At 46.2% G+C, this 245,200-nt stretch overlaps 5 protein-coding genes and 2 non-coding genes across 15 annotated transcripts; 2 read left to right on the forward strand and 5 right to left on the reverse strand.

The window, feature by feature from the left end:
* The first annotated feature begins 77,731 nt into the window (after positions 1 to 77,731).
* Positions 77,732 to 81,694, forward strand: NANOS1 (nanos C2HC-type zinc finger 1). The gene has a single exon (XM_030940303.1). It carries the CDS (start codon positions 77,841 to 77,843, stop codon positions 78,696 to 78,698), a length of 858 nt encoding a protein of 285 aa, XP_030796163.1. The 5' UTR covers positions 77,732 to 77,840; the 3' UTR covers positions 78,699 to 81,694.
* On the reverse strand, positions 81,632 to 131,325 carry EIF3A (eukaryotic translation initiation factor 3 subunit A). The gene is made up of 22 exons (XM_010375970.2): positions 131,136 to 131,325; positions 124,116 to 124,306; positions 123,811 to 123,947; positions 123,251 to 123,414; positions 121,605 to 121,804; positions 120,162 to 120,370; positions 116,145 to 116,316; positions 111,957 to 112,061; positions 111,475 to 111,573; positions 110,319 to 110,435; positions 109,933 to 110,118; positions 108,670 to 109,017; positions 107,161 to 107,265; positions 106,965 to 107,078; positions 101,218 to 101,340; positions 100,541 to 100,694; positions 99,830 to 100,014; positions 93,064 to 93,152; positions 90,642 to 91,420; positions 86,525 to 86,726; positions 85,109 to 85,299; positions 81,632 to 84,226 (listed from the first exon to the last, which is right to left on the reverse strand). Exons 1-22 carry the CDS (start codon positions 131,182 to 131,184, stop codon positions 84,003 to 84,005), a joined length of 4,143 nt encoding a protein of 1,380 aa, XP_010374272.2. The 5' UTR covers positions 131,185 to 131,325; the 3' UTR covers positions 81,632 to 84,002.
* Positions 110,729 to 110,860, reverse strand: LOC115900586. The gene has a single exon (XR_004060258.1). It is a non-coding gene; the product is annotated as a small nucleolar RNA SNORA19 (small nucleolar RNA).
* LOC115900587 lies at positions 111,715 to 111,843 on the reverse strand. Its single transcript, XR_004060259.1, has one exon. It is a non-coding gene; the product is annotated as a small nucleolar RNA SNORA19 (small nucleolar RNA).
* Positions 131,326 to 156,311: 24,986 nt separating the features above from the next.
* Positions 156,312 to 190,217, forward strand: DENND10 (DENN domain containing 10). 8 transcript variants are annotated; one of them, XM_010375971.1, is made up of 9 exons: positions 156,312 to 156,434; positions 161,686 to 161,882; positions 164,614 to 164,693; positions 169,379 to 169,527; positions 171,757 to 171,868; positions 175,528 to 175,628; positions 182,189 to 182,296; positions 184,900 to 184,994; positions 188,976 to 190,217. In XM_010375971.1, exons 1-9 carry the CDS (start codon positions 156,380 to 156,382, stop codon positions 189,150 to 189,152), a joined length of 1,074 nt encoding a protein of 357 aa, XP_010374273.1. In that variant the 5' UTR covers positions 156,312 to 156,379; the 3' UTR covers positions 189,153 to 190,217. The 8 variants fall into 8 exon arrangements, with proteins under 8 accessions (XP_010374273.1, XP_030796668.1, XP_030796673.1 ...); XM_030940808.1 differs by lacking the exon at positions 188,976 to 190,217 and adding an exon at positions 185,905 to 186,303; XM_030940809.1 differs by lacking the exon at positions 156,312 to 156,434 and adding an exon at positions 156,468 to 157,188 and having other exon boundaries at positions 161,666 to 161,882.
* Positions 190,218 to 191,280: 1,063 nt separating this feature from the next.
* Positions 191,281 to 220,759, reverse strand: SFXN4 (sideroflexin 4). 2 transcript variants are annotated; one of them, XM_030940372.1, is made up of 15 exons: positions 220,588 to 220,753; positions 219,193 to 219,258; positions 217,007 to 217,081; positions 215,734 to 215,760; positions 215,576 to 215,630; positions 214,440 to 214,465; positions 212,692 to 212,745; positions 212,552 to 212,608; positions 212,349 to 212,414; positions 211,015 to 211,093; positions 209,389 to 209,504; positions 200,899 to 200,984; positions 199,099 to 199,216; positions 194,347 to 194,437; positions 191,281 to 191,845 (listed from the first exon to the last, which is right to left on the reverse strand). In XM_030940372.1, the coding sequence occupies exons 1-14, from the start codon at positions 220,696 to 220,698 to the stop codon at positions 194,360 to 194,362; spliced, it is 1,014 nt and encodes a 337-aa protein (XP_030796232.1). In that variant the 5' UTR covers positions 220,699 to 220,753; the 3' UTR covers positions 191,281 to 191,845; positions 194,347 to 194,359. The 2 variants fall into 2 exon arrangements, with proteins under 2 accessions (XP_030796232.1, XP_010374274.1); XM_010375972.2 differs by lacking the exon at positions 191,281 to 191,845 and having other exon boundaries at positions 194,032 to 194,437; positions 220,588 to 220,759.
* A 2,301-nt stretch (positions 220,760 to 223,060) lies between these two features.
* Positions 223,061 to 234,055, reverse strand: PRDX3 (peroxiredoxin 3). The gene is made up of 7 exons (XM_010375974.1): positions 233,951 to 234,055; positions 232,191 to 232,323; positions 229,312 to 229,453; positions 228,624 to 228,759; positions 227,655 to 227,758; positions 224,499 to 224,664; positions 223,061 to 223,851 (listed from the first exon to the last, which is right to left on the reverse strand). Exons 1-7 carry the CDS (start codon positions 233,984 to 233,986, stop codon positions 223,798 to 223,800), a joined length of 771 nt encoding a protein of 256 aa, XP_010374276.1. The 5' UTR covers positions 233,987 to 234,055; the 3' UTR covers positions 223,061 to 223,797.
* Positions 234,056 to 245,200: the final 11,145 nt, after the last annotated feature.

Below are 245,200 nucleotides of genomic sequence, written 5' to 3' on the forward strand. Positions count from 1 at the left end.
AGTCCCTCTGGTTCCCCTCCCCAATTCCCAGGTCTGTGCTCTGCCTTCCCATCAACACCCAGATCTCCTGTGACAGTCACTTGGGACCATGCCCTGTGGACATGGGCACACCCTGTTCATATGGACTCCCTGTTCCAGCAGCTCAGGCCCCACCCCAGCTGGAAACTCCAGCTCCAGGGTGGCCCCCCGCAGGTGTCAGTGAAAAAGGTATCTGACAGCAGTGTGGTGACTTCCTCTGAAGTCCAACTGTTCATACCCACCTGAAGCCACACAGCACAGAGCATAAAAACCAGGATGGCACAGGCACACAAACCCTGGAGTTAAACCCCAGCTCACCCCTGACTTGCTGGGCCATTTAACCTGGGAGAATGATAGACCCCAGTGCTCAGGACTGCAGTAAGGTTCCATGAGATGGTGTCTGTAACACAGCCAGCATGCAGTAAACACTCACTGGACATAGTGGCATCACTGCCAGGTCTTGGAAAGTAGAGAAAGCCCCTGGGATGGTTACAGTAACTCCCAACCCAGAACCACCTGCTATGGATTGGTTTTTGTTATGGTTCAAATTATGTCTCCCAAAAAGATACGTCTTAACCTCCACTATCTTGAAATGTGATCTTATTTGGAAATAAGGACATTGCAGATGGAAGGAGGTTAAGACGAGGTCACACTAGAGTAGGGTGGGTCCCTAATCCAATATGACTGGTGTCTTTATAAGAAGAGGAGAAGACACACAAAGACAGACACACAGAGGCAAGACAGCCCAGTGAAGACAGAGGCAGATATTGTGTGATGCCTTCACACACCAAGCAACGCTCAGGACTGCCCACAGCTGCCAGACGCTGGAATAGCAAGAAGGATCCTCCCCTGCAGGGTTCAGAGGGGGCCCGGCCCTGCGGACACCTTGATTTTGGACTTGTAGCCCTTGGAACTGTGAGTCAATCATGTTCTGCTGTTTTAAGCCACCCAGTTTGGAGTACTTGGTTGATATTAGCTGTAGGACGTTGAGACAGATTTTCACTGATTTCGAGTTTCAAAAGGTAGATTTAACCATTTGGAAACCACGTGCCAGCCACTTTTGAGGGGGTTTCCCCAAGTGTGTTCTGGAACTGCAGGATGTTGATGGTTGTGACCTGGAAAAATATGTGAAAAGGGGTTCCACAGTCGACACGGTTTGGATGTGTGTCCCTGCCCAAATCTCACATCAAACTGTAATCCCCAGTGTTGGAGGTGGGGCCTGGTGGGAGGTGACTGGATCATGGGAGTGGATTTCTCAGGAATGGTTTAGCACCATCCCCTCAGTGCAGTTCTCATGATGGTGAGTTCTCACAAGATCTGATTGTTTAAAGGGGTGTATGACCTCCCCTCTCTCTCACTTGCGCTCCTGCCATGTAAGACACCTGCTCCCATTTTGCCTTTCACCATGAGTAAAAGCTCCCTGAGGCCTCCCCAGAAGTAGATGCCACTACACTTCCTATACATGCCTGCAGAATCGTGAGCAAATTAAACCTCTTTTCTTGGTGGGGCGCTGTGGCTCATGCCTGATATCCCAGCACTTTGGGGGGCCAAGGCAGGTGGATCACCTGAAGTCAGGAGTTCAAGACCAGCCTGGCCAACATGACAAAACATCGTCTCTACTAAAAATACTAAAATTAGCCGGGCATGGTGGTGTACACCTGTAATCCCAGCTACTCGAGAGGCTGAGGCGCAAGAATCGCTTGAATCCGGGAAGCGGAGGTTGCAGTTAGCTGAGATCACGCCACTGCACTCCAGCCTGAGAGACACAGTGAGACTCCCTCTCAAAAAAAAAACCTCTTTTCTTATAAATGACCTAGTCTCAGGTATGTATTTGTAGCAATTCAAGAACAGACTATTACAGTGGTCAAGTAATCAGGGAACGGTTAAACAGTTTCTTGCAGGACTTCTCAGGGCCTTTAACATGCTAGTGTGCCTTGTGAATACCCATGAGAGGATACAGGAGTGGTTGTCCTACCTTTATTTTTTTTTTTTAATTTTGATTTTTTATTTTGTCCTAAATTTATGTAACCACAGAAGCCTCTGGTGGGATTTGCCTCTGCAGAGTGGAGCTGGGAAAACCCTGCAAGAGCGAGTCTAGTGGTAATAGAAGAAAAGGCCCCATGTTCAGGGAGTTTAGAGCTCCCCATATGGAAGATGCATTTGCCTCCCCCTGGGAGAATCTCAGGGCTGCTTTAGGTTCATGGGACTGCAAGCTGGTGCTCTACAGATGGGCAGCAGGAGTGCGACTTCCAATCCTGTGTTGCACTGAATTCCAGGGACTGCATGTGTCCCCGTTCCCCTCCCCAGCCACCCCCTGCCACCCCCCATACACATAGTTGGCATTTGACCTTGCCAAATATCTTTGGTATGGCAATAGAATGATCTGGCTCCTGAAGAAAGAAGTCAGATTTCAAAATGCTGAGTCATTCACCATGAGAGCACTGCCTGAGGAGAAGTAGGTCAGCCCGGGCCGAGCCTCCCCACCCCTCCTTGGCATAAAAAGCACCCAGCACAGTAACAGCAGCTCACACATGGCCAGGGCTGTTCTACAGGCTCTACCTGTATCCACTCTTTTAAGCTTCATGACAATGCTACACGGGGAAACTGTGAGTCTCCTGAAATTCCAGACAGGAAACTGAGGCACAAGGAAGGGAGGAAGGATGGAGCCCCAGCAACCCGGTCACATCGCTAACCAGAAACAAAGGGTGGATCATCCCAGATACTGCAGCAAAAGACAAGAGTTAACCAGACACTCATTCCCCAAACATAGGAGCAGGCCCTACCCTTGAGAAGCTTGCACTGATGGAGACGGACAAGCACGCCCCTGTGGCAACAGCAGTGGGTAGCAACCTGCTAGGAGGAGGCCCGATGCCATGGGAGTGCCAGTTGGGGTACCCTGCCTGGACTTTGGAAGTGGTGGCACTCAGGGAGAGCTTCCTGGAGGAGGCAGTCTCTAAGCCAGGTTCTGAGAACAAATGGGAGTTAGCCAGGTGAAAGAGCATTTCAGCCCAAGGATGACTTGTGCAGAAACTTAGAAGCCAGGAGACAGCAAGGGCCTTTGGGGGAACTTGGGGAGGAACAGGGCAGCAAGAAGCCGAAGCCAGCTGCCATCAAGCAAGCTCTCTGACCCACAGCCACGCTGCAAGTTGGAAAGTCTGGATTCGAATCCTGACTCCATTTATTCCTAGCTGAGTGACCTTGGGCTGTTAAACAAACTCTCTAGGCCTCAGCTTCCATATCTGGAAAATGCAGAAAGGAACAGGGCTGCTGTGTGGGTGAAAGATCTGCTGTGTATCAAGCACTTGGCCTGTGCATAAGGAAGCACTCACTAAGTGGTGTCCTCATCATCATTGGGTAGGAGTCAGCCCAAGCCCTCCAGCAATTCAGCAAAAGTTACACAAAGTTACATCCAGCCCTGCAGACCAGGTCCATCTAAGTGCAAATGCAGGCTTGGGGCTTCCAGGAAAGGGAGAAGCAGCCGGTGAGACCACAGGAACATCCGCCCTCCCAGCCCTGGCCCCAGGCCTCCGGGTTGCCTCCTCCTTCGCAAGGTAAGGCCCTGCCAAGAAATTCCACTGAAATTCCAAGAAAGTTCACTTTGAGTTTCACCCAGTCCCTAAATGGAAACACGCATGCGCACACACACGTGTGAGCACACACACAGCATGAGGGGAAACCTAGAGCGTCTTTATTTTATCCCCACCGTGAAGTGGACTAGCTTGGAAAAGCACACCACCCGCCTCTTCATGGGGCCGGGCGTGGTCCTGAGAAAGATGGCAGGAGGTGGACGTGAAACCCATCTCTTCCCCAGCCGTGGGGACATCCTTTCTCATTGGGAGTTGGCAGAAGGAGCAGTGGCAAGGGGCATCCTCTCTCCAAGCCTCGGGGATCTGGAAGGGATGCAGGTGATTCCACCCACAGAAAGCATCCTGGCAGATCCCCAAGCTGGGCCACTGCGCCTGCAGCATTTCTCACAAGGCCTCCCCATAAAGCTTCATGGAAAACTTGGTAGGGCACTTTTCAGGTGGACATTTGATTATCCTAAGCAGGTGCACCCCTTTAAAATGGGATCTGGAGCCGATTACGTGCCCCCCCCCAACCCAAGTGAGAAGTGCACCTGATGGGGGAACTTATCACCCATGGCCTCGGGTTAAGCGACAGCTCCAGCCCCTTGATCTTGGTGTGCCCTCGGCTCTCCAGACTGGTAGCTCTCAGGGCAGCAGCAGCCATGGGGAAGAAGTGTGCCTTGTTCTGGTTTAGAAAACACTCTGGTGTTTCAGCTTCTGAGCACCTATCCTTTCAAACGCCCCCTGGTTACAATGAATTGTACAGAAGAAATGTTGTGCTTTGCCAAAGACATTTTTAATCTCATATTTAAAAAAATAAAATGACTCACTGACACACCGGGATTTGGAATTGTGCCTCACCTGTCAGAAGAGGAGAAGGGACACTGAGAAGAAAGGTGAGAAATATCCAGTGAGGTTCGTGAGGCCTCGACCCCTAAGCACCCCCCCGCTCTGACCTCTGACCCCCCAACATGGGCTGCTCCTCTCCCATTCTGCGCTGAAAACGCTCACTGAACACTCACCTCATTCACAGCCCTACACCTTGCCTCTGCTTGGCCTTGAGGGACCCTAAGACAAGTCCCCTCCCATCAGCCTCATGGCCCCCCCCGCCGACCCCCTGCCCTCCTCTAATCCATCACTGAGATTCACTCCTACAAAGTGCGAGGACACTCACCACCCCAACGCTTGCCTCACACTGGAGTTCACGGGCATCTGCTCCAGGGGCCCAATAGGATCACTGGGGAACGGAAGGCAACAGACAGGCAGCCACACTTGGTTCTCAGGTCCTGTAGAGCTCTCAGGAGTCTGTGAATGGAGGGCAGAAGTTCCAAGAAACTGAAAAGGCCCACTGTACAAAACAAAAAGAATACCTACTGGAAGTTTCCATTTATATAAAAGTCTCGAAAATGCAAATTAATCTAATAGTTGCCTGGGGTGGGAGGTGGGGCAGTAGTGAGCACAGAGGCAGGGGAATCTCTTGGGGGACTGCTCTGTTCATTATCTCAACAGCAGTGACAGTTGCATGGTTGTGTACCTGTGTCAAAATTCAAGTTACACACTTTATGTGCAGTTTATTGAAGTCTATCATACCCCAGTAAAGCTGTTTAAAAACTGATTATGTAGAAGGCAGGTGTGGCTGGAGCTCACCGAGAGGAGGGGATAGACAGAGATGAGGCCGGAGGAACAGGAGGGATCAGCTCAGTGTGCTTTAGAAGCTCCTGGAACTAGGCTTATGAGCAGCATTGCAGTTTTCTAGCGATGCAGTAAGAAAGGGACCACAAACCATGTGGCTTAAGGAACAAACTTATTGTCTCCATTCAGGAGATGAGAAATCCAAAAACAGAGTGTCATAGTGTCAGAGGCGTTTGAACCAGAGTAACTCCATCTTGAATAGGAGCTGGGTAAAATATGGCTGAGACTTGCTGGGCTGCATTCCCAGGAGATGAGGCATTCTTCATCACAGAATGAAACAGAAGGTCAGCACAAGATACAGGTCATAAAGAACTTGCTGCAGGTTGCAGTAAAGAAGCCAGCCAAAACCCACCCAAACCTAGACAGCCACGAGAGGATGACCTCTGGTCGTTCTTCCTGCTGTACTCCCACCAGCGCCATGACAGTTCACAAATGCCATGGCAACATCAGAAAGTTACCGTATATGGTCTAAAAATGGGAGGCCTGAAAAATCTACCCCTTGTTTAGTATATCATCAAGAAATAACCATAAAAATAGGCAACCAGCAGCCCTTGAGGCTGCTCTATGGAGTAGCCATTCTTTTAATCCTTTACTTTCCTAATAAATGTATTTTCACTTTATAGACTTGCCCTGAATTCTTTCTTGGGAGAGATCCAAGAACCCTCTCTTGGGATCTGGATGGGGACCCTTTCCTAGAACAATAGGATTGGCTCCTTCCGAGGGCTGTCGGGAGAATTCCTTCCAGGCTTCCCTCCTGGCATCTGCGGGGGCTGGCAACGTGTGGCATTCACCCCATCTCTGCCTTCATCTTCGTGTGGCCTTCTCACTGTGTGCGTCTGTCCAGATTTCCCCTTTGTATAAGGTTCACCCTAAAGCAGAATGCCCTCATCTTAATTACATCTGCAATGACCCTATTCTCCAATAAAGTCACATTCTGAGGTACTGGGGATTAGGACCAAAACATGTGAATTTGGGGTGCAATAGGGGAGCACAGTTCAACCTTTAACAGGCCATTTGTGGAATAAAAAAATAACTGAGTGAGAATGGGGGAGAGTAGGGGAGAGGCAAGTAAGGAGTCCAAGTCCGAATTCTGCTCCAAAACTGCCCCCCCACCAGCTCCCCGGGAGCCTGAGCAGCCCCTTAACTTCTCCACGCTGCTGATTTTTCTGCTGTGAAATGGGGACTGTGATCTGTGTTTCACTGTTGCCGAGACAGTCCACACACCCATGGAAAGGGTCCATGTCAGTATGCTTAGTGCAGGTCCTCTCTGCTCCCACTGAACCCCCAGAAGCCCTCGGATCCCCCCCAGCTTCTGAGCTTGTTCCCCAGGTCTGCCTCTTGCTCATCTGCCACCCCGCAGACACCAGGCACCCCGGGAAAAGAAGGTAAGGTCTCTACCTGTCTCACGTGTCCTTGTGAAGAGACCACCAAACAGGCTTTGTGTGAGCAACAAGGCTGTTTATTTCACCTGAATGCAGGCAGGCGAAGTCCGAAGAGAGAGTCAGCAAAGGATGGTGGAATTATCATTAGTTCTTACAGGTTTTGGGATAAGCAGTGCAGTTAGGAGCAATGTTTTGCGGGCAGGGGGTGGATCTCACAAAGCACATTCTCAAGGGTGGGGAGAATTACAAAGAACCTTCTTAAGGGTGGGGGAGATTACAAGGTACATTGATCAGTTAGGGTAGGACAGAAACAAGTCCCAATGGTGGAATGTCATCAGTTAAGGCTGTTTTCAGTTCTTTTGTGGATCTTCACTTGCTTCAGGCCATCTGGATGTATACGTGCAGGTCACAGGGGACATGATGGCTTAGCTTGGGCTCAGAGGCCTGACACTACCCACCTGTTCCCAATTAATAGGGGAGACCTACCCACGGGCACTGTCACACAAGCATGACAAGTGTGCTGGGGGTGGTGGTTGCCAGAGGAAGGGCAGTCGCCTCTGCCTGGTACAATCACAGAGGGTTCCAGAGAGGAGGTGCCCTCCTAGCACCTGAGCGGAGACCCTAGAGGAAAGCTATCATGGTGGCCTGCCCAAACCCCACGCCTCAGATTGGGTGGAGTAGTAGGCAGAAGAATGCTCCCCGCAAAACTATCCCCAGCCTAATCGCTGGAACCCATGAAAAGGTGTCTTTACATGATCACAGGACTTGCAGATGTGAAGAAAATTAAGGCTTTGAGATGAGGAGATTATGTGGCATTACCCAGATGGGCCCAACCTAAACCATGAGTCCTTAGAAGTGGAGGAGGCGGCAGAGTGGGTTAGAAATGCAATACAGAAAGGGTGACAGAGACCCAAAGCTGGCTTTGAAGATGGAGAAATGGGCCATGAGCCAAGGAATGCAGGCAGCCTCTAGAAGTTGGAAAAGGCAAGGAAGTGGGTTCTTCCCTGGATATGGATTGGCTGTGTCCCCACCCAAATCTCATCTTGAATTGTAGCTCCCATAATCCTCACATGTCTTGGGAGGGACCTGGTGGGAGGTAATTGAATCATGGGGGCGTGTCTTTCCCATGCTGTTCTCGTGGTAGTGAATAAGTCTCACAAGATCTGATGGTTTTATAAATGGGAGTTCCCCTGCACAAGTTATCTTGCCTGTTGCCATGTAAGACGTCCCTTTGCCCTTCCTTCGCCTTCCGCCATAATTGTGAGGCCTCCCCAGTCATATGGAACTGCGAGTTCATTAAACCTCTTTATCTTCATAAATTACCCAGTCTCAGGTGTGTCTTATAAGCAGCATGAGAAGAGACTAATACACTCCTAGAGCCTCCAGAAGGAGCCAGACCTGCCAGCACCTTGGTTTTAGGCCAGTGAGACTTGTGTCAAACTTCTGACCCTCCAGAACTGTAAAACAATACAGTGTGGGGATCTAAGCCACTAAGTCTGTGGTAATGTGTACAGCAGCAACAGAAAGCTAGCTCAGGTGAGGTATACACTCTGGTCTGCCAGAAGGGGACAGGTTTAGGCAGGGGTCTAAAGAAGTAATACAGCACAAGGCTCCTCCAGGGAGCGGGGAGGCCAGGCTGCCATGCTGCAGAATTTCCGGGGAGTAACAAGGTCATAAGGGTTGAGGCACAGGGAAGCCTTGGAAACAGCTAGGGAGCCTCAGATGTGCTGAGCTGCAGTTACTGGTCTGGGACTGGAACGTCAGCAAAGGGATCCCAGGATGACAGTGATGCTGGGCTATCTGAGCCAGGAGGGACTCATGTTATTACCCAACTCCTGGCATTGCTGATGAAAAACTTGAAGGGGAAAGGAGACTCCTCCAGGGTCCCAGCAGAGGCCAGAGCCAGAAGAGAACCAAGGTATCCTAAAGTCCAGATTGGAAATTAGGGATCTGCACGGGAATGCTACAGCCCCTGACTTCACAGCCCGACTCTCTGGACACAGTTCTCTGCCTAAGCACAGATTTCAGACCACACAAGAACTGTGGCCTGCACTCCTACCTTCTAAAGACCTGGCTCAGAGACTCCTGCCAGGCACCCCACAATGGGCCACCCCCATCCCAGTGAAGCCTCCTGCAGCTGTCCAGAGCTGTCATCCCAGGGCAAAGGCCACCAGCTAAGCTGTTACTCATTCCCAGGTCGGGTTGGAGAGGCTTATTCCGTACAAGGATTCATTTCCACCCTTCAGCCAGGAGGGAGTCAGCAGGCCAGGTGGGGACGTGAGGATCAGGCCATCTGGACAGGCAGAGCTCTGAGGTGGGCTGTGTGCTACAAAGGGAGGGAATGTACACATCTCAGAGCCCGGCGATCCAGCCTCCTAAAAGCATCTTTCAGGTCTCCGAAAATGTACTGAACATTCCCCAGATGCATCTACTGGCAGCCTCCTTCCCATTCTGGAGACTGACTGGGCCAATTCACCCTCAGTTCTTGGCATTTTGTGTTCAGTTGGAAAAGACATTAAAACAAGGGTCAGATGTGGGCCATTATGTTACTCAATGGGGGAAGGTGGGTTTTGCACAAATGTCAAAGGACTTATAAATGCAGCATTGGATGGGGCCAAAACAAAAAGAGCCAAGGCACCAGGGGAGGGAGGCTGGGAATGAGTCACGTTAGTGACTTCATAGGAAGACATCGGGGCAAGCAAAGCATCACTTGAGGCAGCTTCTCCTTCCTCCTCCAAGCACCAGGATATTTTATTGCAATTGCGTGAAGGTCCATTAGCAACGGTCCTGGAAAATGGCTCTTTCAAGGTCAGGGAAACATGAGCAACGGCACGAACAGAGCAATTATTCCAAATGCAAGGCTGTTCGGTTGCCTTAGAATTAGAGAAAGGAAGGCAGCCAGTTGAAAATAAAGCCACACACCGAGTTCTGGGCCTGGCACATTTTCTGATTAAACAGGAGGTCATATGGTTGCAATATCAGGCTGCTGCCCTCTGTAGCAGACATGGCCATGGGAAAATGCAGGCCAGACCCCCAGGATCCCCACTGCAGGGATGTTCTCTGCGGACTCCCCCATGTCCCTAACCCGGCTCTGTGCCCCAGGGCTGACATGTCTCAGGCCTCAGTTCCTGGTTGGGCTCACCCAGTGGAAGGCGCCAGCCAGAGGCGGGAGGGTAGGAGGAGAGGGCGTCTGGGGAATGGGCTCCCTCCCAGGTGGGCTGCAGATTGGCTGGGGCTGGTTCCTCGCCTTCTGGCCAGCAGCTCAAAATAGGAGACGCTCTGCTGCAGCTCCAGGCTCCAATTCCAGCTCTGATGTCCCTGCATCTTCCGGCCAGGTTGATAAGAGCTTCACTCCCTGTGCTAGAGATGAGGAACTGCTCCATCCTAGCGGGGTTTTCTTATGTCCCCACCTCCCCTTTGCAAACAGTTCCCAGGGTCTCCTCAGAGACCCTCCTTGTGTGTCCCCTGTTTCCTGCCAGAGCCTAATCTTTCCTTCTTCGAGAAATTCTCCCTGGACTATCCAGCCTCCTTCCTGAGCTGCCACCAACACTTAGAGTCTCGGTCCCTCAATTTAGAACAGAAATGTCCTCAGCCTCGAGTGTTTTGCAGTTGTTCCAAGGATGCCTATCTGGTTTGTCAAGCCAGTTTCTGCCCTTCAGGGTAGGGACCAGGATGTACATCCCCTTCCCATCTGCACAGTGCCTCCCAAGCATGTTGAGCTGGTCACACCTTCCATGGAAGTCCCCCTTTTCCCGGCCAAGTTCATGGAGCCTGAGGGCAGTGGCTAAATGCCAGGTGGAGCCGTAGGTGGACCTGGGAAAGAGGAACCGGCCTGAGTGCCCAGAGGCAAGGCCGAGGGATAGCATCCGCTCTCCCCACCACCCACCCCCATTTCTTCCCCTTCTGCCAATAGCCTGACCTGAAGCCAGAAGCAGGGGGTATCCTCAGGCCTCCTCCGGCTTCCTGGAAAGCAAACACCTTCAGTCAGCAAACACCTACTGAAAGGCCATCCAGGCCACCCTGAAGTCCATTGCTGGGGTGGCCCTGCTGACCAGGGGCTTCTGACCTAGACCTGACGAGCTTCTCCTGATCCAGCCACCACCAAGATGTGAGAGGCTAAGCATCAGCCTGACCTGGCTCAAACTGAATCGCCTCCTGCACTTGCGGGTTCTCAGATAAGGTTCTCAGTTTGAGTTCCCCAAAAGTCAAGCCTGGCACAAGGATGTGGGTGCCCATGGCTTTTCCGGGACATGATCCTAGGAAGCACAGCTGGAGGAGCCATGAGCGTCCTCCACCATGGCTGCCTCACCCCACAGGGAACCCTTCGGAGAAAGGCTGGAGCGCCCCTGAGCTGTCCCAGTGAGGTGGGACTGTGGCGTTTATCTACCACCTCCTGCCCTCAGTGGTTGGAGATTTAGGGGATGCACCAGGGTGTTCACTCCCTGGCACTTGGCACTTCAGGCCAGGCCAGTGCTGTGATCAGCACACTCCTTCAAGCCAGAGGACACCCTCGGAAGAGAGACAGGAAGCTACCAGTGTGTGCAGGGACTGTTTGCAGGTGACCTCAGGGGTGGCCCAGGGAGCTCACAGACAGCTGGCCACCTCCCCTCTCTGAGCCGCACTGTACACTGGGGTGAGGAGGCTGCTGTGAGCACTGAACTGCACGCGTTGCCAGGTGCACCCTCAGCACTGTGCCCGCGCTCAGCCGCACTCTGGGCACAGCTGCTGTTATTCTGGGTCACAGCCATACCCTGTACACAATGTGGCTCGGTGCTTGGAGGTCCCAGAGAGGGAATCTGATTCGGAGCTGGAGGGGACTTCCAGGGGAGGAGGCATTTAAGGAATGGGTGGTGGGTTTTCATCAGCCCAGAAAGGATCTGATTTGATAACCAAACATGTCTTTTGCAGAGTCCCTGACGCTATTGCTCTGGAAGGGACCTCAGAGGGAACCTCAGAGTGGGGCACTTCAGCGGGAACAGGACGGGCCAGGCCCACAGCAGTGAGGCGGCTTCCCAGTGAGTCCCCTGCCTCCGAGTGGGGTCTCCAGATTTGGATTCAGCCCTCCTCCTGCCCTCAGCCTCACAGCTCCACCTCCTCCAGATGGCTGCAGTGAGCCTGGGGCACTGGCAGAATGGGTTCCAGCTCTTAAAGGACCAGCTGCCTGGTTCTGCCATCCAATTCTCTCAACTCGTGAGAATCTCACAAAACTGCCCACTTGCAACTGCAATGAAACCAAAGGCGAAAACCCAGGAGGGAGGTGTCCGACCCCTGAAACCTACCACGTGATTGTCGTTCTTCTGATCTACATCCCTTTCATTCTGTAAACGTTTACAGAGCACGTTTAGGAGCCAGACATTGAGGACCAAATCCAGAGAGACAAACCCAAATCAGTGACAATAATCTCACAGAAGTATATATATATGGCCAAGAAGGGTTGAAGTGCTATGGGAGTGCAGATAAGGGAGCAGCTAAGTGCCTGGAGGACAGAGGAGCTGACAGTTGAGCTGGGCTTCAAAGGATGCATAGGAGTTTGCCAGGCAAAAGAAAAAAAAAAAGCTTGGGGAAGTCCATTCCAGGTAGAAGAAAAGGCATCAACTAAGAAAAAAAATGTGGGATATTCAAAGAAGGTGGAAACATTTGTCGTGGCAAAAGCCCAGGTGCAGGGGAGAGCCTGGGCCAAGGCTGGAGAAGTCGGCCGAGGGGCCTTGTAGCCACCACCTGCCCTGATTGGCCAGTGCCTGTACTTGTACCTGATTTTAAATAATTGGGCTATCACGTGTGTTAGTACAGCAGCTGGGGCACAAATTATCAACAGAAGATTGACAGGGTAAGACCCGTTTTTACAGAAAAATTCCTCTTTGCGCATAGGCAGAATGGGCCTGCAGCTGTGGAAAGAAGGGGCGAGCGGTGAGGGGCAGCCCACAGCTCCTGGGCTGTTAGCTTTTCTTCTCCCCTGCTCACAGGAGCCCTCCAGGAGGTCCAAGAAATCCACACACAACTATAGAAGAACCAAATCCCCACATTGCTCTGGGAATTAGAATCTCAGCACATGAGGCTGGGTGTGGTGGCTCATGCCTGTAATCCCAGCACTTTGGGAGGTTGAGGCAAGCAGATCGCTTGAGGTCAGGAGTTCAAGACCAGCCTGGCCAACATGGCGAAACCCTGTCTCTACTACAAATACAAAAATTAGTCAGGCGTGGTGGCAGGTGCCTGTAATCCCACCTACTTGGGAGGCTGAGGCAAGGGAATTACTTGAACCCAGGAGGTGGAGGTTGCAGTGAACTGAGATGGCACCACTGCACTCCAACCTGGTGACAGAGTGAGACTCTGTCTCAAAAAAAAAAAAAAAAAAAAATCTCAGAACATGACTTCTTCAAGGTCTCCTGTTTCACAGATGAGTTACCAGAGATGAAACTAGAACTAATAACACATCCACTCATTCAGCCAATATTCGAGTGGTCGTGCTCTGCCCCACACTGCCATAGGCCTAAGAACACAGCAGAGAATAAAGCAGCCCAGTCCTCAGCCCTTAGGGAGTTCACACTATGGCAGAGGAAACAGAAAATAAAGAGTAAGACTTCAGACTGTGAGAGGCTCTAGAAGGGAAATGGGCGGTGTGGCACAGGGACTGGCTAACTGTAGCCCTCAGGCCAAATCCAGCCTGCAGCCTCTTTATATGACCAACAAGCCAAGAATGGTTTTAAAGGGTTGTATAAAACAAAAAGGCTGGGCACGGTGGCTCACATCTGTAATCCCAGCACTTTGGGAGGCCAAGGCAGGAGGATTGTTTGAGCCCAGGAGTTTGAAACTAGCCTGGGCAACATAGCAAGACCCTATCTCTAATGAAGAGAGAGAGGGGGAGGGGGAAAAGTGGGGGAAAGGGGGGAAAAGGAAGACGGGAGAGAGAGAAGAGAAAGGAAAGAAAGGAAAATGCAACACAGACCTTAAGGACCACAAAACCTAAAAATGTTTGCCATGTAGTACTTTACAGGTCATACTTTACAAGAAAAGTGTGCCCAGATAGTAAGACGAGGGCCCTCTTAACTAGCAAAGTCTGGGTTCTTTCTTGTGACATGGCCTCCTTTCCCTTCCTCAGAGTTGCTTCTACCTTAGGGAGGATGAGACACTGTAATGGTTCATCAGAAGTTCACTGTGCTTGGCCAGCTGCCAAGAGTCCGGATTTCTGGGCGTCTCGTTCCCCACCTGCTGTCTGGGGTCTTACTCAAGAAACCTGGTCTTCAACCTGGCCACAGCTGTGCCTACCCCCTCCTTGACTGTCAGACCAGGAACCACACAGGGAACAGCTTCCCCAAGGACCCCCGGTCCCTCCGGTTACCCCTCCTCCTGCCTGAACCACTTGGTCAAAAACAGAACCACAAGGATCCCTAGTTCAAGACACCTCCCTGGAAATCCACTGCCTGGAGACTCTATCTTTTTTCAGTTAAATAAATTTGAGTCCATGGCTCAGAGTTCAACTTTACAAATCCTGGCACTGGTCAACAGAGGAAGAAATGTTTACATCCAAACAAAACCAAATACATAACTCTAGCTCTCCCGGGAGGAAAAAAAAAACAAAAAAAAAAAGTCTGTAAAGCACATGCCAGCAGCCATTGTGACTTGAAACCAACACAGAAGAAGTGTGACAGAAATCCCCAAGTTCACCACTCAGCAGCTTCTCTGATACATTCCATTCCATGTCTGAGTTAAACAAGAATCAGGCTGGTTCTTAAAAAGTGTGTCCCGGCCGGGCACAGTGGCTCAAGCCTGTAATCCCAGCACTTTGGGAGGCCGAGAGGGGCGGATCACGAGGTCAGGAGATAGAGACCATCCTGGCTAACATGGTGAAACCCCGTCTCTACTAAAAAATACAAAAAACTAGCCAGGCGAGGTGGCGGGCGCCTGTAGTCCCAGCTACTCGGGAGGCTGAGGCAGGAGAATGGCGTAAACCCGGGAGGCGGAGCTTGCAGTGAGCTGAGATCTGGCCACTGCACTCCAGCCCAGGCGACAGAGCGAGACTCTGTCTCAAAAAAAAAAAAAAAAAAAAAAGTGTGTCCCATCCGAATACCTAATGCATGTGCATGTGCAGCTTAAAACCTAGATGACAGGTTGATGGGCGCAGCAAACCACCATGGCATGTGTACCTATGTAACAGACTTGCACGTTCAGCACATGTATCCCAGAGCTTAAAAAGTATGTCCCATCAATGTTCAATACAGTCTTCAGACATCAGCCATGACCTGCAAGGTTCACAGTGAAACCTGTGCCTCACAGAACATAAATTACATCTGAACAGTTAACTTTGCAATTGTTAAAGAGCCTTTTCCCAAAATTAAAATAACTCACATGTCCACACAAAGCCATAGGACAAATTCTTTATATGGTAATGGTGAACACATGTGACAAAAGATAACAGCCAAAACGCATCCACCTGCGATTCCTCCCCGAGTCCCAGTAAAACAATAAAGGGATTCTTTAAATGAATAAACACACGAGAACAAAAAGGATAAGAAACAGCAGGAACAACTTTTTGGAATCTGGTAACTGATGAACCAAGAAAACTGAGGGGGGAAGCTGAGACTCAGCTTGATTTACACCAAGAAATCCCACTATGGAAAGGTGGGCAGTGCCGGCTGCCCCTGGTGGTGGGGTGAAAGTGAGGTTGAAAGCAGGAAGAGCAGCTGAAAGTCTGTGCAAGAAGCAGGCAGACCCTAATTACTTCTCCCACTCCTCATGGTTGGCCAAACGCACCTCCTGCCCCAGCAGGAGACTGGACAGTGATTCTCTAGAGAAAGTAACACGGCTGTCTCTGCAATGGGGGACACCAGGGACCCTGGGGAGGGAGGAACTGCAAACAGGAAATTAAAGCTTACATATTGGACAGCAAGACCCACAGTCTCCTTCCCCCACTCAGATCTCAGAATGCTGGCCAAGGAAGCAGGAGACTGGAAAATTCTTCACGGGGGAATATGACCAACTCAAGAGAAAAGAGCTATGGGTGCTGACATTTTTTTGTCTTCTAAGGGTGAATGATAGAGGTGAAGACAAAAAAAAGTTTTCTCTGCTTTTAACTTGGAATTAACTCCTGTCAGAGAAAACACAATTTCTTACACCCACTCTGTATTATTTCCCACATTTTCTATGTTAGAGGGTGGGAATCACTATACCATACTTGACAGGTATGACTACAAGTTTTCAGAATCTGCTTATGTTTCTGCTGTTATGGTTGTTTCTCGAAACAGCTGAACTCAATCACGTTGGAGCAACATTCTCAACTGACTACAATCAGAACCACCCGGGGAGCTTTAAAAACTACCAATTCCAGAGCCCCACCCTCCAGAGATTCTGATTTAATTAATCTGAGGAGGGCCCAGACATCCTGGTTTGAAAAGGTCCCTCTCTTAAAAAAGAAAAAGCTCCCCAGGTGATTCCAACGTGCAGCAGATTTGAACATCACTGCCATCCAGTGAAGCCTGCTCTTGATAAGTCCACTCATGCAATCAGAGTGCCCAATCAGCATCTTAGTACGTAATTTTAAATATGACTGGATAGGCAAGGGTTGCCAGGATAGCAAAGTAAAACTTTGTACCTGAAAGACAGACAAAAAAAAAATCAACTATATAAAAACTTGAAAACAAACTGCAAGGAAGGAAAATCTTTGGAGGAGGAGGAACCACTAATTTTTCAGTCAGATCTTAGATTTTCAAAGACAATAGCAAAACTATTAACTCCAGGAAATCTGAACAAGACACTGTTTTTATTGTTTTTATTTTTTTATTTTTTTTTTTGAGACGGAGTCTCGCTCTGTCACCCCGGCTGGAGTGCAGTGGCCGGATCTCAGCTCACTGCAAGCTCCGCCTCCCAGGTTTACCCCATTCTCCTGCCTCAGCCTCCCGAGCAACTGGGACTACAGGCGCCCGCCACCGCGCCCGGCTAGTTTTTTTGTATTTGTTTTTAGTAGAGACGGGGTTTCACCATGTTAGACCAGGATGCTCTTGATCTCCTGACCTCATGATCCGCCCCTCTCGGCCTCCCAAAGTGCTGGGATTACAGGCTTGAGCCACCGCGCCCGGGCGACACTGTTTTTTAAAAAAGAAACATTTAGCAAACCAAAAATAACCTTAAGATAGCAGAAATAAACTCAATAGAAGTCTTAGAAGTTAAAGATAAGCAGAGCAAAAGGTAAAGAAAAATAGAGAAAATGAGATGACAACTTCAAGAAGTCCAGCATGAAAATAATAGGCACCCCAGAAAGACAGAACAGAAAAAACAGAGGAGGAAAGCATCAAAGAAATATTTCAAGACGAGGCCTCCAGCTTCCGACTGAAAAGGCTTACCAGGCACCAGCATAATGGATGAAAGCACACCTACATGAAGGCACGTGATTAAATTTCAGACCGAGACAAGATTCTACAAGCTTCCCACAGGAAAAGAGGGAAAATACCTATATGCAAAGGGCCAAGATTATAATGGCATTGAGTCTCTCCCCATTAGAAGCCAAAAGACAATAGAATACAAAATTCTGAAGAATAAGTATTTCCCATCTAGAATCTTGTGTCTAGCTAAATTGCATTAGCAATTACTTGTAAGAATAGTATGGACATTTTCAGACTTGAAAAATCTGTGTATAAAAAAAGTATAAAAAAGGAATATAACATAGTACATATACTACATGCATCAGTTGGGAACAATATGTGTTTAACCTTATTAATGTAAACATTGAAATTTGATTTAAAGTTATAAATATGTCAAAAGGAGAGGGCACAGGGAAAGTATGTATGTCACAGTAGGAGGTATACCCCAGCTTCTTATGTCTGCTATAACAAATTAGCTCAAACTTTGTGACTTAACACAAATTTATAATCTTACACTTACAGATCAGAAGTCAGACAAGGGTCTCTCTGGGCTAAAATTGAGGTGCCAGCAGGGCTGGGTTCCTTTCTGGAGGCCCTGGGGCAGATGGATCCACATGCTTGCTCATTCACAGAATTGGCAGAATTCAGTTCCTTGCAGGGCGGGGTAGGTCTGCAGTCACGTTTCCTTGTGGGCTCTCGGCTAAGGGCCATTTCCAACTCCTAGAAGCCACCTGCAGTCCTTGACTCACAGCCCCTTCTTCCATCCTCAGAGTCATCAACAGTGGGTGGAGTCCCTCTCACACTTCGACTCTTTCCTTCCTCTTCTTTCTGGCATCTCTGGCTCCTCCTTCTGCCTTTTGCTTTTAAGGACTCATGTGCTTAGATTGGGTCCACCTGGATAATCCAGGCTCTTCTCTCCTTTCAAGGTCCTTAATTGTAATCACATCTGCAAAGTCTCTTCTGCCACATAAGGTAACATATTCACTGGTCTTGGGGGTTTGGGCATGGATGTATTTGGGGAGCCATTATTCTACCTACCGGGGTGGAGAGGTACAAGAATGTGAGATCCCCATCTTTCAGAATAGGATGTCATCAGACAACGCCTACAATAGAAAACTCAAGGAAGAGCAGCATCAACATTGGGATATGTAAGTAGAAACCAGAAGACATTTCCAGAAAAGTGCTGAACACTAAGCAGCAGGATTGGGGGATGGGGGACACTGCCTTGCAGTTTTTACATTATAACCCTTGTAGGACACTACATAATTTTTAACTTGTACATGTATTCCCTCCCCAGGCTCTGCTGATGGCCCCGGGACCTGTGTGGCTCCTGAGTCTTTCCAATTCTCACCCCCAGCTGTTATACATCCTAGCTCCTTCACTGGGCTTCCCTTTAGCTGTCACTGACCCTTCCTCCAGCTAGTAACCCCACTCAGTACTCTCACAGCACCTCACACATCCCCCATTACCACTCCCCATTAAATTGAATTCATACCAGTCCACCTGCTGGAGAAAGCTTATGTGTCAAATGGAAACAAGCACTGGCAAGACAACCAGAGATAGCGAAGGCAAAAGCACCAATGAAATGCAGTGGATCATCTGCTGGACATCTTAGGAGAGACCCTCGCCCTCTTTCCAGGACTCAAAGCTGAGGGGATATGAGGGATGGAGCTGCTGCAGCTATTCTGTGACTCTGAAGTTAGGGCTTGAGGTAGGAGCCAATGTAGAATAGAGTAGGAAAAAGGAAAGAGAGCCGTGCCATGTCCTAGTGATACCACTGTTGCTAACTACTGTTCCCCTTCATTGTCTGTGGCCTCTGTGAGATTTCTGGTCCTAATGACAATTTCCCCAAAGCAGTGGTTTTCAGCACTGGCTGCCCATAATAATTACCAGGGACATATCAATGATAGACTGGATAAAGAAAATGTGGTACATATACACCATGGAATACTATACAGCCATAAAAAGGAATGAGATCATTTCCTTTGCAGGGACATGGATAAAGCTGGAAGCCATCATCCTCAGCAAACTAACACAGGAACAGAAAACCGAACACCACATGCTCTCACTCATAAGTAGGAGCTGAACAATGAGAACACATGGACACAGGGAGGGGACATCACACACCTGGGCCTGTTGGGGGTGGGGTGAGGGGAGGGAAAGCATCAGGACAATTAGTTAATGCATGCGGGGTTTAATACCTAGGTAACGGGTTGATAGGTACAGCAAACCACCATGGCACATGTTTACCTATGTAACAAACCTGCACGTTCTGCACATGTGTCCCGGAACCTAAAGTAAAATAAAACTTTTAAAAAGTCTTCATATTTACCACTAGAAAAAAAAAATTACCCGGGATACCTAAAAAAAAAAAAAAAAAAAAAAAAAAAACCACCACCACCAACCTGGTCCCATCCCCCAGAGATTCTGATTCACTTGATCTGGGATGGAGCAGCCTGGAAGGATGGGGAGAAGAGAAGGGAAAGAACAAAAAGAGAAAAACAGCATTTCAGCCAGAGTTTCTCATTTGTTTTTATTTAAAAATAAAAATAAAACCATTTTGGACTGAGCCCCTGGGTCAGTCCCCACTGACCACAGTCTGCAGACAGTGCCAGATTGGAAGGCATGAAGAAAGGAGAGGTTCCCTTTGGGCTTGACGCGGTGCTTCGTGAACGCCCATCACCATCGGCGGTGTCCTAAAAGAAAAATCAAACACCAAGGGGCCGGCCGATGGAAAAGTCTGGCCAGGTGAGTGTGTGGGAGGTTTGTAACCTGCAGACGAGTCCAAGGACTGCCCCCCAAAAAGGGGTCTACAAAGTCCCCAAACCCAGGTGAGGTGATGCTGGTGGCTCTCCGTGCTCAGAGGCCTTGTTTCCCTGTCTGGAAGAGCTCAATTCCCAGCCCGAGGCGAAGGCTATGCTCACTCAGCCCTGACCCAGGCTCACCCAGGCTTGAGGGTGACTGTGGCTGTCACAGCAGGTGCCCCTCATGCAGGAAACACTGCTGGAATGGAATTGCTGAGCCAAGCAGGGAGGAAGTCAGAGAGGTCATAAGAGCACACCAATGCAGATAGCAATGCATCACTGTTCATTTCATTATTTTTTAATTTTTCAAGATAGAGTCTTGCTCTGTCATCCAGGCTGGAGTGCAGTGGTGCAATCACAGCACACTGCAGCCTCGACCTCCTGGGCTCAAGCAATCCTCCTACCTCAGCCTCAAGAGTTGCTGAGACTACAGGCACATGCCGCCACACCTGGCTAATTTTTTTACTTTATTTTTGCAGAGATGAGGTCTCACTATAAATTTTATTATTTCTGACAGATGATAACATTTATGCACAGAAACAACCTTCCAGGTAGGTACTATATTTTTATTATCGACATTTTGCAGGAAAGGAAACTGAGGCCCAGAGAGGTGCAGTGACTTGCCGAAGGTCACACTGGCTATCAGTGGCATTGGTTGGAACCAGGACCGCAGTGCCCTGACCCTGACTCCATGGCTGCGGTCTCCTTTGTTATTAACGTGTTCAGCCACTCCCGTTGCCTTGTGTCACAAACCCCCAAGCAGAGGACAGCCGTGCTGTCTCTGGGCTGCAAGTGGTCAGCACCCCCAGATGCCTTAGGCTCTGGCTGCAAGACCAGGGGCCAGTTACCTCGCCCCACCCTGGCCAGCCCTCCCAGGGACCTAGGGCAGGTCACTCACCTGGCTGTTGCCCATGGAAAGCGGGGTTGTGCAGGAAGTTGTGAACAGTGGCAACCCTGCCCTCACTTTCATTCTTCTGTGAGCCTCTTGACACACCCATCCCTATCCCAAGGCATTTTAGCCACCTCCTGGATGAAGCACACGGTCTCTGGCTTTGGAAAGAAAACTAGACTTTCTGGAATTGGGTGTCAGGCAGATGCCCTGGTGTGCTGGCTGATGACTGCAAAGTCTCAGAAGACAGAGCCAGAAGGGGCAGTGATGGCTCCTTCCAGCTGCAGCAGGTGACTCAGGGCAAGACCACTCACATTCCTCCTGGCTTTGAATTCGGTGTGGGCCGCTCACACCACTGCGCTTCAGCCTGGGCGACAGAGTGAGACCTTGTCTCAAAAGATTAAAAAATAATAAGGCTGAGGCTGAGCATGCAAGCGGGTGAGGGCAGAAGCCCCTCAGAGGACAATGAGCACGTGGAGAGCTCAGAGCAGAACCTGCCTGGAAGGGCTGCGCGGGCTTCGTCCCCAGGTACCCGCAGACTCACGTCCCCACCTCTGTTAGGGCTGTCCGCACAGGCCCCCCAGTGACACCACTGACACCTACTCCAAAACCGCCACCGCCTCTTCTGCTTTTTCTTCCAAGCACTTTCTCCATCTGTCCCACTTTTTAGTTTTTCTTCTCAGCAAGGTCAAACTCTGCTCACCTCTCCGTGAAGTTTTCGTGGGTCCTGAAGACCCTGCTCCAAGCTCCAGACCTGTTGGGCCATTTTGGGTGGGTTACCCTGGTGACCACCAAACCAGGGCTTCTCAAACTTGAACATGCAGAGGATCACCTAGGGATCTTGTTAAATGCAGAAATTAACTCAGCAGGACGGGACTGCCTGAGAATCGGTATCAGCTCCCAGGTGGTGCTGTGGATGCTGGCCAGGATTCAGGCTCTAGAATTTAGCCTGAAGGTCAGTGTTCTTTCTATTTTCTTTCTCTCTCTCCCCGCTCCCTCTCTTCTTTTGCTCACTGTCTGTTGCTGTCTCTCCCTTCCTCTCTCATTCCCTCTTCCCATCTCTCTCCATCACGCCATCTCTCCCTGTCACCTCTGCCCCACCTCTCCCCACCTCTTCCTTTTCCCACCCCAGCCCTCCCAAGAGCTACCCCAAGAGTTAATTGGCACCCACAGGCATTGTCCCATCCTGTTGGGCTAAAAGGCCAAAACCCCTGATTCTAGGGCCTTCCAGGGAAGGGGCCTGGCTCCTTATTTGCAGAGGCAAAAACAACTAAGCCAGGAGACCCCTGAACTTACCAAGTTGGAGCTGGACTCATCCGTTCCCTTCTTAATAATCACATAATGATTCCTATTAACAGCCCATCAAAGGCAAATACTCCTGTGAAGGCACAAAGGCTCCAACAAGCCTTTTTCTCACCCTGTAGCAAAGGCTTCCACCTGCAGCCTGGCTGCTGCCCCACCTTCTGAGGGCAGATCCCACTGACTTGCCTTCTTCCTCCAGCGCGGGCTCCTCACCCATCCCCTCCCATCAGGATGGGCTGGGCCCCTGGGAGGGTCTTCATAGTCCTTTCCTCCACTGCACTGCATTTCTTAGGGGACATTTGACAAGGCACAAGGAATCATGGGGAATCCATCTGCCCTGCAGGAAAAACAGGTGCCTAAGTTTATAAGCATGTGTGTGTCGTAAGAGTGGAAAAGCGTAAATGACCTAAAGCATCAGCTCTGTCAAACAGAATACCTAGATGGCGGTGAAAACAAACAGTGGGTCCAGATCAATACTAAGATCCTACACTGAGTCTGACTTTCTCTCTGCTGCCCCTTGTCTGGGCGGTTTAGATGTACTAAGTCATTTAATGTCACAACATTACATTGAACATGAACGCAACGCAGGTGAGACAAGCAAGAACCCCTCTTAGGGATCTGTGAGCCTCCAGCATGGAAATAAAGGAAAATGTTGAGTTATTCTAAGGGAAAGTTCAGGCACCTAGCTAGCCCTGGGAAGTAAATAAGCAACTTGATAAGCAAGAAGGTAATAGTAGCCCTAAAACAATAGCCAAGGAAGCTAAACTCAGGAGACGTTTGGTTCCCCTGTAAAAACTAAGAATAATCCAGCCTGGGCAACAGAGCAAGACCCCATCTCTTTAAAAAAAAAAAAAAGTTTAATTAGCTGGGCAGGGTAGCTGGGCAGGGTGGCACACACCTGTGGTCCCAGCTACTCTGGAAGTTGAGACAGGAGGATCACTTGAGCCCAGGAGGTCCAGGCTGTGGTGAGTTGTGATCCTGCCACTGCACTTCAACGTGGGCAACAGAGCAAGACCCTGTCTCAAAAAAAACAAAAAAGAAGGAAGGAAAAGAAAGAGAGAAACCAAGGGTAACATCTTTTTTATGTTTTATTTGTTCTTTAAGAGACAGGGTGGAGTGCAGTGGCATGATCTCAGTCCACTGCAACCTCCGCCTCCCGAGTTCAAGCGATTCTCCTGCCTCAGCCTCCCGAGTAGCTGGGATCACAGGCACACCTGGCTAATTTTTGTATTTTTAGTAGAGATGGGGTTTTGCGATGTTGGCCTGGCTGGTCCCAAACTCCTGACCTCAGGTGATCTGCCCGCCTCAGCCTCCCAAAGTGCTGAGATTACAGGAGTGAGCCACCATGCCAACTAAATATAACATCTTAACAGATATCTCTGAGTTGTTTTTCAGAAACTGGGACCTTAGATAAGGGAAAACCAAGGACTGAACTCTGATTGCCATTATTTGTTCTAAATTTCTTCCTACAGGATCTGGAGGAGGTCACTCCCATGAGCCAGAGCTAACATTCTTTTCTGATGATCCCAACGTTTTAGACAAAGTTTTGCATCCTTAACCAATCGCAAGTCAGAAAAATCTTTGAATCCACCTATGACTTGTGGGCTCTGCTTCAAGATATCCTGCGCTTTTAGACCAAAACCAACCTGTAACCTCCAGGCATTGATGTATGTTTTGTCTATAACTTTTGCTTTCCTGAAATTTACTCCTGCCTTTAAAAACCCCTACCTGCAAGCCATCTGGGAGGTCAGGATTTTGGACATTTGCTGCCTGGTTACCCTTGCTGGGTACAAGGAGAAACCAAATAAACACCTTCCTTTCTATCAAAGGAGAACCTCGGAGTGGTTATCTGGTCATACAGTGCCAGGAAGACAGACTCCAGTTTGGTCTATAACAGAGGGGCAATGATTACCCCCCATTTCCCAGCTAAGGAAATCAAAGCTTAGATATTATCTTTTTTTTTTTTTTTGTCCTAAATTGTTTCACTGCACAGTAACCAATTTCTAAACACATTTTAGTGTTTGATTTTTTTTCTTTGTTTAGTTATGAACCATGGAAAGTAAAACAAAAGCTTCTAGAAATTAATGTAAGAGAATATCTTCATGACTTTGGGTTAGGCAAAGATTTCATAAAGAAGACACAGAAAGTGTAAGCTTCCCAGACTCAAGAACAAGCAGTGGTATTTATTTTATTTATGAGACACGGTCTCGCTCTGTTGCCCAGGCTGGAATGAAGTGGCATGATCTCAGCTCACTGCAACCTCCGCCTCCTAGGTTCAGACAATTCTCATGTCTCAGCCTCCCGAGTAGCTGTGAATACAGGCATGCACCATCACACCCAGCTAACTTCTTTTTTGTAGGGATGGGGTGTCGCTATGTTGGCCAGGCTGGTCTCAAACTCCTGACCTCAAGTGATCCATTTGCCTTGGCCTCCCAAAGTGCTGGGATTACAGGCATGAGCCACCATGCCCGGCCCAGTGATACTTACCTATTTGCCCCTGCACATGTTCTACTTTGGTACAGAAAAAAGCAGGAGGGCGCTACACCAGCACTTTCTCAGCATATGCAGTCCCACCTTGCATCTCAGTCTGGGCCTGAACTTGGAGAAGAGAAAGTTGTAAGTTCACGGAGTGTGGAGCCCATCACCATGGCAGGCACAAACAAGGGCTGATGATCTGGGGCAATTGGCACCAGGGAGGCCCTTCGGACACTGTAGTCTCCGTTGCCCCAGCCCTGGCTGGAGTCAATCAAGTCAGTCGTTTCCCTGCAGTCTCTGGTTCTGCTTGTCTCTTGGCAGCAGGGCTGACAAAGAATCAGGATTTCCTGGAGAGATCAGCAAATAGGAGGAAAGGCCAGGGCACTGCTGCACCCCCCACATTGCTCCATGGTCTGCAAATGCCTTTGCCTACACACTCATTGTATCCTCACACCAGCCTGGTGGAGAGTTAGTGCCCCTCTCCAACACCCCATGGTACCGAAATGACTTGCTGAGGCCCGCAGCAAGTGCCGAGCTCCTGCGCATGCCGCCCGGGAGGCTGTTCCTGTGCCTTGCTGCAATGCTGCCCATCCTGGGGCACTGTGATCCCAGCTGCCAGGAGGCTCTTTGGAAGCATCACCACGTGGCTTACAGAGTTAAGTGTGGGCAAATAGATGGACCTGGTGAGGGTGGAGGGTGGACAGTGGAAGAGAGGTGTCAACAGGGCATGGTGCAGCTGATGGGGACCCTGGCCAAAGGGTAGGGGGGACACTAGCTAGCCAGGGCAAGAGAGGGGGTAGAAGTTTGGACCATCATTACCAGGAACTTGAAGGACATGTGGCCAGCCGGGCCTCAGGAGCTTCTTATCTCCCACTGCAGCGGGGGCTGCTGCCTCTTTGCAGGGCCATGTCACACAGCCCATTTGGCTGCAGGGAGGGGTATGAGGATGTCTCAGGGCCTTGTGGGAGAAGCCCAGGCCAGAGAGTGGATCTGAGGCTACTGCCCCCAGCCACAGCCTCATCCCCAGAAACGCCCAAGTCTCAGGCAAGGGAAGGTACCAATATCTGGTGGGAGGCTGCGCTTTTGTGTCTCCTTGGTGGAGATAAGGGCCAGGCTCAGAAACAAGGCAAAGGATGAGTTGAGGAAACCGCTGCCACCCTGGACTCCTGCCTGGAGAGTGTTCAAGCTAAGACCGTGAGCTGTGAATGGGCCTGGCTGCCTGGCCCAGGGACGGGCCTGGATTCACTCAGGTTCAGAGGTTGAGGCCAGCACTTCCATCAAAGTCCTTTCACAAGTTCCTCCATGCCTGGAAACACCTGCAAGGGGGTACTGCCCCTGCACTCAGACAAAGCTGGGTTCAAATCCCAGCTTCACCGCTAAACAGCTGAGACCTTGGGCACATTATTTCCCTTCTCTGAGTCTCAGTTACCCCCCAGACGAAAAGAGGAAAATAATCCAACTTAATCCATGAGAGTACGCAGGGGGACACACAGTTCACCAGGGCTAACTGCAATGACAGATCTGTTTCTCACATCCACAACTGAACTGAACTTTTGTTTAACTTAATTTCTGTTACAAGCCTCCTTTTCACTGGCAGTAGAAACTTCCAGAGGGGTCCCAATCCTCTCAATTCTTCCTGGGTTTGCTTCTAAATTCGATGTGGTACTAAGGCCTGAGAAGGAATGGGCAGTGATGAGCCCGGTGTTCTCTGTCCAGCTGACATTTTCTGAGAGACCCTCACGCTGTCTGGGTCATTGGGTCCCACATGTCCCTGCTACGTTCTCCCCTCCACACAGGCCAGGGCCCTTCGAGTGATCAGTGCTCACCCTGGCCAGGGCCTCCCACCTTGTTGCTAATGACATTTGAGGCCAGATAATTATTTGCCATGGAACACTGTCCTGTCCAGTGTGGATGTTTAGCAGTATTCCTGGCCTCACCCACTCCACGCCAGTAACAACACATCCCCCCATGCCAGTGTGACAACCAAAGATGTCCCCCGACATTGCCTCTGGGAGGCAAAATTGTCCCCAGTTGAGAACCACATCCCTAGGCTACCTGGCAGCTCCTGCTCCCCCTCTATGCCTCGGTGCGGGTCTCCTGACTCCCACCCAGCCAGCTCTTCTGCTCCGACCACTCCAGGCTCTCCCCACATTCCTTGAGTAGCCCAGAGACTCTAGAGCTCTGTGAGGACACTGGGCCCCAGCTGCAGGTTGATGGTGGCTGGCACAGATGATACAGCCCCAGCCACTTGGGAGGAACAGGTCAGGGGGCTACCCCGTGGGAGACAGCTCCACCAGGAGGAACAGGTGGGGGGCCACCCCATGGGACACAGCTCCACCAGGAGGAACAGGTGGGGCCCCCTGCCCCGTGGGAGACGGGTTCCACCAGGAGGAACAGGCAGGGGCCACACGCAGGTGCTGCCACTCATCCTCAACCACAGCAGCTGTCGTGATACGGTGCCTGTGCAGGCTGAGACCGTCATAACCAGGATCTCACATGATCCTCTCACAGCCTTGGATCAGAGAGGAATCAGGGTCCTCATTTGACAGAGGAGGAAGTGACTCCTCCGAGGGTCCAGGGTCGCAGAGTTAGAACCATTAGACCACCTGGGCCTGCGACGTGAACTTGAAGGGTCTGTGTCTTTTCTGAAGCCCCTCACCCTGGCCAAAGGCACAGCTCCTCCCCCTGGCAAGCTACTTCTCTGTACCTCGGTTTCTTTGTGGACAAAATAGGGATGATAATAATAGTCACTGCTTCATGGGACTACTAGGAGAATTCAATGACATTCACATTCCTGAAGCACTTAGCATAATTCCGGGCACGTCAAAAATCCTAGCAGCCACTATTGCCGTTGCTGCTGTTACCTTGACGTCAGGCTGCCTCCCCTGCAGCCTCCTCCAGCTTCATCCTGCAGTGAGGGAGTCCCAGGGACTGAAGTCAGTGCTTTGGAGTCATTTTCCTTACATGCATTTGAAACATCAATAAAAAGACAAACAACAAAAATCCACAATGACTCCACTTCACTACCTGACAGGCCCAGGGAGCTGGGTCCCATGGGAGAATGGCCTCATTAAATCACAGACATCCTTAAGCATTAGAAGCCAAACAAGGAGCGATGTAGCAACTGAGTGAAATCTGTTTCAATTAAAATGTGTTTTGCCTCCTTCTCCTGGAGGAGGATTTTCTCCTAAGGGCAGCTCCTAATCTCACAAACCTAAGGGCAGGTCTGTTCTCCCATCTGGACCACGGGTGCCTGGGGTGGCCAGGTGCCCTGTATCCAGAGGGGTGCCTTTAAGATGACCAAGGCGGCCAGATGCGGTGGCTCACAACTGTAATCCCAGCACTTTGGGAGGCCAAGGCAGGCAGATCATGAAGTCAGGACTTTGAGACTAGTCTGGACAACATAGTGAAACCCCATCTCTACTAAAAATTCAAAAAATTAGCTAAATGTGGTGATGTGTGCCTGTAATCCCAGCTACTCGGCTCAGGAGACTGAGGCAGGAGAATCGCGTGAACCTGGCAGGTGGAGGTTGCAGCGAGCCAAGATCGTGCCATTGAACTCCAGCCCAGGTAATAGTGCAAGACCCTATCTCAAAAAAAAAAAAAAAAGACAAGAAAAGAAAAAAAGATGACCAAGGCCTTGTCCTGATCCAAATTCTCAGACAACTCACTGAACCTTCCACCTGCCCCTACTGTTGAGCTTGGAGGACCCTCCTCCCCAGCCCTTGAGAAGAGACCTGGATCTTTCAGAACTCAGCAGAGCCACAGGAAGGACCAGAAAACACAATGGAATCAGGAGAAGTGAGTTCCTAAGGGCTATCAGGTTTGACAATGACAACCAGAGGCAACCAACAGCTATGGACCAAGCACAGCACAACAGAAAACACTACGAACCCCAACAAACCACACAGGCAGACTGGAAGCAGCTACTGCCAGCACACCATGGGAAAGCCCCGTACCCCACGTCTCCCATGGCAAGTCTCCCAGGAGCTAAGGGCTTTCACTGCTTTCTTTCTGCTCCCAGCTCTCTCCCCAACAAAATGGGGCCAGTCTCATCAAAATTCATTCATTCACCTAATGTACCCCGAGTGCTGGCTCCCTCCTGGACCGGGGAGCTGCAGCATGAACAGGGCTGCCTCCCTGACTCCCACTGCGGAAGACTGACTCTAAGCAAATCATCATCCTTCAGTGTGAACAATGGGAATGGTTGCTCCCCAGACCATGAAAACTGCAGCTGGAAGGCAGCAACCTCTGCCCTTCAAAATCAAAAGGTGCGTTTTTGCCATTTGAAGGGATAAACTCCGATAAGCACAGAGGGCAGTTTGTGTCTAGGGTGGGTGAGATGGGGGTGTGAGTGGGACCACCACCAACTCATTCTGTGCACAGCATCGGGACTCTCCTCTGAATACATGTTGCATAAGAACCTAAGGGTTGTCTGTGTATAGGGTCCCCATGGGATTAGCCTGCCTGGGGCAGTCACAGCCCAAAATCTTGGCCTTCTTACAGAAGATTCCCCAAAAGAAGTGTGAACCTTCTCACACCTGTCAGGCCCTAGCAATGCCACTCTGCTTCCTTTATCCCATCCATACCCAGTGCCGTGAAGGAGGCAGACCGGGGAATGCCTCTCCCATTTTGCAGATGAGGAAATGAAGGCCCTGGAAGGTCATATGACTCTGTAGTCCCTGGGTGTCCAGATGCCCTGACTAGAGCACTCTATCTGCCCAAATTTCATATGTTGAAGCCTTCCCCGAAAATACTGCAGGATATGGCTTTATCTGGAGATAGGGGCTGTAAAGAGGTCATTAAAGTTAAATGAGGTAATTGCAGTAGGCCCCAATCCAATATAACTGCTGCTCTTACAAGAATAGAAGATGAGAGTGGGCGCGGTGGCTCACGCCTGTAATCCCTGCACTTTGGGAGGCCAAGGAGGGTGGATCACTTGAAGTCAGGAGTTCAAGACCAGCCTGGCCAACAAGGCGAAACCATATCTCTACAAAAAAACACAAAAATTAGCTAGCCATGGTGGCATGCACCTGTAGTTCCAGTTACTCAGGAGGCTGAGACACGAGAATCACTTGAACCCAGGAGGTGGAGGTTGCTGCACTCTAGCCTGGGCGACAGAGCAAGACTATATCAAAAAAAAAAAAAAAAAGACAATGAGGGAGGCTCCCAGGAAGATGTCAGTGCAGGGAGCACAAGGAAGCTGCCCCCACCTAGACAAAAACTTCACTGGCAGAATCTGTCCTATATAACTATCTTGGGACTTGAAAGGAGCCTACTGGAGGAGCCTATTTTAAATACAAGGTGACCAGAAGCTTGCAACTTCCAGGGCAAAGCTTGGTCTGTACATTGTGGTTAGTTACAACCAACCTCAGCTTTTAGTACAGCAGCAGCTACCATCCGCCAACCCCAGCTCTGTGGCAGACAGCTGTACATTTGTTCCGGGAGCAACCTGCAGATAGCTTGTGGGAGCCAGGGTAAGCAAAAATTGACCCTGGCCTCCAGATCCCAGGATCTGTGCTCTGATTGCTGATTGCCACTTCTGATGACAGCGGTGCAAAGGGGCAGGCAGCCATTGTTGCACCTCCCCCCATTGTTGTAAGCCCCTCTCCTTCGGGCTGAATTGACTTCCAGGAGACTTAAAGGGCCAGTGTCCTTCACCCCTTCCCTTCCATTTTCTTCTGTTTTCCTTTTGGCAGCCATACATTAAAGACTATGACATTCAAAAGCAACTGGATATACAGGGAAAATTAGAAATTGACCATGTATGCCCAAGGAAAGAAACAGGTTCAGAAAAAAAAACCTGACTCACGCCTGTAATCCCAGCACTTTGGGAGGCCGAGGCGGGCAGATCATGAGATCAGGAGATCGAGACCATCCTGGCTAACACGGTGAAACCCCATCTCTACTAAAAATACAAAAAATTAGCCAGGAGTGGTGGCGGCCGCCTGTAGTCCCAGGTGTTTGGAGGCTGAGGCAGGAGAATGGCATGAACCTGGGAGGCAGAGCTTGCAGTAAGCGGAGATCATGCCACTGTATTCCAGCCTGGGTGACAGAGCGAGACTCTGTCTCAAAAGAAAAAAAAAGAAAAAAAAAATCTGAGAAGATCTTAAGTTTACACCTCAGGCTGATCCTTGGCACAGAGACAGCCTACAGTAATTCTGAAAATAAATCAATAAATACATAGCAACAATGACAAAATGAAAAACAGCAAACCCTAGGGGAGGGGGAGAATCTGATTTCCAGAGTTACTATATTATTAGATTCAAATGTCCAGTTTTCAACAACAAAAAGAAAATCACAAAGCATACAACGAAATAGGAAAGTGTGACTCATTCAAAGGAAAAATGTGACTCAACAGAAACTGCCCCTGAAAAAGACCTGGTAGCAGATCTACTAGACAAAGACTTTAAAATGACTGTCTTACAGGTGCTCAAAAACTAGAGGAGATGTAGAAAAGTTATAAGAAATGGTCTATAAACAAAATGGAAAAATCAATAAAGAAATAGAAAACAAGAAACCAAAAAGAAATTTCAAAGCTGAAAAGTACCGTAACTGAAATGTACAACTTACTAGAAATACTCAAAGACTTATTTGGGCAGATAGAAAAAAGAATCAATGAACATGAAGACAGGACAAAGGAAATTATTGAGTCTAAGGAACAGAAAGAAAAACATTAAAGAAAAGTGAACAGAGCCCCCGGGACTTTTGGGACACAATGGACCAACATATACATTGTAGGAGTCTCAGAAGAAGAGATAGAGAAAGAGGAAGAAAGAATATTTGAAGAAACAGTGGCTGAAAACTTCCCAAATTTTATGAACACATGAATATAAACATCCAAGAAGCTCAATAAACTCCAAGTAAGATGAACTCAAAGAGACCCACACTGAGACACATTACAATCAAACTTTCAGCTGGGCATTGTGGAACATGCCTGTAATCCCAGCACTTTGGGAGGTCAAGGTAGGCAGATCGCTTGAGCAGCCTGGACAAAACAGCAATACCTCATCACTACAAAAAATACAAAAATTAGCTGGCTGTGGTGGTGTGCACCTGTAGTCCCAGCTACTTGGAAGGCTGAGGTGGGAGGATTGCTTGAGCTCGGGAGGTCAAGGCTGCAGTGAGCTGAGATCATGCCACTGCACTCCAGCCTGGGCAACCAAGTAAGACCCTGTCTCAGAAAAAAAAAAAAAAAGGAAGAAGAAGAAGAAAGAATTTTGGAAGAGATAAGTGGCTGGTCACATAGGGGAGCTTCTCAATAAGATTATCAGCATGTTTCTCATAGGAAACTTTGGAAGCCAGAAGGCAGTGGGCCAATATATTCAAGGTGCTAAAGGAAAAAAAAAAAAACAACTGTCAATCAATAATTCTATATTCAGCAAAATTGTCCTTCAAAAGTTAAGGAGAAAGGGTGAATAGAGAAAAATTGTGGTTATTAGAGGCTAGGAAGAGGAGGAGGAGGGAAGGATATGGAGACTTTAGTCAATGGATACAATATTACAGCTAGATAGAAGGAATAAGTTCTGATGTTCTACAGCACTGTAGGGTGAAAATGGTTAACTATAATTTGTTGTATACAAGAGAGGATTTTGAATGTTCACAACACAAAGAAATCATAAATGTTTGAGGTAATGGATGTGCTAATTACCCTTATTTGATCATTCCACATCATACGCATATATCAAAATATTACTCTCTATTCTGCAAATATGTATGATTATGTGTTAATTCAAAAGAAATAAATGTGACTTAAAGTGAAAAAAATGTTAAGTGAAGAGAAATTAAGACATTCTCAGATAAAAATTAAGAGAGCATCCACTAGTGGTTTTGTTATCACTAGGCCTACCCTGCAAGAAATGCTCAAGGGAATCCTTCAGGATGAAATGAAAGGACGCTAGACAGTAACTTGAAGCCATGTGAAGAAATAAAGATCTCAATAAAGGTAAATATATGTGCAATTATAAAAGACATATTATTGTAACAATCATATGTAACTTCATCTGTTTTTTACGTGATTTTTGTGTAAATACTGCATTTTTAAAAATTAGTCTAAAAGCTAGTATTATTATAACTTTGGTTGGTAGCCCTACATTTCATTATCTACATAATTTAAGAAACTAATGGATTTAAAACAGCCATTGGCTTATATTTTTAGACACACAATGTATAAAGATGTAGTTTTGTGACATCAGCAACTGAAAGGAGTGGGGCTAGAACTGTAAAGGAACAGAGTTTGTGTGTTATTGAAGTTAATAAGGTATAAATTCAAATTAGAGTGTTATAATTTTAGGATGTTAAATGTAATCAAATCCCATGGTAACTACTAAGAAAATAGCTATAGAGGGAGGGAGGGAGGGAGGGAGGGAGGGAGGGACTGAACCAGTAATCAAAAAATCTCCTGACAAAGAAAAGCCCTGGTAGAACTGATGGCTTCACTGGTAAATTCAATCAAACATTTAAAGAAGGGCAACAATCCTTCTCAAACTTTTCCAAGAAATTGAAGAGGAGGGAACACTTCTTTACTCATTCTATGAGGCCAGCTTTACCCTGATACCAAAGCTAGATAAAGACACTACAAGAAAAGAAAACTACAGACCAATGTCCTTTATGAACATGGATGCAAACATTCTCAAAAAATACTAGCAAACCAAATTCAGGGCAAAGCCTTATACACCATAACCAAGTGGGATTTAGTCCTCAAATAAGGATGGTTCAACATACAAAAACTGACCAATGTGATATACAACATTAACAGAATGAAGGGGGAAAAAAATCACAAGATCATCCCAATTGATGCAGAAAAAAAAGTGACAAAACTCAACAGCCTTTCATGACTTAAAACACACACACACACACACACACACACACTCAACAAAATAGGAATACAAAAAAAAAAAAAAATACCTCAATTGGCCAGGCACAGTGTCTCACGCCTATAATCCCAGCACCTTGAGAGGCCGGGGTGGACGGATCACCTGAGGTCAGGAGTTCGAGAGCAGCCTGGCCAACATGGTGAAACCCCATATCTACCAAAAATACAAAATTAGCCAGGCACAGCGGCACATGCCTGTAATCCTTGCTACTTAGGAGGCTGAGGCCAGAGAATCGTTTGAGCCTGGGAGGCAGAAGCTGCAGTGAGCCAAGAGTATACTACTGCACTCCAGCCTGAGCAACAGAGTGAGACTCCATCTAAAAAAAAAAAAAAAAAAAAAACTCAATATAATAAAACCCATTTATGAAAAATCCACAACAAATGTCATACTCAATGGTAAAAGACTAAAAGCTTTTTATCTAAGATCAGAAAGAAGGCAAGGATGCCCATTTTTGCCATTTCAACATAGCAGTGGAAGTTCTAGTGAGAGAAATTTGTCAAGAAAAAGAAATAAAAACATCCGATTGGAAAAAAAAGAAGTAAAATTATCTCTGTTAACAGATGATATGATTTTTATATGTAGAAAACCCTAAGTATTTCACCCAAAAAAAAAATAGTTGGAACTAATAAATGAATTCAGCAAAGTAGCAAGATACAAAGTCAACACACAAAAACTAGTTGCATTTCTATACACTAACAATGCACAATGTGAAATGGAAATTACAAAAACAATTTCATTTACAGCAGTAACAAAATGGATAGAAAACTTAGGAATTAACCAAGGGGGTGAAAGATTTGTAGAATGAAAACTACAAAACATTGCTGAAATAAAGAAGACATAGGCTGGGCATGGGGGCTCATGTCTACAATCCCAACACTTTGGGAGGCTGAGGTGAGAGGATCACTTGAGCCCAGAAGTTCAAGACCAGTCTGGGAAACATAGTGAAACCCTGAAGGGGTGGCCTGCCCCTCCACACCTGTGGGCATTTCTCATTAGGTGGAACGAGAGACTTGAGAAAAGAAATGAGACTTGAGAAAAGAAATGAGAAAAGTATAGAGAAAGAAAAAGTGGGCCCAGGGGACCGGCACTCTGCATACAGAGGACCCACGCCGGCACCGGTCTCTGAGTTCCCTCAGTATTTATTGATCATTATCTTTACCATCTTAGAAAAAGGGAAGTGGCAGGATAATAGGATCATCGTAGGGAGAAGGTCAGCAGTAAGACATATGAATAAAGATCTCTGTGACATGAATCAGTTTAAGGAAAAGTGCTGTGCCTTGCTATGCATATGCAAACATCTCTATAAACCTTTTTAGTGCATAAAGAGCAGTATTTTCAGCCCTAAGGCGGTTTTCTCCTTTCTCAGTAAACAGAACATATAATTGGGTTTTACACCGAGATGTTCCATTGCCCAGGGATGGGCAGGAGACAGATGCTTTTCTCTATCTCAGCTGCCAAGAGGCCTTCTTTCCTCTTATACTAGTCCTCCTCAGCACAGACCCTTCATGGGTGTCAGGCTAGGGGACGATCAGGTCTTTCCCTTCCCACGAGGCCATATTTCAGACTATCACATGGGGAGAAACCTTGGACAATACCTAGCTTTCCTAGGCGGAGGTCCCTGCGACCTTTGGCAGTGTCCCTGGGTACTTGAGATTAAGAGAATGGTGATGACTTTTCACAAGCATACTGCCTTCAGGCACTTGTTTAACAAAGCACACCCTGCACAGCCCAAAATCCGTTAAACCTTGAGTCACCACAGCACATGTCTCTTGCAAGGACAAGGTTGGGGGTAGGGTCACAGATTAACAGCATCTCAAATATAGAACAAAATGGAGTCTCTTATGTCTACTTCTTTCTATATAGACACAGTAACAGTCCGATCTCTCTTTCTTTTCCCCACAAAACTCCATCTTTATGAAAAAATACAAAAATGCGACAGATGTGGTGGCACAGACCTGTAGTCTCAGCTACTCAGGAGGCTGAGGTGGGAGGATTCCTTGAGCCCTGGAGGTTGAGGCTGCGGTGAGTCATGATTGCACCACTGTACTCCAGGCTGGGCAACAGAGTGAGACCCTGTCTCAAAAAAGCAAAAAAATAAGTGAATAAATGAAATAAAGAAGACATAAATAAATGGAAATACATCCTACATTCATGGATTGGAAAACTTACTACTACTAAGATGTCAATACTATCCAAAGCAATCTACAGATTCAATGCAATCCCTAACAAAATTCCAATGATGTTTTTCAAAGAAACAGAAAACCCCATCCTAAAATTCACATGGAATCTCAAGGGACCATGAATAGCCAAAACCATCTTGAAAAAGAACAGCAAAGCTGGAAAACTCATACTTCCTGATTTCAAAACATACTGCAAACCTATGGTAATCAAACCAGCGTGGAACTGGCATAAAGATAACATAAAGACCAATGAAACAGAGCCCAGGAATAATAAACCCTCACGTGGGGTCTATTAATTTTTTTTTCTTTTTGGAAACAGAGCTTCACTCTTGTCCCCTAGGTTGGAGTACAGTGGTGAGATCTCGGCTCACTGCAACCTCCGTCTCCTGGGTTCAAGCAATTCTCGTGCCTCAGCCTCCTGAGTAGCTGGGGTTACAGGAGCCCACCACCATGCCTGGCTAATTTTTGTATTTTTAGTAGAAACAGGATTTTCTCATGTTATCCAGGCTGGTCTCAAACTCCTGACCTCAGGTGATCCACCCACCTCAGCCTCCCAAAGTTCCAGGATTACAGGCATGGGTCACCCTGACCGGCTGGATTTATTGATTTTTGACAAAGATGCCAAAACTACTCCATGGTAAAAGGACAGTTTATTCAACAAATGGTGCTGGGAAATCTGAATATCCACAAGCAGAAGAATGAAATTGGACCCTTACCTAAAAATTAACTCAAAAATAAGTCAAAGACCTAAATGTAAGACCTAAAACTATAGATACTTAGAAGAAAATGTAGGGCTCAGAGACTTCTGGAGAAAGGAGAATAGAGAGTTAGTGTTTAATGGGTACAGAGTTTCAGTTTTACAGCATGAAGAGTTCTGGTGGTAGATGATAATGATATTTGCACATCATTATGAAGGTATGTAATAGCAGATGCAAAAGTAATTGCTGTTTTGCCATTACCTTTAATGGCAAAAACTGCAATTACTTTTATGCCAAATTAATACATTGGTACAACTATATCCTTAAAAATGGTTGAAATGTTAAAATTTGTTATTTGTATTCCACTACAATTTTTTAAATGGAAAAAAAGGAGAAGGAAATGAAGGATTAAGACAGACACACAGGGAGGGAAGACGGCAACCTACAAGCTAAGAAGAGAGGCCTCAAAAGAAACCAACCCTGCCCACACCGTGATTTTGGAATTCTAGCCTCCAGAATTGTGGGGAAAGTAATTTCTGTTAAGTCACCCAGTCTGGGGTACCTTGCTAGGAGAGCCCCAGAAAACTAATACACTCATCTATGAGCCTTGCTGGGAGACAGAGCCCAACCCCCACTGCAGAAGCAAAAAAAAAAAAAATGATCTGGGATTGGTCAAACACATCTCCTTGAACTTTAAGTGGCAGGCTGGTGACATCGAGAAACACAGAATCCAGTTTGGTGGATGTCACAGGAACACTAGATTTCCAGGAGCTGTACAACATATAGTTGCTGTGGTCCCCTGTCTGCAGCAGACACAGGTATATCCATACACCTGGCCATCCTTTGGTGGTCCCTCCAGAGTGCTCATGACATAGTGCCCGATTGTGGTCAAGTGAGCTGGCATCCTCACTGTACAGAAAAGGTCCACACAGCAGTCCTGAGACTTCTGTCCTTAGAAAGGGCTGCTTGAAAGACTGTCCCTGGGCTGGCATCTGGGACTCAGATTTGGGGAGTATTTTCCCTATTTGCTAACTGTTAAGACGGGCTAATCAGTCTGTCAATTAGGGAATGTTAAAATGTTTGTACAATGTGGTTTATGCTAGACATCTGCTTTCCTTCTGAGGGTCTGGTAATTTGATACATGCTAGGCAAAGAGTGCCTACGAAATTGACCCTTAAAAACCCTGGACTCCTAGGCACAGACAAGCTTCCCCAGTTTACAACATTCACACCTGCTCCCTCAGTCTGATGCTGGAGAAATTAAGCATATCCTATGGACTCTGCTGGGAGAGGACGCTTAGAAGCTTGCACCTCGTTTCCTCCAGGTTTTGTCCAAAGCATTTTTTCCATTTACTATTTCTATTTGTATCGGTTTGCTGTGATAAATCCTAGCCATGGGTATGACTGTATGTTGAGCCCTATGAGTCCTTCTAGCAATTCACCAAACCTGAGAGTAATCTCGGAAACGCCTGTAAGGACATACTGTGAATCCAAAATATCTGAGACAGATCTCAATCAATATTGAAAAGCTAATTTTGCCAAGGTTAAGGACGTGCCCACAACACAGCCTCAGGAGGTTCTGAAGACACATGCCCAAGGTGTTCAGGATATAGCTGGCTTTTATACATTGTAGGGAGACATGAGACATCAATTAATATGTGTAAGATGTACATTGGTTTGGTCCAGAAAGGCAGGACAACTCGAAGCGGGAGGGCTTCCAGGTCATAGGTAGATAAGAGACAAAAGGTTGCCTTCTTTCGAGTCCTTGGTCAGCCTTTCATTGGATACAGTTTAGTCTGGCTCAGGGAGTCTGCATTTTACATAAGCAGAGGAAGCAATCAGATATGCATTTGTCTCAGGTGAGAAGAGAGATGGCGTTCTGTCCCACACCTGTGAAGATAAGCTATCCGTTCACATTGCCAGGGTGAAATTCAACAGAACTGGTTTAGGGTAAAGATCTTAAGGCCACAAGGAATTTCCTTGTGGGCAAATTATGTGGGAGGTATGTAGCTTTTTTTTTTTTTTTTTTTTTTTTTTTTTTTTTTTTTTTTTTTTGAGGCGGAGTCTCGCTCTGTCGCCCAGGCTGGAGTGCAGTGGCGCGATCTCGGCTCACTGCAAGCTCCGCCTCCTGGGTTCACGCCATTCTCCTGCCTCAGCCTCCCGAGTAGCTGGGACTACAGGCACCCGCCACCGCGCCCGGCTAATTTTTTGTATTTTTAGTAGAGACGGGGTTTCACCATGGTCTCCATCTCCTGACCTTGTGATCCGCCCGCCTCGGCCTCCCAAAGTGCTGGGATTACAGGCGTGAGCCACCGCGCCCGGCCGGTATGTAGCTTTTTATCTGTATAGCCATCTTGTTTAAGAATACATGGGAGGCAGGTTTGCCTAACATTGTTCTCAGCTTGACTCTTCCCTTGGCTTAGTGATTTAGGGTCCTGAGATTTACTTTCCTTTCACAATACCTACTGAAGAGGGCTCCTTTATCCTGCACTCATCTGGAACATGTTCTTGAATGATGGACCCAGATCTTTGTCCCAGCACCAGTTCTGGTGACCAGCATTAGAACCACTCAGGGAGCTTGTGAGCCATACAGGATCCTGGGGCTCACCCATTTCCTGATTCAGCAGATCTGGAGCTAGCCCAGGAAATCAGGTGGCTGGCCAGTCCCCCAGGGGGTTCTGATGCTCGGTCAGGCCAGGGAACCCCTGGCTTAAAGGAAGACCTCCTCAGCCCAGAATCTGGACACCTGAGGTTGGGCACCACTTTGGACAACGACCTGAGGTGCTCTCTTGGGCATACCTTCTCCTCGGGACCCATTTATCTCCACCCCCAATTGAGGGGCTTGGCCCCAGCTCTGGGTTCTTAGTGTTTGGGTGGTCACAAATCCCTTTGTGAATCTGATGAAAGCCATCAACACTCTTTCTAGGGAACATGAACACACACACACACGGAAGCACAATTTTACCTACAATTTAGGAGCCTATAGACCCCATGTGAAGATCCCTGACCTAAATCCCACCTAAGGCTCCCACTCTCACATTCTGTGATTCTATCAACAATCAACCAAAAAATGAAGCATCTTCTGTCACCTCAGACCTTCACACTCATGAACCAATGTTTTGGCACCAGCCCCCTAATGTCTGTAAAACTGCAAATACCAAGACTAATTTTCTCTCTGGAGTGGTGCAGATAAAGAGTTATATGAAGTATGGTTATTAAATTTCCATATTTAGATGTGCAAAGCCAGGCTCCTCCAGGAGTGCTTAGAAGCCATTCAGTTCCCAACAATCAGATTCACAGCTGCTGCAGCCGATGCTTGACATTTTTCCTCAGGTGGAGTGGAGGCTGAGGTCTTGCTCCCAGGCTCAGCCCTGAGTCACCCACAGGGCTTGGCCACCCATGAGTGCAGGCAGAAAGTAGAGAGATGCAAGCCAGAAGACATGTCACCTCCTCTGAGGAGCCCTCCCTAACCCCCAGTAGCAGTTAATCATTGCTTCCTTTGCATTTCAACAGTATATCATGTGAGCTGCCATTACAGGCTTTGAAATGATTTGCCTGGTATTATAGTTCATTGTGTACTCATGTGCCTCCTCCAAGTGTAAGCGAGTTAGGATCCAAATTTATTCCACATTCAGGTCAGATGCCCAGGAACCACCTGTCCTGCCCCAGGCTGCTGCCTGCTGCTTCTCTAATATCCTGTACTTCTTGGGAAACTGCTTCCCTCCACTCCTGGGATGAGCTCATGACCATGCTCTGGACAGTCAGAGGGTTCCAATCCTCTGCCACAGTGATTGGTTCAGGGATGGGTACATGACCTGACAGGCCAGTGAAATTCAACCCTGGGATGTTTACTGAAACTGTCAGAGAAGAGGCATTATCTTTCCACTGGGGCTCCAAAGCTGATTGGATGGAAGCCTGGATCTGTACTGGGGCCTCAAACCTGATTGGATGGAAGCCTGGATCTGTACTGGGGCCTCAAACCTGATTGGATGGAAGCCTGGATCTGTACTGGGGCCTCAAACCTGATTGGATGGAAGCCTGGATCTGTACTGGGGCCTCAAACCTGATTGGATGGAAGCCTGGATCTGTACTGGGGCCTCAAACCTGGTTGGATGGAAGCCTGGATCTGCACTGGGGCCTCAAAGCTGATTGGATGGAAGCCTGGATCTGTACTGGGGCCTCAAACCTGATTGGATGGAAGCCTGGATCTGCACTGGGGCTCCAAAGCTGATGGGATGGAAGCCTGGATCTGCAGATGCCATTCCTGCTGAGAGTGGAGAGTATGAGCCTCAGCGGAAGCTAGTGCAGAGGACGGCAGTGCTGGCAGATGGAGACAGGGACAAAGTCCTAATAATGGGCTTGTTTGAGGCTCTGGATCCTGCCAGACTGAAGCCAGTGCCACTCTTGAGCTTCCCAGTTTCATCAGCCAATCAATTCCCTTTATGTGTGAGCCAGTCTGAGATGGGTTTCTGTCCCTGGTAACCCAGAGTCCTGGATAAGGCCCCCAGAGTCCTAACTTGCCTCTGAGGTAATGAGTAGCTTGGTAAAGGGTATGCACTGGGGCATGGGGCAGTGGTGACTTGTTTGAGGCCATGGAGCATCTTAGGGAAGGGCTGAGACCAGAACTCAGTTTGCTTGAATCTCAGACCATTCTCCATATGACACACGGCCTCTCTTCCTCTGCCTGGGGGTCCAGCATTGGACCAAACCAAATGGCCAAACCCAAAGCTGCCCTAAAGCCACCACAGAGTGAGATGCTCCCTCAGCACTGACCCTAAAAGGCCCAATGGGGTCCAGGCCACAGACAAGCAAAGGTCAAAACAGGTTGTCCCCATAGCACTCAGAGTGGAGGCTGCTTCTAGCCTGAAGATGGGTTTCCATCCAGAAGGGAATCTGGAGTATGCAGGGAGTTAAGGGAAAAGCCAAAGAGAAGAGCCCAGAAGTGACATCTCCACTTTGTCCAGCACTCCAGCCTCCAGGACACCAGCTGGGTCATACTTACAACACACTTTCCATCCTTGGATCCTCTCACCTGCGCAGGAAGGGGTGGTTTATCCCAGGAATAACAGGGTATCTGCCCACAGTGGTGACTGTCAGTCTGAGTCCCATGCCCTTGCCCATGATGTGAGTGTGGTTGAGAAATACTGAGCATAATCATCCTTCTTTTTGGCTTTTTGCTATTGATTGATTTGTAGTTTTATGGGATTGTGGTTTAAGACTGTGGTCTGTATATAGTAGTTCTTTGGTATGTATTGAAACTAGCTTTGAGCTAGTAAATAATCAGTTTTTTTAAATTTCCACATATACTTGACTATATATATATATATATTTAAGTGATAAATACAGGGCTGGGGTTCTCTATGTATGTATCTGACTGAGATTGATAAAGATGGTTTTTAAAACTTCTATATCTATGCTAATTTGTTTCCCTATTACAGGTCTCATTTTCCAGAAGACCATGTTAAAATCTCCCACTAAGACTGCAAATTTTCCCATTTCTTCTTCTGTCTATTTGCTATAAATATATGAAACAAATGTGGGGAGTGATCCAAGTCCAGGTGAATCTTCCTGGTGAATTGTTCCTTTTACATGATGTAAGGCCTCTTTCTCATGCATTGTGTCTGATGATAATATTGCTACACTGGCTTTCATTTCTTTTTTTTTTTTTTTTTTTTTTTTGAGACAGAGTCTCGCTCTATTGCCCAGGCTGGAGCACAGTGGTGCGATCTCAGCTCACTGCAACCTCCGCCTCCTGGGTTCAAGCAATTTTCTGCCTCAGCCTCCCAAGTAACTGGGATTACAGGCACCTGTCACCATGCCCAGCTAATATTTTTGTATTTTTAATAGAGAAGTTTTCACCATCTTGGCCAGGTTGGTCTTGAACTCCTGGCCTTGTGATCCATCTGCCTCGGCCTCCCAAAGTGCTGGGATTACAAGTGTGAGCCACTGCGCCCGGCCAACACTAGCTTTCTTTTGGTCAGAAGTTGTTGGATATACGCTTTCCGTTTCTCTCAAACTTTCAGTGCCCTTGTCTTACAGATGTGCCACTGTTAATAGCACAAAGCCAGATCTGAGTTGGTGGTGGGGGTGGTGTTGTTAGTGTTGGTAGGGCTGGTGTTTGGGGGTGTTTGCTGGTTTTGTTTTTTGAGACAGGGTCTCACTGTCGCCAAGACTGGAGGGGAGTAGCATGATCACATCTCACCGCAGCCTTGATTTCCTGAGCTCAAGGGATTCTCCTGCCTCAGCCTCCCAAGTTAACTGGGACCACAGGTGTGTGCTGATAGTGTTTTTAATCCAGTCTGAGAATTTCTGTTCTTTAAACGGTAAGCACTATCCACTTGTATTGTGATAACCGAAGACTTTTCCTTCCAGCATCCTATTTTTTTTTCTTTTTACTTTGCTTTTTCTTTGCTTCCTTTTTCTCCTTTCTGATTTCTATTTGGTTAATCATGGTTTGTTAATGGGTTTTGTTTCTTTTTTTTCAACAATAGTTGTTTGTCCTGAATTCGGGGTTATTTAAAAGATTCTTTTTCTACTGACTTCAAATACTTAAATGATTTTAGCTAGTTTCTATCATATTTTAATAAATATGTAACAAGACTCCAAGTTACACAGTGTCACGTCAATGACACAAAGACCTTAGGATCTTTCCTCAAATTTCCACCACCGTCTTCCAAGTTGTTGTGGTCTAGTACTTCTGAATTCCCAAAACTGGCTGCTATTTAACCACTGTTTTTTATACACTCCATGCTTATTTAGATTTAATTACCAAATTATTGTCTCACAGTTACTTCTTACATCCTATTTTTTTCCTTCTAGGCTTAAATTATATCTTAATGGAATGCATCCTTTAGTGATACATTCAGCAAGGATCTGTGAGTGCTACAGTCTCTTGGACTTTGTCAGAACATGTCTTTTTTTTTCACCCTCACTCATAGCTAGCTACAGAACTTTTGATTAACAATTATTTGCAGCGGTATCTTTATTATATAGTTCCATTATCTTCTGGCCTCTGTTGTTACTAAGTGTGCCGTGAGCCAGATCATTGTTATTTTGTAGGTAATTCATTTATGTCTGGTTGCTTTTAAGATTCGCCATTGTTTTTAGTTTTCTGTAATTTTACTCCTTGTATATAAGTGTAGATTGACTTGTTTTTACTTTCAGAGGTAAAACACTCTCTTTTCTCCACTTTCAATATGAAGATTCGTATCTTTCATCAATTCTAGAAAACTCTCAGCCATGATCTCTTTATATATTACTTCTCTGCCTGGCACAGTGGCTCACGCCTGTAATCCCAGCACTTTGAGAGGCTGAGGTGGGCAGATCATTTGACCTCAGGAGTTCAAGATCAGCCTGGCCAACATGGTGAAACCCCGTCTCTACTAAAAATACAAAAATTAGCTGGGTGTGATGGCGCATGACTGTTAATCCCAGCTACTTGGGAGGCTGAGGCAGGAGAATCGCTTGAACCCGGAAGGCAGAGGTTGCAGTGAGCTGAGATCACACCACTGCACTCCAGCCTAGGCAACAGAGCAAGACTCTGTCTCAAAAAATGATTAAAATATTACTTCTCCCATGCTATGCTTCCTGGAATACCTATTAGATGCATGTTGGACTTTCTCATCATATCTTCCATATCTCTTAACCTCTCTTTTATATTCTCCTTTTTATCATTATGGATTGCATTTGGGAGAATCTCGTCACTAACCTGCTATCTAACCTATCTACTGAGTGTCTTCATTTCCTTGTTTTAAGCTATCTCTTACAGAAGGATGAATGGCTTCATTTCAATGACTGTTTTTCTAGAAATTAAATTAAATTTGGTTCTTTTACAAATCTGTTTTTTCTTTTATTATGGTACCCTTTTTTCCCTCATTGTTTCTTTTCCATTTTTCTTCTCTCTTTAGTAAATTCAAATGGCCCCAGGTTCTTAGAATCCCTGTCCTACGTCTGATCTCTTCCTCCTGGTGATTCTGCATGTCCCTTGTGACTCTGGACTCTGAGCTCATCTTCAGCAGTCCCATGGGCCCTGAATTGTGAAAGAATTACTGTTGACAGTCTTGTATTTGCTTCTGCAAAGGGGCCCAGAGGGTCTGTATTTTACATTAATATCTCAGTGTAGGAAGTTCTCTATCACACACCTTCACTCAGACTCTATACTGAAAGGTGTCATAGACAGAAGGCTTCCGGTTCTTATTGGCTTGATTTTTGGATCTTCAATCATAGACCCAAATGTGTCTATATCAAATGAGTTTGAGGTGATAAAACTTCCTTGTTGTACCCTAGAGAACTATGTCCAAAGGCTCAGGGTATTGGAATACTGGAGTGAGTTTACTGTGTGAGACTTCTCAGCTGCCCTCCAACTATGTCCCCTGGAAGCATCCAGAGGCCACTCCCTTCACCCAGGCTTTGAGAAATACTTTGGTGGGGTTACACCACACCCTTGAAGATCTCCACGTGGTTATTTTCAGTAGACCAGGAATGACAATGGTGTCAAACTGGGTTCCCTGAATTAAATAGGAAAAATGAAATCCCAGAGAAGCAGAAGCCCAGGGATGGCACAGAACCACCAGAGGCCAGGCTGGCATGATTTCCGTAATGAGCAACAGAACCAAAGTGTTAATGGTTTGACAAGACTACATTTATGTTATAGGCTGAAAGATCATGGTTTCCCTAGAACTGAAAGAAATGGGCAACCTACTACTCACTAGGTTCATATAAACAGACAAGTTGTAGATCAGAAGTTTGACTTGAATTAGCCCAGTAGTCAAAGTCAAAGAGTCTTGATGAAGGAGTCTCAATATCATATCATAACTATCCATGTGAAATGGATTCCATTTAATGCAGCCATGTTTGGATAATACAATCTACCCTGCCCCTTGAGAAAGAACTCAGCTACATTCCAATATACCTTTCCCAACATGACCTGCAGCCATTGGCCAGGTTACTGTGCATTGGAGAAGAGGAAATAACTAGACTTTTTAGAAATTATCAAACACTGGCTCTGAACCGACATCAACCATTCCCAGACTTGAGCTAGTCCACGGGCCCAAAGCCTCTATAAATAATGCAATGTAACAAACTACATCAGAATTTAGTGGCTTAAAACACCACCATTTTTTCTGCTTATAAAGCCGCATTTGGGGCAGGGCTTCACGGGAACAAGTCATCTCTGTGCTACTTGGCCTCAACTGGAACAACTCAGGCTGGGGGCTGGAATCCTCTGAAGGCTTATCCAGATGTCTGGTGTTTGAAGCTTAAAGGACTCAAAGAGCTGGGGACTAGAACAGCTGGGACCCCTCTACTACCTCTCTCTGTGTTTATGTGGCCCTCACTTGTGGTCTGTCCAGGATGGCAGCGTCAGCATAGCCAGACTTCTTATATGTTGGCTCAGGATTCCCAAGGCACAATGGGGAAGAGAGAGAGAAAGAGAAAGAGAGAGAGAGAGAGAGAGAACAGATGAAAACTAAATCTAAATCACCTTTTAGTGCCTAGTTTCAGATTCCAAGCAGCATCACTTCTTCTAAGTTCTGTTTTTTAGAACTGACAGCTCGTATTTCAATAAAGAGATGTAGACCCTACATCTCAATGGAGGAGTCTCAACATCACACACAACTAGAGCATGTGAGACGGGCTACATTTAATGCAGCCATGTTTGGATAATACAATCTACCCTGTCCCCTTGAGAAATAGCTCAGCTACATTCCAATATAGCCTTCCCAACAAGACCTGCAACCATCGGCCAGGTTACTATGCATTGGAGAAGAGGAAATAACTAGACTTTTGAGGGATTGCTAAACACTGGCTCTGAACCAACACCAAGCAAAGTGGCCATGTCATCATGGATAGAGGCTCTACACGGGCTCATGTAGAACATGTTCTTCTACCCCTTAAGGCCACCTGGCTACAGATACGTCACCATTCCCCAGGGGAACCAGCTTGCCAACAGGGGTCAACGCTATGGCTTGGGGCTTTCTCATTGATCCAGTGGCAAGTTGATGACATTGTATCATTTCAATCATGTGAGGGGCAAAACTTTTCTAATTGGAATAGAATCTTTAGATATGGATTTGCTTTCCCTACTGGCCACACTTCTGCTAAAAACCAGCATATGTGAGCTTACTGAACACCTAATTCACAATCATGGTATTTACTTGGAGGCCAATGTAAGGAAGAGAGGGTGATTTCCACAAATCCAAATAAAATATAAGCAAACTGTAGAATTAACATTTTACCTTCATCAATTTCATATTTATTAAGGCACTTTTCTGGCAATTTGAGACCAGCAGATGTAATGTTTCAGGGAAGAATTACTTTTTTTAATCCCGCCCAACTGTGATCAAATTTATCATGAAAGATTAGCTAGAGGAAAAAAGCAAACACTTTCTACTTTATTATAGAAACATTTCTTTGACTGTCCACCAAGCTTTCTACAAGTTGCAGACCTCGAAATATATTGATCATTTGATTCTATTTTCTTTTTTTTTTTTTTTTTTTTTGAGATGGAGTCTCGCTGTCACCCAGGCTGGAGTGCAGTGGCCGGATCTCAGCTCACTGCAAGCTCCGCCTCCCAGGTTCACGCCATTCTCCTGCCTCAGCCTCCCGAGTAGCTGGGACTACAGGCGCCCGCCACCTCGCCCAGCTAGTTTTTTGTATTTTTTAGTAGAGACGGGGTTTCACCATGTTAGCCAGGATGGTCTCTATCTCCTGACCTCGTGATCCGCCCGTCTCGGCCTCCCAAAGTGCTGGGATTACAGGCTTGAGCCACCGCGCCCGGCCAGATTCCATTTTCTTTAAAAAACCTATCATGGCTGGGCAAGACCAGCCTGGCCAATATTGTGAAACTCCATCTCTACTAAAAATACAAATATTAGCTGGGCATGGTGGCGAGCACTTGTAGTCCCAACTACTCGGGAGGCTGAGGCAGGAAAATCGCTTGAATCCAGGAGGCAGAGGTTGCAGTGAGCCGAGATTACACCACTGCACTCCAGCCTGGCGACAGAGTGAGACTCCGTCTAAAAACAAACAAAAAAAATCATAACTTTTATCTTGCAGCTACACTGAAAACAGTGCCTATGTCCCGGGATTGCATCACACTAAATAGATCTGAACTTTTCCTCGGGAGCTGAAGTTGTGCGTGGTCAAGATTCCTTTCCAAACAAACCTGACCATGACACTGCCCCATTTCCACCAGCGGACCTGCTTCGGACCTCCTGGCCGGCTCCTGGCTGCCCTCCAGGAGGCCAAGACATGCCCTAAATGCCCACAGGTGTCAATGCTATGGCTTGGGGCTTTCTCATTCATCCAGAATCAGCTTTGTCTGTGCTCTAAGCCGTGGCAGGTCAGAAGCCGATCTCCAAGGCACTGCTCAAACCCAGCCTCATTCCTCAAGTAGGAATGCTGGCCAGTAGTGCTAGACCTATGTGTGTGTGTGTGTTTGCTTTGGGGGGGGTAGCGTTGTTTGTTTTTGTTTGTTTTTGAGACAGAGTCTCACTCTGTCGCTCAGGCTGGAGTGCAGTGGTGCAATCTCCACCTCCTGGATTCAAGCAATTCTCCTGCCTCAGCCTCACAAGCAGCTGAGATTACAGGGGTGCACCTCGATGCCCAGCTGATTTCTGTATTTTTAGTAGAGACAGGTTTTCACCATGTTGGCCAGGCTGGTCTCCTGACCTCAGGTGATCCGCCTGCCTTGGCCTCCCAAAGGACTGGGATTACGGGTATGAGCCACCACACCCAGCCTGTTTTTTTGTTTTGTTTTGTTTTGTTTTTTTTTTTAAAGCCTCCTTACAGGTAAGTTAAGACCCAGCCTGTCCTTGAGCAGAAGTGTCAGCAGCTGCAGAAAGGGTCTCAAGGTGGCTATATCCACACACATCTCCTCTGGTTCACTCAGTCACCCTTCACTAACTACCACCTATGGCGTCAGAGCTGTGGGCTCGAAGAGGGGCAGGGAGTCCTGCTGAGGAAGGCAGCAGCAAGGAGCAACAGTGTCACACAGAAGTAGATGCATGAGTTACTAACTGGAGCAGAAGAGGACTGTGGGGAGTCAGGGAGGTTCTCCTACTCAAGTCTCCTTCAGACTCAAGGAACAGAATCCCAAATCAAATCAGCTCAAACAGGAGACTTACTGGCTCACCTCATTGGGAAGTCCAGGGTTATCCTGCTTCAGGCCCGGCTGGATCCAGGGGCTGAAGCAATGATGTCATTAGGGCTCTGTACATGGTTTACTTCTGCAGGGAGATGCTCTTCCTGTGGGGGAAAGAAGACCACTGCAGTCACAGACTCATCATATCCCACGTTGAGTAGTGACAGCAAAATGATCATCTGTCTCTGTCATAACATCATTCCCAGGGAAGGGTCTGACTTGTCACATGCCCATGCCTGAACCAATCTTTGTGACCCGGGAGACAGGATCTTCAAACTGATCAGTCTGTGTCACCTGCTCACCTGTGGTAGGAGCAGAGCTGTGACTAACAACCCCACCAGGAGCCTGGGGTATGAGGGAGGTGTTGTGCAGAGAAAGCCAGAGGAGCACACGAAGGCTGCTTCAATCACTGAAGGCCTGAAATGGCACGTGACCTGGCCTTGATGGCTGAATGCAATCTACTAGTGAGGAGGCAGAGCAAACAGGCGTGGGACAGGAGTGATTCCAGAGATGGCTGGAGAGGGAGAAGCAAGCAGAGCAAGCCACAGAGCCCCACTCCCCCGGGCCTCGTCTGCTCCACCTCTCACCCCTCCTTGGCTGTCTGACACTTGATTCTGGGGGTGGGACAGGGTGCAGTGATGACAGATGAGGAAGCAGATAGCATACTGACTTCTAGTTAGGCTATTTAAAAATGGAGATTGGCACGACCAAATCCTAGCTGAAAGCACGCTCAGGTGTGCAATGCTACAATCATTAGGAAGACAGCAGCCAAATTGGCAGGTGCGGCTACTGAGACCATTCTGTCAGGAGAGCCCAGTGCCTGAGGTGAGCTGGCTGCAGTCTCTAGAGGCAAGGGAGGCAATCATTGTCAGGCTTTCAGGGTGAAGGCAGCAGCAAGGATAAGACAGAGCCCAGGATTTAGAACCCAACATCCTGCTTTCAAATTTTTTGTATTTTAAAAAAATAAACAAACAGGCCGGGCGTGGTGGCTCATGCCTCTAATCCCACCACTTTGGGAGGTCAAGGCAGGCAGATCACCTGAGGTCAGGAGTTCAAGACCAGCCTGGGCAACATGATGAAATCCCATCTCTACTAAAAATGCAAAAATTAGCTGGGTGTGGTGGCGGGCACCTGTAATCCTAGCTACTTTGGAGGCTCAGGCAGGAGAATCACTTGAACCTGGGAGGTGGAGCTTGCAGTGAGCTGAGACCGCACTACTGCACTCCAGCCTGAGTGACAGAGTGAGACTATACCTCAAAAAAAAAAAAAAAAGTAAACATATAACTATGCAAAAAAGCTACCCATAATTCTACCACCTGGAGAAGACCACTGTTGGCAATTTCATGTATATCCTTCTACACTTTTACATACGTTTTCTTATATATCTCCATATTTTTTACACAAAATATATAGAAGCAAAGATACATAACAACTGCTTCATTTAACAAAAACAACAAAAAGTGGAGGTGGGGATCAGACTGTGTCCTGGCCTCACTTAACAGTGATAGGTGTCAGTGTGGTCCCATGCCACTGTGTGCCCTCTTATTTAAGGGTGAGAAATCTGAGATCCAGAGGAGAGAAATAACTTGCCATTTCTGTGTAGCAGGTCACCGGTGGATCAGAAACAAGGACCCGGTACTCACTCACTCTGGTACTTTCCAGCCACGATGCTGCTGCATGGTGACCTCCCTTTGAAGGTGACACTTCTTCAACATGGGGGGCCTGTGGCCTCCAGCTGCAGGCAGCAGCTAGGGGCAGCTGGTGCAACATGCCTTGGACTTCCCCAGCAGATCCCAGGACTCACAGCCCTCAGCCTCAGGGCAGCCTGCAGAGCAGCCACTGTGACTGCCTGGCCGGGACCCTGGACCCCACTTCCCAGGAGCTATCACCTCCCGCCCTCCAGCTGGATCCAGTTACTACACAGAGAGATAAACCTGGACATTGACTCTGGCCAAGAGACAAGGTGTGGCTGGTTCAACCACAGGCCATGGGTACACCCGCCTGGGCATGTCCAGGCAATCAGGATTCATCTTCAGGTCGTCAGGGGACATGTGACATGCTTTTCTTGTGGCCAGACAATGAATGCTCTTTGGCTCCAGGAAGGGAGCTGTTCATCACCAAATGTCACAGCAGTGGACACAGGGGCCCTGATGATGAAAGGCATCCTGAAAGGCAAGCCCACCACCCCGAACCTTCCCAGGGAGCTGAGGGAAATGGAGAAGTTAAAGGACAGCTGGAGACACCCACCAAGCTGCAGACACACCCTCCAGGCTACAGTCTGCAGAAACAAGAAAGGAAAACCTTAGCAGTCAAGAGAGCTGATGGGTGAAGGGCACCAGCTTTGGAATCTGCTAGCCTGGGTTCGAATTCCTATCCAGCTCTTGCTGGCTGCGTGACCTTGGATGTGTTGCATTCCCTCTCTTAGCTTCAGCCTCCACATCTATAAAATGGGATTACTCATGATACCTTCCTCCCTGGGTTATTGGAATTTAAATAAGGAGCCAGGGGAGAGCTCTTAGCACACTGCTAGGTAGGTTACTTATGGGTTTTTTGTTTGCTGTTTTTGAAATAGGGTCTTGCTAGGCCGAGTGTGGTGGCTCACGCCTGTAATTCCAGCACTTTGGGAGGCCGAGGCAGGTGGATCACTTGAGGTCAGGAGTTTGAGACCAGCCTGGCCAACATGGTGAAACCCCATCTCTATTAAAAATACAAAAATTAGCTGGGTGTGGTGATGCACATCTGTAATCCCAGCTACTTGGGAGGCTGAGGCAGGAGAATTGCATGAACCCAGGAGGCAGAGGTTGCAGTGAGCCGAGATTGCGCCATTACACTCGAGTCTGGGCGACAGAGCAAGACTCTGCCCCCCAACCCCCGCCGCAAACAAAGGAAAAGAAACAGGGTCTTGCTATGTTATGCTGGTCTCCAACTCCTGGGCTCAAGTGATCCTCCCATATAAGCCTCCCAAGAAGCTGGGACTACAGGCATGCACCACCATGCCTGGCTAACCACTGTTTTTATTATTTACCTGGTGGTGCTGAGAAAGGAGAGATACCACCTAAGTGAATGTAACTGTATGATAGACACTCAAAACACCAAGTAGTGTGCTCAACATTTTCTTTTCTTTTTTTCTTTTTTCTTTTTTTTGGAAACAGAGTCTTACTCTGTCACCCAGGCTGGATTGCAGTGGCACAATTTTGGCTCACTGCAATCTCTGCCTCCCAGGCTCAAGCTATTCTCTTGTCTCAGCCTCCCAAGTAGCTGGGACTACAGGCATATGCCACCATGCCTGGCTAATTTTTGTATTTTTAGTAGAGACAGGGTTTTGCCATGTTGGCCAGGCTGGTCTCAAACTCCCGGCCTCAGGTGATCCGCCCACCTTGGCCTCCCAAAGTGCTGGGATTATAGGCATGAGCCACCACGCCCAGTCAGGTGTGCTAATCATTTTCTAAACTAAATGTATTAGGCATTTCCTGCCTTTTTAAACAGAGTAAATGAAATTTAACATGTTCCCAATAACTCAGAATTAACATTACCAAATTACTACATTCTGCTATCCCAGTACTATCCATAGAAGTAGCTGAGTTTATGTCTATCACCACCTCTTCTATCACCACCAACTCAATGGCCTGAGCTGACCATGAGTCATCAAAGAAAATGTTACAAATGTATGTAAAGATTTAATGGGTTCCTAGAAAGGAACTGACTCTTCTGTATAGCAAAAATACTCAGTAGAACACAGTTACCCAAAGCCTTTTACTCACTCCCAACTTCTCGGCCTCTTCCTAGATGGCTGGGCTTCTGAGGGTCAGATTCCTAGAAAGGGGACCATTATTCTGTTCATCCAACATGACTTTCAACACGGAGAGTGCTTCAAGATGCTTTGTCTTTTAGATACACTAGATACACGCATAATTACTATCACTGAAATATTAGGTTGGTGCACAAGTCATTGCGGTTTTTGCCAAGAAAAGTAATGGCAAAAACTGCAATTACTTTTGCGCCAGCCTAATAATTAGCATCTTCCATTAATCTTTTTCTAGAAATTTGAGAGACACTTCAGCTGAGTTGAATTCACGTCTCTGACACTGGGTTTCTCTTTCCAGCCTGTAAAGACCACTTTGAGGATGATGAGACGCACCCTGAGCAGAGCCAGCTACATGTGGCCCCTTGAAAACAGCCCCTGTTTCCTGATCACATGATCTCAGCTGCTTCTCCAGTGGCACTCATCGCATTATTCTGCAGTCACTAAGCTTCACTCACCCAACAGATATTCGCAAAGTCCCATGATGTACCGGGCACCAGGAGGGCACTGAGGGTCCCTCTTTCCAGAAGCCCCCACCAGTGAAGGGAACAGACAGGTGGCAACGGTCTGTCCTGCCTTGTGGCCAGGAGGTAGCAAGTACAAAGTACCTGGGGTCTTGGCGGACAAAGTGACCAGCTCTGCTGCATGGGAAAGGAGGAAGCTTTCCTGAAGAGGCGATATTTGAGCTGAGCCTCGAAGGCCAAAAAAGAGGAAGGGCACCTGTAATCCCAGCTACTCAGGAGGCTGAGGCACGAGAATCGCTTGAACCTGGGAAGCGAGGTTGTAGTGAGCTGAGATCGCACCACTGCACTCCAGCTTGGGCGACAGAGTGAGACTCCGTCTCAAAAAAATAAGTAAAGGGTATTCCTGGCAGAGGAAGTGGCTTGTGCAAAGGCACAGAGGTGTGAATGTTTGCAGTTTCTGTGGAGCTGAGGCAGCGGCTGAGGCCAGACTGCAAACGTCCATGCATCACCATAGAGACAGTTAGAGCAGAATTGGAAAAGGACCCGAGAATCCCCTTCCAGTCCCTTACCTCTTGGCTGGAGCTCATCCCAGGAGACCTGCAGCCCTGCTTTACAATCCAGGAATTGAAGGTTCCACAAAAGCCTGCAAGACAGGTCCCCCCCAAGCCCAGGCACATCTTAAAGAGCTCATGATCGTCTGCTGGAGACCGCGCCTGCAGATGGCCAACTGGACCACAGAGCGGCAGATCCCCTGGCCTAACAGGCTAAAAATAGTCCCAGTGTAGATTTCCAGACAAGACTGACGCACTCAAACCAAAAAGACTCACAGATTTGCACAGTTGATGAAAACTAAAATATCAACAGGCTCCTCCAGCCTGCAGAGCACCTTGCTCAACCAGACAGAGATTTAGCAAGAGAGATTCGTTCACTGAGCTCCTGCCAGATCCTGAGAGGAGAGGCCAGGGAGTTTGATATCATCTCTTAAGTAAACCATGATTCATCCTCATAGCAGAAAAAAAGAATGAGGTGGCAGTAAATATACTGACTTGGAAATATTCTAGGACATAGTAAATGATAAAACCAAACTAACCATACTGCAGAATATAATGAATCACAGATATACTAAATTAAAAAGTGTGTGTGTGTGTGTGTGTGTGTGTGTTCATGTATAAATGCATGGCAAAAAGCCTGGAATTCTTCACAACCACGCCATGCAGTAGTATTGTTACCCATTTAAGCTTTTGTGAGGTTAAGTAACTTGACCATATGGCATAGTAAATGTGGCTATTATATCCAGACCATATGGAACTGGATTATAATAACAATCGCTGAGATTTATATAGCAATTTTTTTTTTAAGAACTGAAGTATACTCACTAAACTCATTCATTTTACTGTGTGCCTGGCCCTACTCTCACCTCTGGAGATAAAGTGATGAAAAAGTACAAGTGAAGTCTCTGCCTTCGTGACACTAATACTCCAGCGTCACCTCCGGGGAGGTAATGATAGAGAGTGGGATTCAAGGAGATAAAGGAAAATATTATCCTTGTCTATAATGTTTGAATTTTTTATAATAGGAATTAATCCACTATTTGAATAACTAAAATTTATTTTTAGTGTTCTCAATGAAAAAGCACCCTTTGCCGTTAAGGACATTTTTTTTCTTTTCTTTTTTCTTTTTTAGAGACACAAGGTCTCATTATGTTGCTCAGGATGACCTCAAACTCCAAGGCTTAAGTGATCCTCCTGCCTCAGCCTCCAAGTAGCTAGGACTACAGGCAAGCACCACCATACCAGGCTGCCTTTGATGGTATTCACTCTTCAAGTCTACCACCCAACTACTAAGAGTTGGTTTTCAATAACTTTAATTTTGGGGGTGTTTTCTTTTTTGAAATAGAGTCTCGCTCTGTCACCCAGGCTGGAGTGCAGTCGTGTGATCTTAGCTCACTGCAACCTCCACCCACCGGGTTCAAGCAATTCTCCTGCCTCAGCCTCCCGAGTAGATGGGACTACAGGTGTGCACCACCACGCCTGGCTAATTTTTGTATTTTTAGTAGAGACGGGGTTTCACCACGTTGGCCAGGCTGGTCTTAAACTCCTGACCTCAAGTGATCCACCTGCCTCTGCCTCCCAACGTGCTGGGATTACAGGCATGAGCCACCGTGCCCAGCCATAACTGTAGTTTTAATGACTATAACAGTAATGTGCATTCAGAAAAGTGAAATACAGGTAGATGTCATTTGGGGGCACCTTGCCATGCACTGTCTCTATGTTAGACCTTTCCCAAATACCATCTTGTCTGATCATCTGTACAACTACACCAGGAGTGGAGAACTATAACTACTTCATAGATCCGTTCTTAAACAGGGGTGACTTTGCCTCCAAGGGACATGTGGTAAATCTGAAGATGTGTTTGGTTGCCGCATTGTAGGGGACAGGGCAGTTACTACTGGTATCTAATGGAGAAAGGCTGGGGATGCTGCTAAACATCCTACAGGGCACACCCCAGTCCCACAATCAAGAATTATCCGGCCCAAAATGCCAATGGTGCTGGGGTTGAGAGACCATGTCACAGATGAAGAAACAGGTTCGGGGAAATGACTTCCCCCGGGTCACACAGCTAGTGTGATAAGCAGAATAATGGCCACCTAAACCTGTGAGTACGTTACCTTACATAGTAAAGGGAAATTAAAGCTGGATTAAGGTTGCTAGCCAGCTGATCTTAAAATAGGGAGATGATCCTGGATTATCCAGGAAAGCCCAGTGTAATCACAAGGGTCCTTATAAGCAAGTGAGGAGGCAGGAGGGTCTGCATTAGAGATGAAGAGTGAAAAAGACCTCAATCAGCCTCCACTGGCTTTGAAGATGGAGTTGGGTTTGACCCCAAGGCCTAGCTCTTGACCACTATACTAGAAGGGTTGGGGAGGAAGAGCAGGGATCTTCTATAACCCCACCGCCCAGGGAGAACCATTGTTAATATTTTGGAATTAGGCCAGGCACAGTAGCTCAATGTGATCCTCCTGCTTTGGCCTCCCAAAGCGCTTTGGGAGGCCAAAGCAGGAGGATCACTTGAGCCCAGGAGTTTAAGGCTGCAGTGAGCTATGATCACGCCACTGTGCTCCAGTCTGGGCAACAAGAGCAAGACCCTGTCTCTAAAATAATAACAATAATGTTTTGGAATTATACCATAGTTACAGATGTATATCAGGAGCATTCACCTGATTAATAGAGGCCGGGCACAGTGGCTCATGCCTGTAATCCCAGCACTTTGGGAGGCCAAGGCAGGTGGATCATGAGGTCAGGAGTTCAAGACCAGCCTGACAAAGATGGTGAAACCCCGTCTCTACTAAAAATACAAAGATTAGCCGAGCGTGGTGGCAGACGCCTGTAATCCCAGCTACTCAGGAGGCTGAGCCAGAGAACTGCTTGAACCTGGGAGCCGAAGATTGCAGTGAGCCGACATCGTGCCACTGCACTCCAGGCTGGATGACAGAGTGAGACTCCATCTCAAAAAAAAAAAAAAAAAAATTAATAGAAAGCCTAACTTTCATTAACCATGTGAGAGTTTATCATGTGTTTGTAGCATCATTTAACTTCTTATGTGGGCATGAAGTTGTTTTCAATTCTGTACTGAAACTACCCTGCAATAACTATTTTTACTGGAATTTCTGACTGCATCCTGGGTTATCTCCTTAGAACAGATTTCTAGAAGTCAGATCGTTGATCCAATAGGAAATGAACATTTGAGGTTCTTAATAGATAATGCTAAATAGCTCTCCAAAAACTTAAGTACAGGAAAGTATCCACTTCATCGAATTCTTCAAAATCTGATCGATTTTAAAAAATCATTTGATAGGTAAAAAGAGTATCTTGTTTTAATTTGCCTTTCTTTGGTTATTACAGTAGTTAACCTTGTTCTTGTACATTTATAAATCATTTTTATCTATGATCATTTGTTCACATTTTTTGCCCACTTTTCTACTTTTGTGTTAATAATTTTCTAATCAGTTTGTGTTTTATGTATATAGCAATATCAACATTAAAGCTAGTAACCCTGTGTTCTTGTGTATAAGACAAATATATTTTGGAAAATATTTGCCATGCATATTTGTTAGGGGAAAATGTTTGCCATAAATAGTTGTTGTTGCTTCTTAACATTTTGTTAATGTTTTATACCTTTTTTTTTTTAGGTTTTGTTGAGTTTTTTTGTTGGTGGTGGTTTTGGGTTTTTTGTTTTTTGTATTTTTAGTAGACATAGGGTTTTACTATGTTGCCCAGGCTGGTCTCAAACTCACGACTCAAGCAATCCCCTCACTTCGGCTTCTCAAAGTGCTGGGATTACAGGCGTGAGCCACCATACCCACCTACCTTTTTTTCCTTTTTTCGTATTGTCAGATACTTTTCCCTTTGGGATATCAGCCATCATCCAAATGCTTTGAAAGGCCCTCCTAATTCAGAGAGATGAGGTAAATATTTACATGTATTTCCTACTAGGTTGTGTGTATGTGTGGAGTTTAACTTCTTAATTTTGACTTTAATTTATAACTTCATTATGATCATGAGATGCCCATCATGAGGGCAAAGTTCCTGCAAATTTTTAAGGTTGTCAACAGATGAAAAGGTCAAATTACCACCCCAGGAAATATACAAGTTCAGGCAAAAGTGAGCCTAAATGGGACCCACAGTAACTCACAAGCATCCATGCTGTGGTCCAGCAAGGCCGTCAGGCATAAAGGGTGAGCAGATCTCAGAAGGACACCAAACAGCATCTCCTCTCCACAAGCCAAGCCACGTTCAGTGTTTCTGCTTTCACAGTGAGATTCCGCAGTGCTTATCATCAGCATATCCTGAGGGTTTTCCTGGACTCCCTCCTCCCACCACACCATGCTCGGCCTCACAAAGATGCAAGGGTCCTCGCTGGAGGTCCCTGAGCTCCACTTCCCTACTAATCTCCCGCCAACACCAAAAGGAAGGATGAAACTCCTCAAACCCACCCTAAGTGGTGACTAGTGTCTGCCTGGATGGAGAAGCCCAGTCATCACCAAGGGTGATGGATTCGAGCCTGGAGCAGCAATTCTCAGTAATTCTCAACTGCAGAGCCCAGTCAGCTCTGAAGTGTCATCAGCAATATCTGCGATAATAATTAAGGAATTTGGCCAGGCATGATGACTCATGCCTGTAGTCCCAGCACTTTGGGCGGTGGAGGCTGGTGGACTGGTTGAGCCCAGGAGTTTGAGCCCAGCCTGGGCAATGTGGTAAAATGCCATCTCCACAAAAATACAAAAAAAATTAGCTAGGCGTGGTGGTATGCACCTGTGGTCCCAGCTACTCAGGAGGCTGAGGTGGGAGGACTGCTTATTACTTGCTTATTAATACTGCTCTTGGGTTCTATTGAATAGACATACCACAGTGTTTTTATGCATTCTACTGCTGATGAACATTTGAGCTGTTTCCAGTTTGGGGCAATTAGGAATAATGTTACTGTGAACATTTGTAACAACTTTATTGAGGTATAATTTATATTACTATAAAATGTACCCATTATAAATGGACTATATACAGTTGTGGCTGGGCACAGTGGCTCACACCCATAATACCAGCACTTTGGGAGGCCGAGGCAGGTGGACTGCTTGAGCTCAGAAGTTCAAGACCAGCCTGGACAACGTCGTGAAACCCCATCTCTATAAAAAATACAAAAATTAGTCATGCATGGTAGTGCACCTGTAGTCCCAGCTACTTGGGAGTCTGAGGTGGAAGAATGACTTGAGCCAGGGAGGCAGAAGTTGCAGTGAGCCAAGATCATGCCACTGCACTCCAGCCTGGGTGACAGAGCCAGACCCTGTCTGAAAAAAAAAAAAAAAATTATATAGTTGGGTAGCCATTATCACCACCTAGTTACAGAACATTCCATCACCCCCAGAAGTTTCCTCATGCCTATTTGCAGGCAATCCTCCCCATCCACCCATCCATAGCCCAGGCAGCCAACGATACGCTTTCAGTCTCTAGTGCTGCCTTTTCTACAAGTGTGATCAGATGATATGTAGTATTCTGTGTTTGATTTCTTGCACGGAGCATAATGTTTTTAACCTTCAGTATCTATAGTCTGTTCCTTTTAATTCTGAGTACTTGATATGGTTTGACTGTGTCCCCACCCAAATCTCATCTTGTAGTTCCCATAATTCCTAGGTGTTGTGGGAGGGACTTGGTGGGAGATAATTGAATCATGGGGGTAGTCTCCCCCATACGGCTCTCGTGGTAATGTATAAGTCTCACAAGATCTGATGGTTTTGTAAGGGCTTTCCCTTTTTGCTTGGCTCTTAATCTTGCTTTGCCTGCCACCATAATAAGACGTGCCTTTCCAGTGGGTGTGGTGGCTCACATCTGTAATCCCAACACTTTGGGAGGCCGAGGCAGGCAGATCACAAGGTCAGGAGTTTGTGAGACCAGCCTGTCCAACATGGTGAAACCCCATCTCTACAAAAAATACAAAATTTAGCTGGGCGCGATGGCAGGCACCTGTAATCCCCAGCTACTCAGGAGGCTGAGGAAGGAGAATTGCTCTGCCTGGGAGGCAGAGGTTGCAGTGAGCAGAGATCACACCACCGCACTCCAGCCTGGGCGACAGAGCAAGACTTTTGTCTCGAAAAAAAAAAAAAAAGTCAGGCATAGTGGCTCATGCCTGTAATCCCAGCACTTTGGGAGGCCGAAGCAGGCGGATCATCTGAGGTCAGGAGTTCGAGACCAACCGGACCAACATAGAGAAACCCCATCTCTACTAAAAATACAAAATTAGCTGGGCATGGTGGCACATGCCTGTAATCCCAGCTACTCAGGAGGCTGAGGCAGGAGAATCACTTGAACCCATAAGGCAGAGGTTGTAGTAAGCCAAGATCATGCCATTGCACTCCAGCCTAGGCAACAAAAGCAAAGTTCCTTCTCAAAAAAAAAAAAAAAAGTTCCAGTTTCTTCACGTCCTCACTTGGTTTTTCCAGTTTCTTTTACTACAACCACTTTAGTTTGGTAGGTAGTATGTAAACATTCTTAATCGTGTTTCCTGGTGCTCAGGAGCATCTGTCTGGCTGACTGCTAGGCCATAAATTATTTTTGCCTTCAACTCTTCTAAATATTTCCAAGTTGTTTTCCACATTGATTATACCAATTTAATTCTCTCTAGCAATGTATGAGTTCCAGTTATAGCACATTCTTGTCAATGTCTGATACTGACAGAATATTTGATTTTGCCAATCTGATGGTATAAAGTAGTATCTCATTAAGTTATAATTTGAATTCCCCTGATTATAATCTAGTTTATTCTTTTATTATCCATTTACATTTCTTCTGCTGTAAGTGCCTTTTCACACGTTTCACCAATTTTTCTATTTGCGTGTACATCTCATATCAATTTTTAGTTATTTTATATCTTCTGGGCACTAAGACCTTAGTCAATTACATGTATTACAAACAGCTCCTCTCACTTTGACTTTTTTTTTTTTTTTTTTTGAGATGGAGTTTCACTCTGTCACCCAGGCTGGAGTGCAGTGGCCTGATCTCAGCTCACTGCAACCTGCATCTCCCAGGTTCAAGCAATTACTGTGCTTCAGCCTCCCAAGTAGCTGGGACTACAGGTGTGCACCACCACACCCAGCTAATTTTTGTATTTGTAGTAGAGACAGGGTTTCACCATGCTGGCCAGGCTGGTCACAAACTCCTGGCCTCAAGTGATCTGCCCACCTTGGCCTCCCAAAATGCTGGGATTACAGGAGTGGGCCACCATGCCTGGCCCTGATTTGTCTTTTTACTTACTGTGTGGTGTCTTCTAAGAAACAGAAGTTCATTTTAATTAAGTAACATTTATTAATTCTTCTCTTTATAGTCAGTGGGTTATTTTGTGTGTTTGTCTTGTTTAAGAAATACTTCTTTGCCTTGAAATCATAGAAATTGTCCCATATTGTCTTCTAAAAGCTAGAGTTTTAACTTTCACAGCTAAGTCTTTAATCTACCTGAAATTGATTCTTATCTAAAATGTGACGTAGAAGTCTAATTTGTTTTTTCCATAAGGATTCTCAATTATCCAAACATTGTCTATTGTAAAGTCCAGCATAGATCAAGTTCCCACCACAGAACAAGTTTCTTTATATGCGTGGGTCTGATTTTGCACTTTTAATGCTGGTCCATAGTCAGCCAATCTACGGGTGGTCAATAACATCTGAATTATTAAAGCTTTAGAATAATTTTTATCTTTGGCATGGCAAGCCCCACCCCTTCCCTGCCCATCTAGTTCTTTTTCTTCAAGAGTGCGTTGACTTTCTTGGTCTTTGTTTTTCCATATAAACTTTAGAATTGGCTTGTCAAGTTTGACACACACACATACACACACAAAAAGTGAGGATTTTGATTTGAATTACATTCAATCTAAATAGGTGAATTTGGGAGAACTGACAACCTTATAATAGTGAGTTTTCTAATACACAAACATGGCATATCCCCAGTTTAGTTTTCTTTAATCTCTTTAAATGGAGGTTTATAATTGCCTCCATAAAGGTCTTGTACAGAGGTTAATTAGATTAGAATTATTTATTCCTGGCCGGGCACAGTAGCTCACACCTGTAATCCCAGCCCTTCAGAATGCCAAAGATGGGCAGGTCACCTGAGGTCAGGAGTTGCAGAACAGCCTGGCCAACAGGGTGAAACCCCATCTCCACTAAAAATACAAAAATCAGCCAGGTGTGGTGGTGTGCACCTGTAATCCCAGCTACGTGGGAGGCTGAGGCAGGAGAATCGCTTGAACCCAGGAGGCGGAGGTTGCAGTGAGCTGAGATCAAGCCATTGCACTCCAGCCTAGGGTACAGAGCGATACTCCATCTCAAAAAAAAAAAAAAAAAAAAAAAAAAAACAAAGGCCTGGGCGCAGTGGCTTATGCCTGTAATCCCAGCACTTTGGGAGGCCGAGGCGGGCAGATCACCTGAGGTCGGGAGTTGGAGACCAGCCTGACCAACATGGAGAAACCCCATCTCTACTAAAAATACAAAAAAATTAGCTGGGGCATGGTGGCTCATGCCTGTAATCCCAGCTACTCAGGAGGCTGAGGCAGGAGAAGCTCTTGAACCCAGGAGGTGGAGGTTGCAGTGAGCCAAGCTCGCACCACTGCACTCCAGCCCGGGCAATAAGAGCAAAACTCCATCTCAAAAAATATATATACATATATTTATTCCTTGAATATAACTTGTCTGAAAAGTCAGATGGGTCAGGTGTTTTCTTTACGGGGAGTTGTTTGGTTTTTTGGTTTTTGGTTTTTGGTTTTGGGGTTTTTTGTTGTTTTTTTTTTTTTTTTTTTTTTTTGGTTTTTTGTTTTTTGCATAAACAAGTTTAATTTCCAACGAGGGCCACAGTCATTGTGTTATCCCACATTTTGAGGAAGGACAGAGAATGTGAATTATTAAACATACATGATCTACATTCCAGAGCAGGATAAAAGAAGAGAAAAAGCAGTCCAGAACTATAGTTACCACTATAATACCACAAACAAACTTTGGGAGTGGTAGGGAGGGGGAATCCCCAGAAAGTAGAAAGCTGGGCCCAGGGGCCAGGCACGGTGGCTCACGCCTGTAATCCCAGCACTTTGGGAGGCCAAGGCAAGAGAACCACTTTGAGCTCAGGAGTTCAAACTAGCCTGGGAAACATGGCAAACCCTGTCTCTACAAAAAATACAAAACTTAGCTTGGCATTGATGGCTCAAACCTGTAGTCCCAGCTACTTGGGAAGCTGATGCAGTCAGCTGCATGGCACCACTGCACTCCAGCCTGGGTAATAGAGTGAGACCCTGTCTCAAGAGAAAAAAGAAAGATGGACCCGGGGAAAAGACAAAATTAAACCTTCCACAGGAGAGCAGGAGAAGGAGTGGGCAGAATTGGATAAAACACTCTAGGGAGCTTTCTTAATGCCATTATAAATAATATTTTAGGGAGGGAGGCCGAGATGGGCAGATCACGAGGTCAGGAGATCGAGACCATCCTGGCTAACACGGTGAAACCCCGTCTCTACTAAAAAATACAAAAAACTAGCCGGGCAAGGTAGCGGGCGCCTGTAGTCCCAGCTACTCGGGAGGCTGAGGCAGGAGAATGGCGTAAACCCGGGAGGCAGAGCTTGCAGTGAGCTGAGATCCGGCCACTGCACTCCAGCCTGGGTGACAGAGCGAGACTCCGTCTCAAAAAAATATATAATAATAATATTTTAATCACATTTTCTGTTTGTTTTGGTATATTGAAATGCAATTAATTTTTATGTATTGATTTTGTATCCAGCAAACTCACTGTACTCTCTTATTCAATTTAACACTTGATTGTAGTTCTTAGTTTTTTACATAGAAAACACATACGATCTTACACAGTTTCATTTATTCCTTCCTGATTCGCTTAATGTTAATTATTTCTTCTTGCCATACTACAGTAGCTAGGTAGGACCCGTGAGACCTCCAGGAACACGATGATTAGAGGTGTTAAATATATTTGCTACAAGGTTTGTAGACATGCTGTATCAATTAAAGAAATCCCCTTCTTTTTCTAGTTTTCCAAGAGTCTTAATCATAACTGTACATTGAATTATATCAAATGTGTTTTCTGCATCTATCAAGGTAATCATATTTTTCTTTAATATATGAATGTGGTGAATTATATTGACTTTCGTTTTTTTCCAGACAGAGTCTTACTGTGTCACCCAGGCTAGAGTGCAGTGGCATGATCTCGGGTCACTGCAACCTCCCTCTCCCAGGTTCAAGTGATTCTTGTACCAGGCAGCTGAGACTATGGGACTGCAGGCCTGCATCACCACATCTGACTAATTTTTGTATTTTTAGGAGAGACGGGGCTTCATTATGTTGCACAGGGTGGTCTTGAACTCCTGAGTTCAAGTGATCCACTCACCTCAGCCTCCCAAAATACTAGGATTGCAGGCGTGAGCTACTGAGCTCGGCCTTACATTAATTGACTTCTAATGTTAAACCAACATTCCATTCCAGATGCAAATTCATCTTAGACCTGATTAATTATATATTTTGTAATTACTAATTTGGTTTAATATTGTGTTTCAGATTTTTACACATATGGTTCATGAGTGAGCTTGGTTTGTAATTTTCTTTTTTTATGCTTCTTGTGCTTTATAACAGGTTATACTAGCCTCAAAAAATGAATTAGAAAATGCTCTTTTTCCTACAAAAGTTTGGTGTAGAATTGGAATTATTTGTTTTCTTAAAAGCAGAATTTATCTTCAAAGTCATCTGGATCTAGTGCTTTCTTTGTGGGGAAATTTTTAACTCTGATTAAATTTATTAACTGGTTATAGGATTACTGAAGTTTTTAAATTATTGTTTTACTTTTCCAGCAGTTTGCCCATTTCATATACATTTTAATTTTTTTTTTTTTTTTTTTTTTTTGAGACAGAGTCTCACTCTGTCACCCAGGCTGGAGTGCAGTGGTGCGATCTCAGCTCACTGCAACCTCCACCTCCCGGGTTCAAACAATTCTCCTATCTCAGCCTCCCAAGTAGCTGGGATTACAGGCGCCTGCCACCACACTCAGTTAATTTTTGTATTTTTAGTAGAGATGGCACTTTGCCATGTTGGCCAGGCTGGTCTCGAACTCCTGGCCTCAAGTGATCCACCTGACTCGGCCTCCCAAAGTGCTGGGATTACAGGCATGAGCCACCACGCTTGGCCACATCTTAAAACTGATGAAGTATCTATAGTCACGGAATTGTTTGTCATGCCTTTTATTCTTGATAAATCTTGCTAAATATTTGTTAATGTTATTAGCCTTTTATAAGAATCAACTTTTTTAGGCTGGGCACCGTGGTTCATGCCCGTAATCCCCACAATTTGGGAGGCCAAGGAAGGTGGATTGCTTGAGACCAGCCTGGGCAACATGGTGAGACCTTGCCTCTACAAAAAAAAGGAAAAAAAATCAACTTTTGGGCTTTGTCAATCATTGATCATATCTTTTCTATTTCACTAATTCCTTCAGTTCTCTGTATTGTATCCTTTCCTGGTTTCTTCCATTGTTGATTTCTAATGAAATGTACTTGTGACCAGAGAATCTTATGTGACACCAATCCTATGAAATATGTTAATACCTGATTGATGGCACAGAATCCCATCAACTTTTTTTTTTTAAGAGATGGGGGTTGCCGGGCGCAGTGGCCCCCGCCTCTAATCCCAGCACTTTGGGAGGCCAAGGCAGGCGGATCACCTGTGGTCAAGGGTCAACCAGCCATGGCCAACATGGCGAAACCCCGTCTCTACTAAAAATACAAAATTAGCTGGGCATGGTGGTGCATGCCTGTAATCCCAGCTTCTTGGGAGGCTGAGGCAGGAGAATCGCTTGAACCTGGGAGGCAGAGGTTGCAGTGAGCCGAGATTGCGCCACGCCACTGTACTCACCTGGGCAACCGAGAGTGAAACTCCGTCTCAAAAAAAAAAAAAAAAAAGAGAGATGGGGGTCTCACTAGGTTGCACAAGCTGGTCTCAGACTCCTGGGCTCTAGCGATCCTCCCACATAGCTAGTATTTCAGGCATGCACCACCACACCTGGCCCCAGTCAACTTTCATAGATCTGAGTGCTTCAAAAGAATGTAAATTCTGCAGTTATTCAAGGCAGTGTTTGTATATTTATATATATATGTAATTATATACATATCATTATTCAATATTACTAAATATCTTCTTTGTCCTTAATAATATTGTCTACCTATGAAAGAGTTGTCACATCTCCCACTAATGTAGATTTGTCTATTTCTCCTTGTAATTCTATCAGTTTTTTATGTATATACTTTGAAGTTAAATTATTAAGTAGCTATTACCTTGGAACCGTTATATCCTCCTGGTAAACTGAACCTTTCACATTACATAGCCAATAAGGGTGTTGGCCATAGGTCCATTTTGTTGGCTGTTGGCACAGCAACATCAGCTGTTCGTTGGTGGTGTCTCCTCCCATGACTTCTTGCATCCTTCTACCTTTCACCTTTCTGTATCCTTATGTTTTATTATAGTTTCTTAAGGAGGACATATAGCAGATTTTTAAATCCAGTCTGAAATCTTTGTGTTTTAATAAAAACATTTAGTCCATTTGTATTTATTACAGTAATTACATGTTTGGATGTACTTCAACCATCTTATTGTGTACTTCCAATTTGTTCTACCATTTCTATGATTATTTTTCCCTCTGTCATGCTTTCTTTTGTAATTATTATTCTTTCTTCATTCCATTTCTTTACATCTATTATTTTGAAAGTTATAATCCCAGCATTTTGGGAAGCCAAGGAGGATGGATCACTTGAGCCCAGGAGTTCAAGACCAGCCTGGGTAATATGAGGAAACCCTGTCTCTACAGAACATACAGAAGTTAGCCGGGCATGGTGTTGTGTACCTCTAGTCCCAGCTACTCGAGAAGCTGAGGTGGGAGAGTCACCTGAGCTGGGGAGGTTGAGGCTGCAGTGAGTTGTGATCATACCACTGCACTCCAGCTGGGGTGACAGAGCAAGACCCTGTCTTAAAAAAAAAAAAAAAAAGAAAAGAAAAGAAAAGAAAGTTACACCCTCTATTTCCTTTCTCTTTTTCTCCAAATTGGTTCCCTAAAAATGTTAACGTACATGCTCAACCTCTCAAAATCTAAATTTAATTAATATTGATAGTCAAGATTTTCTCCAAAATAATCCATAGTATGGGAGATAGGGTTAAAAAAAATAGGTGCGGAGATAAAAATAAGAGTAGCCGGTTATTAAGGGCAAACTGGGTTAAGATTCATTATGCTATGATCTTTACTTTTGTAATTCTTGAAATTTCCCATAGGTTATAAAATATCAAAGTTAGTATCTTTCCCCTCTCCTTGAACAATATAAGGATTTTAGAGCACTTCACTCCAGTTTCTCACTCCTGGTGCTTGTTCTATGATTGCTGCATATTTTTGTTGTACTTGGCTCTTTTTTGTTGTTGTTTTAATGACAAATTAAATAACATCATTATTAGGTTGGTGCAAAAGTCATTGTGGGTTTTGCCATTAAAAAAGTTAAAACTGCAATTATTTTTGCACCAACCTAATATTTTGAGTATGTTGAGTCTCCTACACAAGTACACCTTTCTTTGCTCACTAATCCTCTTTGCAACTCAGACCCTTCCTCTGCAATCACTTTCCATCTGCCTGAGGGCCACACACATGCATACACACACACACTTTGTGTAGCACTCCCTCACCTCACAGCTTCCCCTGTACTGTGTCAGGTCCTGACTGACAGAGGAAACCTGACCTCCCCAGCCCAGCTGCACTCTGGCTACGCCAAGGTCTTGGGAGCCGTGACACACCTGTGTGTGGGTGGGGTGCTCTTGCCAGGGAGTTCACAGCCCTGTGTACTTTCCCCGTGGTAAGCTGAATAATGACCCCAAAAGGCATCTTAATTCCACGACCTGTGGATCTGTTACCCAACATGGCCAAGGAGAACTGAGGTTCCAGATGGAATTAAGGTTGCTAATTAAATGATGCTAGAATAGGGGGCTGGCACAGTGGTTCACACATGTAATCCCACCACTTTGGGAGGCCAAGACAGGTGGACCACTTGAGGCCAGGAGTTTGAGACCAGCTGGCCAACATGGCAAAACCGTGTCTCTACTAAAAATACAAAAATTAGCTAGGCATGGTGGCATGCACCTGTAATTCCAGTTATTCGGAAGGCTGAGGCAGGAGAATTGTTTGAATCCGGGAGGCAGAGGTTGCACTGAGCCGAGAACAAGCCACTGCACTCCAGCCTGGGTGATGGAGCGAGACTCTGTCTCAAAAAAAAAAAAAAAGTTAGAATTGGGAGATCATTCCGCACATTCAGCATTATCCCAGTGAACCCAATGGGACCACCAGGGTCCTGGAAGGTGGAGGAGGGAGGCGGGAGAAAGAACAGAGAGGTGCCACATGGAAAAGACTCAGCTACCTGCTATCCCTGGCTTTTGAGAAGGGAGGGGCCACGAGCCACAGGAATGGCAGGCAGCCTCCGGACACTGGGAAAGGTAAGAAAACAGGTTCCCCCCACCAGAGCCTCCAGAGGGAATTCAGCCCAGTGAGACCCACTGCAGACTTCCCACATCCAGAGCGCTAAGAAAATCAATGTGTTTTCAGCCACTGAAAACATGGGTGGTAATTTGTTACAACCATAACAGGAAGCGAACCTGCCCCCACCAAGTGTCATCGCCTGTTTACTTGTCTGTCTGCCCAATTCGAGTGTAAGCTCCATGAGGTCAGAAGTATGTCAGTCTTACCTGCCACTTATCCCCAGAACTTGATGGTAAAGAAATGAACTTTAGAGATGGAAAGGGCGAAGAAATCACTTAGGCCAACCCGATTATTTTAAACTGAAATTTAAAACTAAGATCCAGAGAAGGGAACTGATTTTGCTCGAGGCTACTCGATTTACACAGAGCTTGAATCCTCCATCCGCTCCCTGGGGCCCACCTGCCTTCTGGTCACTAAGCCGTAGAAGCCTGAAGACAGACATAACTGTGGAGAGGCAGCTCCGAGCACACAAAATCCCTGGAGAACTCAGGACAGCTGGGAGAGGGTCAGTGCAAATCAGGTAAGACCAGAAGATGGCTAAAATGACTTGAGCAATTTTTCTGTTTGTTTGTTTTTTGAGATGGAGTCTTGCTCTGTCACCCAGGCTAGAGTGCAGTGGCACAATCTTGGCTCACTGCAACCTCCGCCTCCTGGGTTCACGCTATTCTCCTGCCTCAGCCTCCCGAGTAGCTGGGACTATAGGCGCTCGCCACCACGCCCGGCTAATTTTTTGTATTCTTTAGTAGAGATGGGGTTTCACTGTGTTAGACAGGATGGTCTCGATCTCCCGACCTCGTAATCCGCCCACCTTGGCCACCTAAAGTGCTGGGATTACAGCCGTGAGCCACCGCACCCAGCCGACTTGAGCAATCTTTAAAATGTTAGTCCCGGTCGGGCGAGGTGGCTCACACCTGTAATCCCAGTACTTTGGGAGGGTGAGGCAGGTGGGCTGCTTGAGCCCAGGAGTTCGAGACCAACCTGAGCCACATAGCAAAACCCTATCTCTACTAAAAATATGAAAATTAGCCAGGTGTGGTGCTGCATGCCTGTAGTCCCAGCTACTCAGGAGGCTGAGACAGAAGAATCACTTGAACCCAGGAGGCAGAGGTTGCAGTGAGCCAAGCTCGCGCCACTGCACTCCAGCCTGGGCGACACAGCAAGACAGAACTCAAAAATAAAGTTAAATGTTAGTCCCACGGGGCAGCTGATCCACCAGTAACAACCAGGGCAGAACTGTGCCCAGCACCTGATCAGTTCAATTCAGGAGACTCTCCACCTGAAGCTTCAGAATGGGGAAACAAGGAAAAGGGACACTAATGTCAAACTTGAGGCCCGCCTTCAAGAAGCTTAGCATTTCACACCTCGGCCAGAGCCAAAGCTTTGGGTTTTGAGCAAATTAGGAAAAGACACTTCTTCCACAAGATATCTTTTTCCATCTGTCATTAAAGTGTCATAATATGCTGATTTCAGCCGGGCGCAGTGGCTCAAGCCTGTAATCCCAGCACTTTGGGAGGCCCAGACAGGCGGATCACGAGGTCAGGAGATCGAGACCATCCTGGCTAACACGGTGAAACCCCGTCTCTACTAAAAAATACAAAAAACTAGCCGGGTGAGGTGGCGGGCGCCTGTAGTCCCAGCTACTCGGGAGGCTGAGGCAGGAGAATGGCGTAAACCCGGGAGGCGAAGCTTGCAGTGAGCTGAGATCCGGCCACTGCACTCCAGCCCGGGCGACAGAGCGAGACTCCGTCTCAAAAAAAAAAAAAAAAAAATGCTGATTTCGTTAGAAGATACTTTACTCGAGGTCGGCCAGAAAACAATCAGAGTTACTATGCCTATGAAGTAAAGGTGCCCCCTTAGACGGGAAGCGGTTGTTCAGTACACAACCTGCAGAACCATACGTTAGCATTCCCTGCTTGGCAGTCTGGTCCCATCCCTTCCACGGCCCTCATATCCCTGCTTCCCCTCCCTCTGCTTAGAGCCCTCAGACCTGTTGGAGAACAATCTCGTTTACCATTTTATGTATAACTCCTTCCTGTCAGCTTTTTACTCCCCTCCCCCTGTAGACAGCAGGGATTAACGATAGGTGAGAAAAGGCTGATGGCTCCATTTAGGGAAGCACAGGAGGAGGTGGGGAGGCCAGACTAGTGAATTCCAAATGCATGAGTATCCACAGGCCAGGTGATGATCAAGGAGGTGTGAGGGTTAACAGTGCGGGCCTTGAAGAAATGCCACCCACCAGCTAGCTATGAGCTGCTGGGCATGCTTTTAGCCTCCCAAAAACCTCATTTTCCCTTTTGTGAAACGCTTATCATTATAGGCCTGCTGGGAGGATTTCAGAAATGATATGAGTGAATGCTTAGTGCACGGTAAGGGCTCAGCACCTGTGAGCTACTGTTATTGCTATTATCAGCATCATCAGCCCAGGGACATCTGCCCTTCAGCCTGTCATCCTCCAGGCAGCTCCTGCTTTAAACAAAATTGGGACACTCCAGATTTCTAAAAGAAAACCACATGGCAGGGAGGAGGGCAAGTGCTGGAGGGAGAAAGGATTACTCACTTTACCAAAGTACCCACTACTGGATAAATAGAAACACCCAGACTGCTTTTAAATGGGGTTGGTTTTGTTCAGGGGACATTGCTGACATGGACTGGAATGTGTCCTCTCCTGCCCCTGCCGCTGTGTGTTGCTGGCCAGCCTCCCTCACATCTGGACCCCAGAAGCCCCAAGAATGACCCGGTGCATCCAAGGAGACACAAACCCGACTTCAGGGAGTGACAGAAACACGGGTACAAACCTCAGCCCCGCTGTTTCTGAGCTTCTCAGCCTTGGACTCCACACTGAGCCTGGCCCCCCTCTCCAACAGAAGGTCACCAGAGCACCTGCCTGGCAGGGCAGGGTGTGGGGTGGGGGGCACGTGGGATGGTGCATGTCAAGCACCTGGTGCTGATGGTGGTGGTATTATTACCAGTTGGGAGAGTTTAGCCCAAGGTAGGGGGTGTGAGACAACACCATGGCACCCATTTCCCATTCTCCGCATCCCCTTCCAGCCCTGTCCACACACAGAATTATGACATGGTCGTCACCTCCACCTGGCCAGAATACGGTAGCCTACCTTTTCGACAGAATAACCAAATGTATTTTTTTCATAGTATTGAGAGGTGACAACGTGCTAGTAGCCCTCGCTGGCTCTCTGCGCCTCCTCACCCTTTGTGTCCACTCTAGTCGCACTTGAGGAGCCCTTGAGCCCACCAGTACACTGTGGGAGCCCCTCTCTGGGCGGGCGAGGCAGGAGCCAGCTCCCTCTGCTTGAGGGGAGGTGTGGAGGGAGAGGCGCTGGCGGGAACTGGGGCTGCGCACAAACCTCCCAGGCCAGCGGGGAGTTCTGGGTGGGCCCCAGCTCCGCCTGCCCCACACTCGGAGTGGCTGACCCGGCACACCGCCAACCCTGGCAGTGAGGAGCTTAGCACCCAGGCCAGCAGCTAAGGAGGGTGGGCCAGGTCCCCAAGCACTGCGGGCCCCACTGTACTGCGCTTGAATTCTTGCGGGACCTCAGCCGCCTCCCCCTTCCCCCCGCCAGGGCTCAGGACTGCAGCCATGCCTGAGCCCCATCACCACGGTGGGCTCCCGCAGGGCTGGAGCCTCCCAGGCGGGGCCCCCTGCTCTGCAAGGCCAGGCCCCACCAACCACCCAAGGGCTGAGGAGTGCCTGCGCGCAGCAGGGGACTAGCAGACAGCTAGCGGCCTGGGGGCAGGATCCACTAGATGGGCTCCCTAGTTAAGCGGGGACTTGGAGAACTTTTGTGTCTAGCTAAAGGATTGTAAATGCACCAATCAGCACTCTGTCAAAAGCGACCAATCAGCTCTCTGTAAAATGGACCAATCAGCAGGATGTGTGTGGGGTCAGATACGGAAATAAAAGCAGGCTCCCCTAGCCACCAGTGGCAACCCGCTGGGGTCCCCTTCCACACTGTGGAAGCTTTGTTCTTTTGCTCTTTATAATAAATTTTGCTGCTGCTCACTCTTTGGGTCCATGCCACCTTTATGAGCTGTAACACTCACTGTGAAGGTCTGCAGATTCACTCCTGAAGCCAGTGAGACAACGAACCCACCAGGAAGAACGAACAACTCCAGATGCGCAGCCTTTAAGAACTGTAACACTCACCGTGAAGGTCTGCAGTTTCACTCCTGAAGCCAGTGAGACCACAAACCCACCAGAAGGAAGAAACTGCGGACACATCTGAACATCTGAAGGAACAAACTCCGGACACACCATCTTTAAGAACTGTAACACTCACCACGAGGGTCTGCGGCTTCATTCTTGAAGTCAGCAAAATCAAGAACCAGACACGGTATTACATGTTTCATTATAACAGGGGTGTCCAATCTTTTGACTTCCGTGGGCCACACTGGAAGAACTGTCTTGGACCACACGTAAAATACACTAATGACAGCCGAAGGGCTTAATAAAACAAGGTCTGTGCATAATCTCATAGCACTTCAAGAAAGTTTACAAATTTGTGTTGGGCCGCATTCAAAGCTATCCTGGGCCACATATGGCCAGCAGGCCACAGGTTGGACAAGCTTAAGAATGAAGTCAACTGCAAGTATAAAAGGATACCTGGACGGGGTGTGATGGCTCACGTCTATAATCCCAGCACTTTGGGAGGCCAAGGCAGATGGATCACCTGAGGTTAGGAGTTCAAGACCAGCTTGGCTAACATGATGAAACTCTGTCTCTACTAAAAATACAAAAATTACCTGGGCATGGTGGTGCATGCCTGCAATCCCAGCCACTTGGGAGGCTGAGGCACCAGAATCGCTTGAACCTGGGAGGTGGAGGCTGCAGTGAGCCGAGATCACTGCACTCCAGCCTGGGTGACAGAGCAAGACACTGTTTCAAATAAATAAATAAAAGGATACCTGACTGGAAGTGGCTGAAACAATAAATATGTTTAATTATCTCATGTAACAAGTCACCAAGTCATCAACAAAAATATCACTAAGGTTTGTTTTAACTTTTCCAGTAAGCCATCACCTTGTGCCAGCTTTGTGTCCTTAAGCCTTATCACCTCAGCTCTACAGCCTGAGATGAAGAAGGTGAGGGCCCTGGTTCTTGATTTCTTCCCCCTTTTTATATAAGGGAGCAAGACCCTTCCCAGTATCCTCCCAGCAGACAGCAGACGTCCGCTGAGATCTCCAGGGCCAGAATGGGTGACCAGCCATCCCCTTACCCAGTGGTGACGAGGGGAAATGGGATGTTTCTGCGTGGCTTAAACCTGTCACAGTTATGCCCTGAGGCTGAGAGAGGGAATCAGAACAAAGTTAAGTCAGCAAGGAGGGGGGTGGCTGCCATTTTACTTGACAAGAGCCCTTCACTGACCCAAAGCAGCAGCCCGGGCCCAGAGAGGTCCACTACACGTGACTTTGTACCAGGGCCAGGGTGCAAACCCAGCCCCAAGGCCCAGTAAGCTCTCCCCACTTCACCATATGGCTTCTCCACAACAGCAGACCCTAAGCCCAAGCCCCCAAGGGCAGGAGCCCCATCCGAGGACTCTCTGAGCTTGACAGAGCCATGATGTGGACAAAGTCTGCCAGGAGAAGGCCCCTTGTGCCCAAATGCGCCTCACCTACCTCCAGGCCCACAGCTGAAGGAGCCAAAGCACCTCCTGTCCCTGGCAAAGGCCTGGCAGGGGGTCAGCGGGAACCCAGAGCCTGACAAACAGCATCTCTGTAGCCGCCTGGACCCTGGCCAAGCTGCCTCATTCCCCAAGGCTGACCTCATGTTTCTGAAGAGCCTCAGGAGCCTGAGGTCTGTAAGTTGCCTCACAGGGTTCAGTTCTGCTGCCAGCAAAGGAAATGGCCCAGGCTGGGGGCGATGAGGAGAGGTGGGAGCACAGAACCCAGGCACCCCCCCACCGCCCACCCCGGCCCTGCCAGAGCCCTCAGCCTGTGCCAGGCAGACCCCACTACAGAAGAAACCAAGCAGCACCCTCTAACTTCTGAGGTGTGGCCCATGTCCACCTGTCTTCTCGCCTCTGCCAGATACCTGAAGAAACGTTCACAGACTGGCTATTTCCATCTGTTTCATTCCAGACTCCTGGAAAGTGAGCAAAAGGCAATGAGACTTCTTCAGAGGTGCTAAGAACATCTCTGGAGTCGGTGCCAGCACCTCAAAGAGCTAGAGAGCTCACAGCCTCACAGCCAGGCTGAGGCCTGTGCTCGGTGACTAAAGTCATTGTTTATTTAACCCGGAGCTGGGCCAGGTGCCCACACTGGCCTTTCTATGGTCACTGAGATCAAAGGCTCCCAGGGTACCGAGGCCCAGCGTGTGCTCCAGGACAAAAGCCTTCATGCACTTGGCCTCCACTTCCCAACTTCCCTTCTGGGTCAAACGTCTACTTACCTCGTATAGTAGTCAAGGGGAGCAGCCTGGGGAAACAGCACGTGGCGGACCCCAAGACATACTCACTCCTCCACCTCCTTCTGGGGCATCTCCATCCCAGCTCTTCTTCCCACACACCCAGGCTGCAGGTCCCAGCCAAGGTGTTTGTTCCTATTGTTATCTCTTAAAAGTTTTTATTCTCCCCATACAACCACAAGGGCTGAAAACCATGTGGGGAGGAAAGAAGGCCTCTGCTTCTGTGCCATCGCCTCTCTGGCCTGACCAAGGGGGATCAGACACAGCAGCTGGCAGTTTTAAACTTTTCCTGCCAAAGTTATTCTCGGAACTGTGGCTCCCCATCTTCAGAGCTTGAAAAGTCTGCATATCTTGAAAGGATGCAGGCTGCAGGGCTGTGTGAACCAAGTGGAATTTTCATACCGCTATGGGGGGCTGGCATTCTCGTGGTAAAAGCTCCGAGTTCAGGGTCAGCAAACCTGCCAGGCTTCTGCAGGAGCCCTGCGGCATGGAGGCTCTTTTATTTATTTTTGGTGGAGAGGGGGAGGAAATAAAGGAATGACTTTCTACCTTGCATGCCAACACAAACTTGGAAAAGGAGCTGGGTTGGCAAGTGCTGAATATTACTGCCTGGTTTCATGACTTACATCAACCATCAGGGGCTAGGAGGAAGAGGCCGCAACATGGATCTTTAACCCCTAACCCAGAGAGGCAGCCAGAACAGGCCTCACTTCACTGCTTCAAGTCCTTTTCCGTGCCTGCCAGCCAGAGCCCTGGATTGCTCTTTGAGGGCAGGGGCCCCAGCCAAGGCCATATCGCCCCACCTCACTTCACTTCTTTCTGGCTTCCCCTGTGTTCTGCCTTAGAGTTCTGCTGATGCATGCACAGACTCATTGTCTGAGTACCTTGCGGGTCCAGGGTGTAGTGAGAAGGCCACCCAGCCGGGAGTAACAGGACCAGAGTCTTAGTTTGGTCACACAGTCATTGTGGCCTTAAAGAAGCCCTACTTGACTGGGTGCGGTGGTTCACGCCTGTAATCCCAGCACTTTGGGAGGCCGAGGTGGGCAAATCACCTGAGGTCAGGAGTTTGAGACCAGCCAATATGGTGAAACCCCATCTCTACTAAAAATACACAAATTAGCTGCGCATGGTGGCACATGCCTCTAATCCCAGCTACTCAGGAGGCTGAGGCAGGAGAATCGCTTGAACCCAGGAGGCAGAGATTGCAGTGAGCCGAGATCGTGCCATTGCACTCCAGTCTGAGTGACAAGAGTGAGACTCTGTCTCAAAAAGAAAAAAAAGAAAAGAAAAAGAAATCCTACTCTTCTCTAGGTCTCATTTTCTTCATCTGTAAAGACTGGATAGAACTGGGTGCGGTGGCTCACATTTGTAATCCCAGCACTTTGTGAGGCCAAGACAGGAGGATCACTTGAGGCCAGGAGTTCAAGACCAGCCTGGGCAACATAGCGAGATCCCGTCTATTAAAAAAGAAAAAAAAAAAAAAAACAACAAGAAAAGATCGAACAGAATGATCCCAAAGATCCCTCCCCATGCTGACATTCTGATTCCCTCACTTATTCATTCTAATATTAACCAATGCCAGCACTAGGTTCTGGGCATCCCCTGCTGAGCCATTCTAAACCTGCTGGGCACAGCCAAGACCTGTGAGTGTGTCTTCAGGCCTAGTGAGGGTTCATTGTTTCCACAGCCACTGCATGGTCCAGAGTGGGAAAGGAAAGCCCCACCTGCCCCATGAAACCCACACTGCCAGGGCCCACCTGCCAGGGGAGGCATTTTCCTGATCCCAGTTCTAGGTTTCGTCCTAGAAGGGCCCTCAGTATCTAAAGCCTTTCCTACTTTCAATTTTTTAAAAGGTTGGAAAGGGTAAGACCACCTGCCATCTTCCTAATCAAAACTCATCTTCTGGCTCTTATTCTCTGTGGCTTTTACACAACATGTTTTATTCATTTCAAAGTATTTAATTATAACGTCGAGGCAGGTGTGGTGGCTCATGTCTGTAACCCCAGCACTTTGGGAGGCCAAGACAGGAAGATCGCTTGAGGCCAGGTGTTCAAGACCAGCCTAGGCAACATAGTGAGACCCTGTCTCAAGAAAATCAAAAATCAAAAAAAAAAAAAAAAAAAAAAAAAAAGCAAGAAGATAAAAGAGAGAGAAATAAAGAAAGAGGCCGGATGCGGTGCCTCACGCCTGTAATCCCAGCACTTTGGAAGGCCAAGGCGGGCGGATCACGAGGTCAGGAGTTCAAGACAGGCCTGGCCAACATAGTGAAACCCCGTCTCTACTAAAATAAAAAAATTAGCCGGCCGTGGTGGCGGGTATCTGTAATCCCAGCTACTTGGGAGGCTGAGGCAAGAGAATTGCTTGAACCTGGGATGAAGAAAGAAAAAAAAAGAAAAGGAAGGAGAGAAGGAGAGAAGGAGGGAAGGAGGGAAGGAGGGAGGGAGGGAAGGAGGGAGGGAGGGAGGGAGGGAGGGAAGGAGGGAGGGAGGGAGGGAAGGAAGGAAGGAAGGAAAGAAGGAAGGAGGGAAGGAGGGAAGGAGGGAAGGAGGGAAGGAGGGAAGGAAGGAAGGAAGGAAGGAAGGAGACAAAATATAACACTGAATACACGTTGTTTTTCAAACTGCACATACAACCCACATTTTGACTCAGGCCTCTGGGCCGAGGAGGTACACACACACATCCCAGTCACTGTCCTAAGCTCTCCAGCCATGAGGTTTTCCGGCCCAGTCCCAACCCCGACCTAAGTCACCGGGTATCGGCCACCCATTGGCCGAGGTCCCTGAGCACCTGTTGGGAGGAAGGCTGCTGCGAGGAGCGGGAAAGTCCTGCGTCCCTCCGCTCTTACCGCGGCAGGAACCACAGCCTCCCGAATCTCACGGTTTGTGCGGATTTCGCGCAGGGGAAAGCGCTCCAACGCGCGGTGCAAACGGAAGCCACTGGCTGGTCGGGCGGCTGTGATGGGAGAGCTGCATCCTCCCATCGCGTCCAGCTTTTCATGCTGATGTTGGTGAGAAGAGGGTGGATAGCGGGGATTCTCAGGATGAGGCCCTGGGGCCATTAAAAGCCGGGAGGTGGAGGCGTAAACCTGTGGCCACCCTGACCCCTGTCCTCGGTGGACCTCACCACCAAGCCGAGGAGACCCAGGCCTGGTCAGCTGCTCCAAGCCCAGGCCCAGCGCTCGAACGAAGGAGGACCCCAGCAGCAGTCCCTCCCCGGCCCTTCTCTCCCCTACTTTCTCCTCACCTACCAGCTGCGTGAAGAGCACGCCCCCTCCCCAGTCCCCACCAATCAGCGTCCGGAGCGGCGCCCGAGGCGCCGGGGGGCTCTGGTCTGCAGCCAATGAGCGCCACAGCCCGAGGCGGCGCCTCGCCCGCCCCCTCCCGGAATGAAGGCCTCCCGACAGCTGGCGAAGCTGGCGCGGCGCGCGGGGCGCGGGAGCCGCGCGAGCCGGAGTGGAGCGCGCGCACAGCCCGCCCGCCTCCGCTCCGCCTCCGTCCGGGGCACGGGCGAGGTGGCCGGGGCGGGGGAGCGCAGGGGGCAGGGCCGCGGCGGCGAGGCCGGGGGGCGGGGAGGAGCGGGCCCGATAAAAGGCGGCGCGGCGGCCCCACCCCGCGGCAGGCCGGCGGGCAGGCTCGGCGTGTCCCTTCCGTCCGGCCCGCGCCGGCGGCGGGGAGGCGGCGCGCGGCCCGCAGCCCGCCCATGGAGGCTTTCCCCTGGGCGCCCCGCTCGCCCCGCCGCGGCCGCGCCCCCCCGCCCATGGCGCTCGTGCCCAGCGCTCGCTACGTGAGCGCCCCGGGCCCGGCGCACCCGCAGCCCTTCAGCTCCTGGAACGACTACCTGGGGCTCGCCACGCTCATCACCAAAGCGGTGGACGGCGAGCCGCGCTTCGGTTGCGCCCGCGGTGGGAACAGCGGCAGCGGCTCCCCGCCCTCCTCCTCGTCCTGTTGCTCCCCCAACGCGGGGACCGGGCCTGGGGCGCTGGGGCCGGCGCTGGGGCCGCCCGACTACTACGAGGACGACGACGACAGCGACGAGCCGGGGTCCCGGGGCCGCTACCTGGGGGGCGCGCTGGAGCTGCGCGCGCTGGAGCTGTGCGCGGGCCCCGCCGAGGCCGGGCTGCTGGAGGAGCGCTTCGCCGAGCTGAGCCCGTTCGCAGGTCGTGCCGCCGCCGTGCTGCTGGGCTGCGCGCCCGCCGCCGCCACTACTAACGAGGCGACGCCGCGCGAGGAGCGGGCCCCGGCATGGGCGGCCGAGCCCCGGCTGCACGCGGCCTCCGGGGCGGCGGCCGCCCGGCTGTTGAAGCCGGAGCTGCAGGTGTGCGTATTCTGCCGCAACAACAAGGAGGCGATGGCGCTCTACACCACCCATATCCTCAAGGGCCCCGACGGGCGAGTGCTGTGCCCCGTGCTGCGCCGCTACACGTGTCCCCTGTGCGGCGCCAGCGGCGACAACGCGCACACCATCAAGTACTGCCCGCTCTCCAAAGTGCCGCCGCCGCCCGCCCGCCCGCCGCCCCGCAGCGCCAGGGACGGCCCGCCTGGCAAGAAGCTGCGCTGAGGGCCCGGGCTTCCGGTCGCCGCCGCCGCCCTTCGCACCACTAGGTCTGCGCACCATCTTGCCCCCGCGGTGGGGAGGCGTGCGGCTCAGCGGTCGGCTCGACTTTGGGACGTCGTCCTGGTGGTTTTTCAAAAGCAGCCGACCTTGTGGAGTACTTCCGTGCCGAGCAATTGGGACTAGACAGTGAAATCCCCATGTCTTCAGTTTCTAGTTTGCACATCCAGAACGGCGAAGGCTGGGTGTGTATTCCACTAACTGAAATACGGCAACTTAGAGGCGCTGTTTATTTACTGTATACGTGGACCTATTTTAGATGCGCATCAGTATGAAATTGTCTCAATCTAATCTTGGATGTTTCATTTTATGAATGGAGGCACTTTACTAGGTCTAGAATATTTTTTTAAAAGCCTCTGAACTGAGCTTAAAACTGGCGATTTTATGAAATGTCGGCAAAATGACTATTTTATTGTTTGAAGCGAGTAATATTCTTAGTTGTCCTTAAAAAATCAGTTAACTCTAATTCCAGGTGAAGCAAGCCGCTGGTAGCATCACCCTTACGAGAAGTGAAGGTCTTGTAAACTTTCCAGTATTAATTTGGGCGGGTATTCCCTCCTTGTGGCTTGTTTCTGTCCTAGATGGAGGTGTAAAATGCACAGTCTGTAGCAGGTAGAATACAGCTCCTTATCCTTTTATGTACCAGATATTTTATTACTGAACTAGCAACTAGCCTTTTCCACCTTTAAAAGTTGTGCCAAGTCATAATCATATTGTGTATAACTTGGAAATGGTGCTGTTTAAAAAAACTGTGTATTTATACAGTAACAGTATGAATTCATCAGTCTCACCTGTAGCTTTCCTACTTGGCCTTTTCTCGACGCACTCACTTCCAGTTCTTTAAAAACGTTTGATATTAAGATCAAAGGGAAGAAGGGAAAACAGCAGTATTCACCCTAGATTGCTCAATTTCAGGGTTCCTAGTGGAGGAAAGCCCATTCCAGCTGTTGCCTCTTAAACAAATAGAAGATGGATCTCTAGCTCTGAGCTATTCGTGTATTAACTCGTATTCAAGAAGGTTCCACCATGGGCTGCGTCTGACTTTAATATAGGCAGTGCTCAAACTAGAATAAGCACTAATTAAAGGAATTGTTGGGGGTCTTTCATGTTCCCACTCCTACTGGAAGACCCATGTCCATTTCTGGAACCCCACCAGTTCCCCATAAGCAAGACTAAACCTGATCCTTGGGCAAAAGTTCCTAACCCCTACTTTACCCTCCCACCCTCACTTTTAAATCCACCATACTGAATGCCACACTATGGAATGCAGCTACCTGCCAAGACAATAGAAGGCAAAAAATAGAAGTGAATTAAGATGAACTCAACTGAAATACACAAATGCATCACTATCTGAAGATACCAGCAAGAGATTTAGTTTACGTGTATAAGGCTCCCAGTAGGATTTAGCTAGGCTACTATAAGTTAGACTGCTTTCATAATAACAGCTAACTTCCTCCACAGCAAATTGGCTCCATCAGGAACCTTCATTTGAAGGTGTGTTAGAGGGTGGGGTAAATACCCAATAGCTGTCTTTCTGGTCAAAGAAAAGGTGCATATCAAGAACTTGGGGGCAGGGGGAAAACACTGTTTCTTAGCCAGGAAAGAAAAATAATCCAACGCTGCTAGTCTTAACCCGACCAGGGAACTGCTGATCTGATTGGGCCTAAATTAAGTAGCTTAATGAAACCCTGTAATTATTTGTTCTCCTTTCTTTGCTAGAAAATATACCGGTTTAAATGAGCTTCGCTTTCTGGGTGAAGTTTCTAAGGTCAACATGAATCCTCTTACCTCTCCCACTGCTCCTGTTCTGCCTTTTCAAAAGGACCACTATGAACAGATCAGTGCATTCTCTAGGCCAAAAGGGCTAACCAGGTGGCAAGATCAATTTAGCTACTTTGTATTTCTAGAGTCAAATTATAGACGGTTTCCAAAGGTCTTGGAGGCTTTGATATAGCCTGAATATATGGGAGTCACTGTGATGAGATGTGCCTAATGTGAATTTGATATTCTGACACCGCTACTATTTTACCAGAACTAAGAACACACTGAGCTGGAGCTTCCGGAGGGCAAGAGTATTGGCAAAGGTATCCAGAAGACCGTCAACTAGTCAGGCAGCCACTATTCCTCTGTTTTTAAAGTACCCCATTTTCAGGCTGGGCGTGGTGGCTCATGCCTGTAATCCCAGCACTTCGGGAGGCGAGGCAAGTGGATCACAATGTCAGGAGACCAGCCTGGCCAACATGGCGAAGCCCTCTCTCTACTAAAAATACAAAAATTAGCCAGGTGTGGTGGTGGGCGCCTGTAATCCCAGCTACTTGGTAGGCTGAGGCAGGAGAATTACTTGAACCCAGGAGGCGGAGGTTGCAGTGAGTCCAGATCGCGCCATTGCACTCCAGCCTGGGCAACAGAGCGACTGTCTCCAAAAAAGTACCCCATGTTCAGCCCCTGTGCCAAATTTGCCTGTTTTCCAGCTGACAATACTGGGAGTTAAAACACAGAATATTACTATAGTTAATTTTCTAGGGTTCTCTTATGAAAAGTATATGCAAATACATCATTTAAAAATCCTTGGAACTCAATATGAAACTTTGAACATTTTGCAAAATTACATTTAGAGAAACCCAATTTTTCAAAGTTTAAGAAATATACAAAGTAATGACAAAATTATCTTCATAAGAACATGCTGCATACTTGGCCAAGTATGCAAAACAATACAGGGAATAGTCAAAAGCGCTTCTCCAACTGTAGAGGTACAGATTGTCTTAACCTGTTCTTTTCTGTACAGACTTAAATTTCTAGTGGCTTTTTTCTTTGTATTTTAATTTTCCTACAAAGTCCTTCTTGGAAGTTGCAGAATTATTAGCTTTGATGAGAACAACTTTTGTCATAGATTTGATTTATTAAACCAAAATTATACATATTAAAATTTTATCAAATATATATGCTTCCAGACAAAGAAAAGTTTGTTAGTCCTGATTTTCTAATTGTAGCCACTCAAGCAACAATCCTTTCACAGTACCCCTTGTATTTCAATTAGGCTTAAAAATTATAAATCAATCTATGGTCAGTGTCTTTGGTTTAAAAAAAAAAAAAGTAGGCATTTCTTGACATAAAAACGTCCCACACATTATAGATGCCAACCACCTCCTGGTAGCCACTATGGACAACTAATGAGATGCAGAATCTTTTTTGGACCGATGATGTCTCTACTATCGGATCTATCTGTATTAACAGCAATGTTACTCTCAATGCAACTGCAGAAGCCACCAGGAACATGGAAGACCACCTAGCAGATCGGTGAGTAGGCTGCTTGTTCAGCTTTCCTTTAACACCTGTTGGTAAATACTAGTGGGAGTAGACAAGAGTTGTACAGCCTGGACAGTGGAAACCAAGAGCAGGATCGCAAGGTAACAGCATCAGACTCTTCTGCCCTCCTCTTGCACTTGGGTTCTGCTCCCAGGACAAAGAACTTGGGAGAACAGTACGGGAAACTGAGCAGAAAGAATGGGTTTCCTGACTAGCCTTGAAACCTAACCCTAACGTAGGCAACAGTAACTCATCTGAACAAATCTGATTAAATAAATTGTTGGGGCTTACCTGTGATGTCACACATACAGATGTACTCTCCAGGAAGCAAACTCTTAGCAGGTTACTGCCCCACTAATAATCACTGATCTGAAATTCTCTTGTTATGAAAGAAAAGTCCTTCTCCCCACAAAAGACCTTTAAAGACTTCTACGTATTTGAAATACCAGATACTAAGAAAGGTGTTTAAAATGATTTCTATCATTGGTAACATCAAACAAAAAAGGCTGCATCTGGTTAAGTTAAAAAGCATCAATACTCCCTCTTCTGGCCCTACAGCTGTACCAATAGGAATTCTCACCACTACTCAACAGAAATAATAAGTGCCTACAGCCATGATGAATTTGTAACATTTTCTCAAATTAACTATGATTTTTCTAATTTCAGGTGAAAACCCAAGGTGGTACTTCAAACACGCACATGCACACACAAACTCAGAGGACAGCTTTACAAGGAAACTAAGGAATTTCTGCATTAACAAAGGAAGACATTTTAGGGGAGACATCCTAGCCACATATGCTTTCTTTGTTGTATTTAGGTTCATATTCATTGATACTAAACACAGACATTTAATGGCACTGATAAAAATTCAAGTAAAAAAACTCAACTGAAGATGCAAACTTAACATTATAAACAAAATACTATAACCACAAATCAACACTAAAACAAATTCTGTAAGTATTTTATTTATCACTGAAGAAAAAACACAGCAGCAAGTTCTGTGTTGGCTTCAATGAGACCAAATAGTTAATCTTTAACATAGCTACTACACTCCAAAATTGAAGTCAACACAGTCATTACTACAAATTACTTGTTGAAAGAATCTATCTTGAAGAGAAAGAAAATTAGGAAAGAATTTAAACGATTCCTCCAAACCATACATTTATAAATATTGTCATATTTAAAATGCTTGAAAGGCATGAATTCTCCATTAATGGAAAAGCAGTTTACTATTGGCAACAGAAAAAAACTCAGCGATAGTTTACCAAATGCTTTAAAATTTAAAAGCTATACTGTTTGGATTCACACTTGCGCAGTATACTTCTTGTCATTACAACAACTGCAAATTGCTTTGTACTCACCTCTCAAGTAAAATCTAAAGAAAACCCCACCGTATCCAATGTTTGTAATGTTTACTTCAAGTGAATCTAAAAACTTTCTAAATTTAGTTTATGGTAAATACCTCAAAATACCTAAAATAGGTACATATCAACCACTTAAAGGTGTGAAAATTGTTTCAGATTCACTGCTTTAAAGGGTCTTCAAATATATTTTCTTTAACAGAACCTTACTTCATTCCAAATTAATATCAGATATTTCAAAATAAAAAAAATATATCAGTTCTATACCAAGATAAAGGTGTTACTCAATACCTGAAAGTTCACATTTTAAATTTATTTTTTAGTTTTTCTTTTTTGTCAACAAATGATTGATGAAATAATGCAACACCCTTAAATTCCAGAAAATGGCATGGTTTTTCCAACCTCCTGTGGATATGGTGCATGATCAATCTATTATATAGGATTAATACAAGTTCATGCTTTTTGTGTTATGGTGAAACAACATTAAAGAATCCAATTTAGATTGGTTGAAGCACAAGTATAATAATCCTTGAATGTGATCACACCTATTTAAGACACCAGTTTAAATCCATTATCTTGAGACTTAACGTCGTACTGTGGTCCATCCATCTTCATCAGTCTCATTTTTAGTACGACGAAGAGACTCCCTATCTTTTTCAGCTCTCCATGAGGCCTTCTCTTTTTCACCTTCTCTTTCTCGGTCTCTTTCTCGGTCTCTTGAAAGAGCTGCGGGAGGAACTCGACGAGGAGGGTCCCGCTCTTCTGCCCGGTCATCTTTCCTGTCATCAGCACGTCTCCAAGAACTTACTAGAAAGTTTAATTAAAAAAAAAAAAAAAAAAAAATTAAGTTAGTACTATATTCTATTGGCACAAATTAACAAGCAGAAGAAATGCCTCAAATTACTCAAAATTCCTGTACTAAAGACTAACAATACAGAAATCATAATTAAAGCTCGTACAATTTCTCACAATCTTTAACATACAGATGTACAGATAAAACTCAAAATTTGAAAACAGGCAGAAACCCCTGGCCTGGGAAGGACTGCAGCTGGTATAAACCCGTAAGACAAGGTAGCAAAAATCTGGCTGAATAAAAATTTTATAACTGAAAGGTTTTTTGGCTCTTGAAGAATTTTAACAGCAAATTAACCACATAAAATACAGGAGTTTTTAAAGTTATGGCTATGACAGAAAAATTCTCTCACAACAGGATGTCAAGACATATGGAAAATAAATTTTTTAAAACCAAGAGAAAAATTAGTATTTTAAAAATGAAAAATACATATATTTTAAGAAAGAAACTTCTATTACAATTTCAGAGAAAATGAAAAAGAACAAAATAAAATAAAAACAAAAAAAAACAAAAACTATTTCAGAGAAAATGTTTCTACTTTGTGCTTAAATCTCTCAAGAAGTTGCTTTTAAATAACAATTTTTTCATTTTTATTAAGTAAACTTTATATATATTGCCTACTATCCAATTTAGTCTACTACTGTACTTTGAATTTAGAGATAAGTGCACTTCACAACATGACCATTAACTGTATGAAAATCCTGAATTCTAAATGGAATAAACATCAGCTCTCTTATTGTTGGCATTCATACAAGTTTATGATGTAATTAAATAACCCAAATCCCCCCTAAGAAATGACGGTTCTCCAATACTTCAGTTGTATGTAACATCTATACCTTCTTCACGTTCTGATCTGAGCGGAGGTCCTCTTCGGTCCCTATCATCTCTTAGATCTCGTCTTTCTCTTAGATCACGCCGGTCATCCCTCTCACGGCGACGGTCATCCCTATCTCTATCGTCCCGACGACTTGAGTCTCTCCAGCTTGAAGATTCCTCAGCTGGTCCTCTTCTCCAGCCACCTTCATCCCTGTAGCCATTTACAATGACAAGTCAGGTTCTTACTACTGTTAGACCAAATGGTATAATTTTAAGTACATCCAATCCAAGCTGGGGCTTAGAGTTTACAAATGTAACAGAACAGTTTAAACTCATAACCTGACCTTACCTGATACCTGGGGCGTGGAGAACAAACGGGAACACTCAGATCTATGCCATCCCACTCAGTAGCCACTACCCATATATGGTTACTGAAATTTAAAGTAAAATGGAGATATTTCCTTAGGAGCACCAACCATATATTCTAAGTGTTTGGCAGCCAAATGTGACTGCTGACTACCACACTACCATACCAACACAGACAGACATTTTCTTCCTTGCAGAAAATTGCATTGAACACTGCTGGTCTACATTTATCAGTGCAAGGACACTTTGGCAGAGGGAGCAAGCTAGAACTTCTACTACCAATAAAATTGAAGGGTTTTTGATAATTTAAGGGCAAAAAAACTGACTGCCCTAAACCACAGGGGGAAAAGCAATGGACTGACAAAAACAGCTGGACTGGTTCCACTGCCCAACAGTCATACAGCCTATAGACAGCCACGAAGTTTGGGCCTCCATTTTCTTACTTTAAGAGGGAATGTTTGATTAGATAATCTATTTTAAAATTTTTATTTATTTATTTCTTTATTTTGAGATGGAGTTTCGCTCTTGTTGCCCAGGCTGGAGTGCAATGGCACGATCTTGGCTCACCACAACCAACGCCTCCCGGGTTCAAGCAATTCTCCTGCCTCTAAAGCCTGCATTATGATTCTAAGAGATAAGTGGGGTGCTGGGGAATGGCAAGGAACATCATTTCTGAAAAACAATTTGAAATACACAGGCCGGTGTCTAAAACAATCCCAACTGCAGCTCTACAAATTTTTTTTTTTTTTTTTTTTGAGATGGAGTTTCGCTCTTGTCGCCCAGGCTGGAGTACAATGGCATGATCTCTGCTCACTGCAACCTCTGCCTCCTGGGTTCAAATGATTCTCCAGCCTCAGCCTCCTGAGTACCTGAGATGACAGGCGCACCACCACCAAATCCAGCTAATTTTTGTATTTTTAGTAGAGACAGGGTTTCACCATGTTGGCCAGGCTGCTCTCGAACTCCTAAAACTCATGTGAATCGCCCACCTCGGCCTTCCAAAGTGCTGGGATTACAGGCATGAGCCACCGTGCCCGGCCTTTACAAATAATTTAATTAGAACATCACACCTAGATCTTCTGAAGCGATCCTCTCGATCCACATCTCTCTCTCTGTCCCTTTCTCTTTCAGGTTCCTTGTCATTCTCCTCTCGATCTTGATTATCTCTATCCCTTTCTTTTTCTCTGTCCCATTCACGTTCTTCTGATGGCCTTGATTCTCGAGGTGGACCCCAGCTCTCCTCTCTGGCTTTCTCTTTCTCTCTCCATCCACCTATTTTTTTGAAAAAGCAAAACATTTTTAAAGTATTTTTAAAAGAAGAAACAGATTGGCAATCATGAATAGACGTTGGCATTAATTCATCATCATTCTAAATGCTACTTTAAGACACTGATTAAAAAAACACTAAAGCTGTGTACATCACTGCACAGACATCATTAACAGTATTTTAAACTTACATAAGAAACTTAAAATGGGCCGGGCACGGTGGGGCTCACACCTGTAATTCCAGCACTTTGGGAGGCCGAGCCAGGTGGATCACTTAAGGTCAGGAATTCGAGACCAGCCTGGCCAACATGGTAATAACCCTGTCTCTACTACAAATACAATTAGCCAGGTGTGGTGGTGTGCCTGTACTCCTAGCTACTTGACTTGGGAGGCTGAGGCTACGAGAATCGCTTGAACCTGGGAGGCAGAGGTCGCAGTGAGCCAAGATATTGCCACTGCACTCCAGCCTGGGCGACAGAGTGAGACTGAAAAAAACAACAGGAAAAAAAAAAAAAAAAAAAAAAAAAAAAAAACTTAAAATGATCTGGCTTGAGTGCTCCATAAAACAAAAATATCACTAAAAATTTCATAATTTTTCCTATTGCACGCAGATTTCAGTATAGTATCTGTTGTGATGTTAAACAGATCACTCATTTAAGCAGAAAACTTCAAGAGTTTTCTCTGAGTCCCAATTTTAAGGTATTTATACCTTGCAATGTTTTCAAGGCCTTCATATTCAAAAAAGAATCTTTCCTTTTATATTCCTATCCTCTACCATTTACCACCCACCATTATTTAGTCATTAATCATGAATAAATCCTTTAACCCTGTACAGTGGCTCACACTTATCCATGGAATATATGAATCTAGGAACATTTCACATAGATTACATGGAGATATGCATTTGTTGGTGACCTCACTGTTTAAAATGGCTTCCAAGCGTAGTGCTAAAATGCTGTCTAGTGGCCAGGCGTAGTGGCTCATGCCTGTAATCTCAGGAATCTGGGAGGCCGAGGAGGGTGGATCCCTGGAGCCCAGGAGTTCAAGACCAGCCTGGGCAACATGGCAAAACCACACCTCTACAAAAAATACAAAAATTAGCTGGGCTTGGTGGTTTGCACCTATAGTCAGCTACTCAGGAAGCTGATGTGGTAGGATCTCTTGAGCCCAGGAGGCAGAGGTTGCGGTGATCTGAGATCACACCACTGCACTCCAGCCTGGGAGACAGAGTGAGACCCCGCCTCAAAAAAAGAAAAAACAAATGCTGTTTAGTGGCCCCAAGCACAAGGTGGCTAAGGAGAAAATACATGTATTAGATAAGCTTTGTTCATGAATGAGTTACAATGCTGTTGATCATGAATTCAATGGTAATGAATCAACAACATATCAGAAATAGGGGGTCTTTAAACACAAACACATAAAAGACATTTTATGTATTGACTGGTTGACAAAAATATCATGACTACAAGTTCACAAGAACCTAACCTTGTATTTCCCTAGGAACAGGAGTTCAGTATTCATGGCAACATTATAAAATATAATTAGCAAATCAGTAAGCATCTGCTACACTGTTACCCCATTTAACATGAGGCAAAGAAAAATTAAATGGCTTACACAAGGTAACAGCTAAACAGTGGAATGAAGTGAGACTAAAAGAGATGAAGTAGGCAACAGAAACAACTGGGGAAAGCAAGGAAGCGGCTCACTTAGATCTGCACTTAGAACAACTGCTCTAGTTATTTCCCCCACACCCCAAATTAAAACTGGGAGTAAGAGAGGAAGCAAAAACCAGTTGGGGGTGAGGAAAATGATGCTGAGCCAGGACCAAGTATAAGCAATGGGAATGGAGAAGAGGGTGGATTTCAGGAACATCAAAAAGGCAGAACTGGCCGGGCGCGGTGGCTCACGCCTGTAATCCCAGCACTTTGGGAGGCCGAGACGGGCGGATCACGAGGTCAGCAGATCGAGACCATCCTGGCTAACACGGTGAAACCCCATCTCTACTAAAAAATACAAAAAACTAGCCGGACGAGGTGGCGGGCGCCTGTAGTCCCAGCTACTCGGGAGGCTGAGGCAGGAGAATGGCGTAAACCCGGGAGGCGGAGCTTGCAGTGAGCTGAGATCCGGCCACTGCACTCCAGCCTGGGCGATAGAGCGAGACTCCGTCTCAAAAAAAAAAAAAAAAAAAAAAAGGCAGAACTGAACTAAATAAACATTTAACATAAAGGATGAAACAGAGACAAAACAACTCCCAGATTCGTAGCTCAGACAGTTAGCTGGACAGTGATGCCCCTGAGGAGAATCAGAGGGATGGGTGTTCATGAATGAGTTACAATTCATGAATTCCTGGTCAACAGCATTGTAACTCATTCATGAACAAAGCTTATCTAATACATGTATCTTCTCCTTAGCCACCATGTGCTTGGGGCCACTAAACAGCATTTGTTTTTCTTTATTTGAGGCGGGGTCTCACTCTGTCTCCCAGGATGGAGTGCAGTGGCGTGATCTCAGATCACTGCAACCTCTGTATGTGATGGTGATGAGTCCAGTTTTGGATAGGCTGTGTTTGACATTCAGTAAGACTACCAAGTGGAAATGTGCTATATGCAGTAAGCAGCTGTCACCTGTGTGCAGTACACAGAAATTACCTAGAGAAAACTGGCCAAGGCAGTGGCTCACGCTGTAATCCCAGCACTTTGGGAGGCCAAGATGGGTGGATCACTCGAGGTCAGGAGTTCGAGAGCAACCTGGCTACCATGGTGAAACCCCGTCTCTACTAAAAATACAAAAAATTAGCCAGGTGTGGTGACGGGTGCCTGTAATCCCAGCTATCTGGGAGGCTGAGGCAGGAGAATAGCATGAACCTGGGAGGTGGACCTTGCAGTGAGCCGAGATCACGCCACTGCACTCCAGCCCGGGTGACAGAGTGAGACTCCATCTCAAAAAAAAAAAAAAAAAAAAAAAAAAATTAGCCATGCATGGTGGCATATGTCTGTAGTCCCAGCTACTTGGAAAGCTGAGGCAGGAGAATTGCTTGAACCCAGGAGGCAGAGGTTGCAGTGAGCCGAGATCGCACAACTGCAGTCCGGCCTGGAAGACATCTCAAAAAAAAAAAGAAAGAAAATGGTAATAGACGTGTGTCACAGACATGTATACAACTGCTCACAAATAATAAAGTGTTAAACAACAAGCAGGCCCAGGACTAAGAAAGAAAACGAGGCTGGGCGCAGTTCCTCACACCTGTAATCCTAGCACTTCACTTTGCGAGGGAGAGGCAGAAGGATAATTGAACCCAGGAGTTTGAGACCAGCCTGGGCAACATGGCAAAACCCTGTCTCTCCAAAAAAATAAAATATTAGCAGGGTGTGGTGGCATGCACCTGTAGTCCTAAGCTACTCAGAAGGCTGAGGTGGGAGGCTCCCTAGAATCAGGGAGGTCAAGGTTGCAATGAGCCATGATTGCACCACTGCACACCAACCTGTGCAACAGAGCAAGACCCTGTCTCAAAAAAAGTAAAGTAAAACGAGTTCCTTCGTGCATAATCTCTCATTTGGCAGAAATAAATATATAAAGTACATTTTGGTTTCAATTATTTATTTTTAAAAGGAGGCTAGTTCCCAGTAAAACCTGAAAAGCACACCAATACTGAAGGGATGAGTACAGGAAAAGCCTTCAAAGCAGCAGTCAGCGAAGCAGAAGGAAAATAAAGAGCACATCACAAAAGAAAGAGAGGTTGGGTTATTTATGCTTTGGATGGTAGTATTCTGAAGGCAAACTTTTGACAGGTAAGTCACTGCAAATGATACTGAAGATAAAAGACCAGTTTATCTGGAAAATAACAATATAGCCCTGACATTTATCCATCAGAACTTCACTTTTACAGGTGAACACTTAAGCATATTCTAGGAAACAGAATTTTACCTGGCTTGACTAATGGTCTCCAAGGACCAGGTCTTGAGTCATCACCCCGTCTGGGAAAGCGATCATCATCAGCACGTCTTGTAAGACGATCATCATCCATGTTTCTCCAGGGGCCCCTGTCATCCTCTGCACCACGCCTGGGAATTCTATCTTCATCGGCATTTCTCCAAGGTCCTCGATCATCATCCAACGCTCGCCTGGGACCCCGGTCATCATCCATGCCTCGCCTGGGACCCCGGTCGTCATCCAACCCTCGCCTGGGACCCCGGTCGTCATCCAACCCTCGCCTGGGACCCCGGTCATCATCCAACCCTCGCCTGGGACCCCGGTCGTCATCAGCATTACGCCAGGATGATCGTTCATCATCAGCGCCTCCTCGCCTCAGCCCCCGGTCGTCATCCATCCCACGTCTTGGTCCTCTGTCCTCATCAGCTGTTCGCCAGCTTCCTCTGTCCTCATCCAGTCCTCGTCTAGGTGGTCTGTCATCTTCCGCGTGACGCCAGCTTCCCCTGTCCTCATCAGCAATTCGTCTGGGAGGCCTGTCATCATCTGTGTTACGCCAAGAAGGCCGGTCATCGTCTGCCCCACGGCGAGAGAACCGATCTTCCTCAGGACCACGTCTAGGGCCTCTGTCATCATCCATGCCACGCCGGGGAACCCGATCATCATCTGGTCTAAGAGAGGACTCTCTATCTTCATCATCCCCCAGACGCCGGGGCCGCTCTTCATCTCTTCTATGAGACCTGTCCTCATCTCGCCCTTCTCCACGTCTCCACTCCCTACACAGCAACAAGAACAATTAAAAATACATAAAATAAAAAAGCACATGATCCTTTGGGTTTTTTTTTTTTTTGACGTGCTTTTTTAAAACTTCAGTATGGGCTAGGTGCAGTGGCTCACGCCTTTAATCCCAAGACTTTGGGAGACAGAGGCAGGCAGATCACCTGAGGTCAGGAGTTCAAGACCAGCCTGGCCAACATGGCAAAACCCCATCTCTACTTAACTGTAAGACAAGTGGCTTGGTGCAGTCACTCCCACCTGTAATCCCAGCACTTTGGAAGGCCAAGGCGGGAGGATTGCTTGAACCCGGGAGCGTGAGACTAGCCTGGGCAACATGGCAAAACTCCATCCCTATAAAAAAATAAAAATTGACCAGGCGTGGTGGCTCACGCCTATAATCCCAGCACTTTGGGAGGCTGAGGCAGGCAGATTACTTGAGGTCAGGAGTTCAAGACCAGCCTAGCCAACATGGTGAAACCTCCGGTCTACTAAAAATGCAAAAATTAGCCAGGCCTGGTGGTGCATGTCTGTAATCCCAGCTACTTGGGAGGCACAAGAATTGCTTGAATCCAGGAGGCAGAGGCAGTGAGCCGAGATCCCACCACTGCAGTCCAGCCTGGGTGACAGAGCAAGATTCTGTCTCAAAAACAAAGAAACAAACAAACAAAAGTAACCAGGCATGGTGGAGCACACCTGTGGTCCCCGCTACTCGGGAGGCTGAGGCAGAGGATCAATCACCTAAGCCCAGGGAGGTTGAGGCTGTAGTGAGCCGAGATCGCGCCACTGCACTCCAGAGTGAGACACCATCTCAAAACAACAACAGCAGCAGCAACAAAAAAAGAAAGAAACAAGCCAAGTGCAATGGCTCAAGCCTGTAATCCCAGCAATCTGGGAGGCTGAGACAGGCAGATCACTTGAGGTCGAGGTCAAAGCCAGCTTGGGCAACACGGCAAAACCCCATCTCTACTAAAAAATACAAAAAGTAGCCAGGTATGGTGGCACACACCTGTAATCCCAGCTATTCGAGAGGCTGAGGCACTTGAACGCAGGAGGTAGAGGATGCAGGGAGCTGAGATCGTGCCACTGCACCCCAGCCCGGGCAGCAGACCCAAAAAAACAAAAACCAAACCCACACACAATCAGACATGCACACAATTCTTCATGGCTCTCCTTTCCCTGCCTCTACAAAATGAACCAAATTTTAAAATCACCGATAAAATATTAACAAGAGGCGGGGCGCGGTGGCCCATGCCTGTAATCCCAGTACCCTGGGAGGCCAAGGCAGGCGGATCACAAGGTCAGGAGATCGAGACCATCCTGGCCAACATGATGAAACCCCGTCTCTACTAAAAATACAAAAAATTAACCGGGCGTGGTGGCAGGCACCTACAGTCCCAGCTATTCGGGAGGCTGAGGTGGGAGAATGGTGAACCCGGGAGGCACAGCTTGCAGTGAGCCGAGATCGCGCCACTGTACTCCAGCCTGGGCAACAGAGCAAGACTCCGTCTCAAAAAAGGGAGGGGAGGGGAGGGCAGGGGAGGGCAGGGGAGGGCAGGGGAGGGGAGGGGAGGGGAGAAAAGAAAAGAGATATTAACAGGAACTGAGGAACTAAAGCAGCATTATTTTCCTCAACTCTACTTACTTCTCTGGCGGGCCTCTTCTCCACTCAGAATCTGCTTCAGGTCCTTTTCTCCAGGTGCCTTCTGAATCTCTATCTCCCCAACGAGAGTCCTCCATTGACAAAGCGAAAAAGAGGCATTATATTGGTAACCATTTACTATTACAACTACTGGTATTACCATTCAAATATTTTTTGTACTTATAACAATATGAAGCCCTTGAATAAGCAAGTTTTAAAATTTTATTTATTTTTTAATCTGAGATCAGACTGATGCTACAGGGAAATTAGTAGTCTCATATATTGTGGGTGACCTTACAAACTGATATAACACCGCTGGAAAGCAACCTGGGAACACACACCTCTACAGATTTCCTTCAACTAGAAATCCCCTTTGAAGAACATGAAAAAAGCCCCGTACCCTGAAATGGACACCACAGTGCCTACTAAGCAAAGAAAGGTGGAGGCATTTTATTTAATGTCTAAAGGGGGTGGTTAAATTAAAAGTACTTCTCTATTCAAAGTACTCTGATGGGCCAGGCGCAGTGGCTCACACCTGTAATCCCAGCACTTTGGGAGGCCAAGACAGGTGGATCACAAAGTAAGGAGATCAAGACCAACCTGGCTAAGAGGGTGCAACCTTATCTCTACTAAAAATACAAAAAATCAGCCGGGCATGGGCCGGGCGCAGTGGTTCACGCCTGTAATCCCAGCACTTTGGGAGGCCAAGGCGGGCGGATCACAAGATCAGGAGATTGAGACTATCCTGGCTAACATGGTGAAACCCCATCTCTACTAAAAAAAATATAAAAAATGAGCCGGGCATGGTGGCAGGCGCCTGTAGCCCCAGCTACTCGGGACGCTGAGGCAGAAGAATGGCATGAACCCAAGAGGGGGAGCTTGCAGTGAGCCAAGATCGCGCCACTGCATTCCAGCCTGGGCAACAGACTCCATCTCAAAAAAAAAAAAAAACAAACAACAACAACAAAAAACAAAGTACCTTGATGACATTAAGAATTGTGAAAAGTAAATGTGGTACAGCCTTTGCAGGGTAGGATGCATACACAATTTTAATCATAAATATCCTCTGACACATTGTGGCTGGTCGTACAAATGTAACCTAAAGTCATTATCAGACAAGTAAGAACTCTGGAAGATATTTTAAGAGATCTGATGATAGGGTGGGAAGACTAAAATAAATATTTAAAAGCTGGCCAGGCGCGGTAGCTCACGCCTATAATCCCAGCACTTTAGGAGGCTGGGGTGCGTGGATCATTTGAGCCCAGGAGTTCGAGACCAGCCTGGCCAACATGGTGAAACCCTATCTCTACTAGAAATATAAAATAATTAGCTGGGCATGGTGGCGGGCGCCTATAATCCCAGCTACTTGAGAAGCGAGGCAGGAAAATCGCCTGAACCTGGGAGGCAAAACTTGCAGTTACCCAACATCGCACCACTGCACTCCAGCCTGCACTAGAGCGTGAAGCTCTGTCTCAAAACAAAACAAAACAAAACAAAAAACCTACAAAGCTAAGAATAAGCTACAGCCTCAAACAATTTGTGAATAAAAGAGCCTTTATTTGATTTTTTTTTTTTTTTTTTGAGATGGAATCTCACTCCATTGCCCAGGTTGGAGTGCAGTGGCATGATCTCAGCTAACTGCAGCCTCTGCCTTCCACGTTCCAGCAATTCTTGAGCCGTAGCCTGCCAGGGAGCTAGGACTACAAGCGCCTGCCACCATGCCCAGCTAATTTTTGTGTTTTTAGTAGAGGTGGAATTTCAACATGTTGGCCATGCTGGTCTCGAACTCCTGACCTCAACTCATCCACCTGCCTGGGCTTCCCAAAGTGCTGGGATTATAGGCGTGAGCCACCACGTCTGCCCCTCTATTTGAATTTGTGAAAAAATGTCTTGGCAATGAAAGTCTAAAATAACAACTACAGATGAGAAGCAATTAAAGACAAGAATGGCCAGAAAAAAAGTTAGTCCCAGGTCATCACAGCTAATGATTCTGGACTGTCTCTTAAGGTGGGGGTTGTTCTAAGAGACTTTCCCAAGTAAACTTTGACAGAAAAATAGAAACGTAACAGTCAAAGGAATTTATGGGCACCATAATCGAGGGAACAAACACAGCCAGAAGGCCAAGTTTCTCCCACCCCCGATGCCTGCCTTGCCAATTTATACTCAACAAAGAAAGCAAGGTTTTAGAGGATATAGTACAACTATTACAACCGCCAAAGACTTTTGAAGGATGGCTGTTATAGCCATTAAACAAGCAAAAAGAAATAACTCTGCCTCCTGGGCTCAAGCCATACTTCCACCTCAGTCTCCCAAGTAGCTGGGCATGCACCACCATGGCCAGCTCATTTTTGTATTTTTTGTGGAGACAGGGTCTCACTATGTTGCCAGACTGGTCTCGAACTCCCAGGCTCAAGTGATCCGCCCACCTGCCTCGGTCTCCCAAAGTGCTGAGATTATAGGCGTGAACCAATGTGCCCGCCCCAGCAGATCCAAGAGCAGAATGGTCCCAGCTGATGAGCAAAAAAATTGAACCAGGATCTCAGAGAACCTGGTACAAACAAACAACAGATGAAGAGAATAAAAGAAACATTAAAGATATAAAGAGGACTTTGAAAGAGCAAGAACAGATAAAAAGGAGAACAGTTTCCTTAAATTAGGAGATTTTTGTCTGCTCTAAGGAAACTGAATCCTTAGACCAAAAGGGCAAAAGACCAAAAAGAAACAGAGATGACCAAACACAGCCTTAGGGACAGTTTTAACTTCCTTTACTGCAAGTACGGAGGAAAACTATGTTTCCAAGGAATGAAACAGTATCTACAGAATAAGACGAAGACTAGTATCAAAAATCCTCCCCTCTGTAACACTGTGTACTACAAAGAGAAGCAAAGATCTCTATTATTTCTGAAAAGATGATTTTGAACTGGCCAAATAATGAACTATCCATTGTTCAACCGTGAGAGAAAAAACTTGAGACATACGCAAAGACATTCTGAAAACAACTGATCAAGAATCAAAAAGTACTCACAAAGGGAAAACATGATGCGGTGTAAACATACTTGAGACTAAATAATGTTTGCTAATATGGATATAAAATTTTAAGTGAACACTAAGAGGAAAGATAATATGTAATGATCTAGAAACAAAAATACCCAGTTCACTGCAATAAAATATAAGTCAAGGTATGCTCATGATTTTGTTTTGTTCTGAAAGGCAAAGGAAAGTTGTATTTTATACTGTGGAAGTTTTTTTAATGTAGGAAAAAATTAATGGTGGCCGGGCACAGTGGCTCACGCCTGTAATCGCAGCACTTTGGGAGGTTGAGGTGGGTGGATCACCTGAGGTCAGGAGTTTGAGACCAGCCTGGCCAACATGGTGAAATTCATCTGTACTAAAAATACAAAATTAGCCGGGCATGGTGGCACAGGCCTGTAATCCCAAGTACTCAGGAGGCTGAAGCAGGAGAATCACTTGAACCTGGAAGGCAGAGGATGCAATGAGCTGAGATCACGCCATTGCACTCCAGCCTGGGCAAAAAGGGCAAAACTCTGTCTCAAAAAAAAAAAAAAAAAAAAATTGGCCGGGCGCGGTGGCTCAAGCCTGTAATCCCAGCACTTTGGGAGGCCGAGACGGGCGGATCACAAGGTCAGGAGATCGAGACCATCCTGGCTAACACAGTGAAACCCCGTCTCTACTAAAAATACAAAAACTAGCCGGGCGAGGTGGCGGGCTCCTGTAGTCCCAGCTACTCGGGAGGCTGAGGCAGGAGAATGGCATAAACCCGAGAGGCGGAGCTTGCAGTGAGCTGAGATCCGGCCACAGCACTCCAGTACGGGCGACAGAGCGAGACTCCGCCTCAAAAAAAAAAAAAAAAAAATTAGTGGAATAGAGAAAATAAAAGTGAACCTAGAGGCCAGGCATGGTGGCTCATGCCTGTAATCCCAGGACTCTGGGAGGATGAGGCGAGTGGATCACGAAGTCAGGAGTTCGAGACCAGCCAGGCCAACATAGTGAAAAACCCCATCTCTACTAAAAATACAAACATTAGCCAGGCATGTTGGCGCACGCCTGTAATCCCAGCTACTCGGGAGGCTGAGGCAGGAGAATTGCTTGAAACCGGGAGGCGGAGGTTGCAGTGAGCTGAGATTGTGCCACTGCACTCCAACCTGGGCAACAGAGAGAGACTCTATCTCAAAAAAACAAAACAAAACAAAAACCTAGAAAAGTTCTTCAAGTTTGGCTTAAAGAAAAAGGAAGTGGTGCCAGGGACACAGAAGCAAATAAAAAGCTCCAAAGCAAGTGTTAGGAATAAAACCAAATACACTAGTTACCATGTTACATGCAAGTAAATTAAACTATACTCTCCCCAAAAAAGGGAAGGTGTGGGGGGGGGGGGGGGGCGCAGAGGGGACATAAAACAGAAACAAGAGGCTGAAAATGTACAAAAGGGTGGACAAACACATGTGCAAATGCTAACTAAAAGGATAATCTCAGAAGCTTCCTCACATTCCTAAGGAGACATTCCCATAAACTAACAAGGTGCAGCAGATTTAAACAACAGAACAGCTGATTTCATGCACACATAGAACTTTGTGCCCAACAGAAACAAAATTCATAAAAACCTGACCATGGTTTTAGACCACAAAGGAAAATGTATTATTAAATTCCACAAACTCGTAAATCATACAGACCACATTTACTGAATACCCAGGAATTAAAACTACAAATTAGCAGTAAGAATAACCTAAACTGAAGACACATAAATAACTAGTATCAAGTCTAGGCATACAGATAAGCATTTGATACAGGTGTGGCAAAAACAGAGGAGCGGAGAAAAGGCATGCAAGATATCCTTGAGCTTTTTGAGTGAAAGGTAAGCAAGCAATACTTTAAGGAGCAAACAGGGCACCCCCCAAGCAAAAGGAAAAGCGTGCAGACAGATGCCACAGACAAAGAATAAAGCAGAAAACTTGCTCTCCAATGGCTGGTGCACAGGTGACTAAGAAGAAAATAGTGTCAGACGAAACTGATGAAAACGGCAGCAACACGAAAGACTGCTAAAGCGTGTTTTAAAACCTTTGGCTCTCAGTAATGAGTATCAACCAATGAAAGGTCTGAAGCCCAACAGCAGGCACAGTGATCAAACATGCTGTATTATGAAAAATCAAGCAGATGACAACATAGAGGAAGGTCTGAAGCTGGAGGAAGGAAGATGATGATGAGGAAGACTAGTAAGTAGACCAACAAGTACTGCAGGTAAGAAAAATCTGAATTAAGGCAGTAATGTAGGAAAAGAAAAAAGGAAGAGCAGGTTCAAAGCTGTGACAAAGCAGATACCAGTAACACCAATCAGGAGCGGGAATTCCAGACACAAGACAGAGAAGGGAACACAGGTCCGTTCTGAACCTTAGTGCAATTAAAAATCAGCATTTAGAGCTGAGTTTGAATCACCTAGGAATCCTGTTAAATTGCATACTTTGATTCAGAAGTTTTGGGGCTGGACCTGAAAGTCTACGTTTCTAACAAGTTCCCAGGTGCTGCTGACAGCTGCTGGCCAACAAACACGTCTTTACCTACCAAGGAGCTACAGAACTCATCATCCTCTAAATTCACGATGATGTCTTTTTTTTTTCCCCCGAGACAGAGTCTTGCTCTGTCACCCAGGCTCGAGTGCAGTGGCGTGATCTCGGCTCACTGCAACCTCCACCTCCTGGGTTCAAGCAATTCTCCTGCCTCAGCCTCCTGAGTAGCTGGGATGACACGAGCCACCACCGCACCCGGCTAATTTTTGTATTTTTAGTAGAAACAGGGTATTACCACGTTGGTCAGATTGGTCTAGAACTCCTGACCTCGCAATCCGCATGCCTCGGCCTGCCAAAGTGCTGGGATTACAGGCATGAGCCACCACGCCCAGCCAGACGATGATGTCTTTCAAGGAACTCAGCAACACTCCCTCTTCTGTAGCAAACTCAGCAGTGCCATGGACAAAACTTTCATGACACGCACACACAGAAGTATGCTTAACCCTGTAAAATTCCATCTTTGCTAAGACAAGTATACTTTTCCCCCTTAGGTGCCTTCTGTTCTTTGGGAAGTGAAAACTACCACATTAAAAAGAGAGGTGAACATGGGCTGGGTGCAGTGGCTCGCACCTGCAATCCCAGCACTTTGGGAAGCCGAGGCAAGCAGATCGTTTGAGGTCAGGAATTCAAGACCAACATGGTGAAACCACGTTTCTAATTTTAGTAGAAAATTTTGTGTTTTCTACTAAAAATACAAAAATTAGCCAGGCATGGTGTTGGGTGCCTATAATTCCAACTACTCGGAAGGCTGAAGCAGGAGAATGGCTTGAACCTGGGAGGCAGAGGTTGCAGGGAGGCGACATAGATATCACAACACTGCACTCCAGCCTGGGCAATGAAGTGAGACTGTCTCAAAAAAAAATAAAATAAAATAAAAATAAAAAATAAAAAAAAATAAAAAAGAGAGAGAGATGGGAAAATAACTGATTTAAATCAGTATCATGGAAGAGAACTGGGTGATAAAAATACATCACAATTACAAAAATCAGGCAGGCATGGTGGCATGCGCCTGTAATCTCAGCTACACAGGAGGCTGAGACACAAGAATCACTTGAATCCGCAGGCTGAGATTGCACCACTGCACTCCAGTCTGGGCAACCTGGGTGACAGAGCAAGACTGTGCCTCAACCAAAAAAAAAAAAAAAAAAATCACATTAAAACAAAAGAAAATCAATAAACTCTATACTCACCTTTCTAGAAAGTGAACTATCGCCAAGTCTTCTCTCTTCCTCTCTACGACGTTCTCGTTCTTCAATTTCCAACTCCCTTTGGCGTTTTTTCCTTTCCACTTCTTCTAATTTCTTCACCCGCTCCTGATACTCTCGGAGTTCTTCCTCACGCTTTGCTCGTTCAGCGCGCTCTCTCTCTTCCCGCTCTAGACCATTGATTAGGTTACTAAGTGTGCCTCCCAGCCATATCTTCCCCTAATGCTAGTTCTACTTGTCTGGTATTAAACAGGCAGCATAGTGTACAAGTAAAAGAATTTTAAAATAGTTTGTAATCAGCTACATGACAGAACACAGTCAATAAAACAAGTACTACACCCCTCAACTATAGTTTTGTAGTAAGATACTAGAATTCCTGAGCAATCTGGGATTCCAGATACAGCATCATTTAACAGCCATCATCTGGAATGTATTCCTCAATAAATGTTAATACACAGAATACGGTGATAAAAAACAAAAAGTATTAATTTTTAAAAGAACATCAAATGTGTGGGGAAATGTTGGTAGATGATGTAACAACTTCACATACAGCAAACTGGGTTCTGAGATCCAGTTAATTACCATGCTAAAAGGCCAATTACCTTGATTCCTGTATTTTCTACATAAGATGACTAAAAACTAGATCTAACACCAACCTTGCATTAGCACCCCTCCAATCCTTTTCCACCTGCGTACCTTTTAGCATTTGTTCTTCTGCCCTTCTTTGCTCCTCCTCTTCTTTTTCTCTATAGTATGTTATTCTGCGTTCTTCTTTACGTTGCCTTTTCCGTTCTTCCAATCGATTATGCCTTTCTTCTGCTAATCGCTCTTCAAACTGTTTAAGTTTTTCCTGCAATCGAGGTAACCCCCAACCCAAAAAGGACACATTTGTCAAGAGCAACAAACTAGCAGAAAGCTATTAGGTTTACAAAAGACTCTCAAGTGTATTAGAATCATTGAAAGCAACCTCTCAGAACAAAAACTCTAAAATGACCATTAACTAGTCAGCAGGCCGAATTTTAAAAAATTTAAACTGTTGATATTATCTACATCCAGTGGGTTTCTTTATACAAAATAAATTCAATGATCAAATTAGAACTTAAGCCCGGGACATTTTGATCTAGTTTTTTCATTTCTAACAAAAACAGTAAACAAAACTTGTATTAAACTATGCATTCAACTTTCACCTTTAGAACAATTTCTTTAGGTGATTGTTTTGCTTACAAAATATTAATCAAAAAGTTCTACTATTATTTGAATGACCGTTATACATAGTAACTCAAGACAGAATATACCAATTTGTTAAGGGAGAACACTTAAGCCAATACTAGAAAGCTCACGAATCAACATTTCCCAAAAATCAGCATACTCACCTCATAAACAGACTGCCGTGCAGCTTTGAGTCGCATTACAAATAAATCTCTGTCTTCAAGCATTCGTGACATTCGATTCTTATGTTCAAGAGCCTTTTCACGTTCTAGCTGCATTGTAGTAATCTGCAAGTACAAAATACAGTGAAATTTCAAAGCATCACTTTTTTTTATACTCTTGAAAAATTAGAAGCTGCTTCATTGCCCCTTCTATCATGCCATAAAAACAAAAGCATTAACTACCATCCATGTCAACAGGTCCCCAGAAGACAACAAGGGGCAAGAGGTAGACAAAGTAATCCTGAGGCATTTAGGAGAGACAGTTTTTAGCCCCACGACACCAGGAACTTTACAAAGGAAAAACTATGATATACGATACGGACACACCTTGGAGGCACTGCAGGTTTGGTTCTAGACCACCACAATAAAGAAAATATTGCAATAAAGCAAGTAACATAGATTTTTTGGTTATCCGATGCATATAAAAGTTTACAATCTATCAAAGTATACAACAGCATGTCTAAAACACCAATGTACAAACTTTAATTTTAAAATACTGTAAGTGGGATGCAGTAGTACGCTGAGGCAAGAGAATCACTTGAGCCCAACAGTGCAAGATCAGCCTGGACAACATGATGAGACTCCTGTTCTCAAAGAAAACAAAAAATATTTTATTCCTAAAAAATGCTAGTGATCACCTGAGCCTTCAATGAGTCATCATCTTTCTGCTAGTGGAGAGTCTTGCCCCAATGTTGACGACTGTTGACTGATCAGAGTGGCAGGTACTAAAGGATGGGATGACTATGGTAATTTCTTAAAATAGGTAACAATGAAGTTTGCCACACCGATTGCAACCTCTTACAAAAGATTTATCCAGCATGTGGCACTGGTTGACCGTTTTTAACTTAAGAGAAGAATTTCGGGGCCGGGCGCGGTGGCTCAAGCCTGTAATCCCAGCACTTTGGGAGGCCGAGATGGGTGGATCAAGAGGTCAGGAGATCGAGACCATCCTGGCTAACATGGTGAAACCCCGTCTCTACTAAAACATACAAAAAACTAGCCGGGCGAGGTGGCGGGCGCCTGTAGTCCCAACTACTCGGGAGGCTGAGGCAGGAGAATGGCATGAACCCGGGAGGCAGAGCTTGCAGTGAGCTGAGATCCAGCCACTGCACTCCAGCCTGGGCGACAGAGCGAGACTCCGTCTCAAAAAAAAAAAAAGAGAAGAATTTCAGTTTGATCCAATCCTCTCACACCCTGCTGCTGCTTTATCAACTACATTTACGGAATATTCTAAATCCTTTGTTGCCAGGTCAACAATGTTCGTAGCATTTTCACCAGGAGATTTCAAGAAACCACTTACTTTGCTCATCCATAAGAAGCAACTCCTCACCCAGTCAAGCTTTATCAGGAGATTGCAGCAATTCAGTCACATCTTCAGGTTATAGTCTTTTTTTGTGGGGTTTTTTTTTGGGGGGTTTTTTTTTTTTTTTTTTTGAGACAGGGTCTGTCTCTGTCACCCAAGCACTGGAGTCCAATGGCACCAGCTCAGTTCACTGCAACCTCCACATCCTCCCACCTCAGCCTCCCAAGTAGCTAGAACTGCAGGCACACTCCACCACGCCTGGCTAATTTTCCTATTTTTTTGTAGAGACAAGTTTTCACCATGTCGCCCAGGCTGGTCTCCAACTCCTGGACTCATGCAATCTGCCCACCTCAGTCTCCCAAAGAGCTGGGATTAGAGGTGTGAGCCACCCCACCCGGCGTATACATCTAACTCTACTTCTCTTGCTGTTTTCACCACATCTGCAATTATTTTCTCCACTCTACTCATGTACCCCTCCAAGTCATCCATGAGGCTTGGAATCAACTTCTTCCAAACTCTTGCTAATGTTGATATTTTGACCTCCTCCCACAAATCACAAATGGTCCTAATGGCATCTGGAATGAAGAATTCCTTTCAGCAGGTTTGCAATGTACTTTGCCCAGATCCATCAAAGGAAACACTATGGCAGCTACAGCCTTATGAAATGTATTTCTTAAATAATAAGACCTGAAAGACAAAAGTTATCCCTAGATCTATGGGCTGCAGAATGCATACTGTGTTAACAGGCATGAATACAAACATTAATCTCTTTTATACATCCCCATCAGAGCTGTCATATGATCAGATGCATTGTCAATGAGCAGCAATATTCTGAAAACTCTTTCTTTTTTTGAGCAGTAGGTCTCAACAGGGGGCTTAAAATATTCAGCAAACCATGCTATTAACAGATATGCTGTCATTCAGGCTTTGTTCTTTCATGCACAGACCACAGAAAAGGTAGATGCAGCATAATTCTTAAGGACCCTAGGATTTTTGGAATGATGAGAATTGGCTTCAACTTCCAGTTAGCAGCTGCATTAACCCCTAAACAGTGAGCATACCCTTCAGTGCTCTGAAGCCTGGCACTGACTTCTCTCTACATATGAAAGACCTAGTTGGCCATCTTCTTCCAACAGAAGGTTGTTTCATCTACACTGAAAATCTATTGGCTGGGCACCATGGGTGACCCCTGTAATCCCAACACTTTGGGAGGCTGAGGCAGGCGAACTGCTTGACTTCCAGAGTTTGAGACCAGCCTGGGAAGCCTGGCGAAACCCCGTCTCCACTAAAAATACAAAAAAAAAAGCTGGCATGGTGGTTCATGCCAGTAGTCCCAGCTGCTCAGGAGGCTGAAGTGGGCACTTGAGTCCAGGGGGTAGACGTAGGGAGCTGAGATCGCGCTACTGCACTCCAGCCTGGGTGATACAGCGAGACCCCGTCTCTCAAAACAGCAAGAAAATCTCGTTTAGTGTAGCCACCTTCATCAACTATCTCAGCGAAATCTTCTGAATAACTTGCTGTAGCTCCTCCATCAGCACTTGCTGCTCCACATTGTACTTTCATGTTATAAAAACGGTTTTCCTTAAACCTTATGAACCAACTTTTGCTAGCTTCATACTTTCCTTCTGCAGCTTCCCTTATTTATTTACATATATAGATATATATTTATACATTTATTGATAGAGTCTCCCTCGGTTGCCCAGGCTGGAGTGCAGTGGCACAATCTCAGCTCACTGAAACCTCTGCCTCCCAGGTTCATGCAATTCTCCTGCCTCAGCCTCCTGAGTGTCTGGGATTACACGTCTGCCACCACGCACGGCTAATGTTTGTATTTTTAGTCGAGATGGCATCTTGCCATGTTGGCCAGGCTGGTCTCAAACTCCTAACCTCAAGTGATCCGCCCACCTCGACCTCCCAAAGTCCTGAGATTACAGACATGAGCCACCAGGCCCAGCCTTTTGCAGCTTTCTAACCTCTGTCAGCCTTTGTAGTATTAACTGTTGAGCGTTAGAGCCTTGCTCTGGATCAGGCTTGGCTGAAGGGAATGTTGTGTCTGGTGTGATCCAGACCAATGAAACTTTTTCCATGTCAGCAATAAGGCTGTTTCACTTTCTCACTGTTTATGTGTTCACTGGAGTAGCATTTTTAATTTCAAGAACTTTTCCTTTGCATTCACAACTTGATTAGTTCAAGAGGCCTAGCTTTCAACAGGCCTTCCTCACTGAGCTTAATCATTTCTAGCATTTGATTTAAAGTGAGAGACAGGCGACTCTTCACTCGAACACTTAAAAGCCATTGTGGGATTGTTAATTAGCCTAATTTCAGTATTATGTCTCAGGAGCCAGGCATATAGTGGCTCACGCCTATAATCCCAGCACTTTGGGAGGCTGAGGCAGGCGGAACACTTGAAGTCAGGAGTTCAAGACCAGCCCAGCCAACATGGTGACCCCGTCTCCACTGAAAACACACTTGGAATGTTGAGGCTGGAGAATCACTTGATCCTGGTGGGGCAGAGGCTGCAGTGCGCCAAGACTGCACCACTGCACTCCAGCCTGGGCGACAGAATGAAACTGTCTCAAATATATATATATATATATAAATGTCTCGGGGAATAATAGGAAGGCTCAAGGACAGGGAGAGATAGTCAGGAAATGGCCAGTCAGTAGAACAGTCAGAAGAGACACAACACTTACAGATTAAGTTCACCGCCTTATATGAGAGTGGTGCGTGGCACCCCAAAATAATTACAACAGTAACATCAAAGATCACTGATCACTATAACAAATATAGTAATGAAAAAGTATGAAATACTTTGAGAATTACCAAAATGTGACAGAGACATGAAATGAACACATGCTGTTGGAAAAATGGTGTCAACAGACTTGCTCAATACAAGGTTACTACAAACTTTTAATTTGTAAAAGAAAAAATAAGAATAAAAATAATAATATGGGGGGGCTGGAGGAGGCATGGTGGCTCACACCCATAATCACAGCACTTTGGGAGGCCCAGCCAGGAGATTCGCTTGAGCCCAGGACTTTGAGACCTGTCTGGGTAACACCACAAAAGCACAATAAAGTGAAGCACAATAAAACAAGATTTGCCTATATATAATAAAATAAAATTGGCCGGACGCGGTGGCTCACGCCTGTAATCCCAGCACTTTCGGAGGCCGAGACGGGCGGATCACGAGGTCAGGAGATTGAGACCACCCTGGCTAACACGGTGAAACCCCATCTCTACTAAAAATACAAAAAATTAGCCGGGCGTGGTGGCAGGCGCCTGTAGTCCCAGCTACTTGGGAGGCTGAGGCAGGAGAATGGCGTGAACCCGGGAGGCGGAGCTTGCAGTGAGCTGAGATCCGGCCACTGCACTCCAGCCTGGGCAACAGAGCTAGACTCCGTCTCAAAAAATTAAAATAAAATAAAATAATAAATATGACATGGTAATACCAAACACCATGGTTTAATTTTTAAAGGCATTTTAATCAATGCAAGATGATATATGGCTATTTCCATTCTGCCCTATGTGAAAAAATGGAAGGCTCCAAATCAGCCCAATTTGGTCTGCAGCACTTTTCTAATTACTTTTTAATATTTACATGTTAAGAGAATTATCACAAAAATTCCAACTTCTGAAAAAATGGGAAGAGCTGGCAATCCTAGGTCCATTAATCTCCAGGTGACAACATTCAGATGAAACCAAGAAAAGGTTGCATTCTCCTATTACATTCTACACTGATGTTTGTCTCCTGCTTATGGTTACTTTTTTAAACCAGATCTGTTCACTCACTTTTATTACATATTTGGTGCCATAAGCATTTGTAAACCCTGCTTTTGTATCATTAAGTAAATATAATACACACTATAAATTAACAAAACTACGGAATGACCTGTTTAGTCACAAAAGACCACACAGTACACAATTCCATTTACATAAAATGTCCAGAAGCAGCAAATCTAAAGGAGTAGTTTAGCGGTTGCCTAGGGCTGGGGTGGTGGGGAAGAATAGGGATGACTACTGCTAATGGCTTAGAACTTCTTTTTGAGATATGTTTTAAAATTAGATTGTGGAGATGGCTGCACAATTCTGCAAGTAAACTGAAAACTATGAGTTGTATAAACATGCCATACAATTTACCCATTTAAAGTGTACATAAAGCAGTTTTTTGTAAAATGGGCTTTTCAGTTGTCCTTTGTTTCTAAGTTTCGTTTGTAATCTCTATCGTGAAATGTTCCATCTTTCTACCAATCTGTCCATAGGCAGCCATTAGAGCACCATTTCTAGCGGAAGAATACAAAATAAAGCAATTCTGAATGCTTGGTTCCATCACTGGCAGAGGATTTAATTACAATCTAAAAATATTACAATTAAATTAAAAACTTACTCTTTCTTCCTCTTGTTGCTCCCACAGATCCATGTCTTTAATTCTCTGTTCCTCGTAAGCGCTCTTTATCAAAGGAATTTCTTCCAAACGTTTGGCTCTTTCAAAATAGTCAATCTGAATGACATGACAACACATGTAGTTTTTAAAAATCTCTCTTAACTCGGTATGTTAAAGGTTTACCAATCCTTTCATTTACCTTCTTTTCTTGATTCTTTAGGCGTTCCTGAAGTTCTTTCTTTTCTTTCTCCAGTTGTTCAACCTGTTTAGCCATGATAAAATCTGGATCCAATTCCTCAAGGTCCTAAAAGGTAATACAAACGCACAATTGTTAATAAGGATAAACAAGCAATGCCTAACATAACTCACTGCTTTCTAGAATAAAATCCTAAATTGCTTTCATTGTTACAATGGACAATAATTTAGGAAATGTAAAAACACTTATACAATAGCCTTATTTCCACTTGACCATAAGGAAAAAAATATCCATACATCTTTTTCTCACTCCTCCAACCTACATCTACCCACACTCTACTAAACAGGGTAAGCAAACCTAATCAGAAAACCCAAAATCTGAAATGCTCCAAATTTTAAAACTTTCTGACCACCAACACGGTGCCACAAGTGTAAAATTCCACACCTGACCCAGGTGACAGGTCAGTAAAAATGCATTAAAACTTTGTTTCACGCACAAAATTATGTAAAATAGTGTACAAAATTACTTTCAGGCTATGTGTATAAGAAGTCTATGAAACAGGCCTTGTGTGGTGGGTCGCACCTGTAATCCCAGCAATTTGGGAGGCTGAGGCAGGTAGATCATTTGAGGTCAGGAGCTGAAGACCAGCCTGGCCAACATGGTGAAACCCCATCTCTACAAAAAATACAAAACCTAGCCAGGCGTGGTGGCACACCCCTATAATCCTGACTACTTGGGAGGCAGAGGCTAGAGAACTGCTTGAACCTGGGAGGCAGAGGTTGCAGTGAGCCAATATCATACCACTGTACTCCAACCTGGGCAACAGAGTGAGACTATCTCCCACGAAGAAAAAAAAAAAAAAAAGTCTTATAAAACAAATTAATTTCGTGTTTAGACTTTACTCCAATCCCCAAAATATCTCATTATACATACATACAAATATTCCAAAATCCAAAAAAATCCAAAATCTGAAAGGTATCTGCTCTCAAGCATTTTGGGTAAGGGATACGCAACCTGTTCTGTGATTAATATATAGTAGTTAAAACTGCACAGAGCAGGCTGGGTGCGGTGACTCACGCCTGTAATCCCAGCACTTTGAGAGGCTGAGGCAGGCAGGTCACCTGAGGTCAGGAGTTCGAGACCAGCTTGGCCATCATGGTGAAAAGCTGTCTCTACTAAAAATACAAAAAATTAGCTGGGTGTGGTGGCAGGTGCCTGCAATCCCAACTACTTGGGAGGCTGAAGCAGGAGAATCACTTGAGGTTGCAGTGACCCGAAATCACGTCACTGTACTCCGGCCTGGGCGACAAGAGACTCCATCTCAAAAAAAAAAAAAAAACACAAAACTTCCCAGAGCAATAAACATATGCCTACTCACAGATTTAGTCATAACTAGCTGTACCAAAATGTGTGAAATAACTCAACAAGCCAACAAATGGTACAGGACTATGGTTCTAAGAGTACAAAATACCTGGATAAAACTAGCTTTTTAATGACTAAAATGCTACATACTTCAATGTCAATATCTTTGAATGCTTTGGCACCCAGTTCTGTTTTCTTGATCTGCTCCAAACGCTCTCGAACAGTTTTCTTTTTGATTTGTTCATGTTCCTGTAAGATACGCTCCTTCTCTCTCTCCTTAGCTTCCTGGCGCAGCCTCTCTTCCTCAGCCTTCCGTACTTTCTGGAGTTCAGCTTCCCTCTGTTCCAATTCTTCCTTCTCACGCTGAATATTCAGACTCTCAAGGCGCTCTTTTCTTTCCTCAATTGTCTGGCGGCGAGCCAGGATTCGCTGGTGCTCTTTTCGTGAATTTTTAAGGTATGCAGTAACAGCCAACTGATGCTGTTCTTCTTTCTCTTGCTTCAAAAACAAATGAATTTTTTTAAATGACCAAAATTAACATTCTCTGGTATTAGGCATTAAAGAAATTACAAAATAATCCTGATGCATTTTCTATGCATCTGCATTTGATAATGGAAGATGACACTATCCAAGCTGTTTGTTTTCGGTATCAAATGCTATGGTGTTGCTCCTACTCAGTCTTTTAATAGCAATGATGCAGCTAAAGAAACTCTCCTGGCTAAGACAACTTTTCACTGCACCAAACCTACCTTAGGTGTTCATTAACAGAGCTCACAAACAAGAAATAACTTGTTACGGGTAGTGGCTCACACCTGTAATCCCAGCACTTTTGGGAGGCCAAGGTGGGTGGATCACTTGAAGTCAGGAGTTTTGAGACAAGCATGGCCAACATGGTGAAACCCCATCTCTACTAAGAATATAAAACATTAGCTGGGCACGTGGTACGTGCCTGTAGTCCCAGCTACACGGTAGGCTGAGGTACAAGAATTGCTTGAACTCAGGAGGTGGAGATTGCAGTGAGTCGAGATGGCGTCACTGCACTCCACCATGGGTGACAGAGTGAGACTCCATCTCAAACAACAAAAAAAAAAGAAAGAAAGAAAGAAATAACTTAAGCAGGAGGGAAAAATCCACTCACTGTACTTCATTATTTGAGGAATCCTATGTCTACTCTGCTGTTTCTGTAACATAATCCATACTTTTACATTACCTACACAGAGGAGTATTTTGTTCGATGGAAGAAAGCTCAGTGATTTGTGTATTTGATCAAATAACAAAACTACCAAGTACAATTCTACAGGAAATATATCATAAATCCCTTCTCTCAGATACTGTCTCAAACCTCTTTGTGAAAGACATGGCGCAAGAGTCCCTCAAAACTTCTGGGATTTATTTCCCTGGGAAGATGCATACCAGTATATGAGCTGGTTTAATGACTTCAAGTGCTTTTGCAAGTACTGAGGACATGGCTGTCAGCTGATTTCTTATCTGCTCTGAAGGCATGCTTTGCAAATGAGGACCAATCGGAGCATCTTCTCGAGTAGCATAATTCAAATCAGATCCAAAACTCAGGGTCCGAGAAGTGTGATCAATACGAACCTTTAAAAATTAAATTATCAATGGTTAAATCCATAAGCGTGAAGTCAAAAAGTAACAGAAGAACGTCATATACAAAAGCTGGAAAAGTTCACTCAGTAAACTTTAAAATGGTATCACTGTACCAAAAGCTGAGAAACAAAAGATACGTGTCTTTCTAGTCCTCAAGGGCCTTCTCCTATCTCCTTACAGCACATACCTACCTGCAAGTCGCAATGCCTGGCTGCGTCTACTATGGCCCGTTCCAGTTGGAAAGCATCAACGAAAGGAACCAGAGAAGTCAAACGAGAAAACTCAATGCTCTGATAAATCTGTGACACCTGCATAGAAAACATAGGGTTAATAACACTAGTCTCTATTTATTCAGCACTTTTTATGTGCAATCTCATGACACTCATGGGAAGTAGAAATTATGCCAGAGAATTTATGTTAGCAGTACATTGTCAAAGCCAGAATGTTAATCCCAGACTATCAACTCTAAACCCCATGCTTTGAGAACCATTACCATACTATTCCTCAAACCTATAATCTTTTCAAATCCTAGTTGTCGTAAAACAAAAAAAGTCTAAAAACCTGCTACTTACCGAATATATTTAAACACTTCTTACAGAATTTTTGTCTGAAGGAGACTGGCAGCATTACTTTTTATAGTTATACTGCTAATTAGCCTTCAATTATTTGTATAGCACATAAGAAATAACACTGCTCACATATATAGAAGAAAGCAGGTCAATGACACGTGCATAAATACTGAGATGAAAATATAATAAAAGGCCCTCCTTCCCAAATGAAACAAATGGCAAACAAAATGGGAGCACTTATTTAAGCCCCTGGACTAAAATATATGAAAAGGCTGTCTCATTCACTCACGGTGGGAGGATCTATTAATCCAGGGTTCTGAATAGCTATTAAAGCTTTAAATCCATAAACAGTATGACTAATTCCACTTCTTATGCCACAGAAAGTAATAGAAGTATGCAAAGACATATGTATGAAAGATGATCAATGCTACAGGACTTCTAACACGAAAAAAAAAATCTAGTAATACAGGTTTTCATCAAGAGAGTCTGAATAAATACACCACGGTACCTTAAATGGAATAAGGTAGCCCGTACATTACTAACAAGGAAAAATGCCCAAAGACAGTGTTTGACCAAAAAAAAAGTGGTGCGCTACAAAATACGTAAACATAATAATTCTGATTTTCAAATTAATATAATAGACTAATTTTTGGCAGGGGCAGAACACAGGGAGGTTCTCACTTCCTAGGCAGTTCTAGATTTTTCCAGTTTTTAGTTTCATGATGAGCACACACTATCAAGGAAATTCCAGTTCTTCCACAAAACACTTTATTTTTACCTGCTGCAGAAGGCGGAGGATGGTGTTGTTTTGCAGTTGTGGCACATACTGTTGCAATTCCGGTTCCTTTTCAGGTTGTTCCCTAACCCAATTTAGAACCTATAAAATTCATTAAGTTGAAAGAGAATTATACTTTCTACATAATAGATACTAAAACATCTAAAACTCTTTCAGTTTTTTTAATATACGAAAACATCATCCAATGCAAAGAAATACAAAATGTATCATGAAGCTACTGATACTTGTTTGAAGGTGACTGGCAGCAATGGCTAAATTAGTCATGCTGCTAATTAACCTCCAAATGTTTGTTTAGCACATCAGAAATATCTTTTCTCTTGAAATAAAGAAAAAAGACAATGAAATGTGCACTGAATTCCAACACATAGGACAAAACTTCTCTCTTAACAAGTATCAATACAACCCAAAACTGCAATAAGGCCAACTCTGATGGTGGTAACCAAAACTTATATACAAAGGCTTACCTTTGTGACTCGCTCACAGAGTTTTAATGGGTTAAATTCTACTTCAAGCCAATTGTAAAGGTCTTTCACTTCTGGGACAACATATTGTAGTACATTAAATCTGACCTACAGTAAGCAAAACAAAAGATGTAACTACCAAAGGAAATTTTCCAACTAAAATTCTGAACTTAGTATAAATGATAGCATTGGAAATCTGGAAAATGATTTAAAAAATCATCAAACCTCAACCTCCTCTAAATTTACCAAAAATGAATCCAAAGTACAACTATGCTGGGTCTCTTGCCCCACGCTATGCACACTAACCTACGGTGAAAAGCCCCACAGGTATGTAAAAAAGAAATGAAACTCTAAAAAACACAACTACAACCAATTAAGTATTCACAAAGACAACTACTGTGGCCAACGGAATATTTTATTACTAATAACAAGGAAAATACCAGAATTTTACTTTTATATAAATTGTCACACAAAAATGATCACAACAGCACTATTTCTAATAGCTCCAAACTGGGGAGAATTCACATACTCATAAATAGGATAGTGCTATCCTATTATTATGTGTTCATAAAATAAACAAAAATGCACAAAAAAGAACAACTACATAGAACACATGAATAAATCTCACAAACCTAACTGTGAGAAAAAGAATTTCACATACCACCCCATTTATATGGACTTCAATTTTACCATGGAATATGTCATTTTTTTAGGAACTGTTAACCCAAGGACAGAATAACTGCAGGGACAGAGCAAAGCACAGACGTGTACCCACAGAGAGTGGGTAACAAAACTGAGGCAAATGTTGGCAGATCGCATCCCCAAGTCAGGAGGGCGCCCACACACACGAGCACTCAGGGCTAAGGTTAACTCTAATGTAAAATGGGTACAAGACTGATGCCATTCTAACACTTCCCCCTTATAAGCATCCATATATCTTGACTACAATAAGGTGTGGTATATGCATACAAATAAAATTCCCTAACTTGGAATCTACCTTTAAGAGAGAAAAAAAAAATTAACAGTTCTAATTTCATTCCTATCAAGTTATTTTAGATTATTCATGTAGCTCCCCTTCCAAATAGGGAATGTGAAAGGTTGCCATAATCTACGAAATTATATTTCTCACTAAAATACACAATTGGTTTACTTTCTGATTTAAAAGTCACTCTTAGGAATGTTTGAGTCTTTTCCTGTGATAAGGGAATCCCTCTGTCTCACAAATTTGGTGATGGAAGCCTAAGGCTCAGGTATTGACCTTGGATATATGGTCAACTCAAGAAGTTGATAAATGCCTCTTGGCAGTCAGCTAATCCATTCACATGACACTAACGGGTATCCTCCTAAAAGTTTACACTCTATGGGCACAATGAGGACCCTAATCTAGATGCCCTCGCTGCCGGTCCAATGCTACCCATGAGTGATCACTGATTGACTTGCTCACAGAGCTTTAGTGGCTTAAATTCTACTTCCGGCCTTTCGCTTCTGGGAAAACATATTGCAGTATATTACATCTAAGTCTAAGAGATCTTTTTTTTTATTTGAGATGGAGTCTCACTCTGTCACCCAGCCTAGAATGCAGTGGCACGATCTCAGCTCACTGCAACCTCTGCCTCCCAGGTTCAAGCGATTCTCCTGCCTCAGCCTCCCAAGTAACTGGGATTACACGCACGCACTGCCATGCCCAGCTAATTTTTTTTTTTTTTTTTTTTTTTTTTGTATTTTTAGTAGAGATGGGGTTTCACCACAATGGCCAAGCTGGTTTCGAACTCCTGACCTGAAGTGATCCACCCGCTAAGATTAAAGACGTGAGCCACCACGCCTGGCCGAGATCACCTTTAACAGCAAGGTGACGTGGATTATCTTTCCAGTGTGGCACATTTCTTCAGCTTTAAAAATTAGAAGCCGATTTTTTATTAGCAAATGTTTTCTCAAGACACTGCTGTTGCTTTATTACACTGAGTCCTGCATCCATCCCATAAACAGAAAGTTGAACTCTGGGCAGTGGCAGCAGAGAAAAACATGGAGGCATACAAAGTAGAAAAAAGGCTGCTCTGCAGGGACTCTTCGCAGAAGTTAACTACAAAGCAAATCTGCATTACTCTGTCATAAAAGAAAAATGACACTATCTAGAAAACCTATTTGTTCTTACTTATATTGACTACTGCAGAAAATTTAGGCCTTTTATCTAGCTTTTACCAGAGTGAATATAGGTGATTCCTCAGAATACATTTTTAAAATATCTGAGAGAGGTTGCCATTATCTTTTTGATTTCTTTAATTGCTCTATTCATGAATTAGGGACTGTTAATGATTTAAACTCCATTTTTGGTAAACATACAGCCAAGTTGATTTTTCCTTAATACTTTTCTCTAGTACTTATCCCTCTCTCTCTTATCCCAAAGTAATCTACTGGAGGTGATTCTAACAACCAAGTCAGACTGTTACAATGAGAATCCCTAGAATCTAAGCTCCCCTAGAATACAACTTCTCCCTTCAGTTTCACTTTCTAGGCACTTAATAGGCACTCAACAAATTTCCACTGAATGGAAAATTCCATCAATGTGAAACACTGAAAAGATACACAAATCTGGCCAGCGCGGTGGCTCACACCCGTAATCCTAGCACTTAGGGAAGCCGAGGGGGGTGGATCACTTGAGGCCAGGAGTTCCAGACCAGCCTAGCCAACGTGGCAAAACTCCATCTCTACTAAAAATATTAAAAAACCACTGCAGTGGTGCGCACCTGTAATTCCAGCTACTTGGGAGGCTGAGGTAGGAGAATCACTTGAACCTGGGAGGTGGTGGTTACAGTGAGCTAAAATGGCACCACTGCACCCCAGCCTGAGCAACAGAGTTAGACCCCGTCTCAAAAACACCACCACCACCACCTCCACATCTTAGGCTCCACACTCTAAAACTTTCGTATTATATCTGCTGGGTAAAACCTAGAAATCTGCATTTTAAAAAGTATTTCACATACAATTTCACTGAATAACCCTAATTAAGTCCATACTATTTAATAACATAAAATGAAAGTTTAAAAGAGAAAAAAGTTGAAAATATTTTAGTTGTTCAGACACTGAAGGTAAGTCTACCTTACCTTCTCCCCTACTGATATGGTTTGGATCTGTGTACCCACCCAAATCTCATGTTCAACTGTAATCTCCAATGTTGGCGTGTGGCCTGGTGGGAGGTGACTAAATCATGGGGGCAGTTTCTAATGATTTAGCACCATCCCCCTAGGCCCATCCTCATGATTAAGAGTTCTCTCAAGATCTGGTCGTTCAAAAATGTGTGGTACCTTCCCCCTCCCTTTCTCCTGCTCCAGCCATATAAGCCATACCTGCTTCCCGTTCCCCTTCCACCATGGCGGTAATTTTCCTGAGGTCTCCCCAGATGCAGAAGCCACTATACTTCCTATACAGCCTGTGGAACCGTGAGCCAATTAAATCTCTTTTCTCTATAAATTACCCAGTCTCGGGTATTTCTTTTTCGTTTATTTGTCTGCTTGTTTGAGAAGGACTCTCACTCTGTCGCCCAGGCTGGAGTGCAGCGGCACAATCTCAGCTCATTGCAACCTCCGTCTCCCAGGTTCCAGCAACTCTCCTGACTCAGCCTCCTGCGCAGCTGGGATTACAGGTGTGCGCCACTACGCCCAGCTAATTTTTTGTATTTTTAGTAGAGACCAGGTTTCATCGTGTTTGCCAGGCTGATCTTGAATTCCTGACCTCGGGTGATCCACCTACCTCAGCCTCCCAAAGTGCTAGGATTACAGGCATAAGCCACCACAGCCGGCCTCGGGTATCTCTTTATAGCAGTGCGAGAACATACTAATACCCCTAGCCTCTTCATATTTCCCACACACAGCTTAATTAGTTTTCCTAGAGCTCCCATGAAATAAGCCATGACCCTTCTTGCCCATCGTTACTTTTTCTCTCACTGACTGGCCCACAGTATTCCCCAGAGCCAACCTAAGTCCTGCTACATCAAAACTCCCAATAATTTAACCCCCGCTCACCTACTGGAGCGGAACTGCCTCAACTGAACGGTGACTGACACCAGTGCTTCCCCGTCCATACATCAGAACCCTCGGCACTGAATCAGAATTCCTAGTATTTAATCATGAGTTATTAAACCTGACCACAAAGTTTTCTGCCCAAAGCTATAAAAATCCTCAAATTAATACTAACCATATCATTAATAAGGCCAATTCGTGTCGGTGGGGCTTGAAGACCTAGTAGTGTTGCAAGGCGACGCTGTTTTTCAACTATAATGCCATCCATATCCAGAAGTCGAGCAATATCCGTACGCTCAGGAGTAATAGGGATGGAAAGAGTGGCTAAAAGGACTCTAGTAGACATTCTATGGAGAACAAAGTTTTAAATCTGTTAGGTTTATAAATGATATTTGATAAGCGGAAAAGCACTTCTCTTTAATCTTAAGGCGTGCTAGTGACAGAACGTGTACATCACCACGGTGCACAATATTCATAAATATTATTCCATCAAAGCACGAGAGTAAGAGAAATGGACTGTGTTTAAATGAATACTTAAATCAGAACTTCATCTATCCACTCAGTACTGTCAGTGTTTTCTAGCTTCAGAAAGACTGTGATTAAATGGCAGAAAAGGCATATTCGTATACCCCACATTTCCTTACAAAATTAAGGCAGGTTTAAAAACTAAGGAAATGGCTGGGCGCAGTGGCTCACACCTACTGGGAGGCCAAAGCGGGCGGATCACCTTAGGTTAGGAGTTCCAGACCAGCCTGGACAACATGGTGAAACCCCATCTCTACTAAAAATACAAAAATTAGCCAGACACGGTGACAGGAGCCTGTAATCCCAGCTACTCAGGAGGCTAAGGCAGGAGAATCACTTGAAACCCAGGAGACGGAGGGTGCAGTGAGCCGAGATAGCACCACTGAACTCCAGCCTGGGCGGCAGAGTAAGACTGTCTCAAAACAAAACAAAACAAAAAAACCCTAAGGAAATAAGTGGCAATAAGGGAGAAAAAAATTATAAGAATCACAAGTGAACACTATTATGGTAGTGAGGGAGATGGGCAGACAAAAACAAGGAGCTAATTTTTCACATCCCTGAAAAACAAGAAGTCAGGCTGCATTCAGAGCATGGCAGGACCCCAAAGCCTGTGAGCCCTGGAGCTGAAGGGCTAGCATTTTCCCTTCGCCATTTCCAAGACTGTGACCTTAGGCAAGATACTTAATTTTCTGAGTCATAAGGGTATTGCAAAGATTAAACCAAATAACGTACTAAGAGCTAGACAGCCTAATGATCACTATTATTATAGTACTCTCTGAAGGCAAGCTATGTGTCTGGAAGAACATGTTTTTCCTTAAAACAAACAGATGTGGGCCAGGCGCAGTGGCTCACGTCTGTAATCCCAGCACTTTGGAAGGCCGAGGCAAGTGGATCACCTGAGGTCAGGAGTTCAAGACCAGCCCGGCTAACATAGTGAAACCCTGTTTCTACTAAAAATACAAAAAAAAAAATACAGAAAAAATTAGCCAGGTGTGATGGCGGGCGCCTGTAATCCCAGCTACTCGGGAGGCTGAGGCAGGAGAAGCGCTTGAACCCAGGAGGCAGAGGTTGCAGCAAGCCAACATCGCGCCACTGCACTCCAGCTTGGGCAACGGGAGTGAAATTCCATCTCAAAAAAAAAGGATGTGAATTACATAAGTGACAGTGGATGCCATAATGGACACCATCCTCAAGAGTTTCTAAGAAAATATACTAGTGGCCAGGCACAGTGGCTCATGCCTATAAATCCCAACACATTGGGAGCCTAAAGCAGGTAGATCACTTGAGACCAGAAGCTTTGAGACCAGCCTGGGCAACATAACGAGACCCTGTCTCCACAAAAAAAATTAAACATTAGCTGGATGTGGTGGTGCTCGCCTGTAGTCTCTGCTACTCAGAAGGCTGAGGTGGAAGAATCGCCTGAGCCCAGGAGTTCGAGGATGCATGCAGCGAGCTACAACACACCACTACACTCCAGCCTGAGCAAGGAAGCAAGACCCTATCAGAAAGGAAAGAAAGACCGTATTAGAAAGCAAAGAAAAAGAGAACAAAGGAGAGAAAGAAAAATATACTAGCGGGACTCATTTAATTGGTCCCATGAATTGCCGTAAAATAGTTTTACATAAGAAAGACAATTTGCTATACGTAATTCTACTGGATAACAAAATAACTGGTCTACCAATATAAGAAAACAGGTGGTATGTTGTTGTGTAAGTTCAATAGCATTTTTTTCTTTTTTTTTTTTTTTGAGACGGAGTCTTGCTCTATCGTCCAGGCTGGAGTGCAGTGGCACAATCTCAGCTGACCACAACCTACGCCTCCCAGGTTCAAGCCATTCTCTGGCCTCAGCCTCCAGAGTAGCTGGGATACAGGCATGTGCCACCACACCCAGCTGATTTTTGTATTTTTAGTAGAGACAGGGTTTTGCCATGTCGGCCAGGCTGGTCTTGAACTCTTAACCTCAAGTGATCCACCCACCTCAGCCTCCCAAAAGTGCTGGGATTACAGGCATGAGTCACTGTGCCCGGCCAGAAATGTATTTTTTTAAGTGACAGGAAACAGGTTATACGTAATGTTAAAAATAATAAAATGGAAGACTATGCCTTCAGGGCTCATTTCTGTAGTTTGTTGCTACAGAAGTTTCTCTGAACGTGTGGAGCACGAGGCAAACATGGTCTGTAGGTTGTTGGGTTACAGACCCTTCTTTTTACATTCATACGTATTTATATAATAAATATGTACCATATATTCTACAGTTAATATTTTGCAATCAGGAAAAAAATGACTTGACAGAAGTATTTACCTTGCTGGGCGTGGCGGCTCACACCTGTAATCCCAGCACTTTGGGAGGCCAAGTCAGGAGGATCACCTGAGGACAGGAGTCCAAGGACAGCCTGGCCAACATCGTGAAACCCCATCTCTACCAAAAATACAAAAAATTAGCCAGGCATGGTGGTGCACACCTATAATCCCAGCTGCTCGGGAGGCTGAGGCAGGAGAATCATTTGAATCCAGGAGGCGGAGTGAGATCGCACCACTGCACTCCAGCTGGGGCAACAAGAGCGAAGGCTCTGTCTCAAGAGGAAAAAAAAAGTTGGGTGCGGTGGCTCACACCTGTAATCCCAGCACTTTTGAGAGGTGGGGACAGGTGGATCACGAGGTCAGAAGTTCGAGGCCAGCCTCGAATATGGTAAAACCCCGTCTCTACTAAAAATGCAAAAATTAGCCAGGCATGGTGATGGGTGCCTGTAATCCCAGCTACTCCAGAGACTGAGCCAGGAGAATCGCTTGAACATGGGAGGCAGAGGATGCAGTGAGCCGAGATCACGCCACTGCACTCCAGCCTGGGCAACAAAGCAAGACTCTGTCTCACCAAAAAAAAAAAAAAAAAGAAAAGAAAAGAAAAAAGAAAAGAAAAAAAAAGGGGGTTTTCTTTATTTTCTATTTGTTCTAAGAATAGACTCTAAATACCTGTATGCGGCCGGGCGCGGTGGCTCAAGCCTGTAATCCCAGCACTTTGGGAGGCCGAGATGGGCGGATCACGAGGTCAGGAGATCGAGACCATCCTGGCTAATACGGTGAAACCCTGTCCCTACTTAAAAATACAAAAAACTAGCCGGGCAACGAGGCGGGCGCCTGTAGTCCCAGCTACTCGGGAGGCTGAGGCAGGAGAATGGCGTAAACCCGGGAGGCGGAGCTTGCAGTGAGCTGAGATCCGGCCACTGCACTCCAGCCTGGGTGGCAGAGCAAGACTCCGTCTCAAAAAAAAAAAAAAAAAAAAAACCTGTATGTGGATAGAAAGCTCATCTGTTAAATGTGTTTTTGCTAATATTCAAATTTCTCAATTGGGCTTTTAGTGGAATTATCACCTAAGGTGAGGAGTTCAAGACCAACTACTAAAGTCCAAGAATACTGTTCAGGAAGGGTAACATCTTGAGACGTCTATAATTGTCACAACTGGGGGTGGTTGCTACCAGCATCTAACGGGGAGAAGCTGGAGATGCTGCTAAACAATCTGCAGTACGCAGGACAGCCCCACGACTGAGAATTATCCAACCCAAAATGTCAGCAGTGCAGAGGCTGAGAAACCACGGCCTAGAATATACCATGTCATGTAACATGATATTTGTTACAGAATTTCAACATTATCCAAGTATAACATTCTTACCTTTGCATCTCATCCTGTGTAAGATTCTTTCTCATTTCTCTAGAGAGATGGTAAAGACGATGGAGTGTAGATGCATGAAAAAGAGCATTTCCAGATTTCCAAAACACAGTTGAGACTTTGTTATAGTAATTTGCCATCAACTGAGGTTTAGGTGGTTTTTTAGACAAGGAGAACAGCCCATGAATATCTTCCACAGCTTTGAATGCTTCCTAAAATTAGTAGTACAAATTAAAGTCATTGCATTCTGTAACATGAAAAAAATCTAATCCAAATTTCTACGAAACCTACAACACAGGAAACATAAAAATAGCAAACAAAATACCTTTGTGTGGTTCTCTTTACTCATGTATAATATCTATTTTAGAAAACTGCCATAATTACAAAAACACTAACTCCTTAAACTTTTTAAAGTTCTTTAGGAAATATTGGAATGTAGACAGAACAGACTCAAGAAAATATCTGCATATTATCCCATCACTTGGGACAACAAAAACAAAAAAATCTAGAAGGACATACAACAGGTTATTTCCGAGTGATAAGATAATGGCTGAATATGTCTCTTCTTTTAATTTATGCATTTTTTCTACAATGGAGCATGTTTACTCATCTTCTACAGGTATTATTTTAAGATGGGTGTCCCTATAGAAAAGGAAACACAGGCAACAAGACATCGAATCACACTTTCACGTGGCTCAAAGACTCCCAATCTCTAGTTTCTTCCTCTATAATTTCAATCAAATATTGTCCATCAAATATACAAAAGACTTCAAGGTCACATGACTACAAAATTATATGGAATGTTTTTGGAGGATTCTTAGAGAAAAAGGGCCAGGTGAGGACTAACCTCCTACCACCACCAAGATCTCCAATGCAAGACAGTCAGCTAAAGCACTACTAAGAAATCTAGAATAATCTACGGCAGCACTTCTCCAACAATCAATAGTAAAGGATTCTTTTTTTTTTTTTTTCTAACCTCTTACCAAAGAATATAAAATACAAAATTACCACAAAAATGAATCAGAAAAAGCTCACTTTTTATCAGAGTAAACACACAAGAAATTTACAATAAAATTGCAACTAAGAAACTCTGCATATGCTTCTCTACCCTATACTTATTTCATCACAGACCAGACAGTTCACAAATGACACCAGTCACGAAACCACACTTCGAGCAGCAGTGGCAATGTATTGTTTTATATGTCAAGAAACTTGTGTCTGAAAGAGATGATATGGTTTGGTCCACAATTCAGAGAAGGCAACTAGAAACAAAATATTCTGAGATTTCTTGTTCAGAACTTTTCCCAGTCCATCAGGCAACTTTAATTCCTTACCTTATCTACTGAAATTAACCAATGCATACCAAGATGAAGCTATCCATTAAGGGGGGAGAAAAGTAATACAGACTATTATTTCTAGAAAGAAAAGCTAATAGGTCCAACATACCTGCCACAATTCCATGCTGATAGCACTGTCCAACTGAACAAGTCTGGTTTCCAAATGCATGGACTGGCTCTCTGGATTATTAAGATTGATTGCCGTACTTTGGTTATGGTGGCGCTGAATCTGCGATAAGTGCATTCTCAAATTGTCACACAGTTTACGGAATTCAGCCTTACGCGTGTATTGGAGGCAGAATTTGAAAGCTATAAGCATAATTGTAAAATATATTAGGTACCTTCCACTATCTACTTAAATATTTGACTAGGTTTCATTTCACACATTAAAATCAGTTATTTTAACAGGACTCATCAAACTCATCTTTAGTCTTTGTGATGCAATGAAAATCAACTTATTTCATCCAGACTACCTTTTTGAGTGAACCCTAACAAAACCAAAAACATAATTATCGGTCCTTGCATAGAACTAAAATGCGGTACTGGCAGAGTTTACAAACGGGAAACTAGAATTTAGATCTAAGAGTCACCTTTCAAAGACCCACCACTTTAAATCCTAAGAGTAAAAATAATCTAGTCTGAAATATAATGAACTTTGATATCTAACTTACATAAAAAGCAACAAAGTTCTGTACTAATTAAAACTACATAATACAAATTGAGTAACCTAATTTCAACTGATTACAGATGGATGAACTACTTGTTCCCTGTCATTTAAATGGACACGTTAATTTTTTTACTGTCACATATGCAATATTAGATTGTTTTTTAGATTTCCTTTCCCCTTAAAAATAGTATGTCTATTTTAACAGACCTAAAACAGAGATGCAGTTTAACTTCAAGTTAATATTTGTATCAACAGCTATGAAAAAGTCCAAATTTACTTGTGTTAAAGTGAAAATTCAGGCTGGGCAGAGCTGTAATCTCGGCACTTTGGGAGGTCAAAGCAAGAGGATCACTTGAGTCCAGAAGTCTGAGACCAGCCTGGGCAACAATGCAAAATCCCAGCTCTTTTTTAAAAAATAAAAATAATAAATTTTAAAAAAACCCAAAGTAGAGAATTCAAGTTTACTAAAAAAAAAAAAAAAGGAAGTTTATTTTTTCAGTCATATGCAGAATTCCAAAAGGACTTTAAAATGTCTTTCATTGTTACTGATATTTGTGTAAAAAGAAAAAAAAATTTTCAGATATCAATAAAATACAATTCACACAAAACTCCTTTAACGAGGAAAACACATTCCTTACTCGGTCATTTTGGTTTTGTTTTTTTGTTTTTGTTTTTTTTTGAGACGGAGTCTTGCTGTTACCAAGGCTAGAGTGTAGCGGTGCCATCCTGGCTCACTGCAACCTCCGCCTCCTAGGTTCAAGCAATCCTCCCACCTCAGCATCCTGAGTAGCTGGGATTACAGGTGTGTACCACAATGCCTAGCTAAATTTTTTGTATTTTTAGTAGAGAAGGGGTTTCACCAAGTTGGTCAGACTGCTCTTGAACTCCTGACCTCAAGTGATCTACCCACCTTGACCTCCCAAAGTGCTGGGATTACAGGTGTGAGCCACCACATCCGGCCGCAGTCATTTAATATCATGTGAATGCCAACATTTCAATAAGGATAAAAACTCGTTCATTTTAAGCACTTTTCAGAAAATTTACTCCTCAATTTCAAAGCACTTCACTCAGATTTGATCTCATCTTACCTTGCTGGGCAATATCATGATAAAGGCGCTCTACTCTAGAATTGTTTCTAAGAAGGTCCAAACACTGCCTATAAGACTCCCACAGGAATTTAACCCATGGAGTTAAAAGTAATCTGTCAGTACGATCCTGAGTGTCTTCACCACTTACAGCACTTAGGAGAACACTACAAAGACAGAAAAAAATGTTGAAAACAATTTTAGACAGTTTCCTACTTTGCCATGTGATTAAAAACCAAAATCAACAATGTTCATCGGAAAACAGTGCAAATTCTTCCCACAACTTTGTACACACTGCAAAGGTGTCACTAACCACTCCCTGAATTCCCAATCTGCATTATGATCATTTAAATTAGTATTTGCCTTTCTATCTTACGGCTGTCATTTTCCACTTCTATGAATTTTTATTATCTACATACATTTATTGGTTACTATGCATTTAAAACTTCGAAGATTCGCATTTTTTTCTGATCAACATCTGCTTCAAAAGGAAACGAAGACCCATGTAAAGGAAAACACTAAGTTAACTATCAAAGCATTTATCAGAGGTCTAACCCACATACCTCTCAGGAGTTTGAATATTATCCAGATCTTCTATATCTAAGACCATCTGTTGAGATTCTTCTTTAGCAGCTTCAGTTTTTTCCTCTGCCATTTTCAAATAGGCCCTAACAACATCCTCCAGAGATTTTATGTTCACCTAATCCAAAAATACAAAAACTCTTCAGAACTTATTTTTCCATTGAACCATAAGATGTTTTAAAGGCAAATTTTAAGAGAAATACAATATATTAACTTTGAAAGGTAAGCTCTTCTGCAGATTACTAAAAGCATTTGTTAAAAATATACAACCCAGTTCTGTTTGTACCTGTTGACAAATGTTTTTATACTGGTACAACCCCTCCTTTGCCAAGTGGCTCTTGCGAAGATCCACGCAAAGTTCCAAGTATTTCAACATAATTGGTTCGTGTATCTTTTGCCATGTTCTATGTTTTTTACTTTTCATAACATCATAAAGAACGTCCAGAGCAGGCTGCTTTTTGCCAACCTCAAGAAATTCTGAAAAATTCAGGAGAATTAAAATTAGTTATGTACACTACAGAAGAGTCTAAACTTTACTTTTTTAAACGGCTATTTCAATTCCCCAACTCATTACCAACTTTTTACTAAGTTACATTTATTTCTGACTTCTAAAGCTATGCCATAATTATCAAAAGTAAAACAACAGAAAGACTTGAGCTGTGTTGCAATATGATCTACAAGTAAAACTGAATTTCACTGTATTCCACTGTGATTTAAAAGTTCCAGGCCAGGAGCAGTGGCTCATGTCTGTAATCCCAGCACTTTGGGAGGCCGAGGTGGGCCAATCACTTGAGGTCTGGAGTTGGAGACCACCCTGGCCAATATGATGAAACCCGTCTCTACCAAAAATACAAAAATTAGCCGGGCATGGTGGTATGTGCCTGTAGTCCCAGCTACTGAGGAGGCTGAGGCAGGAGATTCACTTGAAACCAGGAGGGGGAGGTTGCAGTGAGCCGAAATCGCACCACTGCACTCCAGCCTGGGCGACAAGAGTGAAACTCCATGTCTCAAAAAATAAATAAATAAATAATGTGTCAGTATTGGTTCATTAGTTGTTACAAATAAAAATCAACAGAGGAGAAAGTGGGTGTGGTGTCAATGAAACTATGTACTCTCTTCCCAACACTCTGGAAATCTCAAACTGCTCTAAAAAAGTTTTGTTTTTTAATAAAAAAATAGAAAAATGGGGCCAGGCGCAGTGGCTCATGTCTGTAATCCCGACACCTTGGGAGGACAAGGGCAGATCACTTGAGGTTAGGATTTCAAGATTAGCCTAACCAAAATGCAGAAACCCAGTCTCTATAACCAAAATGGAGAAACCCAGTCTCTACTAAAAATACAAAGTTGTTAGCAGGGCGTAGTGGCGCGTGCCTGTAATCCCAGCTACTCCGGAGGCTGGGAATAGCACGAACCTGGGAGGTGGAGGTTGAGGTGAGCTGAGATGGTGCCACTGCACTCCAGCCTGGGCAACAAGAATGAAACTCCAACTCGAAAAAAAGAAAAAAGGAAAAAAAATAGAGTATGTGTGTGAGACGGAGTCTCGCTGTGCCACCCAAGCTGGAGTACACTGGAGTGATCTCAGCTCACCGCAACCTCCGCCTCCCAGGTTCAAGCGATTCTCCTGCCTCAGCTTCCTGAGTAGCTAGGATTACAGGCACCAGCCACAGGGCCCAGCTTATTTTTGTATGTTCAGTAGAGACAGGGTTTCACCATCTTGGCCAGGCTGGTCTCAAACTCCTGACCTCATGATCCACCCGCCTTGGCCTCCCAAAGTGCTGGGATTACAGGCGTGAGTCACCATGCCCAGCCAACTTATATTCTTTTGAATTTATTATCCCCTGAGCCCAAAGGCATTCTATGTGCTAACATTTCAAAATCTAGTTCCAATTTTAAGTTTTATGCATATTGTTTTGAAAAACAGTCAAAAGCAGTATCTCTACCATTACATTATTTGACCAAGGTTAAAATTTATCTTATATTTCCTCATCTTTTCTTTTGTACACTTAATAGACTGAGGCAGAAAGAGGTTATTTACCCTAAGTCAACTGGTTAAATTCATCTTAACATTCATAATTGCAAATTTCACACACACACAAACTTCTCAATGAGCATTTAAAAAATAATTTGGGGGAACTAAAACACTACATTTAAAAAAAGGCTTAACATCGGGGCCTATCATGGGGGGGGAGGGATTGCATTGGGAGTTATACCTGATATAAATGACGAATTGATGGGTGCTGACGAGTTGATGGGTGCAGCACACCAACATGGCACAAGTATACATATGTAACAAACCTGCACGTTATGCACATGTACCCTAGAACTTAAAGTATAATTTAAAAAATAAATTAATTTTAAAAAAAGGCTTAAAACACTATATGTATCTCTCTCCTTTTTAAAAATATCATTGCTTATTTTCCTTGGAACAAGACTTTTTTTTTTTTGATGGAGTCTGGCTCTGTCGCCCAGGTTGGAATGTAGTAGCTTGATCTCTGCTCACTGCAAGATCTGCCTACTGGGTTCACGTCATTTTCCTGCCTCAGCCTCCTGAGTAGCTGGGACTACAGGCACCTGCCACCACACCTGGCTAATTTTTTTTTTTTTTTTTTTTTTTTTTTTTTGTATTTTTAGTGGAGACGGGGTTTCCACCGTGTTAGCCAGGATGGTCTCGATCTCTTGACATCCTGACCCGCCCACCTCGGCCTCCCAGAGTGCTGTGGTTACAGGCATGAGCCACTGCGCCCAGCCAATACTTTTTCTTTTAAGAGCTACCCGGTAAGACATAGCATTATCTACCACGTAACTCTGTGCTAAGCAAGCAATCGGCAAACATGTCCCTTATTTGGGGGTCTTATTAGATCCACAGATTTAGTAATTCTCTTTCTTCTTTCAAAGATCCCATCTTCCAGAAATGATGCTTCCCAACATTCTTTCCTCCAGGAAAACCACAAACAATACCCCACCTCTCCAACATATCAAAAAGTTTGCGGCCAGGCATGGTGGCTCACGCCTGTAATCCCAGCACTTTGGGAAGCCGAGGTGGGCAAATCACCTGAGGTCGAGTTCGAGACCAGCCTGGCCAATGTGGTGAAACCTCGTCTCTATTAAAAATACAAAAAATAGCCGGGCCATGGTGGTGCACACCCGTAATCCCAGCTACTTGGGAGGCTGAGGCAGGTCAATTACTCGAACCCAGGAGGCGGAGGTTGAAGTGAGCCGAGATAGTGCCACTGTACTCCAGCCTGGGCAACAAGTCTCAAAAAAAAAAAAAAAAAAAAAAAGTTAGCAACAGGAATCACAAAACATACTGAAATAAATATTTGCATAATACCTTATATGAAATCACATTTTTCACATGCAAATAATGACAAAACCCTTCACCACTGCATGAAAAAGTCCATCTTTCACTAAGTCAATCTTACTATCAAAAAAAAAACTTACTAAATGAAACAAAGATGTAACACAACTAGATACTTTGTTGAAATAAGCCTTTCCTTGTTGTAGGAGTGGGAGTGGGAGGGAAAAAACTTGCAGTCTTCTCCTGGTCTTCTCCTATAGTGCATGCAAAGTTATTTTCTAAAATGTTTAACAGTACAGCCAGGTGCCTTGGCTCACACCTGGGTAAATGGGAGGCCCAGGCATCACTTGTGGTCAGGAGTTAGAGATCAGCCTGGGCAACTTGGTGAAACCTTGTCTCCATTAAAAACACAAAAATTAGCCAGGCATGGTGGTGCACGTCTGTAATCCCAAATACTCTGGAGGCTGAGACTTTAGAATCACTTGAAACCAGGAGGCGGAGGTTGCAGTGAGCCAAGATTGCGTCACTCACTCCAGCCTGGGCAACAGAGGGAGAGACTGTCTCAAAAAAGAAAAAAAGAAAAGAAAATGTAACAGTACATTAGGTGTTCTTCCTAACAAAAACAGTCTCTTATCAGCAAAAAACTTGGGAGTAAATGTGTTTAACAGAATTTATACTTTAAGAAAATCACAGCAGCAGCACTAAACCGACCTATTGTATCCAATTCCTAATCTAAAAAGGGCTTTTTAGAGATGGAACTGAAACTATTTTTTACTTCCTGAACAGTCAATTAAAACTTGATTCCTTAGCCAGGTGTGGGGGCTCACGCCAGTAAATCCCAGCACTTTGGGAGGCCGAGGCGAGCAGGTCACTTGAGGCCAGGGTTTCAAGATCAGCCTGGGAAACATAGTGAAACCCTGTCTCTACTGAAAATAATAAAAAAATTAGCCGGGCATGGTGGCACATGCCTGTTAATCCCAGCTACTTGGGAGGCTGAGGCAGGAGAATAGCTTGAGCCCGGGAGGCGGAGGATGCAGTGAGCCGAGATAGTGCCACTGCACTCCAGCCTGGCCAACAGAGCAAGATTCTGTCTTAAATAAATAAATAAATAGTTGGAATGAGAACAGATTTTTCATAATCCATGACAGTCAGTCTTCTGCCTTTGTCCTAATTTACATACAAGAATTTAGTTCCTCTGAATTATTTAATGGTGGCCAGGGGAAGCTTTTGAGGCTGGAAAGAACTATCGTAAACTAAAGGTTCTATTTCAATACTTAAAATATTGACTTCCAGATTAATATTATAGAAATAAAAATTAAAATCTAGAATTATAAACCTTACTGGATGGGTGAGCATTTGGAGCATACCTTTCAAATTCATTACTGAAAGTATATATAAAGGATGATGTTTACTAGTTTATTTGTGCAACAGACCAAATAGATATGCTATAATGTTACTCAATTTGTGGACTTAATAACAGCTTTATTTTTTAAAGGCACTGGTTGTAGAACATGAACTATAATAAGGTCAGCAGCAGTTAGTTTGGCACTACTAAGGATATAATACGAAAAAGGGGCCTCCTCTAAATGATTACAGGATACGAAATTCTTGCCTGTAACTGCTGGTCCAAGTTCTCACCTTCCCAAATGACTACTATAATTTTTCCCCAAAAAATTGCTGATATGTATGTTTAGGGTGACCTGAATGACTATTCTACTTAAACGTATTTACATTTTATTAAGATAATGCAATAGATTAGGTCTAAATATTGTTGCGATCATAAATGTTACATATAAAACATTTAGATAAAATGAGATTATTTCCAATTAGGTGAATGCCCTTTGATCCTTCACTTATGTTTTGGAAGCAGTGCCCTGGACCATCCACGATCTGCTCCCTTTGAGAAGGGATCCCTCAAGATGAAAGGTATGAGTTTCTACTCTGAAGGTAACACATGCATCCCCATCCAACAGCTTCAAAGGGCTGCAAGCAAGGCGTCCCCACAGTCTTTTTTAAAAAGCTACACAAACAAAACTCAAGGTTCCCCCGGTGTCCCTCATCTTGCCTACTTTAATTTCAGATCCTTTTCTTAACTGCCCTTTATGAATCAAGCCTGTCAATTTAGAAACAGGAAAAAAATGTTTGATGCACACTACATATCTTTTCTGTATCAAGTTCTTATGAAGATTCCAAAAAGAGAAGCAATAAAGGAAACAAGGCCCGAACACACCAGATATGTAGTATGTAGGCCGTTATAGTGCTTTGGCCTACTAGCACAGGAAAAAAAATACCTGTTGGGCAAAGCATGCAAATGACTGTAAAACATCCACAACAGCCATGCAGAGTAGTCATTTCATGCAAATCATTTTGTATACTACAAATTCTAAGTTTCGAAACGTCGAAAAGTCATAAACTTTGCTACAGTTTGGTTGATAGTGACAAAGTTCCATTTCTATCTCTTCTTTCCGATATATTAATAAACATCTTAAAACTTCTTGTCTGCTCTAACCATTACATCACTGGTTATCATTAGAATGAATTAGCGATCACACCTATGTTGTAGTTTGAATAGGTTTTTAAAACAATTACTCCATTCCACACAATGTGGAATTAGCCTATTCCACAGACCAGTTCCCTCCCCCACAAAAGTGTTACTTTTACTTTAAAAAGTATATGACCAACATATCTCTGGTCCTGCCAGATTATCAGTTTATGTGCTGACTCAAACTGCCGTCTTCACAAGATGAACTTTCAAAGAAGCTAACAAAATAAGCTCTGCAACATAAAACTGTAACTCACAAGGTATACTCATCTACAACATGGGTAAAATCCAAAACTTCTATTTCGGTGAAGGAAGGATGAAAAGAAGAGCTATCCATGCCCTAACGATTATTAAAATTGTCTGGTTAGAGGGAGAAAAAAAAAACCCTAAAACAAAGTTTCTTAAGCCCAGAGACTAGGCAAGAACATGTGCATCCCCAGAACGCCAATGTAATAAATGCCTTGGAGAGATCGGGGCACAGAAGTTTTTCTCTCAAGCGCCTTGGAGAGATCGGGGCACAGAAGTTTTTCCCTCAAGCGCCAATGGCCGAAGTACACATATGAAAACAGAAATCGCAGAAAGCAGCACTGTGGCAGAAAAAAAGAGAAAAAAGAACTGATCTGGATGTCAAGAGACGTTGGTTTTAAGTCTCTTGGCTCAACAACTCCCGGAGTGACCTTGGGGAAACCTCTCTCTAGGCCTGTTTCGTTATCTTTAAGAGGAGACGTGAAGTCCCTTTACATTAACTCTAGTCCAACTTCCAGTGATTCGGAACAGGCTTTCGGAATGCTTCTAATCAATGCCAGGAAAAAGGAAAAAACAAAAACAAAACAAAACAAAGCAAAAAAACAGGAATCAGGTTAAATGGGTCAAGAGGCCCCTAAGTGGATATAAAGCGGCTGGGTGAAGGGTAAGTGGACCCTGACCCAGCAAAGTACTGAGCGCGGTTTGGAGAGCGGGGGTGGCTGCGGGAGGACCGGGGGTGGGTCCGTAGGGCTCCCGGCCCGGGCAGGAGGTGGAGCCGAGGCTCTCGCGTGCATTGTCCCCGGGAGGGAGCCATGTTTCTTACTCCCCGGCACTCCCAGATGGCGGCTGGGGGCGCGGGGCCTAAGCAGACCAAAGCTCCAGGGACCTGGAGAGCCAGCGGAGGCAGGCAGCGGGGAGGGAGCTCCAGCCTGCGTAGGGGCTGTCTCCCCGGCTGCGGTCCCCGCGACGCACCCGAAGGCGGCAGGGGGAAGGAAGGGCCCCCGGGGCGACGGTTCCGGGCTCCGCGCCTCCCAGACCCCAGTCGATAAAGTGAGAAGAAAACCCATGCCCAACCACGGGCTGGGACAGCAGCTAGCAGGCCGCATCGGTCTCCTCTCCCCGCGCGGGCCGGGCGGCAGAGCAGTGGGAAACAGGCCCGCGCTCTCGACCTCGGAGGCCTCGGGCCGCCCCAGCCCGGCGCGCCCCGATCAGCTACTCACCGTTGGCGCGTTTGAGGGCATTTTCCGGCCTCTGAAAATAGGCCGGCATCTTGGCGGCAGGCTCAGCTCACCCGGCGTCAGCGAACTCTCTAGTGACCCGGGCCGGGAGAGGAGACGAAGGGGAACCAGCGTAAGGTTCCACGCGCCTCGCCAGCAGTCGCCCGCGCCCAGCCGGCCAGAGACGGAAAGGAAAGAGCCACGTGACCTCCGCGCGGCGGCCCTGCTGCCGTCCAGGCCCCGGATGTAGGGGCGGGCCTCCGTGCGCGCAAGCGCGCTGGCGTCACGCACGCCGACAGACGTTGCGGCGCCGGGATCCTAGGCGCGCAAGGTCCAGTTCTCTTGGGCCAGTCCTGGGTAGTGTTAGAGAGACGGTTCCCAGGCTCTTCAATCTTCGAGCGAGAATTGGGATGGGAAGGGTGAGTGTGGGGTCAGAGTTTCTGTCTGGAGAACAAGCAAACGTCTGCAGATTGATTTTCAAAGCGGCTTGTGCGGAGTCGTGCTGTTACAACAAGGTCCCATCCAACCAGGGAATGGCCTATCTTGGCTATCTGAAAATGCTGAGTATAACGACAGTAAGCAGGTGTCATCAAGTCAGCGCCGCTCAACCCTGAGGGACAAGCATGGGGAAGAGTGACGGCTAAAATAAGCAAGGAAGGTTATTTTATGTCTTGGTAAAGTAAAAAGTTGGTGTTACAGGGATTGCCTTGAGAAATTGAGGCTCTCCGAGTGGGGACAGAGCGACCTGGCAAAGGGTGAAACGCCCTGGAGCACTGCAGACTTGCTTGGTGTTTGAAAACACAAGGAAAGGAGTGTCGTCACTTTTTACATACAGCGCACGTCACAAACAAATTAAGAAAAATTAGTGTTAGTGAAAAAAATCAATTTGAGAGGCCCTTTTATTGTTACTTAACAATTTTAATGTTCGCAGACGAAGTACTTTACCTAGAACTTGAAAACCATTTGAACCGAATCTAATTCTCAAGACCTTGGTATGAAATAAAGACGCGCTCAGAAGGAAAATTTAGGAGGCAACAGTGAAATCGATTATCGTCAATGTATTACACATTTAATAGATGAGATATGTGAATTAATGAATGAGGAAATCGGCCGGGCATGGTGGCTCACGCCTGTAATCCCAGCACTTTGGGTGACTGGGCGGGTGGATTACCTAAGGCCAGGAGTTCAAGACCAGCTCGGCCAAGGCGAAACCCCGTCTCTTACAAAAATTAGGCCTGGCGTGGTGGCTCACGCCTGTAATCTCGACGCTTTGGGAGGCCGAGGCGGGCGGATCACGAGGTCAGGAGTTCGAGACCAGCCTGGCCAACATGGTGAAACCCCCGTCTCTACTAAAGATACAAAAAATTAGCCGGGTGTGGTGACAAGCGCCTGTAATGCCAGCTACTCAGGTGGCTGAGGCAGGAGAATCGCTGGAACCCGGGAAGTGGAGGTTGCAGTGAGCCTAGATTGTGCCACTGCACTCCAGCCTGGGTGACAGGGCGAAACTCCGTCTCAAAAATAAAAATAAAAAAAATTAGCCGGGAGCTGTGGCTGGCGCTTGTAATCCCAGCTACTCAGGAAGCTGAGGCGAGAGAGTCGCTTGAACCCCGGAGGCAAAGGTTGCAGTGAGCCTAGATTGTGCCACTGCACTCCAGCCTGGGTGACAGGGCGAAACTCCGTCTCAAAAATAAAAATAAAAAAAATTAGCCGGGAGCTGTGGCTGGCGCTTGTAATCCCAGCTACTCAGGAAGCTGAGGCGAGAGAGTCGCTTGAACCCCGGAGGCAAAGGTTGCAGTGAGCCAAGATCGGGCCACTGCACTCCAGCATGGGCGACAGAGCAAGACTCCGTCTCAAAAAAAGAAAATAAAAGAATGAGAAAAACCACAGGATATACACAAAAAGCATTTCCCCCTCATTACTTCTGCCTCCACAAAGAGGTTTTTCTTTTATTTTTCAACATGAACAGTTCTACTACAGGAGAGGTTTTTCTATTTAACTAAATTGATCACTTTTTTTTTTTTTGAGACGGAGTCTTGCTCTGTCACTCAGGCTGGAGTGCAGTGGCCGGATCTCAGCTCACTACAAGCTCCACCTCCCGGGTTTACGCCATTCTCCTGGCTCAGCCTTCCGAGTAGCTGGGACTACAGGCGCCCGCCACCTCGCCCGGCTAGTTTTTTGTATTTTTTAGTAGAGACGGGGTTTCACCGTGTTAGCCAGGATGGTCTCGATCTCCTGACCTCGTGATCCGCCCGTCTGGGCCTCCCAAAGTGCTGGGATTACAGGCTTGAGCCGCCGCGTCCGGCCCTAAATTGATCACTATAAAGAAAGAAGATTTGGAAATGTAAACATGGACCCAAAAGAATCACAAATTCTAAAGAAGTTTATTTTAAAATTAGTTTCAGGCCGGGCGCGGTGGCTCAAGCCTGTAATCCCAGCACTTTGGGAGGCCGAGACGGGCGGATCACGAGGTCAGGAGATCGAGACCATCCTGGCTAACACGGTGAAACCCCGTCTCTACTAAAAAATACAAAAAACTAGCCGGGCGAGGTGGCAGGCGCCTGTAGTCCCAGCTACTCGGGAGGCTGAGGCAGGAGAATGGCGTAAACCCGGGAGGCGGAGCTTGCAGTGAGCTGAGATCTGGCCACTGTACTCCAGCCTGGGCGACAGAGCGAGACTCCGCCTCAAAAAAAAAAAAAAAAAAAAAAAAAAAAAAAAAAAAAAAAAAAAAAAAAAAAAAATTAGTTTCAGAGAGCTCTTCCTCCAGAATGCTTAGACCATTCTGTGTCTGAGCTTATTCAACAAAAAAATAAGAGTCAGGCAGGGCTGATATAAAAACAACAAGTAGTGAGAAGCTATAGTAACTGTTTTATGGGCAGGATCAAGAGACTTGTTTGTGTATATAATAATTAAGTCAAAATTAAAGAGTGAAACATATGAGCACGTACTTCTTTTAAGAGATGTAGACAGAACCATTTAGCAGATCATAAAGAGATGCAAACAAAATAAAGTTGGCCTAAAAAATCAGAAAAAAAGCTTGCTGACATTCTTAACTTTCTGTTATCATTTCTCAAAGAAAATAGTGAAATGGGCCAGCGTGATGGCTCATGTCTGTAATCCCAGCACTTTGGGGGGCCGAGGCAGGCGAATCACAAGATCAGGAGTTTGAGACCAGCTTGGCCAACATGCTGAAACCCCGTCTGTACTAAAAATACAAAAATTAGGCGTGGTGGTTCACACCCCTAATCCCAGCTACTCGGGAGGCCAAGGCAGGAGAATCACTTGAACCCTGGAAGTGGAGGTTGCATGAGCCAAGATTGTGCCACTGCACTCCAGCCTGGACAACAGAGCAAGACTCCATCTAAAAAAAAAAAATAGTAAAATGGCTTCATTCGTTATTGCTCATTATTTGGTGTGCCCACAACAACACAGACACTAGAAACTTGGGAGATAGGGGGCACGGTGGCTCAGGCCTGTAACCCCAGCACTTTGGGAGGCCGAGGCAGGTGGATCACAAGGTCAGGAGTTTGAGACCAGCCTGGCCAATATGGTGAAACCCTGTCTCTACTAAAAACACAAAAATTAGCCTGGCATGGCGGCAGGTCCCTGTAGTCCCAGCTACTTGGGAGGCTGAGGCAGGAGAATCACTTGAACCCCAGAGGTGGAGGTTGCAGTGAGCCAAGATCATGCCACCGCACTGCAGCCTGGGCGACAGAGCGAGACTCTGTCTCAAAAAAAAAAAAAAAAAATACAGAAACTTGGGAGATAAAATGAAATCCAATATCCCTACATATTGATCCTTCTGCCTTTCAAATTATTTAAAGTATATAAAGCATTTCGTAATATAACAAATGATCGTATACTTGTATTTAAATAAAATTATGTAAAGTGTAGTGGCATTTTGGGAACGAATAAAGGTGTAACATCAATTTCCAGGATAAATTTACCTATTAAATTCAACCAACGTGGCCAGGTGCGGTGGCTCCTGCCTATAATCCCAGCACTTTGGGAGGCCAAGGCAAGTGGATTGCCTGAGTTCAGGAATTCGAGACCAGCCTGGTCAACCTGATGAAACCCTGACTCTACTAAAAATGCAAAAATAAAAAGCCAAAAAAAAAAAAACTAGCCGGACATGGTGGTGCACACCTGTAGTCCCAGCTACTCAGGAGGCTGAGGCAGGAGAATTGCTTGAACCCAGGAGGTGGAGGTTGCAGTGAGCCAAGATGGAGCCACTGCACTCCAGCCTGGGCCACAGAGTGAGACTCTGTCTAAAAAAAAAAAATTTTTTAAATTAAAAATATATATGTACCACAAATATTCAGTACCAGCTAATAGTCATTGGATGCTGAAGATAAGATCAAGATGCCTGCTTTCAAGGAGTTAATGATTCACTGGTGAAAATAAATGAATACACAATGAGCGACAAGATAGGATCTAATCTGGGCCAGGAGAAAAGGATAATTATTTGCCGTTGATTAATGCTTACTTAGTAGAAAACAGGCAACCTGAAGATGATAGAAACCACTTTGGGAAATGGTAAGAGGAAATAATCAGCCGGGCGCGGAGGCTCAAGCCTGTAATCCCAGCACTTTGGGAGGCCGAGACGGGCGGATCACAAGGTCAGGAGATCGAGACCATCCTGGCGAACACAGTGAAACCCCGTCTCTACTAAAAATACAAAAAACTAGCCGGGCGAGGTGGCGGGCGCCTGTAGTCCCAGCTATTCGGGAGGCTGAGGCAGGAGAATGGCGGGAACCCGGGAGGCGGAGCTTGCAGTGAGCTGAGATCCGGCCACTGCACTCCAGCCTGGGCGACAGAGCAAGACTCCGCCTCAAAAAAAAAAAAAAAAAAAGAAAAAGAGGAAATAATCAGGCTCATGGTTTTTTCTAACTAATCAAATTAATTTTGTATTACATATGACTGGATCATTAATATGATGTTTTAGGGTTTTTTTCTGATTTGAGTAAACATGATTCCCAGAAAGACAATTTTTAGCACAACAGAGGTACTGCATTATACATATTTGCAACATAGTATCATACAGCGTTAAAACAAGTAGCATGTTTTACAATTTACAAAGTGTTTTCACATTTCTAGTTTTATTTACAAGTTTGAGGTAATGAAGGTATTTGTACCCCATGAGCATAAGGAATTTCAAAGAGGTTAACTAAGGTTCATAGTAATACATTCCTTCAACCAGCCATTATCAAGCGCATTTCTTTTTTTTTTTTTTTTTTTGAGACGGAGTCTCTCTCTGTCGCCCAGGCTGGAGTGCAGTGGCTGGATCTCAGCTCACTGCAAGCTCCGCCTCCCAGGTTCCCGCCATTCTCCTGCCTCACCCTCCCGAGTAGCTGGAACTACAGGTGCCCGCCACCTTGCCCGGCTAGTTTTTTTTTTTTTTTTTTTTGGATTTTTTAGTAGAGATGGGGTTTCTCCATGTTAGCCAGGATGGTCTCGATCTCCTGACCTCGTGATCCGCCCCTTTCGGCCTCCCAAAGTGCTGGGATTACAGGCTTGAGCCACCGCGTCTGGCATAGTTTGCCCATGCTAGGCCTTGTCAAACAATCTTAGGGCCAGTGGCAGTGGCTCATACCTGTAATCCCAGCACTTTGGGAGGCCGAGGCAGGTGGATCACTTGAGGTCAGGAGTTCAAGACCAGCCTGGCCAACATGGTGAAACCCCATCTCCACTAAAAATACAAAAATTAACCAGGCATGGTGGGGTGCACATCTGTAATCCCAGCTACTCCAGAGGCTGAGACAGGAGAATTGCTTGAACCTGGGAGGCAGAGGTTGCAGTGAGCCAAGATTGCAGCACGGCACTCCAGCCTGGGCAACGGAGCAAGACTGTCTCAAAAATAAAAAAGCAAACAACATGGTGAAACATGGTGAAACCCCATCTCTACTAAAAATACAAAAATTAACCGGGCATGATGGTGCATGCCTGTAATCCCAGCTACTCCAGAGACTGAGGCAGGAGAATTGCTTGAACCTGGGAAGCAGAAGTTGCAGTGAGCCAAGATTGCACCACTGCACTCCAGCCTGGATGGCAGAGCAAGACTCCATCTCAAAAAATAAAAAATAAAATAAAATAATAAAAATCTTAGTTCCCAGCAGGGCGAGATGGCTCACGCCTGTAATCTCAGCACTTTGTGAGGCCAAGACGGGCGGATCACATGAGGTCAGGAGTTCGAGACCAAACTGCCCAACATGGCAAAACCCCATCTCTACTACAAATAGAAAAAAATTAGCCAGGCATGGTGGCAGGCACCTGTAGTCCCAGCTACTCGGGAGGCTGAGGCAGGAGAATCGCTTGAACGTGGGAGGTGGAGGTTGCGGTGAGCCGAGATCACACTACTGCACTCCAGCCTGGGCAACAAGAGCAAAACTCAATCTAAAAAAAAAAAAAAATCTTAGTTGCCAGAATCTCAATGTCAAGATTCACTTTTCAGCCACCACCTCCTATTGTTAACTCTATTATGCTCCAACTCTAATGACCTTTCTGCTTTGCCAGGACCTGCAATCCCTTTATCAATTCTGCTTCCTTTTCACTGCCCCTCATTTCCCATGGCCTCTATTTCCCCCTTTTCCAACTCAGATTCTACAGTTTTGTTCTTTTCTTCTTCACTTCTCCCTTTATTCTACTCAGCAAACCCAACCCTGGTTAAATCCAACCCTCCACCCACCCCTTGCCTGCAGCCTAATGTGGCCGCAGAAGAATGTATAAGCACGTTGACAGGTCTCACCTTAAATTCAAGACCACAGGCCTCAACAAGCACGTTGTTGCTGCCCAGCCATCCTACTACACTTCTCTCAGCCCTATCCCATTCTCCCAGATGACTGTTTCATAGTTTTTCCTCTCTCGCCAATCCTCTAATGCTCCTTGCTCTACTTTACTCTCAGCCATGTCCTGCTTTCCCATAGCACTTGGGGCAGCAAGAAGAGAACTTTGGCACCCTGCCATCTCTTCCCCAACTCACACCTGCAGCTGTGCTCAGACGCTCTGCCTTCCCTCCTCCCACTCTGCAGTCTGGGGCTCCTGTCTCAAGCCAACCCCTATACACCAACGCATTTGATTCCATCTCTCACATGCAGGGGTGACCCCTTCATGTCCTTGAAATACTTCCTTCACTTGACCTCCACTCTCACCCTTTCCTGATGTTCTCCTTACCTTGCTAACTACACTTTGCTGGTGTCTCCTCATCTCTGTCACCTCTGAAGTTGAAATATCCCAGGGCTCAGCCCCTGAACCTCATCCTTTCTCTAACTATGTTCATCAGTTGGTTCTAGCTTATAGCTTTAGAAATCATCTCTAGGTCCAGGCGCGGTGGCTCAATCCTGTAATCCCAGCACTTTGGGAGGCTGAGGTGGGCAGATTAGCTGAGGTCAGGAGTTCGAGACCAGCCTGGGCAACATGACGAAACCCTGTCTCTACTAAAAATACAAAAATTAGCTGGGCGTGGTGGCACGTGCCTGTAATTCCAGCTGCTCCAGAGGCTGAGAAAGGAGAATCTCTTGAACCCAGGAGGCAGAGTTGGCAGTAAGCCCAGGTCGCGCCACTGCACTCCAGCCTGGTGACAGAGCAACACTCCATCTCAGAAAAAAAGAAAAGAAAGAATCTCTAGGGCCAGGCACAGTGGCTCATGCCTGTAATCCTAGCACTTTGGGAGACCGAGGTGGGCAGATCACCTGAAGTCAGGAGTTCGAGACCAGCCTGGCCAACATGGCAAAACCTTGTCTCTACTAAAAATACAAAAATTAGCCGATCGTGGTGGTGTATGCCTGTAATCCCAGCCACTTGGGAGGCTGAGGCAGGAGAATCGCTTGAACCCAGGAGGCAGAGGTTACAGTGAGCCAAGATCATGCCACTGCCCTCCAGCCTGGGCAACAGAGTAAGACTTCATCTCAATAAATAAATCATCTCAGCTGGGCACGGTGGCTCACATCTGTAATCCCAGCACTTTGGGAGACAGAGGCAAGCAGATCACGAGGTCAGGAGTTCGAGACCAGCCTGACCAACATGGAAACACTGTCTCTACTAAAAATACAAAACTTAGCTGGGCATGGTGGCGCACACCTGTAATCCCAGCTACTCAGGAGGCTGAGGCAGGAGAATCGCTTGAACCCAGAAGGAAGAAGTTGCAGTGAGTCGAGATCAAGCCACTGCACTCCAGCCTGGGCAACAGAGCAAGATTTCGTCTAAAAAAAAAAAAAAGAAAAAAGAAATCATCTCTAGGCTTATAAGTTACAAAATTGTATCACCAGCCCTAGACCTCTCTCCTGAAAGCCAGATCTCTCACATTTAGATGCCTGTTTGCCACATCTATTAAATATTCAATGTACTACACACATTCAACCTGCCAAACACCTGGTCTCCTCTACCTCCAATCTTCTCTTCCTGTCATCTTTCCCATGTTAATAATGGCAACCTGGTTCTTCCAGTTGCTCAGATCAAAAAATGTTGTAAGCATCCTTGAATCTTCTTTTCTTGTTACCTCCCCGTGTCCAATCAACCCATCAACGAATCCCATATCTACCACCCCAATGGCTACCACCTGGTCCAAGTCACCACCATTTCTCAACCAGGGTATTGAATAACCTGCTAACTTGTCTGTGAGTTTCTACCTTTGGAAACCTTCGCTTTATTCTCTTAATAACAAGCAGAGGAATCCTTTTAAAACAAAAGTGAGATTATGTCAGTCCCCTGATCAAGACCCTCTTGTGGTTCACCAACTCAGTGAAAGCTAACATCCTTACAACAGCCTGCAAAGCCCTACACAGTTCTCCTCCACCACTCCCAGTGTCACCTTTTCAGATGTGATAACCTTCCCTCACCTCATTAAAGTCATAATAACATCCCTTCCACCCATACTTCCTAGCAACTTTCTCTTCTTCTCGTCTTGATTTTCCTTCTTTTTTTTTGTTTTTCTGTATTTTTGTTTTTTTGAGACAGAGTCTCACTGTTGCCCAGGCTGGAGTGCAATGGCACTACAACCTCTGCCTCCTGGGTTCAAGCGATTCTCCTGCCTCAGCCTCCCAAATAGCTGGGATTACAGGCACCCACCAACACGCCAGGCTAATTTTTGTATTTTTAGTAGAGTTCGGGTTTCACCATGTTGGCCAGGCTGGTCTCAAACTCCTGACCTCAGCTGATCCACCCGCCTCTGCCTCCCAAAGTGCTGGGATTACCGGGGTGAGTCACTGCTCCTAACCTTTCCTTCTCTTCTTGATCAGGTTTATCACCATCTGATTCCCATATATTTCATGAATTTATTTCTTTATTGTCCACTCCTTTAGAATACAATGAGCTTGATGAGGGCAAGGATTTTGTGTCTGTTTCATTTACTGCTGTACGTCTAGCACCTACAACAGTGCCTGGCACATAGTAAGCACTCGGTTCTGTTGAATAAACTGATTAAAGGAGGCTTCCTGTATTATGATTGCCTATCTCCATGCTGGTCTCCTGTATGCCACTGGGAGTCCTTTGAAGGTCGTCACTAGGACAGTTCATTTTTGCAAGTAGATCGTGCCTGGCACATAGTCAACACTAGAAAGTGGTTGTTCATTTTATGTTTCAGAGCACCTTGATGGTTCCGACGGTGTGATAACAAGGTCTGAAACCTTATAGCTGTGCGTTCTATTTTTTTTTTTTGAGACGGAGTTTCGCTCTTTTTGCCCAGGCTGGAATGCAATGGCGCGATCTCGCTTCATCACAACCTCCGCCTCCCGGGTTCAAGTGATTCTCCTGCCTCAGCCTCCTGAGTAGCTGGGATTACAGGCATGCGCCACCACCCTGGCTAATTTTTGTATTTTTAGTAGAGACAGGGTTTCTTCATGTTGGTCAGGCTGGTCTTGAACTCTCGACCTCAGGTGATCCACCCCCCCACCTTCGGCCTCCCAAAGTGCTGGGATTACAGGCATGAGTCACCATGCCCGGCCTACAGCCTTGCATTCTTAAATCATGAAAGTGTCCAACCGAGGTTGGAAATTTTCAACAGTGGTCCATGAAGTGTAGATGTGAGGTGCACTGTACCTCAGCCAGACAGTTCTCATTGGACCTTTTGGGTTCTGCAAATTCAAAGCAGGTAAATTGGAACGCAGCTTCAGTTAAGTGTATATTTAGTAAAAACATGTCCTGGCAGTATTCGTTACCTCCTAGGAGAAATGCGTCTTACACTTGACTGTCTTCAGCCTTTAAGGTTCTGCCAGACTCCAGGAGAAGGCTGAGGGGAAGGAGGGAGCATGTTTGTGGGATCAGTGCATATATTCACACATGCCATTATTGACATGCTGTGAAGTGCAGCTCTTCCTTGAGGATTTAGGAGGTTATGCCCAAAACCACACAGACCAATCAGGGCCAACAAAGCAGAGTGAGTAATACACTGTGCATAGTGGTTTTGGGTGTGGTTTGAAAACAAGCATCTCTGTTGAATATGTTAAACACGATTAAAAGGAAACCTAAAACCACAGGGTGTGGACTTTTATGTTGGGGGTGTGTATATTAGATAATCTTCACATGGACTTACTCATTGTATTGGTTTCTCATGGAGCAGCTTAAATGGCACCTCCTCCAGAGCCTTCTCATGGTCATTTGCTCTAAGTCTATTTTAGCCCAGCATAGTGTCGTAAGCCTGTAATCCCAACAATTTGGGAAGCTGAGACAAGAGGATCACTTGAGCCTAAGAGCTCAAGACCAGCCTGGGGAACATAGGGAGACCTTCTCTCTACAAAAAATAAAAAATTAGCTAGGTGTGGTGGTGCACCTGTAGTCCCAGCTACTCGGGAGACTGAGGTAGGAGGAACACTTGAGCACTTGAGCCTGGGAGGTCGAGGCTGCAGTGAGCCATGATCACACCACACCACTGTACTCCAGCCTGGGTGATGGAATGAGACCCTGTCTCCAAAAAACAAAACAAATAAAAAATAAAGACTACTTTTTTTTTTTTTATTTTTTATTTTTTTTTTGAGATAGAGTCTTGCTCTGTTGCCCAGTCTCGAGTGCATTGGCACCATCTCGGCTCACTGCAACCTCCGCCTCCTGGGTTCAAGTGATTCTCCTGCCTCAGTCTCCTGAGTAGCTGGGATTACAGGTGCCCACCATCATGCCCGGCTAATTGTTGTGGGTTTTTTTTTTTTTTTTTTTTTTTTTGAGACTAAGTCTTGCTCTCTCACCCAGGCTGGAGTGCCGTGCTGTGATCTTGGCTCACTGCAACCTCTGCCTCCTGGGTTCAAGCAATTCTGCCTCAACCTCCCAAGTCAATGGGACTACAAGCATGTGCCACCACGCCCGGCTAATTTTTTGTATTTTTAGTAGAGATGAGGTTTCACCACGTTAACCAGGATGATCTCAATCTCCTGACCTCGGGATCCACTCGCCTTGGCTCCCAAAGTGCTGGGATTACAGGCGTGAGCCACCACGCCCGGCCAAGACTACCTGTTTTAATTATCTCCGGAAGGGTTGTAGTATCTTTCAGAGTATGTTTGATGGTTCTAACTGCATGATGACAAGGTCTGGTTGCTGTCTCTCTCACTACACTGGACGGTAAGATTTAAGGGACCAAGTGTGTCTTGTTCACCATTGTATCTCCGGCTCCCAGAACTATGCCCAGTGCAGAGCAAGTACTCCATAAATGTGTGATGTGTGAATAAATAAAGGAATGGAGAGTTTGGTAGGCAAAATTCTTAGACATCTCCAGGAGTCCTATCCCTGGTATACATGCCCTGTCCCTGGGGCTGTAAATGTGAGAGATATCACTCTTGTGATTAGGCTATGTTATCTGTCACAATTGATTTTAAGATAGGGAGAAGCTGGGCTGGGCAAAGTAGCTCACGCTTGTAATCTCAGCACTTTAGGAGGCCAAGGTGGGCGAATCACTTGAGGTCAGAAGTTTGAGACCAGCCTAGCCAACATGATAAAAGCCCGTCTTGACCAAAAATACAAAAATTAGCCAGGTGTGGTGGCTCACATCTGTAATCCCAGCTACTTGGGAGGCTGTGGGTTGCAGAGGCAGGAGAATCACTTAAGCCTGGGAAGCAGAGGTTGCAGTGAGCCAAGATCACGCCTCTGCACTCCAGCCCAGGTGACAGAGTGAGACTCTGTCTCAAAAAATCAAAAAAAGAAAAGAAAAAAAAGATACAGAGAAACTGGGTGTGGCGGCTCATGCCTCTAATCCCAGCACTTTGGGAGGCAGAGGCAGGAGGATTGTTTGAGCCCAGGAGTTCAAGGTTGCAGTGACCTATGATCCTACCACCACATTCCAGCTCTGGGAACAGAGCAAGACCCTGTCTCAAAAAAATAAGAAAAAGAAAGAGGAAAATAGGGTAGGTTGTTCTTTGGTCTTGGCAGCAGAAGATAACGAAGGGAATTATATTCTTTGGAAAGCGTCGCAATAAGATGCACACATTGAACATCTGCTGTGGCTCTAGGCCTACTACTTCAAAAGTTGACCTGTGGCAAATGTGGCTACTCGGCCAAGCACAAGAGAAAGTATAATTGGAGCTCCAGGGATTAAAAAAAAAAAAAAAAAGAAAGAAAAATACTAGGACCAGTTCAATTATGCACCTAAAAATTGTACTCAGGTTGCTGGGCGCCGTGGCTCATGCCTGTAATCCCAGCACTTTGGGAGGCCAAGGCGGGCAAATTGCTTGAGTTCAGGATTTTGAGATCAGCCTAGGCAACTTGATGAAACTTCGTCTCTATAAAAAATACAAAAAAATTAGCCAGGTATTGTAGTGTGTGCGTGTAGTCCCAGCTACTTGGGAGGATAAGGTGGGAGGATCACGTGAACCAGGGAGATTGAGGCTGCAGTGAGGCAAGTCATGAATGTGCTACTGCACTCTAGCCTCGGTGACACAGTGAAACCCTGTCCTCAAAAATAAAATAAAATAAAATAAAATAAAATAAGAATTTCAACAATTAGCCATGCAATGAGTGTTCTGTTTGTTTGTTTGTTTGTTTGTTTTTAATGATTGAGGGGGAGAGTATTTGGGTGGGGCCTACTCAATCAGGTAAGCCTCTTACATCCATCTGTGTGGAGAGGTCAGAAGCAAAGGAAGGGATTCCAAGCGTGAGCACCCACACAAGGAACCCAAGGCAAGAAACTGTAGGCACCTCCAAGGGCTGAGGTAAGCCCTCCAGCCAACAGCCAGCCAGAGAACAGGGGCCTCAGTCCTACCCCTGCAACGAAATTATTCTGTCAACAATCTGAATAAGCCTGGAAGCAAACGCATCCCCAGAGCCTCCAGAGAGGAATGCAGCCTGATCAGCGCCTGGATTCACAGCCTGGCAAGACACTAAGCAGATCATTCAGTCACACTCTTCCTAGACAACTGACCTACAGAACAGTGAGCCATTGAAAGCGTTTTTTTTGTTTGTTTGTTTGAGATGGAGTCTTGTTATTGTTGCCATAACAAACCATATCCCATAAACATGCCATATTTGGACCTTTTGGGTTCTGCAAATTCAAAGCAGGAAAAATGGAATGCAGCTTCAGTTAAGTGTTTATTTAGTAAAAACATGTCCTGGCAGTATTTGTTACTTTGTGACATTGGGCACGTAGTCTCTCTGTAAGCCTCCGTTTTCCTAACTGCAAAACAGCCACAATACGGGTGTGGTGGGGTTTAAATGAGATACTACATGTAGTACTTTTTTCTTTCCTCTTTTTTTTTTTTTTTTTCCGAGACAGGGTTCTTGTCGCCCAGGCTGGAGTATGGTGGCATGATCTTGGCTCACTGCAGCCTCCTCGACTTCCTGGGCTCAAGCAATCCTCCCACTTCAGCCTCCTGAGTAGCTGGGACCACAGAAATGCGCCACCATGCCTTGCTAATTTTGTTACTTTTTTGTTGAGCGGGAGTTTCCCTATGTTTCCCAGGCAGGTCTTCAATTTCCAAGCTCAAGCGATCCACCCACCTTGGCCTCCCAAAGTGTACAGAAAGTGTGAGGTCCTCTTAGGACAGTCCCCGATGCACTGCTTTTTAGAAATCATCCTCACATATATGCATGTAAGATGGACAAAACAACCAACACATGAAACACAGCCTTTTTCTACCCCTTAACTGCAAGTATTCTGATATTGACCAGTGGGTGGGCATTCCCCCCTCTTCCTTTATTCAACCTATACTTTATCAGGTAGATGTGATAATCAATTGGGAGGACCCCTGGAGAAGTGGGGTGAGAGGTTCATGTAGGAAATGGATAAGGTGAGAGAAAGAGGGAAAAGAGATGTATTTTGGCTGGGTGTGGTGGCTCGTGCCTGTAATCCTAGCACTTTGGGAGGCTGAGGCAGGCAGATCACTTTACCTCAAGAGTTCAAGACCAGCCTGAGCAACGTGGCTAAACTCCATCTCTACTAAAAATACAGAAATTAGCTAGGCATGGTGGCGCACACCTGTAGTCCCAGCTACTCAGGAGGCTGAGGCAGGAAAATTGCTCGAACCCAGGAGGTGGAGGTTGCAGTGAGCTGAGATGGCACCATGGCACTCCAGCGTGGGTGACAGAACCAGACCCTATCTTAAAAAAAGAAAGAAAAGAAAAAGAAAAGAAAAAGAAAAAAGAAAAAGAGTAACTTTACAGCAGAGAAATCTGGCAAACATAACCTCAGGCAGGTGATCAAGGTCAACACCTTGACGAACCCTTCATATGACTTAATGAGAATGGCACTTTACCTCTGTGATCTTCCTTACAAAAAATGTTTCATGCAGTGCAATCACGAGAGAAACATCAGACAAGTCCTTATGGAAGCATAGACTACAAAATACCTGACCAATCCTCAAAACTGCCAAAGTCAGGCCAAGCTTGGTGGCTCATGCCTGTAATCCCAGCACTTTGGGAGGCCGAGGTGGGTGGATCACTTGAGGTCAGGAGTTCGAGACCACCCTGGCCAACATGGTGAAACCCTGTCTCTACTAAAATACAAAAATTAGCCAGGCATGGTGGCACATGCCTATAATCCCAGCTAGTTGGGAGACTGAGACAGGAGAATTGCTGGAACCTGGGAGGCGGAGGTTGCAGTGAACCGAGATTCAGCCACTGCTCTTAAGCCTGGGTGACAGAGAGAGACTCCATCTCAAAATAAATAAAAATAAATAAATAAATAAATAAATAAGAATAAAAATAGAAAAAGCTGGGTGTGGTGGCATGTGCCTCTGGTCCCAGCTACTGGAGAGGCTGAGGTAAGAGAATGGCTTGAGCCTGGGAGGCAGAGGTTACAGTGAGCCGAGATCGCACGACTGCACTCTAGACTGGGTGACAGAGCCAGACCTTGATTACAATAACCATAATAATAATAGGCCAGGGCCAGGCACAGTGGCTCACGCCTGTAATCCCAGCATTTGGGGAGGTCAAGGCAGTGGATCACGAGGTCAGGACTTCAAGACCAGCCTGGCCAAGATGGTGAAACCCTGTCTCTACTGAAAATACAAAAATTAGCTGCGTGTGGTGGCAGGTACCTGTAATCCCAGCTACTCGGGAGGCTGAGGCAGAGAACTGCTTGAACCCGGGAGGCAGAGTTTGCAGTGAGCCGAGATCGCGCCACTGAACTCCAGCCTGGGTGACAGAGCAAGACTCCATCTCAAGATAATAATAATAATAATAAGCCAGTGTGGTGGCTCACGCCTTTAATCCCAGCACTTTGGGAGGCTGAGGCAGGCAAAATATGAAGCCAGGATTTCGAGACCAGCCTGGCCAACATGGTGAAATCCTGTCTCTACTAAAAATACAAAAATTAGCCGGGTGTGGTGGTGGGTACCTGTAATTCCAGCTACTCGGGAGGCTGAGGCAGGAGAATCACTTGAACCCGGGAGGCAGAGGATGCAGTGAGCCGAGATTGCACCATTGCACTCCAGTCCAGGTGACAGAGCAAGATTCCATTTCAAAAAATAATAATAATAAATAATAATAATGTATCAATACTGGTTGATTAGTTGTGACAAATGTACCCTACAGATGTGTTAATAAGATGTTAATGACAGACAAAATCAGGTGCGGTATATGGTAATTTTCAATACCGTCTTTGCAACTTTTCTATAAATCTAAAGCTATTCAAAAGATTTATTTTATTTTTATTTATTTATTATGTATTTTTTTTTTGGAGATGAAGTCTCGCTCTGTCACCCAGGCTGGAGTGCAGTGGCACCATCTCGGCTTACTGCAACCTCCGCCTCCCAGGTTCAAGCGATTCTACTGACTCAGCCTCCCAAGTAGCTGAGATTATAGGGGCACACCACCACGCCCGGCTAATTTTTTGTATTTTAGTAGAGACAGGGTTTCACCGTGTTGCCCTGGCTGGTCTTGAACTCCTGAGCTCAGACAATCTGCCTGCCTCAGCCTTCCAAAGTGCTGGGATTACAAGCGTGAGCACCATGTCGGGCCTAGGCCTATTATTATTATTATTTTGAGACAGAGGTTCGCTCTTGTTGCTCAGTCTGGAGTGCAATGGTGTGATCTCGGCTCATTGCAACTTCTGCCTCCTGGGTTCAAGGAATTCTCCCGCTTCAGCTTCCCAAGTCACTGGGATTACAGGCACCCACCACCACGCCTAGCTAATTTTTATATTTTTAGTAGAGACGGGGTTTTACCACGTTGGCCAAACTGGTCTCAAACTCCTGACCTCAGGTGACCTGTCTGCCTTGGCCTCCCAAAGTGCTGGAATTACAGGCATGAGCCACCACCCCCAACCTAAAAGGTTTATTTTTAAAAATCTGAGGGGAAAGGAATTTTAAGACATTTCACTGTAGGTAATAAATTCTGTCCTCTTTAATGTTTTTTGGGAAACGGAAATAAGGATCAGAATTATTTTAATTACATTTTCCTTGCTGAACTATGTCATATTCTTTTTTTTAGAGACTGCTTTTTTTTAGAGGCTGGATTTTGCTTTGTCACACAGGCTGGAGTGCAGTGGCTCAATCATAGCTCATGACAACCAGTGACTCCTGGGCTCAAGTGATCCTCCCATCTGAGCCTCCTGCGTAGATAGGTTCAGGTGCGTACCTCCAAGCCACCTAATTTTTAAATTATTTTTGTAGAGACAGGGTCTCGCTATGTTGCCCAGGCTGCTCTTGAACTCCTGGGCTCAATCCTTTTGCCTCAGCTTCCCAAAATGCTGGGACTACAGGCATGAGCCATGGTGCCCAGTCCATGAACTATTTCTTTTAATGCAACATAGTAGCCAGGTGTGATGGCTCACACCTGTAATCCCAGCACTTTGGGAGGCTGAGGTGGGAGGATCTCTTAAGGCCAGGAGTTCAAAACCAGCCTGGGCAACACAGTGAGGCTCCCATCTCTACAAAAATAAAATTAAAATTAAAATTAAAATTAACTGGGCATCATGCCTCATGCCTGTAGTCCCAGCTACTCTGGAGGCTGACGCATGAGGATTGCTTGAGCCTAGGAGTTCAAGGGCATATTGGGCAACATAAGGAGATCCCATCTCTACAAAAAGTTTTAAAAAATTGCTGGGCATGGTGGCACAAACCTGTGGTCCCAGCTACTTGGGAGGCTGAGGTGGGAGAATTGCTTGTGCCTGGAAGGTTGAGGATGCAGCTTGTGATTGAATCGCTGCACCCCAGCCTGGGTGACAGAACAAGACCCTGTCTCAATAAATAAATGAATAAATAGAAAGAAAGAAAAGAAAGAAAGAAAGAAAGAAAGAAAGAAAGAAAGAAAGAAAGAAAGAAAGAAAGAAAGAAAGAAAGAGAAAGAAAGAGAAAGAAAGAGAGGCAGGGAGGGAGGGAGGGAGGGAAGGAAGGAAGGAAGGAAAGAAAAATGCAGCACGGCTCAAAACCTGGGCTTCTTGGGGCTGGAGATCTACCCAGCATCCTGAAACTCTGGAGAACACAAGAAGGATGACTGCATCTTGGGAATGTTCTGGAAGCCTCACATATGCTAGAAGTCAGGACAGAGTGTCAGAGCAGTTGACTGAATCCCCTTCCAGTTCCCAAGTGAGACTGAATCCCTTAAATTAAAAGAGCTTGGCCAGGCGTGGTGTCTCACGCCTGTAATCCTGGCACTTCAGAATGCCTAGGCGGGTGGATCACTTGAGGCCAAGAGTTTGAGACTAGCCTGGCCAACATGGTGAAACCCCATCTCCACTAAAAATACAAACAATTAGCCAGGTGTGGTGGTGCACACCTGTAATCCCAGCTACTCAGGAGGCTGAGGCAGAAGAATTGCTTGAGCCTGGGAGGTGGAGATTGCAGTTAGTGGAGATCACACCACTGCACTCCAGCCTGGGTGACAGAGCAAGATTCCGTCTCAAAAAAAAAAAAAAAAAAAAAAAAAAATGGCTGAGTGCAGTGGCTCACGCCTGTGCCTATGATCCCAACACTTTGGGAGGCCAAGGCGGGTGGATCACCTGAGGTCAGGAGTTCAAGACCAGCCTAACCAATGTGGTGAAACCCTGTCTCTACTAAAAATACAAAATTAGTCGGGCGTGGTGGCCTGCAGCTGTAGTTCCAGCTACTCGGGAGGCTGAGACAGGAGAATTGCTTGAATCCAGGAGGCAGAGGTTGCAGTGAGCTGAGATTGTATCACTGCGTTCCAGCCTGGGCGACAGAGCAAGACTCCATCAAAAAAAAAAAAAAAAACTTCTGCTCTAATGGCTCCCTTGGCTGACACATGCCCAATCTATGATGGAACCCAATTACAGAAACAAAGATGAAAAATAACCACATTTGACTCACAGGAAACTGGAATTGGAACACCTGTAAGATGCTGGGGTCCCTTGTGCACTTGTCCACGTGGCCAGTTTAGGCACTTTCCAAATCTGCTTCAGTGCCAGTAACTTTTTTTCTGCAGAGCAAGGAGTGAGCAGTCTGTGCAAAAAAGAATTCACATGACAGGCCTGAGGGTGATATCCATAGAAAGTCTGCTGGCCAGGTTGGCCCAAGGCTGTGCCTGGAAACTTGGACTTCTGCAGTGTTCCCAGCATTTCCAGAACTGATGGAACTGATCAGAGTGATGGACTATGCCTGAACTATTTGTACATACAATGTGGTTCGTGAGAGTCTGGAAATTTGGTATGAGCTAGGCAGAGGGTACCTATGTGACTAGCCCCCAGTAAAAACTGAGTTACTTGGTGACTGAGTTCTAACAAACTTCCCTGGTTGATAAATATCACAAGTATTGCCACAACTTGTTGCTGGAGGAATTAGGTGTGTCCTATATGACTCCACCAGGAAATAACTCCTGGGAACTTGGCCCTGGTTTCCTCCAGACATCACTCCATGTGTTTTTTCCCTTTGCTGATTTTGCTTTCTATCCTCTGGCTGTAATAAATCATAGCCCTGAGCTGGGGATGGTGGCTCACATGTGTAACACCAGCACTTTGGAGGCTAAGGTGGGTGGATCACTTGAGGCCAGAAGTTTGAGATCAGCCTGCACAATATAGTGAGAGCACATATTAAAAAAAAAAAAAAAAAAAAAATTGGTGGTGCCTGCCTGTAGTCCCAGCTACTCAGGAGGATGAGGTGGGAGGATCACTTGAGCCTGGATCAAAACTGCAGTGAGTCGTGATCGCGTCACTGCACTCCAGCCTGGGTGACAGAGTGAGACCCTGTTTCACAAAAATAAAAACGTGTATCATAGCCATGAGTATAGCTATATGCTGAATCCTGAGAATCCTTCCAATGAATCATTGAATTTGGGGGGTGGTCTTGGGGACCCTTTGTATTCTTATCTATAAAATTAGACTATTCTTATCTATAAAACTAGCATAAAGATTTTCCCTGATTCAAACCTTTATTGGGAGAGTCACGGAGGAAAGTATGGTTAGCTCCATTTGATCACTGAGAAAACATGCACAGAAAAGATAGGCAACATGTGTAAGGTTTTGCAGCTAAGATGGGCAAGGGGGGTTGGAACTCAAGTTGTCTGTTTCCACACCCCAGCTCCATCTGTCTGTGACAGTGCAGAGGTTATTCTTACTTCTAAAGGTTGGGGATGCGTCGCCTCTGCTCTCTCCACCTTCTATTCTCTCCACCTTTTCCCTTCACTCTGGTATACCTGTCTGGCAGGTGAGACAGCACATGTGGAGAAATAGGAGGGAAGGAGGTGTCAATTCCAGGTATCATCCCACTCCCTGGAGCCTGGACACACCCCTCATTATCTTTCCTGCACCCACTATCATCTCCCTCTCCTTTATTATCTGTTCATCATCATCTTCATCCTCATTTCTTTTCTTTTTTTTTTTCTGAGATGGAGTCTCTGTCACCCAGGCTGGAATGCAGTGGTGCGATCTTGGCTCACTGCAACCGTTGCCTCTTGGGTTCAAGTCACTCTGCCTCAGCTTCCTGAGTAGCTGGAATTATAAGCGCCCACCACCATGCCTAGCTAATTTTTGTATTTTTAGTAGAGATGGGATTTCACCATGTTGGCCAGGCTAGTCTTGAACTTATGACCTCAAGTGACCCACCCACCTTGGCCTCCAAAGTGCTGTTATTACAGGCATGAGCCACCAAGCCCGGCCAGTCCTCATTTATTTTCTAAATGCTTCCTGTTACAAATATTTGCACAATGTGCAAAGGAAATCAAGTTTTACTGATCTTGTGTTCTTGCTAATTTAATGGAAAATGACTCTCCAAGCCCAAATGCCACACATAATTATATCATGTATTGTGGGGTAAATGTGTCTCTGTAAGACTCAACAAATGATCTTGGTGAAGCAAAAAGGATAGGAGATCTAGGGCTTTTTTTTTTTTTTTTTTTTTTTTGAGACGGAGTCTCACTCTGTCACCCAGGCTGGAGTGCAGTGGCGCGATCTCGGTTCACTGCAAGCTCCGCCTCCCGGGTTTGCCATTCTCCTGCCTCAGCCTCCCGAGTAGCTGGGACTACAGGTGCCTGCCACCACCACGCCCGGCTAATTTTTTGTATTTTTAGTAGAGATGGGGTTTCACCGTGTTAGCCAGGATGGTCTCAATCTCCTGATCTCGTGATCCGCCCGTCTCGGCCTCCCAGAGTTCTGGAATTACAGGCATGAGCCACCGCGCCCAGCCGGGCATATGGTTTTAACATATTTTCTCATCATTTCTGTTTATCATGTTTCATCAAATCTAGAAATGCTATCAACGATCATGTATCATTATTTTATACACCCCTTGGGAAAAAAAACACTATGAATTATAATTGTAAAATGCATCCCAATGTCAGAGACTTTTTATTTAAACAACTGGAAGCAGCCAGCATGGTGGTTCACACCTGTAATCCCAGCACTTTGGGAGCGTGAGGCGGGTGAATAGCTGGAGCTCACAAGTTCAAGACCAGCCTGGGCAACATGGTGAAACCCCATCTCTACTAAAAATTCTAAAAGAAAAAGAAAAAAAGTATTAGCCAGGCGTGGTGGCGCACACCTGTAGTCCCAGCTACTTGGAAGGCTGAGGTGGGAAGATGGCTTAAGTTGGAGAGGCAGAAGTTGCAGTGAACAGAGATTTTGCCAACTCCCAGATCATTCAGGGGAACAAGCTGCCTCAGGAGCAACAAGTTAGGGCTGGTCCTGAGGTCCATGACTCCACACACACACACACCCCTTGTTGCCTTCTCTCTGTGGTATTGGTATTCCTGTGGGTATCTGGCACGTTTCCTCTTTTTTTTTTTTTTTTTTGAGACAGAGTCTTGCTCTGTCCCCCATGCTGGAGTGCAGTGGCCGGATCTCAGCTCACTGCAAGCTCCGCCTCCCGGGTTTACACCATTCTCCTGCTTCAGCCTCCCGAGTAGCTGGGACTACAGGCGCCCGCCACCTCGCCTGGCTAGTTTTTTTTTTATATTTTTAGTAGAGACGGGGTTTCACCGTGTTAGCCAGGATGGTCTCTATCTCCTGACCTCGTGATCCGCCCGTCTTGGCCTCCCAAAGTGCTGGGATTACAGGCTTGAGCCACCGCGCCCGGCACGTTTCCTCTTAAACCCTTCTCACAAAGGGACATAATTGTATGTTTTAATTCCAGACAAGGGACTGAGTGGCTGGCCAAGGAAGACTGAGCAAACTCAAGGGGTCCACACTTCGACTGCAGAGAGAAGAGAGGGGTTACCTTCAGTAATTCAAAGTTTTGCCAGCTTCTCTTTTGCAAGAGAAAAGGAGGAAACCCCCACAGAAATACAATCTCTGGCAAGGCAATCCATATACATCGAATACAAATTACCAGCCAGGCACAGTGACTCTAACTTGTAGTCCCAGCACTTTGGAAGCCAAGATGGGTGGATTGCTTGAGCTCAGGAGCCTGGGACCCCCCTAGGCAATCTAGTGAGACCCTGTCTCCACTAAAAATACAAAAAAATAACCAGGCTACTTTGCACACCTGTGGTCCAAGCTACTCCAGAGGCCGAGGTGGGAGGATGGCTTGAGCCCAGAGGGTGAAGTTTGCAGTGAACTGAGATTGCACCACTGCACTCCAGTCTGGGTGAAAGAGCCAGACCGTGTCTCACAAATAAGTAAATAAATAAACAAATAAATAAAGAAGACATAAATAAATGAGCTCAGAAGTTTGAGACCAGCTTGGGCAACACGGTGAAACCCCATCTCTACAAAAAATACAAAAATTAGCAGAACGTGGTGGTGCGTGCCTGTAGTCCCAGCTACTTGGGAGGATGAGGTGGGAGGATCGCTTGAGCCCAGGAGGCAGAGGTTGCAGTGAGCGGAGATCATGTCACCGCCCTCCAGCCTGGGTAACAGAGTCAGATCCTTTCTCAAAAAGAATACAAAATCAAATGACCCCCAAACCCTCCAAATTACCTAAGGGCAGCTACATTCGTTTGCTCAGGCTGCCATAATGAAGTAGCACAGAGTGAGTGGCTTGAACGACAAAAATGTGCTTTCTCACATCTCTGGAGGCTAGAAATCCAAAATCAAGGCATGTGGGCAGGTTAGTTCCTCTGCGGCCTCTCTATTTGGCTTGCAGATGGCTGCCTTCTGGCTACCTCTTCCCATATGCTCTTTCCTATGTCCACACAGGCCTCTGGTGTCTCTCTGTGTTCACGTTTCTTCTTCTTCTTCTTTTTTTTTTTTGACAGTGTCTCGCTCTGTTGCCCAACTGGAGTGCAGTGGCACGATCTTGGCTCACTGCAACCTCTGCCTCCCGAGTTCAAGTGATTCTCCTGCCTCGGCCTCCTGAGTAGCTGGGATTACAGGCACCTGCCAATACACCCGGCTAATTATTTTTGTATTTTTAGTAGAGACAGGGTTTCACCATGTTGGCCAGGCTGGTCTCAAGCTCTTGAGATCCACCTGCTTCAGCCTCCCAAAGCGCTGAGATGACAGGCTTGAGCCATTGCACATGGTCCACATTTCTTCTTTTAATAAGAACATCCATTAGATTGCTTAGGGCCCACCATGAATGACCTCATTTTAACCTAAGCACCTCTTTAAAGGCCTCCAATACAGTCACTTTCTGAGGTACTCAGGGTTAGGGCTTCAACGTATGAATTTTGAGGGGACACAACTCAACTCAGAATAATAGCTGAAATATGTTAAGTTTTTTTTTTTTTGAGACAGAGTCTCGCTCTGTTGCCCAGGCTGGAGTGCAGTGGCATGATCTCAGTTCACTGCAAGCTCCACCTCCCGGGTTCACGCCTTTCTCCTGCTTCAGCCTCCAGAGTAGCTCAGACTACCGGCACCCACCACCACACCCGGCTAATTTTTTGTATTTTTATTAGAGACAGGGTTTCACCATGTTAGCCAGGATGGTCTCGATCTCCTGACCTTGTGATCCACCCGCCTCAGCCTCCCAAAGTGCTGGGATTACAGGCGTGAGTCACTGCGCCCGGCCGAAATATGTTAAGTTTTATATAATACTCTGGAAGGTTAAGGCAGGATTGCTTGAGCCTGGGATTTCAAGACCAGCTGGGGCAATATGGCGAGACCCTATCTCTACAAAAAATAAAACAGGCCAAGAGCGGTGGCTCATGCCTATAATCCCAGCACTTTGGGAGGCCGAGGCAGGTGGATCACCTGAGGTCAGGAGTTCAAGACCAGCCTGGCCAGCATGGTGAAACCCCCGTCTCTACTAAAAAAAAAAATTAGCCAGGTGTGGTGGCTCACGCCTCTGATCCCAGCATGATGGGAGGCCAAGGCAGGAGCATCACTTGAGGTCAGGAGTTCGAGATCAGACTGGGCAACATAGTGAGACCCACCTCTACAAAAAAAATTTTTTAATTAGCTGGGCGTGGTGGTGGGTGCCGGTAATCCCAGCTACTCAGGAGGCTGAGGCAGGAGAATGGCTTGAACCTGGGAGGCAGAGGTTGCAGTGAGCCGAGTTTGTGCCACTTCACTCCAACCTGGGCAACAAGGCGAGACTCTGTCTCAAAAAAAAAAAAAAAAAAAAAAAAAAAAAACCTTGACAATACACCACCAACTCGTATCAATCTGCACCTCAAATATCTGCTTTGGATGCAGGGCACTGCCATCCAGCAAACTGGGACAAAGAGGTACTTTTTTTTTTTTTTTTTTTGAGACTGGGTCTCACTCTCTCACCCAGGTTGGAGTGCAGTGGTACAGATACGGCTTGTTGTGGCCTCAGCCTCCCAGACTCAAGCGATCCTCCCACCTCAGCCTCCCAAGGATGTGGGACCACAGGCACACACCACCACGCCCAGCTAATTGTTTTATTTCATTTATTTATTTATTTATTTATTTATTTATTTATATATTCTACTCACCAATTATCTGTCTTCCCCAGTGGACTGCTCTGTCTTGTTCAGCCCTGTAAGGTATCCCTAATGCCTTATTAGGCCCTCAATTTTATTTTTGTTTTGGAGATGGCTGCATGAAGGAATGGATGGAGACCCTTCCTCCATCCTCAGGACGCCCCTTTTTAGGAACAAGGTGACCTGTTCTTTTGAGCTTGACTAGAGGGCAGAGGTAGAACAAGGAAAGCCTAAGACGGGAAGAAAGATTGGAGTGGATTGAGAAGAAGGATGAAGAGCTGGATTAGAGAAATTGAGAGAGGCTGCGGAGACTCAAGGACGTTTCCAAGTGCGAAGGGCCAAGGGCAGAAGAGGAGTGGAGCTGCACCCAGCACGTCCTGACAGGTAGGACTGGGGCTGGAGTAGGTGGGCCTGCGGGTGGGGCGGGGCCGACGGAGGGGTTGATGGTCCTGTGATTGGGCGGTGCGACAGGGAGGCGGGTCCTACGGCGGGAGGCGGGGCCTGTGATGGGCCAGGGAGGGAGGTGGGGCCTGTTATGGGGGCGGGCCGTACGGCGGGCGGGGCTCGGGTGAGAGGCGGGTCCTGCAGGCTGCAGCTAGAGCTGCGCGCCGCGGCGGCGGAAGATGGCTGCGGCCGAAGTGGTGGACACTCAGCTGATGCTTGGAGTCGGGCTGATCGGTGAGGACGTAGGCGCCCTGCCTGGCAAGCCCGCACCCTGGTTCTGCCTCTGCTCCACCTCGGCCTGGGGCAGCCCGGGCTCCCGCGGCCCCCGGCGCCGCCCGCATGAGGAGGGCGCGGCCCCCTCCCTGTTGGGCCTGGACTGGGGGCTGCGGAGCCCGGCCTCCTTGGCCCAGGGGACCCGGCCCGCCGCCGTCGCCCGCCCGCCCGCGGCCGCCTGTGGGGCCCTTCCGGCCTGAGGGAACCCAGGGACCTCCAAGATCCCGGGGTGGAGCTCCCCCTGCGCGACCAGGCTGGGCGGCTGCGAGGGGCGCTGCGCCGGCAGGGCCGGGCCGGGCGGGAGCAGCCGGTTGGCGGCGCGGCGCGGCGGAGATAGGGCCAGGTTCTCCCGAGCCGTGCGCGGGCGGCTGCCTCGGAGCCACGGGTGACTGTGGGACCGGGCAGCTGGAGACTGCTGGGCCAGGTGCTGCGCGTAGTACACACGTTGTCTCCTTTTAGCTCTCACCAAGGACCCAGGGGCCGTGGGGAAACGTCTGACGCACACTTCACGGAGGAGCAAATGGAGGCCCAGGCCGTCGTTGTGCACGGACACACTATAGGCAGTACAGAGCCGGGCGTGGGACCCTCGCAGTGTAGCCCAGAGCCCCCAACCCCCACCAGTGGAGAGCTCCTGCATCATGTGATCCAGCTTGTGCATAAAGCAGGAGTTTCTACACAATCGTGTGAGGTGGAATCTCGGTTAGCTCTGAGGAATGTAATTATCTTCCATAATTAAAAAATATCACATTGGGATCTTTGGGCAGCCTCGTGCGGTGTTTAGGGGGTGGAACCCCTTAGTTCCCTTCGAAAAAGTTTTATTTTCCCGAGATTTTTGCACACCCCTAAACTCCTTCTATTCCCTAAGTGCACAATAACATTGCTTAGGCTTTAGCAAAACTGAAGAAATATGCTGATTATTTTTCACTGCCTCAAAGCAGTGCGTTTATGTGGGAATCGCTTACTGTATTTCTTTCTTCTTTTTTTTTTTTAGGCAGGGTCTCCCTCTTATCTAGACTGGAGTGCAGTAGCGCAATCACCGCTGTCTGCAGCCTCCACCTCCCAGGCCCGAACTATCCTCCCGCCTCGGCCTCTGAGTAGCTGGGACCTCGGGCGTGCACCACCACCCGATTAATTTTTGTATTTTTTGTGGAGATGGGATACCGACATGTTATCCAGGCGGATTACTGTATTTATTTCTAACGTGATTTTCAAAGTGCTTCAAAACAAAACCTAAGTAACTTAGTTTCTCCAGAAGGTACTTTTGAACTAAGGCTAAGTTAAACTGTCTTTACTAATAGCAAATAAAAAGATGACATATGATCATGTTTTGAACTCAGCAGTTTTTTTATTATTCACATTAACATGAATTTAAAAGGGGTTTGCAGCCAGCCTGGGCAACGTGGTAAAACCCTGTCTCTACAAAAAATACAAAAATTAGCCAGGTGTGGTGTGCCTGTAGGTGGGAGGATTGCTTGATCCCAGGAGGCAGAGGTTGCAGCGAACTGAGATCATGCCACTGTACTCCAGCATGGGTGACAGAGCAAGATCCCCCACCCCATCTCAAAAAAAGAAATAAAAAAAAAGGAGGCCAGGCGTGCTGGCTCATGCCTGTAATCCCAGCACTTTGGGAGGCTGAGGCAGGTGGATCAATTGAGGCTGGGAGTTGATCAGCCTGGCCAATATAGCAAAACCCTGTCACCACTAAAAAGGCAAAAAATTAGCTGGGTGTGATGGTGCACCCCTGTAATCTCAGCTACTTGGGAGGCTGAGGCAGGAGAATCACTTGAACCTGGGAGGTGGAGGTTGCAGTGAGCTGAGATCACGTCACTGCACTGCAGCCTGAGTGACAGAGTGAGACTCTGTCTCTAAAGAGAAAAAAAAGTGTGGGTGTCTTTTTTAATATAATGATTTCTTTTCCTTTTGGCAGATACCCAGTAGTGGAATTACTGGGTGGAATGGTAGTTCTGTTTCAACAACAATTTTTTATTTGTAGTTTTTATTTTTTTATTTTTATTTTTATTTTTTTTGTTGAGACGGAGTCTGGCTCTGTCGCCCAGGCTGGAGTGCAGTGGCCAGATCTCAGCTCACTGCAAGCTCCGCCTCCTGGGTTTACGCCATTCTCCTGCCTCAGCCTCCCGAGTAGCTGGGACTACAGGCGCCCACCACCTCGCCCGGCTAGGTTTTTTTTTGTATTTTTAGTAGAGACGGGGTTTCACCGTGTTAGCCAGGATGGTCTCGATCTCCTGACCTCGTGATCCGTCCGTCTCGGCCTCCCAAAGTGCTGGGATTACAGGCTTGAGCCACCACGCCCGGCCCATTTGTAGTTTTTAGAGACAGGGTCTCTCTCTGTTGACTAGGCTGGAATGCAGTGGTGCATAGCTCATGACAACCTCTGAATTCTGGGCTAAAGTGATCCTCCCACCTTAGCTTCCTGAGTAGCTGGCGTAGCAGGATGAGCCACAGACAAAACTCCTCAGACACTGGATTAAAGAAGGAAGAGGATTTTTATTCGGCCGGGAGCATCGGCAGACTCGCGTCTTAAGAGCCGAGCTCCCGGCCGAATAAAAAACCTCTTCCTTCTTTAATCCGGTGTCTGAGGAGTTTTGTCTCCGGCTCGTCCTGCTACATTTCTTGGTTGCCTGACCGGGAAGCGAGGTGATTAATGGATGGTCGAGGCAGCCCCTTAGGCAGCTTATGCCTGCCCTGTAGAGCATCCCTTCGGGGTACTCCGGCCAGCTTGAGCCATGCGGATCCTGCGCTCCCGGGTAGGCATTTGCCCCGGTGGAACACCTCCTCAGAGCAGTGCACAGCAGGCCCCCGTGGAGGATCAACACAGTGGCTGAACACCGGGAAGGAACTGGCACTTTAAGTCCAGACATCTGAAACTTGGTAAGACTAGTCTTTGGAACTTGCCCACTCCATTTGAGTGGAAGCGTGGCCTGATCACCCACGGCTTGCCTGTACCGGCACTTTGGTTTTTGTTTTTGACTTGAATTGATTGCTTGATACTTTGGTTTTTGTTTTTGACTTGACTTGAATTGAATTGTTTGATACTTTGGTTTTGGTTTTGACCTGGCTCGGATTTCTGGATACTCTGATTTTGGTTTTGATTCTGGTTTGGTATAAACTGAAAAGGTGTATGTATGCCCTTTTTACCCGTTCTTTGTTTTGTGGTGTGCATGTGGTGTGAGCGTGGTGTTTTGTCTCGAGGAAACATGGGTCAGACACAAAGTAAGCCCCCTCCGCTAGGAACTAGGTTGAAAAATCTGAAGAAGGGATTTAATGGAGACTATGGGGTTACTACGACACAGGAAAACTTAGAACTTTGTGTGAAGTAGATTGGCCAACATTAGAAGTGGGTTGGCCATCAGAAGGAAGCCTGGACAGGTTCCTTGTTTCTAAGGTATGGCACAAGGTAACTGGTAAGTCAGGACACTCAGACCAATTCCCATACATAGACACTTGGTTACAACTGGTGCTAGACCCCCCACAGTGGCTAAGAGGGCAGGCAGCAGCAGTGCTAGTAGCAAAGGGACAGGCAGCCAAGGAAGGATCCCGCTCCACTCGCCGAGGGAAATCAACTCGTGAAGTTCTGTTCGACCCAACATCAGAAGATCCACTGCAGGAGATGGCACCATTGATCCCAGTGGTGCCCTCCCCTTACCAGGGAGAGAGGCTCCCCACTCTTGAGCCCACAGTGCTTGCGCCTCCGCAAGACAAACATATCCCTAGGCCGCCCAGAGTAGACAAGAGAGGAGGTGAAGCCTCGGGAAAAACCCCTCCCTTGGCAGCTGGTTTACGACCCAAAACTGGGGTACCAGAGAGTAACCAGTGTGCTTATTGTAAAGAAATGGGACATTGGAAGAACAAATGCTCTCAGCTAAAAGGAAAACAAGGAGACTCAGAGCAGGAGGCTCCAGACAAGGAGGAAGGGGCCCTGCTTAACCTGGCAGAAGGCTTATTGGACTGAGGGGGACCAGGCTCAAGTGCCCCCAAAGAGCCTATGGTCAGGATGACAGTCGGGGGTAAAGACATTGATTTTCTTGTAGATACCGGTTCTGAACATTCTGTAGTAACCACCCCAGTCACCCCCTTATCCAAAAAGACTGTTGACATAATTGGAGCCATGAGGGTTTCAGCAAAGCAAGCTTTCTGCTTGCCTCAGACTTGTACTGTAGGAGAACATAAAGTGATTCACCAGTTTTTGTACATGCCTGACTGTTCCTTGCCCTTGTTGGGAAGGGACTTGCTTAGCAAGCTGAGAGCCACTATCTCTTTTACAGAGCACGGCTCTTTGCTGCTAAACTTACCTGGAATGGGAGTCATTATGACCCTTACGGTACCCCGAGAGGAGGAATGGAGACTTTTCTTAACTGAGCTGAGCCAAGAGATAAGACCAGCTCTGGCTAAGCGGTGGCCAAAAGTGTAGGCGGAAGACAACCCTCCAGGGTTGGCAGTCAACCAAGCCCCCGTAGTTATAGAAGTTAAGCCTGGGCATAGCCGGTTAGGCAAAAACAGTACTCAGCCCCCGGAGAAGCTCTTGAAGGTATCCAGATCCATCTCAAGCACTTAAGAACCTTTGGAATTATAGTTTCTTATCAGTCTCCATGGAATACTCCCCTCCTGTCGGTTCCCGGTCAGGGAACCAAGAAACATCTCTCCCTGGAGAGAGCAAGTTTCGCTCTGTTGCCCAGGCTAGAGTGCAGTGGCGTGATCTTGGCTGACTGCAACCTCTGCCTCCCAGGTTCAAGCAATTCTTGTGCCTTAGCCTCCTGAGTAGCTGGGATTACAGGCATGCCCCACCACACCCGGCTAATTTTTGTATTATTAGTAGAGACGGGGTTTTTCCAGATTGGTCAGACTGGTCTCCAAGTCCCGACCTCAGGTAATCCACTCGCCTTGGCCTCCCAAAGTGATGGGATTACAGGCGTGAGCCACTGTGCCCAGCTGAAACTCTACCTTATCTCTAAGGCTGAATTTTCATTCATGGTTTGTTATAAAAACTTTTACTCAGGTGGCCTGTAATTCAGGATCATGACAGCTAGATAATTTGAGCAGTAGAGATAGGTGGGAATTTGGGGTCTCAAGTACTCTAAGTTGCTTTGTAAAATGGGGTGTTAAAACTGATTCCACTAAGTGTTTCTGAGTAACCAATCAATTCACTTCCTTGCTGCTGTTTGACATTCTCACAGTGACCATCTTTCCACCGTAGAAAAGGACACAAATGGAGAAGTTCTGTGGGTGTGGTGTTATCCTTCCACGACAGCCACATTAAGGAACCTGCTGCTGAGAAAATGCTGCCTTACAGATGAAAACAAACTTCTCCATTTCTTTGTCTTTGGTCAGTACAGAAGAACATGGTTTTATATCACAACAATTGAAGTTCCAGAGTCTTCCATTTTGAAAAAGGTATGATTGCATGAAGGTAAAAAAAAAAACCCAAAATAGGCTGGGCACAGTGGCTCACCCCTGTAATCCCAGCACTTTGGGAGGCCGAGGTGAGCGGATCATGAGGTCAACAGATTGAGACCATCCTGGCCAACATGGTGAAATCCTGTCTCTACTAAAAATTTAGCTGGGCGTGGTGGTGCACGCCTGTAGTCCCAGCTACTCAGGAGACTTAGGCAGGAGAATCGCTTGAACCCAGGAGGCGGAGGTTGCAGTAAGCCGAGATCACGCCACTGTACTCCAGCCTGGCGACAGACCGAGACTCCGTCTCAAAAAAAAAAAAAAAAGAAAATATTAAATATTATTTTCATTGGGAATATTCTCTTTCACACTTCACTCTCATTCATTCTGTAAATATTTATTATTGTCTATTATATGACAGACCCTGTAGTTGATATAATGGTGAGCAGTACAGCAATATGTGGTCTTTTCCCCTTTGTTTTTGTTTTTGTTTTTTTGAGATGGAGTTGTTCTCTCTTGGTCAGTCTGGAGTACAATGGCACAATCTCGGCTCACTGCAACCTCTGCCTCCCAGGTTCAAGTGATTCTCCTGCTTCAGCCTCCCGAGTACCTGGGATTACAGGCACCTACCATCACGCCTGGCTAATTTTTTGTATTTTTAGTAGAGACAGGTTTTACCATGTTTGTCAGGCTGGTCTTAAACTCTTGACCTCAGATGATGTACCCGGCCAGGATAAATTAAGAATTTAGAAAGGCAGGCCGAGTGCGTTGGCTCACGCCAGTAATCCCAGCATTTTGGGAGGCTGAGGCTGGTGGATCACCTGAGGTTGTGAGTTCAAGACCAGCCTGACCAACATGGAGAAACCCCATCTCTACTGAAAATACAAAAAATTAGCCGGGCGTGGTGGCGCATGCCTGTAATCCCAGCTACTCGGGAGGCCTGCGGCAGGAAAATCTCTTGAACCCACGAGGCAGAGGTTGTGGTGAGCCGAGATTGTGCCATTGCACTCTAGCCTAGGCAACAAGAGTGAAACTCTGTCTCAAAAAAAAAAAAAAAAAAATTTAGAAAAGATGTTTAAGGCAGCTCAAGTATGAAGTAGACTTTTCTTGGTGTGTTGTTTGTTATGAACAGTATCAGTGTGACATGTGGAAGACTAGGATGTGGTAATCATGGACTTTCCTAATCCCAAGCAACCAGCAGGTTTTTTCAAAGAATAGAATATTGGAACAAAGCGGCTGAGCCTCTGGCATGTACCCAGACAGACATTTTTTCCTGTTTTAGGGCTAATGTATAGCCAATAGTGGGACTCTCTGAAACATGACTGGAATACCAGCTTAAACTTAAGAAATTACATTTAAAATAGCAGGAAGGTAACAATTTAGAAACTGTAGAAGGCTTAAGACAAGGCAGATTCATAGTTACAAAATATAAAAAATATAAATTTGCAAGAAGATAGGTTGTGTGTGTTTTTTTTTTTAGATGGGAGTTTTGCTTTTGTCACCCAGGGTGGAGTGCAGCGGCATGATCTCGGCTCACTGCAACCTCTGCCTCCCAGGTTCAAGCCATTCTCCTGCCTCAGCCTCCTCAGTAGCTGGGATTATAGGCATGTGCCACCATGTCCAGCTCATTTTCTTTCTTTCTTTTTTTCTTTTAACTTCAATTTTTAATTTGTATTTTTTGAGTCAGAGTCTCATTTTGTCACCCAGGCTGCAGTGCAGTGGTGCAATCATGTCTCACTGCAGCCTTTATCTCCTGGGCCCAAGTGACCCTCCCACCTCAGCTCCCTGAGTAGCTGGGAGCACAGGCGTGCACCACCATGCCCTGCCAGTGTTAAAATTTTTTGTAGGGATGAGGTCTCACTCTGTTGCCCAGCCTGGTCTGGAACTCCTGGGTTCAAGTGTTCCTCCTGTCTTTTCTCCTAAAGTTCTGGAATTACAGGCATGAGCCACTGCATCTGGCCAAAAATATAGGTTTCAATATGTAATGAAATCTTTGGTTTATTGCTCAGTAAGTTCTTTTTATTTTATTTTATTTTCTTTTTTTGAGATGGAGTCTTGCTCTGTCACCCAGGTTGGAGTGCAGTGGTATGATCTCGGCTCACTGCAACCTCTGTCTCCCAGGATCAAGCGATTCTCATGCCTCAGCTTCCCAAGTAGCTGGGATTACAGGCATGCGCCACTATCTACTCTTCATTTTAAATGTGTCTCTTCAAAGTTTTGTATTTCTAAAATTCTGAATTTTGTCTCATTAGTGGAAATATTAGGTATATGATTATCAGAAATTTATAATAATAGAGGCATTTAGTAAATGAAGCTTCTTTTCTTTTTTTGAGACAAAGTCTCACTCTGTTGCCCAGGCTGGAGTGCAATGGCACGATCTTGGCTCACTGCAACCTCTGCCTTCTGGGTTCAAGCAGTTCCCTGCCTCAGCCTCCCGAGTAGCTGAGACTACAGGCTCTTGCCACTATGCCTGGCTATTTGTATTCTTTAGTAGAGACAGGGTTTCACTGTGTTAGCCAGGATGGTCTTGATCTCCTGACCTCGTAATCCGCCCACCTTGGCCTCCTAAAGTGCTGGGATTACAGGCGTGAGCCACCACGCCCAGCCGGTCTTTTTCTTTTAATACTGTATGTCTTAAACAAAAGGTTTGTTAGAATATAGTAATAAAAATTCTGCTAAAGCGTCTTTAAAAAGCGTGTGTTTTTTTTTTTTGTTTGTTTCTTTTGAACAGGTGACTCATTTTTCTATTGTTCTGACCACCAAAGATTTTAACCCAGAGAAGTATGCTGCCTTCACTAGGATATTGTGTAGGTCTGTATAAAAATTGTATTCAATGCTAATATACAAAATGAAGACCTTAATATAGTTAAATAGCAGATTTCTACACTGAGAAAGCAAAGTTCAGCCTTGTGTCTCCCCAACAAAGTCTTGAGTGGCCCTTCACAGACTGTAAAGAGGGCCTTTCTCTTTTGCTTTATTGATACTCCTCTTATTTGCATAAATGATCTAGGGTAAGAGAAGAAGCAGTTTGTGTAGCTATTGTAGCTCCTGGGTGTTCTGAGTCACTTCCTACTTTTGGTCTGTTACTTCTGTTCACTTCTAGTCTAGAATTCCCTTAGTAGGTTGGATAAGTTAAGTGCCTTATGACATGGTAAACTGGTTCGTGTGTGTCAAGGTCTGTGTGTGTAGTCATTTAGGGGAAAGAATCATGCCGAAGCACAAGAACACATTTCTTAGCTGGAATGTTGAGAAGCTAGGGAATTCTGATTAATTGGTTAGTCATGATTCAGCTAGACTGTTTTAGTTTCATCTCCATTGTTGAAAAATTTATCTAAAATGGCCTGGCATAGTCTCTCACACCTATAATCCCAGCACTTTGGGAGGCCGAGGTGGGCGGATCACGAGGTCAGGAGATCGAGACCATCCTGGCTAACACAGTGAAACCCCGTCTTTACTAAAAATACAAAAAATTAGCCAGGCGTGGGGGCGGGCGCCTGTAGTCCCAGCCACTCTGGAGGCTGAGGCAGGAGAATGGTGTGAACCCGGGAGGCAGAACTTGCAGTGAGCCAAGATCGCGCCACTGCACTCCAGCCTGGGCAACAGAAGGAGACTCCGTCTCAAAAAAAAAAAACTCAATAAATGGTTGCCTTTTGGCTGTTTTTGTGCATCAATGTATATACACACACCAGAAAAAGCAAAAAAAATAAAGAGAAAAACTATCATAAGACTATCTTCTCATTACCTAAGGGTTTCAGTTAGATTATATCTTGGTTAAATGAGATTTCACCATTTTTGCAGCCAGCCAGAATAAAAAAGCTTTCTGCTCTCATAAGAAATTCCAGGCGAATGTCTCACTGTGGATAAACAGCTGTCTGCTAATGTGGCACTTACACAAAGGGAGATTATTATTGCCAGAAAAGACGCTATCCAGAAGCCATAAACTGAAACACTACAGAGGTATTTTTGAACAAACATTGGACTCCTATTTCATTTGGTTGCTCAACTGAATTCACTGGGAAATATTCTGGAGTCCAAAAGGCAAAGTTGCTTCAGACCCCACTTCCTGCCCAGAAGGAGGCACAGATGGTTTCTCAGCTTCTGCGGTGCGTGGCATTGTAGTATCCCGGATTTCCTCTCCCGTCATGGTGCAAGAGAAGTGAGAACTCGGAGCTACTGCCAGCCGCCGCCTCTGCTTCCTGCCCCTTAATGCAGCACTATGCTCGCTCTTGCATGTATGCACGTCCAAGTATTTGTACACACACGCACACACAGGTCTGCATGTACATGCACACACTCATAGGCAAAGACTTCTTTTCTTTATGACAGTGAGGTTGACAGGGAGTTGCCTCCCTCCGTTTCTGGTGAGAGGAGCAGGCAGGCGTGCCTTCCACACACAGCTTGCTGCTCACAGCCGCAGTGGAAGCCCGCAGGAGGGAACCTCATTCCCTCTGTGGCTGCAGGTTCACTGCTGTGGTCCCCTTCAGCCTCTAGTCGCTTGCAGCTAGTGGCCCTGCTAGAGAACCGGGGTTTCATGCACACTTGCAGTCAGCTCTCCAGGCCAGGTGTGGCAGCCTATGGATGTCTATCTGAACAAGGCCCTCTGGGTCACACTGTGGGCTTTTCCTGTAGAGTGCTTTTGGGGGGATTTTCCCCTCTGTTTTCTCTCTCCTGGCCCAGGGTTGTCATGTAAGAAGTCATCTTATCCTACCAACCTTACGTTTCTCTTCTCTATTACTGTGTATTGTTTATATTTTATAATTTTTTTTTTTTTTGAGACAGTGTCACTCTGTCACCCAGGCTGGAATGTAATGGCGCCATCTCGGCTCACTACAACCTCCACCTCCTGGGTTTAAGCAATTCTTGTGCCTCAGCCTCCCAAGTAGCTGGAATTACAGGCGCCCACCACCACGCCTGGCTAATTTTTATATTTTTAGTAGAGACAGGGTTTCACCATGTTCACCAGGCTTGTCTTGAGCTCCTGGCCTCGAGTGAGCTTCTTGCCTCGGCCTCCCGTAGTGCTGAGATTATAAGCATGAGCCACAGCGCTCAGCCTCTATTTTAGAAAGTTAATGGCATTTTGCTTTTTTTGTTGTTGGTGGTAATAAAGCACACTTAGAAATACAGGAGATTATACAGTGAAAACTAAGCTCCCTCATCCTCCTGTTCCCAGACTCCAGTTCTACCTCCTGACCCCCACTCAACGTAACTCCTGTGACCTCCTTTTTTATATCCTATCAGAGAAGTTTTTCTCCCCGTGTGAACTTGTGTGTGAGTTCCTGGGTTTGAATGTATTTTATGTGTGTGAAAGTTCACCACATTCCTTGTTCTTTACCTTTTTTCCCTGAAGTTGTGAACTGAATTAGTAATATTTTAAAAACAGTGATGATTGACAAAAGGTGGCAAGCAGTTAAAACACTTGCTTTTTTCATTTAGTCTGTGATAAATATAATTTTCAAGTGATCTGTCTTGTTTTTTTTTTTTTTTTTGAGACGGAATCTCACTCTGTTGCCCAGGCTGGAGTGTAGTGGTGTGATCTTGACTCACTGCAACCTCCTCCTCCTGGCTTCAAACGATTCTCCTGCCTCAGCCTCCCAAGTAGCTGGGATTACAGGCATGAGCCACCAGGCCCAGCTAATTTTTGTGTTTTTAGTAGAGGCAGGGTTTCACCGTGTTGCCCGGGCTGGTCTCAAACTCCTGGCCTCAAATGATCCGCCCGCCTTGGCCTCCCAAAGTGCTGTGATTACAGGTGTGAGTCACCATGCCCGGCCCTCAAGTGATCTGTGTCAAATATGTTTTATTTTCTTCCCGATTTTCTATCCCACCAGCTCCTGAAAGGCCCAAATAGACCCAGTCATGTTTCTCAAGCAAAATTTAGTTTTCGTTGCTCACAGGAAGAGATTTCAAGGGGAAAAGACGGATTCCACATGTGAGCTATAAATGCATCCAGTTTCCTGTCAGCATTTTCTGGAAGCTTTAACTTGATGATGAATGTCTAATGTGCATTTATCATCAGAAACCTAAAGGAGTGTTGATTTTTTTTTTTTTTTTTTTGAGACGGAGTCTCTCTCTGTCACGCGGGCTGGAGTGCAGTGGCCGGATCTCAGCTCACTGCAAGCTCCGCCTCCCGGGTTCACGCCATTCTCCTGCCTCAGCCTCCCAAGTAGCTGGGACTACAGGCGCCCGGCACCTCTCCCGGCTAGTTTTTGTATTTTTAGTAGAGACGGGGTTTCACCGTGTTAGCCAGGATGGTCTCGATCTCCTGACCTCGTGAACTGCCCGTCCCAAAGTGCTGGGATTACAGGCTTGAGCCACCGCGCCCGGCCTGATTTCTTAATTAGCTAATTGTAGCTACCTCTGGGAACTCTAATGTATGGGTTCTACAACTAATTACTGCTTTCTCTGTGAACAGTGCATAAAACTCCTTTCTTGTCAAAGGAAATCTCAGTAATAAAACAGAGTTGCATGACTAAGAACCCCAGTTGGGAATGTGAGACACAGGATAAGTGCACAACATTCTTTTTTTTTTTTTTTGAGAGGGAGTCTGGTCACTCTCGCCCAGGCTGGAGTGCAGTGGCGCGATCTCGGCTCACTGCAAGCTCCACCTCCCGGGTTCACGCCATTCTCCTGCTTCACCTCCCAAGTAGCTGGGACTACAGGCGCCTGCCACCACGCCCAGCTAATTTTTTGTATTTTTAGTAGAGACGACGTTTCACCGAGGTAACACTACTTTCTACGTGAAAAGATTCAAGCATTCAGGCCAAGTGCGGTAACTCACGTCTATAATCCCAGCGCTTTAGGAGGCTGAGGTGGGTGGAGCACCTGAGGTCAGGAGTTAGAGACCAGCCTGGCCAACATGGTGAGATCCCATCTCTACTAAAATTACAAAAATTAGCGGGGTATGGTGGCGCACACCTGTAATCCCAGCTATTCGGGAGACTGAGGCGGGAGAAATGCTTGAATCCAGGAGGTGGAGGTTTCAGTGAGCCAAGATTGTGCCACTGCACTCCAGCCTGGGCGACAGAGTGAGACTCTGTCTCAAAAAAAAAAATAACAGGCCGGGCGCGGTGGCTCAAGCCTGTAATCCCAGCACTTTGGGAGGCCGAGACGGGCGGATCACGAGGTCAGGAGTTCGAGACCAACCTGGCTAACGCGGTGAAACCCCGTCTCTACTAAAAAATACAAAAAGCTAGCCGGGCGAGGTGGCTGGCGCCTGTAGTCCCAGCTACTTGGGAGGCTGAGGCAGGAGAATGGCGTAAACCCGGGAGGCGGAGCTTGCAGTGAGCTGAGATCCAGCCACTGCACTCCAGCCCGGGTGACAGAGCGAGACTCCGTCTCAAAAAAAAAAAAAAAAAAAAAAAAATAACAGTGAAGCATTCAGAAGGGCATAGCAAGGTGGCTTCGGATTCTTGAGAAAGCACCTGGACCAGCCTGGGTGCATATCTCCACGTGATTTATGCCAAATGGAAGCATAGTTGCTTTGTTGTTCTTTCTTACAGAATGTACCTGAAACATGGGAGCCCAGTTAAAATGATGGAGAGTTATATTGCAGTTCTCACAAAGGGGATATGCCAGAGTGAAGAAAATGGCTCTTTCCTTAGTAAGGATTTTGATGTCCGAAAGGCCTACCTGGCTGGCTCCATCAAAGGTAAGAAGGGAAAAAACAAAACCCATCCAATGACAAAATCCCCAAGCCAAGAACAGTCTCATTAGATCCTATTGTTCCTAATAGAGTAATTAGATAATTAGATTATCTAATTAGAATTATCTGATGAATAGATAATTCTAATCCTTCCATACGTTATTTTCATTTACATAATATTTTTCATATCATTTGTACACAAGAGGGTAACTTTAACCCCTGTATTTCCTTATTGAGTTAGAATTCTCTCACAGGAAAACAGATTTTTGTGGTGTTTGTTTCCATATTATTCTATTGGCTATTTTAGAAATGTTTTCTCACTGGTGAGCTGAATTTTGTGGCTCGAGGTCTTCATGGATTACATTTCTTTTCTTAGATCTTAGCAGTTGTCTCTGTCATCTGAAGAGCCCAAGTCCTTGACCCCAAGCTCCTAATTTAAGTTCCAGCTGGAAAATCCAAAATGCAGACAGCACAGGCCGAAGCCACAGACTTCAGTGTCCCTGAGCAGGAGGCGAGGGGAACTCTGAAGGCGAGGCTGCTCTCTTGTCATGTCCTCCCACAGTGCCCATCTGTCTTTTCTTTTGATCCCGCTGTTCTTTGAGTTTTCTCAGCATCCCTGTTGAGGTGTTAGGTGTTTGTCAGGCTAACTTAAGGACTTAAGTAATGATACTGGGGGACATGGTAGAGTTAATGGACTTATTTTTTTTCCTTTTGAGACAAGGTCTTGCTTTGTCACTGAGGCTGAAGTGCAGTGGTGGTACAATCACAGCTCACTGTAACCTCAACTTCCTGGGCTCAAGCAATCCTTCCACCTCAGCCTCCTGAGTAGCTGGGACTACAGATGCACACTACCATGCCCTGCCCAGCTAATTTTTTTTTTTTTTTTTTTTTTTTTTTTTGAGACAGAATCTCACTGTGTCACCCAGGCTGGAGTGCAGTGGCATGATCTCAGCTCACCACAACCTCTGCCTTCCAGGTTCAAGTGATTCTCGTGCCTCAGCCTCCCAGGTAGCTGGGACTACAGGCACCTGCCACCACACCCAACTAATTTTTTTTTTTTTTTTTTGAGACAGAGTTTCGCTCTTGTTGCCCAGACTGGGTGGTGCGATCATGGCTCACCGCATCCTCTGCCTCCTGGGTTCAAGTGATTCTCCTGCCTCAGCCTCCCTAGTAGCTGGGATTACAGGCATGTGCTACCATGCCCGCCTAATTTTGTATTTTTAGTAGAGATGGGGTTTCTCCATGTTGGCCAGGCTGGTCTGGAACTCCTGACCTCAGGTGATCCACCTGCCTTGGCCTCCCAAAGTGCTGGAATTATAGGTATGAGCCACTGCTCCCAGCCTAATTTTGTATTTTTAGTAGAGATGGGGTTGCACCATGTTGACCAGGCTGGTGTCAAACTCCTGACCTCAGGTGACCCGTCTGCTTAGGCCTCCCAAAGTGCTGGGATTACAGTGTGAGGCACTGCACCTGGCCCCATATATTTTAAAAATATTTTTTAGAGACAGAGTCTCCCTGTGTTGCCCAGGCTGATCTCAAACTCCTGGGCTCAAGTGATCCTCCCACCTTGGCCTCCCAAAGTGTTGGGATTACAGACATGAGCCACCCTGCACCTGGCAGACACTTTATTATTATTATTTTTTAATCAGGAAGTTTTAATGATACAGAAAGGTGCTGGTTCCCTTCACATCAATTGTTTCACTTTTTTGTGAATCTAGCTTCCTCTCTGCATCCCACCATAGAGTCTCTTGTGGGGCAGAGCACACGTCCTGGGAAGCCGACATAGGATAGATCCCCTCGTCCACCAAATAAAGTGTTTGTAAGCTTTACAACATTTGCCTAAATTCTCTGTATTAAAAATAATTTTGTAGGCCAGGCACTGTGACTCACACCTATAATCCCAACACTTTGGGAGGCTGAGGTGAGTGGATCACTTGAGGTCAGGAGTTCAAGATCAGCCTGGCCAACATGGTGAAATCCCGTCTCTACTAAAAATACAAATATTAGCTGGGCATGGTGGCTTGTGCCTGTAATCCAAGCTACCCAGGAAGCTGAAGCAGGAGAATCACTTGAGCCCAGGAGGCAGGTTGCAGTGAGCAAAGATCATGCCACTGCACTCTAGCCTGGGTGACACAGTGAGACTCTGTCTCAAAAAACAAAAAAGGAAAAAAAAAAAACCTTTATTTCCTTACATGATGTGTAATGCAGTAACATTACAATTTCTCTTTCTTGAAGACATTGTATCTCAGTTTGGAATGGAAACTGTTATCTTACACACAGCACTGATGCTAAAGAAAAGAATTGTGGTGTATCACCCCAAAATAGAAGCGGTCCAGGAGTTTACCAGGTATCATCTCTAATTATCAAAAAGTGTTAACTTTCTTGGCAGACAGTTTGCGGTACTAGATGTTACTGTGTGCTCTGTTCTGTTGCACATTTGCTATAAATAGCATGTAAAATACCACCTTTGGTCTGAAGTGTCTCTTTAGCTCTAGTAGTTCAAGGCCACTGATTTGGACTATTTATGACTATTTTAGAGCAGGGGGTTAGCAAACTTTTCCTTGCCAGACAGTAAATATTTTAGGTTTGTGGCCGGGCGCGGTGGCTCAAGCCTGTAATCCCAGCACTTTGGGAGGCCGAGACGGGCGGATCACGAGGTCAGGAGATCGAGACCATCCTGGCTAACACGGTGAAACCCCGTCTCTACTAAAAAATACAAAAAACTAGCCAGGTGACGTGGCGGCCTCCTGTAGTCCCAGCTACTCGGGAGGCTGAGGCAGGAGAATGGCCTAAACCCGGGAGGCGGAGCTTGCAGTGAGCTGAGATCCGGCCACTGCACTCCAGCCTGGGCGGCAGAGCGAGACTCCGTCTCAAAAAAAAAAAAAAAAAAAAAAATTTAGGTTTGTGAGCCATATGGTCACTGTCCCAACTACTCAACTGCCTGGGTAGCACAAAAGCAACCATGGATGACGTACTTAAATGACTCAGCATGGCTGTGGTCAATGAAACTTTATTTTCAAGGACAGGCAGCTGGCCCATGAGCCATAGTTTGCCGACCCATTTTAGGTAAATTGTTCCTTCTGTTCAATTTTATCAAAGACTCTTTTTTTTTTCTTGTTTTAATTAAAAAATGTTAGAGCAGGACAAAGACTTATTTTGATAGTACATATAGATTTTTAAAATTTTATTTTATTTTCATTTTTAGTAGAGATGGGGTCTTACTGTGTTGCCCAGGGTGATCTCAAACTCCTAGGCTCCAGTGATCCTCATGCCTTGGCCTCCCAGAGTGCTGGAATTACAGGCGTGAGCCACTGTGCCTGGCCAAAATACATATAGATTTTGTTATTGTTAATAATTTTTTTGCCAGGGAGTTCAGCTCAGGGCCAGGAGGTGCCTGCCCTGTCCCCTCTAACAGCCCCCCAACCTGCCATACATATTTTTAAAAAGTTTTTGTTTACTGAATCTAACTTGTTATTAGGTCCTTTTAAATTTTTTTCTTTTTTCTTTTCTTTTATATTTTTTGTCAGGATGGGGTTTCTGGGGTCTCACTATGTTGGCCAGGCTGGTCTTGAACTCCTGGGCTCAAGTGATCCTCCTGCCTCCGCTGAGATTACAGACATGAACCACCACACCCAGCCATTAGGTTTTTGTTTTTGTTTTTGTTTTTTTGCGACAGAATCTCGCTTTGTCGCCAGGCTGGAGTGGTGCAGTGGCGCAATCTTGGCTCACAGCAGTTTCCTGGGTTCAAGTGATTCTTCTGCCTCAGTCTCCCGAGTAGCTGAGAGTACAGGCACGCACCACCACGCCCAGCTATTTTTGTATTTTTAGTAGAGATGGGGTTTCGCCATGTTGGCCAGGATGGTCTTGATCTCTTGACCTCGTGATCCTCCTGCCTCAGCCTCCTAAAGTGCTGTGATTACAGGCATGAGCCACTATACCCGGCCAGGTCCTCTTTTAAAAGCAAGAGGACTTAGCATTCGTGTTGGGTTTGCTGTATGCCAGGCATTTTATAAGATACCTTAAATTATTGAATGTACTTATAACAAGAACCCTGCAAGGAAGTATTTTTACCCTGTTTTATGAGTGAGAAAATTAAGGTTGGCAGAGGATAGGTATAAGGTAATGAAAAGAACAAAGGCTTCATAGTCAGAAAGAACTTGAGTTAAAATCTTGGGAGGGCAACTTATTAGCTCTGTGAACACATAAAAGATACTGAATGTTGGCCGGGCATGGTGACTCACACCTGTAATCCCAGCACTTTGGGAGGCTGAGGCTAGCAGATTGTCTAAGACCAGAAGTTCAAGACCAGCCTGGGCAACACAGCAAAACCCCATCTCTATAAAAAAAATACAAAAATTAGCCAGGCATGGTGGCATGTACCTGTAGCCCAAGCTACACAGGAGGCTGAGGTGGGAGGATCGCTTGAGCCCAGGAGGTGGAGGCTGCAGTGAGCCATGATCACATCACTGCAGCCCAGCCTGGACGACGGAGTGAGACCCTGTCACAGAAACAAAACAAAAGATATTGATTGTTTCTGAGCCTGTGTTTCTTTATCTGTAAAATGATCATAATATCTACCTTGCAAGTTTGTTTTTAAGACTGGAAATAGGCCGGGCGCGGTGGCTCAAGCCTGTAATCCCAGCACTTTGGGAGGCCGAGACGGGCGGATCACGAGGTCAGGAGATCGAGACCATCCTGGCTAACACGGTGAAACCCCGTCTCTACTAAAAACAAATACAAAAAACTAGCCGGGCGAGGTGGCGGGCGCCTGTAGTCCCAGCTACTCGGGAGGCTGAGGCAGGAGAATGGCGTAAACCCGGGAGGCGGAGCTTGCAGTGAGCTGAGATCCGGCCACTGCACTCCAGCCTGGGCGACAGAGTGAGACTCTGCCTCAAAAAAAAAAAAAAAAAAAAAAAAAAAAGACTGGAAATAATTTGTGTAAGATGCTTAACATGTACCTAGCTTAACATGTACCTAGCCTCTAAGACACACTTTAGAAGTTATTATTGTTATGATCATGATTGCATCAGATTTTCAGTGAGAGGGCCAGAACTTTTACCCTGCCCACTCTGGGTCCAAAAGCCTATATTTTCTATCCCATCACCTTTTCCCCCTCTACGTATGCTACTTCAACTGGACTGGTCACAGCTTCTGACATATTTAGCAGGGCAACGGGGGTTCATGAAGCCACAGATAGATTTGATACATCTTGTTGAAGTCATTATTCTACCATAAGTTTTTTTTCAAAGAAACCTGTGTCATAGGAAAACAAACACACGTGGTTTGCGAGTTTTACTAGAATTTTAAATATAAATGGGAGACTTCCAGAAAATTTCTTGCTTGCAGAGGTAACTTTGAATTTTACCTTCAGACTCCCTTTCCATGGCAATCTCCAGAGTGGGATGTTCAGAGGAAAACCTTAGAAGCATCACTCCTTGCTACCACAGGGATCTTTTGAAATTTCACCTTGAGCTTTCTGTAGCTGATCTGATCCCCAAGAGCAGAGTTTAAAACATTGCATAGAGGATGGGTGCAGTGGCTCACGCCTGTAATCCTAGCACTTTGGGAGGCCAAGGCAGGCGGGTCACCTGAGGTCAGGAGTTCAAGATCAACCTGGCCAACATGGTGAAACCCCATCTCTACTAAAAATACAAAAATTAACTGAGCTGTGGTGGCAGGCACCTGTAGTCCCAGCTACTTGGGAGGCTGAGGCAGGAGAATCACTTGAACCCCGGAGGTGGAGGTTGTGGTGAGCCAAAATTACACCATTGCACTCCAGCCTGGGTGACAAGTGAAACTCCATTTCAAAAAAATAAATAATAAAACATTGCATTGCTTTAATTTGAAGCCCAGAGGTTAACACATTTGGGACTTGGTCTCACCTCTGTCCCTGATTAGCTATAAACTCTACCCTCTTCATTTCCTCCTCAGGAAGAGGAGAAGGGGCAGGCTGAGTCTTTAAGGTGTGGACCAGCAACAACTTGAGTTCTTGCCTTGATTCCCCAGGACTCTGCCTGCCCTGGTGTGGCACCGACAGGACTGGACCATCCTTCACTCTTACGTGCACCTCAACACCGATGAGCTGGAAGCCCTGCAGATGTGCACAGGTAGACGAGGATCCCGGGGAGGAACTGTTTCACTTTTTTTTTCTTCCTGAGACGGAGTTTCACTCTTGTTGCCCAGGATGGAGTGCAATGGCATAATCTCAGCTCACCGCAACCTCCGCCTTCGATTCTTCTGCCTTAGCCTCCCAAATAGCTAGGACTACAGGCATGTGCCACCACGCCCTGCTAATTTTATTCCACTTGTTTTTATTTTGTGCATTCCTAAGTGGAATACTGATCCTTTATTATTTCTTTGGCACACGCAATCAATTTTTTGCCCTTACATTTTTTTTTTTTTTAACTTAAAAAAAAATTGTGGCCGGGTGCAGTAGCTCACACCTGTAATCCCAGCACTTTGGAAGGCCAAGGTGGGCAGATCACCTGAGGTCAGGAGTTCGAGACCAGCCTGACCAACATGGAGAAACCCAGTCTCTACTAAAAATACAAAAAATTAGCTGGGCATGGTGGTGCATGCCTGTAATCCCAACTACTTGGGAGACTGAGGCAGGAGAAACGCTTGACCAGTCTCTACTAAAAATACAAAAAATTGGCCGGGCGCGGTGGCTCAAGCCTGTAATCCCAGCACTTTGGGAGGCCGAGATGGGCGGATCACGAGGTCAGGAGATCGAGACCATCCTGGCTAATACGGTGAAACCCCGTCTCTACTAAAAAATACAAAAAACTAGCCGGGCGACGAGGCGGGCGCCTGTAGTCCCAGCTACTCGGGAGGCTGAGACAGGAGAATGGCGTGAACCCGGGAGGCGGAGCTTGCAGTGAGCTGAGAGCCGGCCACTGCACTCCAGCCTGGGCGGCAGAGCAAGACTCCGTCTCAAAAAAAAAAAAAAAAATTAGCTGGGCATGGTGGTGCATGCCTGTAATCCCAACTACTTGGGAGACTGAGGCAGGAGAAACGCTTGAACCCAGGAGGCGGAGGTTGTGGTGAGCCGAGATCACGCCACTGCACTCCAGCCTGGGCAACAAGAGTGAAACTCTGTCTCAAAAAAAAAAAAAAATTTTTTTTTTGTAAAATGCATGTAGAATTTACCTTTTCTTGGCCGGGTGCGGTGCCTCATGCCTGTAACCCTAGCACTTTATGAGGCCGAGGCGAGTGGATTGCCTGAGCTCAGGAGTTTGAGACCACCCTAACCAATGTGGTAAAACCACATCTCTATTAAAATACAAAAAAAAAAAAAATTAGCCAGGCTTGGTGGTGGGTGCCTGTAGTCCCAGCTACTTGGGAGGCTGAGGCACAAGAATCACTTCATTCCAGGAGATGGAGGTCGCAGTGAGCCAAGATTGATCCACTGCACCCAAGCTAGGGCGACAGAGCGAGACTCTGTCTCCAGAAAAAAAAAAGATTTACTTTTTTTTTTGAGACCGGGTCTTCCTATGTTGCTCAGGCTGGTCTTGAACTCCTGAACTCAAGCGATCTGCCCATCTTGGCCTCCCACACTGTTGGGATTACAGGCGTCAGCCACCACGCACAGCTCCATTTACCTTTTTACCATTTTTAAACATAGAGTTCAGTGGCATTAAGTACATTCACATTGTTGTTCAGCCATCATCAAAATGCAGCCTGTTTTTGGCTGGGCACAGTGGCTCACACCTGTAATCTCAACACTTTGGGAGGCCGAAGTGGGGTGATCGCCTGAGCCCGGGAGTTCCAGACCAGCCTGGGCAACACAGGAGACCCCGTCTTTTAAAATTTTTAAATTATACTTGTAAAGTTCTTTTTTTTTCTCTTGAGATGGAGTTTTGTTCTTTTTGCCCAGGGTGGAGTGCAACAGTGTGATCTCGGCTCACCGCAACCTCCACCTCCTGGGTTCAAGCAATTCTTCTGCCTTAGCCTCCCTAGTAGCTGGGATTACAGGCACCTACCACTATGCACAGCTAATTTTTATATTTTTAGTAGAGACAAGGTTTCTCCATGTTGGCCAGGCTGGTCTCAAATTCCTTACCTTAGGTCATCCTCCCGCCTCGGCCTCCCAAAGTGCCTGGATTGCATGAGCCATTGTGCCCAGCAGAACTTGTAAAGTTCTAGTCTTAAAAGTTTACCAGTGACTTTTTTTTTTTTTTATCTTAACTTTTTAATTATTATGGGTATATAATAGGTATATGTATTTATGGGGTACATGTGATGTTTTGATACAGGCTTACAATGTGTATAATGATTACATCAGGGTGATTGCAGTACCCATCACCTCAAGCATTTATGATTTCTTTGTTTTAGGAACGTTGTGATTCCACTTCTAGTTTTTTTTTGAGTTGGAGTCTCACTCTGTTGCCCAGGCTGGAGTGCAGTGGCACAATCTCAGCATACTACAGCCTCCACCTCCCAGGTTCAAGCGATTCTCCTGCCTCAGCCGCCCGAGTAGCTGGGATTACAGGTGTGCACACCATGCCCGGCTAATTTTTTTGTATTTTTGTTAGAGAATAGAGATGGGGTTTTACCATGTTGGCCAGGCTGGTCTCAAACTTCTGACCTCAGGTGATCCACCTGCCTCAGCTTCCCAAAGTGTTGGGATTACAGGTGTGAGTCACTGTGCCCAGCCAACTTCTAGTTATTTTTAAATATACAATAAATTATTCACTGTAGTCACCCTATTGTGCTATCAAATACTAGGTCTTATTCATTCTAGCTATATTTTTGTATCCACTAACCATCCCAAATTTTCCTCCTCTCCCCACTACCCTTCCTAACCTCTGGTATCCACCATTCTACTTTCTATCTCCCTGAGTTCCATTGTTTTAATTTTTGGCTCCCACAAATAAGTGAGAACATGCAAAATTTGTCTTTCTGCCCTGGCTTCTTTTACTTAACATTGATGCCTCCAATTCCATCCATGTTGTTGCAAATGACAGAATTTCATTCCTTTTAATGGCTGTATAATATTCCACTGTGTATATGTACCACATTTTCTTTTCCATTCATCTGCTGATGGATACTTGGTTGGATTCCAAATCTTGGCAGTTGTGAATAGTGCTGCAGTGAACATGGGAGTGGTGGAATCTCTTTGATACACTGATTTACTTTTTTGGGGGTAAATACCCAGTAGTGGGATTGCTGGATCATATGGTAGTTCTATTTTTAGTTTTTTGAGGAATTTCCATACTGTTCTCCATAGTGACTGTACTAATTTACGTTCCCACCAACAGTGTACAAGAGTTCTTTTTCTCTACATCCTTGCCATCGTTTGTTATTGCCAGTCTTTTTTTAAGACGGAGTCTCGCTTTGTTATTATCCAGGCCGTAGTGCAGTGGCACGATCTCAGCTCACTGCAAACTCCACCTCCCTGGTTCAAGCAATTCTCTTGTCTCAGCCTCCTGAGTAGCTGGGACTACAGGCACCCACCACCACACCTGGCTAATTTTTGTATTTTTAGTGGAGACGGGTTCACCATGTTGGTCAGGCTGGTCTCGAACTCCTGACCTCAGATGATCCACCTGCCTTGGCCTCCCAAAGTTCTGGGATTACAGGCATGAGCCACCGCGCCCAGCCGTCTGTATTTTTTTTGTAGATACAAGGTCTTGCTTTATTGCCCAGGCTTGTCTCGAATTCCTAGAATCTGGGATTATAGGCATGAGCCACTGTGCCTGGCCATTTTCTTATGAAAATTTTTCTTTTTCTTTTTCTTTTTTCTTTTCTTTTTCTTTTTTTTTTTTAGACAGGGTCTTGCTCTGTCGCCCAGGCTGGAGTGCAGTGGCTCAATCTCAGCTCATTGCAACCTCCACCTCCTGGGCTTAAGCCATCCTTCTACCCCAGCCTCCCAAGTAGCTGGGACTACAGGCATGTGCCACTGTGCCTGGCTAATTTTAGTATTTTTTTTTTTTTTTTTTTTTTGTAGAGATAAGGTTTCACCATGTTGTCCTGGCTGGTCTCAAACTTTTGAGCTCAAACAGTCCACCCGCCTTGGCCTCCCAAAGTGCTGAGATTATAGGTGTGAGCTACTGTGCCTGGCCCAAAAATTTTTAATGTTTTTTATTTCCCAGTTATTAATTTATCTGGAACAATTTTTTTTTTTTTTTTTTTCTGGAACAATTTTTTGTGTAGTGTGTGAGTTTGGGATCTGACTGAACTTTTTTACCCTATAGATAACCACTTGGACCAGGACATTTATTGAATAATCTCTTTTTTTTTTCACTAATGAGTAATATTACTTGTCTGTCACATTTTCTCATTCATGGGTGGGCCTGGGTCTGGCTCTCAGTAGTGGGTTTTGTTTTTGTTGTTTTGTTAATTATTTTATTTTATTTTTTTTGAGACAGAGTCTTGCTCTGTCACCCAGCCTGGGGTGCAGTGGCGTGATCTTGGCTCACTGCAACTTCCACCTCCCAGGTTCAGGCGATTCTCGTGCCTCAACCTCCCGAGTAACAGAGACTACAGGCATGTGCTACCATGCCCAGTTAATTTTTTTTTTTTTTTTTTTGAGACAGAGTCTTGCTCTGTCGCCCGGACTGGAGTGCAGTGGCCGGATCTCAGCTCACTGCAAGCTCCGCCTCTCGGGTTTACGCCATTCTCCTGCCTCAGCCTCCCCAGTAGCTGGGACTACAGACGCCCGCCACCTCGCCAGGCTAGCTTTTTGTATTTTTTAGTAGAGACGGGGTTTCACCGTGTTAGCCAGGATGGTCTCGATCGCCTGACCTCGTGATCCGCCCGTCTCGGCCTCCCAAAGTGCTGGGATTACAGGCTTGAGCCACCACGCCCGGCCAATTTTTTTTATATATATATATTTTTAGTAGAGATGGGGTTTCGCCATGTTGCCCAGGCAGGCCTGGAACTCCTGAGCTCAAGCAATCCACCCGCCTCGGCCTCCCAAAGTGCTAGGATTACAGGCATCAGCCACCGCTCCTGGCCACCAGCTAATTTTTGTATTTTTAGTAGAGACAGGGTTTCATCATGTTGGCCAGGTGATCCTCCCACCTCAACTTTCCAAAGTGCTGGGATTACAGGCGTGAGCCACTGCCCCCACCTGTTGTTTTTTAAAGTAAAACTCTAGGAATGATAAATTGGTCCTTGTATTAGTGTGTTCTTGCACTGCTATAAAGAAATAACTGACTATAAAGAAATAACTGAAGGCCGGGCATGGTGGCTCACATTTGTAATCCCAGAACTTTGGGAGGCCGAGGCGGGTGGATCACCTGAGGTCATGAGTTCAAGACCAGCCTGACCAATATGGTGAAACCCTGTCTTTACTAAACATACAAAACTTAGCCGGGCGTGGTGGCTTATGCCTGTAGTCCCAGCTACTCAGGAGGCTGAGACAGGAGAATTGCTTGAACCCGGGAGGTGGAGGTTGCAGTGAGCCAAGATTGCGCCATTGCCCTCCAGCCTGGGCAACAGAGTGAGACTCTGTTTCTAAAACAAATGAACAAAAAGGCCGGGCGCGGTGGCTCGCCTGTAATCCCAGCACTTTGGAAGGCTAAGGCAGGTGGATCACGAGGTCAGGAATTTGAGACCAACCTGGCTAATACGGTGAAACACCGTCTCTACTCAAAATACAAAAATTAGCCAGGCGTGGTGGCACATGCCTGTAGTAGTCCCAGCTACTCAGGAGGTTGAGGCAGGAGAATCACTTGAACCCGGGAGGTGGAGGTTACAGTGAGCCAAAATCATGCTACTGTACTCTGGTCTGGGTTACAGAGCGAGACTCTGTCTCAAAAAAAAAAAAAACTGATAACTGATACTAGGTAATTTATAAAGAAAAGAAGTTGAATTGGCACATGGTTCTGCAGACTGTACAGGAAGCATAGTGGCTTCAGCTTCTGTGGAGGCCTCAGGAAACTTACAATCATGGCGGAGGGTGAAGGGGAAGCAAGCACGTCTTACATGGTTGGAGCAGGAGGAAGGTGGGGGAAGGTGCTGTATACTTTTAAACCAGATCTTATGAGAACTCAATCATGAGAACCACACTAAGGGGATGGTGCTAAACCATTCATGAGAAATCACCCCCATGATCTAGTCATCTCTCACCCAGCCCCACCTCCAACATTGAGGATTACAATTCGACATGAGATTTGGGTGGGAACACAGATAAACCATACCAGTCACTCCTCAGATATTTTTTTTTTTTGGTAATTGTATTGCTCTGTGAAATCAAAAAATATGGGAATTATTGTTCTAACACCAATCCCAGACGTCTGCTAATTCCTGAGTTGCCCTGAATCCTTAAAGATGATGCCATTTCTACCCTGAGAACCCAGGCATTTGGCATTAATTTCCTGAAGGCAAAGACCTGAAGGGGGAATATCAGTCAAGAGATTCCTCGTTGCCTTCTGCCCCAGCTATCATTCTTGACCCCAAGAGCAATGATTGGAAAGTAAATGCTCTACTTCAGTCTTGTCTTTGACACTGACAGATGATTTTGGAAAAGTTGGAGTTGTGTGAATTTCTTCAGGCACCTGATAATAATGTAGTCTTAGTAACTGCCACAGGGTGCAGCTAATGTTCCCAAATGAATAAAGCAGTGAAAGAGAGCAGTCGATGAGCTTTTAGACCCAATTCTTTTGATGGGTTCACCATATTTCTTCCCACTTCAGTAAGGTTGGTCATGTTTATGATGCAGGTTACATCGCTGGATTTGTAGACTTGGAGGTGAGCAACAGACCAGACCTCTATGATGTGTTTGTGAATCTGGCAGAGAGTGAGATTACCATTGCTCCCCTTGCAAAAGGTTTGTTCTCTGTTCTGTTCTTGATACAAGATATAAGCCAAACAGTTGTACATTTTTAGGCTGATTCTCTAAAACCAGTATTTGAGGGGTGGCTTACCCACTCTTGCTGAAGATGGATATTTCCATGTCTAGAACACAACATTTATTCCTACAGACATAGACATATGAGCAGAACATCCCAGGTGCTTACAAAGCAAAGTATATGCTAAGAAGTTAAATAGTCTGTTCATCTTGTGTCACCACTTTTGTGTTTAAACAAAGTGTATTACTTCAGAACTTAGCGGTTTATTTTCTTAATTTTGAAATGTCTTTGAGTCAAACAGAACTTGGTGGTTTAAAGCAACAAATATTCCTTTCTTCTTCTTTTTTTTTTTTTTTTTTTTTTTTTGAGGCGGAGTCTCACTCTGTCGCCCAGGCTGGAGTGCAGTGGCCTGATTTTGGCTTACTGCAGCCTATGCCTCCCGGGTTCAGGTGATTCTCATGTCTCAGCCTCCCGAGTAGTTGGGTTTACAGGCATGCACCACCATGCTCCGCTAATTTTTTTTTTTTCCGAGTTGGAGTCTTACTCTGTCGCCTGGGCTGGAGTGCAATGGCACGATCTTGGCTCACTGCAACCTCCACCTCCCAGGTTCAAGTGATTCTCCTGCCTCAGCTTCCTGAGTAGCTGGGATTACAGGCGCCTGCCACTGTGCCCAGCTAATTTTGTATTTTTAGTGGAGATGGGGTTTCACCATGTTGGTCAGGCTGGTCTTGAGCTCCTGACCTCATGATCCGCCCGCCTCGGCCTCTCAAAGTGCTGAGATTACAGGCGTGAGCCATTGCGCCTGGCCTAAGTTTTGTATTTTTAGTTGAGACAGGGTTTCACCATGTCAGCCAGGCTGGTCTTGAACTCGTAACCTCAGGTGATCCACTGGCCTCAGCCTCTCAAAGTACTGGGATTACAGGCGTGAGCCATTGTGTTCTAAAACAACAAACACTTATCTCACAGTTTTGGTGGATCAGGAATGGCTTATCTAGAGGTAGTTTTGGCTCAGGAAGTTTCAGTCACAATATCCCAGAGCCACAGTCATCTGAAGGCTCCACTGGGGCAAGAACACCCACTTTCAACGTGCATGTCTGTTGGCAGGAGGTCTCAGTTCCTCCTGCCATGGGCCTCTCCATAGGGCTGCTTGAGAGTTCTTACAATATGACAGCTGGCTCCCTCGAGAGTGAGTGACCCAAGAGAGAGAAGGAAGCCACAGTGCGTTTTATAATCTTATCTTGATAAAGACATTGATAGTCACACCATTACTTCCTCCATATGCTATTTGTTAGAAGCAAATCACTAAGTTTAGTCAACACTTAAGGAGAAAGGAGTAAGTCTGCACCTCTTGAAGAAAGGCGTATCAAAGAATTTGTAGACGTTTATCACTACACAGGGTTAAATGTGACTCCAGTATGGAAAATCTTTTTGAAGCATGTCTCAGTAAGCACAAGGGAATGAAACTGTTCTTAGAGCTAAGGATCAGGAAAGGGTGTACTGGTGTTAGAGTGGCATTCTTAGACATTTTAAATTGTCCCAAATTACAGCTACATAAAGTAGAAAAGATTGGCTTAAATGCGTGTTGAGCCCAGAGCACTACTCAAGTAGTGGTTTGAGATGGGATTACTGCTAACAGCTTTGTTTTGTCACTTATCTTTCTCCTAAAAGTGGGGACAGCTGAATGCTGACTCATTGGGAATTGAATTGGGAATTGTTAGATTCAATGATGTGAGGTTTTATTGAACAACATCAAATTAATAGAACCATAACTGACTTTCCCTTAATTCATTTTAAAATTGCAAACATAATGCACACTCATGGTGAAAAATTCAAACTATGGGTTCAGATCTTTAGGAAATAACTGCCTTTTGCAAAGCAAAAGTGAAAGAAAACTGGCTGTGGCCAAGGCCACTTAAGCAGCTGAAGCGTTAGGACCAGAAAGGGTGGCCATCTCCCTGCTGCCCTGTGTTGCTCTGTGTCTATAAAATGGGCTCATCCTAATCAGCACCATTCGAATGGAGTTTGTCCCTTGAAGTGACAAACAAGCTTCTGTTAACCTCCTCAGTGCAGACAGTAGCAGTGTATGTAACCAAGCTAACTTAGGTGGCTTCCTTTGCTCATTTCTAAGAACCTAAACGAATTGAGTGCCCAGCTGTCTTCTGCAGAACTGACAGGAAACTCCTTTTCACAATATTCCTACCAAAAAGATAAATTTCTTAACTGAAAAGAGCTGGATTAGAAGGTCAGGCTCTTGGCTTATAGTCACAATTTAGTTGTAGTCAGAATTATTCATTATGTTTTGGGAAGAAAAATAAAAGTTCTGATCAGGTGGGTGTGAAGGGGAAATCTGGTTTGGTGTGATGTGTTTTTATGTTGGCCAAGAAGCATAAATCATGATTATATTATGCCTTTCCTCCCAGCATGTTGTCATATTTGTGGCTAGTGATAAAATGGACATGTGGGAGGTTGTCAGCTGCTGTTTGAAAATTTCCTCAGTGTGGTCTTTCAAGTTTTCAGATAGATGGCATGATTATTTTTTATTATGTCAATTTCTAAATATTAACCTTCTTGATCTCACCAGAGGCCATGGCAATGGGCAAACTGCACAAAGAAATGGGTCAGCTAATTGTTCAGTCTGCAGAAGATCCAGAGAAATCAGACAGCCAGGTGATACAGGTAACTCCCTCACCTTCTGACTTACTGAAAGTCCTGACCCGGTGTCGCTGGGTGGTGTGCGGCAGAGGTGTGCACATCAGCAGAGTGGGAGGCTGTGGGAGAGGCCAGCGGGCAGGTGCTTAGAGGTGGGTTTGCAGACAGCCACAGCGATGATGGACAAGCAGGTGCAGGCTGGCCTGATCTAGTTAGTTACTGGGCTCGAGGGCAGGTATACACTGGGGCTGGTGCTGACACCGACCGTTGGCAAACAGAAATGTAACTCCCAAGTGGTCTGGAAGGCTTTTTGGGGCCAGCCAGTGCATTTTCTCTTCCTAGGAGAATTTCCTTGGAGGAACAAATTATAAAGGGGAGGTTGTTGCTGAACATGGAGAACTAGATAGATTGTCGAAATTTGGCTTTGCGTGTCTCCAGGACAACAGAAATGCAGTCAGACTCCTGACCCACTTAGTGAGATACAGAGCCAGCTCCTTGCTGGGGTCTCCCTGGCACGTGGACCAGAGTCCATGTGGACCAGTGGGCACCTGCTCTGCCCTTGCCAAATTGGAATGGCAAATGGGCAAAAGTGCCTCCCTGGGGGCACAGGGGCACCTCTGATATGCAGACTATACTCATTCGGCCCAAGCTGGTGCCTTCTCCATTTATCCATTCATTTACTCAGTGTTTCTTGAGCTCTGTTTGCCAGGCATCGCACTGGCAGTGGGGATGCAGTGGGGAGCAATTCCCTGCCCTCATGGAGCCGGTACTTCAGCGGAGTAGATGCACAGATAATAACAAACGACAAGATAATGACAACCCATGCTAGGTGCTGTGACAGAAGGGGTTGGGGTGGAGAATACTGGGGGAGGGGTAGGCCAGCTCTCTAAGGAGGTGACATGTCAGCGGAAAGATGAGAGGGGCCATTTCTCTGCAGTGCTGATGGCCTGGCGAGCTGTGAGCAGGAAGAGTGGGCTGATCTTGCCCTGAGGACCTGAACACTGGAGACTCTGGGGCTGCTGCTTTCCTACCATGTGAATCCTCACTGCCCACCTATCCCCCAGCATTAGAGTAAAGACATATTCTTACAATAGCGGCAACATATGTGAACTTGAGTTTTGCATTACTGTGTTGTTCACAGACAAAGTGCTACCTAGATGACTTAGTATAATGTATGTGACCTTGGGGAGGGCAAGTGAAAATGCTGGGAATGCTGTGAGGGTTCAAAAATAGATGCATGAATTAATGATGTCAGCAAACAAGAAGACATTATTTTTTTACTTTTTTTCTTCGTTGAGTTTCACTGTCACCCAGGGTGGAGTGCAGTGGTGCAATCTTGGCTCACTGCAACCTCCACCACATGGGTTCAAACGATTCTCCTGCCTCTGCCTCCCGAGTAGCAGGCACCAGGATTACAGGTGCCTGGCACCGCACCTGACTAATCTTGTATTTTTAGTAGAGATGGGGTTTCACCACGTTGACCAGGCTAATTTTGAACTCCTGACTGGAGCCAGTGCTCCGCCCACCTCAGCCTCCCAAAGTGCTGGGATACAGGCGTGAGCTACCACGCCTGGCCAGAAGACATGATTTTTTTTTTTTTTTTTTTTTTTTTTGGAGACAGAGTCTCACTCTGTTGCCCAGGCGGGAGTGCAGTGGCGTGATCTTGGCTCACTGCAACCCCTGCCTCCCGGGTTCAAGCGATTCTCCTGCCTCAGCCTCCCGAGTAGTTGAGACTATAGGCACGCACCACCATACCCGGCTAACTTTTTTGTGTTTTTAGTAGAGGTGGGGTTTCACCATGTTGGTCAGGCTGGTCTCGAACTCCTGACCTCAAATGATCCACCCACCTCGGCCTCCCAAAGTGCTGGGATTACAGGCATGAGCCACCATGCCTGGCCAGAAGACATGATTTTAATGAGCGCTTTAGTGAGTCCTCAGCCACCCAAAAGGAATAAAGCCTGCGTGGCAGGTGCTGGGTTACTTATCCCAGGCAGATGAGGACTTTTGGGAAGAGATTCCTTCAAAAAACAATAGCAGCATTTCTCAAAAAGTTAAACATTGAGTTACCATACGATTTAGCAATGCTGTTGCTGGGTATATACCCAAAATAATTGAAAGCAGGGACTTGGCCGGGCCTGATGGCTCATGCATGTAATCCCAGCACTTTGGGACGCCGAGGTGGGTGGATCACCTGAGGTCAGGAGTTCGAGATCAGCCTGGCCAACATGGCAAAACCCTGTCTCTACCAAAAATACAAAACTTAGCCAGGTGTGGTAGTGGGCACCTGTAATCCCAGCTACTTGGGAAGCCAAGACAGGATAATTGCTCGAACCCGGGAGGCGGGGGGTTGCAGTGAGCCGAGACTGTGCCATTGCACTCCAGGCTGGGCAACAAGAGCGAAACTCCATCTCAAAAAAAAAAAAGAAAAAAGAAAAAGAAAAGAAACAATACAGTAAAAATATAGCATTATCGCATTATCATCTTATGAGACTACCATTGTTATGTGGTCCCTGGTTGACCAAAACGTCATTATGTGGTGCGTGACTGTACTTGTATGGAAATATCCATAGCAGTGTTACTCACAGTAGCCTTTAAAAGGTGGCAGAAGCAACCTAGTGTCCTTCAGCAGATGACTGGGCAAACAAAATGTAGTCTTTATATACAGTAGAATATTACTCAGCTTAAAAAGGAATGGAATGTTTTGAATGTGGTTTTTGTTGGGGGGCGAAAAAAGGAATAGAATTCTGATACATGGCCGGGCGTGGTGGCTCAAGCCTGTAATCCCAGCACTTTGGGAGGCCGAGACGGGCGGATCACAAAGTCAGGAGATCGAGACCATCCTGGCTAATACGGTGAAACCCCGTCTCTACTCAAAAGAATACAAAAAACTAGCCGGGTGAGGTGGTGGGCGCCTGTAGTCCCAGCTACTCGGGAGGCTGAGGCAGAATGGCGTGAACCCGGGAGGCGGAGCTTGCAGTGAGCCCAGATCGTGCCACTGCACTCCAGCCTGGGCGGACAGAGCGAGACTCCATCTCAAAAAAAAAAAAAAAAAATTCTGATACATGCTATAACATGGATGAACCTTGAAAACATGCTAATGAAGTAAGCCAGACACTAAAGGGTAAGCGTTGTATGATTCCACGTATATGAGCTATCTAGAGCAGACAAATTCACAGAGTTAGAAAGCAGAATAGAGGTTACCAGGAGCTAAGTGAAGGGAAATGCGGTTATTTAATGGGTACAGAGTTTCTGTTTGTGATGGTGAAAAGTGCTGGAAATAGGGGTGATGGTTGTGCAACGTTGCAAATGTACTTAATGCTACTGAATTACACACTCAGAAAATGGCTAAAATGGTAAAAAAACAAATAATAAAAATATGATTTTTCTAAGTGAATTTGTTTCATTTTTCCTAATTTTTTTCTTTAAAAAGAATTATCAGGCCAGGTGCAATGGCTCAGATCTATAATCCCAGCAGTTTGGGAGGCTGAGGTGGGCAGATCGCTTGAGCCCAGGGGTTTGAGACCAGCCTGGGCAACATGGTGAAACCCCATCTCTACAAAAAGTATTAAAAAATTAGCTGGGTGTGGTGGTGCACGCCTGTAGTCCCAGCTACTCAGGAGGCTGAGGTGGGTAGATCACTTGAGCCTGGGAAGTCGAGGCTGCAGTGAGCCATGATTGCACCACTGCACTCCAACCTGAGTAACAGCGAGACCCTGTCTCAAAAACAACAAAAAAAGGAGTTACCTTTTTTGTTGTTCATTTTTGAGACAGGGTTGCCCAGGCTGGAGTGCAGTGGTGCAATCATGGCTCACTGCAGCCTCTAACTTCTGGCTCAAGCCATCCTCGTGCCACAGTCTCCCAAAGTGCTGGAATGACAGGCATGAGCCACCACGCTGAGCTCATTTTTCATACTTTATAAACAGTCTGAAAAAAATAGGAAGAATTCTACAGAGTAAATATTCCAATTTCGGATACTAACATGTTGCATATTTTCCTGTTCTATTAAAGGATATTGCTCTAAAAACAAGAGAAATCTTTACCAACCTAGCACCATTTTCAGAAGTTTCGGCTGATGGAGAAAAGAGAGTCCTTAATTTGGAGGCACTAAAGCAAAAACGATTTCCACCAGCAACAGAAAACTTCCTTTATCATCTAGCAGCAGCCGAACAAATGCTGAAAATCTGACTGTGTGACAGAATGTATCACTGATGACTGATAGAAAGCCCTCTTTCACTCTGATTATCCATTAACTACATAAAGTCCTGAAAATAACAGAGAAACTGTTATATATTTTTAATGATTTATTTGCAGGTATTGAGATTTGACCTGAAAAACAATGAAACACATGAACACACTTCTGATTTTCTCCTAGCTGATTAGTTTCCTGCCTGCTGTCAGTGCTGGACAAAGTGCTGTTACTACTTTATATAACATTACAAAACAGCTAGAGGTCCTGGGGTAAGAGAAAAAAAGCACATTATGACAAATGCGAAAGCCTTCATTATTACACATTCCAGTTTCTCACTGTGTAGTCATAAGCTAATGGTTTACTTTCAGAAAGCTGCCTGAAACGTTGCTTTGTACTCTAGGAAGAACTTTAATTCCTCCTGAGGAACTCTACTTTCTGAGCCCAACTGCTAAGTTTTCTGCGGAACTGTCTAGAAGATCATTCAAGAGAGCCTGCAGTTGCACTTTCTTGTAAAAGTTAAACAAAAAAAAAAGGTTTTTCCCGGCTTTTGAACATTTTGCCTATATTATGAGAGTTTTGCATATATTTTATACTTGAGTAGACAAGTTTAATAATCCATATTTATACTATCGCAGATGTAAGCATTTGGGAAACGTTCAGCCATTAGCACTCATTTAACCCTGTTAGCAATATTCTTTTGAAAAAGGTGCCAGTCCTTATGTGGTAAACTAAGAAGCCCATTGAATATAACACTGTGTAGGACTGAAACAGTGACTTTATATTATTGCTAAGGGAATATGAGATTAACTTCCTACAGGGGCCAAAACCAGAGAAAGGCTTCCAGCAACTTTGGTGAAAGTAATTTGGCCACATGTCAAGCCAACTGTTTGTATTCATTTATGTACCTTTTTCACAACTGGAGACCTTAAAATTGCCAAATCAGCATGGAGGCCTCAATTACGTGCTTGTTAGTGTGTCATTCATGTTGATTGTAAGGGATTACTTTCACTCAGTACTGATGTCCTTGGAAATCTTACCTGGAAACATGTTTGCAAAAAACATTATTGGATCTTTCATTTTTTTTTCTTGGTATTACATATTTGTTAAATAAAAATTAAACACCCTCTCTTTTTGAGTGAGGGCAGGGGAGGACCTGAAATAAGATGATGTTTTACTAAGGCAAATAATTGAAAATTAAATCTGCACTTTATGGAAATGAAAAATACTAACATCTTTTTCCTCATTTTTTTGTATTACTATATTAGCTAATGATCAAAGTTGTTAAAATTATAAATTTATGGCCGGGCGCGGTGGCTCAAGCCTGTAATCCCAGCACTTTGGGAGGCCGAGACGGGCGGATCACAAGGTCAGGAGATCGAGACCATCCTGGCTAACACAGTGAAACCCCGTCTCTACTAAAAATACAAAAACTAGCCGGGCGAGGTGGCGGGCTCCTGTAGTCCCAGCTACTCGGGAGGCTGAGGCAGGAGAATGGCGTAAACCCGGGAGGCGGAGCTTGCAGTGAGCTGAGATCCGGCCACTGCACTCCAGTCCGGGCGACAGAGCGAGACTCCGCCTCAAAAAAAAAAAAATATATATATATATATAAATTTATGATGCAGAAATAAAATGGAAATATTTTGATATTCAACTACTTTTAGGTGGGTGATGAATTGTCCCCTTTCTCTGATTCTGCTCATTCCAAAGAAAACGGAGGAAAAAAACTGTGAGGGCACTAGGGAATTATGAAAAGACCTGTCTGAAAGTTCAAGATGGGCAAGGGCGCAGTGGCTCATGCCTGTAATCCCAGCACTTTGGGAGGCCGAGGTAGGCGGATCACCTGAGATCAGGAATTAGAGAATAGCCTGGCCAACGTGGTGAAACCCCATCTCTACTAAAAGTACAAAAATTAGCTGGGTGTGGTGGCGGGTGCCTGTAATCCCAGCTACTCAGGAGGCTGAGGCAGGAGAATTGCTCGAACCTGGGAGGTGGAGGTTGCAGTGAGCCGAGATTGCACCATTGCACTCCAGCCTGGGCAACAAAATGAGACTCGGTCTCAAAAAAAAAAAAACTTCAAGCCGTCCCTCGCCATACACCCTTTCCTCCCGCCCTAGCCCTCCTCCACTCGCCCTCCTGGAGCTGCCTCTAACTTTAGTCTCCTGTCCTTGGAAGGTGCCTTCACATTTCTGTCATCTGGTAGTGGTTAAACCTCCACCTGCAGCTGTTGCCCATCTTGTTCTCTAACTTTAATTTTGGTTAGTGTCAGCTTGTGGTCAGACTGAGCCATTTACTGATTTTGTCCTTTTAGGCTGTTGTGAAACTCTCCTCACCAGATTTGGAAATTAACCGTCATTCTGGCCTTGGGGAAACAAAACCACAGATAAATTCTTTGGTAATTTGGGGTAGGGTGCATTGGAATCGTTAGTCCAATACTCAAATGTCGAGGTACCTACTCTGGGCCATGCCTGTGTTGTATTTTGGGCTACCCTTATGGGCAGCAGCCCCTGCTCTCACGGTGCTGCTCACAGTCCACTTGGGGAATAGGGTCAACAAACAGGCTGCTGTCGTGCGGCTAGTGCTAGGCGTGATGTGTGAAACAGAGTGGTATCAGCACACAGATGGGGACCCAGTTCAGTGCTGTCAATCCTGGAAGGCCTCTCAGAGGGAGTGATCGATGTCAAAGTCAGACCTGAAGCATAAGAAGACATCTATTCAGACCAGAGGAAACAGCTGTGTGAAGGTCCGAAGAAGAGACCACGGCCCATGTGAGGACCTGGAGGGTCTAGAGGGAGGGGAGGGAGTGGCAGGATATGAGTACGGGAAAGGCTTGCCGTGGTGAGGAATGTGGGCTTGATCTTGACGCACTGGGAAGCCATTTAAGGTTTCTCAGGCCGGGTGCAGTGCTCATGCCTGTAATCCCAGCACTTTGAGAGGCCAAAGCGGGTGGATCACGAGGACAGGAGGTGACAGCCTGGCCAACAGGGTGAAAGCCCATCTCTACTAAAAACAAAACAAAAATTAGCTGAATGTGGTGGCTGGTGCACACCTGTAGTCCCAGCTACTCAGGAGGCTGAGGCACAAGAATCACTTGAACCCAGTGTCAGGCCTCTGAGCCCAAGCCTGCATGTATTCATCCAGATGGCCTGAATTAACTGAAGAATCACAAAACAAGTGATAATGGCCTGTTCCTGCCTTAACTGATGACATTACCTTGTGAAATTCCTTCTCCTGGCTCATCCTGGCTCAAAAGCTCCCCCACTGAGCACCTTGTGGCCCCCACCCCTGCCAGCCAGAGAACAACCCCCTTTGACTAATTTTCCACTACCTACCCAAATCTTATAAAACGGCCCCACCCCTATCTCCCTTCACTGACTCTTTTCGGCCCACCTGCACCCAGGTGATTAAAAAGCTTTATCGCTCACACAAAGCCTGTTTGGTGGTCTTTTCACACGGACGCGCGTGAAACCCAGGAGGTGGAGGTTGCAGTGAGCCAAGATCGTGCCACTGCACTCTACACTCCAGCCTGGGTGACAGAGCGAGACTCCGTCTCAAAACAAAAAAAAAAACTGTTCAGCAGGTGTGATTTAGAAGAGCAGGCTGGAACGTGGACCGGAGGGAGTAGGCAGGAGATGGGCCAGGCAGTGCCAGCAGGGGACGCTGTTGGACTGCGCTGGGTGGTAGCAGCGGGCATACGTGGGTTCCAGACTCCATGTACTGGGCCCCGTCTACTGAATACGCTGGGGTTAAGGTGGGGAGAGGGCGCCTCCAGTGATCCTGTCTGGTGCACCTGGGTAGGTGGTGGTGTCAATTCCTGAGACTGGGAGGGAGAGCTGCTCTCACGTTTGGATGGGTTGAGTTTGAGGTGTCTGGGACATCCAAATGGCAAAGTGCAGCCAAGTAAGCAGCTCAGTGACCAGCCTGAGTGCCCAGCAGTGTGGCAGGGCCACATTCAGGTGGGTCACAGATGAGAGAAGACTTAGTAGAATGGGAAGTGGGGCAGAGACTGTGAGGGCGACAACTCTTAAGGTCTGGCTACAGCCAGGTGTGGTGGCAGGCGTCTGTACTCCCAGCCACTCAGGAGGCTGAAGCAGGTGGGGCCCTTGAGCCCAGGAGTTCAAGGCTGCAGTGAGCTATGGTTGTGCCACTGTACTCCAGCCTGGGTGACAGCAAGATCCGGTCTCTAATGAGGCAGGTGACAAGCAGTTCTTTTTGAGACACAGTCTAGTTCTGTCACCCAGGCTGGAGTGCAATGGCGCGACCTCGACTCACTGCAACCTCTGCCGCCAGGGTTCAAGTGATTCTCGTGCCTCAGCCTCCTGAGTGGCTGGGACTACAGGTGTGCACCACCACGCCTGGCTGATTTTTGTATTTTTAGTAGACACGGCGTTTTACCATGTTGGCCAGGCTGGTCTCAAACTCCTGACCTCAGGTGATCCGCCGGCCTCAGCCTCCCCAAGTGCTGGGATTACAGGCATGAGCCACCATGCCCGGCGGACAAGCAGTTTACACACTTATGGGAAGGACCCAGCAGACACAGGCTACAGAGGACAGCCCTGAGGAAGCAGAGAGGGGCCCAGAGCCTGGAACTTGTGCCTTGCACGGAGGAAGGATGGGTGTGGGTGTGGATGTAGGGGCTCCACTGCTGACTTGAGTTTCCTGGCGGAGCAGGCAGGGTCCTTTGCCAGAGAGGAGAAAGGAGGCACTGGGCAGAGGGCAGCAAAGGTTTTAAGCAGCTGTCTAGATTGGAGGACGCTGACTAAGGAAACAAGATTGCTTTTGGGGTTGGAGGCCATAAACAGCGCCCCAGGGGTACGTTTTCCACTTGAGATGGCCTATCCATTGAACGCCTGTGTCCTGGGCACGGTGGACTCTGTGTTCTTTCTTCAAATACTCAACTTGAGACAGGTTTATTAGGTAATTAGTGATTTCACAGTACCCTTTCGCAGGCCGGTCCCCTCTCCAACCTTCTCCTTAGCAACCCAGGGATGTCAGACGGGGCACCCTCCCACTGTCTTCTCCAGCCAGCCTTAAAAACCCCAGACATGCCAGCCTGGGAGTGATCTCAGTGTGGAATTTTAAGTCTCCTTGTCAGCACAGACACCTCTGGGGTCCCCAGAAGGCCTCTGGCAGAGTTCTCTAAACCGAACCTGGAGAGGTGAAGGTTTTCAAGCAGGAAGCACATGAATTCACCTGAAACTCATGTCTACACCCCTCTGTGATAAAAGATTTCTGTTTCTTCTGTTGAAGGCTGAAATTTCTCTTCATGACTACAGCACTGTATCTGAAAAATAGTTAAATTCACAATATTTCTATTAATAGTTTTTCTTGCCGTAGAAGCCAAGTTAAAAAAATCATTTTCTGAAAGCCACCATTTCACAGTCTATCTTTTTCAATAATGTCTAATCTATAGCAGAAAATGTAGCCTTTTTTTTTTTTTTTCATCACCCAAGTAGTAAAGAAACTTTTTAAACCTTTTTTTTTTTTTTTTTTTTTGATACAGAGTCTTGTTCTGTTGCCCAGGCTGGAGTGCGGTGGCACCATCTCAGCTCACTGCAACCTCTACCCTCCAAGTTCAAGTGATTCTCGTAGCTCAGCCACCCGAGTAGCTGGGATTATAGGCGCACACCACCACCTCTGGCCTATTATTGTTATTTACTTATCTTTATATTTGTTTATAATTGAAACTTTCCATTAAAAAGTTTTAAGATGGCTGGGCACAATGGCTCATGCCTGTAATCCCAACACTTTGGGAGGCTGAGGCGGGTAGATCACTTGAGACCAGCCTGGCTAACATGGTGAAACCCCGTTTCTACAAAAAATACAAAAATTAGCCAGGCGTGGTGGTGGGTGCCTGTAATCCCAGCTACTCCGGTGGCTGAGGCACGAGAATCGCTTGGACCTGGGAGGTGGAGGTTACAGTGAGCCAAGATCAGGAGGATTGCTTGAGGTGGGGAGTTTGCAATCAGCCTGGGCAATACAGTGGGACCCTGTCTCTACAAAAAATAAAAAATGAGCCAGGTGTGGTGGTACGTTCCTGGAGTCCCAGCTACTTGGGAGGCTGAGGCCAGAGGATCACTTGAGCCTGGGAGTCAAGGCTGCAGTAAGCCATGATTATACCACTGCCCTCCAGCCTGGGCAACAGAGTGAAACCCTGTCTCAGACATACAAACAAACAAAAAACAAATGTGGACAGAATGTAATGAACTCACATGTGCTCACTCAGGAATAACTATTAACAATTTGCAGATCTCATTTCATCGAGCACCTCCCACACCCAGCAGTAGGGTTTTTTTCCTTGAGTATTTTAAGGCAATTCTCATGTCATGTTACTATGCCATTATCATATGTAACAAAATTAGTAATAACTCCTTATCTCATCTAAGCACCTCCATGGCCGCCTTGAGCCAACAGGATATTTTCTATTTTTTTTTTTTTTTTTTGAGACGGAGTCTCACTCCGTCGCCCAGGCTGGAGCGCAGTGGTGCAATCTCGGCTCACTGCAAGCTCCACCTCTGGGGTTCATGCCATTCTCCTGCCTCAACCTCCAAAGTAGATGGGACCACAGGCGCCCGCCACCACACCTGGCTAATATTTTGAATTTTTAATAGAGACGGGGTTTCACCGTGTTAACCAGGATGGTCTCAATGTCCTGACCTCATGATCCACCCACCTCGGCCTCCCAAAGTGCTGGGATTACAAGCATTAGCCACCACGCCCGACCCCAACAGGATATTTTCAAAGTCCAGCAAGCAAGTCTTGGCATCTGGGGTCATGTGTGTGACTGACTCCCTTTCCTGCCTCCACTCTGGCCTCTGGAGTTCTGCCCCTTCCAACCTTGAATGACTCACCTGCTGCCCACCTCCTCGGCCTGGCTGTGCAGGGCCTGCCACCTGGCCCCCAGCATCCTGCCTGTTCCTTGCAGCCTCACATGCCCATTCAGCCCTTCCCATCCTCCACTGGGGATAAACTCTTCCTCTCCTTCCTGGGCTCAAGTGATCCTCTCACCGCAGCCTTCTGAGTAGCTGGAACTGCAGGTGTGTGCCACTTCACCCCACTCATTTTTTTTTTTTTGAGACAGAGTCTCACTCTCTGGCCCCATTGCAGCCTTGACCAAAGATCAGGTGATCTTCCTACCTCAGCTACCTGAGTGGCTGGGACTACAGGCACATACCATGCCTGGCTAATTATTATTATTATTATTTTTTTCTTTTTAATTTTTTTCAGAATAGAGATGAGGTTCAGGCTGGTTTCAAACCCTGAGCTAAAGTGATCCTCCCCACCTTGGCCTCCCAAAGTGCTGGGATTACAGGTGTGACCCACCATGCCCAGCCAAATTTTTATTGTCAGCAGAGACAAGGTCTTGCTATGTTGCCCTGGCTGGTCTTGAACTCCGGGGCTCAAGTGATCCTCCCACTTGGGCTTCCCAGAGTGCTGGGATTACAGGCATGAGCCACAGCCCCCGACCTAATTTTTAGAACATTTTGTGTAGAAACGGGGTCTCACTGCATTCCCCAGGCTGGTCTGGAACTCGTGGCCTCAAGCAATCTTCCCACCTTGGTCTCCCAAAGTGTTGGGATTACAGACATGAGCCACCATGCCTGGCCTGAAATTTTATTCTGAGATGCCGCCTCACTCCCCAACCCCTCGCCCATAGCATAGTAATAAGCATAACTATCTAAAATAATTTGAAACATCTACGTTGTGCTGGCAAAGTTGCTTGAATGAATGATCCTAAAACCTAAACCTATAAAATGTGGATTCTGAACAAGATCATTCCATAAATATAAATGCTTTTGAGGACATATATATTTATAGTGACAGAAACAAGCACTTAAAATATTTAGCCAAGAAATTGCTGATATCTACTAGCATCAATAATGTCCTTGACATCTGCTAGAAATTTACGGCAGAGCTTTGGAAATTAAAAAAACTGGCTTTCTGACTTAAAAAAAAAATGTCCTTGCTGCCTACTAAGCAACAACCCTCGGCAGAGACGCCATTATCTTCAGCTCTCTTTAACAGATAAGAAAATGGAGCAAGTTGACCAAGGTCGTGGAGAAGCTGGAATCTGAGTCCAGGCAGTCTGACTCATAATAAATTATATTATAAATTATCTACAGAACTGGGCTGTCCAATAGCCACTAAGCACACAAGAGTACCTAATTTAAAATTTAACTTAATTTACAATTCCGTTCCCTAGTCACACCAGCCTCTCCTGAAGTGCTCAGTAGCACATGTAGCTCTTGGCTACCATATTGGACAGCACCAATCTATTATAGAACATTTCCATCACTGCAGAAAGTTCTATTGGAGAGGGTGTAGTTAGAGAACATTTTGGAGTATTTAAAATTTCTTTAATTAAGTAGTTTTAAAACATTTCTTTTTATGCCCCAGAAAAAAATGCTTATGAAATATTGTTAAGAAAAACAGAACCCAAAACTGCACTAAGAGAATTGAGGGATAGAATTAAATATAAATATCATTACAGTTAACCCTTGAATAATACAGGTTTGAACGATGCAGGCCCACTTATACACTGATTTTCTTCCCCCTACGTCACCCGTGAGACAGCCAGACCAACCCCTCTTCCTCCTCCGCAGCCTACTCGACATGAAGATGACGAGGATGAAGACCTTGATCCTCACTGAAACTGATGACTCACCTTCATGTAATAAACAGTAAATATATTTTTTCCTCCTTTTTTTTTTTTTTTTTTTTTGAAACAGAGTCTCATTCTGTCGCCCAGGCTGGAGTAAAATGTCATGATCTTGGCTCATTGCAACCTCCACATCCCCAGGTTCAAGCGATTCTCCTGCCTCAGCCTCCTGAGTAGCTGGGATTACAGGCCCCACCACACCTGGCTAATGTTTGTATTTTTAGTAGAGCTGGAGTTTTATTTACCATGTTGGCCAAGCTGCTCTTGAACTCCTGATCTCAAGTTATCTCCCCACCTCAGTGTCCCAAAGTGCTAAGATTACAGGCGTGAGCCACTGCACCTGGCCTGATTTTCTTTCTTTTTTTTTTTTTTTTATACGGAGTCTCTCTCTTGTCGCCCAGGCTGGAGTGCAGTGGTGTGATCTCGGCTCACTGCAAGCTCCGCCTCCTGGGTTCAAGCCATTCTCCTGTCTCAGCCTCCCAAGTAGCTGGGACTACAGGCGCCTGCCACTGCGCCCGGCTAATTTTTTTGTATTTTTAGGTGAGACGGGGTTTCACTGTGTTAGCCAGGATGGTCTCAATCTCCTGACCTCGTGATCCACCTGCCTCGGCCTCCCAAAGTGCTGGGATTACAGGTGTGAGCCACCGCGCCCGGCCTGATTTTCTTAATAACATTCTATTTTCTCTAGTTTATTGTAGGAATACATAATATAACACATATAGAATATAAAATATGTGTTACTTGACTTTTTATGCTATTGGTAAGCTTCCGGTCAGCAGTAAGCTATTAATAGTTAAGTTTTCAGGGAGTCAAAGGTGATACTTGAATTTCTGACTACTAACCCCCAAGTTGTTCAAAAGTCAACTGTATTTTGTTTTATTATTTTATTTTTTTGAAATAGGGTCTCACTCTCACCCAGACTGGAGTACAGTGGTGCAATCATGGCTCACTGCAGCCTCAACCCTGGGCCCAGGTGATCCTCCCACCTCAGCCTCCTGAGCAGCTGGGACAACAGGTGTACATCACCACATCCAGCTAATTTGTGTATTATTTTTTGTAAAGATAGGGTCTTACTATGTTGCCTAAGCAGGTCTTGAACTCCTGGGCTCAAGCAATCTTCCCACCTTGGCCTCCCAAAGTGCTGGGATTACAAGTGTGAGCCACTGCACCTGGTCTTGTTTTATATTTTTATAAACTTTGCAGATTTGTAAGAATAACTTACTTACTTTACTCTTATAACCGCAAAATAATAAACTTTGAGAGAAAAGTGGAATGGGGGCACTTACCCGTCCAATCTGTGGAAATATACTAAAAGAAACTGGCGCCATCAGTCCCATTGTCAGGACAGTACAAGACAGTTTCAAGATCCACAATGACCCTGGGTTTTTCAGGAAAAACTGGGTCCTGTAAGAGACAAGGCATGGCTCACTAGTGATGTTAAACTATCAGGGCTTATTTTTTGAACAGCTGAATCAGGGCCTGTTTTTTTTTTTTTTTTTGCTTTGTTTTGTTTTTTAATTTTTATTTTTAGTGCACCTGAATGGCTGGATCAGGGCCTGTTCTTTTTTCTTTTTTTTCTTTTTTTGAGACGGAGTCTCGCTCTGTCGCCCGGGCTGGAGTGCAGTGGCCGGTTCTCAGCTCACTGCAAGCTCCGCCTCCCGGGTTTATGCCATTCTCCTGCCTCAGCCTCCGAGTAGCTGGGACTACAGGCGCCCGCCACCTCGCCCGGCTAGTTTTTGTATTTTTTTAGTAGAGACGGGGTTTCACCGTGTTAGCCAGGATGGTCTCTATCTCCTGACCTCGTGATCCGCCCGTCTCGGCCTCCCAAAGTGATGGGATTACAGGCTTGAGCCACCGCGCCCGGCCGTTCTTTTTTCTTTTTACTGTACCTGAACAGCTAGATCAAGGCCTGTTTTCTTATTTTTTTTTGAGAGAGTCTTCCTCTGTCGCCTGGAGTACAATGGTGTGATTTTGGTTCACTGCAACCTCTGCCTCCTGGGTTCAAACGATTCTCCTGCATCAGTCTCCTGCGTAGCTGGGATTATAGGCACCCGCCACCACGCCTGGCTAATTTTTGCATTTTCAGTAGAGGTAGGGTTTCACCATGTTGCCTAGGCTGGTCTCAAACTCCTGACCTCAGGTGATCTGCCCACCTCAGCCTCCCAAAGTGCTGGGATTACAGGCGTGAGCCACCGCGCCATCCCATCCCTCCTTCTTGGAAATGTGCTCTGTGTGTGGTCCTAGCAGGCGATTCCCACCCTCGCCACACTGCAGCTCAGGCACACAACCCAACTCAGGCCTACAGAACCCTTCCCCAGGAGTCTGCCCTGAGGGGAAGACATTCGTGCCTCCCCTCGGGTTTGCTGTATTCCACCTCTGATCAGGAGGCTGTGAGGCTATGAGCTGGGAGTTACTAGCAAACGGGTCCCTCATCAAGATGAAGAAGCCAATTTGGCAGGAGAGAAGGAACCAATACCCACGAGGGTGACAGGGAGGTGCACCCAGCAAGGGAGCTTCTGTTCAAGCTGCCATGGTCTGCAATCCTTGCCCGTTCCGGCCCTAAAGCCCCACATCTCCCCTCGGGCCTGAGTTCTCGCAGGTTAGGCTTCTCATACTGGGGGCCACAGGAACCCTGATGGATGCCCAGTCCTCCACCTCGTAGACCATTTCTGCCTTCTTCAAAGGGATCAATCGGAATCCGGAGTCGCTGAAGCTAATATAAAACATGCTTGGAATGGGGGTGCAGAGGGGCGGGCTTTAGCAATATTCACAGCACATCAGAGCCAGGGGAACGTGCACGTCATCCAAGCCCCTCATTCTAGAGGTGAGGAAACGGCCGTGAAAGGTCCTTGGACACGTCAAGGACACGGGGTAACTGGAGGCAGAGCCTGCGCTGGATTCCCCATTCGGTGGAATCCACACACCTGGATTTCCATGCCTGCCACAATCAATCTGACTGTCTGAGCTGTGATGTGTGTTTATGGGAAGGTTACTCTTTCCACCCTCTACCACGGTCAGTATCTGACAGGTTTTTACAAGGATTTGACTTTCAGATCCCTACCTGGGGATATGACCATGCCTCTTACCTTTTAAAAAAGTAGGTGAAGACTTCAGGAATCAGAGCAGAGGTCCCAAACAGCACTGTCCTGGATGCTGCCGTTTCTCTAACAGCCTAGCAAAAATGAAAAGAAAACAGCTTAGGCCAGGCACAGTGGCTCACACCTGTAATCCCTGCACTTTGGGAGGCTGAGGCAGGTGGGTCGCTGGTTTGAGACCAGCCAGGCCAACATGGTGAAACCCCCATCTCTACCAAAAAATACAAAAATTAGCCAGGTGTGGTGTTATGCGCCGGTAGTCCCAGCTACTCAGGAGACTGAGGCACGATAATCACTTGAACCTGAGAAGCGGATGTTGCAGTGAGCCGAGATCATGCCAATGCACTCCAGATTGGGCGACAGAGTGAAACTCTGTCTCAAAAAAGAAGCTTAGTACAGGAGCAAGACGATTTCTAGGGATCCCACAACTCCTGCCAGAGACAGGCAACAGCAACCCTCCCTTCTCACTTAGAAAAAGGATGCCCGTGGAAAGAGGCGGAGGGGATCCCTTCCATGTACCTTTCCACATACAGGTGTGTGGAGGTCGGCCGCACTTGGTGCCAGAAATAGCTAGGAGGGGATTTACCTCCTCGACTCCACAGTCGTCTCCATCTGTCTGCCAAACGACCCCAAATAAACTATCCACTAAGTACAAGCAAAGGTGGCTTCCAGACAGACCCTCACTGAGAACCAAATCGTTCCTCGGTGGAAATGCTGGATTTGCCAAGGAGGTTCACTCCGTATTTCCCGTCCAAGCCAAATCTCTGCCACTGGCCTGTCCTGACCTGGCTCGGCAGCAACTCCCATACCTGCCAGTGGGGGAGCCTCCAAATGCCCAGCTCTGAGGACACGGGCACAGCATGGGACCCACACGAGGTCGCCTGTCTGTACCCGTTTCACAGCGAATTAAAAGTGTTGTACTATAAAATTGTGTTATGTACACGTTATAACATTTTTACAATCTTTTCTATAATGTACATTACTCCATACATTAAACATTTACACATACAATTTACTGTATGGGTGAATATGCACAAAACTACGTACCCTCAAGGGTACTTTAAGGGACTTGTAAGGGAAATTTTGACTATGAAACAGCTCACGTTAACTTTTTTACTACTTTTTTTTTTTTTTTGAGACGGAGTCTTGCTCTGTCTCCCAGGCTGGAGTGCAGTGGCTGGATCCCAGCTCACTGCAAGCTCCGCCTCCCGGGTTTACGCCATTCTCCTGCCTCAGCCTCCCGAGTAGCTGGGACTACAGGCACCCGCCACCTCGCCCAGCTAGTTTTTTGTATTTTTTAGTAGAGACGGGGTTTCACTATGTTAGCCAGGATGGTCACTACTTTTATTTATTTATTTATTTTTAGAGACAGGGTCTCACTCTGTCATCCAGGCTGGAGTACAGTGGCACGATCACGGCTTACTGCAGCATTGACCTCCCAGGTTCAAGCGATCCTCCTACCTTAGCCTCCCAAGTAGTTAGGATCACAGGTACACCCTACCACACCCAGCTAACTTTTTGAATTTTTTGTAGAGATGGGGTCTCACTATGTTGCTCAAGCTGGTCCTGACTTCCTGGCCTCAAGCAATCCTCCTGCCCCAGCCTCCTAAGTAGCTAGCATGTTAACTTTAGAACCCACCTGTGGGTAAGACACATATACCACAAACAGCACATGGTCTACCCAAGAGGAGCAGGCACACCTGCACCCATCCTTCCCTGAACTCTGTCCTTCCACTTCCAGCTTCCCATGATTGGCTTTGACCTACCTTCCCAGGCTCCTCCTACTGGCCAGCCCCTGCTCTCTGCTCACACCTCTGCCCTGCTGCGGGCGACAGTCACGCTTGTGCGGTTCCACCTCTGCAGGGAATGCCTTTCCCCCCACAAAAGACAGGAAGCCAATGAGGGCTGTTTTAAAAATAAAGTCTCAGGGGCCAGGCATAGTGGCTCACACTTGTAATCCCAGTACTTTGGGAGGCCAAGGTGGGCAGATCACCTGAAGTCAGGAGTTCAAGACCAGCCCAGCCAACATGGTGAAACCCTGTCTCTACTAAAAATACAAAAAGTAGCCAGGCGTGATGGTGGGCACCTGTAATCCCAGCTGCTCGGGAGACTGAGGCAGGAGAATCACTTGAACCTGAGAGGTGGAGGTTCCAGTGAGCCGAGATCACACCATTGCACTCCAGCCTGGGCAATAGAGTGAGACTGTCTCTAAAATAAAAGAAAAAAAAAATAAAATAAAAGTCTCAGGGACATAAAGTAAAATTGCTTGACTTCTGGAAGGGAAAAATGGCTGTTGGTGTGCTGTGCGTCCGTGTCAGTGGGGCGAGGCCCGCCTCTCTCCCTTGGTCTCTTGTATGGGGAGGACACTCCAGGTGAGATGCCGTCATTAGGAGGCGCTGTGTGCAAAGGAGTGGCTTAAGGCCAGTAGGGGGAACAACAGCCACGAGTCACCTGAAATCGGACCGACAGTGCCCTGTCACCATCAGATATTGCTGGTTACGCAGTTTCTGAAATTTTAGCTAAAGGAAATAACCTTCTGCGGACAGGGAAGTGATAGAAGAATGCTTATTGCTTGTGCACAGTTGCAGACACTTTATTCTTCAGAGAAAAAAAGACTTTTTTTTTTTTTTAAAGCAGGCCAGTAAAGCTTTTCTTTGACCTCAATATGCCCCTCATGCCAAAACTGAAGTTTCTTCTGGTGAGATGGACTCCAAACAGCCAGTCAGGCCTGAGGCTATCTTCCCGCTGGGAGGCTGGGGCTCCTGGGGAGATGGGGCTCTCACTGGTCAGGGTGTGCCTCTCCAGAGCCTAGCACCAAGCCTGGCAGGCAGGAGGCGCTGGGAGTAACTTGCCGTTTCGATATTTGCTCTAAACTGGGTGCAGTGCCTCACACCTCCCAGCACTCTGGGAGGCCAAGGCAGGAGGATCACTTGAGACCAGGAGTTTGAGACCAGCCTGGGCAACATAGCAAGACCCCCCTCTCTACAAATATATATATATTTTTAATTAGCCATGTATGGTGGTGCACACCTGTAGTACTCAGGAGGCTGAGGCAGGAGGATTGCTTGAGCCCAAGAAGTTGAGGCTGCAGCGAGCCATGTTCATACCATTGCACTCCAGCTTGGGCGACAGAGGGAGACTCTGTCTCTATAAATAAATGAATAAATAAATAAACAAACTTAAAAAAATTTGCTCTCATTCTCCTCTTCAGCTTTACGAATACGTCACAGCAGTAGTAACATCTTAAGTTCACATGGAGTTGCAGAGAAATACAAACACACATGTACATAAAGATGTGCAAGTGAATGTCAGAGCAGCCTGATTCATGATAACCCAAGGCCGGACACAACCGGAACATCCACCGCCTGCGGAATAGAGAAGCAAAATGCAGCACATCCAGGAACGGAATACTACTCAGCAGTGAAAAGTAACAAATGACCAACATGTGGTACAAGATGGATGAATCTCAAACGTGAAAGAAGCGAGACACAAAATACTACTGTGTGATTCACTTATGTATAATTTCTGGAAAAGGCAAACACTAAGAAGACACAAAAGCAAGTCAGTGGCCGGGCACGGGGGTTCATGCCTGTAATCCCAGCACTTTGGGAAGCCGAGGCCAGTGGATCACAAGGTCAGGAGATTGAGGCCATCCTGGCTAACACGGGGAAACTCCATCTCTACTAAAAATACAAAAAATTATCCGGGCGTGGTGGCAGGCGCCTATAGTCACAGCTACTCAGGAGGCTGAGTCAGGAGAATTGCTTGAACCTGGTAGGCGGAGGTTGCAGTGAGCCAAGATCACACCACTGAACTCCAGCCTGGGCGGCAGAGCGAGACTCTGACTCAAAAAAAAAAAAAAAAAAAAAAAATAAGAGGCCGGGCGCGGTGGCTCAAGCCTGTAATCCCAGCACTTTGGGAGGCCGAGACGGGCGGATCACGAGGTCAGGAGATCGAGACCATCCTGGCTAACATGGTGAAACCCCGTCTCTACTAAAAAAACACACACAAAAAAAACTAGCCGGGCGAGGTGGCGGGCGCCTGTAGTCCCAGCTACTCGGGAGGCTGAGGCAGGAGAATGGCGTAAACCCGGGAGGCGGAGCTTGCAGTGAGCTGAGATCCGGCCACTGCACTCCAGCCTGGGCGACAGAGCGAGACTCCATCTCAAAAAAAAAAAAAAAAAAAAAGAAAGAAAAAAAGAAAAAAAGAAGCAGATTAGTGCTTCCCTAGGGCTGGGGGTAGGAGTGGGCATTTGGGACATTTTTAGGATGATGAAAATGTTCTACTACTGGACTGTGGTGATGATGGTCACACAACTGTTTCATTTATTTATTAGTACTATTTTTTGAGACAGAGTCTTTCTCTGTTGCCCAGGCTGGAGTGCAGTGGTGCAATCTCAGCTCACTGCAACCTCTGCCTCCTGGGTTCAAGTGATTCTCCAGCCTTAGCCTCCTGAGTAGCTGGGATTACAGGCATGCACCACGATGCCCAGCTAATTTTTGTATTTTTAGTAGAGATGGGGTTTCACCATGTTGGCCAGGCTGGTCTCAAACTCCTGACCTCAGGTGATCTGCCTGTCTTGGCCTCCCAAAGTGCTGGGATTACAGGCATAAGCCACGCGCCCAGCCTATTTTTTATTTTTTGAGACAAAGGTCTCTTTCTGTCAACCAGGCTGGAATACAGTGGTGCAATAATGGCTTGCTGCAGCCTCAACCTCCTAGGCTCAGTTGATCCTCTCACCTCAGCCTCTTAAGTAGCTGGGACTACAGATGCACCCCGCCATGCCTAGCTAATTTAAAAAAATTTTTTTTGTAGAGACAGGGTTTCGCTATGTTGCCCAGGCTGGTCTCGAACTCATGGACTCAAGCGATCTGCCTCCCAAAGTGTTGGGATTACAGGCATGAGTGAGCCACCATGCCTGACTGCACAATTGTTTTAAATTCACTAAAATTCATCAAACTTTCCTCTTACAATGGGTAAATTTTACAGTATGTAAATTATACCTCAGTAAAGGTATTTGAAAAAATATCTCGGCCGGGTGTGGTGGCTCAAGCTTGTAATCCCAGCACTTTGGGAGGCCGAGATGGGCAGATCAGCAGGTCAGGAGATCGAGACCATCCTGGCTAACACGGTGAAACCCCGTCTCTACTAAAAATACAAAAAACTAGCTGGGCGAGGTGGCGGGCGCCTGTAGTCCCAGCTACTCGGGAGACTGAGGCAGAAGAATGGCGTGAACCCGGGAGGCGGAGCTTGCAGTGAGCTGAGATCATGCCACTGCACTCCAGTCTGGGCGACAGAGCGAGACTCCGTCTCAAAAAAAAAAAAAAGAAAAAATATCTCTTTTGGGTGTTGTTTTTTCCCCCAGGGGAAAGCACAAATGCAGTCCTGGGTGGTTTGTTTTTGTTTGTTTGTTGTTTTTGAGATGGGGTCTTGCTCTGTTGCCCAGGCTGGAGTGCAATGGCATGATCTCAGCTCACTGCAACCTCCACCTCTCAGGTTCAAGCGATTCTCCTGCCTCAGCCTCCTGAGTAGCTGGGATTACAGGCACCCGCCACCACGCCTGGCTAATGTTTTCATTTTTAGTAGACACGGGGTTTCACCGTGTTGGCCAGGGTGGTCTCAAACTCCTGACTGACTGCCAGTGATCCAACTTACGGTTGGTTTATTAGGTTCAGAACCTTCAATTCAAACTTGTGACCTATTTTCTTTCTGGCAGCAATTTCTCTGTTACTTATAATTATTTTGTCTCTGTCACAATTCGTTTAGGTAAGGAGCTATGCTACTAGATGGTCTAGTGGAAATGCCATTAGCATGTATCTGATGGTTTATAATTCAGCTTTGTCAGTCAGTGATAGGATTTAAAGTAATACGTTTAGTGAGCTGAATAATGACATATTTACCGATGGAATGAACAGCCATCTCTTCTGACCACCTCTGCTACCAACATGCTGGCCAGTAGAGGGACGTACCCTGGCTGGCTAAGGGAGTCCCCTGGATCCCCCACTGCCAGAAGCCCGGTGAGTCTCTTCACTTTGTATCAGGGCTGTTCCACTGCTTGATATGTCATTTGCAAACAACTAAAGTCTTCAGCTAAAGTCATTTCACAGGGACCAAAAAAGATCTCACCTGCTAAAAACATTATTGTAGAAGTCTACACCCAAAATGAAAACACCATAGGCTATACTAGGTTCTCACAGCTGAATGCACTCAGTAGTCACTGTGTTGAACTGAACGAAAGAATACTTTGGCCAGGCCCAGTGGCTCACCCTTGCAATCCCAGCACTTTGGGAGGCCAAGGTGGGCAGATCACTTGAGCCCAGGAGTTTGAGACACAACTGGGTAACATGGCGAAACCCCACGTCTACAAAAAGCATCAACATGAGCCACGCATGGTGGTGCATATTTAGAATCCCAGCTACTTGGAAGGCTGAGGTGAGAGAATCACCTGAGCCTGGGAGGTTGAGGCTGTAGAGAGGGGGTCACACCATTGCATTTCAGCCTGTGCAACAGGAGACCCTGTCTCAAAAAAAAAAGAAGAAGAAACTAATAGTAAAAAGCATTCAAAATTGAGGCCTTGAAAAGGAGTTTTGGATCAGAAAATTCAATTTTCTAAATCCATTCTTGACGAAAGTAGCCCTTAGCAATGAAGACCATAAGGACATCTGCTGAAGTGGGAGAAGCAGGGCTTCTCTTAACCCCAGAGAGGCGTGTCCACTGACCTCTGTAAGTGCAGAGCAGGCTGAGAGAGGAGTGGCCTCCAATCAGCACACACTGGGAGGGCAGATATTGAACCTGAAGGACAGGATCTCACTCTCAGAGGTGCCCAGCACTTGTCAGACGCCTGTCTGTGGCAGTCAGCCTCATGGGTCACCATAACAACAGTACCCAGTTATTTAATCCAGCACTCATCTAGTTGTTGCTGTAGGGGTATTCTGCAGACATGAAGCACATCTGCAATCAGCTGACTTTAAGAAAAGCAGGTGACCACCAGGCGTGATGGCTCACACCTGTAACCAGTACTTTGGGAGGCCAAGGCGGGCAGACCACCTGAGGTCAGGGGTTCGAGACCAGCCTGGCCAACATGGTGAAACCCCACCTCTACTAAAAATACAAAAATGGGCTGGGCGTGGTGGTATGCACGTAATCCCATGGTGGTAGCTGGTAATCCCAGCTACTCGGGAAACTGAGGGAGGAGAATCGCTTGAACCTGGGAAGCAGAGGTTGCAGTGAGCCGAGATCACGCCATTGCACTCCAGCCTGGGCGACGGAGCAAGACTCCGTCTCAAAAAAAAAAAAAAAGAGGCCGGGCGCGGTGGCTCAAGCCTGTAATCCCCAGCACTTTGGGAGGCCGAGACGGGCGGATCACGAGGTCAGGAGATCGAGACCATCCTGGCTAACACGGTGAAACCCCGTCTCTACTAAAAATATAAAAAACTAGCCAGGCGAGGTGGCGGCGCCTGTAGTCCCAGCTACTCGGGAGGCTGAGGCAGGAGAATGGCGTGAACCCGGGAGGCAGAGCTTGCAGTGAGCTGAGATCTGGCCACTGCACTCCAGCCTGGGTGACAGAGCGAGACTCCATCTCAAAAAAAAAAAAAAAAAAAAAAAAAAAAAAGGTTACCTTCCACAATGTGGGTGGGCCCCTCATCCAATCAGTTGGAGGCCTTACAGGCAAAAACTGAGGTTTCTCAAAGAAGAAATTCTGCCTCAAGACTGTAGCAGCAGCTGCTGTCCAAGTTTCCAGCCTCCAGGCCTGCTCTGCAGATTCCCACAGTTGTGCAAGCCAATTCCTTAGAACAAATCTCTTAATAGACATGCACTGCCCAGGTGTGGAGGCGCACACCTGTAATCCCAGCACTTTGTGAGGCCAAAGTGGGAGGATCACTTAAACTCAGGAGTGAATGGGAGGGACAATGGAGACAGAGGTGCATGCTTTTCTTTTGAGAGATTTCAAAAAGGAATTGGGGGCCAGGCATGGTGGCTCACGCCTGTAATCCTAGCACTTTGGGAGGCTAAGGTGGGTGGATCACTCGAGGCCAGAAGTTCAAGACCAGCCTGGCCAACATGGTGAAACCCTGTCTCTACTAAAAATACAAAAATAAGCCAGGTGTGGTGGTGTGTGCCTGTGGTTCCAGCTACTTGAAAGGCTGAGGTGGGAGGATAGCTTGTGTTAGGGAAGCAGAGGTTGCAGTGAGCCAAGACTGCAGCACTGCACTCCAGGCTGGTGTGACAGAGCGAGACCCTGTCTCAGAAAGAAAGATTATGTACATATATCCCATTGGTTCTGTTTCTCCAGAGAACCCAGACTAATGCCCCATCTTTTACACATCAGGGGGCAAAATGAAAAATTTATCTCTCAGCACGCTCAGGAAAGATGGGTAAAGAAAGGTTGAAAGCAGACATGAATTTGTCACTGGCTTCCAAACAGAAAAGTCAAGTCTTTGCCCAAAAGGCAAGCAGCTCTAGCTCCATCATGTCTCTTACCTTTATCCCAGCAATTGGGGAATGGCCCAGGACGTTGCCTTCCTTGTCCATGACCGCAATCCCCTTAATGGATTCAATATTTCGGGACATGTAGACATTCATCCCATTGGCTTGCACTGTAGATGTAAAGAAGTAAAGAACACCCAACACGGGGGTGAGTCTTGTTCCAGCAAAGGAACATCTCTTTGGGTGTCTGCCCACTGCAAGCCTCTTTCTCTGACAGCTGGCCTTTCTCGACCCTCAGGTGGACACCTGCCACAGGCTGGGCCAACCAGGTGCTCTCCTGGGGCTGTGGAAGTAGGCTCAGAGCTGCTGGCCACTCAGCCTTGGATCCTGACCACAGCCTGGGACCAGCTTCCAGCACCCCTGCTTCCTTACCGGATTCCAGGAGAAACCCTGGGATCCTGGAAACATATCCCTCATCTTTGCTTAAGTTGTAAGGTTTCCTTTGTTTTTTGAGACAGAGTTTCACTCTTATTGCCCAGACTGGAGTGCAATGGTGCGATCTCAGCTCACTGCAACCTCCGCCTCCTGGGTTCAAGCAATTCTTCTGCCTCAGCCTCCAGAGTAGCTGGGATTACAGGAACCCGCCACCAGGCCCGGCTAAGTTTTGTATTTTTAGTAGAGACGGGGTTTCATCATGTTGGTCAGGCTGGTCTCGAACTCCTGACCTCAAGTGATCCGCCCACAATGGTCTCCCAAAGTGTTGGGATTACAGATGTGAGCCACCATGCCCGGCCAAAGTTGTAAGGGTTCTATAACACCATTTCCTCAATTTCATCACTGACATCAGTCTGCCAACTCTTCAAACTGCTATGATTCCCGAACCCAAATTTGGAGCATGACATAGTAATCTTGCAGGCTGGCAGAGTCAAAATATTCAGCTAATATCTGTCACCCCACTGGGTTGGAATCCCTATACTAACCATTTGCTTGCTGTGTAACTCTAGGCAAGTTACTTAACCTCCCTGTGCCTCAGTCTCCTCATCTGTAAATAGGAATAATAATATTTCCTATCCATAAGTTGTTGTCGGGATTAAGTAAAATAATGTATGTAGAACGTTTATATAGATAATCTTTAAAATGTAGGGCCGGGCGTGGTGGCTCATGTCTGTAACCCCAGCATTTTGGGAAGCTGAGGCAGGCGAATCACTTGAGGCTGGAAGTTCAAGACCAGCTTGGCCAACATGGTGAAAGCCTGTCTCTACTAAAAATACAAAAAACCAATTAGCTGGGCATGGTGGCGCATGCCGGTAATCCCAGCTACTCGGGAGACTGAGGCAGGAGAATTGTCTAAACCCAGGAGGTGGAGGTTGTAGTGAGCCGAGGTCACGCCACTGCACTCCAGCCTGGGTGACAGAGCGAGACTCCATCTCAAGAAAATACTGTAATTTGCGTTTCCAGTCTTGTGTTCATTCTTTGGCCATTAATGTGGGTATTTACAGAAAATGTCACCTCTCAGAGCAAAGACCTAATTTGGGCTTGGGGGCCTGCAGGGCCGCAAAGGCCACCTGTCATCAGTCACAATGTGCCAAGGGAGCCAGGAGCCTCTGGAGATGAAGGAAGGCTCACAGACCACAAAGACAGCCCCCGCCCAGACTGCAGGCTCCAGCCCTTCCTGCTCACCGAGGAAGACCACAGGTAAGAGTCTTTTAATCCAAGGGTTAGTCAGGCCATACTTCATCTGGATAAAGTGAGGCACTACCTAGAAAAGAAGAGAGAAAAATCATTATTTCATGGGACTGAAAAATCAGCAGAACCTACTCACTAGCAGAGAGGCCACCCTGACCTAATTCCTGTTACAGGTCAGACCGCTGCCAGTGCCCTTCATGTATTTTTCAAATTCCTGCAACATGGAGGTCCTCTCCCTGTTCATCTAAGGAGTCAACAGGGGCTTAGAGAGAGGTATGAAAGTTGTCGAGAGCTGGCCGGGCGCGGTGGCTCAAGCCTGTAATCCCAGCACTTTGGGAGTCCGAGGCGGGCAGATCACAAGGGCAGGAGATCGAGACCCTCCTGGCTAACACGGTGAAACCCCGTCTCTACTAAAAATACAAAAAATTAGCTGGGCGTGGTGGCGGGCCCCTGTAGTCCTAGCTACTCGGGAGGCTGAGGCAGGAGAATGGAGTGAAGCTGGGGGGTGAAGCTTGCAGCGAGCCGAGATTGCGCCACTGCACTCCAGCCTGGGTGACAAGCAAGATTCCATCTCAAAAAAAAAAAAAAAAAAAAAAAAAAAAAAGAAAGTTGTCGAGAGTCACAGAGCCATTAAAGGTTTGAGCCAGGATGAAGGCCCAGGCTTGTCTGATGCCAACATCTCCATCTTTCACCAGTACAGTGTCCTGACATCCAAAGCAACACACAAATTATATAACACAGTTTATATAACATATTTATAACACACAATTTATATAACAATTTTTAAAAAGATAACAGTACTGGCCAGGCGTGGTGGCTCACGCCTGTAATCTCAGCACTTTGGGAGGTCGAGGTGGGCAGGTCACCTGAGGTCAGGAGTTTGAGACCAACCTGGCCAACATGGTGAAATCCCTTCTCTACTAAAAAATACAAAAAGTTAGCTGGGTGTGGTGGCGTGTGCCTGTAATCCCAGCTACTTGGAAGGCTGAGGCAGGAGAATCACTTGAACCCAGGAAGCAGAGGTTGCAGTGAGTCGAGATCATGCCATTGCACTCCAGCCTGGGCAACAGAACGAGACTGTCTCAAAAAAAAAAAAAAAAGAAAATAGAAAATAGAAAAAAATAAAAAGATACCAGTATCATGTATATGCCTAGAAACTTAGACTATTAACATGATTATTTTGGGATAATAGGATTACAGGCAACTTTTATTTCCTATTCATACTTTCCAAATTGTTTAAATTGGAACATAAATTTGTAACTAGAATAAATAAAGCTTCTTGGATTCTGAGGAATAAAGAAGATTTGACAGATTCTAAAAATACCTACTCCTAAGAAGGTTGAAGAAGCAACAGCTCCCGCCATTAGTAATGATCTTTCTACTGGTTTACAAGTCTAAAGAGAAACAAAAGTACTTATTTGGCAAATATCACAGTTTTATCCAGCAAGGATAATTTTAAAACGAATACATACAACAAATTCCAAAAGAAGTAACGCAAAACCCCACACCCTCTGCGTCTTATAATACGCACATAACTTCTGTTTCCATTGATGCTGTTGAACGCTGTCATGTAGGTATAGAGGCAAACCTGCCGAGAGAGAGGCAAATGGATCGCGGTTTGGTTTCAAGCATCACAGAATTTAGTAATCGTGAAACAGGAAGAATGGCTACCTGAGGTAAAATCACGGACTTGATCCCTTTTGGTGGCATCATTGACAAAAATACCTTTTAAGAAGAAAGTGGAACCGAGTTACAAGTGTTTCTGTGGAGGGAGAACTTGCAGTAGCAAAGAACTTCCCAGAGAAGACAGAGAATTGAGCCCCCCGGTAGCTGGGGCAGGAGAAGCTGGTGGTGGGTACAGGGGCTGCCGGTTGGTAGACAAGGTTGAGTGAGAGCACCTGCCAAGCACCAAACTAGTGGCTCTAAGGACATCCAGGAGCACACAGCAGGCCATCTCGAGGGCCTTAGTCCAGCAGGATGGCTAAGATGTACACATTTGTTAGCTGGGCGTGGTGGCTCACTCTTGTAATCCCAGCACTTTGGGAGGCTGAGGTGGGAGGATCACTTGAGGCCAGGAGTTCTTGACCAGCCTGGCCAACATGGTGCAACCCTGTCTCTACAAAAAACACAGAAATTAGCCGAGTGTGGTGGTGCGCACCTGTAATCCCAGCTACTCAGGAGGCCAAGGCAGGAGAACCACTTAAATCTGGAAGGTGGAGGTTGCAATGAGCCAAGATCGTGCCACTGCACTCCAGCCTGGGAGACAGAGCAAGACTCCGTCTCAAAAAAAAAAAAAAAAGAAAAAAAAGAAGAAGTAGTACATATTTGCTAGGGGACGCAGACAGGAGCCAGCCTGTGGTGTGGACAAGTACCTCCTAGGCTGGGAGTGGTGGCTCAAGCCTATAATCCCAGCTCTCTGGTAGGCCAAACTAGGAGGATCCCTTGAACCCAGGAGTTCAAGACCAGCCTGAGCAATGTAGCAAGACTCTGTTTCTGGTAAAAATTTAAAAATTAGCCCCATGGTGGCGAGTACCTGTAGTCCCACCTACTCAGAAGGCTGAAGTAGGGGTATCGATTGAGCCTAGGAGTTTGAAGTTACAGTGAGCTATGATTGCGTCACTGCACTCCAGCCTAGGCAACAGAGCAAAACTGTATTTTACAAAACAAAAAACGGTCCAGGCATGGTGGCTCATGCCTGTAATCCCAGCACTTTGGGAAGCCAAGGTGGGTGGATCACCTGAGGTCAGGAGTTCGAGACCAGCCAGGCCAACATGGCGAAACCCCGTCTCTACTAAAAATAAAAATACTAGCTGGGCGTGGTGGCGGGCGCCTGTAATCCCAGCCACTCAGGAGGCTGAGACAGGAGAATTGCTTCGACACGGGAGGCAGAGGCTGCAGCAAGCTGAGATTGTGCCACTGCACTCCAGCCTGGGTGACAGAGCGAGACTCTGTCTCAAAAAACAAACAAAAAAACACAACAAAAAGCACCCTCCGAGGACTAAGGTGGGAAAGCCCCACGGGGACAATGCCAGGCCCCACGGAGACAATGCCAGGTCCCAGGTGAGGGGCTGTGTTAGAGGAGGACTTGGTGGCGAGGGGTTCATGCAGGGAGCGCATCCTAACTCACTGGCCGCTTCTCTAGTGCTCTGCGCATACTTGGTGTTCAGCAAAGGGATGACCTTGCCAAGCTGTGGCCTTCCAGAGGCCCGGATGCCTGACTGGGAGGGTGTGGGGAGGGGAAGGAGTGGAGACGAGGACATGTGAGTGGCAGCCATGGGTTATCAGTGGGGGTCCACAACCATCTATCAGGCAGTCATGGGACAGGCGTCTGGAGCTGGAGGGACACAGCCGAGGTTAGGAGGAGAGTGGCCATCTTCCCAAGCCCCTAGTCTCCTAACGGCGAATGTCTGCTTGCTCACCGTGGGCGCCATGAAAGGCAGGAACGCTGGAAGGAAGAGAAGAGAGGAGGTGTTGGTGACCACAGTTGCCCAGGCAGAGGGGGCCAGAAGGGGACCACCCACCTGAGCACCTCTTCCCCAGCTTCCAGAAGGCACAGACCTCAAAGGACTTTTTCCACTCATTCTTTTTTTTTCTAATAAAATGATGAGTCAAGGTCTCAGCACTTTGGTAGGCTGAGGCTGGAGGATGGGTTGAGACCAGGAGTTTGAGACCAGCCTCCATTTATAGAGGTGGTGAGAACCCCATCTCCACAAAACATTTAAAGAAGGTCATGGCAGGATGACCCTGTTGTCCCAGAGACTCTGGAGGCTGAGGAGACGAGGATCAGCTGAGCCTGGGAGTTGGAGGCTGCTTTGAGCTATTATGGTGCTACTGTACTCCAGTCTGGGTAACACAGTGAGACCCTGTCTCTAAAAATGATAATAATAATAATAATAAAGTATGTACATAAAATTACTATAACATGGCCAGGCACAGGGGCCCACGCCTGTAATTCCAGCACTTTGGGAGGCCAAGATGGGCGGATCACAAAGTCAGGAGTTTGAGACCAGCCTGACCAACGTAGTGAAACCCTGTCTCTACTAAAAATACAAATACAAGCCGGGGATGGTGGCGGGCGCCTGTAATCCTAGCTACTCGGGAGGCTGAGGTTACAGTGAGCTGAGACTGTGCCACTGCACTCCAGCCGGGGTGACAGAGCGAGACTCTGTTTCAAAACAAAAAAAAAAAAAAGAAATCCTGCTGGGGGAAAAATAATTGAAGCAAAGCAGGCAGAGTTTTCTTTTTCTTTTTTTGAGATGGAGTTTCACTCTTGTTGCCCAGGCTGGAGTGCAATGGCTCAATCTCAGCTCACTGCAACCTCTGGCTCCCAGGTTCAAGCAATTCTCCTGCCTCAGCCTCCCGAGTAGCTGGGACTATAGGCATGTGCCACCACAATGCCCGGCTCATTTTTTACATTTTTAGTAGAGACGGGATTTCACCATGTTGGCCAGGCTGGTCTCGAACTCCTGACCCCAAGTGATCCGGCAGGCAGAGTTTTCTAAGTGTTAGAAACTACATCTTCCCAATCCACTTCTGAAAATTAGAGCCAACTCACCTGCAGGTCGAAAAAACTTGGGGATCAGGTTGCTGCTGTCAGGATGCACTGTGGCCTTCAAGAGGAGAGATGCAAGGTTAGATGCAAGAGGAGAGACGCAAAGATGTCTGGTTTTGTTATTTTAGGACACTAAAAATTAGGAAGGGACTGAAACTTACAAGACTCTGCTTCCAAGCTTCTTGTATCTTAAAGGAGAAAAAAGAATAGCTTTGTTTCATTTTAAATATTTTTTAAGAGACAAGGTCTTGCTCTGTCACCCAGCCTGGAGTGCAGTGACACAATCCTCACTCACTGCAGAGCAGCCTCGAACTACTGGGTTCAAGCAATCCTCCCACCTCACCCTCCTGAGTAGCTGAAACTGCAGGCTCAGGCCACCATTCCCAGCTAGTTGTTTAATTTTCAGTAGAGATGGGGTCTCACTATACTGCTCAGGCTGGTCTCGCACTCTTGGCATCAAGTCATCCTCCCAAACCATTGGAATTACAGGGGTAAGCCATCACACCCAGCCTTAAAAAAAAAAAAAAGGCTTTTAAAGGTGGCTCAGCACAAAAGAATCTCTTTGCCAGTCTCATTTCTGGGACCACCTTTGCTCTAACTTTCAGAAAGTGAAGACCAGAGCTGTTTTCTACCACAACAACAGAACAAATAAAAATAAATGGATCATATGAATCAACAAATGAACTAATGGCAAGCAGAGATGAGCCACACAGAGAAACTGACCAGAACATTAAAAAGTCCTGTCTCTACCCTTGGAGAAGACCAACACCTAACTTATCCCTCAGATGAGTCCCTGAATCCGGCTTGCCTCTGGCTCAGAGCAGAGCAGGCTGTGTGTTGATGACACACCGTGCCATAAGCCAAGTTACTTGCAACAGAGCCAAGCTGTCAGCCCAGGGTCCCCAACACATTCTTAGAAAAAGTAAGTTAAATATGTGAGCTCTCCATAGGCTGCCTTGAGGAACTGGTGTTTGTGAGCTCCAGAAAGGCCCACACACTGCGAGGTAGATAAGGAACCTCGACAGGCTCGTTTGAGCCTATCAGCAGGAACACTGCCTGCAGTGCAGAATGAATTCTGACGTCAGAGCCCTGTCTGAATTCTGGAGTTTGCCATGGGCCTCCAGGAATCAGCTGCAGGGGATCCCCACAAAAGTCCACGGCATAGGAGGAATCTTGCTATCTGGTTTATGGGACAGAATTCTAACTACATTTAAAAAACTAACCCAGTTTTGCAAAGCGGGTCCTCTGGGCAGTATATAACAATGACAACGTTAACAGCCAATAGAACAGTGGCTCCCAAGGGAAGGAAAAAAGAAAGAAAAGAGATGGAGACAGAGATTAATGGCCAAATTCCACCTGACCATGCAGGCAGCACCATCTGAGGGCAACTACACCCAGCCTTCAACCAGCCAGACCTGAGCACATGAAACATACCCTTTCGTCCCCCGAGGTAGGGTTGGAAGCATCTTGGTTTGTGCACAATAGTTGCCTCGAGTTTTCTATACTTTCCTAAAATTAGACATCAAGAAATCAAGTAATGATCTCAAATTGTTCAGGTTTATCCCCAGATGTAGGAATCACCAGCTCACTCACCAGCATGCACTGGACTTCAACTGCGTGCCTGATTTCAAGCCACAAGGTGCCCTAGGCTCTCTAGCCATTAGGATAGCCCTGAGTGCCATTCAGATTTACGCCTTCCTCTTCCTAGATGCTCCAGCAGCTGCCCGCAATCGTGCTGTCACCTCCTCCACTCTCTGATGTCAACTGTCTCACTGAATAGTTACCACCATCCCCTGGCTATGCATGTCAGAAACCTGGAAGTCTTTCTCCCTCACCCACTTCCACGTCTAATCAGTTCAGTCTTACCTCTTTTTCTTTCTTTCTTTTCTTATTTTTTTAAGAGACAGAGTCTCACTCTGTCTTTTTTTTTTTTTTTTCCTTTTTGTGGAGAACGGGGTCTCGCTGTATTACCCAGGCAGGTCTCGAACTCCTGGGCTCAAGCTATCCTCCCGCCTCTGCCTCCCTGAGAGCTGGGATTACAGGCGTGAGCCACCGCGCCCGGCCCAGAGTCTCACTCTGTTGCCCAGGCTGGAGTGCAGTGGTGTGATCACAGCTCACTGCAGCCTCGAACTCCTGGGCTTAAGTGATCCTCTTGCCTCAGCCTCCCAATTAGTTGTGACTACAGGCACAACCCACTACACCTGGCTAACCTTACATTTTTATTTGTACAGATAGGGTCTCGTTGTATTGCCCAGGCTAGATTGCCCAGGCTAGTCTCAAATTCTCATTCTCGAGAGATCCTACCATCTCAGATTCCCAAAGTGCTGGGATTATAGACACGAGCCAGCCTCCATTTCTTAATTTGAGAAAAAATAATTAAATACAAAAATTACAAAGAATGGCTACACACTATAATCCCCTCACCCAGAATTAACAACTGTAAACATCTGGTTATATTTGCTTCTGATTTTATTACATTTTCTTTTCTTTTTTTTTTTTTTTTAAAGACGGAATTTCACTGTTGTCGCCCAGGATGTGACCAGTTTAGCCAGTCTGTCCTCCATCATGTGGAAGATTTGTTCCTCTCTGAATCACCAGCACCCGGCCTGGGCCTGATATTACCTGTTAAACAGATGTGCGCTTTTCTTTTTCTTCTTTTTTTTGGATGGGGTTTTGCTCGTCACCCAGGTTAGAGTGCAGTGGTGCGATCTCCGCTCACTGCAACCTCTGCCTCCTGGGTTCAAGTGATTCTCCTGCCTCAGCCTTCCAAATAGCTGGGATTACAGGCGTCTGCCACCACACCCAGCTAACGTTCGTATTTTTAGTAGAGATGGGGGTTTCACCATGTTGGTCAGGTTGGTCTCGAACTCCTGATCTCAGGTGATCCACCTGCCTCGGCCTCCCAAAGTGCTGGGATTAAAGGCACGAGGCATGGCACATGGTCAGATGTATGCTTTTCTTTTTTTTTTTTTTGAGACGGAGTCTTGCTCTGCCACCCAGGCTGGAGTGCAGTGGCCAGATCTCAGCTCACTGCAAGCTCCGCCTCCCGGGTTTACGCCATTCTCCTGCCTCAGCCTCCCGAGTAGCTGGGACTACAGGCGCCCGCCTCGTCGCCCGGCTAGTTTTTTTTGTATTTTTAAGTAGAGACGGGGTTTCACCGTGTTAGCCAGGATGGTCTCGATCTCCTGACCTCGTGATCCACCCGTCTCGGCCTCCCAAAGTGCTGGGATTACAGGCTTGAGCCACCGTGCCCGGCCATAGATGTACGCTTTTCTTTACCCCTTCCAATCTGACAAGCTCATTCAGAAGGAATAAACACAATAATATATGCAGATTGTTATTTCAACTGCTTTTAAAAGGGACATGTGGGCTGGGCCTGAGGTTGGGAGTTTGAGACCAGCCTGACCAACACGGAGAAACCCCGTCTCTACTTGGGAGGCTGAGGCAGGAGAATCGCTTGAACTCAGGAGGCAGAGGTTCCTGTGAGCTGAGACGGTGCCATTGCACTCCACCCTGGGCAACAAGAGCAAAACTCCGTCTGAAAAAAAAAAAAAGGGATGTGCGGTCTTTAAGTTTCAAAATAAAATGTGAAATTTATTAGCTCTGAAGACAATACTTACAACTGAAATGAACACATTTGTAGGATCTAATAATTCCGTCCATTGAAGAAGTCGTTGAATAAAGGACTTATGAGGGAGAAAAGCAACAGAGAGGTTAATAGCAGCAGAAAAATAAAGACATAATATTAACAATAGGTTTTTTTTGTTTTTTTTGTTTTTGAGAACCTGCCAGGGTCTGTAATCTGCCTTTTACTGGCATCATCTCCTGGGATCCTTCCAACCTCTCCATTCTCCAGGTGAGGAAGCTGAGGCTTAGAGGGACTCATGAATGTACTCAAGGCAACACAGCCAGTAAATGATTCAGAAGTGTGTGCCCTTAAGCGCTCAGTATCAATTGCCCTTGAGGGTTAAAATCCCAGACTTTGGGGTTCAAATGGTCCTATGTTCATATCTCACATATGACCTCGAAGCAACGGCCTAGAAGATCTCAGAATCTGTGGCCTCACTCTCTGCTTGCTATAAGGCTTCACTCCAGTGACAAAGGATGGACGCCCCATTAAGGGCTCAATGGTGCAGCTGGGGTCACCCTGGGGAAAGGAGGTTTGCTCCAGCAAACCCCAAACTTTGTAGTGGTTCTGGCTTTAAGCCCTGGTTCTGCTGGAGCAACCGGAGCTCACTGTCCCTTCTCAATTTCCCCATCAAAAAAACAGGGCTGGACCCCACTTTAGGAGAGGCCTAAAAGAGAACCCCCTAAAGCCCTGCTCTCCGATTCGCCACACGCGGCTGAACCCAGATGTGCTGCGGGTATAACAAACGCCGGACTTGGAAGACTGCACCAAAAAAAGCGGGTAAGATATCTCAGGAATGTTTTTTACTGATTACATGTTGAAATGTTAGTATTTTGCACCTGCTGGGCTAAATGTACTGTATTGTTAAAAATTTCACCTTTTCTTTTTATCTTGTTTAACGTGGCTACTAGAAAATGTTTAATTGCCTGTAAGGCTCACATTGTATTTCTATTGGACGGTGCTGCCCTAGACACCGCAGGGAGGTGAGTCCTGCTTATTTCCTGTCCACGGGTGGCTTCCCAAAGCCTCGGGGGTCTCACTGAGAGTGGCTGGGCTTACCAAGGTGGGAGGGCCTGTTTCTCCCCAATCTGTTGCTCAGCCACAGCTCAGGGAGTAGGGAGCAGCCACCTGCGCTGACTGGGCCCCTCCGAGAGGGCGATCTGGAGAGTGACGTTGTGGTCGTGGGCAGCTTGGGTTTCCCCTGCGTCCCCTCCCGCGCCCTAAGGGGTGAAGGCCGGTGGTGCGCGTACCGGCACAACTCCGGGACGAGGAAACGGAGACAGGGGGCGCCCACGTGGCCTGGCCAAGGTCACCCGGGCCAGCCCGACACCACGCGGCCCGGCCCGCCCCCTCCCCGCCCCCAGCCGCGCGGGGCCCGGGGCCGTACTTGGCGCACGGTGATCCAGAAGCGCACGTTGGGCTCAATGAAGGCGGGGACGGCGTCGCTGCTTCCTAGGAGCAGACCGTGTTGCGTTTCCTCCTCTTGTTCTAGGGACATCTTGCGCTGGCTAGAGTGGCCGCCGCCGCCAGGCCGCGCGCGGAGGAGGAGCCAGGCGGCGAGCCCCGCCCCGGGCCGCGCGCACCCGCAGTTCCCGCCCCAGGCCCGCGCGCCCGACGTCCGGTGTCACCGCGCCTCGGAACCCTTGCGCGCCCACTGTTCCGGCGAGCCCAGCTCTCCCACAGGCCATGTCCTCCCAACCCTGCTTGCCCTGCTCCGCACCTTTGGGGAGCTGGGCCGTCTCCAGGCCCCAAGGGGTCAATATCGGAACTCCGTATCACAGCACTTAATGCGAAGATCCCCAAAGGTTGTGAGTGAGGCCCTCCGCAACCTCACCTGCCGCGCCCTACCCGTGGTTATTACCCTCGAAAATCCCTCCGATTGCCCACGAATTCCAGGGTGCATGGTGTTGCGCAGTCAGGCCGGCGGCATCATGGGCTCAGCCCAGTGAAAATGTCAAATGCGGTGCCCTTATTCAAGTTACTGAGAATTTCAAGAGAGTAACACCAGCGCATCAAACCCAGTATAGGGCCCTGGGCACAGTGCACTATCCCTCAGCCCGACAGGTTTTTTTGTTTTTTTCCCCTAGTGTTGGGGCAAATCTGTTCCTTTTGTTGACTACCAAATAGGGACCATTTGTAAAGAAAAACACGCCTTCCCTCCCTCCTCCCACCTGCCCTTCCCTAGAACAGGAGTGGGTGGGGGCTGTGTGTGCGCACTTAAATTCATGGAAGCCACAAGTGTGCCTAGGTCATTCAGGGGGCCTCCGGAGTCCTGGACTGGGGGACCCAGCACACCACCTAGGTGTGTGACCCTCGCCAAGTCAGTATCTCAAAGTCTATTTTCTCATCCGCAAAATGATGATAACAATTGTACCTATCTCAGGGTTTTGTTTCGGATCAAAGGAAATAAAATATCCCTAACACAGCACTGAGCTCTCAGAAGTGCTCAGTATTGGCCATTAACCTCCAGCGGGCCAATTCCTTCCCTTGCCCTGCCCCTCCAGGAACAGGAAATTGGCTCATGGCATCCTTCAGGCCTGTGTGACTCTGCTTCTATATTTGCTCAGTTTGCCTAGCTCACTTTTCTTAACCTCCAAGGGTTTATCTCCTCTTCCAGGAAGCCTTCCCTGACCCTCCCAGTTGAGTAAGGTGTCCCCTCCACTTCTACCCTTATGCGGCAGAAATCCATCTAAGCACCGGTGCAGTAGTAGCGTGCTGTTCTATTCTGTTGTCTGTACCCTCCAGGATGTCACAAAGCTGGCCCACTGGCCTGCTTCCCCACTTTGGACCGCTATGTCCAGTCTTTAACAAAGGAGCCAGAGTGATTATCTTACAAGTTGGTATCACTCTTCTTTTCAAATCCTTCCTGACATTCCCCACCCCAGAACAGAACGTCAAGTCCTTGGCTTGGCCAAAAGGCACTCTGGGACCCCCACCACCGCCCTAGTCACTGGCATACTAGTAAATCTGCATCCCCTCTGAGTCTACTCTTGCCTTAGGGCCTTTGTGTTTTCCCTGCCCTCTACCTAGAAGCCTCTTATCCCAGTAACACTCTCACTTTCTATGCGTTTTCTCTCCCTCCAGGCTCATCAAAACCCCAAGATAGGTACAATTATTGTCCTCATTTTACGGATCAGAAAATGGACCCAGAGAGACAGGCTTTCCCTTAAGGCCTTCCTTAACAACCCCATCTAGAACACCTACAACTCCGCTTCACCAGAGCTTCACTCCACATTATTTTCCTTCCAATCACTCTACTTTTACTACATGTATTGTGTTTCCCCTGTAGAACGTAAGAGCTTAAAAGCAGGGGTTTGTCCTTTGTTCCCTCATGTGCCTTGAAAACAGCACCTGGTGCAGGGTAGGCACTCAAGGATTTACTGAAACAATGAGTAAATGTTTCCCTATCTGTCTTGCCCCTAAACCGAGTTCCTTGAGTGTGGAACCAGCATCTTATTCTCTTTGTGGCCCCTGAGGTAAATGCTCACTAAATATTTGTTGAAGTAATCTGAGAAGGAAAGGAGAGCCCAGAATAAGCTGACCCAACAGTTTTTTTTTTTTTTTGAGACGGAGTCTCGCTCTGTCGCCCGGGCTGGAGTGCAGTGGCCGGATCTCAGCTCACTGCAAGCTCCGCCTTCCGGGTTCACGACATTCTCCTGCCTCAGCCTCCCGAGTAGCTGGGACTACAGGCGCCCGCCACCTCGCCCGGCTAGTTTTTTGTATTTTTTAGTAGAGACGGGGTTTCACAGTGTTAGCCAGGATGGTCTCAATCTCCTGACCTCGTGATCCGCCCGTCTCAGCCTCCCAAAGTGCTGGGATTACAGGCTTGAGCCACCGCGCCCGGCCGACCCAACAGTTAATGGTAGTAAAATGCAAATATTTTAAAATATGTTTATTTTATGTTTTACAATGAGTACTTCAGCAAAGAAAATAATTGTAATTTCAAAATGCAATCCCTGAAGTCAATAAATATCCTTTATAATCAATTACACTAATCAATATCTAGAAATATACATAGACAAAGTTAGCTAGTGAATAAAATAAGTAAAATGACTACATAAACTATCAATTTCAGGGATGAGGGATCATGCATGATCAGTTAAGTCACTCTGCCACTTTTTAAAATAATATGATTCACATTTGCTTCAATCACATAAACATTCATTGCAAGAGTTAGACGGCTAATTGAAAATGGTGATCTTTGTTAGCTTAAAAGAAAATTCAGTTTAATACAAAGACATTCAAGATGAAAATTTCAGGACCCTTGATCAGATGCTTTCAATGCATGTTGCTCTACTTTGTTATAGGCAAGATTCAAGTAAGGCTAAGACAAGAGTGTTTCCACTGAAGACATGATCTAAGAATCACTTTCTATATAGGCAAATTATGTTCTGTACAAGGATTCCTTGTACTAGCAACTACCATGTTTAAAAGGTCTTAGCCAGAATTACAAAAACAAAACATTCAGAGTAATATTTATGAATACAAGCATAATTGGTTCCTTGCCTTCTACAAATAACTATCTTTAAAATGATAAAAGCAGGTTTCAACTGTGGTTCTTCTCTGGGGTGAGAAGGTGCAGATACACATGGGCGATCTACTGATTTACCTTCTGAAAGTACTCTTTGGAAGCAGCTGGATTTGGCTTGATCTGAAAATACAAAAGCTTAATTAGGTAACTGTGACTTTACCATAATAATATGGTAAATATGCCGAAAACTGAGTGGCAATCCCCCAATTTTTAACCTAAAGTTCTTTAAACTTTTAAAGATTTCCTTTAAAACACAAAGATCAAAGTTTCATTAAGGCCTGCCTGTCTCAAGGCTAGGCGCGGTGGCTCACACCTATAATCCCAGCACTTTGGGAGGCTGAGGCAGGTGGATCACGAGGTCAGGAAATCGAGACCATCCTGGCTAACACAGTGAAACCCCGTCTCTAGTAAAATACAAAAAATGAGCCAGGTGTGGTGGCAGGAGCCTGTAGTCCCAGCTACTCAGGAGGCTGAGGCAGGAGAATGGCGTGTACAAAGGAGGCGGAGCTTGCAGCGAGCCGAGATCATGCCACTGCACTCCAGCCTGGGCGACAGAGCAAGACTCTGTCTCAAAAAAAAAAAAAAAAAAGGTCTGCTTGTCTCTGATAATTGGTTCCTGGCTCCCCACCCCACCCCCTCTATCCCATAGCAGCTTCACCTATTTGTACATCATCTGCACGCTTGCTCCCTTTTGTGGATACTTCAGGTCAATAGCTCTCGAGGCTGAGAGAACACGGACCTCACTGCTTTTGGGGAAAAAAACCTACCGTAGGAGAATCCGGTGTCCAGTCCGCTGGGCAGACTTCTCCATGGGTTTCTACATACTGGAACGCCTTCACCAAGCGGAGGGTTTCTTCCACGCTTCGGCCCACTGGGAGATCGTTGACGCTCAAGTGCTTGATGACTCCATTGGGGTCAATGATGAAGAGACCTCTGCATGATCATTTATCCTCATCAGTGCCTCAACAGTACCAGAACTAAAACAGTCTAACTTCTTCCCCTTTAGGTCTTTAATTCTTTTAATAAAATATTTATTAAGCATAATCATATGCTTAAAGGTAGGGTTTTCACTGTTGTGCAAAAAGTTTATCATCTCTTACTGACGACAGATGCTTTAACAAAGGCAGTACTGAACCAAGTCACCATAAAAAGCTTGCAGTATGGTCACATTTACAAACTCACACAGTGCCCTGAATGTCACAGTGTCGGAAAGTCACTGACTAGAGAGAGCGAAGACTATTAGTGACGTGGCAAGCATTCTTTGAGCTACTGTATCACATCTTGGCAAGAAATTGATAGGCAAATGGGAAGAGACAGATACGTATTTTATCTGGATTCAACAACTGTTTATTATGAATGAATTCTTGGGTAAATGGGGGGAAATCCCATGGGAAAAATCTTTGTAGAAAGAATGTACAGGCTGTAAGTTTATGCAAAACAGAAAACCATGCCAATCACTTTTAGTCACGTAGCAGCATGTAATGAGATGAACCACGCGACCACAGTGGTCTGTGTTTATCTTCTGTGTTGGTGTTACTGCGACAGATGCAGATATGTTTAGCCCAGAAGTTTTTTTGGTTGTTTAGTTTAAATACAGGGTCTCACTATATTGCCCATGCTGGAGTGCAGTGCTATTCTCAGGTGTGATCACAGCAGGCTGCACCCTCGAACTTCTAGCTCAACTGATCCTCCCACCTCAGACTCCCAAGTAGCTGTGACTATAGGTGTGTCACTGTGTCCAGTTATTTAACCTACAGATTTTAACAGTCTGTCTTAAAAGGATGTGGAAATTCCAGGTATCAATCACTCATGGAAAAGGCAGGTTAGAGAAAACTCAGGGTAAAAAGGTGCTTCTCCCACCCTCGGTCTGGCGCTAGGGGCCTGGAATTTCAGGTGAAACTGTTCCCAGAGAGTGCAGCCAGCTGAAGTCCACCAATAGAAGCAGAGGCAGAGCTGGGACAGAGCAGCGCCACAGACTCCCGAAAGTCTTATAAGCCAGACTCAGCTTCTATCTCTTGTTAATCTCGATATTAAAATGGGTACGGAAGTAACTGCAAAATTAGTGAGTTTTCATAGGGAAGGGGACCGTAGAAGAAAAATAGCCAGTACCCTTTCTCTGGCCATTGCCAATTCTGAAAGACCTAGGCATTCTTTTGATAATCTCTTTACAGTTAAACAAACAGGCCCACCAGGTGCAGTGGCTCATGCCTGTAATCCCAGCACTTTGAGAGGCCGAGGCAGGCAGATCACAAAGTCAAGAGTTCGAGACCAGCCTGGCCAACATAGTGAAACTCATCTCTACTAAGAACACAAAAACTGGCCAGGTGTGGTGGCGCGTGCCTGTAATCCCAGCTACTCGAGAGGTTGAGGCAGGAGAACTGCTTGAACCTAGGAGGCAGAGGTTGCAGTGAGCCGGTATCACGCCACTGCACTCCAGCCTGGGCAACACAGCAAGACTCCATCTCGAAAAGAGAAAAAAAAAAAAAGAGAGAGAGAGAAAAAGGCCCAAACTCTAAGATGCCACCCAGCACTAAAATCCAAGGTGTAACCCAAGAAAGCAGGCCAGAGATCACCTGCAAGAGAGGCAGGTGAAGGGGCTTTAAGCTGACCAGCCCCCAGCAAAACTGGGGCACAGCACATCAAAAGGAGGGCCTTCTCTTCCTTCCTGGAGGTCAAGTTCTGCCCAATCCCTCCTTCACTCCTATTCTCAGCAGACTTCAAGATGCCAGTTCTAAGGCCCAAGTTCTCATCCCTCCCAGGAAGGTTATGTTTGAATGTGGAGCTGCTGAGGACTGAAAGCTTTTCACACTCAAAGGAATAAAGGTTTAATAAGGGACTGAATACAGATAGAAATGACATTCTGGGGCAGAAATCCTAACAGCTGCTGCCAGTAACTATGCTAAGAACTCTAGCTGTGTCACTTACTTAATCCTCACACCCACCTGTGAGGTACCTCCTCATTTTAGTCATGGAGAAGTTGGGGCTCAACAAGGTTAAATCAAATCACTTGCCCAAAGTCACACAGCTATTAGAAGTAGCTGAGTTTGGCCGGGCGTGGTGGCTCAAGCCTGTAATCCCAGCACTTTGGGAGGCCGAGACGGGCGGATCACGAGGTCAGGAGATTGACACCATCCTGGCTAACACAGTGAAACCCCGTCTCTACTAAAAAAATACAAAAAACTAGCCGGGCGTGGTGGCAGGCGCCTGTAGTCCCAGCTACTCGGGAGGCTGAGGCGAGAGAATGGCGTAAACCCGGGAGGCGGAGCTTGCAGTGAGCTGAGATCCGGCCACTGCACTCCAGCCTGGGCAACAGAGCGAGACTCCGTCTCAAAAAAAAAAAAAAAAAAATCAAACCCAGGACTGTTTGGTTCCAGGGCTGAAAATGGTCACCATTCCAAGAGACTACCTCTTACCCTGCTAGTCTCCCCTTCTGCAAAGAGTCTGATGGCTTCACTGTCAGGTGTTGTGTCCCCATGGAAGTGGCTCCCACATAGTTAGGGAGTATGGAGCAGTGTGGCCTCAAGACGCAGATAGCCTTCTTCAGAAACAGACCCAAGGTGGTGGAGGGGACACGCATGTCTCAGCATTTCTGAGAGGCCGCCAACCCTTGGAAGAGGCATTTATCAGTGCTTATGAAAGACTAAAATTAAGGATTTTTTGATTATGATGAATTTTAACTTTTTTAAATATAATAGGGACGAGGTCTCACTATGTTGCTCAGGCTGGTCTTGAACTTCTGAACTCAAGTGACCTTCCCACCTTGGCCTCCCGAAGTGCTAGGGTGACAGGCATGAGCCACCATGCCCAGCCAGCATCTTCTGGTTTTAAAAATGCTTTACCAAGGTCTACATAAATCCCCTAAGAAGTAGAATTGATACTAAACATGAAAAATAATCTTAAGTTCATCAGAAACAGGATCTTACCTTAGCGCAAGACCAGGACCTTCTAACAGCACACCGTAGTCTCGGGAAATCTGCTTAGTTAAATCTGACAAGAGTGCGATGTTCATGTGGCCCAAACCACCATTCTAATCAAAACGCAAACACGACTGTTAGACAGCGCAGCCTCGCCGCATTCCTGACTGTGTACCACACTGTCTGAGACCAACGGTAATGGCAACAGGAAACAGTAATTGAACAATGGGCCAAGCACTGCTATTAACTTACTGCCTCCTCGAAACCACCCAGGAGTAGGTATCATGAAAATGAGGAAACTGAGGCACAAAAAAGTTAAGTAACTTGTTCCAGGTCACAGCTAGAAAGGAGCATAAGGAAGATTTAAACCTGGCTAATACTATAGGCCTTTTCAAATTGCTTTTTTTTTTTTTAGACACAGAGTCTCGCTGTCACCAGGCTGGAATGCAGTGACGTGATCATAGCTCACAGCAGCCTTAAACTCCTGGGCTCATGCAATCATCCTACCCCAGCCGCCTGAGTAGCTGGGACTACAAGTGCTTTTTCTAATTCTTTATTTAATTGGCCGGGCGTAGTGGCTCACACCTGTAATCCCAGCACTTTGGGAGGCCGAGGCAGGCAGATCATGAGGTCAGGAGATCAAGACCATCCTGGCTAACATGGTGAAACCCCCATCTCTACTAAAAACAAACAAAAAAATTAGCCGGGCATGGTAGCAGACGCCTGTAGTCCCAGCTACTCGAGAGGCTGAGGCAGGAGAATGGCACAAACCCGGGAGACGGAGGTTGCTGTGAGCTAAGATCGCACTACAGCACTCCAGCCTGGGCAACAGAGCGAGACTCTGTCTCAAAAAAACAAACAAACAAACAAACAAAAACCCTTGAGTAATTTAATCTTGATAGTCTAGCAGCATAGCTAGAAATTTAGATTCTTCCAAGCAAGTTCGTAAGAGCAAAAGTTAGGGGTGCAATGCGATACCTTTCTTGGCGTATTTATCCAGGCAAGATGGCTAAAGTGGGAATCCACTGAGACTGCAACAACTTCACAGTTCACATCGTGAAATTCGTTAGCTTTGTCACTAAAAGCAACAATTTCTGTAGGACACACAAAGGTGCTGGAAAAAAAGGACAGACATTCTCATTAAATAATTCAAAAGCAAGGATTTTAACAACTAGTAGTCTAGCAACTAGTTCAACTTGCTAAGGGTAAAAAAGGCAAAATGGTTAACTGTCCTCACTGGACTATAGTGTTGCGCTGGCAAAAGTACTATTACCTCCCCTCACCTTTTTATTTTAGGAATTGTATCAAAAAATGGGGAAAGGGAACATACATTTTAAGAAAAAAAATTACAGTTCAATAAAGTTGCTTTTTGAAAAAAAATCATTATGCCTACTTTTCTCATTTTTCCCAGACCAGTGAAAACTTTCATACACTGGCTTAGGGAAGCACTACTCCAGAGCACAGGGTCATACCATCCCACCCCTGAAGTTTATCACTTGTAAACCAGCTACAGATCCCAGCTGTAATCAACAAGGCCAGGGGTGATAAAGGGTCAGACAGAATCCTTCCTTTCACAAGAGTATCTAGGGGTAGACAATTCAGTGCGGGAACAGGATATGTGCTTGCTCTCAGAATGACATGAAAGCATCATAGAAATTACACTTACAAATCCAAAGGATAGAAGAAAAGCACCAAATATTTCCCCTTAAAGTCATCAAGGCTTAGGTCTTTGAACTCTCCATTGACAACGGCTGTACCCTTAAAATAGGGCGCATGCTGGGTGACAGCAGGTGCATGGTATGAGGAACCTGAAAAAAACCCACACTCATATGTAGTTCATCATTTGCTATGTCAAGCACTGATGATTTTATTTAAACTTCTCATGACAATTAGTAGTATAAATCAAAACATTCGCTTCAGTCATCCTTTGCCACCTGTGGGGGATTGGTTCTAGGATATCAAAACCCACAGACGCTCAAGTCTCCTACATAAAATGGTGATTTGCATATAATCTACACACACCCTCCATTATACTTAAATCATCTCTAGATTACTCATAATACCTAATACAACGTAAACGCTATGGAAATAGTTGTTAAGCTGTATTGTTTAGGAAATGACAAGAAAAAAGTCTTTTTGTTCAGTATAGACACAACCATCCATTTTTCCCTCCCAATAATTTCGATTCAACCAACCACAGATGCAGAACCCAGATACAGAGGGTCGACTGTAATTTCTCCTTCTATAGTTTTAGATTGTGCACAAATTCAACTTCAAGTGCTTGGAAACTTAAAAAAAGGAAGACAAAGATGGTAGGGATAGAATTAAAGAAGACATGAGACTAGAGATGGATTTTAAATATGGTTCAGATTTTGTCAAGTCTAGATGGGATGGGGCAGATAGCATGGAGGAAATAGCAGGAAGACAGGGCATGTGTTGGAGCAGCCTGTGGCACAGTCTAATGAGAACAGAGAGTGTCTAAGGGTACGGAGTGAAGAGGAGGCAGCAGGCAGGAATGGTTGAAGGCCATGTTGCAAGAATCCTTAAATACTTAAATACTAGGCTGCTGGGTCTTCTTTTTTTTTTTTTTTTAATTTTAATTTTAATTTTTTTTTTTTTTTTGAGACGGAGTCTCGCTCTGTCGCCCGGGCTGGAGTGCAGTGGCCGGTTCTCAGCTCACTGCAAGCTCTGACTCCCGGGTTTACGCCATTCTCCTGCCTCAACCTCCGGAGTAGCTGGGACTACAGGCGCCCGCCACCTCGCCTGGCTAGTTTTTTTTTTTTTTTTTTTTTGTATTTTTTTAGTAGAGACGGGGTTTCACCGTGTTAGCCAGGATGGTGTCAATCTCCTGACCTCGTGATCCGCCTGTCTCGGCCTCCCAAAGTGCTGGGATTACAGGCTTGAGCCACCGCGCCCGGCCTGCTGGGTCTTCTTAACAGAAAAGATAAAGACTCAAGGGCAGAGTCTTGCTCTGTTGCCCAGGCTGGAGTGCAGTGGTGTGATCTTGGCTCACTGCAAGCTCTACCTCCTGGGTTCATGCCATTCTCCTGCCTCAGCCTCCTGAGTAGCTGGGACTACAGGCGCCTGCCACCACACCCGGCTAATTTTTTGTAATTTTAGTAGAGAGGGGGTTTCACCGTGTTAGCCAGGATGGTCTCAATCTCCTGACCTCGTGATCTGCCTGCCTTGGCCTCCCAAAGTGCTGGGATTACAAGCGTGAGCCACTGCGCCTGGTTGAGATGGCGGTTTTTAGAAAGATTAGTCTGGCAGGAGGGAAAGAGGAGCAGGAGAAAGGGAGAGACATGTTAGGAGGTGGTTTCAGTGATTTTTTTTTTTTTTTGAGACAAGAGTCTCGCTCTGTCACCTAGGCTGGAGTGCAGTGACACAGTCTCGGCTCACTGCAACCTTTGCCTCCCTGCCTCAGCCTCCCGAGTAGCTGTGATTCCAGGAGCACACAACCTACCCGGCTAACTTTTTAGTATTTTTAGTACAGATGGGATTTCACCATGTTGGCCAAGATGGTCTTGAACTCCTGACCTCAAGTGATTCACCTGCCTTGGCCTCTCAAAGTGCTGGGATTACAGGTGTGAGCCACCGCGCCCAGCCTCGATTTCAGTGATCTTACGCATACTGAGGGTACGGATGGGGCAGAAAGAACAGAAAGGAATGGATGCAAGAGAAGTGTCAAAACTGAAAAGGACTTGCTTCTACCTGGGAATGAGGGACAGAGTAGTTCCAATGTCAAAATGCCTGAGACTGCCACGAACAGAAAAAGGAGGAGCTGCTGGGGATGGGGATTTGAAACCAGTGGAGTAAATTTTAAGCCTGTGGTATCACATCACTACTAGAAATATTTTAAAGCTGCAGGGTAGTAAAATTGCAAAACCTCTCAGAATATTTAGCCTACAAAGGCTTTACTAAAATATATATGCTCCCAAACCATTACATATTAAATACGTGCTTTTTCAAAGGCTAGTCAAATCCAGACAAGATATTTTCAAATACCACTCATTATCTGAGGCTGATCTTAACAAAGCCCATATTCTAGAAAAGGGAATGTAAATCTCAAGAAACAGCTAAATTTCACTCAGATTACAGAAGATACCATCAGACAGGTCTGGTTCCTAAGTGGCCAACTGGGGCCAGTACACAGGTTTGAATCTTAGAGCAGCTGCCCTCTCAGGTCTCCAGAGGCTGCCCACCACTCACAGCTCTTCAGACAGTAGATCCAGAAGGCATCTGAGCTCCCAGTAACCCCCTCCTGAACACAGTGGATTAGCAGCTCTGGCAATCAACATGGAAATGTGACAAGGGCAGTTTGCCTCAGTGATTCTCAACCCTGGCTGCACACTAGAATCACGCAGCATGTCCTGGTCTCACCCCAGAGACTGACTTAATTTGTCTAGGGTGGGACTGGGGCAGTGCTGTGTTTCTGAAAGCTCCCAGGTGAGTGTAACATATGGCCAGGGTTCAGAGCCGCTGTCCAAAGACCATGGTTCATTTTTCCTTTACCTGGCTCCAGCCAAGACATGACATAACACTTACTGGTGCTGAATAATTTTGCTTGACTGGAACCAGAACACAGTAAGTTTGTCAAGCTCGTTCTTCCACATGCAGCAGGCCTGAGGGCTGCAGTGGCAGAAATGCCCCAAGGAATGGCACTCACATGTCGGGCAACCTGGAAAGAGAAACTTTTTATTAGAAAGTTTTTCTGTACTGGTGACTGAAGGCTGAAAGGGCATCATGTCAAGGGTGGTTTCAGCTGTCCCTGTTCCTGTGAACCAAACAGCAAACCCCAAACTCTAAGAGCATGGATTGGGTCTGCACATTCTTAACACTCCCTTCTGCTTCCTTCTCCCAGGAGACTGGAAGGTAGAGGGGAACTATAAGAAAACAAAGACCGGCTGGGCGCCGTGGCTCACGCCTGTAATCCCAGCACTTCGGGAGGCCAAGGCGGGTGGATCATGAGGTCAGGAGTTCAAGACCAGCCTGGCCAAGATGGTGAAACCCCATCTCTACCAAAAATAGGAAAATTAGCCAGGCGCCGTGGTGGGCACCTGTAATCCCAGCTGCTTGGGAGGCTGAGGCAGAATTGCTTGAACCTGTGAGGCGGAGGTTGCAGTGAGCCGAGATCGCGCCACTGCACTCTAACCAGGACGACAGAGCAATACTCCGTCTCAAAAAAAAAAAAAAAAAAAAAAAAATCAAACTCCATGCGCTTAAAAGCAACACAGGGTTCAAAAGCCACGGGACTTGGGCAGGACTTTCCCAGCACTATCTGCTGAGTATGTTCTACCATGTCAAGGTTTTCCTCAGAAAAAAACAAGGCCCCTCCAGCACCAGCGACCAGTAAACAAGTAGAGCCAAGTTCAGTCTCTGGGAGTCTGGAAAAGGCTCAAGGGAAATGTTTACTCAACTTTTTTTTTTTTTTTTTTTTTTTTTGAAACAGTCTCGTTCTTTCACCCAGGCTAGAGTGCAGCGGCGCGATCTGGGCTCACTGCAGTCTCGACCTCCTGGGCTCCAAGATCCTCCCACCTTAGCCTCCCCAGGAGCACTGACCACCACGCCCGTCTTTTTTTTTTTTTTTTTTTTCTGTAGAGACAAGGTCTCACTATTATTGTCCAGACTGGTCTCAAACTCCTGGGCTCAAGTGATCTGCCCGCCTCGGCCTCCCACAGTGCTGGGATTACAGGCATGAGCCACCGCACTCTGCCGGTTTGCTCAACTTTAATGTTCAAAATGACTCAGGAGAACGAAAGGGAGTGTGTTGAACCCCACCAGAGAAAGCCGTGTACCACAAGAGCACGACGCACTGCCCACAGTTAAGCAGGAAACAGCAGCAGAAACACGCGGGAGCGGGATTGGGAGGGAACGCCTTTGTGATTTGTTCAGCACTTTGCGCGTTTTTATCCAGTATTTAAGGAGCTGTTCATAGCAACGCCTTGATGTAGGCATCATTCTTTCCATCTTAAGTACACATGCTGAGAAAGGCGAAGGTGCTTGCCCAAGGTCACAGGGTCGGTGGCAGAAGCAGGGTCAGGACCTTAAGTGGAGATGGGCCTGGGGACCCCGGACGCCGAACGAGGAGGGACTCGGGGAAGAGACCGCGAGGAAGGACTGAGAAGGGCGGTTCTGCGCAGGCGCATGGAATCTTCCCCGGGGAAGGCCTCTGGGTCCGTTACCCGCGGAAACCCTCCAAGAAGGGCAAATGGCCCTCATGCCCAGAAGCGCGGGATCCTGCCTGGGAAGCACGTTCCCGAAGCCACCAGTGTCTCCGCACCTGTCCCCAGCCGACAGCCACTCACCGACGCTCGGAGCAACCTTCCTACAGCAGCCGCCATCTTCAGTGCACTCGGGCGCCGCGGGGTGGGCAGCGACGCAGGGGCGGGGCCTACGGTGTGGTGGGCAGGGCCTCTGCGGGCAGGGAGGGGGCGGGGCCGGAGGAGGGGACTGGGCTGGAGGAGCCCCCGCCTCCCTGCCTCCTGGGGACCCTGAGGGAGAAAGTCCCTTTAGGGTTGAATGCTTGGGCAAGTGACACGTGGTTTTCCTACTGTCGCCCCAACCTAAAAAGAACGAATCCAGGCGGGGAATTAGGTATTTTTTTCTGTATTTCCCACTGTTTTGTTAACCTTGTGTGGATTACTGTGTCTACTATTTCTGTGACAGGATCCCTTTCTTATTTCAGCCTCAGGTAGAGAGAGACTTCTGGCTTCTGTATGAAATGGAATTAATTACAAATGCAGTTTTAGTCCGTTAATAAGCTAAGTGGGCTAGACACATCAAGGCTTTGCTGGCCTGAAAACCGTTGGAATTGTGTGTGGTCTTCCATTTGGCCTCTCTTCCCAAAATTGGGAAAATTGGGACAAATTTAAAATTTGTTTTTTGTCAATTAGTAAAGCGAAAGTGTTCAGTGGTGAGCGTGGTACTTTGAAGCAACCACATCAAACATAGATAAAAAGCACACGGTGGCCTTACAGTAAGTGTGACAAATTGCAATCTTGGAGCTGGCATTTTCTTTTTTCTTTTATTTTCTTTCTTTCTTTTTTTTTTTTTTTTTTTTTTTGAGACAGGGTCTCGCTCTGTTCGCCCAGGCTGGAGTGCAGTGGCGTGATCTTGGCTCACTGCAGCCTCTGCCTCCTGGGTTCAAGCGATTCTCCTGCCTCAGCTTCATGAGTCGCTGGGATTCCTGAGCAGCTGGAATTACAGGCACCTGCCACCACGCCCAGTTAAGTTTTTGTGTTTTCAGTAGAGATGGGGTTTCACCATGTTGGCCAGGCTGGTCTCAAACTCCTGACCTCAAGTGATCCACCCACCTCGGCCTCCCAAAGTGCTGGGATTACAGGCCTGAGCTACTGCACCTGGTCTGAGTTGGTATTTTCCAATCACTAGTCATTCCATTACCAACTTAGCTTCTCAAGTCTTCTTATCACCAAATATCACTTACTATTTTCTTTACATTGGTTTCCCTTTTTTTCCCTTTTTTTTTTTTTGAGACAGAGTCTCGCTCTGTCCGCCCAGGCTGGAGTGCAGTGGCGTGATCTTGGCTCACTGCAAGCTCCGCCTCCCGGGTTCACGCCATTCTCCTGCCTCAGCCTCCCGAGTAGGTGAGACTACAGGCGCCCGCCACTACACCCGGCTAATTTTTTTGTATTTTTAGTAGAGACAGGGTTTCACCATGTTAGCCAGGATGGTCTTGATCTCCTGACCTTGTGATCCACCCGCTTCGGCCTCCCAAAGTGCTGGGATTACAGGTGTGAGCCACCGCGCCCGGCCTTTTTTTTTTCCTTTTCTTTTTTGAGACAGAGTCTCACTCTGTCGCCCAGGCTAGAGTGCACTGGCACAATCTCGGCTCACTGCAACCTCCACCTCCCCTGTTTGAGCCATTCTCCTGGCTCAGTCTCTCGAGTAGCTGGGATTACGGCCGTGCACCAACACACCCCACTAATTTTTTTTTGTATTTTTGTAGAGACAGGGTTTCACCATGTTGGCTAGGCTGTTCTTGAACTTCTTACCTCAGGTGATCCACGCACCTCGGCCTCCCAGAGTGCTGGGATTACAGGCGTGAGCCACCACGCCCGGCCGCCCAGTGTATTCTCTAAAATCATCTCAGGTATCACGAGGTGCCACCCTGGGTACCAGTCCCCAGATGTGGAAAGGACTGCCTTGAATGTGTGGGGATGCACGTGTTTCGACTGTTTGACCTCACACCTTCCTTGTGTTTGTTTAATTGGTTTTAATTATGTCTGTGTTAAGCAGATGATTGAAAATAAAAGAAGATTATCATTTTAGAGCTCAAAATCGTACTGTATGCCGGGGGCAGTAGCTCACACCTGTAATCCCAGCACTTTGGGAAGTTGAAGTGAGCAGATCACCTGAGGTCAGGAATGCAAGACCGGCCTGACCAGCATGGTGAAACCCCGTCTCTACTAAAAATTGCAAAATTAGCCGGGCATGGTGGCGCATGCCTGTAATCTCAGCTACTTGGGAGACTGAGGCAGGAGAATCACTTGAACCTGGGAGGCAAAGGTTGTAGTGAGCCGAGATTAAACTACTGCACTCCAGCCTTGGCAACAAGCACAAAACTCCATCTTAAAAAACAAAACAAACAAAAAGACCGTACTGTAGTTCACAATGGAATATTATTCATCCATGAAAGGAATGAAGTACTGATACATGCTGCAGCATAGATGAACTCTGAAAACGTTAGCCAAGTGCAAGAAGCCAGACGCAAAAGAACAAACAGTGTATGTTTCCTTTTATATGAAACATCTAAAATAGGTAATTCCAAAGGGACAGAAAGCAAATCAGCAATTGTTAGGGACTGGGAGGAGCTGGGATGGGGACTATTTATTTATTTTTTATTTTATTTATTTATTTTTGAGACTCCCCCTGTTTTATTTTATTTATTTATTTTTGAGTCTCCCCCTGTTGCCCAGGATGGAGTACAGTGGTGCGATGTCAGCTCACTGCAGCCTCTGCCTCCCAAATTCAAGCGATCCTCCTGCCTCTGTCTCCTGAGTAGCTGGGACTACAGGTGTGACTGCTATGCCCAGCTAATTTTTTTTTTTTTTTTTTTTTTTGTATTTTTTAGTAGAGGTGGAGTTTCGCCATGTTGGCCAGGCTGATCTCGAACTCCTGACCTCAAGTGATCTACCTGCCTTGGCCTCCCACAGTGCTGGGATTACAGTTGTGAGCCAATGCACCCAGCCGGGACTGTTTAATAGGTACAGAATGTTCTTTTGTGGTGATGAAAATGTTTTGGAACTAGATAGAGGTGGGTGTAACATAATGAATTAACTAAATACCCCTGAATTGTAAACTTTAAAATAATTAATTTTATATTAGGGGAATTTCACCTCAATTTTTTAAAAAAAATTAGAAAAAGGCCAGGCATGGTGACTCATGCCTGTAATCGCAGCACTTTGGAAGGCCAAGGTAGGAGGATCACTTTGTGCCCAGTGGTTTGAGACCAGCCTGGGCAACATAGCAAAACACTGTCTCAAAAAAAAAAAAAAAAAAGGGAAGAGAGAGAAAAAAAGGTAGAAGAAATAGGGACTAAAAACATTATATACTATAGGCTATTCCAGTGATTTAATAGATCTAAAGATGAAGGGATGGAGAGACCTTCCCAAAATCACATCGCTGGCTAGAAGTAGAGAGGTAGGGCAAGAACCCAGAACTTTCATACCACTGACCACCCAGCATGTGTGTCTGATGGAGTTCAGCCTCAGCACCTTTTCCCTAGCTGACTCGTGAGATGACGTCATCCACACCCTCATCGTCTCCTCTTCTCCCTCATACTACAGGGTATTTTTTTTTGGTAGAAACAAGGTCTTGCTATCTTGCCCAGGCTGGCCTTGAACTCCTGAGCTCAAGTGATCCTCCGGCTCCCAAAGTGCTGGGATTTACAGGCATGAGCCACCGTTACAACAGCCTGCAGTTTTTAAGTACTTGAGCTTCAGTAGCTCAAGTCAACAAAAGGGGAGTGGGGAGGGGGCAAAGCCAAGCCAAGGGGTCGCCTTCTCGTTATGCCCACAGCCCTTTGCCCGCCTCTCCTTTCCCCTTGCTGGAGGGCCCCTTGCTCTCCTATTGTAGGCGTGTGTCTTTTAGTCCCTGCATGCAGGCAGCTTGGCTCATAACTAAACTTCACTGTAAAAATGTAAAGCTCGGTGCAAGTCAAAGCAACAGAGCAGAGTGGAGTTCCCTCAGAATTTCACCTCACTCATCCTGGTTTCAGTTTTAAAGCTCAGAAGCATTAGTTAGTGCCAGCTTATAGGCAGGGTTAGGCTTCAAGGTAACATTACTTAAGGGCCTCATAATTGGCTCTGAAGGCAATTCTTTCTTTCTTTTTTCTTTTCTTTTTTTTTTTTTTTTTTTTTTTGAGACGGAGTTTTGTTCTTGCTGCCCAGCTCGGCTCAGTTCTCGGCTCACTGCGACCTCTGCCTCCCAGGTTCAAGTGATTCTCCTACCTCAGCCTCCCGAGTAGCTGGGATTAGAGGCATGTGCCACCATGCCTGGCTAATTTTGTGTTTTTAGTGGAGACAGGGGTTCTCCATGTTGGTCAGGCTGGTCTCCTGACCTCAGATGATCAGCCCACCTCGGCCTCCCAAAGTGCTAGAATTACAGGTGTGAGCCACTGTGCCTGGCTGCTTCAAGGTAACATTACTTTCCGTTTTCCATGTAGCCTCCTTCACCTGCCGCTGACTTCAGTTAGAGAGATTTCCTGCATCATTCCTGCCCATTTTAGCCTTTGGAGTAATCTGTTTCCTGTCCTATTAGGTTCCAGGTAGAGAGCCCTCTGGTATTGGATAAAAATTGCATCAATTAACAATGGGTTTTTTTTTTTAGAGTCTTGCTATGTTGCCCAGGCTGGAGTGCAGTGGTGTAATCTCGGCTCACTGCAACCTCTGTCTCCTGGATTCAAGAGAGTCTCTTGCCTCAGCCTCCTGAGTAGCTGGGATTACAGGTGCCCACAACCACACCCAGCTAATTTTTATATTTTTATAAGAGACGGGATTTTGCCATGTTGGCCAGGCTGGTCTTGAACTCCTGACCTCAAGTGATCCTCTCACCTTGGCCTCCCAAAGTGCTGGGATTAGAGGTGTGAGCCACCATGCCCAGCCAACAATGTGATTTGAATCATTAATAAACATGTACTGGAGAGGATCACTCAGACCCTACTGCCAAGGAACTGTGTGTGTATCTGAGGAATACTGATAAGATCATTTAAAAAACCTAGTCCGGCCGGGCGCGGTGGCTCAAGCCTGTAATCCCAGCACTTTGGGAGGCCGAGACGGGCAGATCACGAGGTCAGGAGATCGAGACCATCCTGGCTAACATGGTGAAACCCCGTCTCTACTAAAAATACAAAAAATTAGCCGGGCGAGGTGGCGGGCGCCTGTAGTCCCAGCTACTCGGGAGGCTGAGGCAGGAGAATGGCGTGAACCCGGGAGGCGGAGCTTGCAGTGAGCTGAGATCCGGCCACTGCACTCCAGCCCGGGCGACACAGCGAGACTCCGTCTCAAAAAAAAAAAAAAAAAAAACAACCTAGTCCAAGATCCAGCATTTTAAGAGGCATGAAAGAATCATAATGGTTGAGTGTGGACAGCTGAAGTTCACACACCAGCTCTGCTAGCTGCAGGTACGTAGCCTTGGGCAAGTTACTTTGCACATTTTCTCATCTGTAAAATTGAAATGATATTAGTGCTTCCCCCAAGGACTTTTGTGAGGAATAAATGAGTTCATATTTTAAAGGAATTAACACAGGCAGCAGGCATATAGTGTTTGTTATATTATATAAAAGAGAGGTGCAAGTGAAGCACTATCATAGTTTAGAGAAAGGGGCCAAGAAGGGCTTCATAGAGAAATCATCTGTCCTGCTGCTTGGGGAAGGTGAAAGGGAAGATGGCAGGTGGAAGTGATGAGTGACCTTTGTCCCTTTGGTTTACTATTATCTTCAGTGACCACACTATGGGGCCATGCTCTGAGTTGAATGCAGTATCTCTCTATTCCATCTGCACAAACCCTGTGACACAGGTGCTTTTTCGGTTTGTTTTTGTTTTGTTTTGTTTTAGACAGAGTCTCGCTCTGTCAACCAGGCTGAAGTGCAATGGCACGATCTCAGCTCACTGCAACCTCCGCCTCCCGGGTTCAAGTGATTCTCCTGCCTCAGCCTCCCAAGTAGCTGGGATTACTGGTGCGTGCCACCACACCCGGCTAATTTTTGTATTTTTAGTAGAAATGGGGTTTCATCATGTTGGCCAGGTTGGTCTCAAATTCCTGACCTCAAGTGATCCTCCTGCCTTGGCCTCCCCAAGTGTAGGGACTACAGGTGTGAGCCATCACACCTGGCCACAGGTACAGTTTTTAATTCATCGTCCCCATTTCCAAGGTTAGGAGACTGAAGTTTGGGGAGGTTTAGTAATTTGTCCAAAGTCCCGCAGCTGGAAAGGGAAGGAGCCAGGATTTAAACCTTGAAAGCTGACTGCAGAGCCCCCATTCCTTTTTGTTTTTGTTGTTTTGTTTGTTTGTTTGTTTGTTTTTGAGACAGGGTCTCGCTCTGTCATCCAGGCTGGAGTGCAATGGTGCAATCATGGCTCACTGCAGCCTCAATCTCCTGAGCTCAAACAATCCTCCCACCTCAGCCTGCCAAGGAGCTGGGACCACAAGTGTGTGCCACCAAACCCAGCTAATTTTGTTAGTTTTTGTAGAGAAGGGTCTTCCTATGTTGCCTAGGTTGGTCTCAAACTCCTGGGCTCAAGTGATCCTCCTGCCTTGGCCTCCCAAAATGTTGGGATTACAGGTGTGAGGCCAGAGCCCCAACTCCTAAAGCAATGTTGTATGACCTCCTGCCATCTTTGTTGGAGCACAGTGTGCTTGATGGGACATAATGGCAGACGGTACTAAAAAGGTGGGCTGTATCAGGACATGAAGGAGCACTGACCATCTGTCCTTTAGTGAAATGTCTCAAGGACTCCACTTCCCGACGCCAGGCCTGATTGTGGATGCTGTCCTTTGTTGCAGTACGCTCTGCTCTTTTGCCTGAGCATTTCTAATAGGTTCCACCCCTGCAATTGATTTTCATCATTTCGGGGCCCACTCTATTCTCAGCTTTCTTTTTTTTTTTTAAGACGGAGTCTCACTCTGTCACCTAGGCTGGAGTGCAGTGGCACCATCTGTCTCACTGCAACCTCTGCCTCCCAGGTTCAAGTGATTCTCCTGCTTCAGCCTCCTGAGTAGCTGGGATTACAGTGCCTGCCACCACACGTGGCAATTTTTTTTGTATTTTTAGTAAAGACGAGGTTTCAGCACGTTGGCCAGGCTGGTCTCGAAATTCTGGCCTCAAATGATCTGCCCGCCTTAGCCTCCCAAAGTGCTAGGATTACAGGTGTGAGCCACTGTGTCCGGCCGACTCTCAGCCTTCTTTTCCTTCTCTGGGGTCTGTCTGTTCCTGTCTTCCTGACAAACTTGTGAAAGGAAAGCACCCACTTAGTTGTGACAACCAAAAATGTTTCCAGATGTTGCCAAATGTCCCCTGGGGACAAGAGAACCCCCCCCCCCCCCAAAGGAAACCACTGCTCTAATGGTAATGGCACAGGCTCTGGAGCCACCAGGACATGGGATCAAATTCTTGGTCTGTCACTTATGGTCTTGAAGGGCAGGTCACATGTCTCAGGCATCACAGAATCCCTCGTGACTAGACCAGTTAATGTTTCCATACCTCAGTTTCTGTAGCTGTAAAATGAAGGTAATGATGGTATCTACAGCTTCAGCCATGCACAGTGAGATAACGCCTGCAAAAGATGTAGTGGGGTGCTAGATACAGAGAAAGTGGTAAATAAGTTCTTCTTTTCCCACAAGCAGACATACTACATTTTCAAACAACTGGTACAGGCTCTGAAGACATTTTATTTTTCTCAAAGTGATGAAGTTCCTTTTCCTTTCTTTATTTTTTTTTTAAACAGTCTTGTTCTGTCATCCAGGCTGGAGTGCAGTGGCATGATCTCAGCTCACTGCAACATCTGCCTCCTGAGTTCAAGTAATTCTCATGCCTCCCCATCTTGAGTAGCTAGGATTACAATCGTGTGCCACCATCCCTGGCTTTTCTTTCTTCTTCTTTCTTCTTTCTTCTTTCTTCTTTCTTCTTTCTTCTTTCTTCTTCTTCTTCTTCTTTTTTTTTTTTTACTAGACATGTGGTTTTACCATGTTGGTCAGGCTGGTCTCAAACTCCTGACCTCAATTGATCTGCCGATCTCAGCCTCCCAAAGCGCTGGGATTACAGGCGTGAGTCACCATGCCTAGCCCTTTTCCTCCTTTCATTCAGGAGTGAGAGGGGAGGAATTTGTGCAAACACTGATCCCCAAACAGGCTCAAATTAGGCTCTTCTGGAAGCCACAGGGACATGCAGGTAAGGAAAGAGAGATACTGGGAATCTACCTGTTCAGAGCAGCTTAACCTCTTCTACCTTGAGGCGCGCCTGCTGGGTCTGGGCTGTGCTTTGACTCAGGAAACCTTGCCAGTTTTTTCTTTTTTCTTTTTTGAGATGGAGTCTCACTTGGTCACCCAAGCTGGAGTACAGTGGCGCCATCTTGGCTCACTGCAATCTCCGCCCCCCAGTTCAAGTGATTCTCTTGCCTCAGCTTCTCAAGTAGCTGGGGTTACAGGCATGCACCACCACACTCAGCTAATTTTTGTATTTTTAGTAGAGACGGAGTTTCACCATATTGGCCAGGCTAGTCTCAAACTCCTGACCTCGTGATCCGCCTGCCTCCGCCTCCCAAAGTGCTGGGATTATAGGCATAAGCCATTGCTCCCAGCCCAGTTTTTTCTTTTAAAGCTAACTATGGGCCAGGCTTGGTGGCTCACACCTGTAATTCCAGTACTTTGGGAGGTCGAGACAGGTGGATCACTTGAAGTCAGGAGTTCAAGACTTAGCCTAGACAACATGGTGAGACCCTGTCTCTACAAAAAAATACAAAAATTAGTTGGGCATGGTGGTGCATGCCTATAGTCCCAGCTACTCGGGAGGCTGAGGTGGGAGGATTGCTTGAGCCCAGGAGGTTAAGATTGCAGTGAGCGATGTTTGCACCACTGCACTTCAGCCTGGGTGACAGAGTGATACGCTGTCTCAAAAATAAATAAATAAATAAACAAATACAGCTAACTATGAGGAATAAGGGCCTGGGTGACAGAGTGACACGCTGTCTTAAAAAATAAATAAATAAATAAATAAGGCAAGCTAATTTATGAGGAATAAGGGTGACCACAATGGTTAGACACCTATCAAACCCCCATCTACCTGAGATGGATTTTAGCTCTGATTAGAAAGACATCTTGGCCAGGCACGGTGACTCATGCCTGTAATCCCAGCCCTTTGGAAGGCTGAGGCAGGCGGATCATCTGAGGTCAGGAGTTCAGCACCTGCCTGGCGAACATAGTGAGACTCCGTCTCTACTAAAAATACAAAAAAATTAGACGGGCGTGGTGGTGGGCGCCTGTCATTGCAGCTATTCGGGAGGCTGAGACAGGAGAATCACTTGGACCTGGGAGGTGGAGGTTGCAGTGAGCTGAGATCGCACCATAGCACTCCATCCGGGGTGTCCAATAGCCTGGTCCGATTTTGAAAAAAGTTCTCTTTGTCAGATGGAGAAAGAGTTAACTTCCACTGTATTAACTTGTGCCTGACATTTTAAATATTTTCTGTTTAATGTATGGTTTAATTTTCATCTTAAAAATGCACTGCCTCATAGGTATCTTTTTTGCTTTTTCCATCAATGTAAATCAAGCTAAGACATTTTGTAATTTTTATCTCCATAAATCTCAAGCATTCAACAATCATTCGTCATATGGGCATTTCAGGCAGGCTCAACAAAGCGTTATTGTTTGCTTCACACCAGGCAGAGAGGCCCCAGCACAGCAGCACAATTCCCAGGGCTTTTGGCCACTGGAGATGAAGTTTCACTGCTTATCACTTCTTGACCAAACAGGAAGCTGAGGCAGTTGCCTGTGGTTAAATGGTTGACCTCAAGTCATACGGGGATTCCTTGGTTGGGGGGCTTTCCAGTGTACATGTAGGCCTTCTGGTCTGCTGATCTCTGCCAAAGAAATGAAATACCCTAGACTCTCTGACCCAGAGGCCCAGAAGGAATTTCATGCAAGAGCCTCCCAATGGCCTGTTAAGATTTGCAAAGTGTCCAGCTAGTCTCGGGCTGTGGCAAATGACTTCTTCTGGTAGGACTAGTAGAGTCCCCCTTTTGTTCATTCCAACAAAAGATAACCATGATTGATTTTTGATCACCAATATGAGCCTTAGGAGGAAGGAGCAGCTGTTCTGCCAAGCGTTCCCTGACTGCCTTCCCAGCTCGTCCTGGTTAGAGACCCCTACCAGGTGCCTAGAAAACACCAGGCCCAGAAAACACCGTGCCCTTCTCATTCTCACCACTCCCAGCTCCTGTCTGAATTTTCTATTGCTTTGTCTAGGTCTTAACCATACTGTGAACCTCTTGAGGGTAGAGCTCAGGTCTTACTCATCCTTGGAGTCCCAAGGCTCAGCTAACCCCTGGCTCGTACCAACTACCCAGAGCAAGTTTATCAAGTGAATCAATAAGCAGCAGGATGGCTGAAACGTGTTTTCTACACATATTCTGGAAAAAAAAAAAAAACTTTTGGCTGGGCACGGTGGCTCACACCTGTAATCCCAGCACATTGGGAGGCCAAGGCAGGAGGATCACTTGAGGTCAGGAGTTCAAGACCAGCCTGGTTGGCCGGGCGCGGTGGCTCAAGCCTATAATCCCAGCACTTTGGGAGGCTGAGACGGGCGGATCACGATGTCAGGAGATCGAGACCATCCTGGCTAACACGGTGAAACCCCGTCTCTACTATAAAGTACAAAAAAATTAGCCGGGCGAGGTGGCGGTCGCCTGTAGTCCCAGCTACTTGGGAGACTGAGGCAGGAGAATGGCGTGAACCCAGGAGGCGGAGCTTGCAGTGAGCTGAGATCCGGCCACTGCACTCCAGCCTGGGCAGCAGTGCGAGACTCCGTCTCAAAAAAAAAAAAAAAAAAAAAAAAAAGACCAGCCTGGCCAACATGGTGAAACTCTGTCTCCACTAAAAATACAAAAATTAGCCAAGTGTGGTGGTGCACATCTGCAATCCCAGCTACTGGAGAGGCTAAGGCAGGAGAATCGACTGAACCCGGGAGGCGGAGGTTGCAGTGAGTCGAGATCATGTCACTCCATTCTAGCCTGGGCGACAGGGCGAGACTCCATCTAAAAAAAAAAAAAATTATTCAGCTTTCTCCAGCTATTGCAACAAGAACACACATTTTTCCCCTGAAAGAAAGAGACAGCAATAACCACAACAAAAAAGATGACAAAAAAAAGAAAGGAAGGAAGGAGAGAGAGAGAAAGAGAGAGAGGAGAGAGAGAGAGAGAGAGAGAGAGAGAGAAAGAAAGAAAGGAAAGAAAGAAAGAAAGAAGAAAGAAAGAAAGAAAGAAGAAAGAAAGAAAGAAGAAAGAAAGAAAGAAAGAAAGAAAGAAAGAAAGAAAGAAAGAAAG

Source organism: Rhinopithecus roxellana, chromosome 11, assembly GCF_007565055.1.
Source record: "Rhinopithecus roxellana isolate Shanxi Qingling chromosome 11, ASM756505v1, whole genome shotgun sequence".
In the NCBI taxonomy this organism is placed as follows: Eukaryota; Metazoa; Chordata; class Mammalia; order Primates; family Cercopithecidae; genus Rhinopithecus; species Rhinopithecus roxellana.

Excerpts from the sequence above, each read along its gene's own strand:
- NANOS1 (XM_030940303.1), top strand. The coding sequence starts at position 77,841 with ATGGAGGCTTTCCCCTGGGCGCCCCGCTCGCCCCGCCGCGGCCGCGCC.
- EIF3A (XM_010375970.2), bottom strand. The coding sequence starts at position 131,184 with ATGCCGGCCTATTTTCAGAGGCCGGAAAATGCCCTCAAACGCGCCAAC. Across the intron at positions 110,436-111,474 it reads TCCTCCGCCTTCTGCAGCAG|GTGTCACAGATTTATCAGAG; the intron begins GTAAAAATAAAG and ends TTTTCTATGCAG. Across the intron at positions 100,015-100,540 it reads AGAAGAACAAATGCTAAAAG|AGCGGGAAGAGAGAGAGCGC; the intron begins GTACGCAGGTGG and ends TCAATGGTCTAG.
- DENND10 (XM_010375971.1), top strand. The coding sequence starts at position 156,380 with ATGGCTGCGGCCGAAGTGGTGGACACTCAGCTGATGCTTGGAGTCGGG. Across the intron at positions 175,629-182,188 it reads AGCCCTGCAGATGTGCACAG|GTTACATCGCTGGATTTGTA; the intron begins GTAGACGAGGAT and ends TTTATGATGCAG. Across the intron at positions 184,995-188,975 it reads CAGACAGCCAGGTGATACAG|GATATTGCTCTAAAAACAAG; the intron begins GTAACTCCCTCA and ends GTTCTATTAAAG.
- SFXN4 (XM_030940372.1), bottom strand. The coding sequence starts at position 220,698 with ATGTCCCTAGAACAAGAGGAGGAAACGCAACACGGTCTGCTCCTAGGA. Across the intron at positions 219,259-220,587 it reads TCTGGATCACCGTGCGCCAA|TCCTTTATTCAACGACTTCT; the intron begins GTACGGCCCCGG and ends CTCCCTCATAAG. Across the intron at positions 194,438-199,098 it reads TATTTCCACAGATTGGACGG|ATACAGTGCTGTAGTCATGA; the intron begins GTAAGTGCCCCC and ends ACTATTTTTCAG.
- PRDX3 (XM_010375974.1), bottom strand. The coding sequence starts at position 233,986 with ATGGCGGCTGCTGTAGGAAGGTTGCTCCGAGCGTCG. Across the intron at positions 224,665-227,654 it reads GGTCCTGGTCTTGCGCTAAG|AGGTCTCTTCATCATTGACC; the intron begins GTAAGATCCTGT and ends ATGATCATGCAG. Across the intron at positions 223,852-224,498 it reads GGACACCGGATTCTCCTACG|ATCAAGCCAAATCCAGCTGC; the intron begins GTAGGTTTTTTT and ends TTGTATTTTCAG.